The 269,364-nt window shown below is 42.5% G+C and overlaps 195 non-coding genes across 195 annotated transcripts; all 195 read right to left on the bottom strand.

Annotated features, from left to right (window-relative positions):
- Nucleotides 1–33,001: 33,001 nt before the first annotated feature.
- Nucleotides 33,002–33,074, bottom strand: trnav-cac (transfer RNA valine (anticodon CAC)). The gene has a single exon. It is a non-coding gene; the product is annotated as a tRNA-Val (tRNA).
- A 2,225-nt stretch (nt 33,075–35,299) lies between these two features.
- On the bottom strand, nt 35,300–35,372 carry trnav-aac (transfer RNA valine (anticodon AAC)). The gene has a single exon. It is a non-coding gene; the product is annotated as a tRNA-Val (tRNA).
- A 1,155-nt stretch (nt 35,373–36,527) lies between these two features.
- On the bottom strand, nt 36,528–36,600 carry trnav-cac (transfer RNA valine (anticodon CAC)). Its single transcript has one exon. It is a non-coding gene; the product is annotated as a tRNA-Val (tRNA).
- Nucleotides 36,601–36,726: 126 nt separating this feature from the next.
- On the bottom strand, nt 36,727–36,799 carry trnav-aac (transfer RNA valine (anticodon AAC)). Its single transcript has one exon. It is a non-coding gene; the product is annotated as a tRNA-Val (tRNA).
- Nucleotides 36,800–37,582: 783 nt separating this feature from the next.
- trnav-cac (transfer RNA valine (anticodon CAC)) lies at nt 37,583–37,655 on the bottom strand. Its single transcript has one exon. It is a non-coding gene; the product is annotated as a tRNA-Val (tRNA).
- Nucleotides 37,656–37,778: 123 nt separating this feature from the next.
- Nucleotides 37,779–37,851, bottom strand: trnav-aac (transfer RNA valine (anticodon AAC)). The gene has a single exon. It is a non-coding gene; the product is annotated as a tRNA-Val (tRNA).
- Nucleotides 37,852–38,154: 303 nt separating this feature from the next.
- On the bottom strand, nt 38,155–38,227 carry trnai-aau (transfer RNA isoleucine (anticodon AAU)). Its single transcript has one exon. It is a non-coding gene; the product is annotated as a tRNA-Ile (tRNA).
- Nucleotides 38,228–39,011: 784 nt separating this feature from the next.
- Nucleotides 39,012–39,084, bottom strand: trnav-cac (transfer RNA valine (anticodon CAC)). Its single transcript has one exon. It is a non-coding gene; the product is annotated as a tRNA-Val (tRNA).
- Nucleotides 39,085–39,210: 126 nt separating this feature from the next.
- On the bottom strand, nt 39,211–39,283 carry trnav-aac (transfer RNA valine (anticodon AAC)). Its single transcript has one exon. It is a non-coding gene; the product is annotated as a tRNA-Val (tRNA).
- Nucleotides 39,284–40,263: 980 nt separating this feature from the next.
- Nucleotides 40,264–40,336, bottom strand: trnav-aac (transfer RNA valine (anticodon AAC)). Its single transcript has one exon. It is a non-coding gene; the product is annotated as a tRNA-Val (tRNA).
- A 1,838-nt stretch (nt 40,337–42,174) lies between these two features.
- On the bottom strand, nt 42,175–42,247 carry trnav-cac (transfer RNA valine (anticodon CAC)). Its single transcript has one exon. It is a non-coding gene; the product is annotated as a tRNA-Val (tRNA).
- A 979-nt stretch (nt 42,248–43,226) lies between these two features.
- On the bottom strand, nt 43,227–43,299 carry trnav-cac (transfer RNA valine (anticodon CAC)). The gene has a single exon. It is a non-coding gene; the product is annotated as a tRNA-Val (tRNA).
- Nucleotides 43,300–47,290: 3,991 nt separating this feature from the next.
- trnav-aac (transfer RNA valine (anticodon AAC)) lies at nt 47,291–47,363 on the bottom strand. The gene has a single exon. It is a non-coding gene; the product is annotated as a tRNA-Val (tRNA).
- A 784-nt stretch (nt 47,364–48,147) lies between these two features.
- Nucleotides 48,148–48,220, bottom strand: trnav-cac (transfer RNA valine (anticodon CAC)). Its single transcript has one exon. It is a non-coding gene; the product is annotated as a tRNA-Val (tRNA).
- A 1,284-nt stretch (nt 48,221–49,504) lies between these two features.
- Nucleotides 49,505–49,577, bottom strand: trnav-cac (transfer RNA valine (anticodon CAC)). Its single transcript has one exon. It is a non-coding gene; the product is annotated as a tRNA-Val (tRNA).
- A 123-nt stretch (nt 49,578–49,700) lies between these two features.
- Nucleotides 49,701–49,773, bottom strand: trnav-aac (transfer RNA valine (anticodon AAC)). Its single transcript has one exon. It is a non-coding gene; the product is annotated as a tRNA-Val (tRNA).
- A 1,838-nt stretch (nt 49,774–51,611) lies between these two features.
- On the bottom strand, nt 51,612–51,684 carry trnav-cac (transfer RNA valine (anticodon CAC)). The gene has a single exon. It is a non-coding gene; the product is annotated as a tRNA-Val (tRNA).
- A 979-nt stretch (nt 51,685–52,663) lies between these two features.
- trnav-cac (transfer RNA valine (anticodon CAC)) lies at nt 52,664–52,736 on the bottom strand. The gene has a single exon. It is a non-coding gene; the product is annotated as a tRNA-Val (tRNA).
- Nucleotides 52,737–53,914: 1,178 nt separating this feature from the next.
- trnav-aac (transfer RNA valine (anticodon AAC)) lies at nt 53,915–53,987 on the bottom strand. The gene has a single exon. It is a non-coding gene; the product is annotated as a tRNA-Val (tRNA).
- Nucleotides 53,988–54,771: 784 nt separating this feature from the next.
- Nucleotides 54,772–54,844, bottom strand: trnav-cac (transfer RNA valine (anticodon CAC)). The gene has a single exon. It is a non-coding gene; the product is annotated as a tRNA-Val (tRNA).
- Nucleotides 54,845–56,128: 1,284 nt separating this feature from the next.
- On the bottom strand, nt 56,129–56,201 carry trnav-cac (transfer RNA valine (anticodon CAC)). Its single transcript has one exon. It is a non-coding gene; the product is annotated as a tRNA-Val (tRNA).
- Nucleotides 56,202–57,176: 975 nt separating this feature from the next.
- On the bottom strand, nt 57,177–57,249 carry trnav-cac (transfer RNA valine (anticodon CAC)). Its single transcript has one exon. It is a non-coding gene; the product is annotated as a tRNA-Val (tRNA).
- A 126-nt stretch (nt 57,250–57,375) lies between these two features.
- On the bottom strand, nt 57,376–57,448 carry trnav-aac (transfer RNA valine (anticodon AAC)). Its single transcript has one exon. It is a non-coding gene; the product is annotated as a tRNA-Val (tRNA).
- A 783-nt stretch (nt 57,449–58,231) lies between these two features.
- On the bottom strand, nt 58,232–58,304 carry trnav-cac (transfer RNA valine (anticodon CAC)). Its single transcript has one exon. It is a non-coding gene; the product is annotated as a tRNA-Val (tRNA).
- Nucleotides 58,305–58,427: 123 nt separating this feature from the next.
- Nucleotides 58,428–58,500, bottom strand: trnav-aac (transfer RNA valine (anticodon AAC)). Its single transcript has one exon. It is a non-coding gene; the product is annotated as a tRNA-Val (tRNA).
- A 303-nt stretch (nt 58,501–58,803) lies between these two features.
- On the bottom strand, nt 58,804–58,876 carry trnai-aau (transfer RNA isoleucine (anticodon AAU)). Its single transcript has one exon. It is a non-coding gene; the product is annotated as a tRNA-Ile (tRNA).
- A 784-nt stretch (nt 58,877–59,660) lies between these two features.
- Nucleotides 59,661–59,733, bottom strand: trnav-cac (transfer RNA valine (anticodon CAC)). Its single transcript has one exon. It is a non-coding gene; the product is annotated as a tRNA-Val (tRNA).
- A 126-nt stretch (nt 59,734–59,859) lies between these two features.
- Nucleotides 59,860–59,932, bottom strand: trnav-aac (transfer RNA valine (anticodon AAC)). Its single transcript has one exon. It is a non-coding gene; the product is annotated as a tRNA-Val (tRNA).
- A 980-nt stretch (nt 59,933–60,912) lies between these two features.
- On the bottom strand, nt 60,913–60,985 carry trnav-aac (transfer RNA valine (anticodon AAC)). Its single transcript has one exon. It is a non-coding gene; the product is annotated as a tRNA-Val (tRNA).
- A 1,838-nt stretch (nt 60,986–62,823) lies between these two features.
- trnav-cac (transfer RNA valine (anticodon CAC)) lies at nt 62,824–62,896 on the bottom strand. Its single transcript has one exon. It is a non-coding gene; the product is annotated as a tRNA-Val (tRNA).
- A 979-nt stretch (nt 62,897–63,875) lies between these two features.
- Nucleotides 63,876–63,948, bottom strand: trnav-cac (transfer RNA valine (anticodon CAC)). The gene has a single exon. It is a non-coding gene; the product is annotated as a tRNA-Val (tRNA).
- Nucleotides 63,949–67,939: 3,991 nt separating this feature from the next.
- trnav-aac (transfer RNA valine (anticodon AAC)) lies at nt 67,940–68,012 on the bottom strand. Its single transcript has one exon. It is a non-coding gene; the product is annotated as a tRNA-Val (tRNA).
- Nucleotides 68,013–68,796: 784 nt separating this feature from the next.
- On the bottom strand, nt 68,797–68,869 carry trnav-cac (transfer RNA valine (anticodon CAC)). The gene has a single exon. It is a non-coding gene; the product is annotated as a tRNA-Val (tRNA).
- A 1,284-nt stretch (nt 68,870–70,153) lies between these two features.
- Nucleotides 70,154–70,226, bottom strand: trnav-cac (transfer RNA valine (anticodon CAC)). The gene has a single exon. It is a non-coding gene; the product is annotated as a tRNA-Val (tRNA).
- Nucleotides 70,227–70,349: 123 nt separating this feature from the next.
- On the bottom strand, nt 70,350–70,422 carry trnav-aac (transfer RNA valine (anticodon AAC)). The gene has a single exon. It is a non-coding gene; the product is annotated as a tRNA-Val (tRNA).
- A 1,838-nt stretch (nt 70,423–72,260) lies between these two features.
- On the bottom strand, nt 72,261–72,333 carry trnav-cac (transfer RNA valine (anticodon CAC)). Its single transcript has one exon. It is a non-coding gene; the product is annotated as a tRNA-Val (tRNA).
- A 979-nt stretch (nt 72,334–73,312) lies between these two features.
- On the bottom strand, nt 73,313–73,385 carry trnav-cac (transfer RNA valine (anticodon CAC)). The gene has a single exon. It is a non-coding gene; the product is annotated as a tRNA-Val (tRNA).
- Nucleotides 73,386–74,563: 1,178 nt separating this feature from the next.
- trnav-aac (transfer RNA valine (anticodon AAC)) lies at nt 74,564–74,636 on the bottom strand. The gene has a single exon. It is a non-coding gene; the product is annotated as a tRNA-Val (tRNA).
- Nucleotides 74,637–75,420: 784 nt separating this feature from the next.
- Nucleotides 75,421–75,493, bottom strand: trnav-cac (transfer RNA valine (anticodon CAC)). The gene has a single exon. It is a non-coding gene; the product is annotated as a tRNA-Val (tRNA).
- A 1,042-nt stretch (nt 75,494–76,535) lies between these two features.
- Nucleotides 76,536–76,608, bottom strand: trnav-cac (transfer RNA valine (anticodon CAC)). Its single transcript has one exon. It is a non-coding gene; the product is annotated as a tRNA-Val (tRNA).
- Nucleotides 76,609–76,731: 123 nt separating this feature from the next.
- trnav-aac (transfer RNA valine (anticodon AAC)) lies at nt 76,732–76,804 on the bottom strand. Its single transcript has one exon. It is a non-coding gene; the product is annotated as a tRNA-Val (tRNA).
- A 303-nt stretch (nt 76,805–77,107) lies between these two features.
- trnai-aau (transfer RNA isoleucine (anticodon AAU)) lies at nt 77,108–77,180 on the bottom strand. Its single transcript has one exon. It is a non-coding gene; the product is annotated as a tRNA-Ile (tRNA).
- Nucleotides 77,181–77,964: 784 nt separating this feature from the next.
- trnav-cac (transfer RNA valine (anticodon CAC)) lies at nt 77,965–78,037 on the bottom strand. The gene has a single exon. It is a non-coding gene; the product is annotated as a tRNA-Val (tRNA).
- Nucleotides 78,038–78,163: 126 nt separating this feature from the next.
- On the bottom strand, nt 78,164–78,236 carry trnav-aac (transfer RNA valine (anticodon AAC)). Its single transcript has one exon. It is a non-coding gene; the product is annotated as a tRNA-Val (tRNA).
- A 980-nt stretch (nt 78,237–79,216) lies between these two features.
- Nucleotides 79,217–79,289, bottom strand: trnav-aac (transfer RNA valine (anticodon AAC)). The gene has a single exon. It is a non-coding gene; the product is annotated as a tRNA-Val (tRNA).
- Nucleotides 79,290–81,127: 1,838 nt separating this feature from the next.
- On the bottom strand, nt 81,128–81,200 carry trnav-cac (transfer RNA valine (anticodon CAC)). Its single transcript has one exon. It is a non-coding gene; the product is annotated as a tRNA-Val (tRNA).
- Nucleotides 81,201–82,179: 979 nt separating this feature from the next.
- Nucleotides 82,180–82,252, bottom strand: trnav-cac (transfer RNA valine (anticodon CAC)). Its single transcript has one exon. It is a non-coding gene; the product is annotated as a tRNA-Val (tRNA).
- Nucleotides 82,253–83,430: 1,178 nt separating this feature from the next.
- On the bottom strand, nt 83,431–83,503 carry trnav-aac (transfer RNA valine (anticodon AAC)). Its single transcript has one exon. It is a non-coding gene; the product is annotated as a tRNA-Val (tRNA).
- A 784-nt stretch (nt 83,504–84,287) lies between these two features.
- trnav-cac (transfer RNA valine (anticodon CAC)) lies at nt 84,288–84,360 on the bottom strand. Its single transcript has one exon. It is a non-coding gene; the product is annotated as a tRNA-Val (tRNA).
- Nucleotides 84,361–85,402: 1,042 nt separating this feature from the next.
- On the bottom strand, nt 85,403–85,475 carry trnav-cac (transfer RNA valine (anticodon CAC)). The gene has a single exon. It is a non-coding gene; the product is annotated as a tRNA-Val (tRNA).
- A 123-nt stretch (nt 85,476–85,598) lies between these two features.
- Nucleotides 85,599–85,671, bottom strand: trnav-aac (transfer RNA valine (anticodon AAC)). The gene has a single exon. It is a non-coding gene; the product is annotated as a tRNA-Val (tRNA).
- Nucleotides 85,672–87,509: 1,838 nt separating this feature from the next.
- Nucleotides 87,510–87,582, bottom strand: trnav-cac (transfer RNA valine (anticodon CAC)). The gene has a single exon. It is a non-coding gene; the product is annotated as a tRNA-Val (tRNA).
- A 979-nt stretch (nt 87,583–88,561) lies between these two features.
- On the bottom strand, nt 88,562–88,634 carry trnav-cac (transfer RNA valine (anticodon CAC)). The gene has a single exon. It is a non-coding gene; the product is annotated as a tRNA-Val (tRNA).
- A 1,178-nt stretch (nt 88,635–89,812) lies between these two features.
- On the bottom strand, nt 89,813–89,885 carry trnav-aac (transfer RNA valine (anticodon AAC)). The gene has a single exon. It is a non-coding gene; the product is annotated as a tRNA-Val (tRNA).
- Nucleotides 89,886–90,669: 784 nt separating this feature from the next.
- trnav-cac (transfer RNA valine (anticodon CAC)) lies at nt 90,670–90,742 on the bottom strand. The gene has a single exon. It is a non-coding gene; the product is annotated as a tRNA-Val (tRNA).
- A 1,042-nt stretch (nt 90,743–91,784) lies between these two features.
- Nucleotides 91,785–91,857, bottom strand: trnav-cac (transfer RNA valine (anticodon CAC)). The gene has a single exon. It is a non-coding gene; the product is annotated as a tRNA-Val (tRNA).
- A 123-nt stretch (nt 91,858–91,980) lies between these two features.
- On the bottom strand, nt 91,981–92,053 carry trnav-aac (transfer RNA valine (anticodon AAC)). Its single transcript has one exon. It is a non-coding gene; the product is annotated as a tRNA-Val (tRNA).
- A 1,838-nt stretch (nt 92,054–93,891) lies between these two features.
- Nucleotides 93,892–93,964, bottom strand: trnav-cac (transfer RNA valine (anticodon CAC)). The gene has a single exon. It is a non-coding gene; the product is annotated as a tRNA-Val (tRNA).
- A 979-nt stretch (nt 93,965–94,943) lies between these two features.
- On the bottom strand, nt 94,944–95,016 carry trnav-cac (transfer RNA valine (anticodon CAC)). Its single transcript has one exon. It is a non-coding gene; the product is annotated as a tRNA-Val (tRNA).
- A 1,178-nt stretch (nt 95,017–96,194) lies between these two features.
- trnav-aac (transfer RNA valine (anticodon AAC)) lies at nt 96,195–96,267 on the bottom strand. Its single transcript has one exon. It is a non-coding gene; the product is annotated as a tRNA-Val (tRNA).
- A 784-nt stretch (nt 96,268–97,051) lies between these two features.
- On the bottom strand, nt 97,052–97,124 carry trnav-cac (transfer RNA valine (anticodon CAC)). The gene has a single exon. It is a non-coding gene; the product is annotated as a tRNA-Val (tRNA).
- A 1,042-nt stretch (nt 97,125–98,166) lies between these two features.
- On the bottom strand, nt 98,167–98,239 carry trnav-cac (transfer RNA valine (anticodon CAC)). The gene has a single exon. It is a non-coding gene; the product is annotated as a tRNA-Val (tRNA).
- A 123-nt stretch (nt 98,240–98,362) lies between these two features.
- trnav-aac (transfer RNA valine (anticodon AAC)) lies at nt 98,363–98,435 on the bottom strand. The gene has a single exon. It is a non-coding gene; the product is annotated as a tRNA-Val (tRNA).
- Nucleotides 98,436–98,738: 303 nt separating this feature from the next.
- trnai-aau (transfer RNA isoleucine (anticodon AAU)) lies at nt 98,739–98,811 on the bottom strand. The gene has a single exon. It is a non-coding gene; the product is annotated as a tRNA-Ile (tRNA).
- A 602-nt stretch (nt 98,812–99,413) lies between these two features.
- Nucleotides 99,414–99,486, bottom strand: trnav-aac (transfer RNA valine (anticodon AAC)). The gene has a single exon. It is a non-coding gene; the product is annotated as a tRNA-Val (tRNA).
- A 1,162-nt stretch (nt 99,487–100,648) lies between these two features.
- trnav-cac (transfer RNA valine (anticodon CAC)) lies at nt 100,649–100,721 on the bottom strand. Its single transcript has one exon. It is a non-coding gene; the product is annotated as a tRNA-Val (tRNA).
- Nucleotides 100,722–101,700: 979 nt separating this feature from the next.
- On the bottom strand, nt 101,701–101,773 carry trnav-cac (transfer RNA valine (anticodon CAC)). The gene has a single exon. It is a non-coding gene; the product is annotated as a tRNA-Val (tRNA).
- Nucleotides 101,774–103,131: 1,358 nt separating this feature from the next.
- trnai-aau (transfer RNA isoleucine (anticodon AAU)) lies at nt 103,132–103,204 on the bottom strand. Its single transcript has one exon. It is a non-coding gene; the product is annotated as a tRNA-Ile (tRNA).
- A 602-nt stretch (nt 103,205–103,806) lies between these two features.
- Nucleotides 103,807–103,879, bottom strand: trnav-aac (transfer RNA valine (anticodon AAC)). Its single transcript has one exon. It is a non-coding gene; the product is annotated as a tRNA-Val (tRNA).
- Nucleotides 103,880–104,483: 604 nt separating this feature from the next.
- trnav-aac (transfer RNA valine (anticodon AAC)) lies at nt 104,484–104,556 on the bottom strand. The gene has a single exon. It is a non-coding gene; the product is annotated as a tRNA-Val (tRNA).
- Nucleotides 104,557–104,859: 303 nt separating this feature from the next.
- Nucleotides 104,860–104,932, bottom strand: trnai-aau (transfer RNA isoleucine (anticodon AAU)). The gene has a single exon. It is a non-coding gene; the product is annotated as a tRNA-Ile (tRNA).
- Nucleotides 104,933–106,094: 1,162 nt separating this feature from the next.
- On the bottom strand, nt 106,095–106,167 carry trnav-cac (transfer RNA valine (anticodon CAC)). Its single transcript has one exon. It is a non-coding gene; the product is annotated as a tRNA-Val (tRNA).
- A 979-nt stretch (nt 106,168–107,146) lies between these two features.
- trnav-cac (transfer RNA valine (anticodon CAC)) lies at nt 107,147–107,219 on the bottom strand. The gene has a single exon. It is a non-coding gene; the product is annotated as a tRNA-Val (tRNA).
- A 1,178-nt stretch (nt 107,220–108,397) lies between these two features.
- trnav-aac (transfer RNA valine (anticodon AAC)) lies at nt 108,398–108,470 on the bottom strand. The gene has a single exon. It is a non-coding gene; the product is annotated as a tRNA-Val (tRNA).
- A 784-nt stretch (nt 108,471–109,254) lies between these two features.
- Nucleotides 109,255–109,327, bottom strand: trnav-cac (transfer RNA valine (anticodon CAC)). The gene has a single exon. It is a non-coding gene; the product is annotated as a tRNA-Val (tRNA).
- A 1,042-nt stretch (nt 109,328–110,369) lies between these two features.
- Nucleotides 110,370–110,442, bottom strand: trnav-cac (transfer RNA valine (anticodon CAC)). Its single transcript has one exon. It is a non-coding gene; the product is annotated as a tRNA-Val (tRNA).
- Nucleotides 110,443–110,565: 123 nt separating this feature from the next.
- trnav-aac (transfer RNA valine (anticodon AAC)) lies at nt 110,566–110,638 on the bottom strand. The gene has a single exon. It is a non-coding gene; the product is annotated as a tRNA-Val (tRNA).
- Nucleotides 110,639–112,476: 1,838 nt separating this feature from the next.
- On the bottom strand, nt 112,477–112,549 carry trnav-cac (transfer RNA valine (anticodon CAC)). The gene has a single exon. It is a non-coding gene; the product is annotated as a tRNA-Val (tRNA).
- A 979-nt stretch (nt 112,550–113,528) lies between these two features.
- Nucleotides 113,529–113,601, bottom strand: trnav-cac (transfer RNA valine (anticodon CAC)). Its single transcript has one exon. It is a non-coding gene; the product is annotated as a tRNA-Val (tRNA).
- Nucleotides 113,602–114,779: 1,178 nt separating this feature from the next.
- trnav-aac (transfer RNA valine (anticodon AAC)) lies at nt 114,780–114,852 on the bottom strand. Its single transcript has one exon. It is a non-coding gene; the product is annotated as a tRNA-Val (tRNA).
- Nucleotides 114,853–115,636: 784 nt separating this feature from the next.
- Nucleotides 115,637–115,709, bottom strand: trnav-cac (transfer RNA valine (anticodon CAC)). The gene has a single exon. It is a non-coding gene; the product is annotated as a tRNA-Val (tRNA).
- A 1,042-nt stretch (nt 115,710–116,751) lies between these two features.
- On the bottom strand, nt 116,752–116,824 carry trnav-cac (transfer RNA valine (anticodon CAC)). The gene has a single exon. It is a non-coding gene; the product is annotated as a tRNA-Val (tRNA).
- Nucleotides 116,825–116,947: 123 nt separating this feature from the next.
- On the bottom strand, nt 116,948–117,020 carry trnav-aac (transfer RNA valine (anticodon AAC)). Its single transcript has one exon. It is a non-coding gene; the product is annotated as a tRNA-Val (tRNA).
- A 1,838-nt stretch (nt 117,021–118,858) lies between these two features.
- trnav-cac (transfer RNA valine (anticodon CAC)) lies at nt 118,859–118,931 on the bottom strand. The gene has a single exon. It is a non-coding gene; the product is annotated as a tRNA-Val (tRNA).
- A 979-nt stretch (nt 118,932–119,910) lies between these two features.
- On the bottom strand, nt 119,911–119,983 carry trnav-cac (transfer RNA valine (anticodon CAC)). The gene has a single exon. It is a non-coding gene; the product is annotated as a tRNA-Val (tRNA).
- A 1,178-nt stretch (nt 119,984–121,161) lies between these two features.
- trnav-aac (transfer RNA valine (anticodon AAC)) lies at nt 121,162–121,234 on the bottom strand. Its single transcript has one exon. It is a non-coding gene; the product is annotated as a tRNA-Val (tRNA).
- A 784-nt stretch (nt 121,235–122,018) lies between these two features.
- trnav-cac (transfer RNA valine (anticodon CAC)) lies at nt 122,019–122,091 on the bottom strand. Its single transcript has one exon. It is a non-coding gene; the product is annotated as a tRNA-Val (tRNA).
- Nucleotides 122,092–123,133: 1,042 nt separating this feature from the next.
- trnav-cac (transfer RNA valine (anticodon CAC)) lies at nt 123,134–123,206 on the bottom strand. Its single transcript has one exon. It is a non-coding gene; the product is annotated as a tRNA-Val (tRNA).
- A 123-nt stretch (nt 123,207–123,329) lies between these two features.
- trnav-aac (transfer RNA valine (anticodon AAC)) lies at nt 123,330–123,402 on the bottom strand. Its single transcript has one exon. It is a non-coding gene; the product is annotated as a tRNA-Val (tRNA).
- A 303-nt stretch (nt 123,403–123,705) lies between these two features.
- Nucleotides 123,706–123,778, bottom strand: trnai-aau (transfer RNA isoleucine (anticodon AAU)). Its single transcript has one exon. It is a non-coding gene; the product is annotated as a tRNA-Ile (tRNA).
- A 602-nt stretch (nt 123,779–124,380) lies between these two features.
- Nucleotides 124,381–124,453, bottom strand: trnav-aac (transfer RNA valine (anticodon AAC)). The gene has a single exon. It is a non-coding gene; the product is annotated as a tRNA-Val (tRNA).
- A 1,162-nt stretch (nt 124,454–125,615) lies between these two features.
- trnav-cac (transfer RNA valine (anticodon CAC)) lies at nt 125,616–125,688 on the bottom strand. The gene has a single exon. It is a non-coding gene; the product is annotated as a tRNA-Val (tRNA).
- Nucleotides 125,689–126,667: 979 nt separating this feature from the next.
- On the bottom strand, nt 126,668–126,740 carry trnav-cac (transfer RNA valine (anticodon CAC)). Its single transcript has one exon. It is a non-coding gene; the product is annotated as a tRNA-Val (tRNA).
- A 1,358-nt stretch (nt 126,741–128,098) lies between these two features.
- On the bottom strand, nt 128,099–128,171 carry trnai-aau (transfer RNA isoleucine (anticodon AAU)). Its single transcript has one exon. It is a non-coding gene; the product is annotated as a tRNA-Ile (tRNA).
- Nucleotides 128,172–128,773: 602 nt separating this feature from the next.
- trnav-aac (transfer RNA valine (anticodon AAC)) lies at nt 128,774–128,846 on the bottom strand. The gene has a single exon. It is a non-coding gene; the product is annotated as a tRNA-Val (tRNA).
- Nucleotides 128,847–129,450: 604 nt separating this feature from the next.
- Nucleotides 129,451–129,523, bottom strand: trnav-aac (transfer RNA valine (anticodon AAC)). Its single transcript has one exon. It is a non-coding gene; the product is annotated as a tRNA-Val (tRNA).
- Nucleotides 129,524–129,826: 303 nt separating this feature from the next.
- trnai-aau (transfer RNA isoleucine (anticodon AAU)) lies at nt 129,827–129,899 on the bottom strand. Its single transcript has one exon. It is a non-coding gene; the product is annotated as a tRNA-Ile (tRNA).
- Nucleotides 129,900–130,501: 602 nt separating this feature from the next.
- On the bottom strand, nt 130,502–130,574 carry trnav-aac (transfer RNA valine (anticodon AAC)). The gene has a single exon. It is a non-coding gene; the product is annotated as a tRNA-Val (tRNA).
- Nucleotides 130,575–131,071: 497 nt separating this feature from the next.
- Nucleotides 131,072–131,144, bottom strand: trnav-aac (transfer RNA valine (anticodon AAC)). Its single transcript has one exon. It is a non-coding gene; the product is annotated as a tRNA-Val (tRNA).
- Nucleotides 131,145–131,927: 783 nt separating this feature from the next.
- On the bottom strand, nt 131,928–132,000 carry trnav-cac (transfer RNA valine (anticodon CAC)). The gene has a single exon. It is a non-coding gene; the product is annotated as a tRNA-Val (tRNA).
- A 979-nt stretch (nt 132,001–132,979) lies between these two features.
- trnav-cac (transfer RNA valine (anticodon CAC)) lies at nt 132,980–133,052 on the bottom strand. Its single transcript has one exon. It is a non-coding gene; the product is annotated as a tRNA-Val (tRNA).
- Nucleotides 133,053–133,178: 126 nt separating this feature from the next.
- trnav-aac (transfer RNA valine (anticodon AAC)) lies at nt 133,179–133,251 on the bottom strand. The gene has a single exon. It is a non-coding gene; the product is annotated as a tRNA-Val (tRNA).
- A 783-nt stretch (nt 133,252–134,034) lies between these two features.
- On the bottom strand, nt 134,035–134,107 carry trnav-cac (transfer RNA valine (anticodon CAC)). Its single transcript has one exon. It is a non-coding gene; the product is annotated as a tRNA-Val (tRNA).
- Nucleotides 134,108–134,424: 317 nt separating this feature from the next.
- Nucleotides 134,425–134,497, bottom strand: trnav-aac (transfer RNA valine (anticodon AAC)). Its single transcript has one exon. It is a non-coding gene; the product is annotated as a tRNA-Val (tRNA).
- Nucleotides 134,498–135,280: 783 nt separating this feature from the next.
- Nucleotides 135,281–135,353, bottom strand: trnav-cac (transfer RNA valine (anticodon CAC)). Its single transcript has one exon. It is a non-coding gene; the product is annotated as a tRNA-Val (tRNA).
- Nucleotides 135,354–136,332: 979 nt separating this feature from the next.
- trnav-cac (transfer RNA valine (anticodon CAC)) lies at nt 136,333–136,405 on the bottom strand. Its single transcript has one exon. It is a non-coding gene; the product is annotated as a tRNA-Val (tRNA).
- A 126-nt stretch (nt 136,406–136,531) lies between these two features.
- On the bottom strand, nt 136,532–136,604 carry trnav-aac (transfer RNA valine (anticodon AAC)). Its single transcript has one exon. It is a non-coding gene; the product is annotated as a tRNA-Val (tRNA).
- Nucleotides 136,605–137,387: 783 nt separating this feature from the next.
- Nucleotides 137,388–137,460, bottom strand: trnav-cac (transfer RNA valine (anticodon CAC)). The gene has a single exon. It is a non-coding gene; the product is annotated as a tRNA-Val (tRNA).
- Nucleotides 137,461–137,586: 126 nt separating this feature from the next.
- On the bottom strand, nt 137,587–137,659 carry trnav-aac (transfer RNA valine (anticodon AAC)). Its single transcript has one exon. It is a non-coding gene; the product is annotated as a tRNA-Val (tRNA).
- Nucleotides 137,660–138,442: 783 nt separating this feature from the next.
- Nucleotides 138,443–138,515, bottom strand: trnav-cac (transfer RNA valine (anticodon CAC)). The gene has a single exon. It is a non-coding gene; the product is annotated as a tRNA-Val (tRNA).
- Nucleotides 138,516–138,832: 317 nt separating this feature from the next.
- Nucleotides 138,833–138,905, bottom strand: trnav-aac (transfer RNA valine (anticodon AAC)). The gene has a single exon. It is a non-coding gene; the product is annotated as a tRNA-Val (tRNA).
- Nucleotides 138,906–139,688: 783 nt separating this feature from the next.
- Nucleotides 139,689–139,761, bottom strand: trnav-cac (transfer RNA valine (anticodon CAC)). Its single transcript has one exon. It is a non-coding gene; the product is annotated as a tRNA-Val (tRNA).
- A 979-nt stretch (nt 139,762–140,740) lies between these two features.
- trnav-cac (transfer RNA valine (anticodon CAC)) lies at nt 140,741–140,813 on the bottom strand. Its single transcript has one exon. It is a non-coding gene; the product is annotated as a tRNA-Val (tRNA).
- A 126-nt stretch (nt 140,814–140,939) lies between these two features.
- Nucleotides 140,940–141,012, bottom strand: trnav-aac (transfer RNA valine (anticodon AAC)). Its single transcript has one exon. It is a non-coding gene; the product is annotated as a tRNA-Val (tRNA).
- A 1,835-nt stretch (nt 141,013–142,847) lies between these two features.
- trnav-cac (transfer RNA valine (anticodon CAC)) lies at nt 142,848–142,920 on the bottom strand. The gene has a single exon. It is a non-coding gene; the product is annotated as a tRNA-Val (tRNA).
- A 317-nt stretch (nt 142,921–143,237) lies between these two features.
- On the bottom strand, nt 143,238–143,310 carry trnav-aac (transfer RNA valine (anticodon AAC)). The gene has a single exon. It is a non-coding gene; the product is annotated as a tRNA-Val (tRNA).
- Nucleotides 143,311–144,094: 784 nt separating this feature from the next.
- On the bottom strand, nt 144,095–144,167 carry trnav-cac (transfer RNA valine (anticodon CAC)). The gene has a single exon. It is a non-coding gene; the product is annotated as a tRNA-Val (tRNA).
- Nucleotides 144,168–144,290: 123 nt separating this feature from the next.
- Nucleotides 144,291–144,363, bottom strand: trnav-aac (transfer RNA valine (anticodon AAC)). The gene has a single exon. It is a non-coding gene; the product is annotated as a tRNA-Val (tRNA).
- A 783-nt stretch (nt 144,364–145,146) lies between these two features.
- On the bottom strand, nt 145,147–145,219 carry trnav-cac (transfer RNA valine (anticodon CAC)). Its single transcript has one exon. It is a non-coding gene; the product is annotated as a tRNA-Val (tRNA).
- Nucleotides 145,220–145,536: 317 nt separating this feature from the next.
- trnav-aac (transfer RNA valine (anticodon AAC)) lies at nt 145,537–145,609 on the bottom strand. Its single transcript has one exon. It is a non-coding gene; the product is annotated as a tRNA-Val (tRNA).
- Nucleotides 145,610–146,588: 979 nt separating this feature from the next.
- On the bottom strand, nt 146,589–146,661 carry trnav-aac (transfer RNA valine (anticodon AAC)). Its single transcript has one exon. It is a non-coding gene; the product is annotated as a tRNA-Val (tRNA).
- Nucleotides 146,662–147,444: 783 nt separating this feature from the next.
- Nucleotides 147,445–147,517, bottom strand: trnav-cac (transfer RNA valine (anticodon CAC)). The gene has a single exon. It is a non-coding gene; the product is annotated as a tRNA-Val (tRNA).
- Nucleotides 147,518–147,834: 317 nt separating this feature from the next.
- Nucleotides 147,835–147,907, bottom strand: trnav-aac (transfer RNA valine (anticodon AAC)). Its single transcript has one exon. It is a non-coding gene; the product is annotated as a tRNA-Val (tRNA).
- A 783-nt stretch (nt 147,908–148,690) lies between these two features.
- On the bottom strand, nt 148,691–148,763 carry trnav-cac (transfer RNA valine (anticodon CAC)). Its single transcript has one exon. It is a non-coding gene; the product is annotated as a tRNA-Val (tRNA).
- Nucleotides 148,764–149,938: 1,175 nt separating this feature from the next.
- On the bottom strand, nt 149,939–150,011 carry trnav-aac (transfer RNA valine (anticodon AAC)). The gene has a single exon. It is a non-coding gene; the product is annotated as a tRNA-Val (tRNA).
- Nucleotides 150,012–160,148: 10,137 nt separating this feature from the next.
- Nucleotides 160,149–160,221, bottom strand: trnav-aac (transfer RNA valine (anticodon AAC)). Its single transcript has one exon. It is a non-coding gene; the product is annotated as a tRNA-Val (tRNA).
- Nucleotides 160,222–161,004: 783 nt separating this feature from the next.
- Nucleotides 161,005–161,077, bottom strand: trnav-cac (transfer RNA valine (anticodon CAC)). Its single transcript has one exon. It is a non-coding gene; the product is annotated as a tRNA-Val (tRNA).
- Nucleotides 161,078–162,255: 1,178 nt separating this feature from the next.
- On the bottom strand, nt 162,256–162,328 carry trnav-aac (transfer RNA valine (anticodon AAC)). The gene has a single exon. It is a non-coding gene; the product is annotated as a tRNA-Val (tRNA).
- A 982-nt stretch (nt 162,329–163,310) lies between these two features.
- trnav-aac (transfer RNA valine (anticodon AAC)) lies at nt 163,311–163,383 on the bottom strand. The gene has a single exon. It is a non-coding gene; the product is annotated as a tRNA-Val (tRNA).
- Nucleotides 163,384–164,166: 783 nt separating this feature from the next.
- On the bottom strand, nt 164,167–164,239 carry trnam-cau (transfer RNA methionine (anticodon CAU)). Its single transcript has one exon. It is a non-coding gene; the product is annotated as a tRNA-Met (tRNA).
- Nucleotides 164,240–166,649: 2,410 nt separating this feature from the next.
- Nucleotides 166,650–166,722, bottom strand: trnav-aac (transfer RNA valine (anticodon AAC)). The gene has a single exon. It is a non-coding gene; the product is annotated as a tRNA-Val (tRNA).
- A 783-nt stretch (nt 166,723–167,505) lies between these two features.
- On the bottom strand, nt 167,506–167,578 carry trnav-cac (transfer RNA valine (anticodon CAC)). The gene has a single exon. It is a non-coding gene; the product is annotated as a tRNA-Val (tRNA).
- Nucleotides 167,579–167,704: 126 nt separating this feature from the next.
- On the bottom strand, nt 167,705–167,777 carry trnav-aac (transfer RNA valine (anticodon AAC)). The gene has a single exon. It is a non-coding gene; the product is annotated as a tRNA-Val (tRNA).
- Nucleotides 167,778–168,761: 984 nt separating this feature from the next.
- trnav-aac (transfer RNA valine (anticodon AAC)) lies at nt 168,762–168,834 on the bottom strand. Its single transcript has one exon. It is a non-coding gene; the product is annotated as a tRNA-Val (tRNA).
- A 982-nt stretch (nt 168,835–169,816) lies between these two features.
- trnav-aac (transfer RNA valine (anticodon AAC)) lies at nt 169,817–169,889 on the bottom strand. Its single transcript has one exon. It is a non-coding gene; the product is annotated as a tRNA-Val (tRNA).
- Nucleotides 169,890–171,923: 2,034 nt separating this feature from the next.
- Nucleotides 171,924–171,996, bottom strand: trnav-aac (transfer RNA valine (anticodon AAC)). Its single transcript has one exon. It is a non-coding gene; the product is annotated as a tRNA-Val (tRNA).
- Nucleotides 171,997–172,980: 984 nt separating this feature from the next.
- trnav-aac (transfer RNA valine (anticodon AAC)) lies at nt 172,981–173,053 on the bottom strand. The gene has a single exon. It is a non-coding gene; the product is annotated as a tRNA-Val (tRNA).
- A 982-nt stretch (nt 173,054–174,035) lies between these two features.
- Nucleotides 174,036–174,108, bottom strand: trnav-aac (transfer RNA valine (anticodon AAC)). The gene has a single exon. It is a non-coding gene; the product is annotated as a tRNA-Val (tRNA).
- Nucleotides 174,109–176,142: 2,034 nt separating this feature from the next.
- On the bottom strand, nt 176,143–176,215 carry trnav-aac (transfer RNA valine (anticodon AAC)). The gene has a single exon. It is a non-coding gene; the product is annotated as a tRNA-Val (tRNA).
- Nucleotides 176,216–177,199: 984 nt separating this feature from the next.
- trnav-aac (transfer RNA valine (anticodon AAC)) lies at nt 177,200–177,272 on the bottom strand. Its single transcript has one exon. It is a non-coding gene; the product is annotated as a tRNA-Val (tRNA).
- A 3,078-nt stretch (nt 177,273–180,350) lies between these two features.
- trnav-aac (transfer RNA valine (anticodon AAC)) lies at nt 180,351–180,423 on the bottom strand. Its single transcript has one exon. It is a non-coding gene; the product is annotated as a tRNA-Val (tRNA).
- Nucleotides 180,424–181,206: 783 nt separating this feature from the next.
- On the bottom strand, nt 181,207–181,279 carry trnav-cac (transfer RNA valine (anticodon CAC)). Its single transcript has one exon. It is a non-coding gene; the product is annotated as a tRNA-Val (tRNA).
- A 126-nt stretch (nt 181,280–181,405) lies between these two features.
- On the bottom strand, nt 181,406–181,478 carry trnav-aac (transfer RNA valine (anticodon AAC)). Its single transcript has one exon. It is a non-coding gene; the product is annotated as a tRNA-Val (tRNA).
- Nucleotides 181,479–182,462: 984 nt separating this feature from the next.
- On the bottom strand, nt 182,463–182,535 carry trnav-aac (transfer RNA valine (anticodon AAC)). The gene has a single exon. It is a non-coding gene; the product is annotated as a tRNA-Val (tRNA).
- Nucleotides 182,536–183,514: 979 nt separating this feature from the next.
- trnav-aac (transfer RNA valine (anticodon AAC)) lies at nt 183,515–183,587 on the bottom strand. The gene has a single exon. It is a non-coding gene; the product is annotated as a tRNA-Val (tRNA).
- Nucleotides 183,588–184,370: 783 nt separating this feature from the next.
- On the bottom strand, nt 184,371–184,443 carry trnav-cac (transfer RNA valine (anticodon CAC)). The gene has a single exon. It is a non-coding gene; the product is annotated as a tRNA-Val (tRNA).
- A 126-nt stretch (nt 184,444–184,569) lies between these two features.
- Nucleotides 184,570–184,642, bottom strand: trnav-aac (transfer RNA valine (anticodon AAC)). Its single transcript has one exon. It is a non-coding gene; the product is annotated as a tRNA-Val (tRNA).
- Nucleotides 184,643–185,626: 984 nt separating this feature from the next.
- Nucleotides 185,627–185,699, bottom strand: trnav-aac (transfer RNA valine (anticodon AAC)). The gene has a single exon. It is a non-coding gene; the product is annotated as a tRNA-Val (tRNA).
- Nucleotides 185,700–186,683: 984 nt separating this feature from the next.
- On the bottom strand, nt 186,684–186,756 carry trnav-aac (transfer RNA valine (anticodon AAC)). Its single transcript has one exon. It is a non-coding gene; the product is annotated as a tRNA-Val (tRNA).
- Nucleotides 186,757–187,735: 979 nt separating this feature from the next.
- trnav-aac (transfer RNA valine (anticodon AAC)) lies at nt 187,736–187,808 on the bottom strand. The gene has a single exon. It is a non-coding gene; the product is annotated as a tRNA-Val (tRNA).
- A 783-nt stretch (nt 187,809–188,591) lies between these two features.
- Nucleotides 188,592–188,664, bottom strand: trnav-cac (transfer RNA valine (anticodon CAC)). Its single transcript has one exon. It is a non-coding gene; the product is annotated as a tRNA-Val (tRNA).
- A 126-nt stretch (nt 188,665–188,790) lies between these two features.
- Nucleotides 188,791–188,863, bottom strand: trnav-aac (transfer RNA valine (anticodon AAC)). The gene has a single exon. It is a non-coding gene; the product is annotated as a tRNA-Val (tRNA).
- A 1,851-nt stretch (nt 188,864–190,714) lies between these two features.
- trnav-aac (transfer RNA valine (anticodon AAC)) lies at nt 190,715–190,787 on the bottom strand. The gene has a single exon. It is a non-coding gene; the product is annotated as a tRNA-Val (tRNA).
- A 783-nt stretch (nt 190,788–191,570) lies between these two features.
- Nucleotides 191,571–191,643, bottom strand: trnav-cac (transfer RNA valine (anticodon CAC)). Its single transcript has one exon. It is a non-coding gene; the product is annotated as a tRNA-Val (tRNA).
- A 1,553-nt stretch (nt 191,644–193,196) lies between these two features.
- On the bottom strand, nt 193,197–193,269 carry trnav-aac (transfer RNA valine (anticodon AAC)). Its single transcript has one exon. It is a non-coding gene; the product is annotated as a tRNA-Val (tRNA).
- Nucleotides 193,270–194,052: 783 nt separating this feature from the next.
- Nucleotides 194,053–194,125, bottom strand: trnav-cac (transfer RNA valine (anticodon CAC)). The gene has a single exon. It is a non-coding gene; the product is annotated as a tRNA-Val (tRNA).
- A 126-nt stretch (nt 194,126–194,251) lies between these two features.
- On the bottom strand, nt 194,252–194,324 carry trnav-aac (transfer RNA valine (anticodon AAC)). Its single transcript has one exon. It is a non-coding gene; the product is annotated as a tRNA-Val (tRNA).
- Nucleotides 194,325–195,976: 1,652 nt separating this feature from the next.
- Nucleotides 195,977–196,049, bottom strand: trnav-cac (transfer RNA valine (anticodon CAC)). Its single transcript has one exon. It is a non-coding gene; the product is annotated as a tRNA-Val (tRNA).
- Nucleotides 196,050–196,175: 126 nt separating this feature from the next.
- Nucleotides 196,176–196,248, bottom strand: trnav-aac (transfer RNA valine (anticodon AAC)). The gene has a single exon. It is a non-coding gene; the product is annotated as a tRNA-Val (tRNA).
- A 783-nt stretch (nt 196,249–197,031) lies between these two features.
- Nucleotides 197,032–197,104, bottom strand: trnav-cac (transfer RNA valine (anticodon CAC)). Its single transcript has one exon. It is a non-coding gene; the product is annotated as a tRNA-Val (tRNA).
- A 1,553-nt stretch (nt 197,105–198,657) lies between these two features.
- Nucleotides 198,658–198,730, bottom strand: trnav-aac (transfer RNA valine (anticodon AAC)). The gene has a single exon. It is a non-coding gene; the product is annotated as a tRNA-Val (tRNA).
- A 783-nt stretch (nt 198,731–199,513) lies between these two features.
- On the bottom strand, nt 199,514–199,586 carry trnav-cac (transfer RNA valine (anticodon CAC)). The gene has a single exon. It is a non-coding gene; the product is annotated as a tRNA-Val (tRNA).
- Nucleotides 199,587–199,712: 126 nt separating this feature from the next.
- Nucleotides 199,713–199,785, bottom strand: trnav-aac (transfer RNA valine (anticodon AAC)). Its single transcript has one exon. It is a non-coding gene; the product is annotated as a tRNA-Val (tRNA).
- A 1,652-nt stretch (nt 199,786–201,437) lies between these two features.
- trnav-cac (transfer RNA valine (anticodon CAC)) lies at nt 201,438–201,510 on the bottom strand. The gene has a single exon. It is a non-coding gene; the product is annotated as a tRNA-Val (tRNA).
- Nucleotides 201,511–201,636: 126 nt separating this feature from the next.
- On the bottom strand, nt 201,637–201,709 carry trnav-aac (transfer RNA valine (anticodon AAC)). Its single transcript has one exon. It is a non-coding gene; the product is annotated as a tRNA-Val (tRNA).
- A 783-nt stretch (nt 201,710–202,492) lies between these two features.
- trnav-cac (transfer RNA valine (anticodon CAC)) lies at nt 202,493–202,565 on the bottom strand. The gene has a single exon. It is a non-coding gene; the product is annotated as a tRNA-Val (tRNA).
- A 1,558-nt stretch (nt 202,566–204,123) lies between these two features.
- On the bottom strand, nt 204,124–204,196 carry trnav-aac (transfer RNA valine (anticodon AAC)). Its single transcript has one exon. It is a non-coding gene; the product is annotated as a tRNA-Val (tRNA).
- A 2,034-nt stretch (nt 204,197–206,230) lies between these two features.
- Nucleotides 206,231–206,303, bottom strand: trnav-aac (transfer RNA valine (anticodon AAC)). The gene has a single exon. It is a non-coding gene; the product is annotated as a tRNA-Val (tRNA).
- A 1,280-nt stretch (nt 206,304–207,583) lies between these two features.
- Nucleotides 207,584–207,656, bottom strand: trnav-aac (transfer RNA valine (anticodon AAC)). Its single transcript has one exon. It is a non-coding gene; the product is annotated as a tRNA-Val (tRNA).
- Nucleotides 207,657–208,635: 979 nt separating this feature from the next.
- Nucleotides 208,636–208,708, bottom strand: trnav-aac (transfer RNA valine (anticodon AAC)). Its single transcript has one exon. It is a non-coding gene; the product is annotated as a tRNA-Val (tRNA).
- Nucleotides 208,709–209,491: 783 nt separating this feature from the next.
- trnav-cac (transfer RNA valine (anticodon CAC)) lies at nt 209,492–209,564 on the bottom strand. The gene has a single exon. It is a non-coding gene; the product is annotated as a tRNA-Val (tRNA).
- Nucleotides 209,565–209,690: 126 nt separating this feature from the next.
- On the bottom strand, nt 209,691–209,763 carry trnav-aac (transfer RNA valine (anticodon AAC)). The gene has a single exon. It is a non-coding gene; the product is annotated as a tRNA-Val (tRNA).
- Nucleotides 209,764–210,747: 984 nt separating this feature from the next.
- trnav-aac (transfer RNA valine (anticodon AAC)) lies at nt 210,748–210,820 on the bottom strand. The gene has a single exon. It is a non-coding gene; the product is annotated as a tRNA-Val (tRNA).
- A 979-nt stretch (nt 210,821–211,799) lies between these two features.
- Nucleotides 211,800–211,872, bottom strand: trnav-aac (transfer RNA valine (anticodon AAC)). Its single transcript has one exon. It is a non-coding gene; the product is annotated as a tRNA-Val (tRNA).
- A 783-nt stretch (nt 211,873–212,655) lies between these two features.
- On the bottom strand, nt 212,656–212,728 carry trnav-cac (transfer RNA valine (anticodon CAC)). The gene has a single exon. It is a non-coding gene; the product is annotated as a tRNA-Val (tRNA).
- A 126-nt stretch (nt 212,729–212,854) lies between these two features.
- Nucleotides 212,855–212,927, bottom strand: trnav-aac (transfer RNA valine (anticodon AAC)). The gene has a single exon. It is a non-coding gene; the product is annotated as a tRNA-Val (tRNA).
- A 984-nt stretch (nt 212,928–213,911) lies between these two features.
- On the bottom strand, nt 213,912–213,984 carry trnav-aac (transfer RNA valine (anticodon AAC)). The gene has a single exon. It is a non-coding gene; the product is annotated as a tRNA-Val (tRNA).
- A 979-nt stretch (nt 213,985–214,963) lies between these two features.
- Nucleotides 214,964–215,036, bottom strand: trnav-aac (transfer RNA valine (anticodon AAC)). Its single transcript has one exon. It is a non-coding gene; the product is annotated as a tRNA-Val (tRNA).
- A 783-nt stretch (nt 215,037–215,819) lies between these two features.
- Nucleotides 215,820–215,892, bottom strand: trnav-cac (transfer RNA valine (anticodon CAC)). Its single transcript has one exon. It is a non-coding gene; the product is annotated as a tRNA-Val (tRNA).
- Nucleotides 215,893–216,018: 126 nt separating this feature from the next.
- On the bottom strand, nt 216,019–216,091 carry trnav-aac (transfer RNA valine (anticodon AAC)). Its single transcript has one exon. It is a non-coding gene; the product is annotated as a tRNA-Val (tRNA).
- Nucleotides 216,092–217,743: 1,652 nt separating this feature from the next.
- trnav-cac (transfer RNA valine (anticodon CAC)) lies at nt 217,744–217,816 on the bottom strand. The gene has a single exon. It is a non-coding gene; the product is annotated as a tRNA-Val (tRNA).
- A 126-nt stretch (nt 217,817–217,942) lies between these two features.
- On the bottom strand, nt 217,943–218,015 carry trnav-aac (transfer RNA valine (anticodon AAC)). Its single transcript has one exon. It is a non-coding gene; the product is annotated as a tRNA-Val (tRNA).
- A 783-nt stretch (nt 218,016–218,798) lies between these two features.
- trnav-cac (transfer RNA valine (anticodon CAC)) lies at nt 218,799–218,871 on the bottom strand. The gene has a single exon. It is a non-coding gene; the product is annotated as a tRNA-Val (tRNA).
- Nucleotides 218,872–220,424: 1,553 nt separating this feature from the next.
- trnav-aac (transfer RNA valine (anticodon AAC)) lies at nt 220,425–220,497 on the bottom strand. Its single transcript has one exon. It is a non-coding gene; the product is annotated as a tRNA-Val (tRNA).
- A 783-nt stretch (nt 220,498–221,280) lies between these two features.
- Nucleotides 221,281–221,353, bottom strand: trnav-cac (transfer RNA valine (anticodon CAC)). The gene has a single exon. It is a non-coding gene; the product is annotated as a tRNA-Val (tRNA).
- Nucleotides 221,354–221,479: 126 nt separating this feature from the next.
- trnav-aac (transfer RNA valine (anticodon AAC)) lies at nt 221,480–221,552 on the bottom strand. Its single transcript has one exon. It is a non-coding gene; the product is annotated as a tRNA-Val (tRNA).
- Nucleotides 221,553–223,204: 1,652 nt separating this feature from the next.
- Nucleotides 223,205–223,277, bottom strand: trnav-cac (transfer RNA valine (anticodon CAC)). Its single transcript has one exon. It is a non-coding gene; the product is annotated as a tRNA-Val (tRNA).
- Nucleotides 223,278–224,270: 993 nt separating this feature from the next.
- On the bottom strand, nt 224,271–224,343 carry trnav-aac (transfer RNA valine (anticodon AAC)). The gene has a single exon. It is a non-coding gene; the product is annotated as a tRNA-Val (tRNA).
- Nucleotides 224,344–225,126: 783 nt separating this feature from the next.
- trnav-cac (transfer RNA valine (anticodon CAC)) lies at nt 225,127–225,199 on the bottom strand. The gene has a single exon. It is a non-coding gene; the product is annotated as a tRNA-Val (tRNA).
- Nucleotides 225,200–226,374: 1,175 nt separating this feature from the next.
- Nucleotides 226,375–226,447, bottom strand: trnav-aac (transfer RNA valine (anticodon AAC)). The gene has a single exon. It is a non-coding gene; the product is annotated as a tRNA-Val (tRNA).
- Nucleotides 226,448–227,230: 783 nt separating this feature from the next.
- trnav-cac (transfer RNA valine (anticodon CAC)) lies at nt 227,231–227,303 on the bottom strand. Its single transcript has one exon. It is a non-coding gene; the product is annotated as a tRNA-Val (tRNA).
- Nucleotides 227,304–227,429: 126 nt separating this feature from the next.
- trnav-aac (transfer RNA valine (anticodon AAC)) lies at nt 227,430–227,502 on the bottom strand. Its single transcript has one exon. It is a non-coding gene; the product is annotated as a tRNA-Val (tRNA).
- A 1,853-nt stretch (nt 227,503–229,355) lies between these two features.
- Nucleotides 229,356–229,428, bottom strand: trnav-aac (transfer RNA valine (anticodon AAC)). Its single transcript has one exon. It is a non-coding gene; the product is annotated as a tRNA-Val (tRNA).
- Nucleotides 229,429–230,410: 982 nt separating this feature from the next.
- Nucleotides 230,411–230,483, bottom strand: trnav-aac (transfer RNA valine (anticodon AAC)). The gene has a single exon. It is a non-coding gene; the product is annotated as a tRNA-Val (tRNA).
- Nucleotides 230,484–231,462: 979 nt separating this feature from the next.
- trnav-aac (transfer RNA valine (anticodon AAC)) lies at nt 231,463–231,535 on the bottom strand. The gene has a single exon. It is a non-coding gene; the product is annotated as a tRNA-Val (tRNA).
- Between the last annotated feature and the right edge of the window lie 37,829 nt (nt 231,536–269,364).

Below are 269,364 nucleotides of genomic sequence, written 5' to 3' on the forward strand. Positions count from 1 at the left end.
GCTAGGTTTAATGTTGTGCTGATAGCTTTTGTTGTACTTAAATCCAACATGTTGAGCTTGGCCAACAAAGTGTAAAAAAAAAAAAAAGTAGGGGGATCTGTTAGTGTGTCAATTTCTTTTGAAGTTTATTTGTTGCATAGATGGATGTTGTGTTACTTTAATATTAGGCCTACTTACAGCTTTACATTTATGTGTTGTATAAATCATATTAGCTGAATCATTTTATCATACTTTGTTTGCTAAAGGTTTTCATCTGTTTCTTTCTAAAGACCACAGACATGATGAATCAGCATATGAACCTCAACAATGGTGATAATCAACAAAATGTTCAGATACATCTCTGAACATCTTAAAACAAGCTATTAAAAAGTCTCAACAAAAAAGGAAGCATAAAAACAATTATTAAGAGTAAAATAAAAATAATCTGACAATTCCACTGCATTGTTTATTCATGTTGCAATGCATGCTGGGATACATGGGAGGGTCTTTTACCAAACTTGTACCCAGCATGCATTGCAACATGACACATATTGTTGACCGTCACCATTGTTGAGATTCATATACAGATTCTTGATGTTTCTGGATTTGAAGGTGATACAGATGAAAACTTTTTGAGCACACAATGAAATACAAAGTATCTAATCTTCGTGACTTATGAAAAACAGTTACTTGTGAAACTATAGAGACTACTATAACAACACAACACCCATCAAATCAGGACTTTGAAAGAATCTGGAGGATTGACTAACTTTTTTTCTTCTTTGACTTTGGTTGCTAAGCTTCTTGTGTTTTAAATTTACACAATTAAAGCTACCACCACTGACACCAGCATGTGACGGGTCAAGATCCCAACCAAAGGAAACCCTGCTCTCATTGATGGTGATTTCACATGAAACAAAACATCTACACGTTTGTTAGTTCTCAATAAGAGCTTCTCTAGAAGTCTGACAGAAGTCAATCTGGTTAGTAATGAGTGAAGCTGGTCAATCTGTTTGTGGAGTTGTTGAATCAGATCTGGAGAGGTTTAATGTATTGTTTTATTTGAGTTGATTTCCTCTAAGGCTGTGGTTGAAGTCAGCTGTAGTTCTTGTGTTTCTCTTTCCATTGATGATTCATCAGGTGTTCATCATTAATGATCAATCATCACATAATGATCTCATTAACTCCAACACTGTGTCAATGCTACTTGAACACTCTGTAGTGTGGAAACACATGAACACTGAGCAGTGCTTGTTTAACACTGGGAATAATTACATAAACCTTACCTGTTTCATTCACGTATCACTGATGCATATGAATCACATTAAGTTTATTAATATGTTTATATTAAAACTATGTAATCCAAATACATGGAAAATTAGCATTTAATTGAATTACATAAAGTTTATATTTAGACCGAATTATTTTTTTGAGTGCAGTACACTAAAAGACCTTTCTATTTCTATTCTATGTTTTGCAGAAAATATGAAGGCTACACTTTGCTGCAAATCTCTGGAAAAGGTTTATGGTCTTTTGGCTGGGGTCATAATCTGTCATTCAGGGCACAGAAGGGGGGTTGTAGATAACCTGACTGCACCGGCAGTCATGAATCCCATTAAAAATAAAGAGGGCCTTTGCTTGGTAACGGTAAGTCAGCCAACTCCAAAAAAAATCTCTTTTTGTTCTCTACAAGTGTTTTTACTATTTTACCTGTGTCTTTGTTCTTTCCCCCATCTTCATAGGAGGATAAACACAAAAGGTCAGCAACATTTGGACAGGCCCAGATATGATTTATTTGATCAGTTTTTGAAGATGAGGCCAATACTGCCTGGTGGCAGCTCAAACTACTTCTTTTTTAGCCAAACGGCTGGGCAATAGTCTATTACAGTGCTTCCAGGAGTGCTGGAAAAGATTTGGCCTTCCTGGGGCACCAACCTTTTCAATAATAAGGACAAGCCTGAGCACATATGTAAGTATTGTTGTTGGCATCTATATCAGGGTTTTCCTGCATAGCCTCCAGCGGTCAATCTGCATAGTATAGTTAATTAAATCTTGTTAATCTTGTTATATATATATATGATCAGAACAGACATGAACGTAACAATAGTTAGGCTACTTAGGCTATTTTTTTTTACCATGGTAGTGAGGTGCTGTATGGCTATCATGATCTACAAATGTATGAAAGATGAGGCTATTATTATTTTCACAGATAATCACAGAAACATTAACTCTGCTACTGTCAAATGGGCATTTCTAAATCTTGTAATATTATTAATATTTTATATATATTATATACACACACACACACACACACACACACACACACACACACATGTATATACTGTATATACTGTATATATGGATGTGGGGGGTCCCTGAAGAAAAAAGTTTGGGAACCACTGAACCAGATCTGTGTTTTGATTATCATTCAGTATCTGATTAGGATGTAATTTTTATTTTCTCAGCTTTTTGTTCAAAATGTTTTTTTTTTTTAATGACCCACATCAAATTTTGAATAAAAAGGAAATGCATGAAGCTAGAAGAACTTTTTTAAAACAGAAACTCTGATCTTTATTTTGAAATATTGTTTGTGCAGATATCCATATAACAAATTATTCTGGGGGCCATGAAATTTTGATAAAAATTATCGAAAATGCTGGAGAAAAAAACACTGGTGGTGAAAGAGTTAAGGGGAGTGTTGGAGGAGAATTGTAACATAATGATTCTCCCAATTTCAAATCCAGGCATTTCAGAAGGGTAGAAAAGTATAATTAATATTTTATACTGGGGTGTCAGTTTTGAGTTTTGAAACTCAATGTAGAATAACCTCTTGTGTGTAAATATCAAGAGCATTTTGATTCTCTATTTTATGACCATTTTAATATCATCATTATTATTTTTCCTAGGTTGGAAGACAGTTAGTCGAAAGAGAGATGTTAACTGTGCGCCGGCATATGTGCCACCGTCAGGAAACATCAGAGGCTTTTTATGAAGCTCAACATAGTGTGGACCAGGCATTTCAGGCCCGCAAATTGACTGAAAATGCTATAAATATAACTGCACAAAATGAACAGGTAAGAAATGAAAGTGCACAATATAAGGCTATGAATAGGTCCTATATCAGGCATAAAATCTTAAATTCCTAAAGTCATGGCATTAAAAATTGCATGCATAGTGAAAAATTATCTTCCTCAGTATTTAGGGCCCAAGCGTTGTGGTGCAAGGACCCTCTTGGAATTGCTCTGTTTATCAGGGGCCACAAAGTCAAAATAATTTTTTTTCCTCTGAATCATTGGTTCATGTCAAGTCTAATGAACACTAGGGCTGCAACTAACGATTATTTTGATAATCGATTAGTTGGCTTAAAAATGTCCAATTATTTTAAATCACGCTATTCCACATTCTGAATGCTATGAAAATACAGTGCTTAACAATTTACAACAGTTCACTTGTCGTAATAAAGACAAAAGACAAATATCTGAAGAAAAACACACTAACAAGCATAAAATACAGTGTTTCTGCTATTTATTCTGCCGTGTCTGTGTTTAGTGTCTCGCCGACAGCAGCGAGCGCAAGAGTTCCGCGTTCAAATGCAAGCATGTGGATGTGGTAGGCTAGAATTTTTTCAACCAAATGATGTGAAAATCATCTCATTCACTCGTTCAGAGAAAACAATATATTGATGTAAATTTTATAAAACATGTTTTGTGATCGAAATGGATTATTCATAGGTGTGGCAATGACCCATGAATATTTAGCAATTCACACCTGAGAGACAAAAGAGCCCTCCCTAATGGCCCCATCAATGCCTGACTTGACTAGCAGGTAAGAAACAATGTGAGAAGATTCAAAGAATAGAGTTTTAGATTATTTGTATTTTATTTACAACACAGTATAATCAAAACATACATAATGAAGGTCAAAGACACATTATTGAGCTCCCTCATCTTACCACACAGATGTGCACAGACTTTGTGGCATTTCTGAAAACTTTTTCTGAATTCAGTTCAACAAAAGTAAGTCTTACCTGATATTAAAGTGCGTCCACAATTTATCTGTATTTGTACTGTATTTCTATCTGTATCATATGAAGTTTGTACAGCGCTCTCAGAGGAAAACAGTTTGAAAAGACTCAAGGGAAAGACAGCAGGATTCATCTGTTGAGCAAGTTTCAGATCACTAAAAAACAACAAAAACAAAACATCTGTGAGCCTATACATATCTAATAAATGAATACACACACACGCACACACACACTACCAGGCAAAGGTTTGGACACACTTCCCTTTTAGAATGGTAGAGTATATAGTCATAGACTACAGCATTTGTACTAATGTAAAATAGGACATGTAATATCTGAGAAACTAATAATTATCATTTAGCACTATATTACTAATATACGTGATGTAAACATACATTCAGTGTAAGCACGCATATTACTTTTACACCCTACTGTTATTCAATAAAATAAATAAATATGATCCTACAGTCATAAACATATCGTCATAAATGCATCTTACAATCAAATGCAATCAAATGTACTTCATAATGTTTCATTTAATATAGTCAGGAATCATAGTTTGGAATAAGTCTAACTAGCAAAATGTGTATACGTTTTGTCAAAGTAAATAACAGCGAAAGCAAGTAGGCAAATAAAAGTAAGAAATGTCCCCTCCTGCTGGGTTTGCGTCGCATCGCGTCCTTCTTCTGATTGAGGTAAATTTAAGTCTAAAGGCCGGGACACACCAATCCGACGCCAACCAACTAGCGCCGATGAAAGCCGACCGTCTTGTCGCCTCTAGTCGGCTGCGTCTGCGGGCGTCTGGGCGATTAAACTGAGCTCGAACACACCGAACTGATGAAAGCTGACTACAAACTGCAGATGGCAGTAGTCTGTATTTTCATTCCAAGAAGAGAACCCGGAAGAACTGCTGCACGGTTTGCATAGCGTTTTCCGTTATGTCGTACAGCGCTGGCCTGTCTTGGATCAAATTGATCAGCTCGTCTTAAATAGCTTCGTTTCACACAGCCATAGTTGGTTTCGAGCCGGTTCCCTCTTGACTCTTTTCTTTGCTTGTTACATCACTTCACGTTCAAGTCCTCCACGCGTTCCGATTCGATGTCTGAACAGCCAATCAGAGCACTCTCTTTCTCAGACAGCCCCGACAAGCCCGATGCCGATTCAACATGTCGAATCGGGCAAACTTTGGCAGACATGAGCCCGACGAAAGCCGATGTATGGAACACACCGAACCGACGCCGATTGTTTCTTCAACCTACATGTCTTCACTCTCCTCTTTAATAAACACCATCTTTGTTCCTCAGTATCTTCATGTTTGACTCTAAAGCTGTGTCTCATTTGGAAGGCTGCGCCCTCCGGAGGTCGAATCCTCTGGAGGTTGCATCCTCTGTAGGACGTGTATACGAAGTGTCCTTAACTTAGAACAAAAACGAGACGGCCTTCGTAGGACGGGAGGAAAGAAAAAAAGGACAGTTGGAAAATGGAACAGGATTTATCACGTTACTATGCAAACAAATTTAGAGCATCGTTGCACTCTCACACTACTTAACTGAAGGGAAATTATTTTAAATTTGTAAAGTAATTTGAAAAAAAATGCTTTTACTTGTTTTATTTTATTCAATGTTTCAAGAGCTGCAGCATATCTGTTAGAGAAAAAAATAGGAGGATATTTAGAACAACCTTATCCGTTTTTACCGATTTAAATGATAAACACTACATCTTAGCTTGTGTGTACATCTGCCGGTGCCGGCATTTTTCAAATTAACGTCAGTTGTTTACGGCCACGCAAAGAATTGTGGGTTATCTGTAGTAGCAAAGGATACATCTTATGCATCCTTCGAATTCTGTGAAAGAAGGTCGCATTCGAAGGTCGCATTTGAAGTGTCCTACTTGCTTTTCTGAAATGAGACAGCCTCGATGACGTATGCAGCCTTCGAATGCGACCTCCGGAGGGCGCATCCTTCTAAATGAGACACAGCTTTTATGTTTCTTCACACTTCATGTCTTCACTCCCCTCTTTAATAAACACCATCTTTGATCCTCAGTATCTTCATGTTTGACTCTAAATGTTTCTTCACACTTTATGTCTTCACTCCCCTCTTTAATAAACACCATCTTTGATCCTCAGTATCTTCATGTTTGACTCTAAATGTTTCTTCAATCTTCATGTCTTCACTCTCCCCTTTAATAAACACCATCTTTGTTCCTCAGTATCTTCATGTTTGACTCTAAATGTTTCTTCAATTTTCATGTCTTCACTCTCCTCTTTAATAAACACCAACTTTATTTGTTCCTCAGTATCTTCATGTTTGACTCTGAATGTTTCTTCACACTTCATGTCTTCACTCCCCTCTTTAATAAACACCATATTTGTTTGTTCCTCAGTATCTTTCTGACTCTAAATGTTTCTTCAAAAATCACTCTCCTCTTTAATAAACACCATCTTTGATCCTCAGTATCTTCATGTTTGACTCTAAATGTTTCTTCAATCTTCATGTCTTCACTCTCTTCTTTAATAAACACCATCTTTGTCTCTCAGTATCTTCATGTTTGACTCTAAATGTTTCTTCAATCTTCATGTCTTCACTCTCCTCTTTAAAAAACACCATCTTTGTTTGTTCTTCAGTATCTTCATGTTTGACTCTAAATGTTTCTTCAATCTTCATGTCTTCACTCTCCTCTTTAAAAAACACCATCTTTGTTTGTTCTTCAGTATCTTCATGTTTGACTCTAAATGTTTCTTCAATCTTCATGTCTTCACTCTCCTCTTTAAAAAACACCATCTTTGTTTGTTCTTCAGTATCTTCATGTTTGACTCTAAATGTTTCTTCAATCTTCATGTCTTCACTCTCCTCTTTAAAAAACATCATCTTTGTTTGTTCTTCAGTATCTTCATGTTTAACTCTAAATGTTTCTTCAATCTTCATGTCTTCACTCTCCTCTTTAAAAAACACCATCTTTGTTTGTTCTTCAGTATCTTCATGTTTGACTCTAAATGTTTCTTCAATCTTCATGTCTTCACTCTCTTCTTTAAAAAACACCATCTTTGTTTGTTCTTCAGTATCTTCATGTTTGACTCTAAATGTTTCTTCAATCTTCATGTCTTCACTCTCCTCTTTAAAAAACACCATCTTTGTTTGTTCTTCAGTATCTTCATGTTTGACTCTAAATGTTTCTTCAATCTTCATGTCTTCACTCTCCTCTTTAAAAAACATCATCTTTGTTTGTTCTTCAGTATCTTCATGTTTAACTCTAAATGTTTCTTCAATCTTCATGTCTTCACTCTCCTCTTTAAAAATGATGACATTCTAAGAAGATCAAATCAGGCAGCCTAGGTGTCTGAGACATTAACCTTTTGTTCTCAAGCTACAGCGATGCCTTTGTCTCTATGATAATGTGAAGGTATGGACAATACTGTCAGACTGATTGGATTAGCACCTATGCCTATGAATGACACTGTTATGATAATGAGATCAGGGCTGGGGAACTCTGGTAACGGGCTGATTCCTGTACTGCATTTGCATGCTTTGTTTAGATTGACTCCACCTCTATGTAATCCTCCCCCTGGAAATCTATTTAAACTGTATTGTATCTGACATTAGTCAGACGACTTTTGATGACTGCAGCGAACGAACAGCTAGGATCTCAATAAAGAGAAACTTATGCTTCAAGATATCCAAAACGTCTCCTGGTCTCTGAGAAAAGTTCACAACAGTTTTGGTGCCGTGACCCGGATAGAGTTCCAGCTCCTTCACCTGAATCCAGATTGAAACAGCAAGCTCAACAGAACATCTGCTTTCAAGACTGCATCTTTTGGAATCCAGAGCGAAACTTCCAGCTGAACAAAGATTTCCATGAATCTTCCTTTACAACCAAGGGTTGGTGAGTGCTACTCTATCCAAAAGAACCGCTAAAGACCAGTACATATAGTTATCCTCTGCGCCGTCAGAGAAGAGTTAACAGACAGCTGTAGGGTTTAGTTAACTAAGTTATCCTCTAAAGGTGTTCTTTTAGAGATGAAAAGTTACCCTCTGTTAATTCAGGGAAGTTTAGCATTAAAGTGCTAAAATTTGTTATCCTCTGTTTTGGCAGAGAAGTTTAGCATAAAGTGCTAGTAGTTTGTGTTGTCCTCTGTTAATTCAGGGAAGGTTAACAATAGTTGATCTGTGTTAACAAGCGTACCCTCTGTTGATCAGAGAAGTTTTAGTGTTGTGATTGCGTGGTAGCAAAGCAAACTTGAAAAATGGTTAGAAAGAATGCTAGGCTAATTCCAACCACAGAGAAAGGTGGACTAGCTACGCCATTATGGACAGACGATGAGTTTAAATCATTGTTAGGAGAGCATATGGACTCAATAGTGACTGAGTCAGTAAAATTTGATTTGACAAAGAAATTTGGTATTGATCCAGATAAAGTTTGGTCAATTGAAGAATGCAAAAAGGTACTCGGAACATGTATCCGAAAGAAAAATCTAAAAGGCATTATCTGCTGCCACAGAGAATTTACACTATCATTAGCACAAGAACAAGCTCAGTGTATCACTAAGTTGAAAGAACAAAACCAACAGCTGCACACTAGATTGTCCCGTTTCACTAAAAAGGTGGGCTATAACCAGGCTTCAACCAAAAGTGATTCAAAAGACCAACAGTCAGATGAAAGCTATCCTGACTTACAGTCTTCATGTAGACAAGACAGTAGCAATACTATAACGATGGAGGAAAATGCAGTAAATTCAGTGAAGGTTTGTGGTGCTAGGAGAAGATCTCAGGGAATTGAAAATGTTCCTCCCAACTCTTCTGTTGTTCAGGTACAAGCAATTGCAAGAATGCTTGGACCTAAAGACATAGAGAGATTGTCCCAGAGCTTACCTTCAGCACGCACAGGTTTTTCTGAATTCAGAAGAGCATTGAACAGCAAAATGCGTCTTTATGACATGTCGTTAGCAGAAGTCACACAGCTGATGTCACAAATTCTAACTGAATCTGAATTCAACAGTTTTGAGTCTGCTGTTACTTCTGAACTACAACATGCCAGTAAAGGCGATTTGAGAGAAGGTGTTTTAAAAATTCTAAAGAATATCATAGGACCCAAAACAGACTGGTCCAGAATCACTAACTGTGTGCAAAAGAAGGATGAAACTGTAAGTGAGTACACTGAAAGGTTTTGTCAGTCAGCTGCAGCATACAGTGGAATAGTTGACACTCAAGAGAAGGTGCTAGATGATAAAGGACCACTAGCTCGTACATGGTATGATGGCCTTTTAATTGAATATAGAAATGCACTGACTTTCTTAGATCTCACATGGTCCAATAGAACCCTGCAAAGCAACTTGGACAGGTTAGCTATTTGGGAAAGAAACTCTGATGTTAAAGCCAGAGTAAAGATTGCAGCAGCTTCCTTTAAGTTGAAAACAGAGAACCGACAGGAAAGTAAATGTCCTAAGAGAGAGAGTAGTTGTCATTACTGCGGTAAACCTGGACACAGGATGAAAGAATGCAGGAAAAACAAAAAATACGAAAAAGAAATGAACAATGTAAATCAGCTTTTACACAGTCTGCTAGCAATGCTAAAACAGCACCTCCCCACTACACCAAACTCACTGGGCAGCTTGCTGAGGTGCTAACTGCTAAGGCTGTGAATTCTTAATTACCCCAGTAATCTACAACAAAGATGAAAGACTCTTTGTTAACACAACAAAGGGAAGTTGAATATCACTCCCCCCAAACTTGGGGACACTTGGTTAAGAACACTCAGCCATACCAGAATATTCTATTCAGTAACCCATCCTCTGTTATGATGTCTACCAGGACTGATGTTTAATTAGAGGACTGAAATGTAGTGATTTCATTGTTTTGGAAATACATGTATTTTTGTTCTGCTTTAGGAACTTATGTCTCACACTATACAGTGTGCACAACACTTAAAGGGACAGATTAGGACACACAAACCAGTGAGGAGCCCAGGAAAGAACCGAAGTGCAATAAGCCTCGGGGGCCAATCCTGCGGTGAACATTTCCTGATAGGTTTTTCCCCTTTAGTACTTTTAATCCCCACCTCACTGGTCTATAGGTGTCAAATTAAGATTAGGTTAAGAAAAAAAAACACTATACGATCACTAGAATTTTAATGTAATAATTAAAACCACTATACGATCAACAAAAGTCTAAAAACGTCTATGCATGAATACTGCTGGTCTGCTGTTTCTTTGTTTTCTTGTGTTTCAGGTGTATATACCAAGTCATCTTCATACGCGAAACCCTGGTGTGAAGCATCACTTCAGACATCCATGAACAAGCTTCATGAGGACAAAGAGTCATCTGAGTGAATCTACGTGGGAAACAGACTACAGAAAACAGACTTCACAGCTATTCAGGCGCCATAGACTTCAACACTTCCACTCTTATGCTACATGATTTTCTGTGACATCATGTAGTTTGTACGACATTTTACCATCCCATTGTCGCACGTGTCAACAATTATGGTTCTGAAAAGAACTATTACACCTAAGTAAATCTAGGACAAGACACAGGATAATGTTATATGTGCCTGTAACTTTTTCAAGTTACATGACTGCAAGATGGGGCTTATGTTAACCAACATAGGCTACAGAATGGACTTATGGAGGTTTAAATTTGTTTTATGTGAGAGTTATTAGAACTCTCAAAGAGGGGATTGTAGGATTACAAATTTAAGAAATGTTGATCATATGTTCTGACATAGCTTCACAGGAAAATCTAAAGTGAAGTATATTCTATTTAGCTTCTAAAGGTACAGATGATGACATTCTAAGAAGATCAAATCAGGCAGCCCAGGTGTCTGAGACATTAACCTTTTGTTCTCAAGCTACAGCGATGCCTTTGTCTCTATGATAATGTGAAGGTATGGACAATACTGTCAGACTGATTGGATTAGCACCTATGCCTATGAATGACACTGTTATGATAATGAGATCAGGGCTGGGGAACTCTGGTAACGGGCTGATTCATGTACTGCATTTGCATGCTTTGTTTAGATTGACTCCACCTCTATGTAATCCTCCCCCTGGAAATCTATTTAAACTGTATTGTATCTGACATTAGTCAGACGACTTTTGAAGAACTGCAGCAACGAACAGCTCGTATCTCAATAAAGAGAAACTTCTGCTTCAAGATATCCAAAACGTCTCCTGGTCTCTGAGAAAAGTTCACAACACTCTAAATGTTTCTTCAATCTTCATGTCTTCACTCTCCTCTTTAAAAAACACCATCTTTGTTTGTTCTTCAGTATCTTCATGTTTGACTCTAAATGTTTCTTCAATCTTCATGTCTTCACTCTCCTCTTTAAAAAACATCATCTTTGTTTGTTCTTCAGTATCTTCATGTTTGACTAAATGTTTCTTCATTCTTCATGTCTTCACTCTCTTTAATAAACACCATCCTTGATCCTCGGTATCCTCATGTTTGACTCTAAATGTTTCTTCAATTTTCATGTCTTCACTCTCCTCTTTAATAAACACCATCTTTGTTTGTTCTTCAGTATCTTCATGTTTGACTCTAAATGTTTCTTCAATCTTCATGTCTTCACTCTCCTCTTTAATAAACACCATCTTGGATCCTCAGTATCTTCGATCCTCGGTATCCTCATGTTTGACTCTAAATGTTTCTTCAATTTTCATGTCTTCACTCTCCTCTTTAATAAACACCATCTTTGTTTGTTCCACAGTATCTTCATGTTTGACTCTAAATGTTTCTTCAATCTTCATGTCTTCACTCTCCTCTTTAATAAACACCATCTTTTTTTGTTCCTCAGTATCTTCATGTTTGACTCTAAATGTTTCTTCAATCTTCATGTCTTCACTCTCCTCTTTAAGCTGGAAGTGGCTGGTTTGCTGGTCTCCCAGCCTGGTCAGGCTGGTTTTAGCTGGTGGTTTCCCAGCCTGACCACCTAAGACCAGCCTGGCCAAGCTGGAAAAGTGGCCAAAACCCCTCTAAAACCAGCCCGCTGACCAGCTATGACCAGCCAGCCAGTCTAGGCGGGTTTTAGCTGTTTTTCTTTCAGTATGGATCAAGGCCGGCTCTACGCAGGGGCAAGATTATCAAATAAATGTCTTGCCCCCTCAAATCAAAATTTTGAAAACTTGAGAAAGCACATGTTAATATACTCACAAAATGAATATATTGCAAGCTGACAAAATGACCTGCGGTAGCGGAAAAATCAGCCGAAAAAGGGACACTACACGGTATTAGATTTTCCTCATTTCTCTGTCCCTTATGGGGTGTGATTTATGCAATATTTGCCACTCGCTAAGCACACTAACAGGAGAACTAACGTGTATACGCTCGCCATCCCTCTGGCCAAAATCCTAGTTTTCAAGCGTCAGACGTAAGAAACGAGGCGTCAGACGTCACGGTCACGTGTCAGAGCCGTGTCTAAATCGGCGTAGAGGCGGACGTAACTTCGATAGTATATTTTAATTACTTTGCGTCTGGATAACGTATGTGTGGATGAGCGTCTGGATAACGTACGTGTGGATATTAAATACTATCAGAATTATAATTGTGCCCTAAGTAAGGTTTTAATTCGGATATAAAACAGTCTAATTAATTTAAACCAAGTTTGGATGAATGCAAAAAAAAAAATGAATACAACACCAAGTACTTTTTGAAAAGTTTACTTTTCATTCACGTTTTCTGGGCAGTAAAACAATGTTGTTATTTATTATTTTTTTAAATGGTCATAGTATGGTTTTACAGTTTTCTTACCACTCCCTCCTGTTTGTTTCTTCTGCATGTATTTTCAATACTTTGGGTTTTCTGTGATTTTCCATGAATAACATGAGATAAGAAATGTTTTATTATAAAAAATACCATAATAAATACTTGTTTGAGGCCACTGAATATAATATAATATGAATATAATTTGAGGCCACATAATATAACTGAGGCCACTGTCTTACTAAATTACAGTTTGCATTGTTGAACTGTTTACATCATGTCACTTCATACATGAAGAGCATATTATAGGAACAAAGCTGTGGCAGCAGTAGTCATTCAGGTTCCTGGGCACCACCATCTCGTGTATAATGATATGACTTGTATAATGATATGTAATGGTGCACAACTGTTACAAGTGGGACGACTGACGGTGTGTTCACACGGGGCGTAAGCGTCAACGCTTCCCATTGACTTTGAATGGGTGACGTCAAGCGTTGCCGAAAGGAATTGTAGATCCGTCGGCGGCGCTTCACTGGCGTTGCTCGCGGCAGAAGTTGAGAATTTTTTCAACTTCTGCCGCGAGCAATGCCAGTGAAGCGCCGGCGACGGAAGCTTCAGCCAATCAGGATCGCTCTATGCAAATACAGTAGCCAGGCGGCAGCCAATCACGTTCATCTGTTCAAGAGCAGCATTTCATTGGCTGACGCTGCTATGACCATAAACGTCAGCCACGCCTTCCGTTAAGCGTTGACACTTACTCCCCGTGTGAACACATCATGAGAGTGAAGATCCAAATGCAAGGCTTTATTATGAAGATCGTAGTCAGACAGACAGGGTCGAACACCAGCAAACAGGAACATCCAGGGCAAAACAAAAGCGTAATCCGATAAGACAGGCGAGGGTCAAAATCCAGGAGGGCAGTCCAAAGTAAACAAATGAAATGAAAACAAGAAACTAGGAAACTATGGCTAAGACTGAGAAAACAAAAACAGAACTATGGCTAGGGAAAAACAACAAGGAAACTAGTAAAACCTGGGAACAAGGAAAAACGCTCGGTAGAGTCCGCTGGAGCAAAACAATACTTCGCAGAGTGTGTGTGCGCTGAGCATGCTTTTATGGCTGACAAACTGGAAGTAACCAGCGAAGCAGCAGAGGGAGCAGCAACAGTCAGTGAGGGGCAAGGCTCCCTCTGCTGGCCTGGTGTGACAACAACACAGGTAACGGTACAATTATTAAAAAAAAGTCAACCTGGTTATGACATTGAAAGTACACAAATATAAACCTTTTAATTTTTGTTGCACTGTAATTATTTAAACTAATAAATGTGTAACAGTGTAAGTTCACATTTTTCCACCTGTTTTTATAGGTGGCAAATATTAACATAAAAGTAAATACTATAACAATGTTAAAATTATTGATAACAGCAATATTAAAAAATATACTATTTTATGTCACATAAAAGAGTAAAATGCCAAAATCACACAAAGGAAGTACAGTCTCTGCTGGGTATTTTTCACAATAGAGTCAATGTGAGTCTCCCACTTCAGATCCTGAGAGATGGTGGTGCCTAGAAACCTGACTGCAGGGGGGTTTCTCCTAAAGTCCACTTTTGAGGGTGTTCAGCTCAAGGTTGTAGTAACTGCACCATAGAGCCAGCTGCTCCACCTCCTGACTTTGACAACACTGTTGCTTCTTATTTACTTCTACATATTCACACATGCCATTGTCAAGGTTTGGCTGTTCCCGTGTGCCGTTTGTGACTGTTTTTCCCCATGGACTCCATTTCCCATGTGCCTCCACGCTCCCTCACCTGTCTCTCGTTTGTCATCTCGTTGTGTCTTTGCTATTTTTGCACATTGTCTGTCTTGTATACTTGTATATTGCACACGTGACACACATATTGTAGTTCCTAGAACATATTCAATAGTTCATCCTGTATTTGTCGATTAATTGTATTGATCTTTTAATTCTCTATGTCTTGGCAAAGAAATGTGTGCTTAATAATATCTGAAAATAGAGTTCTACTATTAATGTATCAAGAATAACACATTCATGCTAACTCTGATAAAGAATCTGTTACTTTTATTTTGTATGTTACAGATGGACATGCAGCCATCCAGATCGAGGATGGGGACCTTGTCCAAGTCAAGTTGGAGGATGTGCTGGTGTTTGCTTCTGGGGCATCTGCCATTTGGTTTCAAAGAAATGCCATCAATTGAATTTCTCCATGAAAATCTTCATGGCAGCAGGCGGATGTTTCCAGAAGCAAACACCTGTGCAATTACACTGAGGCTCCCAGTTAGTTTAAATTATGATGAGTTTTGCCAATATATGACAGAAGGCATCCTTCAGTCCGCAAACTTTGGGGTACACAGCAAAATCCCCGGTGTTAATTTAACACTCCCAGTGTTAATTGTGGACTCATATATACACTGGCTTCAGTGTTAAAGTTAACACTGAAGCAGTGTTGAAGTTAACACTGAAGCAGTGTGACGTTAATGAGATAATTAGGTGATTAACGAAGTGATGATTGATCATTATTGAAGACACCTGATGTTAATAAGCAGAATCCCCAAAGGAGAAAACCAAAATTTTTAAGCAACCATTACAGTGATCAATGTTTGCATTAGTTAGGCTCTTGACCTGTAAATCTTCAATATTAGGTCTTGTTTAACTGCAATTACTGAGTTATAACAGCCAGACAAGCCAAGAGCAAAAGTCATCAGGTGGCTTTGACTGTGCTTGACATAATCATCATATAATGACTTGAGCGATTGACATAGGATTTCCTTACAGACTACAAGAAACTGTGAAAAAAAGAGCAATCAGTTTTAGCATGATCAGACAGATGATAAAAAAGTAGTTTAGTTTAATTTAGACACACAGACATGAAGAATCAGCGTGAGCATCACAACAACGGTGACCATCAAAAAGCGTGTTGTAGCCAATCAGAACTCATCCATGACTCCCATCATGCATTGCGGCATGAATAAATGATGAGAGTTCAGAGTTGATCTCTTTATCTGAATATGCCGTTTGTCACCATTGTTGAGATTCATTGGCTGGTTATTGATGTCTATGTGTGCCGCCGTGAAACACCTCTCTAAAACAGGTTGTAAAAAAAATCTTTCCAAAAAGTATATGAAGTGCTGGATCTTCTGTGGATTGTCAAGGCTATTACAATAAGAGAGAAAAAAACAAAAAAAAACTCACAGATTAGACACGGTGATTCATGTCAAACAATGAATATGTTAAAACACAATCATCACCTAATGACATGAGCTTATGTCTGGCTGCTTTAAATCAAACACAGCAACAAACAAGACCTAGTTTTAAAGATTTACGGGTCAAGAGCCTAACTAATGCAAACATTGACCGCTATAATGGTTGCTTAAAAATGTTGGTTTTCTCCTTTGGGGATTCTGCTTATAACATCAGGTGTCTTCAATAATGATCAATCATCACTTCGTTAATCACCTAATTATCTCATTAACTTCAACACTGCTTTAGGGTTAACTTTAACACCGAAGCCAGTGTATATATAAGTCCACAATTAACACTGGGAGTGTTAAATTAACACCGGGGATTTTGCTGTGTAGCTTAACACACTGTCTTGTGTTCTGTCACTGTTTCCTTCAAGTCTCCCCCAATCAGTTGTTTGTTGCCTTTAATAAACATTTAACAAATGTTATTTTATTGGTGTATGTTTATTTGGTTACCAACTAATTATGTCTATATTTCTGTTCTGTTTACTTTTGTGTATGGTGATGATCAACACCCAAGGCCACAAAGTTGCAGCAGCTTGATGAGAATCTTGATGGTACATCTATAAATTACATAAGCTGGATGGTGCTGAAAGGACAATATATATGCATTATAGACTTATTGTCTATGATATCAGGTTGTAAATTTGCAGTCTATTTTGATTTACAGGTAGTCTAAAGGCATATTGGTTATTTGCACAATAGATGCTATTTATACTAAATTATAAATAGTTATTATAAAACTTTATAATAGTAAATTATAAAAATCAACAATAACTAAAACAACAATAATAATGATAATAATAAGAGCAAACATTTTGGTCATAACATGGTTGTGGCCCTTGGCTTGGTATTGTTGGTGGAATTTGGCCAAAGGTGAAAACTAATTGAGGTACCCTGCTCTATAGTGTGTAGAGTGTAAATCGTCGTATGCAGAAGTTACTTCTGCAATGCATCCATTTTTCAGAGCTTTTAAAAAGTGTAGTGCTGACAACATACTTAGCCAGTGTTATGATGGGGCTTCTGTGATGAGTGGGGTAAGAGGTGGTGTACAAGCTCTGCTCCAAAATAAGCTATCTAGATACGTTCCATATATCCACTGCTACAACCACCAACTGCACCAAGTAGTTGTGCATGCCATGCAGAGTGAACCATGTGCAAAAAGATTTTTTGACCTCTCTAGTTCACTCAAGTTTTCCAGCACCACCATGTGTCTGAGAAATATGATGCACCTCATCTTAAAAGGCTGCTTGAAATCCGATGGACAAGCCACTATGAGGTGAAAAAGTGCATTGTTGAAAATCAAAACCATCTTCTCAGTATCCTATGTGAGATGACAGATGAAGAAGATGCTGCAGTTGACCTGTGCACTGAGGCATCGGGCCTGTTATGTCAAATTAGGAGGCATCACTTCTTTTAAAAGAAACTGGAGAGTTTCTAGTGCAGGTGCTTGGTGTCTTAAAACCAGCAAATGCAATTCTACAGTCTCAGTCTGTGGATATGTGCAGTGCTTCTGAGGTTGTTGGTGCAGCACTGGAGTCCCTAAAAAAACATTCGTAAAGATGAATATTGGGCAGAGTTATCTGTGGCGGCTGCTGGAGATGATTCACATCTTCCAAAGAGAAGAGCAATGAGCAAAGACCTCGGTCAAAGTGCTGTGCTCTCAACTGTGAGCCATATAGACTCTGATAATCCTACACAGCAAAATCCCCGGTGTTAATTTAACACTCTCAGTGTTAATTTGTGGACTCATATATACACTGCTTCAGTGTTAACTTCAACACTGCTTCAGTGTTAATTTTAACACTGAAGCCAGTTTTAAAGTTAATGAGATAATTAGGTGATTAACATAGTGATGATTGATCATTATTGAAGACACCTGATGTTAATAAGCAGAATCACCAAAGGAGAAAACCAACATTTTTAAGCAACCATTATAGTGGTCAATGTTTGCATTAGTTAGGCTCTTGACCCATAAATCTTCGATATTAGGTCTTATTTGGCTGCAATAACTGGGTTATAAAAGCCAGATAAGCCAAGAGCAGAAATCATCAGGAGGCATTGACTGTGCTTGACATATTATCATATAGTGACTTGAGTATTTGAGATAGGATTTCCTTACAGACTACAAGAAACTGTGAACAAAAGAGCAATCAGTTTTGGCATAATCAGACAGATTAAAAGAGTTAGTTTTAATTTAGACACACAGACATGAAGAATCATTGTGAGCATCACAACAACGGTGACCATCAAAAAGCGTGTTGTAGCCAATCAGAACTCATCCATGACTCCCATCATGCGTTGCGGCATGAATAAACGATGAGAGTTCAGAGTTGATCGGTTTATCTGAATATGCCTTTGTCACCATTGTTGAGATTCATGGGCTGGTTCTTGATGTCTATGTGTGCCTACATGAAACACTTTTCTAAAACAGGTTGTAAAAAAATCTTTCCAAAACAGTTTAGGAAGTGCTGGATCTTCTGTGGATTGTCAAGGCTATTACAATAAGTGAAAAAAAACTAACAGATAAGACATGGTGATTCATGTCAAACAATGAATATGTTAAAACATAATCATCACCTGATGACATGAGCTTATGTCTGGCTGTTTTAAATCAAACACAGCAACAAACAAAATCTAGTATTAAAGATTTAAGGGTCAAGAGCCCAACTAATGCAAACATTGACCACTATGATGGTTGCTTAAAAATGTTGGTTTTCTCCTTTGGGGATTCTGTTTATTAACATCAGGTGTCTTCAATAATGATCAATCATCACTTTGTTAATCACCTAATTATCTCATTAACTTTAACACTGGCTTCAGTGTTAAAGTTAACACTGAAGCAGTGTTGAAGTTAACACTGAAGCAGTGTATATATGAGTCCACAAATTAACACTGGGAGTGTTAAATTAACACCGGGGATTTTGCTGTGTACCCTTAATCCCCATCAGTCTCTGAAAAGATCTCTGCTCAACATCCTTGACAGGGCCATTTCAGAAATGGAGACAAGATTTTCACAGAGGAATGTTGACCTGATGAAAGCCATCGAGTGCATTTCTAGATTCAACTCAGTTGCAGCCTCTTACTGTGCTGTGCTTGAAATTGCATTTCTTGAAATGCTTTTATAATTCAATTCTTTGTAAAAATGTATTATAGTCTTGTTATAGATGTCATGTCCAAATTTGACTCTGCAAAGAGCGGGAAAATTGGGACCACGGGACCATTGGGACCTTTGCACCGGAGAAACCTTTTCATAGTTCCTAGAACTATTGGAAGAAGTTACCGCTTTTTGAAGTGTTCGCACAACAGGAACTAGAAACGGTTTTATCCCACAAACTCACTTTGCGGGACCTAATTTCCCAAATAACACATGTACATCTGCAAGATGTCCGTTAAAGATTTCTTGATCTGGAAAGCATCTGTGTACAAACGTCAGGCAGACGTTTGTAAGATGTCAGTGTTACATACATTATAATTCATAAACATCTTTAAGACATTTATTAGACGTCTATTTGACATCTTATAGGAAACATCCAATAGACGTATTGCAGATGAGCAAACTATGTCTTGCAGATGTAAATGCAGATGTCAAATAGATGAAAAGTTGCCAAGTCTTGAACTGTTCAGTTTAGGGAAACGATAAAAAAAAAAAAAAAACTAAATGGTTCCATTTTACTTTTGTGAGTTATTGAAATGTTTTTTTTTTTCCAAAAATAAATTTATTTCTCTGTCTTCTACTTGGTCTTTTTTTATATACAGGGTGTCTACAGGTTTGACCAAGTTAAATTTAAGACATTTTAAGACTTTTTAATACCATTTTCAAACCAAATTTAAGACCAAATTGAAAGTCCCGCAAAAGTCAAGCACAATGAGGATATTTTAAATTGTTATTTAACTGATTGTTCTTGGGAATATTCAACAGAAAACACTATTCCAGAAGAAGAAATTAATTTCTATTCCATGACAATGTCAAGGCACTCACACACTTTGAATCCAATGTACAAGTAAAATGAGTAGTATGAGTGGGGTTGGACAATACACGGTAGAATATTAAGCCATAAAATGGCATGAATTATAATTCAGATACAGGTCCACACAAAAACAAAATATCTAATACAATGGCATTTCAGCCTTTATACCATTAAAAGAGATAAATAGAGTACATAATTTATTATATTTATTTAAAACGTAAGTATTACTGTCTTAATTGTTTAGATTTTTAGAAAGCACATTAACTTCTTTCACATTTACAACTCTATGTGTTTGCTGCATAAAAACATGGGTCGATACTTGCAATCATTTGACCATAAACATGTGAAAAAAAATGTGGACATAATTCATTCTCCGTCACAAGGGGGCGCTTTAGGAGCGCTGAAATACTACGGTTTCCCTAGTAACAGCTGAACACAATGCAGAATTAACGCTGTTTAATAGAAAATGCCAACGACACGTTTCTGAGGACCGTCGGTTTCCTTCAGATACATTAATAAAGACATAACTGCTGCGTTTTGACTTTGAAACGTGCAGCGTGCATATTTTTTCAGGGACATCATTGCCTTTTTGAAGTTTAATCCAGCCCTATCACGATTCTCATCTTTCCGTCCTCAGCTGTAAAACCTCCTAAATTATAATTACAACTTTTTCTACTTTACAATAGCCTGTCGGGTAGCCGGTTAAACATTTTGGTAGCCCGACTGGAAAACACAACTGGGCTAGCGATTTTGCGAGCACTGATACTCACTCACTCTCAGACACCCATTATGCCATTTCTCCGTTAGCGGTGGCGGTGCAAAAGTCATTGATTTGAGGCTGCTGTTGGCGGGCTGTAGCAAAAGCTAACGTGTTTCCCGCTCTGCATTTGAGACTCCAGTGCTTAAACATGAAGTGGATTAAACATTTTGTAAAGGAATAGCAGGGGTTTGTGAGTTTAATGAACCGCACAGTAAGCCTCGCTGTCATCTTTGGGCACAGCTTTCTGCCACCAATAGAAACTGGAATTTTCAAGCCATTTGTCGCTAAATTTACATTTACCTATATTTCCTTGCCTTGTCTCGAGACTACGCTGACTAAATCCAAATAATCCAGCGCTGGGATCAGGGTTGCCAGATCTGACTGACAGGTTCCAGCCCAAACACGACGTAAAACCCGCCCAAATCATCAAAAGCCGCTAAATCTGGCAACACTGAGGCATTGTCAAACAAGCGCGTGTCTAGCAACAGAACAGATTTAGAACCTGCGCAGGAGATTCTCTTCAAAACGATAAACTTTTCCTTTTCAAAGTGTAAAAAAAAACATTTTAATGATGGAGAAATTCCCTCTAAAATGAAGATTAAAAAATTAAGACCTTTGGATTTAGATTTAAGACAAATTAAGACATTTAAAGGCCTTATTTTAGGACAACGGAATTTAAGACTTTTTAAGACTTTTTAAGGATCCGCGGCCACCCTGATATAGCATTGTAAGATTTGTCTGTAGGCATATTTTGGCACCTATGTATAGTCTCACCCAGCACAATTTTTTCCTGCAATTTTACACTTTTAACTTGATCAAATCTAAAACTTAAGAGGTCAAGTTGATTACAGCAATGGTTTATTGATTTCAGCCTAAATGCAACCAATAAGTTCTACAGCCATATAGTGGCTATTGATATTTTTGATATCTGAAATATGTCAATTTGAAAATATGTCCACAAATGACAAATTAAGGGCTGCTATATGAAGGATGCTTAAAGGGACAGTTCGCCCATTTAAGACATGAAGTTGTATGCAATCCTTATCAGCACTATAGTGTATACACACTGACCCACACTCACTCAAAAAAATAATTAGGTCTAAAAATAAACTTTATGTAATTCAATTAAATGCTAATTTTCCATGTATTTGGATTACATAGTTTTAATATAAACATATTAATAAACTTAATGTGATTCATATGCATCAGTGATACGTGAATGAAACAGGTAAGGTTTATGTAATTATTCCCAGTGTTAAACAAGCACTGCTCAGTGTTCATGTGTTTCCACACTACAGAGTGTTCAAGTAGCATTGACACAGTGTTGGAGTTAATGAGATCATTATGTGATGATTGATCATTAATGATGAACACCTGCTGAATCATCAATGGAAAGAGAAACACAAGAACTACAGCTGACTTCAGCCACAGCCTTAGAGGAAATCAACTCAAATAAAACAATACATTAAACCTCTCAAGATCTGATTCAACAACTCCACAAACAGATTGACCAGCTTCACTCATTACTAACCAGATTGTCTTTTGTCAGACTTCTAGAGAAGCTCTTATTGAGAACTAACAGACGTGTAGATGTTTTGTTTCATGTGAAATCACCATCAATGAGAGCAGGGTTTCCTTTGGTTGGGCTCTTGACCCGTCACATGCTAGGTTTAATGTTGTGCTGATAGCTTTTGTTGTACTTAAATCAAACATATTGAGCTTGGCCAACAAAGTGTAAACAAAAAAAAGTAGGGGGATCTGTTAGTGTGTTAATTTCTTTTGTAGTTTATTTGTTGCATAGATGGATGTTGTGTTACTTTAATATTAGGCCAACTTACAGCTTTACATTTATGTGTTGTATAAATCATATTAGCTGAATCATTTTATCATACTTTGTTTGCTAAAGGTTTTCATCTGTTTCTTTCTAAAGACCACAGACATAATGAATCAGCATAAGAATCTCAACAATGGTGATAATCAACAAAATGTTCAGATACAACTCTGAAAATCTTAAAACAAGCTATTAAAAAGTCTCAACAAAAAAGGAAGCATAAAAACAATTATTAAGAGTAAAATAAAAATAATCTGACAATTCCACTGCATTGTTTATTCATGTTGCAATGCATGCTGGGATACATGGGAGGGTCTTTTACCAAACTTGTACCCAGCATGCATTGCAACATGACACATATTGTTGACCGTCACCATTGTTGAGATTCATATACAGATTCTTGATGTTTTTGGATTTGAAGGTGATACAGATGAAAACTTTTTGAGCACAAAATGAAATATGAAACATATGACATATGAAAAACAGTTCCTTATGAAGCTATAGAGACTGCTATAACAACACAACACCCATCAAATCAGGACTTTGAAAGAATCTGGAGGATTGATTAACTTTATTTCTTCTTTGACTTTGGTGGCCAAGCTTCATGTGTTTTATATTAACACAATTAAAGCTACCACCACTGATCCCAGCATGTGACGGGTCAAGATCCCAACCAAAGGAAACCCTGCTCTCATTGATGGTGATTTCACATGAAACAAAACATCTACACATTTGTTAGTTCTCAATAAGAGCTTCTCTAGCACTAGAATTACTGACTTTTTTATTTTTTGGTGAAAGTCCTGAGGTGTGAATCACCCCTGCTGAGATTTTCACACTTCTTCAGCTCGATTCTCCTCCTGCTTTTGTTGTGCAAACACACCCATTTACCTGTGAGGCCTGGCACATTTGCATTTTTTTACTCAGAGTAACTCAGATCCAAGGCAGGCCAAACCTCTGTGTGACATAGAAACCTTCAAAAATGCCTGCCGTATCTATACAAAATATCCCACACATTGACTGACCTGCAAATATTAAAGACACACATTCACATTATATGGGAACACAACTGTTTTATTTGTAAAAAATGTGTGAAAACATGTTCGTACACATACAGAATTATAACACATCACTGAATTATAACACCAAAAGCGAATTTTGTTTTTGTGTGATCGCTCCAGCTTTCAACGATAAAAAAATCTGTCCCTCAGTTCCTGGTTCACCTCTGATCTGTCTTTATTAGTCCCACAAGTGGAAAATCTGCATTGTCATTGCAGAAAAGTAGACAGTGCAAGTCAGAGGGCAATCAGAGGGCAATTGGCACACCTTCTGGGCACCTTCTGGGCAACACCTTTGATTTGATGACAAGGACACGCGGGCAGAACGGGTAAAGACAGACAAATTTGCTGCGATTTCCGACATCTGGACACGCTTCAACAAGAACTGTGCTGAGAGTTTCACTCCAGGAGAACACCTGACCATAGATGAACAGCTGTTCCCTACCAAGGTTCGTTGTCCATTCACACAGTATATTGCAACCAAGCCAGACAAATTTGGGATCAAGTTCTGGATGGCCAGGGATTTGGAGACCAAATATGTTTGCAAGTCATCTCCTTACTTGGGAAAGGATCACAGTCATCAGAAGGGAGAGAGACTGATAGAAACGTGGTCATGAATCTGATGGAGCCATTTTTGGATAATGGGAGAAATGTCACAACGGACAATTTCTTTACTTCCCTGTCACTGTCGCACAGACTGCTGGAGCCAGGGCCAGATTAACACTTTGTTGTACCCTGGGCAACAATATTCAAGGGCCCCATCATCACGACCCCAGGATCACCATAATATGGTCATATATAGAATATATTACTGTAATATACAGTAAATATACTCAATACTTCAAATCCTAACTGTCATCATATTTTGATTTACAAATATTTAAATGCTCATAGAACTACAAATGCACTACTATGTCCCCTATATCAAAGACATTCACTCACATATGATGCTATGAAAACAAAACACATCAGCATCTGTACAGTATAATCTGGTAAAATTGACCCACTACATTGAGAGGGAGGGAAGTATCCTCCATTTTCACAAAAAATGAATAGATAAGCAACCACTTTCAAACCATTTGCCAGTAGCCAACGTTACTTTTTTTCCCGGTACTTTAGCCTACTTTGTGTAAAAACGAAAACATTTATTTCAGTGAAAAACTAGATAAAAAGTTTGTTAGCAAACTTTAAGTTGGCTTGAGAAAGCCTAGCCAATAAGTTTTAGGTAGTTTTAAAAGCTTTTAGTTTAAAGAAAGTTTAAAGGTTTTCAGTTTGAAATAGTTTTAGTTTGATTAATAAAGTTTGAAGATAGATAGGCTAGATAGATATAAATAGTTTGAAAATAGATAGATTTATATATATAAATAGTTAGAAGATATAAATAGTTTGAATGTGAATAGATGCTAAGGTGTTGCTATGCTGTTGCTAAGGTACCCAGGGTGGTTGCTAAGGTGTTGCTATGTGGTTGCTATGCGGTTGCTAGCATTATTTAAGCAAGACTAGCAAGTGGCTAACATGATTTTTAGCATGACTAGCAAGTCGCTAGCATGATTTTTCCATGACTAACAAGTCGCTAGCATGATTTTAGCATGACTAGCAAGTCGCTAGCATGATTTTATCACGACAAGCAAGTCGCTAGCATGATTTTAGCACGACTAGCAAGTCGCTAGCATGATTTTAGCATTATTTTAGCATGACTAGCAAAGTCGCTAGCCTGATTCTAGCATGACTAGCAAGTCGCTAGCATGATTTTAGCATGACTAGCAAGTCGCTAGCATGATTTTAGCAAGACTAGCAAGTCACTAGCATGATTTTAAACATGACTAGCAAGTCGCTAGCATGATTTTAAACATGACTAGCAAGTCGCTAGCCTGATTTTAGCATAACTAGTAAGTCGCTAGCATGATTTTAGCATGACTAGCAAGTCGCTACCATGATTTTAGCATTATTTTAGCATGACTAGCAAAGTCGCTAGCATGATTCTAGCATGACTAGCAAGTCGCTAGCATGATATTAGCATGACTAGCAAGTCGCTAGCATGATTTTAGCAAGACTAGCAAGTCGCTAACATGATTTTTAGCATGACTAGCAAGTCGCTAGCATGATTTTAGCACGACTAGCAAGTCGCTAGCATGATTTTAGCATTATTTTAGCATGACTAGCAAAGTCGCTAGCATGATTCTAGCATGACTATCAAGTCGCTAGCATGATTTTATCAAGACTAGCAAGTCGCTAGCATGATTTTAGCATGACTAGCAAGTCGCTAGCATGATTTTAGCATTATTTTAGCATGACTAGCAAAGTCGCTAGCATGATTTTAGCATGACTAGCAAGTCGCTAACATGATATTAGCATGACTAGCAAGTCGCTAGCATGACTTTAGGAAAACTAGCAAGTCTCTAGCATTATTTAAGCAAGACTAGCAAGTGGCTAACATGATTTTTAGCATGACTAGCAAGTCGCTAGCATGATTTTTCCATGACTAGCAAGTCGCTAGCATGATTTTAGCACGACAAGCAAGTCGCTAGCATGATTTTAGCACGACTAGCAAGTTGCTAGCATGATTTTAACATTATTTTAGCATGACTAGCAAAGTCGCTAGCCTGATTCTAGCATGACTAGCAAGTCGCTAGCATGATTTTAGCATGACTAGCAAGTCGCTAGCATGATTTTAGCAAGACTAGCAAGTCACTAGCATGATTTTAAACATGACTAGCAAGTCGCTAGCATGATTTTAAACATGACTAGCAAGTCGCTAGCCTGATTTTAGCATAACTAGTAAGTTGCTAGCATGATTTTAGCATGACTAGCAAGTCGTTAGCATGATTTTATCATTATTTTAGCATGACTAGCAAGTCGCTAGCATGATTTTAGCATTATTTTAGCATGACTAGCAAGTCACTAGCATGACTAGCAAGTCGCTAGCATGATTTTAGCAAGACTAGCAAGTCGCTAGCATGATTTTAGCATGACTAGCAAGTCGCTAGCATGATTTTAACATTATTTTAGCATGACTAGCAAAGTCGCTAGCATGATTCTAGCATGACTAGCAAGTCGCTAGCATGATTTTAGCATGACTAACAAGTCGCTAGCATGATTTTAGCATGACTAGCAATTCGCTAGCATGATTTTAACATTATTTTAGCATGACTAGCAAAGTCGCTAGCATGATTCTAGCATGACTAGCAAGTCGCTAGCCTGATTTTAGCATGACTAGCAAGTCGCTAGCATGATTTTAGCATGACTAGCAATTCGCTAGCATGATTTTAACATTATTTTAGCATGACTAGCAAGTCGCTAGCATGATTTTAACATTATTTTAGCATGACTAGCAAGTCGCTAGCATGATTTTAGCACGACTAGCAAGTCGCTAGCATGATTTTAGCACGACTAGCAAGTCGCTAGCATGATTTTAGCACGACTAGCAAGTCGCCAGCATGATTTTAGCACGACTAGCAAGTCGCTAGCATGATTTTAGCATTTTTTTAGCATGACTAGCAAGTCGCTAGCATGATTTAAGCATGACTAGCAAGTCGCTAGCATGATTTTAGCATGACTAGCAAAGTCGCTAGCATGATTCTAGCATGACTAGCAAGTCGCTAGCATGATTTTAGCATGACTAGCAAGTCGCTAGCATGATTTTATCATGACTAGCAAGTCGCTAGCATGATTTTAGCATGACTAGCAAGTCACTAGCATGATTTTAGCATGACTAGCAAAGTCGCTAGCATGATTCTAGCATGACTAGCAAGTCGCTAGCATGATTTTAGCATGACTAGCAAGTCGCTAACATGATTTTAGCTAGACTAGCAAATCGCTAGCATGATTTTAAACATGACTAGCAAGTCGATAGCCTGATTTTAGCATGACTTGCAAGTCGCTAGCATGATTTTAAACATGACTAGCAAGTCGATAGCCTGATTTTAGCATGACTTGCAAGTCGCTAGCATGATTTTAGCATGACTAGCAAGTCGCTAGCATGATTTTATCATTATTTTAGCATGACTAGCAAGTCGCTAGCATGATTTTAACATTATTTTAGCATGACTAGCAAGTCGCTAGCATGATTTTAGTACGACTAGCAAGTCGCTAGCATGATTTTAGCACGACTACCAAGTCGCTAGCATTATTTTAGCACGACTAGCAAGTTGCTAGCATGATTCTAGCATGTCTAGCAAGTCGCTAGCTTGATTTTAACAAGACTAGCAAGTCGGTAGCATGATTTCAGAACGACTAGCAAGGCGCTAGCATTATTTTAGCATTATTTTAGCATGACTAACAAGTCGCTAGCATGATTTTAGCTAGACTAGTAAATCGCTAGCATGATTTTAGCTAGACTAGCAAGTCGCTAGCATGATTTTTAACATGACTAACAAGTCGCTAGCATGATTTTAGCATGACTAGCAAGTCGCTAGCATGATTTTAGCATGACTAGCAAGTCGCTAGCATGATTTTAGCATTATTTAGCATGACTAGCAAGTCGCTAGCATGAATTTAGCATGACTAGCAAGTCGCTAGCATGAATTTAGCATGACTAGCAAGTCGCTAGCATGAATTTAGCATGACTATCAAGTCGCTAGCATGATTTTAGCATGACTAGCAAGTCGCTAGCATGATTTTAGCATGACTAGCAAGTCGCTAGCATGATTTTAGCATTATTTAGCATGACTAGCAAGTCGCTAGCATGAATTTAGCATGACTAGCAAGTCGCTAGCATGAATTTAGCATGACTAGCAAGTCGCTAGCATGATTTTAGCAGATAGATAGATAGATAAGGTTTGAAGATAGATAGATAGATAGATAGATAGATAGATAGATAGATAGATAGATAGATAGATAGATAGATAAGGTTTGAAGATAGATAGATAGATAGATAGATAGATAGATAAGGTTTGAAGATAGATAGATAGATAGATAGATAGATAGATAGATAGATAGATAGATAGATAGATAAGGTTTGAAGATAGATAGATAGATAGATAGATAGATAGATAGATAGATAGATAGATAAGGTTTGAAGATAGATAGATAGATAGATAGATAAGGTTTGAAGATAGATAGATAGATAGATAGATAGATAGATAAGGTTTGAAGATAGATAGATAGATAGATAGATAGATAGATAGATAGATAGATAGATAGATAGATAGATAGCTTAAAGCTTAATTGAGTATCAATGGCTTCTAGCAGTTTACATTAAACAGTTCAAACAGACATGGACTTTTGGTCAATGAAAGTCTATGGGACCTTTTTATGATTTTTAATATTAATTTTTAAGAAAACCATAACTCAAACCAGTCTGAAAAGATATAGCAATCTAAGTCTGAACAGTATGAAGATCTGACCCGAGTTTGGAGTATGTAGCTTGAACGGTCTAGGAGGAGTAGGTGTCTAAATATTTTTCGGTAAAAAAAATAATAATAATAAGAAGAAGAAGAATAACTAGATAAAAAGTTTGTTAGCAAACTTTAAGTTGGCTTGAGAAAGCCTAGCCAGTAGGTTTTAAGTAGTTTTAAAAGCTTTTAGTTTAAAGAAAGTTTAAAGGTTTTCAGTTTTAAATAGTTTTAGTTTGATTGATAAAGTTTGAAGATAGATAGGCTAGATAGATATAAATAGTTTGAAAATAGAAAGATTTATACATATAAATAGAAGATATAGTTTGAATGTGAATAGATAGATATGAGGTTACTAGGGTACCCAGGGTGGTAGCATGATTAGCTAGTTGCTAGCATGATTTTAGTAAGACTAGCAAGTCGCTAGCATGATTTTAGCATGACTAGCAAGTCGCTAGCATGATTTACCATGATTAGCAAGTCGCTAACATGATTTTAGCATGACTAGCAAGTCCCTAGCATGATTATAACATGACTAGCAAGTCGTTAGCATAATTCTAGCAGAACTAGCAAGTCACAAGCATGATTATAGCATGACTAGCAAGTCGCTAGCATGATTTTACCAAGACTAGCAAGTCGCTAGCATGATTTTAGCATGACTAACAAGTCGCTAGCATGATTTTAGCATGACTAGCAATTCGCTAGCATGATTTTAACATTATTTTAGCATGACTAGCAAAGTCGCTAGCATGATTCTAGCATGACTAGCAAGTCGCTAGCCTGATTTTAGCATGACTAGCAAGTCGCTAGCATGATTTTAGCATGACTAGCAATTCGCTAGCATGATTTTAACATTATTTTAGCATGACTAGCAAGTCGCTAGCATGATTTTAACATTATTTTAGCATGACTAGCAAGTCGCTAGCATGATTTTAGCACGACTAGCAAGTCGCTAGCATGATTTTAGCAAGACTAGCAAGTCACTAGCATGATTTTAGCAAGACTAGCAAGTCGCTAGCATGATTTTAGCATGACTAGCAAGTCGCTAGCATGATTTTAACATTATTTTAGCATGACTAGCAAAGTCGCTAGCATGATTCTAGCATGACTAGCAAGTCGCTAGCATGATTTTAGCATGACTAACAAGTCGCTAGCATGATTTTAGCATGACTAGCAATTCGCTAGCATGATTTTAACATTATTTTAGCATGACTAGCAAAGTCGCTAGCATTATTCTAGCATGACTAGCAAGTCGCTAGCCTGATTTTAGCATGACTAGCAAGTCGCTAGCATGATTTTAGCATGACTAGCAATTCGCTAGCATGATTTTAACATTATTTTAGCATGACTAGCAAGTCGCTAGCATGATTTTAACATTATTTTAGCATGACTAGCAAGTCGCTAGCATGATTTTAGCACGACTAGCAAGTCGCTAGCATGATTTTAGCACGACTAGCAAGTCGCTAGCATGATTTTAGCACGACTAGCAAGTCGCTAGCATGATTTTAGCATTTTTTTAGCATGACTAGCAAGTCGCTAGCATGATTTTAGCATGACTAGCAAGTCGCTAGCATGATTTTAGCATGACTAGCAAGTCGCTAGCATGATTTTAGCATGACTAGCAAAGTCGCTAGCATGATTCTAGCATGACTAGCAAGTCGCTAGCATGATTTTAGCATGACTAGCAAGTCGCTAGCATGATTTTAGCATGACTAGCAAGTCGCTAGCATGATTTTAGCATGACTAGCAAAGTCGCTAGCATGATTCTAGCATGACTAGCAAGTCGCTAGCATGATTTTAGCATGACTAGCAAGTCGCTAACATGATTTTAGCTAGACTAGCAAATCGCTAGCATGATTTTAAACATGACTAGCAAGTCGATAGCCTGATTTTAGCATGACTTGCAAGTCGCTAGCATGATTTTAAACATGACTAGCAAGTCGATAGCCTGATTTTAAACTTTTAAAAGCAATTTTGGAAAAAGCCAGTACCTGTTTCCACCCAATTTTGAACTGGGGACCTTTCGCGTGTGAGGAGAACGTGATAACCACTACACTATGGAAACTTGCAAAAAGTACACAGCCAGCAATCTCCTGGTGATCGCTTGCTGTAAAACTAATAAATGAAAAGATAACTAAATCCCTCCCCTGACTTTGCAAACAGTTCATGTTTACCCACAAAAGAGAAACACTGTTTCTGCTCGGTTTCGAACCGAAGACCTTTCGCGTGTTAGGCGAACGTGATGACCACTACACTACAGAAACTTGATTAGGATCCACCGTTCTTTTAACTCGGCTTGGCAGAAGGCCTTTGTAGTGTTGATGAAGAAAGCAACAGATCCCTACTTAAGCAATTTTGGAAAAAGCCACCAGCTGTTACCACCAAGTTTCGAACTGGGGACCTTTCGCATGCGGCAAACGTGACAACCACTACACTATGGAATCCTTCGCAGAGACGACTGCCAGCAATCTCCTGGTGATCGCTTGTGGAAGAGCGAACTAAGGAAAAGATAATAAAACACCTCACCTGACTTTGCAAACATTTCATGTTTTCCCACAAAAGAGAAACTCTGTTTCTGCTCGGTAAATCCACTTGGCAGAAGGCAATTGTATTGTTTACGAAGAAAGCAGTAGATCCCCACTTAAACAATTTTGGAAAAAGCCAACAGCTGTTTCAGCACAGTTTTAAACTGGGGACATTTCGTATGTGAGGTGAATGTGATAACCATTACACTACAGAAACTTGTGCAGAGAAGACAGCCAGCAATCTCGTGGTGATCGCTTGTTGAAAAACCTATAAAGGAAAAGATTACTAAATCTCTCGTCTGACGATGCAAACAATTAATGTTTTACGTCCAAGGCAAAAAGCTGTTTCCGCTCAGTTTGGAACCGAGGACCTTTCGCGTGTAAAGCAAACGTGATGACCACTAGAGAAACCTGACGGGGAGCCTCTCTTCTTTTAACACTACTTGGCAGAAGAGGCCTTTGTAGTGTTGACTAAGAATGCAGCAGAGCCTGGCTTAAGCAATTTTGGAAAAAGCCAGTAGCTGTTTCCACCCAATTTTGAACTGGGGACCTTTCGCGTGTGAGGCGAACGTGATAACCACTACACTATGGAAACTTGAAAGTACACAGCCAGCAATCTCCTGGTGATCGCTTGCTGTAAAACGAATAAAGGAAAAGATAACTAAATCCCTCCCCTGACTTTGCAAACAGTTCATGTTTACCCACGAAAGAGAAACACTGTTTCTGCTCGGTTTCGAACCGAGGACCTTTCGCGTGTTAGGCGTGATGACCACTACACTACAGAAACTTGATTGCGATCCACCGTTCTTTTAACTCGGCTTGGCAGAAGGCCTTTGTAGTGTTGACGAAGAAAGCAACAGATCCCTACTTAAGCAATTTTGGAAATAGCCACCAGCTGTTACCACCAAGTTTCGAACTGGGGACCTTTCGCATGCGGCAAACGTGACAACCACTACACTATGGAATCCTTCGCAGAGACGACTGCCAGCAATCTCCTGGTGATCGCTTGTGGAAGAGCGAACTAAGGAAAAGATAATTAAACACCTCACCTGACTTTGCAAACATTTCATGTTTTCCCACAAAAGAGAAACTCTGTTTCTGCTCAGTAAATCCACTTGGCAGAAGGCATTTGTAGTGTTTACAAAGAAAGCAGTAGATCCCTACTTAAACAATTTTGGAAAAAGCCAACAGCTGTTTCAAAACAGTTTCAAACTGGGGCCCTTTTGTGTGTGAGGTGAACGTGATAACCATTACACTACAGAAACTTGTGCAGAGAAGACAGCCAGCAATCTCGTGGTGATTGCTTGTTGAAAAACCTATAAAGGAAAAGATTACTAAATCTCTCGTCTGACGATGCAAACAATTAATGTTTTACGTCCAAGGCAAAAAGCTGTTTCCGCTCAGTTTGGAACCGAGGACCTTTCGCGTGTAAAGCAAACGTGATGACCACTACAGAAACCTGACGGGGAGCCTCTCTTCTTTTAACACTACTTGGCAGAAGAGGCCTTTGTAGTGTTGACTAAGAATGCAGCAGAGCCTGGCTTAAGCAATTTTGGAAAAAGCCAGTACCTGTTTCCACCCAGTTTCGAACTGGGGACCTTTCGCGTGTGAGGCAAACGTGATAACCACTACACTATGGAAACTTGAAAGTACACAGCCAGCAATCTCCTGGTGATCGCTTGCTGTAAAACGAATAAAGGAAAAGATAACTAAATCCCTCCCCTGACTTTGCAAACAGTTCATGTTTACCCACAAAAGAGAAACACTGTTTCTGCTCGGTTTCGAACCGAGGACCTTTCGCTTGTTAGGCGAACGTGATTTTTTTTTTTTTTTTTTTTTTTTTTTTAATTGAAAAAATTCCATAATACAGTTATCAAGCATGTGTTTCACAGTAGAAATCTTAAAGACATAAATGATTAAACACGCATTAAAATACTTAACATTGTCAGCAATAAAGTAATAAATAATGCCTTAGAATCAAAAACTAATCATATATATGACTGAAAATACAAACAGTAAAGAACATCAAAAATACAAAACAATATTGCTTTCCACACAGATCGTTATTCACTCTCGGAAAGGAGTAACCCAGCTCGTCATCACGTGTTGCGAGACAAAACAGTACTTAAGAACAGAAACATTCTCCAAACTTTTTTAAAATTGCACATCTATTCCATTCTCATCTAAAGTTACACATACATCATTAGTAAAAACATTGTAAAAGAACCCCATTTGATCTTCTTGCTTAAAATAATAAAACAGGCATTGTACATATTTTTCGACTTTTCTTTTAAAAACATACCATAAATCCATTATCCATTTTTCCTTCTTTGCCACCACTCTCCTTTCCCATATAGCACTCTTAATTAACATTATCAAAAGGTTGATGACCATTTTGTTCTTGTTCTTTCTTTGTATTCCCAACATTAGAATCCTGCCCCAGTCCATCTCCTCTCCATCCTCCCCTTTCAACCTTAAAATCATTTTCTTACATTTCTCATTAAAATCATCCAGTTTTATACAATGTAAAAACAGATGTAAAAAACCCTCCTCCTCCTCATTACACACTTTACATACAGCACTTGATTCCATACCAATTTTGTTTAAAATAACGTCAGTAAAAATCACTTTATGCCTAATTAAGAACTCTAAATTTTCCAGCTTTGTCTGTATCATTTTCCCTTTCATGTTTCCCCAAATATCACATTCCTTCACACCCTTGTACTTATCCATCCAGTAATTGTTGACCACTGGTTTTTTAAAGACCCCCTCTCTAAAAACACTATAAAAATCTTTCACCTGACATTTATTAAAATCAAATTGTTTTTCTCCCAATCCCACATATATTTCATTTTGTTGCTCTCCGTCCTCCTTATTTTCGATTCCCTCTATCCATTCTTTCGGTATCGATCTCTTGATCATTTCATATTTATTAGTTTCTTCCTGTCTGCTGTACTCCTCCTTTGCTTCCTCCATTGCGTCTATAACCACTTGTACGGGTAGAAATCCTTCTTTAACTTCATATAAAATGTCCCTCACTTTTAAAATTCCCGCCTCCCACCATTTCTTAAAAAACAACTGCCTCCCCTGATTTAAAATACTCTGATTTAAAAAAAGAGGCTGATTTAAAATGTTTTCCCTACCCCTCGGAATAAAATGCACACTTGATAAAAACTTTCCCCATGCTCCCAGCAGTTCCGTATAAAAATCCGGCATCCTCTCAGTCATCCATAATTTAGTCTTCATCCATAAAATATTCCTTCCCAGATTAAATTTACTGCCTTTATTTAAAAAGTACTCCATAGTTCCCTTCCATCCTGCTGTGTGTGATTTGTCTAAAAACTTTTTTACCAATTTTACCCTTAGTGCGTTCTTTCTATGTTCAATGTCAATTAATCCCATTCCTCCCTTCTCTCCCTCCCCTATTAAAGTATTGTGTGCTATTCTTGGGGGCTTCCCATTCCATAAAAACTCTGAAAAACATTTCTTCAGCCTCTTTTCCGCCCATAATGGCATTGGGTTTACATATAAAATGTACCATAATTTTGACACCATTAAAACATTAATAATTAAAACTTTCCCCTTCAAAGTCAGCGTTCTTAATTTCCAAAAAATCAATCTCCTTTCAATCCCCCCTATCACTTCCTCCCACATTGTTTCTCCTGCTTTTCGCTCATCCCGCCCCATATGTACCCCTAAAATCTTTATGTCCCTTGATTCCTTAAAATTAAAATGCTCTGTTAGAACCTGTGCCCACAGCCAGCAATCTCCTGGTGATCGCTTGCTGTAAAACGAATAAAGGAAAAGATAACTAAATCCCTCCCCTGACTTTGCAAACAGTTCATGTTTACCCACGAAAGAGAAACACTGTTTCTGCTCGGTTTCGAACCGAGGACCTTTCGCGTGTTAGGCGAACGTGATGACCACTACACTACAGAAACTTGATTATGATCCACCGTTCTTTTAACTCGGCTTGGCAGAAGGCCTTTGTAGTGTTGACGAAGAAAGCAACAGATCCCTACTTAAGCAATTTTGGAAAAAGCCACCAGCTGTTGCCACCCAGTTTCGAACTGGGGACCTTTCGCATGAGGCGAACGTGACAACCACTACACTATGGAAACTTGAAAGTACACAGCCAGCAATCTCCTGGTGATCGCTTGCTGTAAAACGAATAAAGGAAAAGATAACTAAATCCCTCCCCTGACTTTGCAAACAGTTCATGTTTACCCACGAAAGAGAAACACTGTTTCCGCTCGGTTTCGAACCGTGGACCTTTCGCGTATTAGGCGAACGTGATGACCACTACAGAAACTTGATTGTAATCCACCGTTCTTTTAACTTGGCTTGGCAGAAGGCCTTTGTAGTGTTGACGAAGAAAGCAACAGATCCCTACTTAAGCAATTTTGGAAAAAGCCACCAGCTGTTGCCACCCAGTTTCGAACTGGGGACCTTTCGCATGAGGCGAACGTGACAACCACTACACTATGGAATCCCGTGCAGAGATGACTGCCAGCAATCTCCTGGTGATCGCTTGTGGAAGAGCGAACTAAGGAAAAGATAATTAAACACCTCACCTGACTTTGTAAACATTTCATGTTTTCCCACAAAAGAGAAACACTGTCTCTGCTCGGTAAATCCACTTGGAAGAAGGCATTTGTAGTGTTTACGAAGAAAGCAGTAGATCCCTACTTTAAACAATTTTGTAAAAAGCCAACAGCTGTTTCAAAACAGTTTCAAACTGGGGCCCTTTTGTGTGTGAGGTGAACGTGATAACCATTACACTACAGAAACTTGTGCAGAGAAGACAGCCAGCAATCTCGTGGTGATTGCTTGTTGAAAAACCTATAAAGGAAAAGATTACTAAATCTCTCGTCTGACGATGCAAACAATTAATGTTTTACGTCCAAGGCAAAAAGCTGTTTCCGCTCAGTTTGGAACCGAGGACCTTTCGCGTGTAAAGCGAACGTGATGACCACTACAGAAACCTGACGGGGAGCCTCTCTTCTTTTAACACTACTTGCCAGAAGAGGCCTTTGTAGTGTTGACTAAGAATGCAGCAGAGCCTGGTTTAAGTAATTTTGGAAAAAGCCAGTAGCTGTTTCCACCCAGTTTCGAACTGGGGACCTTTCGCGTGTGAGGCGAACGTGATAACCACTACACTATGGAAACTTGCAAAAAGTACACAGCCAGCAATCTCCTGGTGATCGCTTGCTGTAAAACGAATAAAGGAAAAGATAACTAAATCCCTCCCCTGACTTTGCAAACAGTTCATGTTTACCCACGAAAGAGAAACACTGTTTCTGCTCGGTTTCGAACCGAGGACCTTTCGCGTGTTAGGCGAACGTGATGACCACTACACTACAGAAACTTGATTACGATCCACCGTTCTTTTAACTCGGCTTTGCAGAAGGCCTTTGTAGTGTTGACGAAGAAAGCAACAGATCCCTACTTAAGCAATTTTGGAAAATGCCACCAGCTGTTACCACCAAGTTTCGAACTGGGGACCTTTCGCATGCGGCAAACGTGACAACCACTACACTATGGAATCCTTCGCAGAGAAGACTGCCAGCAATCTCCTGGTGATCGCTTGTGGAAGAGCGAACTAAGGAAAAGATAATTAAACACCTCACCTGACTTTGCAAACATTTCATGTTTTCCCACAAAAGAGAAACTCTGTTTCTGCTCAGTAAATCCACTTGGCAGAAGGCATTTGTAGTGTTTACAAAGAAAGCAGTAGATCCCTACTTAAACAATTTTGGAAAAAGCCAAAAGCTGTTTCAAAACAGTTTCAAACTGGGGCCCTTTTGTGTGTGAGGTGAACGTGATAACCATTACACTACAGAAACTTGTGCAGAGAAGACAGCCAGCAATCTCGTGGTGATCGCTTGTTGAAAAACCTATAAAGGAAAAGATTACTAAATCTCTCGTCTGACGATGCAAACAATTAATGTTTTACGTCCAAGGCAAAAAGCTGTTTCCGCTCAGTTTGGAACCGAGGACCTTTCGCGTGTAAAGCAAACGTGATGACCACTAGAGAAACCTGACGGGGAGCCTCTCTTCTTTTAACACTACTTGGCAGAAGAGGCCTTTGTAGTGTTGACTAAGAATGCAGCAGAGCCTGGCTTAAGCAATTTTGGAAAAAGCCAGTAGCTGTTTCCACCCAGTTTCGAACTGGGGACCTTTCGCGTGTGAGGCGAACGTGATAACCACTACACTATGGAAACTTGAAAGTACACAGCCAGCAATCTCCTGGTGATCGCTTGCTGTAAAACGAATAAAGGAAAAGACAACTAAATCCCTCCCCTGACTTTGCAAACAGTTCATGTTTACCCACGAAAGAGAAACACTGTTTCTGCTCGGTTTCGAACCGAGGACCTTTCGCGTGTTAGGCGAACGTGATGACCACTACACTACAGAAACTTGATTTTGATCCACCGTTCTTTTAACTCGGCTTGGCAGAAGGCCTTTGTAGTGTTGACGAAGAAAGCAACAGATCCCTACTTAAGCAATTTTGGAAAAAGCCACCAGCTGTTGCCACCCAGTTTCGAACTGGGGACCTTTCGCATGAGGCGAACGTGACAACCACTACACTATGGAAACTTGAAAGTACACAGCCAGCAATCTCCTGGTGATCGCTTGCTGTAAAACGAATAAAGGAAAAGATAACTAAATCCCTCCCCTGACTTTGCAAACAGTTCATGTTTACCCACGAAAGAGAAACACTGTTTCCGCTCGGTTTCGAACCGTGGACCTTTCGCGTATTAGGCGAACGTGATGACCACAACACTACAGAAACTTGATTGTAATCCACCGTTCTTTTAACTTGGCTTGGCAGAAGGCCTTTGTAGTGTTGACGAAGAAAGCAACAGATCCCTACTTAAGCAATTTTGGAAAAAGCCACCAGCTGTTGCCACCCAGTTTCGAACTGGGGACCTTTCGCATGAGGCGAACGTGACAACCACTACACTATGGAATCCCGTGCAGAGATGACTGCCAGCAATCTCCTGGTGATCGCTTGTGGAAGAGCGAACTAAGGAAAAGATAATTAAACACCTCACCTGACTTTGTAAACATTTCATGTTTTCCCACAAAAGAGAAACACTGTCTCTGCTCGGTAAATCCACTTGGAAGAAGGCATTTGTAGTGTTTACGAAGAAAGCAGTAGATCCCTACTTTAAACAATTTTGTAAAAAGCCAACAGCTGTTTCAAAACAGTTTCAAACTGGGGCCCTTTTGTGTGTGAGGTGAACGTGATAACCATTACACTACAGAAACTTGTGCAGAGAAGACAGCCAGCAATCTCGTGGTGATTGCTTGTTGAAAAACCTATAAAGGAAAAGATTACTAAATCTCTCGTCTGACGATGCAAACAATTAATGTTTTACGTCCAAGGCAAAAAGCTGTTTCCGCTCAGTTTGGAACCGAGGACCTTTCGCGTGTAAAGCGAACGTGATGACCACTACAGAAACCTGACGGGGAGCCTCTCTTCTTTTAACACTACTTGCCAGAAGAGGCCTTTGTAGTGTTGACTAAGAATGCAGCAGAGCCTGGTTTAAGTAATTTTGGAAAAAGCCAGTAGCTGTTTCCACCCAGTTTCGAACTGGGGACCTTTCGCGTGTGAGGCGAACGTGATAACCACTACACTATGGAAACTTGCAAAAAGTACACAGCCAGCAATCTCCTGGTGATCGCTTGCTGTAAAACGAATAAAGGAAAAGATAACTAAATCCCTCCCCTGACTTTGCAAACAGTTCATGTTTACCCACGAAAGAGAAACACTGTTTCTGCTCGGTTTCGAACCGAGGACCTTTCGCGTGTTAGGCGAACGTGATGACCACTACACTACAGAAACTTGATTACGATCCACCGTTCTTTTAACTCGGCTTTGCAGAAGGCCTTTGTAGTGTTGACGAAGAAAGCAACAGATCCCTACTTAAGCAATTTTGGAAAAAGCCACCAGCTGTTACCACCAAGCTTCGAACTGGGGACCTTTCGCATGCGGCAAACGTGACAACCACTACACTATGGAATCCTTCGCAGAGAAGACTGCCAGCAATCTCCTGGTGATCGCTTGTGGAAGAGCGAACTAAGGAAAAGATAATTAAACACCTCACCTGACTTTGCAAACATTTCATGTTTTCCCACAAAAGAGAAACTCTGTTTCTGCTCAGTAAATCCACTTGGCAGAAGGCATTTGTAGTGTTTACAAAGAAAGCAGTAGATCCCTACTTAAACAATTTTGGAAAAAGCCAACAGCTGTTTCAAAACAGTTTCAAACTGGGGCCCTTTTGTGTGTGAGGTGAACGTGATAACCATTACACTACAGAAACTTGTGCAGAGAAGACAGCCAGCAATCTCGTGGTGATTGCTTGTTGAAAAACCTATAAAGGAAAAGATTACTAAATCTCTCGTCTGACGATGCAAACAATTAATGTTTTACGTCCAAGGCAAAAAGCTGTTTCCGCTCAGTTTGGAACCGAGGACCTTTCGCGTGTAAAGCGAACGTGATGACCACTACAGAAACCTGACGGGGAGCCTCTCTTCTTTTAACACTACTTGGCAGAAGAGGCTTTTGTAGTGTTGACTAAGAAAGCAGTAGATCCCTACTTTAAACAATTTTGTAAAAAGCCAACAGCTGTTTCAAAACAGTTTCGAACTGGGGCCCTTTTGTGTGTGAGGTGAACGTGATAACCACTACACTATGGAAACTTGAAAGTACACAGCCAGCAATCTCCTGGTGATCGCTTGCTGTAAAATGAATAAAGGAAAAGATAACTAAATCCCTCCCCTGACTTTGCAAACAGTTCATGTTTACCCACAAAAGAGAAACACTGTTTCTGCTCGGTTTCGAACCGAGGACCTTTCGCGTGTTAGGCGAACGTGATGACCACTACACTACAGAAACTTGATTATGATCCACCGTTCTTTTAACTCCGCTTGGCAGAAGGCCTTTGTAGTGTTGACGAAGAAAGCAACAGATCCCTACTTAAGCAATTTTGGAAAAAGCCACCCGCTGTTGCCACCCAGTTTCGAACTGGGGACCTTTCGCATGAGGCGAACGTGACAACCACTACACTATGGAATCCTTTGCAGAGATGACTGCCAGCAATCTCCTGGTGATCGCTTGTGGAAGAGCGAACTAAGGAAAAGATAATTAAACACCTCACCTGACTTTGTAAACATTTCATGTTTTCCCACAAAAGAGAAACACTGTCTCTGCTCGGTAAATCCACTTGGCAGAAGGCATTTGTAGTGTTTAAGAAGAAAGCAGTAGATCCCTACTTAAACAATTTTGGAAAAAGCCAACAGCTGTTTCAGAACAGTTTTAAACTGGGGACCTTTCGTATGTGAGGAGAATGTGATAACCATTACACTACAGAAACTTGTGCAGAGAAGACAGCCAGCAATCTCGTGGTGATCGCTTGTTGAAAAACCTATAAAGGAAAAGATTACTAAATCTCTCGTCTGACGATGCAAACAATTAATGTTTTACGTCCAAGGCAAAAAGCTGTTTCCGCTCAGTTTGGAACCGAGGACCTTTCGCGTGTAAAGCGAACGTGATGACCACTACAGAAACCTGACGGGGAGGCTCTCTTCTTTTAACACTACTTGGCAGAAGAGGCCTTTGTAGTGTTGACTAAGAATGCATCAGAGCCTGGTTTAAGTAATTTTGGAAAAAGCCAGTAGCTGTTTCCACCCAGTTTCGAACTGGGGACCTTTCGCGTGTGAGGCGAACGTGATAAACACTACACTATGGAAACTTGCAAAAAGTACACAGCCAGCAATCTCCTGGTGATCGCTTGCTGTAAAACGAATAAAGGAAAAGATAACTAAATCCCTCCCCTGACTTTGCAAACAGTTCATGTTTACCCACGAAAGAGAAACACTGTTACTGCTCGGTTTCGAACCGAGGACCTTTCGCGTGTTAGGCGAACGTGATGACCACTACACTACAGAAACTTGATTACGATCCACCGTTCTTTTAACTCGGCTTGGCAGAAGGCCTTTGTAGTGTTGTCGAAGAAAGCAACAGATCCCTACTTAAGCAATTTTGGGAAAAGCCACCAGCTGTTACCACCAAGTTTCGAACTGGGGACCTTTCGCATGCGGCAAACGTGACAACCACTACACTATGGAATCCTTCGCAGAGAAGACTGCCAGCAATCTCCTGGTGATCGCTTGTGGAAGAGCGAACTAAGGAAAAGATAATTAAACACCTCACCTGACTTTGCAAACATTTCATGTTTTCCCACAAAAGAGAAACTCTGTTTCTGCTCGGTAAATCCACTTGGCAGAAGGCATTTGTAGTGTTTACGAAGAAAGCAGTAGATCCCTACTTAAACAATTTTGGAAAAAGCCAACAGCTGTTTCAAAACAGTTTCAAACTGGGGCCCTTTTGTGAGTGAGGTGAACGTGATAACCATTACACTACAGAAACTTGAGCAGAGAAGACAGCCAGCAATCTCGTGGTGATTGCTTGTTGAAAAACCTATAAAGGAAAAGATTACTAAATCTCTCGTCTGACGATGCAAACAATTAATGTTTTACGTCCAAGGCAAAAAGCTGTTTCCGCTCAGTTTGGAACCGAGGACCTTTCGCGTGTAAAGCGAACGTGATGACCACTACAGAAACCTGACGGGGAGCCTCTCTTCTTTTAACACTACTTGGCAGAAGAGGCCTTTGTAGTGTTGACTAAGAATGCAGCAGAGCCTGGCTTAAGCAATTTTGGAAAAAGCCAGTAGCTGTTTCCACCCAGTTTCGAACTGGGGACCTTTTGCGTGTGAGGCGAACGTGATAACCACTACACTATGGAAACTTGAAAGTACACAGCCAGCAATCTCCTGGTGATCGCTTGCTGTAAAACGAATAAAGGAAAAGATAACTAAATCCCTCCCCTGACTTTGCAAACAGTTCATGTTTACCCACGAAAGAGAAACACTGTTACTGCTCGGTTTCGATCCGTGGACATTTCGCGTGTTAGGTGAACGTGATGACCACTACACTACAGAAACTTGATTGTGATCCACCGTTCTTTTAACTCGGCTTGGCAGAAGGCCTTTGTAGTGTTGACAAAGAAAGCAACAGATCCCTACTTAAGCAATTTTGGAAAAAGCCACCAGCTGTTGCCACCCAGTTTCGAACTGGGGACTTTTCGCATGAGGCGAACGTGACAACCACTACACTATGGAATCCCGTGCAGAGATGACTGCCAGCAATCTCCTGGTGATCGCTTGTGGAAGAGCGAACTAAGGAAAAGATAATTAAACACCTCACCTGACTTTGTAAACATTTCATGTTTTCCCACAAAAGAGAAACACTGTCTCTGCTCGGTAAATCCACTTGGCAGAAGGCAATTGTATTGTTTACGAAGAAAGCAGTAGATCCCCACTTAAACAATTTTGGAAAAAGCCAACAGCTGTTTCTGCACAGTTTTAAACTGGGGACCTTTCGTATGTGAGGTGAATGTGATAACCATTACACTACAGAAACTTGTGCAGAGAAGACAGCCAGCAATCTCGTGGTGATCGCTTGTTGAAAAACCTATAAAGGAAAAGATTACTAAATCTCTCGTCTGACGATGCAAACAATTAATGTTTTACGTCCAAGGCAAAAAGCTGTTTCCGCTCAGTTTGGAACCGAGGACCTTTCGCGTGTAAAGCGAACGTGATGACCACTACAGAAACCTGACGGGGAGGCTCTCTTCTTTTACCACTACTTGGCAGAAGAGGCCTTTGTAGTGTTGACTAAGAATGCATCAGAGCCTGGTTTAAGTAATTTTGGAAAAAGCCAGTAGCTGTTTCCACCCAGTTTCGAACTGGGGACCTTTCGCGTGTGAGGCGAACGTGATAACCACTACACTATGGAAACTTGCAAAAAGTACACAGCCAGCAATCTCCTGGTGATCGCTTGCTGTAAAACGAATAAAGGAAAAGATAACTAAATCCCTCCCCTGACTTTGCAAACAGTTCATGTTTACCCACGAAAGAGAAACACTGTTTCTGCTCGGTTTCGAACAGAGGACCTTTCGCGTGTTAGGCGAAGGTGATGACCACTACACTACAGAAACTTGATTAGGATCCACCGTTCTTTTAACTCGGCTTGGCAGAAGGCCTTTGTAGTGTTGACGAAGAAAGCAACAGATCCCTACTTAACCCTCATGTACTGTTCCGGGTCAATTTGACCCGTTTTGATTTTTGAGTTGTCAGATATACTAGTTAACCTAGGTTTTTCTTTTTAAATTTAGGTGACTTTTCCTCATTTAGTGTCATGAACATGCATGCAAAGTTTCAACACAATGATGTGTTTTGGCATGTCTAAAAAAAAAAATGTTACGTTCGTACTGTTCCCGGGTCAATTTGACCCACCTATTTTAATGTTCTAGGGCAACTCTACCGACCCAAAATTGTACAATTTCTTGGTTATATTTTATTATTTTAGTTTTTTACTAGCCTATGAAGCCAAAAAATCTGATTTTCCCACTTATTTCAATGCAGAAATATATTTTGTCAGCTACAAATGGTAAAAATGAGCTATCATTTATATTTGCAACTTATCTAAAATACGATTAAAACTATCTTGTTTTTCTTGATATTTTGTGTGTTTTTCTTATTTAGGGTCATGAACATGCATGCAAAGTTTCAACATGCCGATGTGTTTTGGCATGTCTAAAAAAATTTTTGTTACGTTCGTACTGTTCCCGGGTCAATTTGACCCACCTATTTTAATGTTCTAGCGCAACTCTACAGACCCAAAAAAGTAGTATTTATTGGTTATATTTTGTTATTTTAGTTTTTTACTAGCCTAGGAAGCCAAAACAAGGAGATTTCCCCCACTTATTTCAATACAGAAAAATATTTTGTCAGCCACAGATGGTAAAAATTAGCTCTCATTTATTTTTGCAATCTGTCTGAAATACCATTAAAACTATGTTGTTTTTCTTGATATTTTGTGTGTTTTTCGCATTTAGGGTCATGAACATGCATGCAAAGTTTCAACATGCCGATGTGTTTTGGCATGTCTAAAAAAAAAAAAGTTACGTTCGTACTGTTCCCGGGTCAATTTGACCCACCTATTTTAATGCTCTAAGGCAACTCTACAGACCCAAAATAGTAACATTTCTTGGTTATATTTTGTTATTTTAGTTTTTTACTAGCCTAGGAAGCCAAAAAAAGGGATTTCCCCCACTTATTTCAATACAGAAAAAATATTTTGTCAGCTACAGATGGTAAAAATGAGCTCTCATTTATTTTTGCAATCTATCTGAAATGCTATTAAAACTATGTTGTTTTTCTTGATATTTTGTGGGTTTTTCTCATTTGGGGTCATGAACATGCATGCAAAGTTTCAACACGCTAATGTGTTGTTAAATGTACATACAGACGTTCGTAATGTTTGTGGGTCATTTTGACCCACATAGCCAGCTATTCAAAAGCACCTGTACAGACACAAAATAACATTTGCTCTTCAACTCCAGTCCAAGTGTTTTACTAATTTCAGCTCTAACCCTAACCAAACACACTTAAAAAAGTTAAATCACAGTATTTAGAATTAAGTGTAAATTACAGAAAGACAAATGTAAAAAAAAAAAAAAGTCAGACAGATAGTATAAAAAACAAAACATTTCTTTGATGTTTGTTTTTGTTATGTCTTGTTTCACGCTCCTCTGTGAGCATCATTCACTTTTTGCCTAAGTTGGGTCATTTTTTGTTCTGTAGACTAAATTCATAAATTCAAGGAATTACTCAAGACAAGATGAGCACACAGCAAGTGCATGCTTTCTGCATACAAATTTCTTGCACTTCACACATGGTTCTGGTTTTGCTGTCACGTTTGGATGGGCACACATCACATCTCTTCCTTTTTTTCCCAACATCTCTGCTCACTTTTTCGTTTTCTGTGGAACTGACTCTGGATCCACCTGCTTGCACTGACTCAACAAAAGCTGAAGCCGCTGGAGATCGAGGTGGACAGGTGCGTCTCTGGATCTCAGGGGTGATGAGAGCTCTTCCCAGCTCTTCCAGGAACACCCGACGTTTGTATGCTGACACGTCCAGGATGTTGTAGAAGACGACCAAAGGCCAACGGACAGTCTTGCGCTGACAGCTGAAGGAGGATGTAACTGGGCCTGAAGCCAAAGGTGGAGTCGACAACTTGGACAAAGTTACATCCTCCTTCAGCTGTCAGCGCAAGACTGTCCGTTGGCCTTTGGTCATCTTCTACAACATCCTGGACGTGTCAGCATTCAAACGTTGGAAGTGGAAGAGCTGGGAAGAGCTCTCATCACGCCTGAGATCCAGAGACGCACCTGTCCACCTCGATCTCCAGCGGCTTCAGCTTTTGTTGAGTCAGTGCAAGCAGGTGGATCCAGAGTCAGTTCCACAGAAAACGAAGAAGTGAGCAGAGATGTCGGGAAAAAAAGGAAGAGATGTGATGTGTGCCCATCCAAACGTGACAGCAAAACCAGAACCATGTGTGTGAAGTGCAAGAAATTTGTATGCAGAAAGCATGCACTTGCTGTGTGCTCATCTTGTCTTGAGTAATTCCTTGAATTTATTAATTTAGTCTACAGAACAAAAAATGACCCAACTTAGGCAAAAAGTGAACGTTTTTTTCATTATACAGCAATATTAAATTGTTCAGTTCTGATGTTTTGAGCAGCAAATGCAAAACAACAAAAACAAGTTAAAACAAACCAGCAAAAAAAGTCAGCATACTTTGTATTTTCAAAATTTGTCAAAACAAAACTGTAAAAAAAAAAAAAAAGAAATAAAAATGTTTTGGAAACATATTCATACATCATATGTTCCATTTGATGAGTATTCATATAAAAAAGTTTACTGTTAGTACCTGAGTCTTTGTTGTTTTCATAGTGTGATTTTTGGCAAATTGTATTGAATCCAGTTAGGGTCAATTTGACCCAGACCGTACAGGAAGTAACTGAAATCGAACAGTACATGAGGGTTAAGCAACTTTGGAAAAAGCCACCAGCTGTTACCACCAAGTTTCGAACTGGGGACCTTTCGCATGCGGCAAACGTGACAACCACTACACTATGGAATCCTTCACAGAGAAGACTGCCAGCAATCTCCTGGTGATCGCTTGTGGAAGAGCGAACTAAGGAAAAGATAATTAAACACCTCACCTGACTTTGCAAACATTTCATGTTTTCCCACAAAAGAGAAACTCTGTTTCTGCTCGGTAAATTCACTTGGCAGAAGGCATTTGTAGTGTTTACGAAGAAAGCAGTAGATCCCTACTTAAACAATTTTGGAAAAAGCCAACAGCTATTTCAGCACAGTTTTAAACTGGGGACATTTCGTATGTGAGGTGAATGTGATAACCATTACACTACAGAAACTTGTGCAGAGAAGACAGCCAGCAATCTCGTGGTGATTGCTTGTTGAAAAACCTATAAAGGAAAAGATTACTAAATCTCTCGTCTGACGATGCAAACAATTAATGTTTTACGTCCAAGGCAAAAAGCTGTTTCCGCTCAGTTTGGAACCGAGGACCTTTCGCGTGTAAAGCAAACGTGATGACCACTAGAGAAACCTGACGGGGAGCCTCTCTTCTTTTAACACTACTTGGCAGAAGAGGCCTTTGTAGTGTTGACTAAGAATGCAGCAGAGCCTGGCTTAAGCAATTTTGGAAAAAGCCAGTAGCTGTTTCCACCCAGTTTCAAAATGGGGACCTTTCGCGTGTGAGGCGAACGTGATAACCACTACACTATGGAAACTTGAAAGTACACAGCCAGCAATCTCCTGGTGATCGCTTGCTGTAAAACGAATAAAGGAAAAGACAACTAAATCCCTCCCCTGACTTTGCAAACAGTTCATGTTTACCCACGAAAGAGAAACACTGTTTCTGCTCGGTTTCGAACCGAGGACCTTTCGCGTGTTAGGCGAACGTGATGACCACTACACTACAGAAACTTGATTATGATCCACCGTTCTTTTAACTCGGCTTGGCAGAAGGCCTTTGTAGTGTTGACGAAGAAAGCAACAGATCCCTACTTAAGCAATTTTGGAAAAAGCCACCAGCTGTTGCCACCCAGTTTCGAACTGGGGACCTTTCGCATGAGGCGAACGTGACAACCACTACACTATGGAATCCCGTGCAGAGATGACTGCCAGCAATCTCCTGGTGATCGCTTGTGGAAGAGCGAACTAAGGAAAAGATAATTAAACACCTCACCTGACTTTGTAAACATTTCATGTTTTCCCACAAAAGAGAAACACTGTCTCTGCTCGGTAAATCCACTTGGAAGAAGGCATTTGTAGTGTTTACGAAGAAAGCAGTAGATCCCTACTTTAAACAATTTTGTAAAAAGCCAACAGCTGTTTCAAAACAGTTTCAAACTGGGGCCCTTTTGTGTGTGAGGTGAACGTGATAACCATTACACTACAGAAACTTGTGCAGAGAAGACAGCCAGCAATCTCGTGGTGATTGCTTGTTGAAAAACCTATAAAGGAAAAGATTACTAAATCTCTCGTCTGACGATGCAAACAATTAATGTTTTACGTCCAAGGCAAAAAGCTGTTTCCGCTCAGTTTGGAACCGAGGACCTTTCGCGTGTAAAGCGAACGTGATGACCACTACAGAAACCTGACGGGGAGCCTCTCTTCTTTTAACACTACTTGGCAGAAGAGGCCTTTGTAGTGTTGACTAAGAATGCAGCAGAGCCTGGTTTAAGTAATTTTGGAAAAAGCCAGTAGCTGTTTCCACCCAGTTTCGAACTGGGGACCTTTCGCGTGTGAGGCGAACGTGATAACCACTACACTATGGAAACTTGCAAAAAGTACACAGCCAGCAATCTCCTGGTGATCGCTTGCTGTAAAACGAATAAAGGAAAAGATAACTAAATCCCTCCCCTGACTTTGCAAACAGTTCATGTTTACCCACGAAAGAGAAACACTGTTTCTGCTCGGTTTCGAACCGAGGACCTTTTGCGTGTTAGGCGAACGTGATGACCACTACACTACAGAAACTTGATTACGATCCACCGTTCTTTTAACTCGCCTTTGCAGAAGGTAATGCAAAACTTGAACTTGATAATGATCCACCGTTCTTTTAACTCGGCTTGGCAGAAGGCCTTTGTAGTGTTGACGAAGAAAGCAACAGATCCCTACTTAAGCAATTTTGGAAAAAGCCACCAGCTGTTGCCACCCAGTTTCGAACTGGGGACCTTTCGCATGAGGCGAACGTGACAACCACTACACTATGGAATCCCGTGCAGAGATGACTGCCAGCAATCTCCTGGTGATCGCTTGTGGAAGAGCGAACTAAGGAAAAGATAATTAAACACCTCACCTGACTTTGTAAACATTTCATGTTTTCCCACAAAAGAGAAACACTGTCTCTGCTCGGTAAATCCACTTGGCAGAAGGCAATTGTATTGTTTACGAAGAAAGCAGTAGATCCCCACTTAAACAATTTTGGAAAAAGCCAACAGCTGTTTCAGCACAGTTTTAAACTGGGGACCTTTCGTATGTGAGGTGAATGTGATAACCATTACACTACAGAAACTTGTGCAGAGAAGACAGCCAGCAATCTCTTGGTGATCGCTTGTTGAAAAACCTATAAAGGAAAAGATTACTAAATCTCTCGTCTGACGATGCAAACAATTAGGCCCGGTTTCCCAGACAGGGCTTAGACTAAGCCAGGATTAGACCATAGTTCAATTAGGACATTTAAGTAATTTTTATAAACATGCTTAGAAAAAAACATTACTGGTGTGCATCTTGAGACAAAACAAAGGCACTGATATATTTTACAATCAATCAGTGCAATTTTATTTCAGTTGAAACACCTCAGACTTACATTTTAGTCTAGGACTAGGCTTAAGCCTTGTCTGCGAAACCGGGCCTTAATGTTTTACGTCCAAGGCAAAAAGCTGTTTCCGCTCAGTTTGGAACCGAGGACCTTTCGCGTGTAAAGCAAACGTGATGACCACTAGAGAAACCTGACGGGGAGCCTCTCTTCTTTTAACACTACTTGGCAGAAGAGGCCTTTGTAGTGTTGACTAAGAATGCAGCAGAGCCTGGCTTAAGCAATTTTGGAAAAAGCCAGTAGCTGTTTCCACCCAGTTTCGAACTGGGGACCTTTCGCGTGTGAGGCGAACGTGATAACCACTACACTATGGAAACTTGAAAGTACACAGCCAGCAATCTCCTGGTGATCGCTTGCTGTAAAACGAATAAAGGAAAAGATAACTAAATCCCTCCCCTGACTTTGCAAACAGTTCATGTTTACCCACGAAAGAGAAACACTGTTTCTGCTCGGTTTCGAACCGAGGACCTTTCGCGTGTTAGGCGAACGTGATGACCACTACACTACAGAAACTTGATTATGATCCACCGTTCTTTTAACTCGGCTTGGCAGAAGGCCTTTGTAGTGTTGACGAAGAAAGCAACAGATCCCTACTTAAGCAATTTTGGAAAAAGCAACCAGCTGTTGCCACCCAGTTTCGAACTGGGGACCTTTCGCATGAGGCGAACGTGACAACCACTACACTATGGAATCCTTTGCAGAGATGACTGCCAGCAATCTCCTGGTGATCGCTTGTGGAAGAGCGAACTAAGGAAAAGATAATTAAACACCTCACCTGACTTTGTAAACATTTCATGTTTTCCCACAAAAGAGAAACACTGTCTCTGCTCGGTAAATCCACTTGGCAGAAGGCATTTGTAGTGTTTAAGAAGAAAGCAGTAGATCCCTACTTAAACAATTTTGGAAAAAGCCAACAGCTGTTTCAGAACAGTTTTAAACTGGGGACCTTTCGTATGTGAGGAGAATGTGATAACCATTACACTACAGAAACTTGTGCAGAGAAGACAGCCAGCAATCTCGTGGTGATCGCTTGTTGAAAAACCTATAAAGGAAAAGATTACTAAATCTCTCGTCTGACGATGCAAACAATTAATGTTTTACGTCCAAGGCAAAAAGCTGTTTCCGCTCAGTTTGGAACCGAGGACCTTTCGCGTGTAAAGCGAACGTGATGACCACTACAGAAACCTGACGGGGAGGCTCTCTTCTTTTAACACTACTTGGCAGAAGAGGCCTTTGTAGTGTTGACTAAGAATGCATCAGAGCCTGGTTTAAGTAATTTTGGAAAAAGCCAGTAGCTGTTTCCACCCAGTTTCGAACTGGGGACCTTTCGCGTGTGAGGCGAACGTGATAAACACTACACTATGGAAACTTGCAAAAAGTACACAGCCAGCAATCTCCTGGTGATCGCTTGCTGTAAAACGAATAAAGGAAAAGATAACTAAATCCCTCCCCTGACTTTGCAAACAGTTCATGTTTACCCACGAAAGAGAAACACTGTTACTGCTCGGTTTCGAACCGAGGACCTTTCGCGTGTTAGGCGAACGTGATGACCACTACACTACAGAAACTTGATTACGATCCACCGTTCTTTTAACTCGGCTTGGCAGAAGGCCTTTGTAGTGTTGTCGAAGAAAGCAACAGATCCCTACTTAAGCAATTTTGGGAAAAGCCACCAGCTGTTACCACCAAGTTTCGAACTGGGGACCTTTCGCATGCGGCAAACGTGACAACCACTACACTATGGAATCCTTCGCAGAGAAGACTGCCAGCAATCTCCTGGTGATCGCTTGTGGAAGAGCGAACTAAGGAAAAGATAATTAAACACCTCACCTGACTTTGCAAACATTTCATGTTTTCCCACAAAAGAGAAACTCTGTTTCTGCTCGGTAAATCCACTTGGCAGAAGGCATTTGTAGTGTTTACGAAGAAAGCAGTAGATCCCTACTTAAACAATTTTGGAAAAAGCCAACAGCTGTTTCAAAACAGTTTCAAACTGGGGCCCTTTTGTGAGTGAGGTGAACGTGATAACCATTACACTACAGAAACTTGTGCAGAGAAGACAGCCAGCAATCTCGTGGTGATTGCTTGTTGAAAAACCTATAAAGGAAAAGATTACTAAATCTCTCGTCTGACGATGCAAACAATTAATGTTTTACGTCCAAGGCAAAAAGCTGTTTCCGCTCAGTTTGGAACCGAGGACCTTTCGCGTGTAAAGCGAACGTGATGACCACTACAGAAACCTGACGGGGAGCCTCTCTTCTTTTAACACTACTTGGCAGAAGAGGCCTTTGTAGTGTTGACTAAGAATGCAGCAGAGCCTGGCTTAAGCAATTTTGGAAAAAGCCAGTAGCTGTTTCCACCCAGTTTCGAACTGGGGACCTTTTGCGTGTGAGGCGAACGTGATAACCACTACACTATGGAAACTTGAAAGTACACAGCCAACAATCTCCTGGTGATCGCTTGCTGTAAAACGAATAAAGGAAAAGATAACTAAATCCCTCCCCTGACTTTGCAAACAGTTCATGTTTACCCACGAAAGAGAAACACTGTTTCTGCTCGGTTTCGATCCGTGGACATTTCGCGTGTTAGGTGAACGTGATGACCACTACACTACAGAAACTTGATTGTGATCCACCGTTCTTTTAACTCGGCTTGGCAGAAGGCCTTTGTAGTGTTGACAAAGAAAGCAACAGATCCCTACTTAAGCAATTTTGGAAAAAGCCACCAGCTGTTGCCACCCAGTTTCGAACTGGGGACTTTTCGCATGAGGCGAACGTGACAACCACTACACTATGGAATCCCGTGCAGAGATGACTGCCAGCAATCTCCTGGTGATCGCTTGTGGAAGAGCGAACTAAGGAAAAGATAATTAAACACCTCACCTGACTTTGTAAACATTTCATGTTTTCCCACAAAAGAGAAACACTGTCTCTGCTCGGTAAATCCACTTGGCAGAAGGCAATTGTATTGTTTACGAAGAAAGCAGTAGATCCCCACTTAAACAATTTTGGAAAAAGCCAACAGCTGTTTCTGCACAGTTTTAAACTGGGGACCTTTCGTATGTGAGTTGAATGTGATAACCATTACACTACAGAAACTTGTGCAGAGAAGACAGCCAGCAATCTCGTGGTGATCGCTTGTTGAAAAACCTATAAAGGAAAAGATTACTAAATCTCTCGTCTGACGATGCAAACAATTAATGTTTTACGTCCAAGGCAAAAAGCTGTTTCCGCTCAGTTTGGAACCGAGGACCTTTCGCGTGTAAAGCGAACGTGATGACCACTACAGAAACCTGACGGGGAGGCTCTCTTCTTTTACCACTACTTGGCAGAAGAGGCCTTTGTAGTGTTGACTAAGAATGCATCAGAGCCTGGTTTAAGTAATTTTGGAAAAAGCCAGTAGCTGTTTCCACCCAGTTTCGAACTGGGGACCTTTCGCGTGTGAGGCGAACGTGATAACCACTACACTATGGAAACTTGCAAAAAGTACACAGCCAGCAATCTCCTGGTGATCGCTTGCTGTAAAACGAATAAAGGAAAAGATAACTAAATCCCTCCCCTGACTTTGCAAACAGTTCATGTTTACCCACGAAAGAGAAACACTGTTTCTGCTCGGTTTCGAACAGAGGACCTTTCGCGTGTTAGGCGAAGGTGATGACCACTACACTACAGAAACTTGATTAGGATCCACCGTTCTTTTAACTCGGCTTGGCAGAAGGCCTTTGTAGTGTTGACGAAGAAAGCAACAGATCCCTACTTAAGCAACTTTGGAAAAAGCCACCAGCTGTTACCACCAAGTTTCGAACTGGGGACCTTTCGCATGCGGCAAACGTGACAACCACTACACTATGGAATCCTTCACAGAGAAGACTGCCAGCAATCTCCTGGTGATCGCTTGTGGAAGAGCGAACTAAGGAAAAGATAATTAAACACCTCACCTGACTTTGCAAACATTTCATGTTTTCCCACAAAAGAGAAACTCTGTTTCTGCTCGGTAAATTCACTTGGCAGAAGGCATTTGTAGTGTTTACGAAGAAAGCAGTAGATCCCTACTTAAACAATTTTGGAAAAAGCCAACAGCTATTTCAGCACAGTTTTAAACTGGGGACATTTCGTATGTGAGGTGAATGTGATAACCATTACACTACAGAAACTTGTGCAGAGAAGACAGCCAGCAATCTCGTGGTGATTGCTTGTTGAAAAACCTATAAAGGAAAAGATTACTAAATCTCTCGTCTGACGATGCAAACAATTAATGTTTTACGTCCAAGGCAAAAAGCTGTTTCCGCTCAGTTTGGAACCGAGGACCTTTCGCGTGTAAAGCAAACGTGATGACCACTAGAGAAACCTGACGGGGAGCCTCTCTTCTTTTAACACTACTTGGCAGAAGAGGCCTTTGTAGTGTTGACTAAGAATGCAGCAGAGCCTGGCTTAAGCAATTTTGGAAAAAGCCAGTAGCTGTTTCCACCCAGTTTCAAAATGGGGACCTTTCGCGTGTGAGGCGAACGTGATAACCACTACACTATGGAAACTTGAAAGTACACAGCCAGCAATCTCCTGGTGATCGCTTGCTGTAAAACGAATAAAGGAAAAGACAACTAAATCCCTCCCCTGACTTTGCAAACAGTTCATGTTTACCCACGAAAGAGAAACACTGTTTCTGCTCGGTTTCGAACCGAGGACCTTTCGCGTGTTAGGCGAACGTGATGACCACTACACTACAGAAACTTGATTATGATCCACCGTTCTTTTAACTCGGCTTGGCAGAAGGCCTTTGTAGTGTTGACGAAGAAAGCAACAGATCCCTACTTAAGCAATTTTGGAAAAAGCCACCAGCTGTTGCCACCCAGTTTCGAACTGGGGACCTTTCGCATGAGGCGAACGTGACAACCACTACACTATGGAATCCCGTGCAGAGATGACTGCCAGCAATCTCCTGGTGATCGCTTGTGGAAGAGCGAACTAAGGAAAAGATAATTAAACACCTCACCTGACTTTGTAAACATTTCATGTTTTCCCACAAAAGAGAAACACTGTCTCTGCTCGGTAAATCCACTTGGAAGAAGGCATTTGTAGTGTTTACGAAGAAAGCAGTAGATCCCTACTTTAAACAATTTTGTAAAAAGCCAACAGCTGTTTCAAAACAGTTTCAAACTGGGGCCCTTTTGTGTGTGAGGTGAACGTGATAACCATTACACTACAGAAACTTGTGCAGAGAAGACAGCCAGCAATCTCGTGGTGATTGCTTGTTGAAAAACCTATAAAGGAAAAGATTACTAAATCTCTCGTCTGACGATGCAAACAATTAATGTTTTACGTCCAAGGCAAAAAGCTGTTTCCGCTCAGTTTGGAACCGAGGACCTTTCGCGTGTAAAGCGAACGTGATGACCACTACAGAAACCTGACGGGGAGCCTCTCTTCTTTTAACACTACTTGGCAGAAGAGGCCTTTGTAGTGTTGACTAAGAATGCAGCAGAGCCTGGTTTAAGTAATTTTGGAAAAAGCCAGTAGCTGTTTCCACCCAGTTTCGAACTGGGGACCTTTCGCGTGTGAGGCGAACGTGATAACCACTACACTATGGAAACTTGCAAAAAGTACACAGCCAGCAATCTCCTGGTGATCGCTTGCTGTAAAACGAATAAAGGAAAAGATAACTAAATCCCTCCCCTGACTTTGCAAACAGTTCATGTTTACCCACGAAAGAGAAACACTGTTTCTGCTCGGTTTCGAACCGAGGACCTTTTGCGTGTTAGGCGAACGTGATGACCACTACACTACAGAAACTTGATTACGATCCACCGTTCTTTTAACTCGCCTTTGCAGAAGGTAATGCAAAACTTGAACTTGATAATGATCCACCGTTCTTTTAACTCGGCTTGGCAGAAGGCCTTTGTAGTGTTGACGAAGAAAGCAACAGATCCCTACTTAAGCAATTTTGGAAAAAGCCACCAGCTGTTGCCACCCAGTTTCGAACTGGGGACCTTTCGCATGAGGCGAACGTGACAACCACTACACTATGGAATCCCGTGCAGAGATGACTGCCAGCAATCTCCTGGTGATCGCTTGTGGAAGAGCGAACTAAGGAAAAGATAATTAAACACCTCACCTGACTTTGTAAACATTTCATGTTTTCCCACAAAAGAGAAACACTGTCTCTGCTCGGTAAATCCACTTGGCAGAAGGCAATTGTATTGTTTACGAAGAAAGCAGTAGATCCCCACTTAAACAATTTTGGAAAAAGCCAACAGCTGTTTCAGCACAGTTTTAAACTGGGGACCTTTCGTATGTGAGGTGAATGTGATAACCATTACACTACAGAAACTTGTGCAGAGAAGACAGCCAGCAATCTCTTGGTGATCGCTTGTTGAAAAACCTATAAAGGAAAAGATTACTAAATCTCTCGTCTGACGATGCAAACAATTAGGCCCGGTTTCCCAGACAGGGCTTAGACTAAGCCAGGATTAGACCATAGTTCAATTAGGACATTTAAGTAATTTTTATAAACATGCTTAGAAAAAAACATTACTGGTGTGCATCTTGAGACAAAACAAAGGCACTGATATATTTTACAATCAATCAGTGCAATTTTATTTCAGTTGAAACACCTCAGACTTACATTTTAGTCTAGGACTAGGCTTAAGCCTTGTCTGCGAAACCGGGCCTTAATGTTTTACGTCCAAGGCAAAAAGCTGTTTCCGCTCAGTTTGGAACCGAGGACCTTTCGCGTGTAAAGCAAACGTGATGACCACTAGAGAAACCTGACGGGGAGCCTCTCTTCTTTTAACACTACTTGGCAGAAGAGGCCTTTGTAGTGTTGACTAAGAATGCAGCAGAGCCTGGCTTAAGCAATTTTGGAAAAAGCCAGTAGCTGTTTCCACCCAGTTTCGAACTGGGGACCTTTCGCGTGTGAGGCGAACGTGATAACCACTACACTATGGAAACTTGAAAGTACACAGCCAGCAATCTCCTGGTGATCGCTTGCTGTAAAACGAATAAAGGAAAAGATAACTAAATCCCTCCCCTGACTTTGCAAACAGTTCATGTTTACCCACGAAAGAGAAACACTGTTTCCGCTCGGTTTCGAACCGTGGACCTTTCGCGTATTAGGCGAACGTGATGACCACTACAGAAACTTGATTGTAATCCACCGTTCTTTTAACTTGGCTTGGCAGAAGGCCTTTGTAGTGTTGACGAAGAAAGCAACAGATCCCTACTTAAGCAATTTTGGAAAAAGCCACCAGCTGTTGCCACCCAGTTTCGAACTGGGGACCTTTCGCATGAGGCGAACGTGACAACCACTACACTATGGAATCCCGTGCAGAGATGACTGCCAGCAATCTCCTGGTGATCGCTTGTGGAAGAGCGAACTAAGGAAAAGATAATTAAACACCTCACCTGACTTTGTAAACATTTCATGTTTTCCCACAAAAGAGAAACACTGTCTCTGCTCGGTAAATCCACTTGGAAGAAGGCATTTGTAGTGTTTACGAAGAAAGCAGTAGATCCCTACTTTAAACAATTTTGTAAAAAGCCAACAGCTGTTTCAAAACAGTTTCAAACTGGGGCCCTTTTGTGTGTGAGGTGAACGTGATAACCATTACACTACAGAAACTTGTGCAGAGAAGACAGCCAGCAATCTCGTGGTGATTGCTTGTTGAAAAACCTATAAAGGAAAAGATTACTAAATCTCTCGTCTGACGATGCAAACAATTAATGTTTTACGTCCAAGGCAAAAAGCTGTTTCCGCTCAGTTTGGAACCGAGGACCTTTCGCGTGTAAAGCGAACGTGATGACCACTACAGAAACCTGACGGGGAGCCTCTCTTCTTTTAACACTACTTGCCAGAAGAGGCCTTTGTAGTGTTGACTAAGAATGCAGCAGAGCCTGGTTTAAGTAATTTTGGAAAAAGCCAGTAGCTGTTTCCACCCAGTTTCGAACTGGGGACCTTTCGCGTGTGAGGCGAACGTGATAACCACTACACTATGGAAACTTGCAAAAAGTACACAGCCAGCAATCTCCTGGTGATCGCTTGCTGTAAAACGAATAAAGGAAAAGATAACTAAATCCCTCCCCTGACTTTGCAAACAGTTCATGTTTACCCACGAAAGAGAAACACTGTTTCTGCTCGGTTTCGAACCGAGGACCTTTCGCGTGTTAGGCGAACGTGATGACCACTACACTACAGAAACTTGATTACGATCCACCGTTCTTTTAACTCGGCTTTGCAGAAGGCCTTTGTAGTGTTGACGAAGAAAGCAACAGATCCCTACTTAAGCAATTTTGGAAAATGCCACCAGCTGTTACCACCAAGTTTCGAACTGGGGACCTTTCGCATGCGGCAAACGTGACAACCACTACACTATGGAATCCTTCGCAGAGAAGACTGCCAGCAATCTCCTGGTGATCGCTTGTGGAAGAGCGAACTAAGGAAAAGATAATTAAACACCTCACCTGACTTTGCAAACATTTCATGTTTTCCCACAAAAGAGAAACTCTGTTTCTGCTCAGTAAATCCACTTGGCAGAAGGCATTTGTAGTGTTTACAAAGAAAGCAGTAGATCCCTACTTAAACAATTTTGGAAAAAGCCAAAAGCTGTTTCAAAACAGTTTCAAACTGGGGCCCTTTTGTGTGTGAGGTGAACGTGATAACCATTACACTACAGAAACTTGTGCAGAGAAGACAGCCAGCAATCTCGTGGTGATCGCTTGTTGAAAAACCTATAAAGGAAAAGATTACTAAATCTCTCGTCTGACGATGCAAACAATTAATGTTTTACGTCCAAGGCAAAAAGCTGTTTCCGCTCAGTTTGGAACCGAGGACCTTTCGCGTGTAAAGCAAACGTGATGACCACTAGAGAAACCTGACGGGGAGCCTCTCTTCTTTTAACACTACTTGGCAGAAGAGGCCTTTGTAGTGTTGACTAAGAATGCAGCAGAGCCTGGCTTAAGCAATTTTGGAAAAAGCCAGTAGCTGTTTCCACCCAGTTTCGAACTGGGGACCTTTCGCGTGTGAGGCGAACGTGATAACCACTACACTATGGAAACTTGAAAGTACACAGCCAGCAATCTCCTGGTGATCGCTTGCTGTAAAACGAATAAAGGAAAAGACAACTAAATCCCTCCCCTGACTTTGCAAACAGTTCATGTTTACCCACGAAAGAGAAACACTGTTTCTGCTCGGTTTCGAACCGAGGACCTTTCGCGTGTTAGGCGAACGTGATGACCACTACACTACAGAAACTTGATTTTGATCCACCGTTCTTTTAACTCGGCTTGGCAGAAGGCCTTTGTAGTGTTGACGAAGAAAGCAACAGATCCCTACTTAAGCAATTTTGGAAAAAGCCACCAGCTGTTGCCACCCAGTTTCGAACTGGGGACCTTTCGCATGAGGCGAACGTGACAACCACTACACTATGGAAACTTGAAAGTACACAGCCAGCAATCTCCTGGTGATCGCTTGCTGTAAAACGAATAAAGGAAAAGATAACTAAATCCCTCCCCTGACTTTGCAAACAGTTCATGTTTACCCACGAAAGAGAAACACTGTTTCCGCTCGGTTTCGAACCGTGGACCTTTCGCGTATTAGGCGAACGTGATGACCACAACACTACAGAAACTTGATTGTAATCCACCGTTCTTTTAACTTGGCTTGGCAGAAGGCCTTTGTAGTGTTGACGAAGAAAGCAACAGATCCCTACTTAAGCAATTTTGGAAAAAGCCACCAGCTGTTGCCACCCAGTTTCGAACTGGGGACCTTTCGCATGAGGCGAACGTGACAACCACTACACTATGGAATCCCGTGCAGAGATGACTGCCAGCAATCTCCTGGTGATCGCTTGTGGAAGAGCGAACTAAGGAAAAGATAATTAAACACCTCACCTGACTTTGTAAACATTTCATGTTTTCCCACAAAAGAGAAACACTGTCTCTGCTCGGTAAATCCACTTGGAAGAAGGCATTTGTAGTGTTTACGAAGAAAGCAGTAGATCCCTACTTTAAACAATTTTGTAAAAAGCCAACAGCTGTTTCAAAACAGTTTCAAACTGGGGCCCTTTTGTGTGTGAGGTGAACGTGATAACCATTACACTACAGAAACTTGTGCAGAGAAGACAGCCAGCAATCTCGTGGTGATTGCTTGTTGAAAAACCTATAAAGGAAAAGATTACTAAATCTCTCGTCTGACGATGCAAACAATTAATGTTTTACGTCCAAGGCAAAAAGCTGTTTCCGCTCAGTTTGGAACCGAGGACCTTTCGCGTGTAAAGCGAACGTGATGACCACTACAGAAACCTGACGGGGAGCCTCTCTTCTTTTAACACTACTTGGCAGAAGAGGCCTTTGTAGTGTTGACTAAGAATGCAGCAGAGCCTGGTTTAAGTAATTTTGGAAAAAGCCAGTAGCTGTTTCCACCCAGTTTCGAACTGGGGACCTTTCGCGTGTGAGGCGAACGTGATAACCACTACACTATGGAAACTTGCAAAAAGTACACAGCCAGCAATCTCCTGGTGATCGCTTGCTGTAAAACGAATAAAGGAAAAGATAACTAAATCCCTCCCCTGACTTTGCAAACAGTTCATGTTTACCCACGAAAGAGAAACACTGTTTCTGCTCGGTTTCGAACCGAGGACCTTTCGCGTGTTAGGCGAACGTGATGACCACTACACTACAGAAACTTGATTACGATCCACCGTTCTTTTAACTCGGCTTTGCAGAAGGCCTTTGTAGTGTTGACGAAGAAAGCAACAGATCCCTACTTAAGCAATTTTGGAAAAAGCCACCAGCTGTTACCACCAAGCTTCGAACTGGGGACCTTTCGCATGCGGCAAACGTGACAACCACTACACTATGGAATCCTTCGCAGAGAAGACTGCCAGCAATCTCCTGGTGATCGCTTGTGGAAGAGCGAACTAAGGAAAAGATAATTAAACACCTCACCTGACTTTGCAAACATTTCATGTTTTCCCACAAAAGAGAAACTCTGTTTCTGCTCAGTAAATCCACTTGGCAGAAGGCATTTGTAGTGTTTACAAAGAAAGCAGTAGATCCCTACTTAAACAATTTTGGAAAAAGCCAACAGCTGTTTCAAAACAGTTTCAAACTGGGGCCCTTTTGTGTGTGAGGTGAACGTGATAACCATTACACTACAGAAACTTGTGCAGAGAAGACAGCCAGCAATCTCGTGGTGATTGCTTGTTGAAAAACCTATAAAGGAAAAGATTACTAAATCTCTCGTCTGACGATGCAAACAATTAATGTTTTACGTCCAAGGCAAAAAGCTGTTTCCGCTCAGTTTGGAACCGAGGACCTTTCGCGTGTAAAGCGAACGTGATGACCACTACAGAAACCTGACGGGGAGCCTCTCTTCTTTTAACACTACTTGGCAGAAGAGGCTTTTGTAGTGTTGACTAAGAAAGCAGTAGATCCCTACTTTAAACAATTTTGTAAAAAGCCAACAGCTGTTTCAAAACAGTTTCGAACTGGGGCCCTTTTGTGTGTGAGGTGAACGTGATAACCACTACACTATGGAAACTTGAAAGTACACAGCCAGCAATCTCCTGGTGATCGCTTGCTGTAAAATGAATAAAGGAAAAGATAACTAAATCCCTCCCCTGACTTTGCAAACAGTTCATGTTTACCCACAAAAGAGAAACACTGTTTCTGCTCGGTTTCGAACCGAGGACCTTTCGCGTGTTAGGCGAACGTGATGACCACTACACTACAGAAACTTGATTATGATCCACCGTTCTTTTAACTCCGCTTGGCAGAAGGCCTTTGTAGTGTTGACGAAGAAAGCAACAGATCCCTACTTAAGCAATTTTGGAAAAAGCCACCCGCTGTTGCCACCCAGTTTCGAACTGGGGACCTTTCGCATGAGGCGAACGTGACAACCACTACACTATGGAATCCTTTGCAGAGATGACTGCCAGCAATCTCCTGGTGATCGCTTGTGGAAGAGCGAACTAAGGAAAAGATAATTAAACACCTCACCTGACTTTGTAAACATTTCATGTTTTCCCACAAAAGAGAAACACTGTCTCTGCTCGGTAAATCCACTTGGCAGAAGGCATTTGTAGTGTTTAAGAAGAAAGCAGTAGATCCCTACTTAAACAATTTTGGAAAAAGCCAACAGCTGTTTCAGAACAGTTTTAAACTGGGGACCTTTCGTATGTGAGGAGAATGTGATAACCATTACACTACAGAAACTTGTGCAGAGAAGACAGCCAGCAATCTCGTGGTGATCGCTTGTTGAAAAACCTATAAAGGAAAAGATTACTAAATCTCTCGTCTGACGATGCAAACAATTAATGTTTTACGTCCAAGGCAAAAAGCTGTTTCCGCTCAGTTTGGAACCGAGGACCTTTCGCGTGTAAAGCGAACGTGATGACCACTACAGAAACCTGACGGGGAGGCTCTCTTCTTTTAACACTACTTGGCAGAAGAGGCCTTTGTAGTGTTGACTAAGAATGCATCAGAGCCTGGTTTAAGTAATTTTGGAAAAAGCCAGTAGCTGTTTCCACCCAGTTTCGAACTGGGGACCTTTCGCGTGTGAGGCGAACGTGATAAACACTACACTATGGAAACTTGCAAAAAGTACACAGCCAGCAATCTCCTGGTGATCGCTTGCTGTAAAACGAATAAAGGAAAAGATAACTAAATCCCTCCCCTGACTTTGCAAACAGTTCATGTTTACCCACGAAAGAGAAACACTGTTACTGCTCGGTTTCGAACCGAGGACCTTTCGCGTGTTAGGCGAACGTGATGACCACTACACTACAGAAACTTGATTACGATCCACCGTTCTTTTAACTCGGCTTGGCAGAAGGCCTTTGTAGTGTTGTCGAAGAAAGCAACAGATCCCTACTTAAGCAATTTTGGGAAAAGCCACCAGCTGTTACCACCAAGTTTCGAACTGGGGACCTTTCGCATGCGGCAAACGTGACAACCACTACACTATGGAATCCTTCGCAGAGAAGACTGCCAGCAATCTCCTGGTGATCGCTTGTGGAAGAGCGAACTAAGGAAAAGATAATTAAACACCTCACCTGACTTTGCAAACATTTCATGTTTTCCCACAAAAGAGAAACTCTGTTTCTGCTCGGTAAATCCACTTGGCAGAAGGCATTTGTAGTGTTTACGAAGAAAGCAGTAGATCCCTACTTAAACAATTTTGGAAAAAGCCAACAGCTGTTTCAAAACAGTTTCAAACTGGGGCCCTTTTGTGAGTGAGGTGAACGTGATAACCATTACACTACAGAAACTTGAGCAGAGAAGACAGCCAGCAATCTCGTGGTGATTGCTTGTTGAAAAACCTATAAAGGAAAAGATTACTAAATCTCTCGTCTGACGATGCAAACAATTAATGTTTTACGTCCAAGGCAAAAAGCTGTTTCCGCTCAGTTTGGAACCGAGGACCTTTCGCGTGTAAAGCGAACGTGATGACCACTACAGAAACCTGACGGGGAGCCTCTCTTCTTTTAACACTACTTGGCAGAAGAGGCCTTTGTAGTGTTGACTAAGAATGCAGCAGAGCCTGGCTTAAGCAATTTTGGAAAAAGCCAGTAGCTGTTTCCACCCAGTTTCGAACTGGGGACCTTTTGCGTGTGAGGCGAACGTGATAACCACTACACTATGGAAACTTGAAAGTACACAGCCAGCAATCTCCTGGTGATCGCTTGCTGTAAAACGAATAAAGGAAAAGATAACTAAATCCCTCCCCTGACTTTGCAAACAGTTCATGTTTACCCACGAAAGAGAAACACTGTTACTGCTCGGTTTCGATCCGTGGACATTTCGCGTGTTAGGTGAACGTGATGACCACTACACTACAGAAACTTGATTGTGATCCACCGTTCTTTTAACTCGGCTTGGCAGAAGGCCTTTGTAGTGTTGACAAAGAAAGCAACAGATCCCTACTTAAGCAATTTTGGAAAAAGCCACCAGCTGTTGCCACCCAGTTTCGAACTGGGGACTTTTCGCATGAGGCGAACGTGACAACCACTACACTATGGAATCCCGTGCAGAGATGACTGCCAGCAATCTCCTGGTGATCGCTTGTGGAAGAGCGAACTAAGGAAAAGATAATTAAACACCTCACCTGACTTTGTAAACATTTCATGTTTTCCCACAAAAGAGAAACACTGTCTCTGCTCGGTAAATCCACTTGGCAGAAGGCAATTGTATTGTTTACGAAGAAAGCAGTAGATCCCCACTTAAACAATTTTGGAAAAAGCCAACAGCTGTTTCTGCACAGTTTTAAACTGGGGACCTTTCGTATGTGAGGTGAATGTGATAACCATTACACTACAGAAACTTGTGCAGAGAAGACAGCCAGCAATCTCGTGGTGATCGCTTGTTGAAAAACCTATAAAGGAAAAGATTACTAAATCTCTCGTCTGACGATGCAAACAATTAATGTTTTACGTCCAAGGCAAAAAGCTGTTTCCGCTCAGTTTGGAACCGAGGACCTTTCGCGTGTAAAGCGAACGTGATGACCACTACAGAAACCTGACGGGGAGGCTCTCTTCTTTTACCACTACTTGGCAGAAGAGGCCTTTGTAGTGTTGACTAAGAATGCATCAGAGCCTGGTTTAAGTAATTTTGGAAAAAGCCAGTAGCTGTTTCCACCCAGTTTCGAACTGGGGACCTTTCGCGTGTGAGGCGAACGTGATAACCACTACACTATGGAAACTTGCAAAAAGTACACAGCCAGCAATCTCCTGGTGATCGCTTGCTGTAAAACGAATAAAGGAAAAGATAACTAAATCCCTCCCCTGACTTTGCAAACAGTTCATGTTTACCCACGAAAGAGAAACACTGTTTCTGCTCGGTTTCGAACAGAGGACCTTTCGCGTGTTAGGCGAAGGTGATGACCACTACACTACAGAAACTTGATTAGGATCCACCGTTCTTTTAACTCGGCTTGGCAGAAGGCCTTTGTAGTGTTGACGAAGAAAGCAACAGATCCCTACTTAACCCTCATGTACTGTTCCGGGTCAATTTGACCCGTTTTGATTTTTGAGTTGTCAGATATACTAGTTAACCTAGGTTTTTCTTTTTAAATTTAGGTGACTTTTCCTCATTTAGTGTCATGAACATGCATGCAAAGTTTCAACACAATGATGTGTTTTGGCATGTCTAAAAAAAAAAATGTTACGTTCGTACTGTTCCCGGGTCAATTTGACCCACCTATTTTAATGTTCTAGGGCAACTCTACCGACCCAAAATTGTACAATTTCTTGGTTATATTTTATTATTTTAGTTTTTTACTAGCCTATGAAGCCAAAAAATCTGATTTTCCCACTTATTTCAATGCAGAAATATATTTTGTCAGCTACAAATGGTAAAAATGAGCTATCATTTATATTTGCAACTTATCTAAAATACGATTAAAACTATCTTGTTTTTCTTGATATTTTGTGTGTTTTTCTTATTTAGGGTCATGAACATGCATGCAAAGTTTCAACATGCCGATGTGTTTTGGCATGTCTAAAAAAATTTTTGTTACGTTCGTACTGTTCCCGGGTCAATTTGACCCACCTATTTTAATGTTCTAGCGCAACTCTACAGACCCAAAAAAGTAGTATTTATTGGTTATATTTTGTTATTTTAGTTTTTTACTAGCCTAGGAAGCCAAAACAAGGAGATTTCCCCCACTTATTTCAATACAGAAAAATATTTTGTCAGCCACAGATGGTAAAAATTAGCTCTCATTTATTTTTGCAATCTGTCTGAAATACCATTAAAACTATGTTGTTTTTCTTGATATTTTGTGTGTTTTTCGCATTTAGGGTCATGAACATGCATGCAAAGTTTCAACATGCCGATGTGTTTTGGCATGTCTAAAAAAAAAAAAGTTACGTTCGTACTGTTCCCGGGTCAATTTGACCCACCTATTTTAATGCTCTAAGGCAACTCTACAGACCCAAAATAGTAACATTTCTTGGTTATATTTTGTTATTTTAGTTTTTTACTAGCCTAGGAAGCCAAAAAAAGGGATTTCCCCCACTTATTTCAATACAGAAAAAATATTTTGTCAGCTACAGATGGTAAAAATGAGCTCTCATTTATTTTTGCAATCTATCTGAAATGCTATTAAAACTATGTTGTTTTTCTTGATATTTTGTGGGTTTTTCTCATTTGGGGTCATGAACATGCATGCAAAGTTTCAACACGCTAATGTGTTGTTAAATGTACATACAGACGTTCGTAATGTTTGTGGGTCATTTTGACCCACATAGCCAGCTATTCAAAAGCACCTGTACAGACACAAAATAACATTTGCTCTTCAACTCCAGTCCAAGTGTTTTACTAATTTCAGCTCTAACCCTAACCAAACACACTTAAAAAAGTTAAATCACAGTATTTAGAATTAAGTGTAAATTACAGAAAGACAAATGTAAAAAAAAAAAAAAGTCAGACAGATAGTATAAAAAACAAAACATTTCTTTGATGTTTGTTTTTGTTATGTCTTGTTTCACGCTCCTCTGTGAGCATCATTCACTTTTTGCCTAAGTTGGGTCATTTTTTGTTCTGTAGACTAAATTCATAAATTCAAGGAATTACTCAAGACAAGATGAGCACACAGCAAGTGCATGCTTTCTGCATACAAATTTCTTGCACTTCACACATGGTTCTGGTTTTGCTGTCACGTTTGGATGGGCACACATCACATCTCTTCCTTTTTTTCCCAACATCTCTGCTCACTTTTTCGTTTTCTGTGGAACTGACTCTGGATCCACCTGCTTGCACTGACTCAACAAAAGCTGAAGCCGCTGGAGATCGAGGTGGACAGGTGCGTCTCTGGATCTCAGGGGTGATGAGAGCTCTTCCCAGCTCTTCCAGGAACACCCGACGTTTGTATGCTGACACGTCCAGGATGTTGTAGAAGACGACCAAAGGCCAACGGACAGTCTTGCGCTGACAGCTGAAGGAGGATGTAACTGGGCCTGAAGCCAAAGGTGGAGTCGACAACTTGGACAAAGTTACATCCTCCTTCAGCTGTCAGCGCAAGACTGTCCGTTGGCCTTTGGTCATCTTCTACAACATCCTGGACGTGTCAGCATTCAAACGTTGGAAGTGGAAGAGCTGGGAAGAGCTCTCATCACGCCTGAGATCCAGAGACGCACCTGTCCACCTCGATCTCCAGCGGCTTCAGCTTTTGTTGAGTCAGTGCAAGCAGGTGGATCCAGAGTCAGTTCCACAGAAAACGAAGAAGTGAGCAGAGATGTCGGGAAAAAAAGGAAGAGATGTGATGTGTGCCCATCCAAACGTGACAGCAAAACCAGAACCATGTGTGTGAAGTGCAAGAAATTTGTATGCAGAAAGCATGCACTTGCTGTGTGCTCATCTTGTCTTGAGTAATTCCTTGAATTTATTAATTTAGTCTACAGAACAAAAAATGACCCAACTTAGGCAAAAAGTGAACGTTTTTTTCATTATACAGCAATATTAAATTGTTCAGTTCTGATGTTTTGAGCAGCAAATGCAAAACAACAAAAACAAGTTAAAACAAACCAGCAAAAAAAGTCAGCATACTTTGTATTTTCAAAATTTGTCAAAACAAAACTGTAAAAAAAAAAAAAAAGAAATAAAAATGTTTTGGAAACATATTCATACATCATATGTTCCATTTGATGAGTATTCATATAAAAAAGTTTACTGTTAGTACCTGAGTCTTTGTTGTTTTCATAGTGTGATTTTTGGCAAATTGTATTGAATCCAGTTAGGGTCAATTTGACCCAGACCGTACAGGAAGTAACTGAAATCGAACAGTACATGAGGGTTAAGCAACTTTGGAAAAAGCCACCAGCTGTTACCACCAAGTTTCGAACTGGGGACCTTTCGCATGCGGCAAACGTGACAACCACTACACTATGGAATCCTTCACAGAGAAGACTGCCAGCAATCTCCTGGTGATCGCTTGTGGAAGAGCGAACTAAGGAAAAGATAATTAAACACCTCACCTGACTTTGCAAACATTTCATGTTTTCCCACAAAAGAGAAACTCTGTTTCTGCTCGGTAAATTCACTTGGCAGAAGGCATTTGTAGTGTTTACGAAGAAAGCAGTAGATCCCTACTTAAACAATTTTGGAAAAAGCCAACAGCTATTTCAGCACAGTTTTAAACTGGGGACATTTCGTATGTGAGGTGAATGTGATAACCATTACACTACAGAAACTTGTGCAGAGAAGACAGCCAGCAATCTCGTGGTGATTGCTTGTTGAAAAACCTATAAAGGAAAAGATTACTAAATCTCTCGTCTGACGATGCAAACAATTAATGTTTTACGTCCAAGGCAAAAAGCTGTTTCCGCTCAGTTTGGAACCGAGGACCTTTCGCGTGTAAAGCAAACGTGATGACCACTAGAGAAACCTGACGGGGAGCCTCTCTTCTTTTAACACTACTTGGCAGAAGAGGCCTTTGTAGTGTTGACTAAGAATGCAGCAGAGCCTGGCTTAAGCAATTTTGGAAAAAGCCAGTAGCTGTTTCCACCCAGTTTCAAAATGGGGACCTTTCGCGTGTGAGGCGAACGTGATAACCACTACACTATGGAAACTTGAAAGTACACAGCCAGCAATCTCCTGGTGATCGCTTGCTGTAAAACGAATAAAGGAAAAGACAACTAAATCCCTCCCCTGACTTTGCAAACAGTTCATGTTTACCCACGAAAGAGAAACACTGTTTCTGCTCGGTTTCGAACCGAGGACCTTTCGCGTGTTAGGCGAACGTGATGACCACTACACTACAGAAACTTGATTATGATCCACCGTTCTTTTAACTCGGCTTGGCAGAAGGCCTTTGTAGTGTTGACGAAGAAAGCAACAGATCCCTACTTAAGCAATTTTGGAAAAAGCCACCAGCTGTTGCCACCCAGTTTCGAACTGGGGACCTTTCGCATGAGGCGAACGTGACAACCACTACACTATGGAATCCCGTGCAGAGATGACTGCCAGCAATCTCCTGGTGATCGCTTGTGGAAGAGCGAACTAAGGAAAAGATAATTAAACACCTCACCTGACTTTGTAAACATTTCATGTTTTCCCACAAAAGAGAAACACTGTCTCTGCTCGGTAAATCCACTTGGAAGAAGGCATTTGTAGTGTTTACGAAGAAAGCAGTAGATCCCTACTTTAAACAATTTTGTAAAAAGCCAACAGCTGTTTCAAAACAGTTTCAAACTGGGGCCCTTTTGTGTGTGAGGTGAACGTGATAACCATTACACTACAGAAACTTGTGCAGAGAAGACAGCCAGCAATCTCGTGGTGATTGCTTGTTGAAAAACCTATAAAGGAAAAGATTACTAAATCTCTCGTCTGACGATGCAAACAATTAATGTTTTACGTCCAAGGCAAAAAGCTGTTTCCGCTCAGTTTGGAACCGAGGACCTTTCGCGTGTAAAGCGAACGTGATGACCACTACAGAAACCTGACGGGGAGCCTCTCTTCTTTTAACACTACTTGGCAGAAGAGGCCTTTGTAGTGTTGACTAAGAATGCAGCAGAGCCTGGTTTAAGTAATTTTGGAAAAAGCCAGTAGCTGTTTCCACCCAGTTTCGAACTGGGGACCTTTCGCGTGTGAGGCGAACGTGATAACCACTACACTATGGAAACTTGCAAAAAGTACACAGCCAGCAATCTCCTGGTGATCGCTTGCTGTAAAACGAATAAAGGAAAAGATAACTAAATCCCTCCCCTGACTTTGCAAACAGTTCATGTTTACCCACGAAAGAGAAACACTGTTTCTGCTCGGTTTCGAACCGAGGACCTTTTGCGTGTTAGGCGAACGTGATGACCACTACACTACAGAAACTTGATTACGATCCACCGTTCTTTTAACTCGCCTTTGCAGAAGGTAATGCAAAACTTGAACTTGATAATGATCCACCGTTCTTTTAACTCGGCTTGGCAGAAGGCCTTTGTAGTGTTGACGAAGAAAGCAACAGATCCCTACTTAAGCAATTTTGGAAAAAGCCACCAGCTGTTGCCACCCAGTTTCGAACTGGGGACCTTTCGCATGAGGCGAACGTGACAACCACTACACTATGGAATCCCGTGCAGAGATGACTGCCAGCAATCTCCTGGTGATCGCTTGTGGAAGAGCGAACTAAGGAAAAGATAATTAAACACCTCACCTGACTTTGTAAACATTTCATGTTTTCCCACAAAAGAGAAACACTGTCTCTGCTCGGTAAATCCACTTGGCAGAAGGCAATTGTATTGTTTACGAAGAAAGCAGTAGATCCCCACTTAAACAATTTTGGAAAAAGCCAACAGCTGTTTCAGCACAGTTTTAAACTGGGGACCTTTCGTATGTGAGGTGAATGTGATAACCATTACACTACAGAAACTTGTGCAGAGAAGACAGCCAGCAATCTCTTGGTGATCGCTTGTTGAAAAACCTATAAAGGAAAAGATTACTAAATCTCTCGTCTGACGATGCAAACAATTAGGCCCGGTTTCCCAGACAGGGCTTAGACTAAGCCAGGATTAGACCATAGTTCAATTAGGACATTTAAGTAATTTTTATAAACATGCTTAGAAAAAAACATTACTGGTGTGCATCTTGAGACAAAACAAAGGCACTGATATATTTTACAATCAATCAGTGCAATTTTATTTCAGTTGAAACACCTCAGACTTACATTTTAGTCTAGGACTAGGCTTAAGCCTTGTCTGCGAAACCGGGCCTTAATGTTTTACGTCCAAGGCAAAAAGCTGTTTCCGCTCAGTTTGGAACCGAGGACCTTTCGCGTGTAAAGCAAACGTGATGACCACTAGAGAAACCTGACGGGGAGCCTCTCTTCTTTTAACACTACTTGGCAGAAGAGGCCTTTGTAGTGTTGACTAAGAATGCAGCAGAGCCTGGCTTAAGCAATTTTGGAAAAAGCCAGTAGCTGTTTCCACCCAGTTTCGAACTGGGGACCTTTCGCGTGTGAGGCGAACGTGATAACCACTACACTATGGAAACTTGAAAGTACACAGCCAGCAATCTCCTGGTGATCGCTTGCTGTAAAACGAATAAAGGAAAAGATAACTAAATCCCTCCCCTGACTTTGCAAACAGTTCATGTTTACCCACGAAAGAGAAACACTGTTTCTGCTCGGTTTCGAACCGAGGACCTTTCGCGTGTTAGGCGAACGTGATGACCACTACACTACAGAAACTTGATTATGATCCACCGTTCTTTTAACTCGGCTTGGCAGAAGGCCTTTGTAGTGTTGACAAAGAAAGCAACAGATCCCTACTTAAGCAATTTTGGAAAAAGCAACCAGCTGTTGCCACCCAGTTTCGAACTGGGGACCTTTCGCATGAGGCGAACGTGACAACCACTACACTATGGAATCCTTTGCAGAGATGACTGCCAGCAATCTCCTGGTGATCGCTTGTGGAAGAGCGAACTAAGGAAAAGATAATTAAACACCTCACCTGACTTTGTAAACATTTCATGTTTTCCCACAAAAGAGAAACACTGTCTCTGCTCGGTAAATCCACTTGGCAGAAGGCATTTGTAGTGTTTAAGAAGAAAGCAGTAGATCCCTACTTAAACAATTTTGGAAAAAGCCAACAGCTGTTTCAGAACAGTTTTAAACTGGGGACCTTTCGTATGTGAGGAGAATGTGATAACCATTACACTACAGAAACTTGTGCAGAGAAGACAGCCAGCAATCTCGTGGTGATCGCTTGTTGAAAAACCTATAAAGGAAAAGATTACTAAATCTCTCGTCTGACGATGCAAACAATTAATGTTTTACGTCCAAGGCAAAAAGCTGTTTCCGCTCAGTTTGGAACCGAGGACCTTTCGCGTGTAAAGCGAACGTGATGACCACTACAGAAACCTGACGGGGAGGCTCTCTTCTTTTAACACTACTTGGCAGAAGAGGCCTTTGTAGTGTTGACTAAGAATGCATCAGAGCCTGGTTTAAGTAATTTTGGAAAAAGCCAGTAGCTGTTTCCACCCAGTTTCGAACTGGGGACCTTTCGCGTGTGAGGCGAACGTGATAAACACTACACTATGGAAACTTGCAAAAAGTACACAGCCAGCAATCTCCTGGTGATCGCTTGCTGTAAAACGAATAAAGGAAAAGATAACTAAATCCCTCCCCTGACTTTGCAAACAGTTCATGTTTACCCACGAAAGAGAAACACTGTTACTGCTCGGTTTCGAACCGAGGACCTTTCGCGTGTTAGGCGAACGTGATGACCACTACACTACAGAAACTTGATTACGATCCACCGTTCTTTTAACTCGGCTTGGCAGAAGGCCTTTGTAGTGTTGTCGAAGAAAGCAACAGATCCCTACTTAAGCAATTTTGGGAAAAGCCACCAGCTGTTACCACCAAGTTTCGAACTGGGGACCTTTCGCATGCGGCAAACGTGACAACCACTACACTATGGAATCCTTCGCAGAGAAGACTGCCAGCAATCTCCTGGTGATCGCTTGTGGAAGAGCGAACTAAGGAAAAGATAATTAAACACCTCACCTGACTTTGCAAACATTTCATGTTTTCCCACAAAAGAGAAACTCTGTTTCTGCTCGGTAAATCCACTTGGCAGAAGGCATTTGTAGTGTTTACGAAGAAAGCAGTAGATCCCTACTTAAACAATTTTGGAAAAAGCCAACAGCTGTTTCAAAACAGTTTCAAACTGGGGCCCTTTTGTGAGTGAGGTGAACGTGATAACCATTACACTACAGAAACTTGTGCAGAGAAGACAGCCAGCAATCTCGTGGTGATTGCTTGTTGAAAAACCTATAAAGGAAAAGATTACTAAATCTCTCGTCTGACGATGCAAACAATTAATGTTTTACGTCCAAGGCAAAAAGCTGTTTCCGCTCAGTTTGGAACCGAGGACCTTTCGCGTGTAAAGCGAACGTGATGACCACTACAGAAACCTGACGGGGAGCCTCTCTTCTTTTAACACTACTTGGCAGAAGAGGCCTTTGTAGTGTTGACTAAGAATGCAGCAGAGCCTGGCTTAAGCAATTTTGGAAAAAGCCAGTAGCTGTTTCCACCCAGTTTCGAACTGGGGACCTTTTGCGTGTGAGGCGAACGTGATAACCACTACACTATGGAAACTTGAAAGTACACAGCCAGCAATCTCCTGGTGATCGCTTGCTGTAAAACGAATAAAGGAAAAGATAACTAAATCCCTCCCCTGACTTTGCAAACAGTTCATGTTTACCCACGAAAGAGAAACACTGTTTCTGCTCGGTTTCGATCCGTGGACATTTCGCGTGTTAGGTGAACGTGATGACCACTACACTACAGAAACTTGATTGTGATCCACCGTTCTTTTAACTCGGCTTGGCAGAAGGCCTTTGTAGTGTTGACAAAGAAAGCAACAGATCCCTACTTAAGCAATTTTGGAAAAAGCCACCAGCTGTTGCCACCCAGTTTCGAACTGGGGACTTTTCGCATGAGGCGAACGTGACAACCACTACACTATGGAATCCCGTGCAGAGATGACTGCCAGCAATCTCCTGGTGATCGCTTGTGGAAGAGCGAACTAAGGAAAAGATAATTAAACACCTCACCTGACTTTGTAAACATTTCATGTTTTCCCACAAAAGAGAAACACTGTCTCTGCTCGGTAAATCCACTTGGCAGAAGGCAATTGTATTGTTTACGAAGAAAGCAGTAGATCCCCACTTAAACAATTTTGGAAAAAGCCAACAGCTGTTTCTGCACAGTTTTAAACTGGGGACCTTTCGTATGTGAGTTGAATGTGATAACCATTACACTACAGAAACTTGTGCAGAGAAGACAGCCAGCAATCTCGTGGTGATCGCTTGTTGAAAAACCTATAAAGGAAAAGATTACTAAATCTCTCGTCTGACGATGCAAACAATTAATGTTTTACGTCCAAGGCAAAAAGCTGTTTCCGCTCAGTTTGGAACCGAGGACCTTTCGCGTGTAAAGCGAACGTGATGACCACTACAGAAACCTGACGGGGAGGCTCTCTTCTTTTACCACTACTTGGCAGAAGAGGCCTTTGTAGTGTTGACTAAGAATGCATCAGAGCCTGGTTTAAGTAATTTTGGAAAAAGCCAGTAGCTGTTTCCACCCAGTTTCGAACTGGGGACCTTTCGCGTGTGAGGCGAACGTGATAACCACTACACTATGGAAACTTGCAAAAAGTACACAGCCAGCAATCTCCTGGTGATCGCTTGCTGTAAAACGAATAAAGGAAAAGATAACTAAATCCCTCCCCTGACTTTGCAAACAGTTCATGTTTACCCACGAAAGAGAAACACTGTTTCTGCTCGGTTTCGAACAGAGGACCTTTCGCGTGTTAGGCGAAGGTGATGACCACTACACTACAGAAACTTGATTAGGATCCACCGTTCTTTTAACTCGGCTTGGCAGAAGGCCTTTGTAGTGTTGACGAAGAAAGCAACAGATCCCTACTTAAGCAACTTTGGAAAAAGCCACCAGCTGTTACCACCAAGTTTCGAACTGGGGACCTTTCGCATGCGGCAAACGTGACAACCACTACACTATGGAATCCTTCACAGAGAAGACTGCCAGCAATCTCCTGGTGATCGCTTGTGGAAGAGCGAACTAAGGAAAAGATAATTAAACACCTCACCTGACTTTGCAAACATTTCATGTTTTCCCACAAAAGAGAAACTCTGTTTCTGCTCGGTAAATTCACTTGGCAGAAGGCATTTGTAGTGTTTACGAAGAAAGCAGTAGATCCCTACTTAAACAATTTTGGAAAAAGCCAACAGCTATTTCAGCACAGTTTTAAACTGGGGACATTTCGTATGTGAGGTGAATGTGATAACCATTACACTACAGAAACTTGTGCAGAGAAGACAGCCAGCAATCTCGTGGTGATTGCTTGTTGAAAAACCTATAAAGGAAAAGATTACTAAATCTCTCGTCTGACGATGCAAACAATTAATGTTTTACGTCCAAGGCAAAAAGCTGTTTCCGCTCAGTTTGGAACCGAGGACCTTTCGCGTGTAAAGCAAACGTGATGACCACTAGAGAAACCTGACGGGGAGCCTCTCTTCTTTTAACACTACTTGGCAGAAGAGGCCTTTGTAGTGTTGACTAAGAATGCAGCAGAGCCTGGCTTAAGCAATTTTGGAAAAAGCCAGTAGCTGTTTCCACCCAGTTTCAAAATGGGGACCTTTCGCGTGTGAGGCGAACGTGATAACCACTACACTATGGAAACTTGAAAGTACACAGCCAGCAATCTCCTGGTGATCGCTTGCTGTAAAACGAATAAAGGAAAAGACAACTAAATCCCTCCCCTGACTTTGCAAACAGTTCATGTTTACCCACGAAAGAGAAACACTGTTTCTGCTCGGTTTCGAACCGAGGACCTTTCGCGTGTTAGGCGAACGTGATGACCACTACACTACAGAAACTTGATTATGATCCACCGTTCTTTTAACTCGGCTTGGCAGAAGGCCTTTGTAGTGTTGACGAAGAAAGCAACAGATCCCTACTTAAGCAATTTTGGAAAAAGCCACCAGCTGTTGCCACCCAGTTTCGAACTGGGGACCTTTCGCATGAGGCGAACGTGACAACCACTACACTATGGAATCCCGTGCAGAGATGACTGCCAGCAATCTCCTGGTGATCGCTTGTGGAAGAGCGAACTAAGGAAAAGATAATTAAACACCTCACCTGACTTTGTAAACATTTCATGTTTTCCCACAAAAGAGAAACACTGTCTCTGCTCGGTAAATCCACTTGGAAGAAGGCATTTGTAGTGTTTACGAAGAAAGCAGTAGATCCCTACTTTAAACAATTTTGTAAAAAGCCAACAGCTGTTTCAAAACAGTTTCAAACTGGGGCCCTTTTGTGTGTGAGGTGAACGTGATAACCATTACACTACAGAAACTTGTGCAGAGAAGACAGCCAGCAATCTCGTGGTGATTGCTTGTTGAAAAACCTATAAAGGAAAAGATTACTAAATCTCTCGTCTGACGATGCAAACAATTAATGTTTTACGTCCAAGGCAAAAAGCTGTTTCCGCTCAGTTTGGAACCGAGGACCTTTCGCGTGTAAAGCGAACGTGATGACCACTACAGAAACCTGACGGGGAGCCTCTCTTCTTTTAACACTACTTGGCAGAAGAGGCCTTTGTAGTGTTGACTAAGAATGCAGCAGAGCCTGGTTTAAGTAATTTTGGAAAAAGCCAGTAGCTGTTTCCACCCAGTTTCGAACTGGGGACCTTTCGCGTGTGAGGCGAACGTGATAACCACTACACTATGGAAACTTGCAAAAAGTACACAGCCAGCAATCTCCTGGTGATCGCTTGCTGTAAAACGAATAAAGGAAAAGATAACTAAATCCCTCCCCTGACTTTGCAAACAGTTCATGTTTACCCACGAAAGAGAAACACTGTTTCTGCTCGGTTTCGAACCGAGGACCTTTTGCGTGTTAGGCGAACGTGATGACCACTACACTACAGAAACTTGATTACGATCCACCGTTCTTTTAACTCGCCTTTGCAGAAGGTAATGCAAAACTTGAACTTGATAATGATCCACCGTTCTTTTAACTCGGCTTGGCAGAAGGCCTTTGTAGTGTTGACGAAGAAAGCAACAGATCCCTACTTAAGCAATTTTGGAAAAAGCCACCAGCTGTTGCCACCCAGTTTCGAACTGGGGACCTTTCGCATGAGGCGAACGTGACAACCACTACACTATGGAATCCCGTGCAGAGATGACTGCCAGCAATCTCCTGGTGATCGCTTGTGGAAGAGCGAACTAAGGAAAAGATAATTAAACACCTCACCTGACTTTGTAAACATTTCATGTTTTCCCACAAAAGAGAAACACTGTCTCTGCTCGGTAAATCCACTTGGCAGAAGGCAATTGTATTGTTTACAAAGAAAGCAGTAGATCCCTACTTAAACAATTTTGGAAAAAGCCAAAAGCTGTTTCAAAACAGTTTCAAACTGGGGCCCTTTTGTGTGTGAGGTGAACGTGATAACCATTACACTACAGAAACTTGTGCAGAGAAGACAGCCAGCAATCTCGTGGTGATCGCTTGTTGAAAAACCTATAAAGGAAAAGATTACTAAATCTCTCGTCTGACGATGCAAACAATTAATGTTTTACGTCCAAGGCAAAAAGCTGTTTCCGCTCAGTTTGGAACCGAGGACCTTTCGCTTGTAAAGCAAACGTGATGACCACTAGAGAAACCTGACGGGGAGCCTCTCTTCTTTTAACACTACTTGGCAGAAGAGGCCTTTGTAGTGTTGACTAAGAATGCAGCAGAGCCTGGCTTAAGCAATTTTGGAAAAAGCCAGTAGCTGTTTCCACCCAGTTTCGAACTGGGGACCTTTCGCGTGTGAGGCGAACGTGATAACCACTACACTATGGAAACTTAAAAGTACACAGCCAGCAATCTCCTGGTGATCGCTTGCTGTAAAACGAATAAAGGAAAAGACAACTAAATCCCTCCCCTGACTTTGCAAACAGTTCATGTTTACCCACGAAAGAGAAACACTGTTTCTGCTCGGTTTCGAACCGAGGACCTTTCGCGTGTTAGGCGAACGTGATGACCACTACACTACAGAAACTTGATTTTGATCCACCGTTCTTTTAACTCGGCTTGGCAGAAGGCCTTTGTAGTGTTGACGAAGAAAGCAACAGATCCCTACTTAAGCAATTTTGGAAAAAGCCACCAGCTGTTGCCACCCAGTTTCGAACTGGGGACCTTTCGCATGAGGCGAACGTGACAACCACTACACTATGGAAACTTGAAAGTACACAGCCAGCAATCTCCTGGTGATCGCTTGCTGTAAAACGAATAAAGGAAAAGATAACTAAATCCCTCCCCTGACTTTGCAAACAGTTCATGTTTACCCACGAAAGAGAAACACTGTTTCCGCTCGGTTTCGAACCGTGGACCTTTCGCGTATTAGGCGAACGTGATGACCACAACACTACAGAAACTTGATTGTAATCCACCGTTCTTTTAACTTGGCTTGGCAGAAGGCCTTTGTAGTGTTGACGAAGAAAGCAACAGATCCCTACTTAAGCAATTTTGGAAAAAGCCACCAGCTGTTGCCACCCAGTTTCGAACTGGGGACCTTTCGCATGAGGCGAACGTGACAACCACTACACTATGGAATCCCGTGCAGAGATGACTGCCAGCAATCTCCTGGTGATCGCTTGTGGAAGAGCGAACTAAGGAAAAGATAATTAAACACCTCACCTGACTTTGTAAACATTTCATGTTTTCCCACAAAAGAGAAACACTGTCTCTGCTCGGTAAATCCACTTGGAAGAAGGCATTTGTAGTGTTTACGAAGAAAGCAGTAGATCCCTACTTTAAACAATTTTGTAAAAAGCCAACAGCTGTTTCAAAACAGTTTCAAACTGGGGCCCTTTTGTGTGTGAGGTGAACGTGATAACCATTACACTACAGAAACTTGTGCAGAGAAGACAGCCAGCAATCTCGTGGTGATTGCTTGTTGAAAAACCTATAAAGGAAAAGATTACTAAATCTCTCGTCTGACGATGCAAACAATTAATGTTTTACGTCCAAGGCAAAAAGCTGTTTCCGCTCAGTTTGGAACCGAGGACCTTTCGCGTGTAAAGCGAACGTGATGACCACTACAGAAACCTGACGGGGAGCCTCTCTTCTTTTAACACTACTTGGCAGAAGAGGCCTTTGTAGTGTTGACTAAGAATGCAGCAGAGCCTGGTTTAAGTAATTTTGGAAAAAGCCAGTAGCTGTTTCCACCCAGTTTCGAACTGGGGACCTTTCGCGTGTGAGGCGAACGTGATAACCACTACACTATGGAAACTTGCAAAAAGTACACAGCCAGCAATCTCCTGGTGATCGCTTGCTGTAAAACGAATAAAGGAAAAGATAACTAAATCCCTCCCCTGACTTTGCAAACAGTTCATGTTTACCCACGAAAGAGAAACACTGTTTCTGCTCGGTTTCGAACCGAGGACCTTTCGCGTGTTAGGCGAACGTGATGACCACTACACTACAGAAACTTGATTACGATCCACCGTTCTTTTAACTCGGCTTTGCAGAAGGCCTTTGTAGTGTTGACGAAGAAAGCAACAGATCCCTACTTAAGCAATTTTGGAAAAAGCCACCAGCTGTTACCACCAAGCTTCGAACTGGGGACCTTTCGCATGCGGCAAACGTGACAACCACTACACTATGGAATCCTTCGCAGAGAAGACTGCCAGCAATCTCCTGGTGATCGCTTGTGGAAGAGCGAACTAAGGAAAAGATAATTAAACACCTCACCTGACTTTGCAAACATTTCATGTTTTCCCACAAAAGAGAAACTCTGTTTCTGCTCAGTAAATCCACTTGGCAGAAGGCATTTGTAGTGTTTACAAAGAAAGCAGTAGATCCCTACTTAAACAATTTTGGAAAAAGCCAACAGCTGTTTCAAAACAGTTTCAAACTGGGGCCCTTTTGTGTGTGAGGTGAACGTGATAACCATTACACTACAGAAACTTGTGCAGAGAAGACAGCCAGCAATCTCGTGGTGATTGCTTGTTGAAAAACCTATAAAGGAAAAGATTACTAAATCTCTCGTCTGACGATGCAAACAATTAATGTTTTACGTCCAAGGCAAAAAGCTGTTTCCGCTCAGTTTGGAACCGAGGACCTTTCGCGTGTAAAGCGAACGTGATGACCACTACAGAAACCTGACGGGGAGCCTCTCTTCTTTTAACACTACTTGGCAGAAGAGGCTTTTGTAGTGTTGACTAAGAAAGCAGTAGATCCCTACTTTAAACAATTTTGTAAAAAGCCAACAGCTGTTTCAAAACAGTTTCGAACTGGGGCCCTTTTGTGTGTGAGGTGAACGTGATAACCACTACACTATGGAAACTTGAAAGTACACAGCCAGCAATCTCCTGGTGATCGCTTGCTGTAAAATGAATAAAGGAAAAGATAACTAAATCCCTCCCCTGACTTTGCAAACAGTTCATGTTTACCCACAAAAGAGAAACACTGTTTCTGCTCGGTTTCGAACCGAGGACCTTTCGCGTGTTAGGCGAACGTGATGACCACTACACTACAGAAACTTGATTATGATCCACCGTTCTTTTAACTCCGCTTGGCAGAAGGCCTTTGTAGTGTTGACGAAGAAAGCAACAGATCCCTACTTAAGCAATTTTGGAAAAAGCCACCCGCTGTTGCCACCCAGTTTCGAACTGGGGACCTTTCGCATGAGGCGAACGTGACAACCACTACACTATGGAATCCTTTGCAGAGATGACTGCCAGCAATCTCCTGGTGATCGCTTGTGGAAGAGCGAACTAAGGAAAAGATAATTAAACACCTCACCTGACTTTGTAAACATTTCATGTTTTCCCACAAAAGAGAAACACTGTCTCTGCTCGGTAAATCCACTTGGCAGAAGGCATTTGTAGTGTTTAAGAAGAAAGCAGTAGATCCCTACTTAAACAATTTTGGAAAAAGCCAACAGCTGTTTCAGAACAGTTTTAAACTGGGGACCTTTCGTATGTGAGGAGAATGTGATAACCATTACACTACAGAAACTTGTGCAGAGAAGACAGCCAGCAATCTCGTGGTGATCGCTTGTTGAAAAACCTATAAAGGAAAAGATTACTAAATCTCTCGTCTGACGATGCAAACAATTAATGTTTTACGTCCAAGGCAAAAAGCTGTTTCCGCTCAGTTTGGAACCGAGGACCTTTCGCGTGTAAAGCGAACGTGATGACCACTACAGAAACCTGACGGGGAGGCTCTCTTCTTTTAACACTACTTGGCAGAAGAGGCCTTTGTAGTGTTGACTAAGAATGCATCAGAGCCTGGTTTAAGTAATTTTGGAAAAAGCCAGTAGCTGTTTCCACCCAGTTTCGAACTGGGGACCTTTCGCGTGTGAGGCGAACGTGATAAACACTACACTATGGAAACTTGCAAAAAGTACACAGCCAGCAATCTCCTGGTGATCGCTTGCTGTAAAACGAATAAAGGAAAAGATAACTAAATCCCTCCCCTGACTTTGCAAACAGTTCATGTTTACCCACGAAAGAGAAACACTGTTACTGCTCGGTTTCGAACCGAGGACCTTTCGCGTGTTAGGCGAACGTGATGACCACTACACTACAGAAACTTGATTACGATCCACCGTTCTTTTAACTCGGCTTGGCAGAAGGCCTTTGTAGTGTTGTCGAAGAAAGCAACAGATCCCTACTTAAGCAATTTTGGGAAAAGCCACCAGCTGTTACCACCAAGTTTCGAACTGGGGACCTTTCGCATGCGGCAAACGTGACAACCACTACACTATGGAATCCTTCGCAGAGAAGACTGCCAGCAATCTCCTGGTGATCGCTTGTGGAAGAGCGAACTAAGGAAAAGATAATTAAACACCTCACCTGACTTTGCAAACATTTCATGTTTTCCCACAAAAGAGAAACTCTGTTTCTGCTCGGTAAATCCACTTGGCAGAAGGCATTTGTAGTGTTTACGAAGAAAGCAGTAGATCCCTACTTAAACAATTTTGGAAAAAGCCAACAGCTGTTTCAAAACAGTTTCAAACTGGGGCCCTTTTGTGAGTGAGGTGAACGTGATAACCATTACACTACAGAAACTTGAGCAGAGAAGACAGCCAGCAATCTCGTGGTGATTGCTTGTTGAAAAACCTATAAAGGAAAAGATTACTAAATCTCTCGTCTGACGATGCAAACAATTAATGTTTTACGTCCAAGGCAAAAAGCTGTTTCCGCTCAGTTTGGAACCGAGGACCTTTCGCGTGTAAAGCGAACGTGATGACCACTACAGAAACCTGACGGGGAGCCTCTCTTCTTTTAACACTACTTGGCAGAAGAGGCCTTTGTAGTGTTGACTAAGAATGCAGCAGAGCCTGGCTTAAGCAATTTTGGAAAAAGCCAGTAGCTGTTTCCACCCAGTTTCGAACTGGGGACCTTTTGCGTGTGAGGCGAACGTGATAACCACTACACTATGGAAACTTGAAAGTACACAGCCAGCAATCTCCTGGTGATCGCTTGCTGTAAAACGAATAAAGGAAAAGATAACTAAATCCCTCCCCTGACTTTGCAAACAGTTCATGTTTACCCACGAAAGAGAAACACTGTTACTGCTCGGTTTCGATCCGTGGACATTTCGCGTGTTAGGTGAACGTGATGACCACTACACTACAGAAACTTGATTGTGATCCACCGTTCTTTTAACTCGGCTTGGCAGAAGGCCTTTGTAGTGTTGACAAAGAAAGCAACAGATCCCTACTTAAGCAATTTTGGAAAAAGCCACCAGCTGTTGCCACCCAGTTTCGAACTGGGGACTTTTCGCATGAGGCGAACGTGACAACCACTACACTATGGAATCCCGTGCAGAGATGACTGCCAGCAATCTCCTGGTGATCGCTTGTGGAAGAGCGAACTAAGGAAAAGATAATTAAACACCTCACCTGACTTTGTAAACATTTCATGTTTTCCCACAAAAGAGAAACACTGTCTCTGCTCGGTAAATCCACTTGGCAGAAGGCAATTGTATTGTTTACGAAGAAAGCAGTAGATCCCCACTTAAACAATTTTGGAAAAAGCCAACAGCTGTTTCTGCACAGTTTTAAACTGGGGACCTTTCGTATGTGAGGTGAATGTGATAACCATTACACTACAGAAACTTGTGCAGAGAAGACAGCCAGCAATCTCGTGGTGATCGCTTGTTGAAAAACCTATAAAGGAAAAGATTACTAAATCTCTCGTCTGACGATGCAAACAATTAATGTTTTACGTCCAAGGCAAAAAGCTGTTTCCGCTCAGTTTGGAACCGAGGACCTTTCGCGTGTAAAGCGAACGTGATGACCACTACAGAAACCTGACGGGGAGGCTCTCTTCTTTTACCACTACTTGGCAGAAGAGGCCTTTGTAGTGTTGACTAAGAATGCATCAGAGCCTGGTTTAAGTAATTTTGGAAAAAGCCAGTAGCTGTTTCCACCCAGTTTCGAACTGGGGACCTTTCGCGTGTGAGGCGAACGTGATAACCACTACACTATGGAAACTTGCAAAAAGTACACAGCCAGCAATCTCCTGGTGATCGCTTGCTGTAAAACGAATAAAGGAAAAGATAACTAAATCCCTCCCCTGACTTTGCAAACAGTTCATGTTTACCCACGAAAGAGAAACACTGTTTCTGCTCGGTTTCGAACAGAGGACCTTTCGCGTGTTAGGCGAAGGTGATGACCACTACACTACAGAAACTTGATTAGGATCCACCGTTCTTTTAACTCGGCTTGGCAGAAGGCCTTTGTAGTGTTGACGAAGAAAGCAACAGATCCCTACTTAAGCAACTTTGGAAAAAGCCACCAGCTGTTACCACCAAGTTTCGAACTGGGGACCTTTCGCATGCGGCAAACGTGACAACCACTACACTATGGAATCCTTCACAGAGAAGACTGCCAGCAATCTCCTGGTGATCGCTTGTGGAAGAGCGAACTAAGGAAAAGATAATTAAACACCTCACCTGACTTTGCAAACATTTCATGTTTTCCCACAAAAGAGAAACTCTGTTTCTGCTCGGTAAATTCACTTGGCAGAAGGCATTTGTAGTGTTTACGAAGAAAGCAGTAGATCCCTACTTAAACAATTTTGGAAAAAGCCAACAGCTATTTCAGCACAGTTTTAAACTGGGGACATTTCGTATGTGAGGTGAATGTGATAACCATTACACTACAGAAACTTGTGCAGAGAAGACAGCCAGCAATCTCGTGGTGATTGCTTGTTGAAAAACCTATAAAGGAAAAGATTACTAAATCTCTCGTCTGACGATGCAAACAATTAATGTTTTACGTCCAAGGCAAAAAGCTGTTTCCGCTCAGTTTGGAACCGAGGACCTTTCGCGTGTAAAGCAAACGTGATGACCACTAGAGAAACCTGACGGGGAGCCTCTCTTCTTTTAACACTACTTGGCAGAAGAGGCCTTTGTAGTGTTGACTAAGAATGCAGCAGAGCCTGGCTTAAGCAATTTTGGAAAAAGCCAGTAGCTGTTTCCACCCAGTTTCAAAATGGGGACCTTTCGCGTGTGAGGCGAACGTGATAACCACTACACTATGGAAACTTGAAAGTACACAGCCAGCAATCTCCTGGTGATCGCTTGCTGTAAAACGAATAAAGGAAAAGACAACTAAATCCCTCCCCTGACTTTGCAAACAGTTCATGTTTACCCACGAAAGAGAAACACTGTTTCTGCTCGGTTTCGAACCGAGGACCTTTCGCGTGTTAGGCGAACGTGATGACCACTACACTACAGAAACTTGATTATGATCCACCGTTCTTTTAACTCGGCTTGGCAGAAGGCCTTTGTAGTGTTGACGAAGAAAGCAACAGATCCCTACTTAAGCAATTTTGGAAAAAGCCACCAGCTGTTGCCACCCAGTTTCGAACTGGGGACCTTTCGCATGAGGCGAACGTGACAACCACTACACTATGGAATCCCGTGCAGAGATGACTGCCAGCAATCTCCTGGTGATCGCTTGTGGAAGAGCGAACTAAGGAAAAGATAATTAAACACCTCACCTGACTTTGTAAACATTTCATGTTTTCCCACAAAAGAGAAACACTGTCTCTGCTCGGTAAATCCACTTGGAAGAAGGCATTTGTAGTGTTTACGAAGAAAGCAGTAGATCCCTACTTTAAACAATTTTGTAAAAAGCCAACAGCTGTTTCAAAACAGTTTCAAACTGGGGCCCTTTTGTGTGTGAGGTGAACGTGATAACCATTACACTACAGAAACTTGTGCAGAGAAGACAGCCAGCAATCTCGTGGTGATTGCTTGTTGAAAAACCTATAAAGGAAAAGATTACTAAATCTCTCGTCTGACGATGCAAACAATTAATGTTTTACGTCCAAGGCAAAAAGCTGTTTCCGCTCAGTTTGGAACCGAGGACCTTTCGCGTGTAAAGCGAACGTGATGACCACTACAGAAACCTGACGGGGAGCCTCTCTTCTTTTAACACTACTTGGCAGAAGAGGCCTTTGTAGTGTTGACTAAGAATGCAGCAGAGCCTGGTTTAAGTAATTTTGGAAAAAGCCAGTAGCTGTTTCCACCCAGTTTCGAACTGGGGACCTTTCGCGTGTGAGGCGAACGTGATAACCACTACACTATGGAAACTTGCAAAAAGTACACAGCCAGCAATCTCCTGGTGATCGCTTGCTGTAAAACGAATAAAGGAAAAGATAACTAAATCCCTCCCCTGACTTTGCAAACAGTTCATGTTTACCCACGAAAGAGAAACACTGTTTCTGCTCGGTTTCGAACCGAGGACCTTTTGCGTGTTAGGCGAACGTGATGACCACTACACTACAGAAACTTGATTACGATCCACCGTTCTTTTAACTCGCCTTTGCAGAAGGTAATGCAAAACTTGAACTTGATAATGATCCACCGTTCTTTTAACTCGGCTTGGCAGAAGGCCTTTGTAGTGTTGACGAAGAAAGCAACAGATCCCTACTTAAGCAATTTTGGAAAAAGCCACCAGCTGTTGCCACCCAGTTTCGAACTGGGGACCTTTCGCATGAGGCGAACGTGACAACCACTACACTATGGAATCCCGTGCAGAGATGACTGCCAGCAATCTCCTGGTGATCGCTTGTGGAAGAGCGAACTAAGGAAAAGATAATTAAACACCTCACCTGACTTTGTAAACATTTCATGTTTTCCCACAAAAGAGAAACACTGTCTCTGCTCGGTAAATCCACTTGGCAGAAGGCAATTGTATTGTTTACGAAGAAAGCAGTAGATCCCCACTTAAACAATTTTGGAAAAAGCCAACAGCTGTTTCAGCACAGTTTTAAACTGGGGACCTTTCGTATGTGAGGTGAATGTGATAACCATTACACTACAGAAACTTGTGCAGAGAAGACAGCCAGCAATCTCTTGGTGATCGCTTGTTGAAAAACCTATAAAGGAAAAGATTACTAAATCTCTCGTCTGACGATGCAAACAATTAATGTTTTACGTCCAAGGCAAAAAGCTGTTTCCGCTCAGTTTGGAACCGAGGACCTTTCGCGTGTAAAGCAAACGTGATGACCACTAGAGAAACCTGACGGGGAGCCTCTCTTCTTTTAACACTACTTGGCAGAAGAGGCCTTTGTAGTGTTGACTAAGAATGCAGCAGAGCCTGGCTTAAGCAATTTTGGAAAAAGCCAGTAGCTGTTTCCACCCAGTTTCGAACTGGGGACCTTTCGCGTGTGAGGCGAACGTGATAACCACTACACTATGGAAACTTGAAAGTACACAGCCAGCAATCTCCTGGTGATCGCTTGCTGTAAAACGAATAAAGGAAAAGATAACTAAATCCCTCCCCTGACTTTGCAAACAGTTCATGTTTACCCACGAAAGAGAAACACTGTTTCTGCTCGGTTTCGAACCGAGGACCTTTCGCGTGTTAGGCGAACGTGATGACCACTACACTACAGAAACTTGATTATGATCCACCGTTCTTTTAACTCGGCTTGGCAGAAGGCCTTTGTAGTGTTGACGAAGAAAGCAACAGATCCCTACTTAAGCAATTTTGGAAAAAGCAACCAGCTGTTGCCACCCAGTTTCGAACTGGGGACCTTTCGCATGAGGCGAACGTGACAACCACTACACTATGGAATCCTTTGCAGAGATGACTGCCAGCAATCTCCTGGTGATCGCTTGTGGAAGAGCGAACTAAGGAAAAGATAATTAAACACCTCACCTGACTTTGTAAACATTTCATGTTTTCCCACAAAAGAGAAACACTGTCTCTGCTCGGTAAATCCACTTGGCAGAAGGCATTTGTAGTGTTTAAGAAGAAAGCAGTAGATCCCTACTTAAACAATTTTGGAAAAAGCCAACAGCTGTTTCAGAACAGTTTTAAACTGGGGACCTTTCGTATGTGAGGAGAATGTGATAACCATTACACTACAGAAACTTGTGCAGAGAAGACAGCCAGCAATCTCGTGGTGATCGCTTGTTGAAAAACCTATAAAGGAAAAGATTACTAAATCTCTCGTCTGACGATGCAAACAATTAATGTTTTACGTCCAAGGCAAAAAGCTGTTTCCGCTCAGTTTGGAACCGAGGACCTTTCGCGTGTAAAGCGAACGTGATGACCACTACAGAAACCTGACGGGGAGGCTCTCTTCTTTTAACACTACTTGGCAGAAGAGGCCTTTGTAGTGTTGACTAAGAATGCATCAGAGCCTGGTTTAAGTAATTTTGGAAAAAGCCAGTAGCTGTTTCCACCCAGTTTCGAACTGGGGACCTTTCGCGTGTGAGGCGAACGTGATAAACACTACACTATGGAAACTTGCAAAAAGTACACAGCCAGCAATCTCCTGGTGATCGCTTGCTGTAAAACGAATAAAGGAAAAGATAACTAAATCCCTCCCCTGACTTTGCAAACAGTTCATGTTTACCCACGAAAGAGAAACACTGTTACTGCTCGGTTTCGAACCGAGGACCTTTCGCGTGTTAGGCGAACGTGATGACCACTACACTACAGAAACTTGATTACGATCCACCGTTCTTTTAACTCGGCTTGGCAGAAGGCCTTTGTAGTGTTGTCGAAGAAAGCAACAGATCCCTACTTAAGCAATTTTGGGAAAAGCCACCAGCTGTTACCACCAAGTTTCGAACTGGGGACCTTTCGCATGCGGCAAACGTGACAACCACTACACTATGGAATCCTTCGCAGAGAAGACTGCCAGCAATCTCCTGGTGATCGCTTGTGGAAGAGCGAACTAAGGAAAAGATAATTAAACACCTCACCTGACTTTGCAAACATTTCATGTTTTCCCACAAAAGAGAAACTCTGTTTCTGCTCGGTAAATCCACTTGGCAGAAGGCATTTGTAGTGTTTACGAAGAAAGCAGTAGATCCCTACTTAAACAATTTTGGAAAAAGCCAACAGCTGTTTCAAAACAGTTTCAAACTGGGGCCCTTTTGTGAGTGAGGTGAACGTGATAACCATTACACTACAGAAACTTGTGCAGAGAAGACAGCCAGCAATCTCGTGGTGATTGCTTGTTGAAAAACCTATAAAGGAAAAGATTACTAAATCTCTCGTCTGACGATGCAAACAATTAATGTTTTACGTCCAAGGCAAAAAGCTGTTTCCGCTCAGTTTGGAACCGAGGACCTTTCGCGTGTAAAGCGAACGTGATGACCACTACAGAAACCTGACGGGGAGCCTCTCTTCTTTTAACACTACTTGGCAGAAGAGGCCTTTGTAGTGTTGACTAAGAATGCAGCAGAGCCTGGCTTAAGCAATTTTGGAAAAAGCCAGTAGCTGTTTCCACCCAGTTTCGAACTGGGGACCTTTTGCGTGTGAGGCGAACGTGATAACCACTACACTATGGAAACTTGAAAGTACACAGCCAGCAATCTCCTGGTGATCGCTTGCTGTAAAACGAATAAAGGAAAAGATAACTAAATCCCTCCCCTGACTTTGCAAACAGTTCATGTTTACCCACGAAAGAGAAACACTGTTTCTGCTCGGTTTCGATCCGTGGACATTTCGCGTGTTAGGTGAACGTGATGACCACTACACTACAGAAACTTGATTGTGATCCACCGTTCTTTTAACTCGGCTTGGCAGAAGGCCTTTGTAGTGTTGACAAAGAAAGCAACAGATCCCTACTTAAGCAATTTTGGAAAAAGCCACCAGCTGTTGCCACCCAGTTTCGAACTGGGGACTTTTCGCATGAGGCGAACGTGACAACCACTACACTATGGAATCCCGTGCAGAGATGACTGCCAGCAATCTCCTGGTGATCGCTTGTGGAAGAGCGAACTAAGGAAAAGATAATTAAACACCTCACCTGACTTTGTAAACATTTCATGTTTTCCCACAAAAGAGAAACACTGTCTCTGCTCGGTAAATCCACTTGGCAGAAGGCAATTGTATTGTTTACGAAGAAAGCAGTAGATCCCCACTTAAACAATTTTGGAAAAAGCCAACAGCTGTTTCTGCACAGTTTTAAACTGGGGACCTTTCGTATGTGAGTTGAATGTGATAACCATTACACTACAGAAACTTGTGCAGAGAAGACAGCCAGCAATCTCGTGGTGATCGCTTGTTGAAAAACCTATAAAGGAAAAGATTACTAAATCTCTCGTCTGACGATGCAAACAATTAATGTTTTACGTCCAAGGCAAAAAGCTGTTTCCGCTCAGTTTGGAACCGAGGACCTTTCGCGTGTAAAGCGAACGTGATGACCACTACAGAAACCTGACGGGGAGGCTCTCTTCTTTTACCACTACTTGGCAGAAGAGGCCTTTGTAGTGTTGACTAAGAATGCATCAGAGCCTGGTTTAAGTAATTTTGGAAAAAGCCAGTAGCTGTTTCCACCCAGTTTCGAACTGGGGACCTTTCGCGTGTGAGGCGAACGTGATAACCACTACACTATGGAAACTTGCAAAAAGTACACAGCCAGCAATCTCCTGGTGATCGCTTGCTGTAAAACGAATAAAGGAAAAGATAACTAAATCCCTCCCCTGACTTTGCAAACAGTTCATGTTTACCCACGAAAGAGAAACACTGTTTCTGCTCGGTTTCGAACAGAGGACCTTTCGCGTGTTAGGCGAAGGTGATGACCACTACACTACAGAAACTTGATTAGGATCCACCGTTCTTTTAACTCGGCTTGGCAGAAGGCCTTTGTAGTGTTGACGAAGAAAGCAACAGATCCCTACTTAAGCAACTTTGGAAAAAGCCACCAGCTGTTACCACCAAGTTTCGAACTGGGGACCTTTCGCATGCGGCAAACGTGACAACCACTACACTATGGAATCCTTCACAGAGAAGACTGCCAGCAATCTCCTGGTGATCGCTTGTGGAAGAGCGAACTAAGGAAAAGATAATTAAACACCTCACCTGACTTTGCAAACATTTCATGTTTTCCCACAAAAGAGAAACTCTGTTTCTGCTCGGTAAATTCACTTGGCAGAAGGCATTTGTAGTGTTTACGAAGAAAGCAGTAGATCCCTACTTAAACAATTTTGGAAAAAGCCAACAGCTATTTCAGCACAGTTTTAAACTGGGGACATTTCGTATGTGAGGTGAATGTGATAACCATTACACTACAGAAACTTGTGCAGAGAAGACAGCCAGCAATCTCGTGGTGATTGCTTGTTGAAAAACCTATAAAGGAAAAGATTACTAAATCTCTCGTCTGACGATGCAAACAATTAATGTTTTACGTCCAAGGCAAAAAGCTGTTTCCGCTCAGTTTGGAACCGAGGACCTTTCGCGTGTAAAGCAAACGTGATGACCACTAGAGAAACCTGACGGGGAGCCTCTCTTCTTTTAACACTACTTGGCAGAAGAGGCCTTTGTAGTGTTGACTAAGAATGCAGCAGAGCCTGGCTTAAGCAATTTTGGAAAAAGCCAGTAGCTGTTTCCACCCAGTTTCAAAATGGGGACCTTTCGCGTGTGAGGCGAACGTGATAACCACTACACTATGGAAACTTGAAAGTACACAGCCAGCAATCTCCTGGTGATCGCTTGCTGTAAAACGAATAAAGGAAAAGACAACTAAATCCCTCCCCTGACTTTGCAAACAGTTCATGTTTACCCACGAAAGAGAAACACTGTTTCTGCTCGGTTTCGAACCGAGGACCTTTCGCGTGTTAGGCGAACGTGATGACCACTACACTACAGAAACTTGATTATGATCCACCGTTCTTTTAACTCGGCTTGGCAGAAGGCCTTTGTAGTGTTGACGAAGAAAGCAACAGATCCCTACTTAAGCAATTTTGGAAAAAGCCACCAGCTGTTGCCACCCAGTTTCGAACTGGGGACCTTTCGCATGAGGCGAACGTGACAACCACTACACTATGGAATCCCGTGCAGAGATGACTGCCAGCAATCTCCTGGTGATCGCTTGTGGAAGAGCGAACTAAGGAAAAGATAATTAAACACCTCACCTGACTTTGTAAACATTTCATGTTTTCCCACAAAAGAGAAACACTGTCTCTGCTCGGTAAATCCACTTGGAAGAAGGCATTTGTAGTGTTTACGAAGAAAGCAGTAGATCCCTACTTTAAACAATTTTGTAAAAAGCCAACAGCTGTTTCAAAACAGTTTCAAACTGGGGCCCTTTTGTGTGTGAGGTGAACGTGATAACCATTACACTACAGAAACTTGTGCAGAGAAGACAGCCAGCAATCTCGTGGTGATTGCTTGTTGAAAAACCTATAAAGGAAAAGATTACTAAATCTCTCGTCTGACGATGCAAACAATTAATGTTTTACGTCCAAGGCAAAAAGCTGTTTCCGCTCAGTTTGGAACCGAGGACCTTTCGCGTGTAAAGCGAACGTGATGACCACTACAGAAACCTGACGGGGAGCCTCTCTTCTTTTAACACTACTTGGCAGAAGAGGCCTTTGTAGTGTTGACTAAGAATGCAGCAGAGCCTGGTTTAAGTAATTTTGGAAAAAGCCAGTAGCTGTTTCCACCCAGTTTCGAACTGGGGACCTTTCGCGTGTGAGGCGAACGTGATAACCACTACACTATGGAAACTTGCAAAAAGTACACAGCCAGCAATCTCCTGGTGATCGCTTGCTGTAAAACGAATAAAGGAAAAGATAACTAAATCCCTCCCCTGACTTTGCAAACAGTTCATGTTTACCCACGAAAGAGAAACACTGTTTCTGCTCGGTTTCGAACCGAGGACCTTTTGCGTGTTAGGCGAACGTGATGACCACTACACTACAGAAACTTGATTACGATCCACCGTTCTTTTAACTCGCCTTTGCAGAAGGTAATGCAAAACTTGAACTTGATAATGATCCACCGTTCTTTTAACTCGGCTTGGCAGAAGGCCTTTGTAGTGTTGACGAAGAAAGCAACAGATCCCTACTTAAGCAATTTTGGAAAAAGCCACCACCTGTTGCCACCCAGTTTCGAACTGGGGACCTTTCGCATGAGGCGAACGTGACAACCACTACACTATGGAATCCCGTGCAGAGATGACTGCCAGCAATCTCCTGGTGATCGCTTGTGGAAGAGCGAACTAAGGAAAAGATAATTAAACACCTCACCTGACTTTGTAAACATTTCATGTTTTCCCACAAAAGAGAAACACTGTCTCTGCTCGGTAAATCCACTTGGCAGAAGGCAATTGTATTGTTTACGAAGAAAGCAGTAGATCCCCACTTAAACAATTTTGGAAAAAGCCAACAGCTGTTTCAGCACAGTTTTAAACTGGGGACCTTTCGTATGTGAGGTGAATGTGATAACCATTACACTACAGAAACTTGTGCAGAGAAGACAGCCAGCAATCTCTTGGTGATCGCTTGTTGAAAAACCTATAAAGGAAAAGATTACTAAATCTCTCGTCTGACGATGCAAACAATTAATGTTTTACGTCCAAGGCAAAAAGCTGTTTCCGCTCAGTTTGGAACCGAGGACCTTTCGCGTGTAAAGCAAACGTGATGACCACTAGAGAAACCTGACGGGGAGCCTCTCTTCTTTTAACACTACTTGGCAGAAGAGGCCTTTGTAGTGTTGACTAAGAATGCAGCAGAGCCTGGCTTAAGCAATTTTGGAAAAAGCCAGTAGCTGTTTCCACCCAGTTTCGAACTGGGGACCTTTCGCGTGTGAGGCGAACGTGATAACCACTACACTATGGAAACTTGAAAGTACACAGCCAGCAATCTCCTGGTGATCGCTTGGTGTAAAACGAATAAAGGAAAAGATAACTAAATCCCTCCCCTGACTTTGCAAACAGTTCATGTTTACCCACGAAAGAGAAACACTGTTTCTGCTCGGTTTCGAACCGAGGACCTTTCGCGTGTTAGGCGAACGTGATGACCACTACACTACAGAAACTTGATTATGATCCACCGTTCTTTTAACTCGGCTTGGCAGAAGGCCTTTGTAGTGTTGACGAAGAAAGCAACAGATCCCTACTTAAGCAATTTTGGAAAAAGCAACCAGCTGTTGCCACCCAGTTTCGAACTGGGGACCTTTCGCATGAGGCGAACGTGACAACCACTACACTATGGAATCCTTTGCAGAGATGACTGCCAGCAATCTCCTGGTGATCGCTTGTGGAAGAGCGAACTAAGGAAAAGATAATTAAACACCTCACCTGACTTTGTAAACATTTCATGTTTTCCCACAAAAGAGAAACACTGTCTCTGCTCGGTAAATCCACTTGGCAGAAGGCATTTGTAGTGTTTAAGAAGAAAGCAGTAGATCCCTACTTAAACAATTTTGGAAAAAGCCAACAGCTGTTTCAGAACAGTTTTAAACTGGGGACCTTTCGTATGTGAGGAGAATGTGATAACCATTACACTACAGAAACTTGTGCAGAGAAGACAGCCAGCAATCTCGTGGTGATCGCTTGTTGAAAAACCTATAAAGGAAAAGATTACTAAATCTCTCGTCTGACGATGCAAACAATTAATGTTTTACGTCCAAGGCAAAAAGCTGTTTCCGCTCAGTTTGGAACCGAGGACCTTTCGCGTGTAAAGCGAACGTGATGACCACTACAGAAACCTGACGGGGAGGCTCTCTTCTTTTAACACTACTTGGCAGAAGAGGCCTTTGTAGTGTTGACTAAGAATGCATCAGAGCCTGGTTTAAGTAATTTTGGAAAAAGCCAGTAGCTGTTTCCACCCAGTTTCGAACTGGGGACCTTTCGCGTGTGAGGCGAACGTGATAAACACTACACTATGGAAACTTGCAAAAAGCACGCAGCCAGCAATCTCCTGGTGATCGCTTGCTGTAAAACGAATAAAGGAAAAGATAACTAAATCCCTCCCCTGACTTTGCAAACAGTTCATGTTTACCCACGAAAGAGAAACACTGTTACTGCTCGGTTTCGAACCGAGGACCTTTCGCGTGTTAGGCGAACGTGATGACCACTACACTACAGAAACTTGATTACGATCCACCGTTCTTTTAACTCGGCTTGGCAGAAGGCCTTTGTAGTGTTGTCGAAGAAAGCAACAGATCCCTACTTAAGCAATTTTGGGAAAAGCCACCAGCTGTTACCACCAAGTTTCGAACTGGGGACCTTTCGCATGCGGCAAACGTGACAACCACTACACTATGGAATCCTTCGCAGAGAAGACTGCCAGCAATCTCCTGGTGATCGCTTGTGGAAGAGCGAACTAAGGAAAAGATAATTAAACACCTCACCTGACTTTGCAAACATTTCATGTTTTCCCACAAAAGAGAAACTCTGTTTCTGCTCGGTAAATCCACTTGGCAGAAGGCATTTGTAGTGTTTACGAAGAAAGCAGTAGATCCCTACTTAAACAATTTTGGAAAAAGCCAACAGCTGTTTCAAAACAGTTTCAAACTGGGGCCCTTTTGTGAGTGAGGTGAACGTGATAACCATTACACTACAGAAACTTGTGCAGAGAAGACAGCCAGCAATCTCGTGGTGATTGCTTGTTGAAAAACCTATAAAGGAAAAGATTACTAAATCTCTCGTCTGACGATGCAAACAATTAATGTTTTACGTCCAAGGCAAAAAGCTGTTTCCGCTCAGTTTGGAACCGAGGACCTTTCGCGTGTAAAGCGAACGTGATGACCACTACAGAAACCTGACGGGGAGCCTCTCTTCTTTTAACACTACTTGGCAGAAGAGGCCTTTGTAGTGTTGACTAAGAATGCAGCAGAGCCTGGCTTAAGCAATTTTGGAAAAAGCCAGTAGCTGTTTCCACCCAGTTTCGAACTGGGGACCTTTTGCGTGTGAGGCGAACGTGATAACCACTACACTATGGAAACTTGAAAGTACACAGCCAGCAATCTCCTGGTGATCGCTTGCTGTAAAACGAATAAAGGAAAAGATAACTAAATCCCTCCCCTGACTTTGCAAACAGTTCATGTTTACCCACGAAAGAGAAACACTGTTTCTGCTCGGTTTCGATCCGTGGACATTTCGCGTGTTAGGTGAACGTGATGACCACTACACTACAGAAACTTGATTGTGATCCACCGTTCTTTTAACTCGGCTTGGCAGAAGGCCTTTGTAGTGTTGACAAAGAAAGCAACAGATCCCTACTTAAGCAATTTTGGAAAAAGCCACCAGCTGTTGCCACCCAGTTTCGAACTGGGGACTTTTCGCATGAGGCGAACGTGACAACCACTACACTATGGAATCCCGTGCAGAGATGACTGCCAGCAATCTCCTGGTGATCGCTTGTGGAAGAGCGAACTAAGGAAAAGATAATTAAACACCTCACCTGACTTTGTAAACATTTCATGTTTTCCCACAAAAGAGAAACACTGTCTCTGCTCGGTAAATCCACTTGGCAGAAGGCAATTGTATTGTTTACGAAGAAAGCAGTAGATCCCCACTTAAACAATTTTGGAAAAAGCCAACAGCTGTTTCTGCACAGTTTTAAACTGGGGACCTTTCGTATGTGAGGTGAATGTGATAACCATTACACTACAGAAACTTGTGCAGAGAAGACAGCCAGCAATCTCGTGGTGATCGCTTGTTGAAAAACCTATAAAGGAAAAGATTACTAAATCTCTCGTCTGACGATGCAAACAATTAATGTTTTACGTCCAAGGCAAAAAGCTGTTTCCGCTCAGTTTGGAACCGAGGACCTTTCGCGTGTAAAGCGAACGTGATGACCACTACAGAAACCTGACGGGGAGGCTCTCTTCTTTTACCACTACTTGGCAGAAGAGGCCTTTGTAGTGTTGACTAAGAATGCATCAGAGCCTGGTTTAAGTAATTTTGGAAAAAGCCAGTAGCTGTTTCCACCCAGTTTCGAACTGGGGACCTTTCGCGTGTGAGGCGAACGTGATAACCACTACACTATGGAAACTTGCAAAAAGTACACAGCCAGCAATCTCCTGGTGATCGCTTGCTGTAAAACGAATAAAGGAAAAGATAACTAAATCCCTCCCCTGACTTTGCAAACAGTTCATGTTTACCCACGAAAGAGAAACACTGTTTCTGCTCGGTTTCGAACAGAGGACCTTTCGCGTGTTAGGCGAAGGTGATGACCACTACACTACAGAAACTTGATTAGGATCCACCGTTCTTTTAACTCGGCTTGGCAGAAGGCCTTTGTAGTGTTGACGAAGAAAGCAACAGATCCCTACTTAAGCAACTTTGGAAAAAGCCACCAGCTGTTACCACCAAGTTTCGAACTGGGGACCTTTCGCATGCGGCAAACGTGACAACCACTACACTATGGAATCCTTCACAGAGAAGACTGCCAGCAATCTCCTGGTGATCGCTTGTGGAAGAGCGAACTAAGGAAAAGATAATTAAACACCTCACCTGACTTTGCAAACATTTCATGTTTTCCCACAAAAGAGAAACTCTGTTTCTGCTCGGTAAATTCACTTGGCAGAAGGCATTTGTAGTGTTTACGAAGAAAGCAGTAGATCCCTACTTAAACAATTTTGGAAAAAGCCAACAGCTATTTCAGCACAGTTTTAAACTGGGGACATTTCGTATGTGAGGTGAATGTGATAACCATTACACTACAGAAACTTGTGCAGAGAAGACAGCCAGCAATCTCGTGGTGATTGCTTGTTGAAAAACCTATAAAGGAAAAGATTACTAAATCTCTCGTCTGACGATGCAAACAATTAATGTTTTACGTCCAAGGCAAAAAGCTGTTTCCGCTCAGTTTGGAACCGAGGACCTTTCGCGTGTAAAGCAAACGTGATGACCACTAGAGAAACCTGACGGGGAGCCTCTCTTCTTTTAACACTACTTGGCAGAAGAGGCCTTTGTAGTGTTGACTAAGAATGCAGCAGAGCCTGGCTTAAGCAATTTTGGAAAAAGCCAGTAGCTGTTTCCACCCAGTTTCAAAATGGGGACCTTTCGCGTGTGAGGCGAACGTGATAACCACTACACTATGGAAACTTGAAAGTACACAGCCAGCAATCTCCTGGTGATCGCTTGCTGTAAAACGAATAAAGGAAAAGACAACTAAATCCCTCCCCTGACTTTGCAAACAGTTCATGTTTACCCACGAAAGAGAAACACTGTTTCTGCTCGGTTTCGAACCGAGGACCTTTCGCGTGTTAGGCGAACGTGATGACCACTACACTACAGAAACTTGATTATGATCCACCGTTCTTTTAACTCGGCTTGGCAGAAGGCCTTTGTAGTGTTGACGAAGAAAGCAACAGATCCCTACTTAAGCAATTTTGGAAAAAGCCACCAGCTGTTGCCACCCAGTTTCGAACTGGGGACCTTTCGCATGAGGCGAACGTGACAACCACTACACTATGGAATCCCGTGCAGAGATGACTGCCAGCAATCTCCTGGTGATCGCTTGTGGAAGAGCGAACTAAGGAAAAGATAATTAAACACCTCACCTGACTTTGTAAACATTTCATGTTTTCCCACAAAAGAGAAACACTGTCTCTGCTCGGTAAATCCACTTGGAAGAAGGCATTTGTAGTGTTTACGAAGAAAGCAGTAGATCCCTACTTTAAACAATTTTGTAAAAAGCCAACAGCTGTTTCAAAACAGTTTCAAACTGGGGCCCTTTTGTGTGTGAGGTGAACGTGATAACCATTACACTACAGAAACTTGTGCAGAGAAGACAGCCAGCAATCTCGTGGTGATTGCTTGTTGAAAAACCTATAAAGGAAAAGATTACTAAATCTCTCGTCTGACGATGCAAACAATTAATGTTTTACGTCCAAGGCAAAAAGCTGTTTCCGCTCAGTTTGGAACCGAGGACCTTTCGCGTGTAAAGCGAACGTGATGACCACTACAGAAACCTGACGGGGAGCCTCTCTTCTTTTAACACTACTTGGCAGAAGAGGCCTTTGTAGTGTTGACTAAGAATGCAGCAGAGCCTGGTTTAAGTAATTTTGGAAAAAGCCAGTAGCTGTTTCCACCCAGTTTCGAACTGGGGACCTTTCGCGTGTGAGGCGAACGTGATAACCACTACACTATGGAAACTTGCAAAAAGTACACAGCCAGCAATCTCCTGGTGATCGCTTGCTGTAAAACGAATAAAGGAAAAGATAACTAAATCCCTCCCCTGACTTTGCAAACAGTTCATGTTTACCCACGAAAGAGAAACACTGTTTCTGCTCGGTTTCGAACCGAGGACCTTTTGCGTGTTAGGCGAACGTGATGACCACTACACTACAGAAACTTGATTACGATCCACCGTTCTTTTAACTCGCCTTTGCAGAAGGTAATGCAAAACTTGAACTTGATAATGATCCACCGTTCTTTTAACTCGGCTTGGCAGAAGGCCTTTGTAGTGTTGACGAAGAAAGCAACAGATCCCTACTTAAGCAATTTTGGAAAAAGCCACCAGCTGTTGCCACCCAGTTTCGAACTGGGGACCTTTCGCATGAGGCGAACGTGACAACCACTACACTATGGAATCCCGTGCAGAGATGACTGCCAGCAATCTCCTGGTGATCGCTTGTGGAAGAGCGAACTAAGGAAAAGATAATTAAACACCTCACCTGACTTTGTAAACATTTCATGTTTTCCCACAAAAGAGAAACACTGTCTCTGCTCGGTAAATCCACTTGGCAGAAGGCAATTGTATTGTTTACGAAGAAAGCAGTAGATCCCCACTTAAACAATTTTGGAAAAAGCCAACAGCTGTTTCAGCACAGTTTTAAACTGGGGACCTTTCGTATGTGAGGTGAATGTGATAACCATTACACTACAGAAACTTGTGCAGAGAAGACAGCCAGCAATCTCTTGGTGATCGCTTGTTGAAAAACCTATAAAGGAAAAGATTACTAAATCTCTCGTCTGACGATGCAAACAATTAATGTTTTACGTCCAAGGCAAAAAGCTGTTTCCGCTCAGTTTGGAACCGAGGACCTTTCGCGTGTAAAGCAAACGTGATGACCACTAGAGAAACCTGACGGGGAGCCTCTCTTCTTTTAACACTACTTGGCAGAAGAGGCCTTTGTAGTGTTGACTAAGAATGCAGCAGAGCCTGGCTTAAGGAATTTTGGAAAAAGCCAGTAGCTGTTTCCACCCAGTTTCGAACTGGGGACCTTTCGCGTGTGAGGCGAACGTGATAACCACTACACTATGGAAACTTGAAAGTACACAGCCAGCAATCTCCTGGTGATCGCTTGCTGTAAAACGAATAAAGGAAAAGATAACTAAATCCCTCCCCTGACTTTGCAAACAGTTCATGTTTACCCACGAAAGAGAAACACTGTTTCTGCTCGGTTTCGAACCGAGGACCTTTCGCGTGTTAGGCGAACGTGATGACCACTACACTACAGAAACTTGATTATGATCCACCGTTCTTTTAACTCGGCTTGGCAGAAGGCCTTTGTAGTGTTGACGAAGAAAGCAACAGATCCCTACTTAAGCAATTTTGGAAAAAGCAACCAGCTGTTGCCACCCAGTTTCGAACTGGGGACCTTTCGCATGAGGCGAACGTGACAACCACTACACTATGGAAACTTGAAAGTACACAGCCAGCAATCTCCTGGTGATCGCTTGCTGTAAAACGAATAAAGGAAAAGATAACTAAATCCCTCCCCTGACTTTGCCACCAGTTCATGTTTACCCACGAAAGAGAAACACTGTTTCCGCTCGGTTTCGAACCGTGGACCTTTCGCGTATTAGGCGAACGTGATGACCACTACACTACAGAAACTTGATTGTAATCCACCATTCTTTTAACTTGGCTTGGCAGAAGGCCTTTGTAGTGTTGACGAAGAAAGCAACAGATCCCTACTTAAGCAATTTTGGAAAAAGCCACCAGCTGTTGCCACCCAGTTTCGAACTGGGGACCTTTCGCATGAGGCGAACGTGACAACCACTACACTATGGAATCCCGTGCAGAGATGACTGCCAGCAATCTCCTGGTGATCGCTTGTGGAAGAGCGAACTAAGGAAAAGATAATTAAACACCTCACCTGACTTTGTAAACATTTCATGTTTTCTCACAAAAGAGAAACACTGTCTCTGCTCGGTAAATCCACTTGGCAGAAGGCAATTGTATTGTTTACGAAGAAAGCAGTAGATCCCTACTTTAAACAATTTTGTAAAAAGCCAACAGCTGTTTCAAAACAGTTTCGAACTGGGGCCCTTTTGTGTGTGAGGTGAACGTGATAACCACTACACTATGGAAACTTGAAAGTACACAGCCAGCAATCTCCTGGTGATCGCTTGCTGTAAAATGAATAAAGGAAAAGATAACTAAATCCCTCCCCTGACTTTGCAAACAGTTCATGTTTACCCACAAAAGAGAAACACTGTTTCTGCTCGGTTTCGAACCGAGGACCTTTCGCGTGTTAGGCGAACGTGATGACCACTACACTACAGAAACTTGATTATGATCCACCGTTCTTTTAACTCGGCTTGGCAGAAGGCCTTTGTAGTGTTGACGAAGAAAGCAACAGATCCCTACTTAAGCAATTTTGGAAAAAGCCACCCGCTGTTGCCACCCAGTTTCGAACTGGGGACCTTTCGCATGAGGCGAACGTGACAACCACTACACTATGGAATCCTTTGCAGAGATGACTGCCAGCAATCTCCTGGTGATCGCTTGTGGAAGAGCGAACTAAGGAAAAGATAATTAAACACCTCACCTGACTTTGTAAACATTTCATGTTTACCCACGAAAGAGAAACACTGTTACTGCTCGGTTTCGAACCGAGGACCTTTCGCGTGTTAGGCGAACGTGATGACCACTACACTACAGAAACTTGATTACGATCCACCGTTCTTTTAACTCGGCTTGGCAGAAGGCCTTTGTAGTGTTGTCGAAGAAAGCAACAGATCCCTACTTAAGCAATTTTGGGAAAAGCCACCAGCTGTTACCACCAAGTTTCGAACTGGGGACCTTTCGCATGCGGCAAACGTGACAACCACTACACTATGGAATCCTTCGCAGAGAAGACTGCCAGCAATCTCCTGGTGATCGCTTGTGGAAGAGCGAACTAAGGAAAAGATAATTAAACACCTCACCTGACTTTGCAAACATTTCATGTTTTCCCACAAAAGAGAAACTCTGTTTCTGCTCGGTAAATCCACTTGGCAGAAGGCATTTGTAGTGTTTACGAAGAAAGCAGTAGATCCCTACTTAAACAATTTTGGAAAAAGCCAACAGCTGTTTCAAAACAGTTTCAAACTGGGGCCCTTTTGTGAGTGAGGTGAACGTGATAACCATTACACTACAGAAACTTGTGCAGAGAAGACAGCCAGCAATCTCGTGGTGATTGCTTGTTGAAAAACCTATAAAGGAAAAGATTACTAAATCTCTCGTCTGACGATGCAAACAATTAATGTTTTACGTCCAAGGCAAAAAGCTGTTTCCGCTCAGTTTGGAACCGAGGACCTTTCGCGTGTAAAGCGAACGTGATGACCACTACAGAAACCTGACGGGGTGCCTCTCTTCTTTTAACACTACTTGGCAGAAGAGGCCTTTGTAGTGTTGACTAAGAATGCAGCAGAGCCTGGCTTAAGCAATTTTGGAAAAAGCCAGTAGCTGTTTCCACCCAGTTTCGAACTGGGGACCTTTTGCGTGTGAGGCGAACGTGATAACCACTACACTATGGAAACTTGAAAGTACACAGCCAGCAATCTCCTGGTGATCGCTTGCTGTAAAACGAATAAAGGAAAAGATAACTAAATCCCTCCCCTGACTTTGCAAACAGTTCATGTTTACCCACGAAAGAGAAACACTGTTTCTGCTCGGTTTCGATCCGTGGACATTTCGCGTGTTAGGTGAACGTGATGACCACTACACTACAGAAACTTGATTGTGATCCACCGTTCTTTTAACTCGGCTTGGCAGAAGGCCTTTGTAGTGTTGACAAAGAAAGCAACAGATCCCTACTTAAGCAATTTTGGAAAAAGCCACCAGCTGTTGCCACCCAGTTTCGAACTGGGGACTTTTCGCATGAGGCGAACGTGACAACCACTACACTATGGAATCCCGTGCAGAGATGACTGCCAGCAATCTCCTGGTGATCGCTTGTGGAAGAGCGAACTAAGGAAAAGATAATTAAACACCTCACCTGACTTTGTAAACATTTCATGTTTTCCCACAAAAGAGAAACACTGTCTCTGCTCGGTAAATCCACTTGGCAGAAGGCAATTGTATTGTTTACGAAGAAAGCAGTAGATCCCCACTTAAACAATTTTGGAAAAAGCCAACAGCTGTTTCTGCACAGTTTTAAACTGGGGACCTTTCGTATGTGAGGTGAATGTGATAACCATTACACTACAGAAACTTGTGCAGAGAAGACAGCCAGCAATCTCGTGGTGATCGCTTGTTGAAAAACCTATAAAGGAAAAGATTACTAAATCTCTCGTCTGACGATGCAAACAATTAATGTTTTACGTCCAAGGCAAAAAGCTGTTTCCGCTCAGTTTGGAACCGAGGACCTTTCGCGTGTAAAGCGAACGTGATGACCACTACAGAAACCTGACGGGGAGGCTCTCTTCTTTTACCACTACTTGGCAGAAGAGGCCTTTGTAGTGTTGACTAAGAATGCATCAGAGCCTGGTTTAAGTAATTTTGGAAAAAGCCAGTAGCTGTTTCCACCCAGTTTCGAACTGGGGACCTTTCGCGTGTGAGGCGAACGTGATAACCACTACACTATGGAAACTGGCAAAAAGTACACAGCCAGCAATCTCCTGGTGATCGCTTGCTGTAAAACGAATAAAGGAAAAGATAACTAAATCCCTCCCCTGACTTTGCAAACAGTTCATGTTTACCCACGAAAGAGAAACACTGTTTCTGCTCGGTTTCGAACAGAGGACCTTTCGCGTGTTAGGCGAAGGTGATGACCACTACACTACAGAAACTTGATTAGGATCCACCGTTCTTTTAACTCGGCTTGGCAGAAGGCCTTTGTAGTGTTGACGAAGAAAGCAACAGATCCCTACTTAAGCAACTTTGGAAAAAGCCACCAGCTGTTACCACCAAGTTTCGAACTGGGGACCTTTCGCATGCGGCAAACGTGACAACCACTACACTATGGAATCCTTCACAGAGAAGACTGCCAGCAATCTCCTGGTGATCGCTTGTGGAAGAGCGAACTAAGGAAAAGATAATTAAACACCTCACCTGACTTTGCAAACATTTCATGTTTTCCCACAAAAGAGAAACTCTGTTTCTGCTCGGTAAATTCACTTGGCAGAAGGCATTTGTAGTGTTTACGAAGAAAGCAGTAGATCCCTACTTAAACAATTTTGGAAAAAGCCAACAGCTATTTCAGCACAGTTTTAAACTGGGGACATTTCGTATGTGAGGTGAATGTGATAACCATTACACTACAGAAACTTGTGCAGAGAAGACAGCCAGCAATCTCGTGGTGATTGCTTGTTGAAAAACCTATAAAGGAAAAGATTACTAAATCTCTCGTCTGACGATGCAAACAATTAATGTTTTACGTCCAAGGCAAAAAGCTGTTTCCGCTCAGTTTGGAACCGAGGACCTTTCGCGTGTAAAGCAAACGTGATGACCACTAGAGAAACCTGACGGGGAGCCTCTCTTCTTTTAACACTACTTGGCAGAAGAGGCCTTTGTAGTGTTGACTAAGAATGCAGCAGAGCCTGGCTTAAGCAATTTTGGAAAAAGCCAGTAGCTGTTTCCACCCAGTTTCAAACTGGGGACCTTTCGCGTGTGAGGCGAACGTGATAACCACTACACTATAGAAACTTGATTATGATCCACCGTTCTTTTAACTCGGCTTGGCAGAAGGCCTTTGTAGTGTTGACGAAGAAAGCAACAGATCCCTACTTAAGCAATTTTGGAAAAAGCAACCAGCTGTTGCCACCCAGTTTCGAACTGGGGACCTTTCGCATGAGGCGAACGTGACAACCACTACACTATGGAAACTTGAAAGTACACAGCCAGCAATCTCCTGGTGATCGCTTGCTGTAAAACGAATAAAGGAAAAGATAACTAAATCCCTCCCCTGACTTTGCCACCAGTTCATGTTTACCCACGAAAGAGAAACACTGTTTCCGCTCGGTTTCGAACCGTGGACCTTTCGCGTATTAGGCGAACGTGATGACCACTACACTACAGAAACTTCATTGTAATCCACCATTCTTTTAACTTGGCTTGGCAGAAGGCCTTTGTAGTGTTGACGAAGAAAGCAACAGATCCCTACTTAAGCAATTTTGGAAAAAGCCACCAGCTGTTGCCACCCAGTTTCGAACTGGGGACCTTTCGCATGAGGCGAACGCGACAACCACTACACTATGGAATCCCGTGCAGAGATGACTGCCAGCAATCTCCTGGTGATCGCTTGTGGAAGAGCGAACTAAGGAAAAGATAATTAAACACCTCACCTGACTTTGTAAACATTTCATGTTTTCTCACAAAAGAGAAACACTGTCTCTGCTCGGTAAATCCACTTGGCAGAAGGCAATTGTATTGTTTACGAAGAAAGCAGTAGATCCCTACTTTAAACAATTTTGTAAAAAGCCAACAGCTGTTTCAAAACAGTTTCGAACTGGGGCCCTTTTGTGTGTGAGGTGAACGTGATAACCACTACACTATGGAAACTTGAAAGTACACAGCCAGCAATCTCCTGGTGATCGCTTGCTGTAAAATGAATAAAGGAAAAGATAACTAAATCCCTCCCCTGACTTTGCAAACAGTTCATGTTTACCCACAATAGAGAAACACTGTTTCTGCTCGGTTTCGAACCGAGGACCTTTCGCGTGTTAGGCGAACGTGATGACCACTACACTACAGAAACTTGATTATGATCCACCGTTCTTTTAACTCGGCTTGGCAGAAGGCCTTTGTAGTGTTGACGAAGAAAGCAACAGATCCCTACTTAAGCAATTTTGGAAAAAGCCACCCGCTGTTGCCACCCAGTTTCGAACTGGGGACCTTTCGCATGAGGCGAACGTGACAACCACTACACTATGGAATCCTTTGCAGAGATGACTGCCAGCAATGTCCTGGTGATCGCTTATGGAAGAGCGAACTAAGGAAAAGATAATTAAACACCTCACCTGACTTTGTAAACATTTCATGTTTTCCCACAAAAGAGAAACACTGTCTCTGCTCGGTAAATCCACTTGGCAGAAGGCATTTGTAGTGTTTAAGAAGAAAGCAGTAGATCCCTACTTAAACAATTTTGGAAAAAGCCAACAGCTGTTTCAGAACAGTTTTAAACTGGGGACCTTTCGTATGTGAGGAGAATGTGATAACCATTACACTACAGAAACTTGTGCAGAGAAGACAGCCAGCAATCTCGTGGTGATCGCTTGCTGTAAAACGAATAAAGGAAAAGATAACTAAATCCCTCCCCTGACTTTGCAAACAGTTCATGTTTACCCACGAAAGAGAAACAATGTTTCTGCTCGGTTTCGAACCGAGGACCTTTCGCGTGTTAGGCGAACGTGATGACCACTACACTACAGAAACTTGATTATGATCCACCGTTCTTTTAACTCGGCTTGGCAAAAGGCCTTTGTAGTGTTGACGAAGAAAGCAACAGATCCCTACTTAAGCAATTTTGGAAAAAGCAACCAGCTGTTGCCACCCAGTTTCGAACTGGGGACCTTTCGCATGAGGCGAACGTGACAACCACTACACTATGGAAACTTGAAAGTACACAGCCAGCAATCTCCTGGTGATCGCTTGCTGTAAAACGAATAAAGGAAAAGATAACTAAATCCCTCCCCTGACTTTGCCACCAGTTCATGTTTACCCACGAAAGAGAAACACTGTTTCCGCTCGGTTTCGAACCGTGGACCTTTCGCGTATTAGGCGAACGTGATGACCACTACACTACAGAAACTTGATTGTAATCCACCATTCTTTTAACTTGGCTTGGCAGAAGGCCTTTGTAGTGTTGACGAAGAAAGCAACAGATCCCTACTTAAGCAATTTTGGAAAAAGCCACCAGCTGTTGCCACCCAGTTTCGAACTGGGGACCTTTCGCATGAGGCGAACGTGACAACCACTACACTATGGAATCCTTTGCAGAGATGACTGCCAGCAATCTCCTGGTGATCGCTTGTGGAAGAGCGAACTAAGGAAAAGATAATTAAACACCTCACCTGACTTTGTAAACATTTCATGTTTACCCACGAAAGAGAAACACTGTTACTGCTCGGTTTCGAACCGAGGACCTTTCGCGTGTTAGGCGAACGTGATGACCACTACACTACAGAAACTTGATTACGATCCACCGTTCTTTTAACTCGGCTTGGCAGAAGGCCTTTGTAGTGTTGTCGAAGAAAGCAACAGATCCCTACTTAAGCAATTTTGGGAAAAGCCACCAGCTGTTACCACCAAGTTTCGAACTGGGGACCTTTCGCATGCGGCAAACGTGACAACCACTACACTATGGAATCCTTCGCAGAGAAGACTGCCAGCAATCTCCTGGTGATCGCTTGTGGAAGAGCGAACTAAGGAAAAGATAATTAAACACCTCACCTGACTTTGCAAACATTTCATGTTTTCCCACAAAAGAGAAACTCTGTTTCTGCTCGGTAAATCCACTTGGCAGAAGGCATTTGTAGTGTTTACGAAGAAAGCAGTAGATCCCTACTTAAACAATTTTGGAAAAAGCCAACAGCTGTTTCAAAACAGTTTCAAACTGGGGCCCTTTTGTGAGTGAGGTGAACGTGATAACCATTACACTACAGAAACTTGTGCAGAGAAGACAGCCAGCAATCTCGTGGTGATTGCTTGTTGAAAAACCTATAAAGGAAAAGATTACTAAATCTCTCGTCTGACGATGCAAACAATTAATGTTTTACGTCCAAGGCAAAAAGCTGTTTCCGCTCAGTTTGGAACCGAGGACCTTTCGCGTGTAAAGCGAACGTGATGACCACTACAGAAACCTGACGGGGAGCCTCTCTTCTTTTAACACTACTTGGCAGAAGAGGCCTTTGTAGTGTTGACTAAGAATGCAGCAGAGCCTGGCTTAAGCAATTTTGGAAAAAGCCAGTAGCTGTTTCCACCCAGTTTCGAACTGGGGACCTTTTGCGTGTGAGGCGAACGTGATAACCACTACACTATGGAAACTTGAAAGTACACAGCCAGCAATCTCCTGGTGATCGCTTGCTGTAAAACGAATAAAGGAAAAGATAACTAAATCCCTCCCCTGACTTTGCAAACAGTTCATGTTTACCCACGAAAGAGAAACACTGTTTCTGCTCGGTTTCGATCCGTGGACATTTCGCGTGTTAGGTGAACGTGATGACCACTACACTACAGAAACTTGATTGTGATCCACCGTTCTTTTAACTCGGCTTGGCAGAAGGCCTTTGTAGTGTTGACAAAGAAAGCAACAGATCCCTACTTAAGCAATTTTGGAAAAAGCCACCAGCTGTTGCCACCCAGTTTCGAACTGGGGACTTTTCGCATGAGGCGAACATAACAACCACTACACTATGGAATCCCGTGCAGAGATGACTGCCAGCAATCTCCTGGTGATCGCTTGTGGAAGAGCGAACTAAGGAAAAGATAATTAAACACCTCACCTGACTTTGTAAACATTTCATGTTTTCCCACAAAAGAGAAACACTGTCTCTGCTCGGTAAATCCACTTGGCAGAAGGCAATTGTATTGTTTACGAAGAAAGCAGTAGATCCCCACTTAAACAATTTTGGAAAAAGCCAACAGCTGTTTCTGCACAGTTTTAAACTGGGGACCTTTCGTATGTGAGGTGAATGTGATAACCATTACACTACAGAAACTTGTGCAGAGAAGACAGCCAGCAATCTCGTGGTGATCGCTTGTTGAAAAACCTATAAAGGAAAAGATTACTAAATCTCTCGTCTGACGATGCAAACAATTAATGTTTTACGTCCAAGGCAAAAAGCTGTTTCCGCTCAGTTTGGAACCGAGGACCTTTCGCGTGTAAAGCGAACGTGATGACCACTACAGAAACCTGACGGGGAGGCTCTCTTCTTTTACCACTACTTGGCAGAAGAGGCCTTTGTAGTGTTGACTAAGAATGCATCAGAGCCTGGTTTAAGTAATTTTGGAAAAAGCCAGTAGCTGTTTCCACCCAGTTTCGAACTGGGGACCTTTCGCGTGTGAGGCGAACGTGATAACCACTACACTATGGAAACTTGCAAAAAGTACACAGCCAGCAATCTCCTGGTGATCGCTTGCTGTAAAACGAATAAAGGAAAAGATAACTAAATCCCTCCCCTGACTTTGCAAACAGTTCATGTTTACCCACGAAAGAGAAACACTGTTTCTGCTCGGTTTCGAACAGAGGACCTTTCGCGTGTTAGGCGAAGGTGATGACCACTACACTACAGAAACTTGATTAGGATCCACCGTTCTTTTAACTCGGCTTGGCAGAAGGCCTTTGTAGTGTTGACGAAGAAAGCAACAGATCCCTACTTAAGCAACTTTGGAAAAAGCCACCAGCTGTTACCACCAAGTTTCGAACTGGGGACCTTTCGCATGCGGCAAACGTGACAACCACTACACTATGGAATCCTTCACAGAGAAGACTGCCAGCAATCTCCTGGTGATCGCTTGTGGAAGAGCGAACTAAGGAAAAGATAATTAAACACCTCACCTGACTTTGCAAACATTTCATGTTTTCCCACAAAAGAGAAACTCTGTTTCTGCTCGGTAAATTCACTTGGCAGAAGGCATTTGTAGTGTTTACGAAGAAAGCAGTAGATCCCTACTTAAACAATTTTGGAAAAAGCCAACAGCTATTTCAGCACAGTTTTAAACTGGGGACATTTCGTATGTGAGGTGAATGTGATAACCATTACACTACAGAAACTTGTGCAGAGAAGACAGCCAGCAATCTCGTGGTGATTGCTTGTTGAAAAACCTATAAAGGAAAAGATTACTAAATCTCTCGTCTGACGATGCAAACAATTAATGTTTTACGTCCAAGGCAAAAAGCTGTTTCCGCTCAGTTTGGAACCGAGGACCTTTCGCGTGTAAAGCAAACGTGATGACCACTAGAGAAACCTGACGGGGAGCCTCTCTTCTTTTAACACTACTTGGCAGAAGAGGCCTTTGTAGTGTTGACTAAGAATGCAGCAGAGCCTGGCTTAAGCAATTTTGGAAAAAGCCAGTAGCTGTTTCCACCCAGTTTCAAAATGGGGACCTTTCGCGTGTGAGGCGAACGTGATAACCACTACACTATGGAAACTTGAAAGTACACAGCCAGCAATCTCCTGGTGATCGCTTGCTGTAAAACGAATAAAGGAAAAGACAACTAAATCCCTCCCCTGACTTTGCAAACAGTTCATGTTTACCCACGAAAGAGAAACACTGTTTCTGCTCGGTTTCGAACCGAGGACCTTTCGCGTGTTAGGCGAACGTGATGACCACTACACTACAGAAACTTGATTATGATCCACCGTTCTTTTAACTCGGCTTGGCAGAAGGCCTTTGTAGTGTTGACGAAGAAAGCAACAGATCCCTACTTAAGCAATTTTGGAAAAAGCCACCAGCTGTTGCCACCCAGTTTCGAACTGGGGACCTTTCGCATGAGGCGAACGTGACAACCACTACACTATGGAATCCCGTGCAGAGATGACTGCCAGCAATCTCCTGGTGATCGCTTGTGGAAGAGCGAACTAAGGAAAAGATAATTAAACACCTCACCTGACTTTGTAAACATTTCATGTTTTCCCACAAAAGAGAAACACTGTCTCTGCTCGGTAAATCCACTTGGAAGAAGGCATTTGTAGTGTTTACGAAGAAAGCAGTAGATCCCTACTTTAAACAATTTTGTAAAAAGCCAACAGCTGTTTCAAAACAGTTTCAAACTGGGGCCCTTTTGTGTGTGAGGTGAACGTGATAACCATTACACTACAGAAACTTGTGCAGAGAAGACAGCCAGCAATCTCGTGGTGATTGCTTGTTGAAAAACCTATAAAGGAAAAGATTACTAAATCTCTCGTCTGACGATGCAAACAATTAATGTTTTACGTCCAAGGCAAAAAGCTGTTTCCGCTCAGTTTGGAACCGAGGACCTTTCGCGTGTAAAGCGAACGTGATGACCACTACAGAAACCTGACGGGGAGCCTCTCTTCTTTTAACACTACTTGGCAGAAGAGGCCTTTGTAGTGTTGACTAAGAATGCAGCAGAGCCTGGTTTAAGTAATTTTGGAAAAAGCCAGTAGCTGTTTCCACCCAGTTTCGAACTGGGGACCTTTCGCGTGTGAGGCGAACGTGATAACCACTACACTATGGAAACTTGCAAAAAGTACACAGCCAGCAATCTCCTGGTGATCGCTTGCTGTAAAACGAATAAAGGAAAAGATAACTAAATCCCTCCCCTGACTTTGCAAACAGTTCATGTTTACCCACGAAAGAGAAACACTGTTTCTGCTCGGTTTCGAACCGAGGACCTTTTGCGTGTTAGGCGAACGTGATGACCACTACACTACAGAAACTTGATTACGATCCACCGTTCTTTTAACTCGCCTTTGCAGAAGGTAATGCAAAACTTGAACTTGATAATGATCCACCGTTCTTTTAACTCGGCTTGGCAGAAGGCCTTTGTAGTGTTGACGAAGAAAGCAACAGATCCCTACTTAAGCAATTTTGGAAAAAGCCACCAGCTGTTGCCACCCAGTTTCGAACTGGGGACCTTTCGCATGAGGCGAACGTGACAACCACTACACTATGGAATCCCGTGCAGAGATGACTGCCAGCAATCTCCTGGTGATCGCTTGTGGAAGAGCGAACTAAGGAAAAGATAATTAAACACCTCACCTGACTTTGTAAACATTTCATGTTTTCCCACAAAAGAGAAACACTGTCTCTGCTCGGTAAATCCACTTGGCAGAAGGCAATTGTATTGTTTACGAAGAAAGCAGTAGATCCCCACTTAAACAATTTTGGAAAAAGCCAACAGCTGTTTCAGCACAGTTTTAAACTGGGGACCTTTCGTATGTGAGGTGAATGTGATAACCATTACACTACAGAAACTTGTGCAGAGAAGACAGCCAGCAATCTCTTGGTGATCGCTTGTTGAAAAACCTATAAAGGAAAAGATTACTAAATCTCTCGTCTGACGATGCAAACAATTAATGTTTTACGTCCAAGGCAAAAAGCTGTTTCCGCTCAGTTTGGAACCGAGGACCTTTCGCGTGTAAAGCAAACGTGATGACCACTAGAGAAACCTGACGGGGAGCCTCTCTTCTTTTAACACTACTTGGCAGAAGAGGCCTTTGTAGTGTTGACTAAGAATGCAGCAGAGCCTGGCTTAAGCAATTTTGGAAAAAGCCAGTAGCTGTTTCCACCCAGTTTCGAACTGGGGACCTTTCGCGTGTGAGGCGAACGTGATAACCACTACACTATGGAAACTTGAAAGTACACAGCCAGCAATCTCCTGGTGATCGCTTGCTGTAAAACGAATAAAGGAAAAGATAACTAAATCCCTCCCCTGACTTTGCAAACAGTTCATGTTTACCCACGAAAGAGAAACACTGTTTCTGCTCGGTTTCGAACCGAGGACCTTTCGCGTGTTAGGCGAACGTGATGACCACTACACTACAGAAACTTGATTATGATCCACCGTTCTTTTAACTCGGCTTGGCAGAAGGCCTTTGTAGTGTTGACGAAGAAAGCAACAGATCCCTACTTAAGCAATTTTGGAAAAAGCAACCAGCTGTTGCCACCCAGTTTCGAACTGGGGACCTTTCGCATGAGGCGAACGTGACAACCACTACACTATGGAATCCTTTGCAGAGATGACTGCCAGCAATCTCCTGGTGATCGCTTGTGGAAGAGCGAACTAAGGAAAAGATAATTAAACACCTCACCTGACTTTGTAAACATTTCATGTTTTCCCACAAAAGAGAAACACTGTCTCTGCTCGGTAAATCCACTTGGCAGAAGGCATTTGTAGTGTTTAAGAAGAAAGCAGTAGATCCCTACTTAAACAATTTTGGAAAAAGCCAACAGCTGTTTCAGAACAGTTTTAAACTGGGGACCTTTCGTATGTGAGGAGAATGTGATAACCATTACACTACAGAAACTTGTGCAGAGAAGACAGCCAGCAATCTCGTGGTGATCGCTTGTTGAAAAACCTATAAAGGAAAAGATTACTAAATCTCTCGTCTGACGATGCAAACAATTAATGTTTTACGTCCAAGGCAAAAAGCTGTTTCCGCTCAGTTTGGAACCGAGGACCTTTCGCGTGTAAAGCGAACGTGATGACCACTACAGAAACCTGACGGGGAGGCTCTCTTCTTTTAACACTACTTGGCAGAAGAGGCCTTTGTAGTGTTGACTAAGAATGCATCAGAGCCTGGTTTAAGTAATTTTGGAAAAAGCCAGTAGCTGTTTCCACCCAGTTTCGAACTGGGGACCTTTCGCGTGTGAGGCGAACGTGATAAACACTACACTATGGAAACTTGCAAAAAGTACACAGCCAGCAATCTCCTGGTGATCGCTTGCTGTAAAACGAATAAAGGAAAAGATAACTAAATCCCTCCCCTGACTTTGCAAACAGTTCATGTTTACCCACGAAAGAGAAACACTGTTACTGCTCGGTTTCGAACCGAGGACCTTTCGCGTGTTAGGCGAACGTGATGACCACTACACTACAGAAACTTGATTACGATCCACCGTTCTTTTAACTCGGCTTGGCAGAAGGCCTTTGTAGTGTTGTCGAAGAAAGCAACAGATCCCTACTTAAGCAATTTTGGGAAAAGCCACCAGCTGTTACCACCAAGTTTCGAACTGGGGACCTTTCGCATGCGGCAAACGTGACAACCACTACACTATGGAATCCTTCGCAGAGAAGACTGCCAGCAATCTCCTGGTGATCGCTTGTGGAAGAGCGAACTAAGGAAAAGATAATTAAACACCTCACCTGACTTTGCAAACATTTCATGTTTTCCCACAAAAGAGAAACTCTGTTTCTGCTCGGTAAATCCACTTGGCAGAAGGCATTTGTAGTGTTTACGAAGAAAGCAGTAGATCCCTACTTAAACAATTTTGGAAAAAGCCAACAGCTGTTTCAAAACAGTTTCAAACTGGGGCCCTTTTGTGAGTGAGGTGAACGTGATAACCATTACACTACAGAAACTTGTGCAGAGAAGACAGCCAGCAATCTCGTGGTGATTGCTTGTTGAAAAACCTATAAAGGAAAAGATTACTAAATCTCTCGTCTGACGATGCAAACAATTAATGTTTTACGTCCAAGGCAAAAAGCTGTTTCCGCTCAGTTTGGAACCGAGGACCTTTCGCGTGTAAAGCGAACGTGATGACCACTACAGAAACCTGACGGGGAGCCTCTCTTCTTTTAACACTACTTGGCAGAAGAGGCCTTTGTAGTGTTGACTAAGAATGCAGCAGAGCCTGGCTTAAGCAATTTTGGAAAAAGCCAGTAGCTGTTTCCACCCAGTTTCGAACTGGGGACCTTTTGCGTGTGAGGCGAACGTGATAACCACTACACTATGGAAACTTGAAAGTACACAGCCAGCAATCTCCTGGTGATCGCTTGCTGTAAAACGAATAAAGGAAAAGATAACTAAATCCCTCCCCTGACTTTGCAAACAGTTCATGTTTACCCACGAAAGAGAAACACTGTTTCTGCTCGGTTTCGATCCGTGGACATTTCGCGTGTTAGGTGAACGTGATGACCACTACACTACAGAAACTTGATTGTGATCCACCGTTCTTTTAACTCGGCTTGGCAGAAGGCCTTTGTAGTGTTGACAAAGAAAGCAACAGATCCCTACTTAAGCAATTTTGGAAAAAGCCACCAGCTGTTGCCACCCAGTTTCGAACTGGGGACTTTTCGCATGAGGCGAACGTGACAACCACTACACTATGGAATCCCGTGCAGAGATGACTGCCAGCAATCTCCTGGTGATCGCTTGTGGAAGAGCGAACTAAGGAAAAGATAATTAAACACCTCACCTGACTTTGTAAACATTTCATGTTTTCCCACAAAAGAGAAACACTGTCTCTGCTCGGTAAATCCACTTGGCAGAAGGCAATTGTATTGTTTACGAAGAAAGCAGTAGATCCCCACTTAAACAATTTTGGAAAAAGCCAACAGCTGTTTCTGCACAGTTTTAAACTGGGGACCTTTCGTATGTGAGTTGAATGTGATAACCATTACACTACAGAAACTTGTGCAGAGAAGACAGCCAGCAATCTCGTGGTGATCGCTTGTTGAAAAACCTATAAAGGAAAAGATTACTAAATCTCTCGTCTGACGATGCAAACAATTAATGTTTTACGTCCAAGGCAAAAAGCTGTTTCCGCTCAGTTTGGAACCGAGGACCTTTCGCGTGTAAAGCGAACGTGATGACCACTACAGAAACCTGACGGGGAGGCTCTCTTCTTTTACCACTACTTGGCAGAAGAGGCCTTTGTAGTGTTGACTAAGAATGCATCAGAGCCTGGTTTAAGTAATTTTGGAAAAAGCCAGTAGCTGTTTCCACCCAGTTTCGAACTGGGGACCTTTCGCGTGTGAGGCGAACGTGATAACCACTACACTATGGAAACTTGCAAAAAGTACACAGCCAGCAATCTCCTGGTGATCGCTTGCTGTAAAACGAATAAAGGAAAAGATAACTAAATCCCTCCCCTGACTTTGCAAACAGTTCATGTTTACCCACGAAAGAGAAACACTGTTTCTGCTCGGTTTCGAACAGAGGACCTTTCGCGTGTTAGGCGAAGGTGATGACCACTACACTACAGAAACTTGATTAGGATCCACCGTTCTTTTAACTCGGCTTGGCAGAAGGCCTTTGTAGTGTTGACGAAGAAAGCAACAGATCCCTACTTAAGCAACTTTGGAAAAAGCCACCAGCTGTTACCACCAAGTTTCGAACTGGGGACCTTTCGCATGCGGCAAACGTGACAACCACTACACTATGGAATCCTTCACAGAGAAGACTGCCAGCAATCTCCTGGTGATCGCTTGTGGAAGAGCGAACTAAGGAAAAGATAATTAAACACCTCACCTGACTTTGCAAACATTTCATGTTTTCCCACAAAAGAGAAACTCTGTTTCTGCTCGGTAAATTCACTTGGCAGAAGGCATTTGTAGTGTTTACGAAGAAAGCAGTAGATCCCTACTTAAACAATTTTGGAAAAAGCCAACAGCTATTTCAGCACAGTTTTAAACTGGGGACATTTCGTATGTGAGGTGAATGTGATAACCATTACACTACAGAAACTTGTGCAGAGAAGACAGCCAGCAATCTCGTGGTGATTGCTTGTTGAAAAACCTATAAAGGAAAAGATTACTAAATCTCTCGTCTGACGATGCAAACAATTAATGTTTTACGTCCAAGGCAAAAAGCTGTTTCCGCTCAGTTTGGAACCGAGGACCTTTCGCGTGTAAAGCAAACGTGATGACCACTAGAGAAACCTGACGGGGAGCCTCTCTTCTTTTAACACTACTTGGCAGAAGAGGCCTTTGTAGTGTTGACTAAGAATGCAGCAGAGCCTGGCTTAAGCAATTTTGGAAAAAGCCAGTAGCTGTTTCCACCCAGTTTCAAAATGGGGACCTTTCGCGTGTGAGGCGAACGTGATAACCACTACACTATGGAAACTTGAAAGTACACAGCCAGCAATCTCCTGGTGATCGCTTGCTGTAAAACGAATAAAGGAAAAGACAACTAAATCCCTCCCCTGACTTTGCAAACAGTTCATGTTTACCCACGAAAGAGAAACACTGTTTCTGCTCGGTTTCGAACCGAGGACCTTTCGCGTGTTAGGCGAACGTGATGACCACTACACTACAGAAACTTGATTATGATCCACCGTTCTTTTAACTCGGCTTGGCAGAAGGCCTTTGTAGTGTTGACGAAGAAAGCAACAGATCCCTACTTAAGCAATTTTGGAAAAAGCCACCAGCTGTTGCCACCCAGTTTCGAACTGGGGACCTTTCGCATGAGGCGAACGTGACAACCACTACACTATGGAATCCCGTGCAGAGATGACTGCCAGCAATCTCCTGGTGATCGCTTGTGGAAGAGCGAACTAAGGAAAAGATAATTAAACACCTCACCTGACTTTGTAAACATTTCATGTTTTCCCACAAAAGAGAAACACTGTCTCTGCTCGGTAAATCCACTTGGAAGAAGGCATTTGTAGTGTTTACGAAGAAAGCAGTAGATCCCTACTTTAAACAATTTTGTAAAAAGCCAACAGCTGTTTCAAAACAGTTTCAAACTGGGGCCCTTTTGTGTGTGAGGTGAACGTGATAACCATTACACTACAGAAACTTGTGCAGAGAAGACAGCCAGCAATCTCGTGGTGATTGCTTGTTGAAAAACCTATAAAGGAAAAGATTACTAAATCTCTCGTCTGACGATGCAAACAATTAATGTTTTACGTCCAAGGCAAAAAGCTGTTTCCGCTCAGTTTGGAACCGAGGACCTTTCGCGTGTAAAGCGAACGTGATGACCACTACAGAAACCTGACGGGGAGCCTCTCTTCTTTTAACACTACTTGGCAGAAGAGGCCTTTGTAGTGTTGACTAAGAATGCAGCAGAGCCTGGTTTAAGTAATTTTGGAAAAAGCCAGTAGCTGTTTCCACCCAGTTTCGAACTGGGGACCTTTCGCGTGTGAGGCGAACGTGATAACCACTACACTATGGAAACTTGCAAAAAGTACACAGCCAGCAATCTCCTGGTGATCGCTTGCTGTAAAACGAATAAAGGAAAAGATAACTAAATCCCTCCCCTGACTTTGCAAACAGTTCATGTTTACCCACGAAAGAGAAACACTGTTTCTGCTCGGTTTCGAACCGAGGACCTTTTGCGTGTTAGGCGAACGTGATGACCACTACACTACAGAAACTTGATTACGATCCACCGTTCTTTTAACTCGCCTTTGCAGAAGGTAATGCAAAACTTGAACTTGATAATGATCCACCGTTCTTTTAACTCGGCTTGGCAGAAGGCCTTTGTAGTGTTGACGAAGAAAGCAACAGATCCCTACTTAAGCAATTTTGGAAAAAGCCACCACCTGTTGCCACCCAGTTTCGAACTGGGGACCTTTCGCATGAGGCGAACGTGACAACCACTACACTATGGAATCCCGTGCAGAGATGACTGCCAGCAATCTCCTGGTGATCGCTTGTGGAAGAGCGAACTAAGGAAAAGATAATTAAACACCTCACCTGACTTTGTAAACATTTCATGTTTTCCCACAAAAGAGAAACACTGTCTCTGCTCGGTAAATCCACTTGGCAGAAGGCAATTGTATTGTTTACGAAGAAAGCAGTAGATCCCCACTTAAACAATTTTGGAAAAAGCCAACAGCTGTTTCAGCACAGTTTTAAACTGGGGACCTTTCGTATGTGAGGTGAATGTGATAACCATTACACTACAGAAACTTGTGCAGAGAAGACAGCCAGCAATCTCTTGGTGATCGCTTGTTGAAAAACCTATAAAGGAAAAGATTACTAAATCTCTCGTCTGACGATGCAAACAATTAATGTTTTACGTCCAAGGCAAAAAGCTGTTTCCGCTCAGTTTGGAACCGAGGACCTTTCGCGTGTAAAGCAAACGTGATGACCACTAGAGAAACCTGACGGGGAGCCTCTCTTCTTTTAACACTACTTGGCAGAAGAGGCCTTTGTAGTGTTGACTAAGAATGCAGCAGAGCCTGGCTTAAGCAATTTTGGAAAAAGCCAGTAGCTGTTTCCACCCAGTTTCGAACTGGGGACCTTTCGCGTGTGAGGCGAACGTGATAACCACTACACTATGGAAACTTGAAAGTACACAGCCAGCAATCTCCTGGTGATCGCTTGGTGTAAAACGAATAAAGGAAAAGATAACTAAATCCCTCCCCTGACTTTGCAAACAGTTCATGTTTACCCACGAAAGAGAAACACTGTTTCTGCTCGGTTTCGAACCGAGGACCTTTCGCGTGTTAGGCGAACGTGATGACCACTACACTACAGAAACTTGATTATGATCCACCGTTCTTTTAACTCGGCTTGGCAGAAGGCCTTTGTAGTGTTGACGAAGAAAGCAACAGATCCCTACTTAAGCAATTTTGGAAAAAGCAACCAGCTGTTGCCACCCAGTTTCGAACTGGGGACCTTTCGCATGAGGCGAACGTGACAACCACTACACTATGGAATCCTTTGCAGAGATGACTGCCAGCAATCTCCTGGTGATCGCTTGTGGAAGAGCGAACTAAGGAAAAGATAATTAAACACCTCACCTGACTTTGTAAACATTTCATGTTTTCCCACAAAAGAGAAACACTGTCTCTGCTCGGTAAATCCACTTGGCAGAAGGCATTTGTAGTGTTTAAGAAGAAAGCAGTAGATCCCTACTTAAACAATTTTGGAAAAAGCCAACAGCTGTTTCAGAACAGTTTTAAACTGGGGACCTTTCGTATGTGAGGAGAATGTGATAACCATTACACTACAGAAACTTGTGCAGAGAAGACAGCCAGCAATCTCGTGGTGATCGCTTGTTGAAAAACCTATAAAGGAAAAGATTACTAAATCTCTCGTCTGACGATGCAAACAATTAATGTTTTACGTCCAAGGCAAAAAGCTGTTTCCGCTCAGTTTGGAACCGAGGACCTTTCGCGTGTAAAGCGAACGTGATGACCACTACAGAAACCTGACGGGGAGGCTCTCTTCTTTTAACACTACTTGGCAGAAGAGGCCTTTGTAGTGTTGACTAAGAATGCATCAGAGCCTGGTTTAAGTAATTTTGGAAAAAGCCAGTAGCTGTTTCCACCCAGTTTCGAACTGGGGACCTTTCGCGTGTGAGGCGAACGTGATAAACACTACACTATGGAAACTTGCAAAAAGCACGCAGCCAGCAATCTCCTGGTGATCGCTTGCTGTAAAACGAATAAAGGAAAAGATAACTAAATCCCTCCCCTGACTTTGCAAACAGTTCATGTTTACCCACGAAAGAGAAACACTGTTACTGCTCGGTTTCGAACCGAGGACCTTTCGCGTGTTAGGCGAACGTGATGACCACTACACTACAGAAACTTGATTACGATCCACCGTTCTTTTAACTCGGCTTGGCAGAAGGCCTTTGTAGTGTTGTCGAAGAAAGCAACAGATCCCTACTTAAGCAATTTTGGGAAAAGCCACCAGCTGTTACCACCAAGTTTCGAACTGGGGACCTTTCGCATGCGGCAAACGTGACAACCACTACACTATGGAATCCTTCGCAGAGAAGACTGCCAGCAATCTCCTGGTGATCGCTTGTGGAAGAGCGAACTAAGGAAAAGATAATTAAACACCTCACCTGACTTTGCAAACATTTCATGTTTTCCCACAAAAGAGAAACTCTGTTTCTGCTCGGTAAATCCACTTGGCAGAAGGCATTTGTAGTGTTTACGAAGAAAGCAGTAGATCCCTACTTAAACAATTTTGGAAAAAGCCAACAGCTGTTTCAAAACAGTTTCAAACTGGGGCCCTTTTGTGAGTGAGGTGAACGTGATAACCATTACACTACAGAAACTTGTGCAGAGAAGACAGCCAGCAATCTCGTGGTGATTGCTTGTTGAAAAACCTATAAAGGAAAAGATTACTAAATCTCTCGTCTGACGATGCAAACAATTAATGTTTTACGTCCAAGGCAAAAAGCTGTTTCCGCTCAGTTTGGAACCGAGGACCTTTCGCGTGTAAAGCGAACGTGATGACCACTACAGAAACCTGACGGGGAGCCTCTCTTCTTTTAACACTACTTGGCAGAAGAGGCCTTTGTAGTGTTGACTAAGAATGCAGCAGAGCCTGGCTTAAGCAATTTTGGAAAAAGCCAGTAGCTGTTTCCACCCAGTTTCGAACTGGGGACCTTTTGCGTGTGAGGCGAACGTGATAACCACTACACTATGGAAACTTGAAAGTACACAGCCAGCAATCTCCTGGTGATCGCTTGCTGTAAAACGAATAAAGGAAAAGATAACTAAATCCCTCCCCTGACTTTGCAAACAGTTCATGTTTACCCACGAAAGAGAAACACTGTTTCTGCTCGGTTTCGATCCGTGGACATTTCGCGTGTTAGGTGAACGTGATGACCACTACACTACAGAAACTTGATTGTGATCCACCGTTCTTTTAACTCGGCTTGGCAGAAGGCCTTTGTAGTGTTGACAAAGAAAGCAACAGATCCCTACTTAAGCAATTTTGGAAAAAGCCACCAGCTGTTGCCACCCAGTTTCGAACTGGGGACTTTTCGCATGAGGCGAACGTGACAACCACTACACTATGGAATCCCGTGCAGAGATGACTGCCAGCAATCTCCTGGTGATCGCTTGTGGAAGAGCGAACTAAGGAAAAGATAATTAAACACCTCACCTGACTTTGTAAACATTTCATGTTTTCCCACAAAAGAGAAACACTGTCTCTGCTCGGTAAATCCACTTGGCAGAAGGCAATTGTATTGTTTACGAAGAAAGCAGTAGATCCCCACTTAAACAATTTTGGAAAAAGCCAACAGCTGTTTCTGCACAGTTTTAAACTGGGGACCTTTCGTATGTGAGGTGAATGTGATAACCATTACACTACAGAAACTTGTGCAGAGAAGACAGCCAGCAATCTCGTGGTGATCGCTTGTTGAAAAACCTATAAAGGAAAAGATTACTAAATCTCTCGTCTGACGATGCAAACAATTAATGTTTTACGTCCAAGGCAAAAAGCTGTTTCCGCTCAGTTTGGAACCGAGGACCTTTCGCGTGTAAAGCGAACGTGATGACCACTACAGAAACCTGACGGGGAGGCTCTCTTCTTTTACCACTACTTGGCAGAAGAGGCCTTTGTAGTGTTGACTAAGAATGCATCAGAGCCTGGTTTAAGTAATTTTGGAAAAAGCCAGTAGCTGTTTCCACCCAGTTTCGAACTGGGGACCTTTCGCGTGTGAGGCGAACGTGATAACCACTACACTATGGAAACTTGCAAAAAGTACACAGCCAGCAATCTCCTGGTGATCGCTTGCTGTAAAACGAATAAAGGAAAAGATAACTAAATCCCTCCCCTGACTTTGCAAACAGTTCATGTTTACCCACGAAAGAGAAACACTGTTTCTGCTCGGTTTCGAACAGAGGACCTTTCGCGTGTTAGGCGAAGGTGATGACCACTACACTACAGAAACTTGATTAGGATCCACCGTTCTTTTAACTCGGCTTGGCAGAAGGCCTTTGTAGTGTTGACGAAGAAAGCAACAGATCCCTACTTAAGCAACTTTGGAAAAAGCCACCAGCTGTTACCACCAAGTTTCGAACTGGGGACCTTTCGCATGCGGCAAACGTGACAACCACTACACTATGGAATCCTTCACAGAGAAGACTGCCAGCAATCTCCTGGTGATCGCTTGTGGAAGAGCGAACTAAGGAAAAGATAATTAAACACCTCACCTGACTTTGCAAACATTTCATGTTTTCCCACAAAAGAGAAACTCTGTTTCTGCTCGGTAAATTCACTTGGCAGAAGGCATTTGTAGTGTTTACGAAGAAAGCAGTAGATCCCTACTTAAACAATTTTGGAAAAAGCCAACAGCTATTTCAGCACAGTTTTAAACTGGGGACATTTCGTATGTGAGGTGAATGTGATAACCATTACACTACAGAAACTTGTGCAGAGAAGACAGCCAGCAATCTCGTGGTGATTGCTTGTTGAAAAACCTATAAAGGAAAAGATTACTAAATCTCTCGTCTGACGATGCAAACAATTAATGTTTTACGTCCAAGGCAAAAAGCTGTTTCCGCTCAGTTTGGAACCGAGGACCTTTCGCGTGTAAAGCAAACGTGATGACCACTAGAGAAACCTGACGGGGAGCCTCTCTTCTTTTAACACTACTTGGCAGAAGAGGCCTTTGTAGTGTTGACTAAGAATGCAGCAGAGCCTGGCTTAAGCAATTTTGGAAAAAGCCAGTAGCTGTTTCCACCCAGTTTCAAAATGGGGACCTTTCGCGTGTGAGGCGAACGTGATAACCACTACACTATGGAAACTTGAAAGTACACAGCCAGCAATCTCCTGGTGATCGCTTGCTGTAAAACGAATAAAGGAAAAGACAACTAAATCCCTCCCCTGACTTTGCAAACAGTTCATGTTTACCCACGAAAGAGAAACACTGTTTCTGCTCGGTTTCGAACCGAGGACCTTTCGCGTGTTAGGCGAACGTGATGACCACTACACTACAGAAACTTGATTATGATCCACCGTTCTTTTAACTCGGCTTGGCAGAAGGCCTTTGTAGTGTTGACGAAGAAAGCAACAGATCCCTACTTAAGCAATTTTGGAAAAAGCCACCAGCTGTTGCCACCCAGTTTCGAACTGGGGACCTTTCGCATGAGGCGAACGTGACAACCACTACACTATGGAATCCCGTGCAGAGATGACTGCCAGCAATCTCCTGGTGATCGCTTGTGGAAGAGCGAACTAAGGAAAAGATAATTAAACACCTCACCTGACTTTGTAAACATTTCATGTTTTCCCACAAAAGAGAAACACTGTCTCTGCTCGGTAAATCCACTTGGAAGAAGGCATTTGTAGTGTTTACGAAGAAAGCAGTAGATCCCTACTTTAAACAATTTTGTAAAAAGCCAACAGCTGTTTCAAAACAGTTTCAAACTGGGGCCCTTTTGTGTGTGAGGTGAACGTGATAACCATTACACTACAGAAACTTGTGCAGAGAAGACAGCCAGCAATCTCGTGGTGATTGCTTGTTGAAAAACCTATAAAGGAAAAGATTACTAAATCTCTCGTCTGACGATGCAAACAATTAATGTTTTACGTCCAAGGCAAAAAGCTGTTTCCGCTCAGTTTGGAACCGAGGACCTTTCGCGTGTAAAGCGAACGTGATGACCACTACAGAAACCTGACGGGGAGCCTCTCTTCTTTTAACACTACTTGGCAGAAGAGGCCTTTGTAGTGTTGACTAAGAATGCAGCAGAGCCTGGTTTAAGTAATTTTGGAAAAAGCCAGTAGCTGTTTCCACCCAGTTTCGAACTGGGGACCTTTCGCGTGTGAGGCGAACGTGATAACCACTACACTATGGAAACTTGCAAAAAGTACACAGCCAGCAATCTCCTGGTGATCGCTTGCTGTAAAACGAATAAAGGAAAAGATAACTAAATCCCTCCCCTGACTTTGCAAACAGTTCATGTTTACCCACGAAAGAGAAACACTGTTTCTGCTCGGTTTCGAACCGAGGACCTTTTGCGTGTTAGGCGAACGTGATGACCACTACACTACAGAAACTTGATTACGATCCACCGTTCTTTTAACTCGCCTTTGCAGAAGGTAATGCAAAACTTGAACTTGATAATGATCCACCGTTCTTTTAACTCGGCTTGGCAGAAGGCCTTTGTAGTGTTGACGAAGAAAGCAACAGATCCCTACTTAAGCAATTTTGGAAAAAGCCACCAGCTGTTGCCACCCAGTTTCGAACTGGGGACCTTTCGCATGAGGCGAACGTGACAACCACTACACTATGGAATCCCGTGCAGAGATGACTGCCAGCAATCTCCTGGTGATCGCTTGTGGAAGAGCGAACTAAGGAAAAGATAATTAAACACCTCACCTGACTTTGTAAACATTTCATGTTTTCCCACAAAAGAGAAACACTGTCTCTGCTCGGTAAATCCACTTGGCAGAAGGCAATTGTATTGTTTACGAAGAAAGCAGTAGATCCCCACTTAAACAATTTTGGAAAAAGCCAACAGCTGTTTCAGCACAGTTTTAAACTGGGGACCTTTCGTATGTGAGGTGAATGTGATAACCATTACACTACAGAAACTTGTGCAGAGAAGACAGCCAGCAATCTCTTGGTGATCGCTTGTTGAAAAACCTATAAAGGAAAAGATTACTAAATCTCTCGTCTGACGATGCAAACAATTAATGTTTTACGTCCAAGGCAAAAAGCTGTTTCCGCTCAGTTTGGAACCGAGGACCTTTCGCGTGTAAAGCAAACGTGATGACCACTAGAGAAACCTGACGGGGAGCCTCTCTTCTTTTAACACTACTTGGCAGAAGAGGCCTTTGTAGTGTTGACTAAGAATGCAGCAGAGCCTGGCTTAAGGAATTTTGGAAAAAGCCAGTAGCTGTTTCCACCCAGTTTCGAACTGGGGACCTTTCGCGTGTGAGGCGAACGTGATAACCACTACACTATGGAAACTTGAAAGTACACAGCCAGCAATCTCCTGGTGATCGCTTGCTGTAAAACGAATAAAGGAAAAGATAACTAAATCCCTCCCCTGACTTTGCAAACAGTTCATGTTTACCCACGAAAGAGAAACACTGTTTCTGCTCGGTTTCGAACCGAGGACCTTTCGCGTGTTAGGCGAACGTGATGACCACTACACTACAGAAACTTGATTATGATCCACCGTTCTTTTAACTCGGCTTGGCAGAAGGCCTTTGTAGTGTTGACGAAGAAAGCAACAGATCCCTACTTAAGCAATTTTGGAAAAAGCAACCAGCTGTTGCCACCCAGTTTCGAACTGGGGACCTTTCGCATGAGGCGAACGTGACAACCACTACACTATGGAAACTTGAAAGTACACAGCCAGCAATCTCCTGGTGATCGCTTGCTGTAAAACGAATAAAGGAAAAGATAACTAAATCCCTCCCCTGACTTTGCCACCAGTTCATGTTTACCCACGAAAGAGAAACACTGTTTCCGCTCGGTTTCGAACCGTGGACCTTTCGCGTATTAGGCGAACGTGATGACCACTACACTACAGAAACTTGATTGTAATCCACCATTCTTTTAACTTGGCTTGGCAGAAGGCCTTTGTAGTGTTGACGAAGAAAGCAACAGATCCCTACTTAAGCAATTTTGGAAAAAGCCACCAGCTGTTGCCACCCAGTTTCGAACTGGGGACCTTTCGCATGAGGCGAACGTGACAACCACTACACTATGGAATCCCGTGCAGAGATGACTGCCAGCAATCTCCTGGTGATCGCTTGTGGAAGAGCGAACTAAGGAAAAGATAATTAAACACCTCACCTGACTTTGTAAACATTTCATGTTTTCTCACAAAAGAGAAACACTGTCTCTGCTCGGTAAATCCACTTGGCAGAAGGCAATTGTATTGTTTACGAAGAAAGCAGTAGATCCCTACTTTAAACAATTTTGTAAAAAGCCAACAGCTGTTTCAAAACAGTTTCGAACTGGGGCCCTTTTGTGTGTGAGGTGAACGTGATAACCACTACACTATGGAAACTTGAAAGTACACAGCCAGCAATCTCCTGGTGATCGCTTGCTGTAAAATGAATAAAGGAAAAGATAACTAAATCCCTCCCCTGACTTTGCAAACAGTTCATGTTTACCCACAAAAGAGAAACACTGTTTCTGCTCGGTTTCGAACCGAGGACCTTTCGCGTGTTAGGCGAACGTGATGACCACTACACTACAGAAACTTGATTATGATCCACCGTTCTTTTAACTCGGCTTGGCAGAAGGCCTTTGTAGTGTTGACGAAGAAAGCAACAGATCCCTACTTAAGCAATTTTGGAAAAAGCCACCCGCTGTTGCCACCCAGTTTCGAACTGGGGACCTTTCGCATGAGGCGAACGTGACAACCACTACACTATGGAATCCTTTGCAGAGATGACTGCCAGCAATCTCCTGGTGATCGCTTGTGGAAGAGCGAACTAAGGAAAAGATAATTAAACACCTCACCTGACTTTGTAAACATTTCATGTTTACCCACGAAAGAGAAACACTGTTACTGCTCGGTTTCGAACCGAGGACCTTTCGCGTGTTAGGCGAACGTGATGACCACTACACTACAGAAACTTGATTACGATCCACCGTTCTTTTAACTCGGCTTGGCAGAAGGCCTTTGTAGTGTTGTCGAAGAAAGCAACAGATCCCTACTTAAGCAATTTTGGGAAAAGCCACCAGCTGTTACCACCAAGTTTCGAACTGGGGACCTTTCGCATGCGGCAAACGTGACAACCACTACACTATGGAATCCTTCGCAGAGAAGACTGCCAGCAATCTCCTGGTGATCGCTTGTGGAAGAGCGAACTAAGGAAAAGATAATTAAACACCTCACCTGACTTTGCAAACATTTCATGTTTTCCCACAAAAGAGAAACTCTGTTTCTGCTCGGTAAATCCACTTGGCAGAAGGCATTTGTAGTGTTTACGAAGAAAGCAGTAGATCCCTACTTAAACAATTTTGGAAAAAGCCAACAGCTGTTTCAAAACAGTTTCAAACTGGGGCCCTTTTGTGAGTGAGGTGAACGTGATAACCATTACACTACAGAAACTTGTGCAGAGAAGACAGCCAGCAATCTCGTGGTGATTGCTTGTTGAAAAACCTATAAAGGAAAAGATTACTAAATCTCTCGTCTGACGATGCAAACAATTAATGTTTTACGTCCAAGGCAAAAAGCTGTTTCCGCTCAGTTTGGAACCGAGGACCTTTCGCGTGTAAAGCGAACGTGATGACCACTACAGAAACCTGACGGGGTGCCTCTCTTCTTTTAACACTACTTGGCAGAAGAGGCCTTTGTAGTGTTGACTAAGAATGCAGCAGAGCCTGGCTTAAGCAATTTTGGAAAAAGCCAGTAGCTGTTTCCACCCAGTTTCGAACTGGGGACCTTTTGCGTGTGAGGCGAACGTGATAACCACTACACTATGGAAACTTGAAAGTACACAGCCAGCAATCTCCTGGTGATCGCTTGCTGTAAAACGAATAAAGGAAAAGATAACTAAATCCCTCCCCTGACTTTGCAAACAGTTCATGTTTACCCACGAAAGAGAAACACTGTTTCTGCTCGGTTTCGATCCGTGGACATTTCGCGTGTTAGGTGAACGTGATGACCACTACACTACAGAAACTTGATTGTGATCCACCGTTCTTTTAACTCGGCTTGGCAGAAGGCCTTTGTAGTGTTGACAAAGAAAGCAACAGATCCCTACTTAAGCAATTTTGGAAAAAGCCACCAGCTGTTGCCACCCAGTTTCGAACTGGGGACTTTTCGCATGAGGCGAACGTGACAACCACTACACTATGGAATCCCGTGCAGAGATGACTGCCAGCAATCTCCTGGTGATCGCTTGTGGAAGAGCGAACTAAGGAAAAGATAATTAAACACCTCACCTGACTTTGTAAACATTTCATGTTTTCCCACAAAAGAGAAACACTGTCTCTGCTCGGTAAATCCACTTGGCAGAAGGCAATTGTATTGTTTACGAAGAAAGCAGTAGATCCCCACTTAAACAATTTTGGAAAAAGCCAACAGCTGTTTCTGCACAGTTTTAAACTGGGGACCTTTCGTATGTGAGGTGAATGTGATAACCATTACACTACAGAAACTTGTGCAGAGAAGACAGCCAGCAATCTCGTGGTGATCGCTTGTTGAAAAACCTATAAAGGAAAAGATTACTAAATCTCTCGTCTGACGATGCAAACAATTAATGTTTTACGTCCAAGGCAAAAAGCTGTTTCCGCTCAGTTTGGAACCGAGGACCTTTCGCGTGTAAAGCGAACGTGATGACCACTACAGAAACCTGACGGGGAGGCTCTCTTCTTTTACCACTACTTGGCAGAAGAGGCCTTTGTAGTGTTGACTAAGAATGCATCAGAGCCTGGTTTAAGTAATTTTGGAAAAAGCCAGTAGCTGTTTCCACCCAGTTTCGAACTGGGGACCTTTCGCGTGTGAGGCGAACGTGATAACCACTACACTATGGAAACTGGCAAAAAGTACACAGCCAGCAATCTCCTGGTGATCGCTTGCTGTAAAACGAATAAAGGAAAAGATAACTAAATCCCTCCCCTGACTTTGCAAACAGTTCATGTTTACCCACGAAAGAGAAACACTGTTTCTGCTCGGTTTCGAACAGAGGACCTTTCGCGTGTTAGGCGAAGGTGATGACCACTACACTACAGAAACTTGATTAGGATCCACCGTTCTTTTAACTCGGCTTGGCAGAAGGCCTTTGTAGTGTTGACGAAGAAAGCAACAGATCCCTACTTAAGCAACTTTGGAAAAAGCCACCAGCTGTTACCACCAAGTTTCGAACTGGGGACCTTTCGCATGCGGCAAACGTGACAACCACTACACTATGGAATCCTTCACAGAGAAGACTGCCAGCAATCTCCTGGTGATCGCTTGTGGAAGAGCGAACTAAGGAAAAGATAATTAAACACCTCACCTGACTTTGCAAACATTTCATGTTTTCCCACAAAAGAGAAACTCTGTTTCTGCTCGGTAAATTCACTTGGCAGAAGGCATTTGTAGTGTTTACGAAGAAAGCAGTAGATCCCTACTTAAACAATTTTGGAAAAAGCCAACAGCTATTTCAGCACAGTTTTAAACTGGGGACATTTCGTATGTGAGGTGAATGTGATAACCATTACACTACAGAAACTTGTGCAGAGAAGACAGCCAGCAATCTCGTGGTGATTGCTTGTTGAAAAACCTATAAAGGAAAAGATTACTAAATCTCTCGTCTGACGATGCAAACAATTAATGTTTTACGTCCAAGGCAAAAAGCTGTTTCCGCTCAGTTTGGAACCGAGGACCTTTCGCGTGTAAAGCAAACGTGATGACCACTAGAGAAACCTGACGGGGAGCCTCTCTTCTTTTAACACTACTTGGCAGAAGAGGCCTTTGTAGTGTTGACTAAGAATGCAGCAGAGCCTGGCTTAAGCAATTTTGGAAAAAGCCAGTAGCTGTTTCCACCCAGTTTCAAACTGGGGACCTTTCGCGTGTGAGGCGAACGTGATAACCACTACACTATAGAAACTTGATTATGATCCACCGTTCTTTTAACTCGGCTTGGCAGAAGGCCTTTGTAGTGTTGACGAAGAAAGCAACAGATCCCTACTTAAGCAATTTTGGAAAAAGCAACCAGCTGTTGCCACCCAGTTTCGAACTGGGGACCTTTCGCATGAGGCGAACGTGACAACCACTACACTATGGAAACTTGAAAGTACACAGCCAGCAATCTCCTGGTGATCGCTTGCTGTAAAACGAATAAAGGAAAAGATAACTAAATCCCTCCCCTGACTTTGCCACCAGTTCATGTTTACCCACGAAAGAGAAACACTGTTTCCGCTCGGTTTCGAACCGTGGACCTTTCGCGTATTAGGCGAACGTGATGACCACTACACTACAGAAACTTCATTGTAATCCACCATTCTTTTAACTTGGCTTGGCAGAAGGCCTTTGTAGTGTTGACGAAGAAAGCAACAGATCCCTACTTAAGCAATTTTGGAAAAAGCCACCAGCTGTTGCCACCCAGTTTCGAACTGGGGACCTTTCGCATGAGGCGAACGCGACAACCACTACACTATGGAATCCCGTGCAGAGATGACTGCCAGCAATCTCCTGGTGATCGCTTGTGGAAGAGCGAACTAAGGAAAAGATAATTAAACACCTCACCTGACTTTGTAAACATTTCATGTTTTCTCACAAAAGAGAAACACTGTCTCTGCTCGGTAAATCCACTTGGCAGAAGGCAATTGTATTGTTTACGAAGAAAGCAGTAGATCCCTACTTTAAACAATTTTGTAAAAAGCCAACAGCTGTTTCAAAACAGTTTCGAACTGGGGCCCTTTTGTGTGTGAGGTGAACGTGATAACCACTACACTATGGAAACTTGAAAGTACACAGCCAGCAATCTCCTGGTGATCGCTTGCTGTAAAATGAATAAAGGAAAAGATAACTAAATCCCTCCCCTGACTTTGCAAACAGTTCATGTTTACCCACAATAGAGAAACACTGTTTCTGCTCGGTTTCGAACCGAGGACCTTTCGCGTGTTAGGCGAACGTGATGACCACTACACTACAGAAACTTGATTATGATCCACCGTTCTTTTAACTCGGCTTGGCAGAAGGCCTTTGTAGTGTTGACGAAGAAAGCAACAGATCCCTACTTAAGCAATTTTGGAAAAAGCCACCCGCTGTTGCCACCCAGTTTCGAACTGGGGACCTTTCGCATGAGGCGAACGTGACAACCACTACACTATGGAATCCTTTGCAGAGATGACTGCCAGCAATGTCCTGGTGATCGCTTATGGAAGAGCGAACTAAGGAAAAGATAATTAAACACCTCACCTGACTTTGTAAACATTTCATGTTTTCCCACAAAAGAGAAACACTGTCTCTGCTCGGTAAATCCACTTGGCAGAAGGCATTTGTAGTGTTTAAGAAGAAAGCAGTAGATCCCTACTTAAACAATTTTGGAAAAAGCCAACAGCTGTTTCAGAACAGTTTTAAACTGGGGACCTTTCGTATGTGAGGAGAATGTGATAACCATTACACTACAGAAACTTGTGCAGAGAAGACAGCCAGCAATCTCGTGGTGATCGCTTGCTGTAAAACGAATAAAGGAAAAGATAACTAAATCCCTCCCCTGACTTTGCAAACAGTTCATGTTTACCCACGAAAGAGAAACACTGTTTCTGCTCGGTTTCGAACCGAGGACCTTTCGCGTGTTAGGCGAACGTGATGACCACTACACTACAGAAACTTGATTATGATCCACCGTTCTTTTAACTCGGCTTGGCAAAAGGCCTTTGTAGTGTTGACGAAGAAAGCAACAGATCCCTACTTAAGCAATTTTGGAAAAAGCAACCAGCTGTTGCCACCCAGTTTCGAACTGGGGACCTTTCGCATGAGGCGAACGTGACAACCACTACACTATGGAAACTTGAAAGTACACAGCCAGCAATCTCCTGGTGATCGCTTGCTGTAAAACGAATAAAGGAAAAGATAACTAAATCCCTCCCCTGACTTTGCCACCAGTTCATGTTTACCCACGAAAGAGAAACACTGTTTCCGCTCGGTTTCGAACCGTGGACCTTTCGCGTATTAGGCGAACGTGATGACCACTACACTACAGAAACTTGATTGTAATCCACCATTCTTTTAACTTGGCTTGGCAGAAGGCCTTTGTAGTGTTGACGAAGAAAGCAACAGATCCCTACTTAAGCAATTTTGGAAAAAGCCACCAGCTGTTGCCACCCAGTTTCGAACTGGGGACCTTTCGCATGAGGCGAACGTGACAACCACTACACTATGGAATCCCGTGCAGAGATGACTGCCAGCAATCTCCTGGTGATCGCTTGTGGAAGAGCGAACTAAGGAAAAGATAATTAAACACCTCACCTGACTTTGTAAACATTTCATGTTTTCTCACAAAAGAGAAACACTGTCTCTGCTCGGTAAATCCACTTGGCAGAAGGCAATTGTATTGTTTACGAAGAAAGCAGTAGATCCCTACTTTAAACAATTTTGTAAAAAGCCAACAGCTGTTTCAAAACAGTTTCGAACTGGGGCCCTTTTGTGTGTGAGGTGAACGTGATAACCACTACACTATGGAAACTTGAAAGTACACAGCCAGCAATCTCCTGGTGATCGCTTGCTGTAAAATGAATAAAGGAAAAGATAACTAAATCCCTCCCCTGACTTTGCAAACAGTTCATGTTTACCCACAAAAGAGAAACACTGTTTCTGCTCGGTTTCGAACCGAGGACCTTTCGCGTGTTAGGCGAACGTGATGACCACTACACTACAGAAACTTGATTATGATCCACCGTTCTTTTAACTCGGCTTGGCAGAAGGCCTTTGTAGTGTTGACGAAGAAAGCAACAGATCCCTACTTAAGCAATTTTGGAAAAAGCCACCCGCTGTTGCCACCCAGTTTCGAACTGGGGACCTTTCGCATGAGGCGAACGTGACAACCACTACACTATGGAATCCTTTGCAGAGATGACTGCCAGCAATCTCCTGGTGATCGCTTGCTGTAAAACGAATAAAGGAAAAGATAACTAAATCCCTCCCCTGACTTTGCAAACAGTTCATGTTTACCCACGAAAGAGAAACACTGTTTCTGCTCGGTTTCGAACCGAGGACCTTTAGGCGAAAGTGATGACCACTACACTATGGAATCCCGTGCAGAGATGACTGCCAGCAATCTCCTGGTGATCGCTTGCTGTAAAACGAATAAAGGAAAAGATAACTAAATCCCTCCACTGACTTTGCAAACAGTTCATGTTTACCCACGAAAGAGAAACACTGTTTCTGCTCGGTTTCGAACCGAGGACCTTTCGCGTGTTAGGCGAACGTGATGACCACTACACTACAGAAACTTGATTACAATCCACCGTTCTTTTAACTCGGCTTGGCAGAAGGCCTTTGTAGTGTTGTCGAAGAAAGCAACAGATTCCTACTTAAGCAATTTTGGAAAAAGCCACCAGCTGTTACCACCAAGTTTCGAACTGGGGACCTTTCGCATGCGGCAAACGTGACAACCACTACACTATGGAATCCTTCGCAGAGAAGACTGCCAGCAATCTCCTGGTGATCGCTTGTGGAAGAGCGAACTAAGGAAAAGATAATTAAACACCTCACCTGACTTTGCAAACATTTCATGTTTTCCCACAAAAGAGAAACTCTGTTTCTGCTCGGTAAATCCACTTGGCAGAAGGCATTTGTAGTGTTTACGAAGAAAGCAGTAGATCCCTACTTAAACAATTTTGGAAAAAGCCAACAGCTGTTTCAAAACAGTTTCAAACTGGGGCCCTTTTGTGAGTGAGGTGAACGTGATAACCATTACACTACAGAAACTTGTGCAGAGAAGACAGCCAGCAATCTCGTGGTGATTGCTTGTTGAAAAACCTATAAAGGAAAAGATTACTAAATCTCTCGTCTGACGATGCAAACAATTAATGTTTTACGTCCAAGGCAAAAAGCTGTTTCCGCTCAGTTTGGAACCGAGGACCTTTCGCGTGTAAAGCGAACGTGATGACCACTACAGAAACCTGACGGGGAGCCTCTCTTCTTTTAACACTACTTGGCAGAAGAGGCCTTTGTAGTGTTGACTAAGAATGCAGCAGAGCCTGGCTTAAGCAATTTTGGAAAAAGCCAGTAGCTGTTTCCACCCAGTTTCGAACTGGGGACCTTTTGCGTGTGAGGCGAACGTGATAACCACTACACTATGGAAACTTGAAAGTACACAGCCAGCAATCTCCTGGTGATCGCTTGCTGTAAAACGAATAAAGGAAAAGATAACTAAATCCCTCCCCTGACTTTGCAAACAGTTCATGTTTACCCACGAAAGAGAAACACTGTTTCTGCTCGGTTTCGATCCGTGGACATTTCGCGTGTTAGGCGAACGTGATGACCACTACACTACAGAAACTTGATTGTGATCCACCGTTCTTTTAACTCGGCTTGGCAGAAGGCCTTTGTAGTGTTGACGAAGAAAGCAACAGATCCCTACTTAAGCAATTTTGGAAAAAGCCACCAGCTGTTGCCACCCAGTTTCGAACTGGGGACCTTTCGCATGAGGCGAACGTGACAACCACTACACTATGGAATCCCGTGCAGAGATGACTGCCAGCAATCTCCTGGTGATCGCTTGTGGAAGAGCGAACTAAGGAAAAGATAATTAAACACCTCACCTGACTTTGTAAACATTTCATGTTTTCCCACAAAAGAGAAACACTGTCTCTGCTCGGTAAATCCACTTGGCAGAAGGCAATTGTATTGTTTACGAAGAAAGCAGTAGATCCCCACTTAAACAATTTTGGAAAAAGCCAACAGCTGTTTCAGCACAGTTTTAAACTGGGGACCTTTCGTATGTGAGGTGAATGTGATAACCATTACACTACAGAAACTTATCCAGAGAAGACAGCCAGCAATCTCGTGGTGATCGCTTGTTGAAAAACCTATAAAGGAAAAGATTACTAAATCTCTCGTCTGACGATGCAAACAATTAATGTTTTACGTCCAAGGCAAAAAGCTGTTTCCGCTCAGTTTGGAACCGAGGACCTTTCGCGTGTAAAGCGAACGTGATGACCACTACAGAAACCTGACGGGGAGGCTCTCTTCTTTTAACACTACTTGGCAGAAGAGGTCTTTGTAGTGTTGACTAAGAATGCATCAGAGCCTGGTTTAAGTAATTTTGGAAAAAGCCAGTAGCTGTTTCCACCCAGTTTCGAACTGGGGACCTTTCGCGTGTGAGGCGAACGTGATAACCACTACACTATGGAAACTTGCAAAAAGTACACAGCCAGCAATCTCCTGGTGATCGCTGGCTGTAAAACGAATAAAGGAAAAGATAACTAAATCCCTCCCCTGACTTTGCAAACAGTTCATGTTTACCCACGAAAGAGAAACACTGTTTCTGCTCGGTTTCGAACCGAGGACCTTTCGCATGTTGGGCGAACGTGATGACCACTACACTACAGAAACTTGATTGTGATCCACCGTTCTTTTAACTCGGCTTGGCAGAAGGCCTTTGTAGTGTTGACAAAGAAAGCAACAGATCCCTACTTAAGCAATTTTGGAAAAAGCCACCAGCTGTTGCCACCCAGTTTCGAACTGGGGACTTTTCGCATGAGGCGAACGTGACAACCACTACACTATGGAATCCCGTGCAGAGATGACTGCCAGCAATCTCCTGGTGATCGCTTGTGGAAGAGCGAACTAAGGAAAAGATAATTAAACACCTCACCTGACTTTGTAAACATTTCATGTTTTCCCACAAAAGAGAAACACTGTCTCTGCTCGGTAAATCCACTTGGCAGAAGGCAATTGTATTGTTTACGAAGAAAGCAGTAGATCCCCACTTAAACAATTTTGGAAAAAGCCAACAGCTGTTTCAGCACAGTTTTAAACTGGGGACCTTTCGTATGTGAGGTGAATGTGATAACCATTACACTACAGAAACTTGTGCAGAGAAGACAGCCAGCAATCTCGTGGTGATCGCTTGTTGAAAAACCTATAAAGGAAAAGATTACTAAATCTCTCGTCTGACGATGCAAACAATTAATGTTTTACGTCCAAGGCAAAAAGCTGTTTCCGCTCAGTTTGGAACCGAGGACCTTTCGCGTGTAAAGCGAACGTGATGACCACTACAGAAACCTGACGGGGAGGCTCTCTTCTTTTACCACTACTTGGCAGAAGAGGCCTTTGTAGTGTTGACTAAGAATGCATCAGAGCCTGGTTTAAGTAATTTTGGAAAAAGCCAGTAGCTGTTTCCACCCAGTTTCGAACTGGGGACCTTTCGCGTGTGAGGCGAACGTGATAACCACTACACTATGGAAACTTGCAAAAAGTACACAGCCAGCAATCTCCTGGTGATCGCTTGCTGTAAAACGAATAAAGGAAAAGATAACTAAATCCCTCCCCTGACTTTGCAAACAGTTCATGTTTACCCACGAAAGAGAAACACTGTTTCTGCTCGGTTTCGAACCGAGGACCTTTAGGCGAAAGTGATGACCACTACACTATGGAATCCCGTGCAGAGATGACTGCCAGCAATCTCCTGGTGATCGCTTGCTGTAAAACGAATAAAGGAAAAGATAACTAAATCCCTCCCCTGACTTTGCAAACAGTTCATGTTTACCCACGAAAGAGAAACACTGTTTCTGCTCGGTTTCGAACCGAGGACCTTTCGCGTGTTAGGCGAACGTGATGACCACTACACTACAGAAACTTGATTACAATCCACCGTTCTTTTAACTCGGCTTGGCAGAAGGCCTTTGTAGTGTTGTCGAAGAAAGCAACAGATTCCTACTTAAGCAATTTTGGAAAAAGCCACCAGCTGTTACCACGAAGTTTCGAACTGGGGACCTTTCGCATGCGGCAAACGTGACAACCACTACACTATGGAATCCTTCGCAGAGAAGACTGCCAGCAATCTCCTGGTGATCGCTTGTGGAAGAGCGAACTAAGGAAAAGATAATTAAACACCTCACCTGACTTTGCAAACATTTCATGTTTTCCCACAAAAGAGAAACTCTGTTTCTGCTCGGTAAATCCACTTGGCAGAAGGCATTTGTAGTGTTTACGAAGAAAGCAGTAGATCCCTACTTAAACAATTTTGGAAAAAGCCAACAGCTGTTTCAAAACAGTTTCAAACTGGGGCCCTTTTGTGAGTGAGGTGAACGTGATAACCATTACACTACAGAAACTTGTGCAGAGAAGACAGCCAGCAATCTCGTGGTGATTGCTTGTTGAAAAACCTATAAAGGAAAAGATTACTAAATCTCTCGTCTGACGATGCAAACAATTAATGTTTTACGTCCAAGGCAAAAAGCTGTTTCCGCTCAGTTTGGAACCGAGGACCTTTCGCGTGTAAAGCGAACGTGATGACCACTACAGAAACCTGACGGGGAGCCTCTCTTCTTTTAACACTACTTGGCAGAAGAGGCCTTTGTAGTGTTGACTAAGAATGCAGCAGAGCCTGGCTTAAGCAATTTTGGAAAAAGCCAGTAGCTGTTTCCACCCAGTTTCGAACTGGGGACCTTTTGCGTGTGAGGCGAACGTGATAACCACTACACTATGGAAACTTGAAAGTACACAGCCAGCAATCTCCTGGTGATCGCTTGCTGTAAAACGAATAAAGGAAAAGATAACTAAATCCCTCCCCTGACTTTGCAAACAGTTCATGTTTACCCACGAAAGAGAAACACTGTTTCTGCTCGGTTTCGATCCGTGGACATTTCGCGTGTTAGGCGAACGTGATGACCACTACACTACAGAAACTTGATTGTGATCCACCGTTCTTTTAACTCGGCTTGGCAGAAGGCCTTTGTAGTGTTGACGAAGAAAGCAACAGATCCCTACTTAAGCAATTTTGGAAAAAGCCACCAGCTGTTGCCACCCAGTTTCGAACTGGGGACCTTTCGCATGAGGCGAACGTGACAACCACTACACTATGGAATCCCGTGCAGAGATGACTGCCAGCAATCTCCTGGTGATCGCTTGTGGAAGAGCGAACTAAGGAAAAGATAATTAAACACCTCACCTGACTTTGTAAACATTTCATGTTTTCCCACAAAAGAGAAACACTGTCTCTGCTCGGTAAATCCACTTGGCAGAAGGCAATTGTATTGTTTACGAAGAAAGCAGTAGATCCCCACTTAAACAATTTTGGAAAAAGCCAACAGCTGTTTCAGCACAGTTTTAAACTGGGGACCTTTCGTATGTGAGGTGAATGTGATAACCATTACACTACAGAAACTTATCCAGAGAAGACAGCCAGCAATCTCGTGGTGATCGCTTGTTGAAAAACCTATAAAGGAAAAGATTACTAAATCTCTCGTCTGACGATGCAAACAATTAATGTTTTACGTCCAAGGCAAAAAGCTGTTTCCGCTCAGTTTGGAACCGAGGACCTTTCGCGTGTAAAGCGAACGTGATGACCACTACAGAAACCTGACGGGGAGGCTCTCTTCTTTTAACACTACTTGGCAGAAGAGGTCTTTGTAGTGTTGACTAAGAATGCATCAGAGCCTGGTTTAAGTAATTTTGGAAAAAGCCAGTAGCTGTTTCCACCCAGTTTCGAACTGGGGACCTTTCGCGTGTGAGGCGAACGTGATAACCACTACACTATGGAAACTTGCAAAAAGTACACAGCCAGCAATCTCCTGGTGATCGCTGGCTGTAAAACGAATAAAGGAAAAGATAACTAAATCCCTCCCCTGACTTTGCAAACAGTTCATGTTTACCCACGAAAGAGAAACACTGTTTCTGCTCGGTTTCGAACCGAGGACCTTTCGCATGTTGGGCGAACGTGATGACCACTACACTACAGAAACTTGATTACGATCCACCGTTCTTTTAACTCGGCTTTGCAGAAGGCCTTTGTAGTGTTGACGAAGAAAGCAACAGATCCCTACTTAAGCAATTTTGGAAAAAGCCACCAGCTGTTACCACCAAGTTTCGAACTGGGGACCTTTCGCATGCGGCAAACGTGACAACCACTACACTATGGAATCCTTCGCAGAGAAGACTGCCAGCAATCTCCTGGTGATCGCTTGTGGAAGAGCGAACTAAGGAAAAGATAATTAAACACCTCACCTGACTTTGCAAACATTTCATGTTTTCCCACAAAAGAGAAACTCTGTTTCTGCTCGGTAAATCCACTTGGCAGAAGGCATTTGTAGTGTTTACGAAGAAAGCAGTAGATCCCTACTTAAACAATTTTGGAAAAAGCCAACAGCTGTTTCAAAACAGTTTCAAACTGGGGCCCTTTTGTGAGTGAGGTGAACGTGATAACCATTACACTACAGAAACTTGTGCAGAGAAGACAGCCAGCAATCTCGTGGTGATTGCTTGTTGAAAAACCTATAAAGGAAAAGATTACTAAATCTCTCGTCTGACGATGCAAACAATTAATGTTTTACGTCCAAGGCAAAAAGCTGTTTCCGCTCAGTTTGGAACCGAGGACCTTTCGCGTGTAAAGCGAACGTGATGACCACTACAGAAACCTGACGGGGAGGCTCTCTTCTTTTAACACTACTTGGCAGAAGAGGTCTTTGTAGTGTTGACTAAGAATGCATCAGAGCCTGGTTTAAGTAATTTTGGAAAAAGCCAGTAGCTGTTTCCACCCAGTTTCGAACTGGGGACCTTTCGCGTGTGAGGCGAACGTGATAACCACTACACTATGGAAACTTGCAAAAAGTACACAGCCAGCAATCTCCTGGTGATCGCTGGCTGTAAAACGAATAAAGGAAAAGATAACTAAATCCCTCCCCTGACTTTGCAAACAGTTCATGTTTACCCACGAAAGAGAAACACTGTTTCTGCTCGGTTTCGAACCGAGGACCTTTCGCATGTTGGGCGAACGTGATGACCACTACACTACAGAAACTTGATTGTGATCCACCGTTCTTTTAACTCGGCTTGGCAGAAGGCCTTTGTAGTGTTGACAAAGAAAGCAACAGATCCCTACTTAAGCAATTTTGGAAAAAGCCACCAGCTGTTGCCACCCAGTTTCGAACTGGGGACTTTTCGCATGAGGCGAACGTGACAACCACTACACTATGGAATCCCGTGCAGAGATGACTGCCAGCAATCTCCTGGTGATCGCTTGTGGAAGAGCGAACTAAGGAAAAGATAATTAAACACCTCACCTGACTTTGTAAACATTTCATGTTTTCCCACAAAAGAGAAACACTGTCTCTGCTCGGTAAATCCACTTGGCAGAAGGCAATTGTATTGTTTACGAAGAAAGCAGTAGATCCCCACTTAAACAATTTTGGAAAAAGCCAACAGCTGTTTCAGCACAGTTTTAAACTGGGGACCTTTCGTATGTGAGGTGAATGTGATAACCATTACACTACAGAAACTTGTGCAGAGAAGACAGCCAGCAATCTCGTGGTGATCGCTTGTTGAAAAACCTATAAAGGAAAAGATTACTAAATCTCTCGTCTGACGATGCAAACAATTAATGTTTTACGTCCAAGGCAAAAAGCTGTTTCCGCTCAGTTTGGAACCGAGGACCTTTCGCGTGTAAAGCGAACGTGATGACCACTACAGAAACCTGACGGGGAGGCTCTCTTCTTTTACCACTACTTGGCAGAAGAGGCCTTTGTAGTGTTGACTAAGAATGCATCAGAGCCTGGTTTAAGTAATTTTGGAAAAAGCCAGTAGCTGTTTCCACCCAGTTTCGAACTGGGGACCTTTCGCGTGTGAGGCGAACGTGATAACCACTACACTATGGAAACTTGCAAAAAGTACACAGCCAGCAATCTCCTGGTGATCGCTTGCTGTAAAACGAATAAAGGAAAAGATAACTAAATCCCTCCCCTGACTTTGCAAACAGTTCATGTTTACCCACGAAAGAGAAACACTGTTTCTGCTCGGTTTCGAACCGAGGACCTTTAGGCGAAAGTGATGACCACTACACTATGGAATCCCGTGCAGAGATGACTGCCAGCAATCTCCTGGTGATCGCTTGCTGTAAAACGAATAAAGGAAAAGATAACTAAATCCCTCCCCTGACTTTGCAAACAGTTCATGTTTACCCACGAAAGAGAAACACTGTTTCTGCTCGGTTTCGAACCGAGGACCTTTCGCGTGTTAGGCGAACGTGATGACCACTACACTACAGAAACTTGATTACAATCCACCGTTCTTTTAACTCGGCTTGGCAGAAGGCCTTTGTAGTGTTGTCGAAGAAAGCAACAGATTCCTACTTAAGCAATTTTGGAAAAAGCCACCAGCTGTTACCACCAAGTTTCGAACTGGGGACCTTTCGCATGCGGCAAACGTGACAACCACTACACTATGGAATCCTTCGCAGAGAAGACTGCCAGCAATCTCCTGGTGATCGCTTGTGGAAGAGCGAACTAAGGAAAAGATAATTAAACACCTCACCTGACTTTGCAAACATTTCATGTTTTCCCACAAAAGAGAAACTCTGTTTCTGCTCGGTAAATCCACTTGGCAGAAGGCATTTGTAGTGTTTACGAAGAAAGCAGTAGATCCCTACTTAAACAATTTTGGAAAAAGCCAACAGCTGTTTCAAAACAGTTTCAAACTGGGGCCCTTTTGTGAGTGAGGTGAACGTGATAACCATTACACTACAGAAACTTGTGCAGAGAAGACAGCCAGCAATCTCGTGGTGATTGCTTGTTGAAAAACCTATAAAGGAAAAGATTACTAAATCTCTCGTCTGACGATGCAAACAATTAATGTTTTACGTCCAAGGCAAAAAGCTGTTTCCGCTCAGTTTGGAACCGAGGACCTTTCGCGTGTAAAGCGAACGTGATGACCACTACAGAAACCTGACGGGGAGCCTCTCTTCTTTTAACACTACTTGGCAGAAGAGGCCTTTGTAGTGTTGACTAAGAATGCAGCAGAGCCTGGCTTAAGCAATTTTGGAAAAAGCCAGTAGCTGTTTCCACCCAGTTTCGAACTGGGGACCTTTTGCGTGTGAGGCGAACGTGATAACCACTACACTATGGAAACTTGAAAGTACACAGCCAGCAATCTCCTGGTGATCGCTTGCTGTAAAACGAATAAAGGAAAAGATAACTAAATCCCTCCCCTGACTTTGCAAACAGTTCATGTTTACCCACGAAAGAGAAACACTGTTTCTGCTCGGTTTCGATCCGTGGACATTTCGCGTGTTAGGCGAACGTGATGACCACTACACTACAGAAACTTGATTGTGATCCACCGTTCTTTTAACTCGGCTTGGCAGAAGGCCTTTGTAGTGTTGACGAAGAAAGCAACAGATCCCTACTTAAGCAATTTTGGAAAAAGCCACCAGCTGTTGCCACCCAGTTTCGAACTGGGGACCTTTCGCATGAGGCGAACGTGACAACCACTACACTATGGAATCCCGTGCAGAGATGACTGCCAGCAATCTCCTGGTGATCGCTTGTGGAAGAGCGAACTAAGGAAAAGATAATTAAACACCTCACCTGACTTTGTAAACATTTCATGTTTTCCCACAAAAGAGAAACACTGTCTCTGCTCGGTAAATCCACTTGGCAGAAGGCAATTGTATTGTTTACGAAGAAAGCAGTAGATCCCCACTTAAACAATTTTGGAAAAAGCCAACAGCTGTTTCAGCACAGTTTTAAACTGGGGACCTTTCGTATGTGAGGTGAATGTGATAACCATTACACTACAGAAACTTATCCAGAGAAGACAGCCAGCAATCTCGTGGTGATCGCTTGTTGAAAAACCTATAAAGGAAAAGATTACTAAATCTCTCGTCTGACGATGCAAACAATTAATGTTTTACGTCCAAGGCAAAAAGCTGTTTCCGCTCAGTTTGGAACCGAGGACCTTTCGCGTGTAAAGCGAACGTGATGACCACTACAGAAACCTGACGGGGAGGCTCTCTTCTTTTAACACTACTTGGCAGAAGAGGTCTTTGTAGTGTTGACTAAGAATGCATCAGAGCCTGGTTTAAGTAATTTTGGAAAAAGCCAGTAGCTGTTTCCACCCAGTTTCGAACTGGGGACCTTTCGCGTGTGAGGCGAACGTGATAACCACTACACTATGGAAACTTGCAAAAAGTACACAGCCAGCAATCTCCTGGTGATCGCTGGCTGTAAAACGAATAAAGGAAAAGATAACTAAATCCCTCCCCTGACTTTGCAAACAGTTCATGTTTACCCACGAAAGAGAAACACTGTTTCTGCTCGGTTTCGAACCGAGGACCTTTCGCATGTTGGGCGAACGTGATGACCACTACACTACAGAAACTTGATTACGATCCACCGTTCTTTTAACTCGGCTTTGCAGAAGGCCTTTGTAGTGTTGACGAAGAAAGCAACAGATCCCTACTTAAGCAATTTTGGAAAAAGCCACCAGCTGTTACCACCAAGTTTCGAACTGGGGACCTTTCGCATGCGGCAAACGTGACAACCACTACACTATGGAATCCTTCGCAGAGAAGACTGCCAGCAATCTCCTGGTGATCGCTTGTGGAAGAGCGAACTAAGGAAAAGATAATTAAACACCTCACCTGACTTTGCAAACATTTCATGTTTTCCCACAAAAGAGAAACTCTGTTTCTGCTCGGTAAATCCACTTGGCAGAAGGCATTTGTAGTGTTTACGAAGAAAGCAGTAGATCCCTACTTAAACAATTTTGGAAAAAGCCAACAGCTGTTTCAAAACAGTTTCAAACTGGGGCCCTTTTGTGAGTGAGGTGAACGTGATAACCATTACACTACAGAAACTTGTGCAGAGAAGACAGCCAGCAATCTCGTGGTGATTGCTTGTTGAAAAACCTATAAAGGAAAAGATTACTAAATCTCTCGTCTGACGATGCAAACAATTAATGTTTTACGTCCAAGGCAAAAAGCTGTTTCCGCTCAGTTTGGAACCGAGGACCTTTCGCGTGTAAAGCGAACGTGATGACCACTACAGAAACCTGACGGGGAGCCTCTCTTCTTTTAACACTACTTGGCAGAAGAGGCCTTTGTAGTGTTGACTAAGAATGCAGCAGAGCCTGGTTTAAGCAATTTTGGAAAAAGCCAGTAGCTGTTTTCACCCAGTTTCGAACTGGGGACCTTTTGCGTGTGAGGCGAACGTGATAACCACTACACTATGGAAACTTGAAAGTACACAGCCAGCAATCTCCTGGTGATCGCTTGCTGTAAAACGAATAAAGGAAAAGATAACTAAATCCCTCCCCTGACTTTGCAAACAGTTCATGTTTACCCACGAAAGAGAAACACTGTTTCTGCTCGGTTTCGATCCGTGGACATTTCGCGTGTTAGGCGAACGTGATGACCACTACACTACAGAAACTTGATTGTGATCCACCGTTCTTTTAACTCGGCTTGGCAGAAGGCCTTTGTAGTGTTGACGAAGAAAGCAACAGATCCCTACTTAAGCAATTTTGGAAAAAGCCACCAGCTGTTGCCACCCAGTTTCGAACTGGGGACCTTTCGCATGAGGCGAACGTGACAACTACTACACTATGGAATCCCGTGCAGAGATGACTGCCAGCAATCTCCTGGTGATCGCTTGTGGAAGAGCGAACTAAGGAAAAGATAATTAAACACCTCACCTGACTTTGTAAACATTTCATGTTTTCCCACAAAAGAGAAACACTGTCTCTGCTCGGTAAATCCACTTGGCAGAAGGCAATTGTATTGTTTACGAAGAAAGCAGTAGATCCCCACTTAAACAATTTTGGAAAAAGCCAACAGCTGTTTCAGCACAGTTTTAAACTGGGGACCTTTCGTATGTGAGGTGAATGTGATAACCATTACACTACAGAAACTTATCCAGAGAAGACAGCCAGCAATCTCGTGGTGATCGCTTGTTGAAAAACCTATAAAGGAAAAGATTACTAAATCTCTCGTCTGACGATGCAAACAATTAATGTTTTACGTCCAAGGCAAAAAGCTGTTTCCGCTCAGTTTGGAACCGAGGACCTTTCGCGTGTAAAGCGAACGTGATGACCACTACAGAAACCTGACGGGGAGCCTCTCTTCTTTTACCACTACTTGGCAGAAGAGGCCTTTGTAGTGTTGACTAAGAATGCATCAGAGCCTGGTTTAAGTAATTTTGGAAAAAGCCAGTAGCTGTTTCCACCCAGTTTCGAACTGGGGACCTTTCGCGTGTGAGGCGAACGTGATAACCACTACACTATGGAAACTTGCAAAAAGTACACAGCCAGCAATCTCCTGGTGATCGCTTGCTGTAAAACGAATAAAGGAAAAGATAACTAAATCCCTCCCCTGACTTTGCAAACAGTTCATGTTTACCCACGAAAGAGAAACACTGTTTCTGCTCGGTTTCGAACCGAGGACCTTTAGGCGAAAGTGATGACCACTACACTATGGAATCCCGTGCAGAGATGACTGCCAGCAATCTACTGGTGATCGCTTGCTGTAAAACGAATAAAGGAAAAGATAACTAAATCCCTCCCCTGACTTTGCAAACAGTTCATGTTTACCCACGAAAGAGAAACACTGTTTCTGCTCGGTTTCGAACCGAGGACCTTTCGCGTGTTAGGCGAACGTGATGACCACTACACTACAGAAACTTGATTATGATCCACCGTTCTTTTAACTCGGCTTTGCAGAAGGCCTTTGTAGTGTTGACGAAGAAAGCAACAGATCCCTACTTAAGCAATTTTGGAAAAAGCCACCAGCTGTTGCCACCCAGTTTCGAACTGGGGACCTTTCGCATGAGGCGAACGTGACAACCACTACACTATGGAATCCCGTGCAGAGATGACTGCCAGCAATCTCCTGGTGATCGCTTGTGGAAGAGCGAACTAAGGAAAAGATAATTAAACACCTCACCTGACTTTGTAAACATTTCATGTTTTCCCACAAAAGAGAAACACTGTCTCTGCTCGGTAAATCCACTTGGAAGAAGGCATTTGTAGTGTTTACGAAGAAAGCAGTAGATCCCTACTTTAAACAATTTTGTAAAAAGCCAACAGCTGTTTCAAAACAGTTTCAAACTGGGGCCCTTTTGTGTGTGAGGTGAACGTGATAACCATTACACTACAGAAACTTGTGCAGAGAAGACAGCCAGCAATCTCGTGGTGATTGCTTGTTGAAAAACCTATAAAGGAAAAGATTACTAAATCTCTCGTCTGACGATGCAAACAATTAATGTTTTACGTCCAAGGCAAAAAGCTGTTTCCGCTCAGTTTGGAACCGAGGACCTTTCGCGTGTAAAGCGAACGTGATGACCACTACAGAAACCTGACGGGGAGCCTCTCTTCTTTTAACACTACTTGGCAGAAGAGGCCTTTGTAGTGTTGACTAAGAATGCAGCAGAGCCTGGCTTAAGCAATTTTGGAAAAAGCCAGTAGCTGTTTCCACCCAGTTTCGAACTGGGGACCTTTTGCGTGTGAGGCGAACGTGATAACCACTACACTATGGAAACTTGAAAGTACACAGCCAGCAATCTCCTGGTGATCGCTTGCTGTAAAACGAATAAAGGAAAAGATAACTAAATCCCTCCCCTGACTTTGCAAACAGTTCATGTTTACCCACGAAAGAGAAACACTGTTTCTGCTCGGTTTCGAACCGAGGACCTTTCGCATGTTGGGCGAACGTGATGACCACTACACTACAGAAACTTGATTGTGATCCACCGTTCTTTTAACTCGGCTTGGCAGAAGGCCTTTGTAGTGTTGACAAAGAAAGCAACAGATCCCTACTTAAGCAATTTTGGAAAAAGCCACCAGCTGTTGCCACCCAGTTTCGAACTGGGGACTTTTCGCATGAGGCGAACGTGACAACCACTACACTATGGAATCCCGTGCAGAGATGACTGCCAGCAATCTCCTGGTGATCGCTTGTGGAAGAGCGAACTAAGGAAAAGATAATTAAACACCTCACCTGACTTTGTAAACATTTCATGTTTTCCCACAAAAGAGAAACACTGTCTCTGCTCGGTAAATCCACTTGGCAGAAGGCAATTGTATTGTTTACGAAGAAAGCAGTAGATCCCCACTTAAACAATTTTGGAAAAAGCCAACAGCTGTTTCAGCACAGTTTTAAACTGGGGACCTTTCGTATGTGAGGTGAATGTGATAACCATTACACTACAGAAACTTGTGCAGAGAAGACAGCCAGCAATCTCGTGGTGATCGCTTGTTGAAAAACCTATAAAGGAAAAGATTACTAAATCTCTCGTCTGACGATGCAAACAATTAATGTTTTACGTCCAAGGCAAAAAGCTGTTTCCGCTCAGTTTGGAACCGAGGACCTTTCGCGTGTAAAGCGAACGTGATGACCACTACAGAAACCTGACGGGGAGGCTCTCTTCTTTTACCACTACTTGGCAGAAGAGGCCTTTGTAGTGTTGACTAAGAATGCATCAGAGCCTGGTTTAAGTAATTTTGGAAAAAGCCAGTAGCTGTTTCCACCCAGTTTCGAACTGGGGACCTTTCGCGTGTGAGGCGAACGTGATAACCACTACACTATGGAAACTTGCAAAAAGTACACAGCCAGCAATCTCCTGGTGATCGCTTGCTGTAAAACGAATAAAGGAAAAGATAACTAAATCCCTCCCCTGACTTTGCAAACAGTTCATGTTTACCCACGAAAGAGAAACACTGTTTCTGCTCGGTTTCGAACCGAGGACCTTTAGGCGAAAGTGATGACCACTACACTATGGAATCCCGTGCAGAGATGACTGCCAGCAATCTCCTGGTGATCGCTTGCTGTAAAACGAATAAAGGAAAAGATAACTAAATCCCTCCCCTGACTTTGCAAACAGTTCATGTTTACCCACGAAAGAGAAACACTGTTTCTGCTCGGTTTCGAACCGAGGACCTTTCGCGTGTTAGGCGAACGTGATGACCACTACACTACAGAAACTTGATTACAATCCACCGTTCTTTTAACTCGGCTTGGCAGAAGGCCTTTGTAGTGTTGTCGAAGAAAGCAACAGATTCCTACTTAAGCAATTTTGGAAAAAGCCACCAGCTGTTACCACCAAGTTTCGAACTGGGGACCTTTCGCATGCGGCAAACGTGACAACCACTACACTATGGAATCCTTCGCAGAGAAGACTGCCAGCAATCTCCTGGTGATCGCTTGTGGAAGAGCGAACTAAGGAAAAGATAATTAAACACCTCACCTGACTTTGTAAACATTTCATGTTTTCCCACAAAAGAGAAACACTGTCTCTGCTCGGTAAATCCACTTGGCAGAAGGCAATTGTATTGTTTACGAAGAAAGCAGTAGATCCCCACTTAAACAATTTTGGAAAAAGCCAACAGCTGTTTCAGCACAGTTTTAAACTGGGGACCTTTCGTATGTGAGGTGAATGTGATAACCATTACACTACAGAAACTTGTGCAGAGAAGACAGCCAGCAATCTCGTGGTGATCGCTTGTTGAAAAACCTATAAAGGAAAAGATTACTAAATCTCTTGTCTGACGATGCAAACAATTAATGTTTTACGTCCAAGGCAAAAAGCTGTTTCCGCTCAGTTTGGAACCGAGGACCTTTCGCGTGTAAAGCGAACGTGATGACCACTACAGAAACCTGACGGGGAGCCTCTCTTCTTTTAACACTACTTGGCAGAAGAGGCCTTTGTAGTGTTGACTAAGAATGCAGCAGAGCCTGGCTTAAGCAATTTTGGAAAAAGCCAGTAGCTGTTTCCACCCAATTTTGAACTGGGGACCTTTCGCGTGTGAGGCGAACGTGATAACCACTACACTATGGAAACTTGAAAGTACACAGCCAGCAATCTCCTGGTGATCGCTTGCTGTAAAACGAATAAAGGAAAAGATAACTAAATCCCTCCCCTGACTTTGCAAACAGTTCATGTTTACCCACGAAAGAGAAACACTGTTTCTGCTCGGTTTCGAACCGAGGACCTTTCGCGTGTTAGGCGAACGTGATGACCACTACACTACAGAAACTTGATTGTGATCCACCGTTCTTTTAACTCGGCTTGGCAGAAGGCCTTTGTAGTGTTGACGAAGAAAGCAACAGATCCCTACTTAAGCAATTTTGGAAAAAGCCACCAGCTGTTACCACCAAGTTTCGAACTGGGGACCTTTCGCATGCGGCAAACGTGACAACCACTACACTATGGAATCCTTCGCAGAGAAGACTGCCAGCAATCTCCTGGTGATCGCTTGTGGAAGAGCGAACTAAGGAAAAGATAATTAAACACCTCACCTGACTTTGTAAACATTTCATGTTTTCCCACAAAAGAGAAACACTGTCTCTGCTCGGTAAATCCACTTGGCAGAAGGCAATTGTATTGTTTACGAAGAAAGCAGTAGATCCCCACTTAAACAATTTTGGAAAATGCCAACAGCTGTTTCAGCACAGTTTTAAACTGGGGACCTTTCGTATGTGAGGTGAATGTGATAACCATTACACTACAGAAACTTATCCAGAGAAGACAGCCAGCAATCTCGTGGTGATCGCTTGTTGAAAAACCTATAAAGGAAAAGATTACTAAATCTCTCGTCTGACGATGCAAACAATTAATGTTTTACGTCCAAGGCAAAAAGCTGTTTCCGCTCAGTTTGGAACCGAGGACCTTTCGCGTGTAAAGCGAACGTGATGACCACTACAGAAACCTGACGGGGAGGCTCTCTTCTTTTACCACTACTTGGCAGAAGAGGCCTTTGTAGTGTTGACTAAGAATGCATCAGAGCCTGGTTTAAGTAATTTTGGAAAAAGCCAGTAGCTGTTTCCACCCAGTTTCGAACTGGGGACCTTTCGCGTGTGAGGCGAACGTGATAACCACTACACTATGGAAACTTGCAAAAAGTACACAGCCAGCAATCTCCTGGTGATCGCTTGCTGTAAAACGAATAAAGGAAAAGATAACTAAATCCCTCCCCTGACTTTGCAAACAGTTCATGTTTACCCACGAAAGAGAAACACTGTTTCTGCTCGGTTTCGAACCGAGGACCTTTAGGCGAAAGTGATGACCACTACACTATGGAATCCCGTGCAGAGATGACTGCCAGCAATCTACTGGTGATCGCTTGCTGTAAAACGAATAAAGGAAAAGATAACTAAATCCCTCCCCTGACTTTGCAAACAGTTCATGTTTACCCACGAAAGAGAAACACTGTTTCTGCTCGGTTTCGAACCGAGGACCTTTCGCATGTTGGGCGAACGTGATGACCACTACACTACAGAAACTTGATTACGATCCACCGTTCTTTTAACTCGGCTTTGCAGAAGGCCTTTGTAGTGTTGACGAAGAAAGCAACAGATCCCTACTTAAGCAATTTTGGAAAAAGCCACCAGCTGTTACCACCAAGTTTCGAACTGGGGACCTTTCGCATGCGGCAAACGTGACAACCACTACACTATGGAATCCTTCGCAGAGAAGACTGCCAGCAATCTCCTGGTGATCGCTTGTGGAAGAGCGAACTAAGGAAAAGATAATTAAACACCTCACCTGACTTTGCAAACATTTCATGTTTTCCCACAAAAGAGAAACTCTGTTTCTGCTCGGTAAATCCACTTGGCAGAAGGCATTTGTAGTGTTTACGAAGAAAGCAGTAGATCCCTACTTAAACAATTTTGGAAAAAGCCAACAGCTGTTTCAAAACAGTTTCAAACTGGGGCCCTTTTGTGAGTGAGGTGAACGTGATAACCATTACACTACAGAAACTTGTGCAGAGAAGACAGCCAGCAATCTCGTGGTGATTGCTTGTTGAAAAACCTATAAAGGAAAAGATTACTAAATCTCTCGTCTGACGATGCAAACAATTAATGTTTTACGTCCAAGGCAAAAAGCTGTTTCCGCTCAGTTTGGAACCGAGGACCTTTCGCGTGTAAAGCGAACGTGATGACCACTACAGAAACCTGACGGGGAGCCTCTCTTCTTTTAACACTACTTGGCAGAAGAGGCCTTTGTAGTGTTGACTAAGAATGCAGCAGAGCCTGGCTTAAGCAATTTTGGAAAAAGCCAGTAGCTGTTTCCACCCAGTTTCGAACTGGGGACCTTTTGCGTGTGAGGCGAACGTGATAACCACTACACTATGGAAACTTGAAAGTACACAGCCAGCAATCTCCTGGTGATCGCTTGCTGTAAAACGAATAAAGGAAAAGATAACTAAATCCCTCCCCTGACTTTGCAAACAGTTCATGTTTACCCACGAAAGAGAAACACTGTTTCTGCTCGGTTTCGATCCGTGGACATTTCGCGTGTTAGGCGAACGTGATGACCACTACACTACAGAAACTTGATTGTGATCCACCGTTCTTTTAACTCGGCTTGGCAGAAGGCCTTTGTAGTGTTGACGAAGAAAGCAACAGATCCCTACTTAAGCAATTTTGGAAAAAGCCACCAGCTGTTGCCACCCAGTTTCGAACTGGGGACCTTTCGCATGAGGCGAACGTGACAACTACTACACTATGGAATCCCGTGCAGAGATGACTGCCAGCAATCTCCTGGTGATCGCTTGTGGAAGAGCGAACTAAGGAAAAGATAATTAAACACCTCACCTGACTTTGTAAACATTTCATGTTTTCCCACAAAAGAGAAACACTGTCTCTGCTCGGTAAATCCACTTGGCAGAAGGCAATTGTATTGTTTACGAAGAAAGCAGTAGATCCCCACTTAAACAATTTTGGAAAAAGCCAACAGCTGTTTCAGCACAGTTTTAAACTGGGGACCTTTCGTATGTGAGGTGAATGTGATAACCATTACACTACAGAAACTTGTGCAGAGAAGACAGCCAGCAATCTCGTGGTGATCGCTTGTTGAAAAACCTATAAAGGAAAAGATTACTAAATCTCTCGTCTGACGATGCAAACAATTAATGTTTTACGTCCAAGGCAAAAAGCTGTTTCCGCTCAGTTTGGAACCGAGGACCTTTCGCGTGTAAAGCGAACGTGATGACCACTACAGAAACCTGACGGGGAGCCTCTCTTCTTTTAACACTACTTGGCAGAAGAGGCCTTTGTAGTGTTGACTAAGAATGCAGCAGAGCCTGGCTTAAGCAATTTTGGAAAAAGCCGGTAGCTGTTTCCACCCAATTTTGAACTGGGGACCTTTCTCGTGTGAGGCGAACGTGATAACCACTACACTATGGAAACTTGAAAGTACACAGCCAGCAATCTCCTGGTGATCGCTTGCTGTAAAACGAATAAAGGAAAAGATAACTAAATCCCTCCCCTGACTTTGCAAACAGTTCATGTTTACCCACGAAAGAGAAACACTGTTTCTGCTCGGTTTCGAACCGAGGACCTTTCGCGTGTTAGGCGAACGTGATGACCACTACACTACAGAAACTTGATTGTGATCCACCGTTCTTTTAACTCGGCTTGGCAGAAGGCCTTTGTAGTGTTGACGAAGAAAGCAACAGATCCCTACTTAAGCAATTTTGGAAAAAGCCACCAGCTGTTACCACCAAGTTTCGAACTGGGGACCTTTCGCATGCGGCAAACGTGACAACCACTACACTATGGAATCCTTCGCAGAGAAGACTGCCAGCAATCTCCTGGTGATCGCTTGTGGAAGAGCGAACTAAGGAAAAGATAATTAAACACCTCACCTGACTTTGCAAACATTTCATGTTTTCCCACAAAAGAGAAACTCTGTTTCTGCTCGGTAAATCCACTTGGCAGAAGGCATTTGTAGTGTTTACGAAGAAAGCAGTAGATCCCTACTTAAACAATTTTGGAAAAAGCCAACAGCTGTTTCAAAACAGTTTCAAACTGGGGCCCTTTTGTGAGTGAGGTGAACGTGATAACCATTACACTACAGAAACTTGTGCAGAGAAGACAGCCAGCAATCTTGTGGTGATTGCTTGTTGAAAAACCTATAAAGGAAAAGATTACTAAATCTCTCGTCTGACGATGCAAACAATTAATGTTTTACGTCCAAGGCAAAAAGCTGTTTCCGCTCAGTTTGGAACCGAGGACCTTTCGCGTGTAAAGCGAACGTGATGACCACTACAGAAACCTGACGGGGAGCCTCTCTTCTTTTAACACTACTTGGCAGAAGAGGCCTTTGTAGTGTTGACTAAGAATGCAGCAGAGCCTGGCTTAAGCAATTTTGGAAAAAGCCAGTAGCTGTTTCCACCCAGTTTCGAACTGGGGACTTTTTGCGCGGCAGCCGAAAATAGTTAAGCTTAACTTCCCTTAACTTTTCCCATTCATTCTCAACGGTAGTGCTTAACACTACGGATGCTATATATATTTGGCCACGTGTAGATTTCATGGCGCTGTTTCGCCTTTTCCCGTGGCGGGGAATTTAAGAAGTCTAGTGTCATCTGTCAATCATTCGCTGTGAGTGGAGGAGGGGAGAACAGTTTTACGATCGGTGGGTATCTGTTTACCGAATTGTTGTACAAAACAAAACTAATTTGCTGACAAGAATTTATTGTCTAAAGTACCTTTGCTCACACTTTACCTTTTTTTCAAAAAGTGACCACTCAGATGACCGCTGTTTTTACGTCGAGTTCGAGATCAACGCAATTAAAGCCGTCAAACCGAGAAGGTAAGTTGAATGCTATACTTAAGCAGTATTAACTTACTGTATTGTATTTACAAAATCATATAAATTGCATGTATATTATCATGTATTGGTTTTGTGAGAGTGAATGTTTCATCATTGATCTCTTACTATGTACTTCAAATGTTTAAACAAATGTTAACATTGATAAGATACTTATAATGTAATTAATATGTATTACACACATATATTACCTTTAAATGACAAAAAAGTGCATGTAATTTACTGTTATAATTTAAAAGGTGTGTATAAAACAACATTTTTAATTAGTTAAACTTGTTTTTATATATACATTTGCATATTAAATATTTTTATATACACACTCACACATATATTAAATGAAATATATAATAAATATTACATAACACAAATTTATTAAACATTACTTTAAATTTAAAGTATCTTATGCTCTAAGTCTGCATTTATTCAGCTAATAAACAGTTATATTATTAAATATTATTGCAATTTAAAATAACTATTTTATATATAACTGATGCTGATGTCTTCTTTCATTATATTATGTATTTTCATGTGGCCATGATTTCAGAGCAGCATCATGAAGAAAACAGTTTTTTTTCCCGGGACAGTCAAGGTGTCTTTCAGGAAAGGACCATCGGGTCATTTACGCCGGGACCCATCAGAAGAGGCAAAAAGAATTAAAGACAACCCTTCACTGCAGGATAAGTCAACACCTCAAAGAGAAGATCTGGTCAGGATGAATGCCCGTTCTGTTGTCTTACAGAGAGGAGGGGATGTCTCTGACAGGCAAGAGGTGTTGGGAGAATACATTCTTCAGTTCGGCAAGTACAAGGGCAAGCCTTTCAGGTGGTTATTGGAGAATGATGTCGGCTATGCTTTGTACCTGTTCGATAAGGTTGAGGAAGAAGAACAGGCTGGGCAGTTTAACCCAGAGGGTCCTTGCAAGGACAGCCTCATTTCCTTTCTTGAATACTCAAGAAGCTTTAAGGAAATTGAGGATCTTAAACGGTATCTGTCTCAAAGGCCAAATCCAGTGCCAGTTTTGATAGAGGATGACAATACTGTTGGATTTGGAACAAGAGCAAAAGATACTTGGAGAAAAATTTGGGATACCAGGGCAGACGGATATGCTTTCTTTATAATGAAGCAGAAGTGTGTTCCAGGCAGCAAAATGTACAACTTGCAGCAATATCTTTTAAAACTGCAGCAAAAACAGCTAACGATAAACACTCCTCCATTGCAATCACCATCAGCTTCTACTGGAAGACCACCTGTTACTTCCAGTAGTGCCTCTGATCAGCCTGGTAAGTTAATAAAATTCATGCAAATTTGCTTATATTGATTATTAAAGCCTACTGATGCATTGATTTTGTTTTATAGTGATGGAGGAGGATGAAGAACTGGAGAAAATTATGCTGAGTCTTTCTCCAACAAAATATCTAACACAGCTGAGTAAGTGAATTAAGAATCACGTCATGTGTGTTAGACAGAGCCATGTCAAGTTCAGCATGTTTATGACGCATTAAATTGCACTCACTGGAGGAAAACTATTCAAATTGTAATGCTTAATTTTCAGGATCATCTGAAGCCATGGGATCCACAGTCGTTTCTACAGCAGGTTAATTTATCACATCAGATTTGGAGGCTTATTCTGTTACATACAGACTTCTGATCCTCCATGTCTGAATTTAATTATCTTAGTTGTTTTTTTGGCAGTGTTCTTGCCTGTTCTAAAAAACATGTTCTTTTGTTCTAACTACTGTTAAGGGTTGAACATGCCAGTGGTGAGGGTGAGTGCACTTCATGAATTGTATGCATGGTATTTAAACTGGTCTTATTTGTTGTTGTGGAATGTTTATTATAACTTGCATTACAAGAATAAATAGAATGATAGAATAAACAATGATTCTAGTAGTTTAATGTAGTCAAGACAATTAAATACACATTGTGTACATTCTGTGTTTTAATATATTTTTAATTTCCTCCTTGTGCTGTTTCATGCAGGTCTGCTGCAGCCTCTATCTACATCAGTTCCTGTGTGTAGGCCTTCTCCATGGAGTGAAGTCTCTTTACCACCTGCAACAACACAATCAACACCTGCACCAATGCCGCCTGCACTGACCAAAGCCCCTGTTCCCAGCTACTCGACCAAAAAAGGTTACGATAGTTAACCACACATCATGTGAATTAGATGTTTTGTTATGTTTTTAATTTCCTCCTTGTGCTGTTTCATGCAGGTCTGCTGCAGCCTCTATCTACATCAGTTCCTGTGTGTAGGCCTTTTCCATGGGGTGAAGTCTCTTTACCACCTGCAACAACACAATCAACACCTGCACCAATGCCGTCTGCACTGACCAAAGCCCCTGTTCCCAGCTACTTGGCCAAAAAAGGTAAAGACAGTTAAATGCATATCATGTGCAATCAGTGTTTTACACACGCGCACACACACACACACACACACACACACACACATATATATATATATATATATATATATATATAAATATAAATTAATAAATTTACTTTTACTTTGGGATTTATGCAGTTCTGCCGACATCACGCGCAGTCTCTAGTCCTCCCAGTCCCAGTATGCCTTCTTCACAGACTGATGGCTCTGTACCATCTCCTGCAGCACAATCAGCACCTACAACTCCTGCATCAATGCCATCTGCACAGACAGAAGCACCTGTTCCCAGCTACTTGCAAGATATTAGCCGCTGGAACTGTTCTCTTCATCAAAGAATTTGGATGAAGACAGAGATGGAGTCCATGGGGCTCTGGCCAGGATCATACCCAGTAAGAAACCTCATGAATATGGTCTCCTTGTGGCGCTATCCACCTCAGCCTGAGCTTATAGAGACAAACACTGGTCTTCCGTCACCCAAATACTTCCAGCTCCATCCCTTTTTCATTTGGAAACCTGAGCACAGTATAATGGAAAGGCTTAGGAACAATTACATCCTGCCTTGTCTCTACGGCTGTCAAAGTCCTAATGTTGTGTCCTCTGGTGTGGGAAGACCCCGAGTGGTCCTTGGTACTACCAGCCAATATTACATCCTTGCTTCACGTCTGTGTTGTAAGGCATGCAAAAAATACTGGTTCGCTGATAAACCTCAGTGGCTAGACATGCTACCACAGCGATTCACAAACATCTTGCCAGCCTTCCTCACCCATAAGAAGGCAATCTGTAAAACAGTAATGGATGAACTGAGGCGCTCTGGAAAATCCCCTAATGACATGGCCAACCAGCTGTCTGAGGCGCTTCACCTTAAATATGAAAGAGCCCATCTGGCCTACCTTCTCAGTGTGCAGAACGTCAGGGATGCTGAAGCAGGGCTGTATGGTCAGAAAACCATCACTGGGGCACTGAGGAAGGATGACACACCTGGACCGTTTGGGGGTTACGAAGACACTGATGGGTGGCATGGGGTGTCTGTCTCTGCACACTATTTAGTAGAGTGCCTTCTTCATGAATATCAGCGGCAGGAAGCAGCTCTCACTCAGCTCCTACAAGGCACTTTTGGACAGGTGTTCAGGTCAGATCACACACGCAAAGTTGCTAGAAAAGTGACCCTCTCATCTGGCACAATGTCATCCTATGCTGTGATGAATGAGAACTGGATGATTCTGTCCTGGGTGATGCTGCAGAGTGAAAGTGAGCACTCCCTGGAGTCAATGTACTGTGGGCTGGCCAATCGCTACAGTGCTGCTGGTATTCCCAAGGCCAAGTACCAGTGGGTGGACAGGTATGAATCACGAATCAAGGTTATGCATGTCAAATACATTAAACTTAATTTAACTTTCCCCTTTTATGTAATTAGGGACTGCTGTGCCGCTTTCAGAGTGATGGACCCAGGACCTTATGAGCACCAGCAGTGGGAAGCCTGGAGGACCACTGAAGCTATTGTGGCAGAGGTTACATCAGGAAACCTCAAGAATTTACATGCCGCTTGCCGGAAGTTCAATGAGGACATGGTTGTTAAACTGGACTTGTTTCACTGTATGCGGCGGTTCACCAGGGAGTGTTTTTCGGAGCACCATCCTCTGTACAGCTCATTCTGCCAGTTCCTCTCTTCTGCCTTCTCTGTAGTTGATCAAAGTGACATGGAAAAACTGAAGAACGCATACAAATTCTGTGGTATCGAGCATGCTAATCCCACCAAGCAGCACATCAGAGAGCACTGCAGGACAAAAGTGCCACATCAACAGAGAGCTGCTCCAAAGAGTGGAAGAAGTGCTTCACCATTTCCATCTGGCAAAGGATCCCAACAACATCTTTCTTTTTAAACCATCAATGTTAAAAATGTGGTGGATTCAGCGTATCCACATTCTTAGAGGCTGCCTAAGTGACCCTGAGGTGGAGGAAGGAATCCTCTACAGGCATGGTGGAACCCTACAGCTCAATCATGTCAAGGGTGATGGAGCTGCTGTCCCCATTTGGATCCCCGTCAGAGGCACTTCCCAGCAGGAGGGGTTTCATTTTCACCAGGCTCAGTGGGTAACAGGCAATCGCGTCTCTCCTGAGTTGTTCCAGGCACAGGGAATGACTGGTGTGGCGCGCTGGAATTATCAGCGGCTAGTGGACCTGAAGCAGCCTGGGGTTGTCTTACCTGGAGTGTTTGACCCTGTTTTGATGATGGAGTTAAACAGGGCATCTATAAGAGTGACAGGGCAACCCAAATATCCAGCTCTGCACATCTCCAGCAGGGACACAAGAGAGAGGTTTGGCCTGCAATATGTGGAGCCAGGCTGTCGACCTGTGCCTCTTGACTTTGACAAACACAAAAGCATGAAGACAGACCTAGGAGATGCAGAGATGCAAGAAGTGTCTTCATCTGGCATTCCATTCTCATTTCCATCTCAGGTGAGCCTTTAAACTTTTTTGATAACAGACTATGACTATTGATTAAAAAAACTAACTTTTTTATTACACTCATTTTGCTCAATTTCAGGAATGCTTAGACGATACCTCTTCTGCTGAGACCCCTCTTGCTCCAGAACCAGAGACCACCCCACAGACTGTCATTTTTCACCAGTTTTCCACTCCAAGTGCTGTGTCAGTGAAGGAACAAACATCTGTGGAGTGTCTATTAGATGCAGGTAATCATATTATGCATACAGGCGTCAATGTGTGTATTCTGTCTGCCTCATCTATGCACACAAAAAATAAATACTTAATTTAGTACTTTTGTGAATCTCTTTTAGAACTCCCAAGCACATCACCACTGCCTGTAGCTGCTTCTCCCTGTGCTGCTCGCACTGGACCGATTACAGTTTTTTACGATCGTTTACACTCTAAAATAAACATTTCCACACAATTTGCAAAATTCTACTCCAAGGAGCAAAACACCGCCACAGATTTGCACAACATTACACACAATGTCTGCTTCACTCTTTTTGCAAAACATTACACACAGTGATTTGTAAAACTCTACACACATTTCGACACCTTAGACACAGATAAGGATTGTGAGGTTACTTCCTTGTCATTACAAAGCCCCGGATTGCCAATGACCACACTAATGAATGAATTGGATAAACACATCCACAAGGTGTGGAAGCATACATGTGCTAATTTGAAAACGCAGCACTCAGGTGTGCTATAAAAGGCAGCAGGTGAGTTCACCTGTATTCATCAAAAATGATGTGGATGAAATCTGATCCAGCCAGACGGAGAGATGAGGAATAGTTACAGTAGTTGTGTTGCTTTTTTTTCCAGAGTCAAACTGTATGTACTTCATGCAGTAATTTTTATTTGTGTACAGATTGTATTTGTTTCATTGATTTCATTGTTGGTTGATTACTGTAACTGATTATGGTAAGAAATACTGTATTTCTTGAATTGAAATAAATACTTGAAATATTCAGTCTGCAGCATCAGTGTTGTGCAGTGCTTGGTAAGTTTATAGTAGGCCTATTTGTGTTCATTCTCCCTATATCTCAAACTAATCATGAAGAATGTTGTTTGTCACTATTTGGTTTTGTCATCGAAACGATCCCTTACATAACAATGTCTGCCCAAAAATCTAGCACATGCTATTTCCTAAAATTAGTTTTTTTTTTTTTACAAATGTGTTTTTTATTTATCACAGCAGTGTGAAACTGTCTGCAATAGTGTCTGATCATTGAGGACTGTGTTGGTTAAATGAAAACTAATAGCATTTTCACAAATATGTGTATATGTTTTGACTGAAATGTGTATGTTTTGACTGAAGTGTGTCATTTTGCAAACAATCTAGGAATTTTGCAAATTGAGTGTGGTGTTTGGATAATTGTGATTATATTTTGAAAAAAAGAACCCGGTTTTCAAAATTGTGTGTAAACAATTGAAAAAAACTGTAAGACAGGTGGCAGAGTCTTTGTGTTGGACCATAACAGATGGACGGATCCAATGAGAAATGCCATTGATAGTTTGCTGGCTAAGCACCATGGGAGCAAGGACCTACTTACAAAGGTGGATGCTGAATATGCTGCTATGGTACAGAGTGCCTGCACTGACCCCAACAGCCTTCTGCACTCAACCACAAAGCAGCACATAAGCAGGTACATAAAACACCTTGCTAAAAAAAAGAACACCAATGCTTCTCTCAACACCAGCCCTGAAAAGCTCTTGGAGACACAACAGTTGTGGCAGCGTCTTCACTCAGGTAGTGAAACTACCAGTGTCCCAGTGACAGTACTGCCACCTGCCCCAGTCAATCCACCTGCAAAGACTGTTCCTGAGGCTGTCCCTCTGGACCAGACAGCACTCGAGAAGATGGTGAAGGACATCGTAGAGAAGCAGCAGGCCTTTCAGCAGCAACAACAACAGCAGCAGGCACCACACTGTGGCCAGCCTAAGTCTCGATACATGGGTGATGGCTCCTCAATTCATTTCTTTTATCAAGGTAGTGATGTTAAATACTTCTACTGCTCCAAGAAAGTATTTGACACATATTCAGCAGAGGGCCTGACGAACCCCAGAATGCCTTTTGAAGACTTTGCAGAGACTCCTTTTTTTCAGCGGGAACTAGAGGCCTCTAAGCAGAGAGGGGCAGAAAGGAAGAAAGTCACTGAGGAGAGGAGCAAGCTGAAGTCAGCAGTGGAGCATCCTTCTGGCCGTTTGTGCAGATTCTGCCACCTGCCACTAAAACAAGGACCCAACAGTCCTCATATACATGCTGGTTTCCCTGGAGTGGCTGGCAAATACATTTACTGTCCTGCTAAAGTGTTTTCCCTTTATCAGGCTCAGGGAATGAATGCAGAAATGTCGTGGAGAGACTTTCAGCAGTCTCCGTTCTATGAGGCTGAGAAACAGAGGTGGATGGAGGAAAAGAAAAAATGACTTCACTGTGTTACAAAACAGTATTTGAGGTCTGGGCATGTCATTTGCCAATATTAATCCTTGCACAAAGTTATGTATGTGGGTATATATATTTTGTTGCACTTTTAAAATTATTATTTTTTTAAATTATTTAATTTATTTCTATTTGTTCACTGAAATACCACAAGTATTGTATTTTATTATATTTTATTATATTTCATTGTATTTTAGTGGGGTTTTATTTTGTTGACTTGCATTGTTTGTGCCCAGTTTTGTAAACACTATATGTTAATAACGGTTACTGTTAAACTCTGTACATAATTATTTAATTTTAAAATATTTGTTCATGTCTTTTCCTGTATTATCTACAACTTAAGTTTCTATTATTATTATTTATTCTATAATTTAAAATTATTTGATTTATTTCTATTTGTTCATTAAAATACCAAAAGTAATATTGTCTTGCATTGTTGTTGTTGTTTTTTTGTTGTTGTTGTTTTTTTATTGACTTGCATTGTTATTTGATCTTGCTTAGTTTTCTAAACGTTAGTATAATAACTGTTACTATTAAACTCTGTATTTAATTGTTTTTTTCCACTTGTGTTTTAAACAGCTTTAGATTTTGTTATTATTATCATTATTATTTCATCTTTAAATTTAAATTGTTTCATTTATTCCCATTTGTTCATTAAAGTACCAGTATTGGCCACATTTGCATTGTGTTTTGGTGTTTTGTTAATAGACTTTTATAGACTTAAGTTAATTTTATAGACTTGCATTGTTATTATCTTGCTCAGGTTTGTAAACACTAAATGTTAATAACTGTTACTATTAAACATTCATAATTGGTCATAATTATTTAATAAAGAACATATTTTTCTAGTTTTTCCTGTGTTCTTCACAACTTTAGATTTTATTATTGTTGTTGTTTAATCTATAATTATTTAATATATATTTAACTATTATATATTTTGGTTAGTACTGTACTGTAATTACATTTTTTCAGTTTTATATAATATGTATATTATTGAACTAGGCCTATAAAAAAAAAATAGAAACTTACTTTTTTGCTGTTTATTGGTTATATTTCGTATATAGGGGTTTTCTGAACATAGTTATACAAATATGAAGTGAATGTCTCTTTAAACATAGAGGTCTAAAATATGATCAAAATGTTATTATCAGTTAGTCACATTCAAATATTTTCTATATCAAACATAACTACACCCTATTATAATGTAAATGTTTATTAAGATTGTACATTTTGTACATTCTACACAAGAATAATTATTTAACATTTTATTTTATCTTTGTTCACAAAGTTCGTTTATTATATATAAATCGTTCTTAAAGTGTATCTACATGAAAGACGATTAGAAATTCATTTTGCGTTATTTGTGGCCTCCATGGCCCGTCCTTTGTTCCTATTGGCTAGTCAGCGCTCTACACCTACGTGCGGCTGGCCGTCGCGTGTGAGGCGAACGTGATAACCACTACACTATGGAAACTTGAAAGTACACAGCCAGCAATCTCCTGGTGATCGCTTGCTGTAAAACGAATAAAGGAAAAGATAACTAAATCCCTCCCCTGACTTTGCAAACAGTTCATGTTTACCCACGAAAGAGAAACACTGTTTCTGCTCGGTTTCGAACCGAGGACCTTTCGCGTGTTAGGCGAACGTGATGACCACTACACTACAGAAACTTGATTGTGATCCACCGTTCTTTTAACTCGGCTTGGCAGAAGGCCTTTGTAGTGTTGACGAAGAAAGCAACAGATCCCTACTTAAGCAATTTTGGAAAAAGCCACCAGCTGTTACCACCAAGTTTCGAACTGGGGACCTTTCGCATGCGGCAAACGTGACAACCACTACACTATGGAATCCTTCACAGAGAAGACTGCCAGCAATCTCCTGGTGATCGCTTGTGGAAGAGCGAACTAAGGAAAAGATAATTAAACACCTCACCTGACTTTGCAAACATTTCATGTTTTCCCACAAAAGAGAAACTCTGTTTCTGCTCGGTAAATTCACTTGGCAGAAGGCATTTGTAGTGTTTACGAAGAAAGCAGTAGATCCCTACTTAAACAATTTTGGAAAAAGCCAACAGCTGTTTCAGCACAGTTTTAAACTGGGGACATTTCGTATGTGAGGTGAATGTGATAACCATTACACTACAGAAACTTGTGCAGAGAAGACAGCCAGCAATCTCGTGGTGATTGCTTGTTGAAAAACCTATAAAGGAAAAGATTACTAAATCTCTCGTCTGACGATGCAAACAATTAATGTTTTACGTCCAAGGCAAATAGCTGTTTCCGCTCAGTTTGGAACCGAGGACCTTTCGCGTGTAAAGCGAACGTGATGACCACTACAGAAACCTGACGGGGAGCCTCTCTTCTTTTAACACTACTTGGCAGAAGAGGCCTTTGTAGTGTTGACTAAGAATGCAGCAGAGCCTGGCTTAAGCAATTTTGGAAAAAGCCAGTAGCTGTTTCCACCCAGTTTCGAACTGGGGACCTTTTGCGTGTGAGGCGAACGTGATAACCACTACACTATGGAAACTTGAAAGTACACAGCCAGCAATCTCCTGGTGATCGCTTGCTGTAAAACGAATAAAGGAAAAGATAACTAAATCCCTCCCCTGACTTTGCAAACAGTTCATGTTTACCCACGAAAGAGAAACACTGTTTCTGCTCGGTTTCGATCCGTGGACATTTCGCGTGTTAGGCGAACGTGATGACCACTACACTACAGAAACTTGATTGTGATCCACCGTTCTTTTAACTCGGCTTGGCAGAAGGCCTTTGTAGTGTTGACGAAGAAAGCAACAGATCCCTACTTAAGCAATTTTGGAAAAAGCCACCAGCTGTTGCCACCCAGTTTCGAACTGGGGACCTTTCGCATGAGGCGAACGTGACAACCACTACACTATGGAATCCCGTGCAGAGATGACTGCCAGCAATCTCCTGGTGATCGCTTGTGGAAGAGCGAACTAAGGAAAAGATAATTAAACATCTCACCTGACTTTGTAAACATTTCATGTTTTCCCACAAAAGAGAAACACTGTCTCTGCTCGGTAAATCCACTTGGCAGAAGGCAATTGTATTGTTTACGAAGAAAGCAGTAGATCCCCACTTAAACAATTTTGGAAAAAGCCAACAGCTGTTTCAGCACAGTTTTAAACTGGGGACCTTTCGTATGTGAGGTGAATGTGATAACCATTACACTACAGAAACTTGTGCAGAGAAGACAGCCAGCAATCTCGTGGTGATCGCTTGTTGAAAATCCTATAAAGGAAAAGATTACTAAATCTCTCGTCTGACGATGCAAACAATTAATGTTTTACGTCCAAGGCAAAAAGCTGTTTCCGCTCAGTTTGGAACCGAGGACCTTTCGCGTGTAAAGCGAACGTGATGACCACTACAGAAAACTGACGGGGAGGCTCTCTTCTTTTAACACTACTTGGCAGAAGAGGCCTTTGTAGTGTTGACTAAGAATGCATCAGAGCCTGGTTTAAGTAATTTTGGAAAAAGCCAGTAGCTGTTTCCACCCAGTTTCGAACTGGGGACCTTTCGCGTGTGAGGCTAACGTGATAACCACTACACTATGGAAACTTGCAAAAAGTACACAGCCAGCAATCTCCTGGTGATCGCTTGCTGTAAAACGAATAAAGGAAAAGATAACTAAATCCCTCCCCTGACTTTGCAAACAGTTCATGTTTACCCACGAAAGAGAAACACTGTTTCTGCTCGGTTTCGAACCGAGGACCTTTCGCGTGTTAGGCGAACGTGATGACCACTACACTACAGAAACTTGATTACGATCCACCGTTCTTTTAACTCGGCTTTGCAGAAGGCCTTTGTAGTGTTGACGAAGAAAGCAACAGATCCCTACTTAAGCAATTTTGGAAAAAGCCACCAGCTGTTACCACCAAGTTTCGAACTGGGGACCTTTCGCATGCGGCAAACGTGACAACCACTACACTATGGAATCCTTCGCAGAGAAGACTGCCAGCAATCTCCTGGTGATCGCTTGTGGAAGAGCGAACTAAGGAAAAGATAATTAAACACCTCACCTGACTTTGCAAACATTTCATGTTTTCCCACAAAAGAGAAACTCTGTTTCTGCTCGGTAAATCCACTTGGCAGAAGGCATTTGTAGTGTTTACGAAGAAAGCAGTAGATCCCTACTTAAACAATTTTGGAAAAAGCCAACAGCTGTTTCAAAACAGTTTCAAACTGGGGACCTTTTGTGTGTGAGGTGAACGTGATAACCATTACACTACAGAAACTTGTGCAGAGAAGACAGCCAGCAATCTCGTGGTGATCGCTTGTTGAAAAACCTATAAAGGAAAAGATTACTAAATCTCTCGTCTGACGATGCAAACAATTAATGTTTTACGTCCAAGGCAAAAAGCTGTTTCCGCTCAGTTTGGAACAGAGGACCTTTCGCGTGTAAAGCAAACGTGATGACCACTACAGAAACCTGACGGGGAGCCTCTCTTCTTTTAACACTACTTGGCAGAAGAGGCCTTTGTAGTGTTGACTAAGAATGCAGCAGAGCCTGGCTTAAGCAATTTTGGAAAAAGCCAGTACCTGTTTCCACCCAGTTTCGAACTGGGGACCTTTCGCGTGTGAGGCAAACGTGATAATCACTACACTATGGAAACTTGCAAAAAGTACACAGCCAGCAATCTCCTGGTGATCGCTTGCTGTAAAACGAATAAAGGAAAAGATAACTAAATCCCTCCCCTGACTTTGCAAACAGTTCATGTTTACCCACAAAAGAGAAACACTGTTTCTGCTCGGTTTCGAACCGAGGACCTTTCGCTTGTTAGGCGAACGTGATGACCACTACACTACAGAAACTCGATTACGATCCACCGTTCTTTTAACTCGGCTTGGCAGAAGGCCTTTGTAGTGTTGACGAAGAAAGCAACAGATCCCTACTTAAGCAATTTTGGAAAAAGCCACCAGCTGTTGCCGCCCAGTTTCGAACTGGGGACCTTTCGCATGAGGCGAACGTGACAACCACTGCACTATGGAATCCCGTGCAAAGATGACTGCCAGCAATCTCCTGGTGATCGCTTGCGGAAGAGCGAACTAAGGAAAAGATAATTAAACACCTCACCTGACTTTGCAAACATTTCATATTTTCCCACAAAAGAGAAACACTGTCTCTGCTCGGTAAATCCACTTGGCAGAAGGCCTTTGTATTGTTTACGAAGAAAGCAGTAGATCCCTACTTAAACAATTTTGGAAAAAGCCAACAGCTGTTTCAGCACAGTTTTAAACTGGGGACATTTCGTATGTGAGGTGAATGTGATAACCATTACACTACAGAAACTTGTGCAGAGAAGACAGCCAGCAATCTCGTGGTGATCGCTTGTTGAAAAACCTATAAAGGAAAAGACTACTAAATCTCTCGTCTGACGATGCAAACAATTAATGTTTTACGTCCAAGGCAAAAAGCTGTTTCCGCTCAGTTTGGAACCGAGGACCTTTCGCGTGTAAAGCGAACGTGATGACCACTACAGAAACCTGACGGGGAGCCTCTCTTCTTTTAACACTACTTGGCAGAAGAGGCCTTTGTAGTGTTGACTAAGAATGCAGCAGAGCCTGGCTTAAGCAATTTTGGAAAAAGCCAGTAGCTGTTTCCACCCAATTTTGAACTGGGGACCTTTCGCGTATGAGGCGAACGTGATAACCACTACACTATGGAAACTTGAAAGTACACAGCCAGCAATCTCCTGGTGATCGCTTGCTGTAAAACGAATAAAGGAAAAGATAACTAAATCCCTCCCCTGACTTTGCAAACAGTTCATGTTTACCCACGAAAGAGAAACACTGTTTCTGCTCGGTTTCGAACCGAGGACCTTTCGCGTGTTAGGCGTGATGACCACTACACTACAGAAACTTGATTGCGATCCACCGTTCTTTTAACTCGGCTTGGCAGAAGGCCTTTGTAGTGTTGACGAAGAAAGCAACAGATCCCTACTTAAGCAATTTTGGAAAAAGCCACCAGCTGTTACCACCAAGTTTCGAACTGGGGACCTTTCGCATGCGGCAAACGTGACAACCACTACACTATGGAATCCTTCGCAGAGACGACTGCCAGCAATCTCCTGGTGATCGCTTGTGGAAGAGCGAACTAAGGAAAAGATAATTAAACACCTCACCTGACTTTGCAAACATTTCATGTTTTCCCACAAAAGAGATACACTGTCTCTGCTCGGTAAATCCACTTGGCAGAAGGCATTTGTAGTGTTTACGAAGAAAGCAGTAGATCCCTACTTAAACAATTTTGGAAAAAGCCAACAGCTGTTTCAGAACAGTTTCAAACGGGGGACCTTTCGTATGTGGGGTGAATGTGATAACCATTACACTACAGAAACTTGTTCAGAAGAGACAGCCAGCAATCTCGTGGTGGTCGCTTGTTGAAAAACCTATAAAGGAAAAGATTACTAAATCTCTCGTCTGATGATGCAAACAATTAATGTTTTACGTCCAAGGCAAAAAGCTGTTTCCGCTCAGTTTGGAACCGAGGACCTTTCGCGTGTAAAGCGAACGTGATGACCACTAGAGAAACCTGACGGGGAGGCTCTCTTCTTTTAACACAACTTGGCAGAAGAGGCCTTTGTAGTGTTGACTAAGAATGCAGCAGAGCCTGGTTTAAGTAATTTTGGAAAAAGCCATTAGCTGTTTCCACCCAGTTTCGAACTGGGGACCTTTCTCGTGTGAGGAGAACGTGATAACCACTACACTATGGACACTTGCAAAAAGAAAACAGCCAGCAATCTCCTGGTGATCGCTTGCTGTAAAACGAATAAAGGAAAAGATAACTAAATCCCTCCCCTGACTTTGCAAACAGTTCATGTTTACCCACAAAAGAGAAACACTGTTTCTGCTCGGTTTCGAACCGAGGAGTTTTCGCGTGTTAGGCGAACATGATGCCCACTACACTACAGAAACTTAACTAGAATCCACCGTTCTTTTAACTTGGCTTGGCAGAAGGCCTTTGTAGTGTTGTCGAAGAAAGCAACAGATCCCTACTTAAGCAATTTTGGAAAAAGCCACCAGCTGTTACCACCAAGTTTCGAACTGGGGACCTTTCGCATGCGGCAAACGTGACAACCACTACACTATGGAATCCTTCACAGAGAAGACTGCCAGCAATCTCCTGGTGATCGCTTGTGGAAGAGCGAACTAAGGAAAAGATAATTAAACACCTCACCTGACTTTGCAAACATTTCATGTTTTCCCAAAAAAGAGAAACACTGTCTCTGCTCGGTAAATCCACTTGGCAGAAGGCAATTGTATTGTTTACGAAGAAAGCAGTAGATCCCTACTTAAACAATTTTGGAAAAAGCCAACAGCTGTTTCAGCACAGTTTTAAACTGGGGACATTTCGTATGTGAGGTGAATGTGATAACCATTACACTACAGAATCTTGTGCAGAGAAGACAGCCAGCAATCTCGTGGTGATCGCTTGTTGAAAAACCTATAAAGGAAAAGACTACTAAATCTCTCGTCTGACGATGCAAACAATTAATGTTTTACGTCCAAGGCAAAAAGCTGTTTCCGCTCAGTTTGGAACCGAGGACCTTTCGCGTGTAAAGCGAACGTGATGACCACTACAGAAACCTGACGGGGAGCCTCTCTTCTTTTAACACTACTTGGCAGAAGAGGCTTTTGTAGTGTTGACTAAGAATGCAGCAGAGCCTGGCTTAAGCAATTTTGGAAAAAGCCAGTAGCTGTTTCCACCCAGTTTCGAACTGGTGACCTTTCGCGTGTAAAGCGAACGTGATGACCACTACAGAAACCTGACGGGGAGCCTCTCTTCTTTTAACACTACTTGGCAGAAGAGGCCTTTGTAGTTTTGACTAAGAATGCAGCAGAGCCTGGTTTAAGTAATTTTGGAAAAAGCCATTAGCTGTTTCCACCCAGTTTCGAAAACTGGGGACCTTTCGCGTGTGAGGAGAACGTGATAACCACTACACTATGGAAACTTGCAAAAAGTACACAGCCAGCAATCTCCTGGTGATCGCTTGCTGTAAAACGAATAAAGGAAAAGATAACTAAATCCCTCCCCTGACTTTGCAAACAGTTCATGTTTACCCACAAAAGAGAAACACTGTTTCTGCTCGGTTTCGAACCAAGGACCTTTCGCTTGTTAGGCGAACGTGATGACCACTACACTACAGAAACTTGATTACGATCCACCGTTCTTTTAACTCGGCTTGGCAGAAGGCCTTTGTAGTGTTGACGAAGAAAGCAACAGATCCCTACTTAAGCAATTTTGGAAAAAGCCACCAGCTGTTACCACCAAGTTTCGAACTGGGGACCTTTCGCATGCGGCAAACGTGACAACCACTACACTATGGAATCCCGTGCAGAGATGACTGCCAGCAATCTCCTGGTGATCGCTTGTGGAAGAGCGAACTAAGGAAAAGATAATTAAACACCTCACCTGACTTTGTAAACATTTCATGTTTTCCCACAAAAGAGAAACACTGTCTCTGCTCGGTAAATCCACTTGGCAGAAGGCAATTGTATTGTTTACGAAGAAAGCAGTAGATCCCCACTTAAACAATTTTGGAAAAAGCCAACAGCTGTTTCAGCACAGTTTTAAACTGGGGACATTTCGTATGTGAGGTGAATGTGATAACCATTACACTACAGAAACTTGTGCAGAGAAGACAGCCAGCAATCTCGTGGTGATCGCTTGTTGAAAAACCTATAAAGGAAAAGATTACTAAATCTCTCGTCTGACGATGCAAACAATTAATGTTTTACGTCCAAGGCAAAAAGCTGTTTCCGCTCAGTTTGGAACCGAGGACCTTTCGCGTGTAAAGCGAACGTGATGACCACTACAGAAACCTGACGGGGAGCCTCTCTTCTTTTAACACTACTTGGCAGAAGAGGCCTTTGTAGTGTTGACTAAGAATGCATCAGAGCCTGGTTTAAGTAATTTTGGAAAAAGCCAGTAGCTGTTTCCACCCAGTTTCGAACTGGGGACCTTTCGCGTGTGAGGCGAACGTGATAACCACTACACTATGGAAACTTGCAAAAAGTACACAGCCAGCAATCTCCTGGTGATCGCTTGCTGTAAAACGAATAAAGGAAAAGATAACTAAATCCCTCCCCTGACTTTGCAAACAGTTCATGTTTACCCACGAAAGAGAAACACTGTTTCTGCTCGGTTTCGAACCGAGGACCTTTCGCGTGTTAGGCGAAGGTGATGACCACTACACTACAGAAACTTGATTACGATCCACCGTTCTTTTAACTCGGCTTGGCAGAAGGCCTTTGTAGTGTTGACGAAGAAAGCAACAGATCCCTACTTAAGCAATTTTGGAAAAAGCCACCAGCTGTTACCACCAAGTTTCGAACTGGGGACCTTTCGCATGCGGCAAACGTGACAACCACTACACTATGGAATCCTTCGCAGAGAAGACTGCCAGCAATCTCCTGGTGATCGCTTGTGGAAGAGCGAACTAAGGAAAAGATAATTAAACACCTCACCTGACTTTGCAAACATTTCATGTTTTCCCACAAAAGAGAAACTCTGTTTCTGCTCGGTAAATTCACTTGGCAGAAGGCATTTGTAGTGTTTACGAAGAAAGCAGTAGATCCCTACTTAAACAATTTTGGAAAAAGCCAACAGCTGTTTCAGCACAGTTTTAAACTGGGGACATTTCGTATGTGAGGTGAATGTGATAACCATTACACTACAGAAACTTGTGCAGAGAAGACAGCCAGCAATCTCGTGGTGATTGCTTGTTGAAAAACCTATAAAGGAAAAGATTACTAAATCTCTCGTCTGACGATGCAAACAATTAATGTTTTACGTCCAAGGCAAAAAGCTGTTTCCGCTCAGTTTGGAACCGAGGACCTTTCGCGTGTAAAGCGAACGTGATGACCACTACAGAAACCTGACGGGGAGCCTCTCTTCTTTTAACACTACTTGGCAGAAGAGGCCTTTGTAGTGTTGACTAAGAATGCAGCAGAGCCTGGTTTAAGTAATTTTGGAAAAAGCCATTAGCTGTTTCCACCCAGTTTCGAAAACTGGGGACCTTTCGCGTGTGAGGAGAACGTGATAACCACTACACTATGGAAACTTGCAAAAAGTACACAGCCAGCAATCTCCTGGTGATCGCTTGCTGTAAAACGAATAAAGGAAAAGATAACTAAATCCCTCCCCTGACTTTGCAAACAGTTCATGTTTACCCACAAAAGAGAAACACTGTTTCTGCTCGGTTTCGAACCAAGGACCTTTCGCTTGTTAGGCGAACGTGATGACCACTACACTACAGAAACTTGATTACGATCCACCGTTCTTTTAACTCGGCTTGGCAGAAGGCCTTTGTAGTGTTGACGAAGAAAGCAACAGATCCCTACTTAAGCAATTTTGGAAAAAGCCACCAGTTGTTGCCACCCAGTTTCGAACTGGGGACCTTTCGCATGAGGCGAACGTGACAACCACTACACTATGGAATCCCGTGCAGAGATGACTGCCAGCAATCTCCTGGTGATCGCTTGTGGAAGAGCGAACTAAGGAAAAGATAATTAAACACCTCACCTGACTTTGCAAACATTTCATGTTTTCCCACAAAAGAGAAACTCTGTTTCTGCTCGGTAAATCCACTTGGCAGAAGGCATTTGTAGTGTTTACGAAGAAAGCAGTAGATCCCTACTTAAACAATTTTGGAAAAAGCCAACAGCTGTTTCAAAACAGTTTCAAACTGGGGACCTTTTGTGTGTGAGGTGAACGTGATAACCATTACACTACAGAAACTTGTGCAGAGAAGACAGCCAGCAATCTCGTGGTGATCGCTTGTTGAAAAACCTATAAAGGAAAAGATTACTAAATCTCTCGTCTGACGATGCAAACAATTAATGTTTTACGTCCAAGGCAAAAAGCTGTTTCCGCTCAGTTTGGAACAGAGGACCTTTCGCGTGTAAAGCAAACGTGATGACCACTACAGAAACCTGACGGGGAGCCTCTCTTCTTTTAACACTACTTGGCAGAAGAGGCCTTTGTAGTGTTGACTAAGAATGCAGCAGAGCCTGGCTTAAGCAATTTTGGAAAAAGACAGTACCTGTTTCCACCCAGTTTCGAACTGGGGACCTTTCGCGTGTGAGGCAAACGTGATAATCACTACACTATGGAAACTTGCAAAAAGTACACAGCCAGCAATCTCCTGGTGATCGCTTGCTGTAAAACGAATAAAGGAAAAGATAACTAAATCCCTCCCCTGACTTTGCAAACAGCTCATGTTTACCCACAAAAGAGAAACACTGTTTCTGCTCGGTTTCGAACCGAGGACCTTTCGCTTGTTAGGCGAACGTGATGACCACTACACTACAGAAACTTGATTACGATCCACCGTTCTTTTAACTCGGCTTGGCAGAAGGCCTTTGTAGTGTTGACGAAGAAAGCAACAGATCCCTACTTAAGCAATTTTGGAAAAAGCCACCAGCTGTTGCCGCCCAGTTTCGAACTGGGGACCTTTCGCATGAGGCGAACGTGACAACCACTGCACTATGGAATCCCGTGCAGAGATGACTGCCAGCAATCTCCTGGTGATCGCTTGTGGAAGAGCGAACTAAGGAAAAGATAATTAAACACCTCACCTGACTTTGCAAACATTTCATGTTTTCCCACAAAAGAGAAACACTGTCTCTGCTCGGTAAATCCACTTGGCAGAAGGCAATTGTATTGTTTACGAAGAAAGCAGTAGATCCCTACTTAAACAATTTTGGAAAAAGCCAACAGCTGTTTCAGCACAGTTTTAAACTGGGGACATTTCGTATGTGAGGTGAATGTGATAACCATTACACTACAGAAACTTGTGCAGAGAAGACAGCCAGCAATCTCGTGGTGATCGCTTGTTGAAAAACCTATAAAGGAAAAGACTACTAAATCTCTCGTCTGACGATGCAAACAATTAATGTTTTACGTCCAAGGCAAAAAGCTGTTTCCGCTCAGTTTGGAACCGAGGACCTTTCGCGTGTAAAGCGAACGTGATGACCACTACAGAAACCTGACGGGGAGCCTCTCTTCTTTTAACACTACTTGGCAGAAGAGGCCTTTGTAGTGTTGACTAAGAATGCATCAGAGCCTGGTTTAAGTAATTTTGGAAAAAGCCAGTAGCTGTTTCCACCCAGTTTCGAAGTGGGGACCTTTCGCGTGTGAGGCGAACGTAATAACCACTACACTATGGAAACTTGCAAAAAGTACACAGCCAGCAATCTCCTGGTGATCGCTTGCTGTAAAACGAATAAAGGAAAAGATAACTAAATCCCTCCCCTGACTTTGCAAACAGTTCATGTTTACCCACGAAAGAGAAACACTGTTTCTGCTCGGTTTCGAACCGAGGACCTTTCACGTGTTAGGCGAAGGTGATGACCACTACACTACAGAAACTTGATTACGATCCACCGTTCTTTTAACTCGGCTTGGCAGAAGGCCTTTGTAGTGTTGACGAAGAAAGCAACAGATCCCTACTTAAGCAATTTTGGAAAAAGCCACCAGCTGTTACCACCAAGTTTCGAACTGGGGACCTTTCGCATGCGGCAAACGTGACAACCACTACACTATGGAATCCTTCGCAGAGAAGACTGCCAGCAATCTCCTGGTGATCGCTTGTGGAAGAGCGAACTAAGGAAAAGATAATTAAACACCTCACCTGACTTTGCAAACATTTCATGTTTTCCCACAAAAGAGAAACTCTGTTTCTGCTCGGTAAATTCACTTGGCAGAAGGCATTTGTAGTGTTTACGAAGAAAGCAGTAGATCCCTACTTAAACAATTTTGGAAAAAGCCAACAGCTGTTTCAAAACAGTTTCAAACTGGGGACCTTTTGTGTGTGAGGTGAACGTGATAACCATTACACTACAGAAACTTGTGCAGAGAAGACAGCCAGCAATCTCGTGGTGATCGCTTGTTGAAAAACCTATAAAGGAAAAGATTACTAAATCTCTCGTCTGACGATGCAAACAATTAATGTTTTACGTCCAAGGCAAAAAGCTGTTTCCGCTCAGTTTGGAACAGAGGACCTTTCGCGTGTAAAGCGAACGTGATGACCACTACAGAAACCTGACGGGGAGCCTCTCTTCTTTTAACACTACTTGGCAGAAGAGGCTTTTGTAGTGTTGACTAAGAATGCAGCAGAGCCTGGCTTAAGCAATTTTGGAAAAAGCCAGTAGCTGTTTCCACCCAGTTTCGAACTGGTGACCTTTCGCGTGTGAGGCGAACGTGATAACCACTACACTATGGAAACTTGAAAGTACACAGCCAGCAATCTCCTGGTGATCGCTTGCTGTAAAACGAATAAAGGAAAAGATAACTAAATCCCTCCCCTGACTTTGCAAACAGTTCATGTTTACCCACGAAAGAGAAACACTGTTTCTGCTCGGTTTCGAACCGAGGACCTTTCGCGTGTTAGGCGAACGTGATGACCACTACACTACAGAAACTTGATTACGATCCACCGTTCTTTTAACTCGGCTTGGCAGAAGGCCTTTGTAGTGTTGACGAAGAAAGCAACAGATCCCTACTTAAGCAATTTTGGAAAAAGCCACCAGCTGTTGCCACCCAGTTTCGAACTGGGGACCTTTCGCATGAGGCGAACGTGACAACCACTACACTATGGAATCCTTCGCAGAGAAGACTGCCAGCAATCTCCTGGTGATCGCTTGTGGAAGAGCGAACTAAGGAAAAGATAATTAAACACCTCACCTGACTTTGCAAACATTTCATGTTTTCCCACAAAAGAGAAACTCTGTTTCTGCTCGGTAAATTCACTTGGCAGAAGGCATTTGTAGTGTTTACGAAGAAAGCAGTAGATCCCTACTTAAACAATTTTGGAAAAAGCCAACAGCTGTTTCAGCACAGTTTTAAACTGGGGACATTTCGTATGTGAGGTGAATGTGATAACCATTACACTACAGAAACTTGTGCAGAGAAGACAGCCAGCAATCTCGTGGTGATTGCTTGTTGAAAAACCTATAAAGGAAAAGATTACTAAATCTCTCGTCTGACGATGCAAACAATTAATGTTTTACGTCCAAGGCAAAAAGCTGTTTCCGCTCAGTTTGGAACCGAGGACCTTTCGCGTGTAAAGCGAACGTGATGACCACTACAGAAACCTGACGGGGAGCCTCTCTTCTTTTAACACTACTTGGCAGAAGAGGCCTTTGTAGTGTTGACTAAGAATGCAGCAGAGCCTGGTTTAAGTAATTTTGGAAAAAGCCATTAGCTGTTTCCACCCAGTTTCGAAAACTGGGGACCTTTCGCGTGTGAGGAGAACGTGATAACCACTACACTATGGAAACTTGCAAAAAGTACACAGCCAGCAATCTCCTGGTGATCGCTTGCTGTAAAACGAATAAAGGAAAAGATAACTAAATCCCTCCCCTGACTTTGCAAACAGTTCATGTTTACCCACAAAAGAGAAACACTGTTTCTGCTCGGTTTCGAACCAAGGACCTTTCGCTTGTTAGGCGAACGTGATGACCACTACACTACAGAAACTTGATTACGATCCACCGTTCTTTTAACTCGGCTTGGCAGAAGGCCTTTGTAGTGTTGACGAAGAAAGCAACAGATCCCTACTTAAGCAATTTTGGAAAAAGCCACCAGTTGTTGCCACCCAGTTTCGAACTGGGGACCTTTCGCATGAGGCGAACGTGACAACCACTACACTATGGAATCCCGTGCAGAGATGACTGCCAGCAATCTCCTGGTGATCGCTTGTGGAAGAGCGAACTAAGGAAAAGATAATTAAACACCTCACCTGACTTTGCAAACATTTCATGTTTTCCCACAAAAGAGAAACTCTGTTTCTGCTCGGTAAATCCACTTGGCAGAAGGCATTTGTAGTGTTTACGAAGAAAGCAGTAGATCCCTACTTAAACAATTTTGGAAAAAGCCAACAGCTGTTTCAAAACAGTTTCAAACTGGGGACCTTTTGTGTGTGAGGTGAACGTGATAACCATTACACTACAGAAACTTGTGCAGAGAAGACAGCCAGCAATCTCGTGGTGATCGCTTGTTGAAAAACCTATAAAGGAAAAGATTACTAAATCTCTCGTCTGACGATGCAAACAATTAATGTTTTACGTCCAAGGCAAAAAGCTGTTTCCGCTCAGTTTGGAACAGAGGACCTTTCGCGTGTAAAGCAAACGTGATGACCACTACAGAAACCTGACGGGGAGCCTCTCTTCTTTTAACACTACTTGGCAGAAGAGGCCTTTGTAGTGTTGACTAAGAATGCAGCAGAGCCTGGCTTAAGCAATTTTGGAAAAAGACAGTACCTGTTTCCACCCAGTTTCGAACTGGGGACCTTTCGCGTGTGAGGCAAACGTGATAATCACTACACTATGGAAACTTGCAAAAAGTACACAGCCAGCAATCTCCTGGTGATCGCTTGCTGTAAAACGAATAAAGGAAAAGATAACTAAATCCCTCCCCTGACTTTGCAAACAGCTCATGTTTACCCACAAAAGAGAAACACTGTTTCTGCTCGGTTTCGAACCGAGGACCTTTCGCTTGTTAGGCGAACGTGATGACCACTACACTACAGAAACTTGATTACGATCCACCGTTCTTTTAACTCGGCTTGGCAGAAGGCCTTTGTAGTGTTGACGAAGAAAGCAACAGATCCCTACTTAAGCAATTTTGGAAAAAGCCACCAGCTGTTGCCGCCCAGTTTCGAACTGGGGACCTTTCGCATGAGGCGAACGTGACAACCACTGCACTATGGAATCCCGTGCAGAGATGACTGCCAGCAATCTCCTGGTGATCGCTTGTGGAAGAGCGAACTAAGGAAAAGATAATTAAACACCTCACCTGACTTTGCAAACATTTCATGTTTTCCCACAAAAGAGAAACACTGTCTCTGCTCGGTAAATCCACTTGGCAGAAGGCAATTGTATTGTTTACGAAGAAAGCAGTAGATCCCTACTTAAACAATTTTGGAAAAAGCCAACAGCTGTTTCAGCACAGTTTTAAACTGGGGACATTTCGTATGTGAGGTGAATGTGATAACCATTACACTACAGAAACTTGTGCAGAGAAGACAGCCAGCAATCTCGTGGTGATCGCTTGTTGAAAAACCTATAAAGGAAAAGACTACTAAATCTCTCGTCTGACGATGCAAACAATTAATGTTTTACGTCCAAGGCAAAAAGCTGTTTCCGCTCAGTTTGGAACCGAGGACCTTTCGCGTGTAAAGCGAACGTGATGACCACTACAGAAACCTGACGGGGAGCCTCTCTTCTTTTAACACTACTTGGCAGAAGAGGCCTTTGTAGTGTTGACTAAGAATGCATCAGAGCCTGGTTTAAGTAATTTTGGAAAAAGCCAGTAGCTGTTTCCACCCAGTTTCGAAGTGGGGACCTTTCGCGTGTGAGGCGAACGTAATAACCACTACACTATGGAAACTTGCAAAAAGTACACAGCCAGCAATCTCCTGGTGATCGCTTGCTGTAAAACGAATAAAGGAAAAGATAACTAAATCCCTCCCCTGACTTTGCAAACAGTTCATGTTTACCCACGAAAGAGAAACACTGTTTCTGCTCGGTTTCGAACCGAGGACCTTTCACGTGTTAGGCGAAGGTGATGACCACTACACTACAGAAACTTGATTACGATCCACCGTTCTTTTAACTCGGCTTGGCAGAAGGCCTTTGTAGTGTTGACGAAGAAAGCAACAGATCCCTACTTAAGCAATTTTGGAAAAAGCCACCAGCTGTTACCACCAAGTTTCGAACTGGGGACCTTTCGCATGCGGCAAACGTGACAACCACTACACTATGGAATCCTTCGCAGAGAAGACTGCCAGCAATCTCCTGGTGATCGCTTGTGGAAGAGCGAACTAAGGAAAAGATAATTAAACACCTCACCTGACTTTGCAAACATTTCATGTTTTCCCACAAAAGAGAAACTCTGTTTCTGCTCGGTAAATTCACTTGGCAGAAGGCATTTGTAGTGTTTACGAAGAAAGCAGTAGATCCCTACTTAAACAATTTTGGAAAAAGCCAACAGCTGTTTCAAAACAGTTTCAAACTGGGGACCTTTTGTGTGTGAGGTGAACGTGATAACCATTACACTACAGAAACTTGTGCAGAGAAGACAGCCAGCAATCTCGTGGTGATCGCTTGTTGAAAAACCTATAAAGGAAAAGATTACTAAATCTCTCGTCTGACGATGCAAACAATTAATGTTTTACGTCCAAGGCAAAAAGCTGTTTCCGCTCAGTTTGGAACAGAGGACCTTTCGCGTGTAAAGCGAACGTGATGACCACTACAGAAACCTGACGGGGAGCCTCTCTTCTTTTAACACTACTTGGCAGAAGAGGCTTTTGTAGTGTTGACTAAGAATGCAGCAGAGCCTGGCTTAAGCAATTTTGGAAAAAGCCAGTAGCTGTTTCCACCCAGTTTCGAACTGGTGACCTTTCGCGTGTGAGGCGAACGTGATAACCACTACACTATGGAAACTTGAAAGTACACAGCCAGCAATCTCCTGGTGATCGCTTGCTGTAAAACGAATAAAGGAAAAGATAACTAAATCCCTCCCCTGACTTTGCAAACAGTTCATGTTTACCCACGAAAGAGAAACACTGTTTCTGCTCGGTTTCGAACCGAGGACCTTTCGCGTGTTAGGCGAACGTGATGACCACTACACTACAGAAACTTGATTACGATCCACCGTTCTTTTAACTCGGCTTGGCAGAAGGCCTTTGTAGTGTTGACGAAGAAAGCAACAGATCCCTACTTAAGCAATTTTGGAAAAAGCCACCAGCTGTTGCCACCCAGTTTCGAACTGGGGACCTTTCGCATGAGGCGAACGTGACAACCACTACACTATGGAATCCTTCGCAGAGAAGACTGCCAGCAATCTCCTGGTGATCGCTTGTGGAAGAGCGAACTAAGGAAAAGATAATTAAACACCTCACCTGACTTTGCAAACATTTCATGTTTTCCCACAAAAGAGAAACTCTGTTTCTGCTCGGTAAATTCACTTGGCAGAAGGCATTTGTAGTGTTTACGAAGAAAGCAGTAGATCCCTACTTAAACAATTTTGGAAAAAGCCAACAGCTGTTTCAGCACAGTTTTAAACTGGGGACATTTCGTATGTGAGGTGAATGTGATAACCATTACACTACAGAAACTTGTGCAGAGAAGACAGCCAGCAATCTCGTGGTGATTGCTTGTTGAAAAACCTATAAAGGAAAAGATTACTAAATCTCTCGTCTGACGATGCAAACAATTAATGTTTTACGTCCAAGGCAAAAAGCTGTTTCCGCTCAGTTTGGAACCGAGGACCTTTCGCGTGTAAAGCGAACGTGATGACCACTACAGAAACCTGACGGGGAGCCTCTCTTCTTTTAACACTACTTGGCAGAAGAGGCCTTTGTAGTGTTGACTAAGAATGCAGCAGAGCCTGGTTTAAGTAATTTTGGAAAAAGCCATTAGCTGTTTCCACCCAGTTTCGAAAACTGGGGACCTTTCGCGTGTGAGGAGAACGTGATAACCACTACACTATGGAAACTTGCAAAAAGTACACAGCCAGCAATCTCCTGGTGATCGCTTGCTGTAAAACGAATAAAGGAAAAGATAACTAAATCCCTCCCCTGACTTTGCAAACAGTTCATGTTTACCCACAAAAGAGAAACACTGTTTCTGCTCGGTTTCGAACCAAGGACCTTTCGCTTGTTAGGCGAACGTGATGACCACTACACTACAGAAACTTGATTACGATCCACCGTTCTTTTAACTCGGCTTGGCAGAAGGCCTTTGTAGTGTTGACGAAGAAAGCAACAGATCCCTACTTAAGCAATTTTGGAAAAAGCCACCAGTTGTTGCCACCCAGTTTCGAACTGGGGACCTTTCGCATGAGGCGAACGTGACAACCACTACACTATGGAATCCCGTGCAGAGATGACTGCCAGCAATCTCCTGGTGATCGCTTGTGGAAGAGCGAACTAAGGAAAAGATAATTAAACACCTCACCTGACTTTGCAAACATTTCATGTTTTCCCACAAAAGAGAAACTCTGTTTCTGCTCGGTAAATCCACTTGGCAGAAGGCATTTGTAGTGTTTACGAAGAAAGCAGTAGATCCCTACTTAAACAATTTTGGAAAAAGCCAACAGCTGTTTCAAAACAGTTTCAAACTGGGGACCTTTTGTGTGTGAGGTGAACGTGATAACCATTACACTACAGAAACTTGTGCAGAGAAGACAGCCAGCAATCTCGTGGTGATCGCTTGTTGAAAAACCTATAAAGGAAAAGATTACTAAATCTCTCGTCTGACGATGCAAACAATTAATGTTTTACGTCCAAGGCAAAAAGCTGTTTCCGCTCAGTTTGGAACAGAGGACCTTTCGCGTGTAAAGCAAACGTGATGACCACTACAGAAACCTGACGGGGAGCCTCTCTTCTTTTAACACTACTTGGCAGAAGAGGCCTTTGTAGTGTTGACTAAGAATGCAGCAGAGCCTGGCTTAAGCAATTTTGGGAAAAGACAGTACCTGTTTCCACCCAGTTTCGAACTGGGGACCTTTCGCGTGTGAGGCAAACGTGATAATCACTACACTATGGAAACTTGCAAAAAGTACACAGCCAGCAATCTCCTGGTGATCGCTTGCTGTAAAACGAATAAAGGAAAAGATAACTAAATCCCTCCCCTGACTTTGCAAACAGCTCATGTTTACCCACAAAAGAGAAACACTGTTTCTGCTCGGTTTCGAACCGAGGACCTTTCGCTTGTTAGGCGTGATGACCACTACACTACAGAAACTTGATTGCGATCCACCGTTCTTTTAACTCGGCTTGGCAGAAGGCCTTTGTAGTGTTGACGAAGAAAGCAACAGATCCCTACTTAAGCAATTTTGGAAAAAGCCACCAGCTGTTACCACCAAGTTTCGAACTGGGGACCTTTCGCATGCGGCAAACGTGACAACCACTACACTATGGAATCCTTCGCAGAGACGACTGCCAGCAATCTCCTGGTGATCGCTTGTGGAAGAGCGAACTAAGGAAAAGATAATTAAACACCTCACCTGACTTTGCAAACATTTCATGTTTTCCCACAAAAGAGAAACTCTGTTTCTGCTCGGTAAATCCACTTGGCAGAAGGCATTTGTAGTGTTTACAAAGAAAGCAGTAGATCCCTACTTAAACAATTTTGGAAAAAGCCAACAGCTGTTTCAAAACAGTTTCAAACTGGGGTCCTTTTGTGTGTGAGGTGAACGTGATAACCATTACACTACAGAAACTTGTGCAGAGAAGACAGCCAGCAATCTCGTGGTGATTGCTTGTTGAAAAACCTATAAAGGAAAAGTTTACTAAATCTCTCGTCTGACGATGCAAACAATTAATGTTTTACGTCCAAGGCAAAAAGCTGTTTCCGCTCAGTTTGGAACCGAGGACCTTTCGCGTGTAAAGCGAACGTGATGACCACTACAGAAACCTGACGGGGAGCCTCTCTTCTTTTAACACTACTTGGCAGAAGAGGCCTTTGTAGTGTTGACTAAGAATGCAGCAGAGCCTGGCTTAAGCAATTTAGGAAAAAGCCAGTAGCTGTTTCCACCCAGTTTCGAACTGGTGACCTTTCGCGTGTGAGGCGAACGTGATAACCACTACACTATGGAAACTTGAAAGTACACAGCCAGCAATCTCCTGGTGATCGCTTGCTGTAAAACGAATAAAGGAAAAGATAACTAAATCCCTCCCCTGACTTTGCAAACAGTTCATGTTTACCCACGAAAGAGAAACACTGTTTCTGCTCGGTTTCGAACCGAGGACCTTTCGCGTGTTAGGCGTGATGACCACTACACTACAGAAACTTGATTGCGATCCACCGTTCTTTTAACTCGGCTTGGCAGAAGGCCTTTGTAGTGTTGATGAGGAAAGCAACAGATCCCTACTTAAGCAATTTTGGAAAAAGCCACCAGCTGTTACCACCAAGTTTCGAACTGGGGACCTTTCGCATGCGGCAAACGTGACAACCACTACACTATGGAATCCTTCGCAGAGACGACTGCCAGCAATCTCCTGGTGATCGCTTGTGGAAGAGCGAACTAAGGAAAAGATAATTAAACACCTCACCTGACTTTGCAAACATTTCATGTTTTCCCACAAAAGAGAAACTCTGTTTCTGCTCGGTAAATCCACTTGGCAGAAGGCATTTGTAGTGTTTACAAAGAAAGCAGTAGATCCCTACTTAAACAATTTTGGAAAAAGCCAACAGCTGTTTCAAAACAGTTTCAAACTGGGGTCCTTTTGTGTGTGAGGTGAACGTGATAACCATTACACTACAGAAACTTGTGCAGAGAAGACAGCCAGCAATCTCGTGGTGATTGCTTGTTGAAAAACCTATAAAGGAAAAGTTTACTAAATCTCTCGTCTGACGATGCAAACAATTAATGTTTTACGTCCAAGGCAAAAAGCTGTTTCCGCTCAGTTTGGAACCGAGGACCTTTCGCGTGTAAAGCGAACGTGATGACCACTACAGAAACCTGACGGGGAGCCTCTCTTCTTTTAACACTACTTGGCAGAAGAGGCTTTTGTAGTGTTGACTAAGAATGCAGCAGAGCCTGGCTTAAGCAATTTAGGAAAAAGCCAGTAGCTGTTTCCACCCAGTTTCGAACTGGTGACCTTTCGCGTGTGAGGCGAACGTGATAACCACTACACTATGGAAACTTGAAAGTACACAGCCAGCAATCTCCTGGTGATCGCTTGCTGTAAAACGAATAAAGGAAAAGATAACTAAATCCCTCCCCTGACTTTGCAAACAGTTCATGTTTACCCACGAAAGAGAAACACTGTTTCTGCTCGGTTTCGAACCGAGGACCTTTCGCGTGTTAGGCGAACGTGATGACCACTACACTACAGAAACTTGATTATGATCCACCGATCTTTTAACTCGGCTTGGCAGAAGGCCTTTGTAGTGTTGACGAAGAAAGCAACAGATCCCTACTTAAGCAATTTTGGAAAAAGCCACCAGCTGTTGCCACCCAGTTTCGAACTGGGGACCTTTCGCATGAGGCGAACGTGACAACCACTACACTATGGAGTCCCGTGCAGAGATGACTGCCAGCAATCTCCTGGTGATCGCTTGTGGAAGAGCGAACTAAGGAAAAGATAATTAAACACCTCACCTGACTTTGTAAACATTTCATGTTTTCCCACAAAAGAGAAACACTGTCTCTGCTCGGTAAATCCACTTGGCAGAAGGCAATTGTATTGTTTACGAAGAAAGCAGTAGATCCCCACTTAAACAATTTTGGAAAAAGCCAACAGCTGTTTCAGCACAGTTTTAAACTGGGGACCTTTCGTATGTGAGGTGAATGTGATAACCATTACACTACAGAAACTTGTGCAGAGAAGACAGCCAGCAATCTCGTGGTGATCGCTTGTTGAAAAACCTATAAAGGAAAAGATTACTAAATCTCTCGTCTGACGATGCAAACAATTAATGTTTTACGTCCAAGGCAAAAAGCTGTTTCCGCTCAGTTTGGAACCGAGGACCTTTCGCGTGTAAAGCGAACGTGATGACCACTACAGAAACCTGACGGGGAGCCTCTCTTCTTTTAACACTACTTGGCAGAAGAGGCCTTTGTAGTGTTGACTAAGAATGCATCAGAGCCTGGTTTAAGTAATTTTGGAAAAAGCCAGTAGCTGTTTCCACCCAGTTTCGAACTGGGGACCTTTCGCGTGTGAGGCGAACGTGATAACCACTACACTATGGAAACTTGCAAAAAGTACACAGCCAGCAATCTCCTGGTGATCGCTTGCTGTAAAACGAATAAAGGAAAAGATAACTAAATCCCTCCCCTGACTTTGCAAACAGTTCATGTTTACCCACGAAAGAGAAACACTGTTTCTGCTCGGTTTCGAACCGAGGACCTTTCGCGTGTTAGGCGAAGGTGATGACCACTACACTACAGAAACTTGATTACGATCCACCGTTCTTTTAACTCGGCTTGGCAGAAGGCCTTTGTAGTGTTGACGAAGAAAGCAACAGATCCCTACTTAAGCAATTTTGGAAAAAGCCACCAGCTGTTACCACCAAGTTTCGAACTGGGGACCTTTCGCATGCGGCAAACGTGACAACCACTACACTATGGAATCCTTCGCAGAGAAGACTGCCAGCAATCTCCTGGTGATCGCTTGTGGAAGAGCGAACTAAGGAAAAGATAATTAAACACCTCACCTGACTTTGCAAACATTTCATGTTTTCCCACAAAAGAGAAACTCTGTTTCTGCTCGGTAAATTCACTTGGCAGAAGGCATTTGTAGTGTTTACGAAGAAAGCAGTAGATCCCTACTTAAACAATTTTGGAAAAAGCCAACAGCTGTTTCAGCACAGTTTTAAACTGGGGACATTTCGTATGTGAGGTGAATCTGATAACCATTACACTACAGAAACTTGTGCAGAGAAGACAGCCAGCAATCTCGTGGTGATTGCTTGTTGAAAAACCTATAAAGGAAAAGATTACTAAATCTCTCGTCTGACGATGCAAACAATTAATGTTTTACGTCCAAGGCAAAAAGCTGTTTCCGCTCAGTTTGGAACCGAGGACCTTTCGCGTGTAAAGCGAACGTGATGACCACTACAGAAACCTGACGGGGAGCCTCTCTTCTTTTAACACTACTTGGCAGAAGAGGCCTTTGTAGTGTTGACTAAGAATGCAGCAGAGCCTGGTTTAAGTAATTTTGGAAAAAGCCATTAGCTGTTTCCACCCAGTTTCGAAAACTGGGGACCTTTCGCGTGTGAGGAGAACGTGATAACCACTACACTATGGAAACTTGCAAAAAGTACACAGCCAGCAATCTCCTGGTGATCGCTTGCTGTAAAATGAATAAAGGAAAAGATAACTAAATCCCTCCCCTGACTTTGCAAACAGTTCATGTTTACCCACAAAAGAGAAACACTGTTTCTGCTCGGTTTCGAACCAAGGACCTTTCGCTTGTTAGGCGAACGTGATGACCACTACACTACAGAAACTTGATTACGATCCACCGTTCTTTTAACTCGGCTTGGCAGAAGGCCTTTGTAGTGTTGACGAAGAAAGCAACAGATCCCTACTTAAGCAATTTTGGAAAAAGCCACCAGCTGTTGCCGCCCAGTTTCGAACTGGGGACCTTTCGCATGAGGCGAACGTGACAACCACTGCACTATGGAATCCCGTGCAGAGATGACTGCCAGCAATCTCCTGGTGATCGCTTGTGGAAGAGCGAACTAAGGAAAAGATAATTAAACACCTCACCTGACTTTGCAAACATTTCATGTTTTCCCACAAAAGAGAAACACTGTCTCTGCTCGGTAAATCCACTTGGCAGAAGGCAATTGTATTGTTTACAAAGAAAGCAGTAGATCCCTACTTAAACAATTTTGGAAAAAGCCAACAGCTGTTTCAGCACAGTTTTAAACTGGAGACATTTCGTATGTGAGGTGAATGTGATAACCATTACACTACAGAAACTTGTGCAGAGAAGACAGCCAGCAATCTCGTGGTGATCGCTTGTTGAAAAACCTATAAAGGAAAAGACTACTAAATCTCTCGTCTGACGATGCAAACAATTAATGTTTTACGTCCAAGGCAAAAAGCTGTTTCCGCTCAGTTTGGAACCGAGGACCTTTCGCGTGTAAAGCGAACGTGATGACCACTACAGAAACCTGACGGGGAGCCTCTCTTCTTTTAACACTACTTGGCAGAAGAGGCTTTTGTAGTGTTGACTAAGAATGCAGCAGAGCCTGGCTTAAGCAATTTTGGAAAAAGCCAGTAGCTGTTTCCACCCAGTTTCGAACTGGTGACCTTTCGCGTGTGAGGCGAACGTGATAACCACTACACTATGGAAACTTGAAAGTACACAGCCAGCAATCTCCTGGTGATCGCTTGCTGTAAAACGAATAAAGGAAAAGATAACTAAATCCCTCCCCTGACTTTGCAAACAGTTCATGTTTACCCACGAAAGAGAAACACTGTTTCTGCTCGGTTTCGAACCTAGGACCTTTCGCTTGTTAGGCGAACGTGATGACCACTACACTACAGAAACTTGCTTATGATCCACCGTTCTTTTAACTCGGCTTGGCAGAAGGCCTTTGTAGTGTTGACGAAGAAAGCAACAGATCCCTACTTAAGCAATTTTGGAAAAAGCCACCAGCTGTTGCCGCCCAGTTTCGAACTGGGGACCTTTCGCATGAGGCGAACGTGACAACCACTGCACTATGGAATCCCGTGCAGAGATGACTGCCAGCAATCTCCTGGTGATCGCTTGTGGAAGAGCGAACTAAGGAAAAGATAATTAAACACCTCACCTGACTTTGCAAACATTTCATGTTTTCCCAAAAAAGAGAAACACTGTCTCTGCTCGGTAAATCCACTTGGCAGAAGGCAATTGTATTGTTTACGAAGAAAGCAGTAGATCCCTACTTAAACAATTTTGGAAAAAGCCAACAGCTGTTTCAGCACAGTTTTAAACTGGGGACATTTCGTATGTGAGGTGAATGTGATAACCATTACACTACAGAAACTTGTGCAGAGAAGACAGCCAGCAATCTCGTGGTGATCGCTTGTTGAAAAACCTATAAAGGAAAAGACTACTAAATCTCTCGTCTGACGATGCAAACAATTAATGTTTTACGTCCAAGGCAAAAAGCTGTTTCCGCTCAGTTTGGAACCGAGGACCTTTCGCGTGTAAAGCGAACGTGATGACCACTACAGAAACCTGACGGGGAGCCTCTCTTCTTTTAACACTACTTGGCAGAAGAGGCTTTTGTAGTGTTGACTAAGAATGCATCAGAGCCTGGTTTAAGCAATTTTGGAAAAAGCCAGTAGCTGTTTCCACCCAGTTTCGAACTGGGGACCTTTCGCGTGTGAGGCGAACGTGATAACCACTACACTATGGAAACTTGCAAAAAGTACACAGCCAGCAATCTCCTGGTGATCGCTTGCTGTAAAACGAATAAAGGAAAAGATAACTAAATCCCTCCCCTGACTTTGCAAACAGTTCATGTTTACCCACGAAAGAGAAACACTGTTTCTGCTCGGTTTCGAACCGAGGACCTTTCGCGTGTTAGGCGAAGGTGATGACCACTACACTACAGAAACTTGATTACGATCCACCGTTCTTTTAACTCGGCTTGGCAGAAGGCCTTTGTAGTGTTGACGAAGAAAGCAACAGATCCCTACTTAAGCAATTTTGGAAAAAGCCACCAGCTGTTACCACCAAGTTTCGAACTGGGGACCTTTCGCATGCGGCAAACGTGACAACCACTACACTATGGAATCCTTCACAGAGAAGACTGCCAGCAATCTCCTGGTGATCGCTTGTGGAAGAGCGAACTAAGGAAAAGATAATTAAACACCTCACCTGACTTTGCAAACATTTCATGTTTTCCCACAAAAGAGAAACTCTGTTTCTGCTCGGTAAATTCACTTGGCAGAAGGCATTTGTAGTGTTTACGAAGAAAGCAGTAGATCCCTACTTAAACAATTTTGGAAAAAGCCAACAGCTGTTTCAGCACAGTTTTAAACTGGGGACATTTCGTATGTGAGGTGAATGTGATAACCATTACACTACAGAAACTTGTGCAGAGAAGACAGCCAGCAATCTCGTGGTGATTGCTTGTTGAAAAACCTATGAAGGAAAAGATTACTAAATCTCTCGTCTGACGATGCAAACAATTAATGTTTTACGTCCAAGGCAAAAAGCTGTTTCCGCTCAGTTTGGAACCGAGGACCTTTCGCGTGTAAAGCGAACGTGATGACCACTACAGAAACCTGACGGGGAGCCTCTCTTCTTTTAACACTACTTGGCAGAAGAGGCCTTTGTAGTGTTGACTAAGAATGCAGCAGAGCCTGGTTTAAGTAATTTTGGAAAAAGCCATTAGCTGTTTCCACCCAGTTTCGAAAACTGGGGACCTTTCGCGTGTGAGGAGAACATGATAACCACTACACTATGGAAACTTGCAAAAAGTACACAGCCAGCAATCTCCTGGTGATCGCTTGCTGTAAAATGAATAAAGGAAAAGATAACTAAATCCCTCCCCTGACTTTGCAAACAGTTCATGTTTACCCACAAAAGAGAAACACTGTTTCTGCTCGGTTTCGAACCAAGGACCTTTCGCTTGTTAGGCGAACGTGATGACCACTACACTACAGAAACTTGATTATGATCCACCGTTCTTTTAACTCGGCTTGGCAGAAGGCCTTTGTAGTGTTGACGAAGAAAGCAACAGATCCCTACTTAAGCAATTTTGGAAAAAGCCACCAGCTGTTGCCGCCCAGTTTCGAACTGGGGACCTTTCGCATGAGGCGAACGTGACAACCACTGCACTATGGAATCCCGTGCAGAGATGACTGCCAGCAATCTCCTGGTGATCGCTTGTGGAAGAGCGAACTAAGGAAAAGATAATTAAACACCTCACCTGACTTTGCAAACATTTCATGTTTTCCCACAAAAGAGAAACACTGTCTCTGCTCGGTAAATCCACTTGGCAGAAGGCAATTGTATTGTTTACGAAGAAAGCAGTAGATCCCTACTTAAACAATTTTGGAAAAAGCCAACAGCTGTTTCAGCACAGTTTTAAACTGGAGACATTTCGTATGTGAGGTGAATGTGATAACCATTACACTACAGAAACTTGTGCAGAGAAGACAGCCAGCAATCTCGTGGTGATCGCTTGTTGAAAAACCTATAAAGGAAAAGACTACTAAATCTCTCGTCTGACGATGCAAACAATTAATGTTTTACGTCCAAGGCAAAAAGCTGTTTCCGCTCAGTTTGGAACCGAGGACCTTTCGCGTGTAAAGCGAACGTGATGACCACTACAGAAACCTGACGGGGAGCCTCTCTTCTTTTAACACTACTTGGCAGAAGAGGCCTTTGTAGTGTTGACTAAGAATGCAGCAGAGCCTGGTTTAAGTAATTTTGGAAAAAGCCATTAGCTGTTTCCACCCAGTTTCGAAAACTGGGGACCTTTCGCGTGTGAGGAGAACGTGATAACCACTACACTATGGAAACTTGCAAAAAGTACACAGCCAGCAATCTCCTGGTGATCGCTTGCTGTAAAATGAATAAAGGAAAAGATAACTAAATCCCTCCCCTGACTTTGCAAACAGTTCATGTTTACCCACAAAAGAGAAACACTGTTTCTGCTCGGTTTCGAACCAAGGACCTTTCGCTTGTTAGGCGAACGTGATGACCACTACACTACAGAAACTTGATTATGATCCACCGTTCTTTTAACTCGGCTTGGCAGAAGGCCTTTGTAGTGTTGACGAAGAAAGCAACAGATCCCTACTTAAGCAATTTTGGAAAAAGCCACCAGCTGTTGCCGCCCAGTTTCGAACTGGGGACCTTTCGCATGAGGCGAACGTGACAACCACTGCACTATGGAATCCCGTGCAGAGATGACTGCCAGCAATCTCCTGGTGATCGCTTGTGGAAGAGCGAACTAAGGAAAAGATAATTAAACACCTCACCTGACTTTGCAAACATTTCATGTTTTCCCACAAAAGAGAAACACTGTCTCTGCTCGGTAAATCCACTTGGCAGAAGGCAATTGTATTGTTTACGAAGAAAGCAGTAGATCCCTACTTAAACAATTTTGGAAAAAGCCAACAGCTGTTTCAGCACAGTTTTAAACTGGAGACATTTCGTATGTGAGGTGAATGTGATAACCATTACACTACAGAAACTTGTGCAGAGAAGACAGCCAGCAATCTCGTGGTGATCGCTTGTTGAAAAACCTATAAAGGAAAAGACTACTAAATCTCTCGTCTGACGATGCAAACAATTAATGTTTTACGTCCAAGGCAAAAAGCTGTTTCCGCTCAGTTTGGAACCGAGGACCTTTCGCGTGTAAAGCGAACGTGATGACCACTACAGAAACCTGACGGGGAGCCTCTCTTCTTTTAACACTACTTGGCAGAAGAGGCTTTTGTAGTGTTGACTAAGAATGCAGCAGAGCCTGGCTTAAGCAATTTTGGAAAAAGCCAGTAGCTGTTTCCACCCAGTTTCGAACTGGTGACCTTTCGCGTGTGAGGCGAACGTGATAACCACTACACTATGGAAACTTGAAAGTACACAGCCAGCAATCTCCTGGTGATCACTTGCTGTAAAACGAATAAAGGAAAAGATAACTAAATCCCTCCCCTGACTTTGCAAACAGTTCATGTTTACCCACGAAAGAGAAACACTGTTTCTGCTCGGTTTCGAACCTAGGACCTTTCGCTTGTTAGGCGAACGTGATGACCACTACACTACAGAAACTTGCTTATGACCCACCGTTCTTTTAACTCGGCTTGGCAGAAGGCCTTTGTAGTGTTGACGAAGAAAGCAACAGATCCCTACTTAAGCAATTTTGGAAAAAGCCACCAGCTGTTGCCGCCCAGTTTCGAACTGGGGACCTTTCGCATGAGGCGAACGTGACAACCACTGCACTATGGAATCCCGTGCAGAGATGACTGCCAGCAATCTCCTGGTGATCGCTTGTGGAAGAGCGAACTAAGGAAAAGATAATTAAACACCTCACCTGACTTTGCAAACATTTCATGTTTTCCCAAAAAAGAGAAACACTGTCTCTGCTCGGTAAATCCACTTGGCAGAAGGCAATTGTATTGTTTACGAAGAAAGCAGTAGATCCCTACTTAAACAATTTTGGAAAAAGCCAACAGCTGTTTCAGCACAGTTTTAAACTGGGGACATTTCGTATGTGAGGTGAATGTGATAACCATTACACTACAGAAACTTGTGCAGAGAAGACAGCCAGCAATCTCGTGGTGATCGCTTGTTGAAAAACCTATAAAGGAAAAGACTACTAAATCTCTCGTCTGACGATGCAAACAATTAATGTTTTACGTCCAAGGCAAAAAGCTGTTTCCGCTCAGTTTGGAACCGAGGACCTTTCGCGTGTAAAGCGAACGTGATGACCACTACAGAAACCTGACGGGGAGCCTCTCTTCTTTTAACACTACTTGGCAGAAGAGGCTTTTGTAGTGTTGACTAAGAATGCATCAGAGCCTGGTTTAAGCAATTTTGGAAAAAGCCAGTAGCTGTTTCCACCCAGTTTCGAACTGGGGACCTTTCGCGTGTGAGGCGAACGTGATAACCACTACACTATGGAAACTTGCAAAAAGTACACAGCCAGCAATCTCCTGGTGATCGCTTGCTGTAAAACGAATAAAGGAAAAGATAACTAAATCCCTCCCCTGACTTTGCAAACAGTTCATGTTTACCCACGAAAGAGAAACACTGTTTCTGCTCGGTTTCGAACCGAGGACCTTTCGCGTGTTAGGCGAAGGTGATGACCACTACACTACAGAAACTTGATTACGATCCACCGTTCTTTTAACTCGGCTTGGCAGAAGGCCTTTGTAGTGTTGACGAAGAAAGCAACAGATCCCTACTTAAGCAATTTTGGAAAAAGCCACCAGCTGTTACCACCAAGTTTCGAACTGGGGACCTTTCGCATGCGGCAAACGTGACAACCACTACACTATGGAATCCTTCGCAGAGAAGACTGCCAGCAATCTCCTGGTGATCGCTTGTGGAAGAGCGAACTAAGGAAAAGATAATTAAACACCTCACCTGACTTTGCAAACATTTCATGTTTTCCCACAAAAGAGAAACTCTGTTTCTGCTCGGTAAATTCACTTGGCAGAAGGCATTTGTAGTGTTTACGAAGAAAGCAGTAGATCCCTACTTAAACAATTTTGGAAAAAGCCAACAGCTGTTTCAGCACAGTTTTAAACTGGGGACATTTCGTATGTGAGGTGAATGTGATAACCATTACACTACAGAAACTTGTGCAGAGAAGACAGCCAGCAATCTCGTGGTGATTGCTTGTTGAAAAACCTATGAAGGAAAAGATTACTAAATCTCTCGTCTGACGATGCAAACAATTAATGTTTTACGTCCAAGGCAAAAAGCTGTTTCCGCTCAGTTTGGAACCGAGGACCTTTCGCGTGTAAAGCGAACGTGATGACCACTACAGAAACCTGACGGGGAGCCTCTCTTCTTTTAACACTACTTGGCAGAAGAGGCCTTTGTAGTGTTGACTAAGAATGCAGCAGAGCCTGGTTTAAGTAATTTTGGAAAAAGCCATTAGCTGTTTCCACCCAGTTTCGAAAACTGGGGACCTTTCGCGTGTGAGGAGAACGTGATAACCACTACACTATGGACACTTGCAAAAAGAAAACAGCCAGCAATCTCCTGGTGATCGCTTGCTGTAAAACGAATAAAGGAAAAGATAACTAAATCCCTCCCCTGACTTTGCAAACAGTTCATGTTTACCCACGAAAGAGAAACACTGTTTCTGCTCGGTTTCGAACCGAGGACCTTTAGGCGAACGTGATGACCACTACACTATGGAATCCCGTGCAGAGATGACTGCCAGCAATCTCCTGGTGATCGCTTGTGGAAGAGCGAACTAAGGAAAAGATAATTAAACACCTCACCTGACTTTGTAAACATTTCATTTTTTCCCACAAAAGAGAAACACTGTCTCTGCTCGGTAAATCCACTTGGCAGAAGGCATTTGTAGTGTTTAAGAAGAAAGCAGTAGATCCCTACTTAAACAATTTTGGAAAAAGACAACAGCTGTTTCAGAACAGTTTTAAACTGGGGACCTTTCGTATGTGAGGAGAATGTGATAACCATTACACTACAGAAACTTGTGCAGAGAAGACAGCCAGCAATCTCGTGGTGATCGCTTGTTGAAAAACCTATAAAGGAAAAGATTACTAAATCTCTTGTCTGACGATGCAAACAATTAATGTTTTACGTCCAAGGCAAAAAGCTGTTTCCGCTCAGTTTGGAACCGAGGACCTTTCGCGTGTAAAGCGAACGTGATGACCACTACAGAAACCTGACGGGGAGCCTCTCTTCTTTTAACACTACTTGGCAGAAGAGGCCTTTGTAGTGTTGACTAAGAATGCAGCAGAGCCTGGCTTAAGCAATTTTGGAAAAAGCCAGTAGCTTTTTCCACCCAGTTTCGAACTGGGGACCTTTCGCGTGTGAGGCGAACGTGATAACCACTACACTATGGAAACTTGTAAAAAGAACACAGCCAGCAATCTCCTGGTGATCGCTTGCTGTAAAACGAATAAAGGTAAAGATAACTAAATCCCTCCCCTGACTTTGCAAACAGTTCATGTTTACCCACGAAAGAGAAACACTGTTTCTGCTCGGTTTCGAACCGAGGACCTTTCGCGTGTTAGGCGAACGTGATGGCCACTACACTACAGAAACTTGATAATGATCCACCGTTCTTTTAACTCGGCTTGGCAGAAGGCCTTTGTAGTGTTGACGAAGAAAGCAACAGATCCCTACTTAAGCAATTTTGGAAAAAGCCACCAGCTGTTACCACCAAGTTTCGAACTGGGGACCTTTCGCATGCGGCAAACGTGACAACCACTACACTATGGAATCCTTCACAGAGAAGACTGCCAGCAATCTCCTGGTGATCGCTTGTGGAAGAGCGAACTAAGGAAAAGATAATTAAACACCTCACCTGACTTTGCAAACATTTCATGTTTTCCCACAAAAGAGAAACTCTGTTTCTGCTCGGTAAATCCACTTGGCAGAAGGCATTTGTAGTGTTTACGAAGAAAGCAGTAGATCCCCACTTAAACAATTTTGGAAAAAGCCAACAGCTGTTTCAGCACAGTTTTAAACTGGGGACCTTTCGTATGTGAGGTGAATGTGATAACCATTACACTACAGAAACTTGTGCAGAGAAGACAGCCAGCAATCTCGTGGTGATCGCTTGTTGAAAAACCTATAAAGGAAAAGATTACTAAATCTCTCGTCTGACGATGCAAACAATTAATGTTTTACGTCCAAGGCAAAAAGCTGTTTCCGCTCAGTTTGGAACCGAGGACCTTTCACGTGTAAAGCGAACGTGATGACCACTACAGAAACCTGACGGGGAGCCTCTCTTCTTTTAACACTACTTGGCAGAAGAGGCCTTTGTAGTGTTGACTAAGAATGCAGCAGAGCCTGGCTTAAGCAATTTTGGAAAAAGCCAGTAGCTGTTTCCACCCAGTTTCGAACTGGGGACCTTTCGCGTGTGAGGCGAACGTGATAACCACTACACTATGGAAACTTGAAAGTACACAGCCAGCAATCTCCTGGTGATCGCTTGCTGTAAAACGAATAAAGGAAAAGATAACTAAATCCCTCCCCTGACTTTGCAAACAGTTCATGTTTTACGTCCAAGGCAAAAAGCTGTTTCCGCTCAGTTTGGAACCGAGGACCTTTCGCGTGTAAAGCGAACGTGATGACCACTAGAGAAACCTGACGGGGAGGCTCTCTTCTTTTAACACTACTTGGCAGAAGAGGCCTTTGTAGTGTTGACTAAGAATGCAGCAGAGCCTGGTTTAAGTAATTTTGGAAAAAGCCATTAGCTGTTTCCACCCAGTTTCGAACTGGGGACCTTTCTCGTGTGAGGAGAACGTGATAACCACTACACTATGGACACTTGCAAAAAGAAAACAGCCAGCAATCTCCTGGTGATCGCTTGCTGTAAAACGAATAAAGGAAAAGATAACTAAATCCCTCCCCTGACTTTGCAAACAGTTCATGTTTACCCACAAAAGAGAAACACTGTTTCTGCTCGGTTTCGAACCGAGGAGTTTTCGCGTGTTAGGCGAACGTGATGACCACTACACTACAGAAACTTAATTAGAATCCACCGTTCTTTTAACTCGGCTTGGCAGAAGGCTTTTGTAGTGTTGACGAAGAAAGCAACAGATCCCTACTTAAGCAATTTTGGAAAAAGCCACCAGCTGTTGCCGCCCAGTTTCGAACTGGGGACCTTTCGCATGAGGCGAACGTGACAACCACTACACTATGGAATCCTGTGCAGCGATGACTGCCAGCAATCTCCTGGTGATCGCTTGTCGAAGAGCGAACTAAGGAAAAGATAATTAAACACCTCACCTGACTTTGCAAACATTTCATGTTTTCCCACAAAAGAGAAACACTGTCTCTGCTCGGTAAATCCACTTGGCAGAAGGCAATTGTATTGTTTACGAAGAAAGCAGTAGATCCCTACTTAAACAATTTTGGAAAAAGCCAACAGCTGTTTCAGCACAGTTTTAAACTGGAGACATTTCGTATGTGAGGTGAATGTGATAACCATTACACTACAGAAACTTGTGCAGAGAAGACAGCCAGCAATCTCGTGGTGATCGCTTGTTGAAAAACCTATAAAGGAAAAGACTACTAAATCTCTCGTCTGACGATGCAAACAATTAATGTTTTACGTCCAAGGCAAAAAGCTGTTTCCGCTCAGTTTGGAACCGAGGACCTTTCGCGTGTAAAGCGAACGTGATGACCACTACAGAAACCTGACGGGGAGCCTCTCTTCTTTTAACACTACTTGGCAGAAGAGGCTTTTGTAGTGTTGACTAAGAATGCAGCAGAGCCTGGCTTAAGCAATTTTGGAAAAAGCCAGTAGCTGTTTCCACCCAGTTTCGAACTGGTGACCTTTCGCGTGTGAGGCGAACGTGATAACCACTACACTATGGAAACTTGAAAGTACACAGCCAGCAATCTCCTGGTGATCGCTTGCTGTAAAACGAATAAAGGAAAAGATAACTAAATCCCTCCCCTGACTTTGCAAACAGTTCATGTTTACCCACGAAAGAGAAACACTGTTTCTGCTCGGTTTCGAACCTAGGACCTTTCGCTTGTTAGGCGAACGTGATGACCACTACACTACAGAAACTTGCTTATGATCCACCGTTCTTTTAACTCGGCTTGGCAGAAGGCCTTTGTAGTGTTGACGAAGAAAGCAACAGATCCCTACTTAAGCAATTTTGGAAAAAGCCACCAGCTGTTGCCGCCCAGTTTCGAACTGGGGACCTTTCGCATGAGGCGAACGTGACAACCACTGCACTATGGAATCCCGTGCAGAGATGACTGCCAGCAATCTCCTGGTGATCGCTTGTGGAAGAGCGAACTAAGGAAAAGATAATTAAACACCTCACCTGACTTTGCAAACATTTCATGTTTTCCCAAAAAAGAGAAACACTGTCTCTGCTCGGTAAATCCACTTGGCAGAAGGCAATTGTATTGTTTACGAAGAAAGCAGTAGATCCCTACTTAAACAATTTTGGAAAAAGCCAACAGCTGTTTCAGCACAGTTTTAAACTGGGGACATTTCGTATGTGAGGTGAATGTGATAACCATTACACTACAGAATCTTGTGCAGAGAAGACAGCCAGCAATCTCGTGGTGATCGCTTGTTGAAAAACCTATAAAGGAAAAGACTACTAAATCTCTCGTCTGACGATGCAAACAATTAATGTTTTACGTCCAAGGCAAAAAGCTGTTTCCGCTCAGTTTGGAACCGAGGACCTTTCGCGTGTAAAGCGAACGTGATGACCACTACAGAAACCTGACGGGGAGCCTCTCTTCTTTTAACACTACTTGGCAGAAGAGGCTTTTGTAGTGTTGACTAAGAATGCATCAGAGCCTGGTTTAAGCAATTTTGGAAAAAGCCAGTAGCTGTTTCCACCCAGTTTCGAACTGGGGACCTTTCGCGTGTGAGGCGAACGTGATAACCACTACACTATGGAAACTTGCAAAAAGTACACAGCCAGCAATCTCCTGGTGATCGCTTGCTGTAAAACGAATAAAGGAAAAGATAACTAAATCCCTCCCCTGACTTTGCAAACAGTTCATGTTTACCCACGAAAGAGAAACACTGTTTCTGCTCGGTTTCGAACCGAGGACCTTTCGCGTGTTAGGCGAAGGTGATGACCACTACACTACAGAAACTTGATTACAATCCACCGTTCTTTTAACTCGGCTTGGCAGAAGGCCTTTGTAGTGTTGACGAAGAAAGCAACAGATCCCTACTTAAGCAATTTTGGAAAAAGCCACCAGCTGTTACCACCAAGTTTCGAACTGGGGACCTTTCGCATGCGGCAAACGTGACAACCACTACACTATGGAATCCTTCGCAGAGAAGACTGCCAGCAATCTCCTGGTGATCGCTTGTGGAAGAGCGAACTAAGGAAAAGATAATTAAACACCTCACCTGACTTTGCAAACATTTCATGTTTTCCCACAAAAGAGAAACTCTGTTTCTGCTCGGTAAATTCACTTGGCAGAAGGCATTTGTAGTGTTTACGAAGAAAGCAGTAGATCCCTACTTAAACAATTTTGGAAAAAGCCAACAGCTGTTTCAGCACAGTTTTAAACTGGGGACATTTCGTATGTGAGGTGAATGTGATAACCATTACACTACAGAAACTTGTGCAGAGAAGACAGCCAGCAATCTCGTGGTGATTGCTTGTTGAAAAACCTATAAAGGAAAAGATTACTAAATCTCTCGTCTGACGATGCAAACAATTAATGTTTTACGTCCAAGGCAAAAAGCTGTTTCCGCTCAGTTTGGAACCGAGGACCTTTCGCGTGTAAAGCGAACGTGATGACCACTACAGAAACCTGACGGGGAGCCTCTCTTCTTTTAACACTACTTGGCAGAAGAGGCCTTTGTAGTGTTGACTAAGAATGCAGCAGAGCCTGGTTTAAGTAATTTTGGAAAAAGCCATTAGCTGTTTCCACCCAGTTTCGAAAACTGGGGACCTTTCGCGTGTGAGGAGAACGTGATAACCACTACACTATGGACACTTGCAAAAAGAAAACAGCCAGCAATCTCCTGGTGATCGCTTGCTGTAAAACGAATAAAGGAAAAGATAACTAAATCCCTCCCCTGACTTTGCAAACAGTTCATGTTTACCCACGAAAGAGAAACACTGTTTCTGCTCGGTTTCGAACCGAGGACCTTTAGGCGAACGTGATGACCACTACACTATGGAATCCCGTGCAGAGATGACTGCCAGCAATCTCCTGGTGATCGCTTGTGGAAGAGCGAACTAAGGAAAAGATAATTAAACACCTCACCTGACTTTGTAAACATTTCATTTTTTCCCACAAAAGAGAAACACTGTCTCTGCTCGGTAAATCCACTTGGCAGAAGGCATTTGTAGTGTTTAAGAAGAAAGCAGTAGATCCCTACTTAAACAATTTTGGAAAAAGACAACAGCTGTTTCAGAACAGTTTTAAACTGGGGACCTTTCGTATGTGAGGAGAATGTGATAACCATTACACTACAGAAACTTGTGCAGAGAAGACAGCCAGCAATCTCGTGGTGATCGCTTGTTGAAAAACCTATAAAGGAAAAGATTACTAAATCTCTTGTCTGACGATGCAAACAATTAATGTTTTACGTCCAAGGCAAAAAGCTGTTTCCGCTCAGTTTGGAACCGAGGACCTTTCGCGTGTAAAGCGAACGTGATGACCACTACAGAAACCTGACGGGGAGCCTCTCTTCTTTTAACACTACTTGGCAGAAGAGGCCTTTGTAGTGTTGACTAAGAATGCAGCAGAGCCTGGCTTAAGCAATTTTGGAAAAAGCCAGTAGCTGTTTCCACCCAGTTTCGAACTGGGGACCTTTCGCGTGTGAGGCGAACGTGATAACCACTACACTATGGAAACTTGTAAAAAGAACACAGCCAGCAATCTCCTGGTGATCGCTTGCTGTAAAACGAATAAAGGTAAAGATAACTAAATCCCTCCCCTGACTTTGCAAACAGTTCATGTTTACCCACGAAAGAGAAACACTGTTTCTGCTCGGTTTCGAACCGAGGACCTTTCGCGTGTTAGGCGAACGTGATGGCCACTACACTACAGAAACTTGATAATGATCCACCGTTCTTTTAACTCGGCTTGGCAGAAGGCCTTTGTAGTGTTGACGAAGAAAGCAACAGATCCCTACTTAAGCAATTTTGGAAAAAGCCACCAGCTGTTACCACCAAGTTTCGAACTGGGGACCTTTCGCATGCGGCAAACGTGACAACCACTACACTATGGAATCCTTCACAGAGAAGACTGCCAGCAATCTCCTGGTGATCGCTTGTGGAAGAGCGAACTAAGGAAAAGATAATTAAACACCTCACCTGACTTTGCAAACATTTCATGTTTTCCCACAAAAGAGAAACTCTGTTTCTGCTCGGTAAATCCACTTGGCAGAAGGCATTTGTAGTGTTTACGAAGAAAGCAGTAGATCCCCACTTAAACAATTTTGGAAAAAGCCAACAGCTGTTTCAGCACAGTTTTAAACTGGGGACCTTTCGTATGTGAGGTGAATGTGATAACCATTACACTACAGAAACTTGTGCAGAGAAGACAGCCAGCAATCTCGTGGTGATCGCTTGTTGAAAAACCTATAAAGGAAAAGATTACTAAATCTCTCGTCTGACGATGCAAACAATTAATGTTTTACGTCCAAGGCAAAAAGCTGTTTCCGCTCAGTTTGGAACCGAGGACCTTTCACGTGTAAAGCGAACGTGATGACCACTACAGAAACCTGACGGGGAGCCTCTCTTCTTTTAACACTACTTGGCAGAAGAGGCCTTTGTAGTGTTGACTAAGAATGCAGCAGAGCCTGGCTTAAGCAATTTTGGAAAAAGCCAGTAGCTGTTTCCACCCAGTTTCGAACTGGGGACCTTTCGCGTGTGAGGCGAACGTGATAACCACTACACTATGGAAACTTGAAAGTACACAGCCAGCAATCTCCTGGTGATCGCTTGCTGTAAAACGAATAAAGGAAAAGATAACTAAATCCCTCCCCTGACTTTGCAAACAGTTCATGTTTTACGTCCAAGGCAAAAAGCTGTTTCCGCTCAGTTTGGAACCGAGGACCTTTCGCGTGTAAAGCGAACGTGATGACCACTAGAGAAACCTGACGGGGAGGCTCTCTTCTTTTAACACTACTTGGCAGAAGAGGCCTTTGTAGTGTTGACTAAGAATGCAGCAGAGCCTGGTTTAAGTAATTTTGGAAAAAGCCATTAGCTGTTTCCACCCAGTTTCGAACTGGGGACCTTTCTCGTGTGAGGAGAACGTGATAACCACTACACTATGGACACTTGCAAAAAGAAAACAGCCAGCAATCTCCTGGTGATCGCTTGCTGTAAAACGAATAAAGGAAAAGATAACTAAATCCCTCCCCTGACTTTGCAAACAGTTCATGTTTACCCACAAAAGAGAAACACTGTTTCTGCTCGGTTTCGAACCGAGGAGTTTTCGCGTGTTAGGCGAACGTGATGACCACTACACTACAGAAACTTAATTAGAATCCACCGTTCTTTTAACTCGGCTTGGCAGAAGGCTTTTGTAGTGTTGACGAAGAAAGCAACAGATCCCTACTTAAGCAATTTTGGAAAAAGCCACCAGCTGTTGCCGCCCAGTTTCGAACTGGGGACCTTTCGCATGAGGCGAACGTGACAACCACTACACTATGGAATCCTGTGCAGCGATGACTGCCAGCAATCTCCTGGTGATCGCTTGTCGAAGAGCGAACTAAGGAAAAGATAATTAAACACCTCACCTGACTTTGCAAACATTTCATGTTTTCCCACAAAAGAGAAACTCTGTTTCTGCTCGGTAAATCCACTTGGCAGAAGGCATTTGTAGTGTTTACGAAGAAAGCAGTAGATCCCTACTTAAACAATTTTGGAAAAAGCCAACAGCTGTTTCAAAACAGTTTCAAACTGGGGACCTTTTGTGTGTGAGGTGAACATGATAACCATTACACTACAGAAACTTGTGCAGAGACGACATCCAGCAATCTCTTGGTGATCGCTTGTTGAAAAACCTATAAAGGAAAAGACTACTAAATCTCTCGTCTGACGATGCAAACAATTAATGTTTTACGTCCAAGGCAAAAAGCTGTTTCCGCTCAGTTTGGAACCGAGGACCTTTCGCGTGTAAAGCGAACGTGATGACCACTACAGAAACCTGACGGGGAGCCTCTCTTCTTTTAACACTACTTGGCAGAAGAGGCTTTTGTAGTGTTGACTAAGAATGCAGCAGAGCCTGGCTTAAGCAATTTTGGAAAAAGCCAGTAGCTGTTTCCACCCAGTTTCGAACTGGTGACCTTTCGCGTGTGAGGCGAACGTGATAACCACTACACTATGGAAACTTGAAAGTACACAGCCAGCAATCTCCTGGTGATCGCTTGCTGTAAAACGAATAAAGGAAAAGATAACTAAATCCCTCCCCTGACTTTGCAAACAGTTCATGTTTACCCACGAAAGAGAAACACTGTTTCTGCTCGGTTTCGAACCTAGGACCTTTCGCTTGTTAGGCGAACGTGATGACCACTACACTACAGAAACTTGCTTATGATCCACCGTTCTTTTAACTCGGCTTGGCAGAAGGCCTTTGTAGTGTTGACGAAGAAAGCAACAGATCCCTACTTAAGCAATTTTGGAAAAAGCCACCAGCTGTTGCCGCCCAGTTTCGAACTGGGGACCTTTCGCATGAGGCGAACGTGACAACCACTGCACTATGGAATCCCGTGCAGAGATGACTGCCAGCAATCTCCTGGTGATCGCTTGTGGAAGAGCGAACTAAGGAAAAGATAATTAAACACCTCACCTGACTTTGCAAACATTTCATGTTTTCCCAAAAAAGAGAAACACTGTCTCTGCTCGGTAAATCCACTTGGCAGAAGGCAATTGTATTGTTTACGAAGAAAGCAGTAGATCCCTACTTAAACAATTTTGGAAAAAGCCAACAGCTGTTTCAGCACAGTTTTAAACTGGGGACATTTCGTATGTGAGGTGAATGTGATAACCATTACACTACAGAATCTTGTGCAGAGAAGACAGCCAGCAATCTCGTGGTGATCGCTTGTTGAAAAACCTATAAAGGAAAAGACTACTAAATCTCTCGTCTGACGATGCAAACAATTAATGTTTTACGTCCAAGGCAAAAAGCTGTTTCCGCTCAGTTTGGAACCGAGGACCTTTCGCGTGTAAAGCGAACGTGATGACCACTACAGAAACCTGACGGGGAGCCTCTCTTCTTTTAACACTACTTGGCAGAAGAGGCTTTTGTAGTGTTGACTAAGAATGCATCAGAGCCTGGTTTAAGCAATTTTGGAAAAAGCCAGTAGCTGTTTCCACCCAGTTTCGAACTGGGGACCTTTCGCGTGTGAGGCGAACGTGATAACCACTACACTATGGAAACTTGCAAAAAGTACACAGCCAGCAATCTCCTGGTGATCGCTTGCTGTAAAACGAATAAAGGAAAAGATAACTAAATCCCTCCCCTGACTTTGCAAACAGTTCATGTTTACCCACGAAAGAGAAACACTGTTTCTGCTCGGTTTCGAACCGAGGACCTTTCGCGTGTTAGGCGAAGGTGATGACCACTACACTACAGAAACTTGATTACGATCCACCGTTCTTTTAACTCGGCTTGGCAGAAGGCCTTTGTAGTGTTGACGAAGAAAGCAACAGATCCCTACTTAAGCAATTTTGGAAAAAGCCACCAGCTGTTACCACCAAGTTTCGAACTGGGGACCTTTCGCATGCGGCAAACGTGACAACCACTACACTATGGAATCCTTCGCAGAGAAGACTGCCAGCAATCTCCTGGTGATCGCTTGTGGAAGAGCGAACTAAGGAAAAGATAATTAAACACCTCACCTGACTTTGCAAACATTTCATGTTTTCCCACAAAAGAGAAACTCTGTTTCTGCTCGGTAAATTCACTTGGCAGAAGGCATTTGTAGTGTTTACGAAGAAAGCAGTAGATCCCTACTTAAACAATTTTGGAAAAAGCCAACAGCTGTTTCAGCACAGTTTTAAACTGGGGACATTTCGTATGTGAGGTGAATGTGATAACCATTACACTACAGAAACTTGTGCAGAGAAGACAGCCAGCAATCTCGTGGTGATTGCTTGTTGAAAAACCTATAAAGGAAAAGATTACTAAATCTCTCGTCTGACGATGCAAACAATTAATGTTTTACGTCCAAGGCAAAAAGCTGTTTCCGCTCAGTTTGGAACCGAGGACCTTTCGCGTGTAAAGCGAACGTGATGACCACTACAGAAACCTGACGGGGAGCCTCTCTTCTTTTAACACTACTTGGCAGAAGAGGCCTTTGTAGTGTTGACTAAGAATGCAGCAGAGCCTGGTTTAAGTAATTTTGGAAAAAGCCATTAGCTGTTTCCACCCAGTTTCGAAAACTGGGGACCTTTCGCGTGTGAGGAGAACGTGATAACCACTACACTATGGACACTTGCAAAAAGAAAACAGCCAGCAATCTCCTGGTGATCGCTTGCTGTAAAACGAATAAAGGAAAAGATAACTAAATCCCTCCCCTGACTTTGCAAACAGTTCATGTTTACCCACGAAAGAGAAACACTGTTTCTGCTCGGTTTCGAACCGAGGACCTTTAGGCGAACGTGATGACCACTACACTATGGAATCCCGTGCAGAGATGACTGCCAGCAATCTCCTGGTGATCGCTTGTGGAAGAGCGAACTAAGGAAAAGATAATTAAACACCTCACCTGACTTTGTAAACATTTCATTTTTTCCCACAAAAGAGAAACACTGTCTCTGCTCGGTAAATCCACTTGGCAGAAGGCATTTGTAGTGTTTAAGAAGAAAGCAGTAGATCCCTACTTAAACAATTTTGGAAAAAGACAACAGCTGTTTCAGAACAGTTTTAAACTGGGGACCTTTCGTATGTGAGGAGAATGTGATAACCATTACACTACAGAAACTTGTGCAGAGAAGACAGCCAGCAATCTCGTGGTGATCGCTTGTTGAAAAACCTATAAAGGAAAAGATTACTAAATCTCTTGTCTGACGATGCAAACAATTAATGTTTTACGTCCAAGGCAAAAAGCTGTTTCCGCTCAGTTTGGAACCGAGGACCTTTCGCGTGTAAAGCGAACGTGATGACCACTACAGAAACCTGACGGGGAGCCTCTCTTCTTTTAACACTACTTGGCAGAAGAGGCCTTTGTAGTGTTGACTAAGAATGCAGCAGAGCCTGGCTTAAGCAATTTTGGAAAAAGCCAGTAGCTGTTTCCACCCAGTTTCGAACTGGGGACCTTTCGCGTGTGAGGCGAACGTGATAACCACTACACTATGGAAACTTGTAAAAAGAACACAGCCAGCAATCTCCTGGTGATCGCTTGCTGTAAAACGAATAAAGGTAAAGATAACTAAATCCCTCCCCTGACTTTGCAAACAGTTCATGTTTACCCACGAAAGAGAAACACTGTTTCTGCTCGGTTTCGAACCGAGGACCTTTCGCGTGTTAGGCGAACGTGATGGCCACTACACTACAGAAACTTGATAATGATCCACCGTTCTTTTAACTCGGCTTGGCAGAAGGCCTTTGTAGTGTTGACGAAGAAAGCAACAGATCCCTACTTAAGCAATTTTGGAAAAAGCCACCAGCTGTTACCACCAAGTTTCGAACTGGGGACCTTTCGCATGCGGCAAACGTGACAACCACTACACTATGGAATCCTTCACAGAGAAGACTGCCAGCAATCTCCTGGTGATCGCTTGTGGAAGAGCGAACTAAGGAAAAGATAATTAAACACCTCACCTGACTTTGCAAACATTTCATGTTTTCCCACAAAAGAGAAACTCTGTTTCTGCTCGGTAAATCCACTTGGCAGAAGGCATTTGTAGTGTTTACGAAGAAAGCAGTAGATCCCCACTTAAACAATTTTGGAAAAAGCCAACAGCTGTTTCAGCACAGTTTTAAACTGGGGACCTTTCGTATGTGAGGTGAATGTGATAACCATTACACTACAGAAACTTGTGCAGAGAAGACAGCCAGCAATCTCGTGGTGATCGCTTGTTGAAAAACCTATAAAGGAAAAGATTACTAAATCTCTCGTCTGACGATGCAAACAATTAATGTTTTACGTCCAAGGCAAAAAGCTGTTTCCGCTCAGTTTGGAACCGAGGACCTTTCACGTGTAAAGCGAACGTGATGACCACTACAGAAACCTGACGGGGAGCCTCTCTTCTTTTAACACTACTTGGCAGAAGAGGCCTTTGTAGTGTTGACTAAGAATGCAGCAGAGCCTGGCTTAAGCAATTTTGGAAAAAGCCAGTAGCTGTTTCCACCCAGTTTCGAACTGGGGACCTTTCGCGTGTGAGGCGAACGTGATAACCACTACACTATGGAAACTTGAAAGTACACAGCCAGCAATCTCCTGGTGATCGCTTGCTGTAAAACGAATAAAGGAAAAGATAACTAAATCCCTCCCCTGACTTTGCAAACAGTTCATGTTTTACGTCCAAGGCAAAAAGCTGTTTCCGCTCAGTTTGGAACCGAGGACCTTTCGCGTGTAAAGCGAACGTGATGACCACTAGAGAAACCTGACGGGGAGGCTCTCTTCTTTTAACACTACTTGGCAGAAGAGGCCTTTGTAGTGTTGACTAAGAATGCAGCAGAGCCTGGTTTAAGTAATTTTGGAAAAAGCCATTAGCTGTTTCCACCCAGTTTCGAACTGGGGACCTTTCTCGTGTGAGGAGAACGTGATAACCACTACACTATGGACACTTGCAAAAAGAAAACAGCCAGCAATCTCCTGGTGATCGCTTGCTGTAAAACGAATAAAGGAAAAGATAACTAAATCCCTCCCCTGACTTTGCAAACAGTTCATGTTTACCCACAAAAGAGAAACACTGTTTCTGCTCGGTTTCGAACCGAGGAGTTTTCGCGTGTTAGGCGAACGTGATGACCACTACACTACAGAAACTTAATTAGAATCCACCGTTCTTTTAACTCGGCTTGGCAGAAGGCTTTTGTAGTGTTGACGAAGAAAGCAACAGATCCCTACTTAAGCAATTTTGGAAAAAGCCACCAGCTGTTGCCGCCCAGTTTCGAACTGGGGACCTTTCGCATGAGGCGAACGTGACAACCACTACACTATGGAATCCTGTGCAGCGATGACTGCCAGCAATCTCCTGGTGATCGCTTGTCGAAGAGCGAACTAAGGAAAAGATAATTAAACACCTCACCTGACTTTGCAAACATTTCATGTTTTCCCACAAAAGAGAAACTCTGTTTCTGCTCGGTAAATCCACTTGGCAGAAGGCATTTGTAGTGTTTACGAAGAAAGCAGTAGATCCCTACTTAAACAATTTTGGAAAAAGCCAACAGCTGTTTCAAAACAGTTTCAAACTGGGGACCTTTTGTGTGTGAGGTGAACATGATAACCATTACACTACAGAAACTTGTGCAGAGACGACATCCAGCAATCTCTTGGTGATCGCTTGTTGAAAAACCTATAAAGGAAAAGATTACTAAATCTCTCGTCTGACGATGCAAACAATTAATGTTTTACGTCCAAGGCAAAAAGCTGTTTCCGCTCAGTTTGGAACCGAGGACCTTTCGCGTGTAAAGCGAACGTGATGACCACTACAGAAACCTGACGGGGAGCCTCTCTTCTTTTAACACTACTTGGCAGAAGAGGCCTTTGTAGTGTTGACTAAGAATGCAGCAGAGCCTGGTTTAAGTAATTTTGGAAAAAGCCATTAGCTGTTTCCACCCAGTGTCGAAAACTGGGGACCTTTCGCGTGTGAGGAGAACGTGATAACCACTACACTATGGACACTTGCAAAAAGAAAACAGCCAGCAATATCCTGGTAATCGCTTGCTGTAAAACGAATAAAGGAAAAGATAACTAAATCCCTCCCCTGACTTTGCAAACAGTTCATGTTTACCCACGAAAGAGAAACACTGTTTCTGCTCGGTTTCGAACCGAGGACCTTTCGCGTGTTAGGCGAACGTGATGGCCACTACACTACAGAAACTTGATTATGATCCACCGTTCTTTTAACTCGGCTTGGCAGAAGGCCTTTGTAGTGTTGACGAATAAAGCAACAGATCCCTACTTAAGCAATTTTGGAAAAAGCCACCAGTTGTTGCCACCCAGTTTCGAAATAGGGACCTTTCGCATGAGGCGAACGTGACAACCACTACACTATGGAATCCCGTGCAGAGATGACTGCCAGCAATCTCCTGGTGATCGCTTGTGGAAGAGCGAACTAAGGAAAAGATAATTAAACACCTCACCTGACTTTGCAAACATTTCATGTTTTCCCACAAAAGAGAAACTCTGTTTCTGCTCGGTAAATCCACTTGGCAGAGGGCATTTGTAGTGTTTACGAAGAAAGCAGTAGATCCCTACTTAAACAATTTTGGAAAAAGCCAACAGCTGTTTCAAAACAGTTTCAAACTGGGGACCTTTTGTGTGTGAGGTGAACGTGATAACCATTACACTACAGAAACTTGTGCAGAGAAGACAGCCAGCAATCTCGTGGTGATCGCTTGTTGAAAAACCTATAAAGGAAAAGATTACTAAATCTCTCGTCTGACGATGCAAACAATTAATGTTTTACGTCCAAGGCAAAAAGCTGTTTCCGCTCAGTTTGGAACCGAGGACCTTTCGCGTGTAAAGCAAACGTGATGACCACTACAGAAACCTGACGGGGAGCCTCTCTTCTTTTAACACTACTTGGCAGAAGAGGCCTTTGTAGTGTTGACTAAGAATGCAGCAGAGCCTGGCTTAAGCAATTTTGGAAAAAGCCAATGCCTGTTTCCACCCAGTCTCGTACTGGGGACCTTTCGCGTGTGAGGCAAACGTGATAACCACTACACTATGGAAACTTGCAAAAAGTACACAGCCAGCAATCTCCTGGTGATCGCTTGCTGTAAAACGAATAAACGAAAAGATAACTAAATCCCTCCCCTGACTTTGCAAACAGTTCATGTTTACCCACAAAAGAGAAACACTGTTTCTGCTCGGTTTCAAACCGAGGACCTTTCGCGTGTTAGGCAAACGTGATGACCACTACACTACAGAAACTTGATTAGAATCCACTGTTCTTTTAACTCGGCTTGGCAGAAGGCCTTTGTAGTGTTGACGAATAAAGCAACAGATCCCTACTTAAGCAATTTTGGAATAAGCCACCAGCTGTTGCCACCCAGGTTCGAACTGGGGACCTCTCGCATGAGGCGAACGTGACAACCACTACACTATGGAATCCCGTGCAGAGATGACTGCCAGCAATCTCCTGGTGATCGCTTGTGGAAGAGCGAACTAAGGAAAAGATAATTAAACACCTCACCTGACTTTGCAAACATTTCATGTTTTCCCACAAAAGAGAAACACTGTCTCTGCTCGGTAAATCCACTTGGCAGAAGGCAATTGTATTGTTTACGAAGAAAGCAGTAGATCCCCACTTAAACAATTTTGGAAAAAGCCAACAGCTGTTTCAGCACAGTTTTAAACTGGGGACCTTTCGTATGTGAGGTGAACGTGATAACCATTACACTACAGAAACTTGTGCAGAGAAGACAGCCAGCAATCTCGTGGTGATCGCTTGTTGAAAAACCTATAAAGGAAAAGATTACTAAATCTCTCGTCTGACGATGCAAACAATTAATGTTTTACGTCCAAGGCAAAAAGCTGTTTCCGCTCAGTTTGGAACCGAGGACCTTTCGCGTGTAAAGCGAACGTGATGACCACTACAGAAACCTGACGGGGAGCCTCTCTTATTTTAACACTACTTGGCAGAAGAGGCCTTTGTAGTGTTGACTAAGAATGCAGCAGAGCCTGGCTTAAGCAAATTTGGAAAAAGCCAGTAGCTGTTTCCACCCAGTTTCGAACTGGGGACCTTTCGCGTGTGAGGCGAACATAACCACTACACTATGGAAACTTGCAAAATGTACACAGCCAGCAATCTCCTGGTGATCGCTTGCTGTAAAACGAATAAAGGAAAAGATAACTAAATCCCTCCCCTGACTTTGCAAACAGTTTATCTTTACCCACAAAGGACAAACACTGTTTCTGCTCGGTTTCGAACCGAGGACCTTTCGCGTGTTAGGCGAACGTGATGACCACTACACTACAGAAACTTGATAACGATCCACCGTTCTTTTAACTCGGCTTGGCAGAAGGCCTTTGTAGTGTTGACGAAGAAAGCAACAGATCCCTACTTAAGCAATTTTGGAAAAAGCCACCAGCTGTTGCCGCCCAGTTTCGAACTGGGGACCTTTCGCATGAGGCGAACGTGACAACCACTACACTATGGAATCCCGCGCAGAGACGACTGCCAGCAATCTCCTGGTGATTGCTTGTGGAAGAGCGAACTAAGGAAAAGATAATTAAACACCTCTCCTGACTTTGCAAACATTTCATGTTTTCCCACAAAAGAGAAACACTGTCTCTGCTCGGTAAATCCACTTGGCAGAAGGCATTTGTAGTGTTTACGAAGAAAGCAGTAGATCCCTACTTAAACAATTTTGGAAAAAGCCAACAGCTGTTTCAGAACAGTTTCAAACTAGAGACCTTTCGCATGAGGCGAACGTGACAACCACTACACTATGGAGTCCCGTGCAGAGATGACTGCCAGCAATCTCCTGGTGATCGCTTGTGGAAGAGCGAACTAAGGAAAAGATAATTAAACACCTCACCTGACTTTGTAAACATTTCATGTTTTCCCACAAAAGAGAAACACTGTCTCTGCTCGGTAAATCCACTTGGCAGAAGGCAATTGTATTGTTTACGAAGAAAGCAGTAGATCCCCACTTAAACAATTTTGGAAAAAGCCAACAGCTGTTTCAGCACAGTTTTAAACTGGGGACCTTTCGTATGTGAGGTGAATCTGATAACCATTACACTACAGAAACTTGTGCAGAGAAGACAGCCAGCAATCTCGTGGTGATTGCTTGTTGAAAAACCTATAAAGGAAAAGATTACTAAATCTCTCGTCTGACGATGCAAACAATTAATGTTTTACGTCCAAGGCAAAAAGCTGTTTCCGCTCAGTTTGGAACCGAGGACCTTTCGCGTGTAAAGCGAACGTGATGACCACTACAGAAACCTGACGGGGAGCCTCTCTTCTTTTAACACTACTTGGCAGAAGAGGCCTTTGTAGTGTTGACTAAGAATGCAGCAGAGCCTGGTTTAAGTAATTTTGGAAAAAGCCATTAGCTGTTTCCACCCAGTTTCGAAAACTGGGGACCTTTCGCGTGTGAGGAGAACGTGATAACCACTACACTATGGAAACTTGCAAAAAGTACACAGCCAGCAATCTCCTGGTGATCGCTTGCTGTAAAATGAATAAAGGAAAAGATAACTAAATCCCTCCCCTGACTTTGCAAACAGTTCATGTTTACCCACAAAAGAGAAACACTGTTTCTGCTCGGTTTCGAACCAAGGACCTTTCGCTTGTTAGGCGAACGTGATGACCACTACACTACAGAAACTTGATTACGATCCACCGTTCTTTTAACTCGGCTTGGCAGAAGGCCTTTGTAGTGTTGACGAAGAAAGCAACAGATCCCTACTTAAGCAATTTTGGAAAAAGCCACCAGCTGTTGCCGCCCAGTTTCGAACTGGGGACCTTTCACATGAGGCGAACGTGACAACCACTGCACTATGGAATCCCGTGCAGAGATGACTGCCAGCAATCTCCTGGTGATCGCTTGTGGAAGAGCGAACTAAGGAAAAGATAATTAAACACCTCACCTGACTTTGCAAACATTTCATGTTTTCCCACAAAAGAGAAACACTGTCTCTGCTCGGTAAATCCACTTGGCAGAAGGCAATTGTATTGTTTACGAAGAAAGCAGTAGATCCCTACTTAAACAATTTTGGAAAAAGCCAACAGCTGTTTCAGCACAGTTTTAAACTGGAGACATTTCGTATGTGAGGTGAATGTGATAACCATTACACTACAGAAACTTGTGCAGAGAAGACAGCCAGCAATCTCGTGGTGATCGCTTGTTGAAAAACCTATAAAGGAAAAGACTACTAAATCTCTCGTCTGACGATGCAAACAATTAATGTTTTACGTCCAAGGCAAAAAGCTGTTTCCGCTCAGTTTGGAACCGAGGACCTTTCGCGTGTAAAGCGAACGTGATGACCACTACAGAAACCTGACGGGGAGCCTCTCTTCTTTTAACACTACTTGGCAGAAGAGGCTTTTGTAGTGTTGACTAAGAATGCAGCAGAGCCTGGCTTAAGCAATTTTGGAAAAAGCCAGTAGCTGTTTCTACCCAGTTTCGAACTGGTGACCTTTCGCGTGTGAGGCGAACGTGATAACCACTACACTATGGAAACTTGAAAGTACACAGCCAGCAATCTCCTGGTGATCGCTTGCTGTAAAACGAATAAAGGAAAAGATAACTAAATCCCTCCCCTGACTTTGCAAACAGTTCATGTTTACCCACGAAAGAGAAACACTGTTTCTGCTCGGTTTCGAACCTAGGACCTTTCGCTTGTTAGGCGAACGTGATGACCACTACACTACAGAAACTTGCTTATGATCCACCGTTCTTTTAACTCGGCTTGGCAGAAGGCCTTTGTAGTGTTGACGAAGAAAGCAACAGATCCCTACTTAAGCAATTTTGGAAAAAGCCACCAGCTGTTGCCGCCCAGTTTCGAACTGGGGACCTTTCGCATGAGGCGAACGTGACAACCACTGCACTATGGAATCCCGTGCAGAGATGACTGCCAGCAATCTCCTGGTGATCGCTTGTGGAAGAGCGAACTAAGGAAAAGATAATTAAACACCTCACCTGACTTTGCAAACATTTCATGTTTTCCCAAAAAAGAGAAACACTGTCTCTGCTCGGTAAATCCACTTGGCAGAAGGCAATTGTATTGTTTACGAAGAAAGCAGTAGATCCCTACTTAAACAATTTTGGAAAAAGCCAACAGCTGTTTCAGCACAGTTTTAAACTGGGGACATTTCGTATGTGAGGTGAATGTGATAACCATTACACTACAGAAACTTGTGCAGAGAAGACAGCCAGCAATCTCGTGGTGATCGCTTGTTGAAAAACCTATAAAGGAAAAGACTACTAAATCTCTCGTCTGACGATGCAAACAATTAATGTTTTACGTCCAAGGCAAAAAGCTGTTTCCGCTCAGTTTGGAACCGAGGACCTTTCGCGTGTAAAGCGAACGTGATGACCACTACAGAAACCTGACGGGGAGCCTCTCTTCTTTTAACACTACTTGGCAGAAGAGGCTTTTGTAGTGTTGACTAAGAATGCATCAGAGCCTGGTTTAAGCAATTTTGGAAAAAGCCAGTAGCTGTTTCCACCCAGTTTCGAACTGGGGACCTTTCGCGTGTGAGGCGAACGTGATAACCACTACACTATGGAAACTTGCAAAAAGTACACAGCCAGCAATCTCCTGGTGATCGCTTGCTGTAAAACGAATAAAGGAAAAGATAACTAAATCCCTCTCCTGACTTTGCAAACAGTTCATGTTTACCCACGAAAGAGAAACACTGTTTCTGCTCGGTTTCGAACCGAGGACCTTTCGCGTGTTAGGCGAAGGTGATGACCACTACACTACAGAAACTTGATTACGATCCACCGTTCTTTTAACTCGGCTTGGCAGAAGGCCTTTGTAGTGTTGACGAAGAAAGCAACAGATCCCTACTTAAGCAATTTTGGAAAAAGCCACCAGCTGTTACCACCAAGTTTCGAACTGGGGACCTTTCGCATGCGGCAAACGTGACAACCACTACACTATGGAATCCTTCACAGAGAAGACTGCCAGCAATCTCCTGGTGATCGCTTGTGGAAGAGCGAACTAAGGAAAAGATAATTAAACACCTCACCTGACTTTGCAAACATTTCATGTTTTCCCACAAAAGAGAAACTCTGTTTCTGCTCGGTAAATTCACTTGGCAGAAGGCATTTGTAGTGTTTACGAAGAAAGCAGTAGATCCCTACTTAAACAATTTTGGAAAAAGCCAACAGCTGTTTCAGCACAGTTTTAAACTGGGGACATTTCGTATGTGAGGTGAATGTGATAACCATTACACTACAGAAACTTGTGCAGAGAAGACAGCCAGCAATCTCGTGGTGATTGCTTGTTGAAAAACCTATGAAGGAAAAGATTACTAAATCTCTCGTCTGACGATGCAAACAATTAATGTTTTACGTCCAAGGCAAAAAGCTGTTTCCGCTCAGTTTGGAACCGAGGACCTTTCGCGTGTAAAGCGAACGTGATGACCACTACAGAAACCTGACGGGGAGCCTCTCTTCTTTTAACACTACTTGGCAGAAGAGGCCTTTGTAGTGTTGACTAAGAATGCAGCAGAGCCTGGTTTAAGTAATTTTGGAAAAAGCCATTAGCTGTTTCCACCCAGTTTCGAAAACTGGGGACCTTTCGCGTGTGAGGAGAACGTGATAACCACTACACTATGGAAACTTGCAAAAAGTACACAGCCAGCAATCTCCTGGTGATCGCTTGCTGTAAAATGAATAAAGGAAAAGATAACTAAATCCCTCCCCTGACTTTGCAAACAGTTCATGTTTACCCACAAAAGAGAAACACTGTTTCTGCTCGGTTTCGAACCAAGGACCTTTCGCTTGTTAGGCGAACGTGATGACCACTACACTACAGAAACTTGATTACGATCCACCGTTCTTTTAACTCGGCTTGGCAGAAGGCCTTTGTAGTGTTGACGAAGAAAGCAACAGATCCCTACTTAAGCAATTTTGGAAAAAACCACCAGCTGTTGCCGCCCAGTTTCGAACTGGGGACCTTTCGCATGAGGCGAACGTGACAACCACTGCACTATGGAATCCCGTGCAGAGATGACTGCCAGCAATCTCCTGGTGATCGCTTGTGGAAGAGCGAACTAAGGAAAAGATAATTAAACACCTCACCTGACTTTGCAAACATTTCATGTTTTCCCACAAAAGAGAAACACTGTCTCTGCTCGGTAAATCCACTTGGCAGAAGGCAATTGTATTGTTTACGAAGAAAGCAGTAGATCCCTACTTAAACAATTTTGGAAAAAGCCAACAGCTGTTTCAGCACAGTTTTAAACTGGAGACATTTCGTATGTGAGGTGAATGTGATAACCATTACACTACAGAAACTTGTGCAGAGAAGACAGCCAGCAATCTCGTGGTGATCGCTTGTTGAAAAACCTATAAAGGAAAAGACTACTAAATCTCTCGTCTGACGATGCAAACAATTAATGTTTTACGTCCAAGGCAAAAAGCTGTTTCCGCTCAGTTTGGAACCGAGGACCTTTCGCGTGTAAAGCGAACGTGATGACCACTACAGAAACCTGACGGGGAGCCTCTCTTCTTTTAACACTACTTGGCAGAAGAGGCTTTTGTAGTGTTGACTAAGAATGCAGCAGAGCCTGGCTTAAGCAATTTTGGAAAAAGCCAGTAGCTGTTTCCACCCAGTTTCGAACTGGTGACCTTTCGCGTGTGAGGCGAACGTGATAACCACTACACTATGGAAACTTGAAAGTACACAGCCAGCAATCTCCTGGTGATCGCTTGCTGTAAAACGAATAAAGGAAAAGATAACTAAATCCCTCCCCTGACTTTGCAAACAGTTCATGTTTACCCACGAAAGAGAAACACTGTTTCTGCTCGGTTTCGAACCTAGGACCTTTCGCTTGTTAGGCGAACGTGATGACCACTACACTACAGAAACTTGCTTATGATCCACCGTTCTTTTAACTCGGCTTGGCAGAAGGCCTTTGTAGTGTTGACGAAGAAAGCAACAGATCCCTACTTAAGCAATTTTGGAAAAAGCCACCAGCTGTTGCCGCCCAGTTTCGAACTGGGGACCTTTCGCATGAGGCGAACGTGACAACCACTGCACTATGGAATCCCGTGCAGAGATGACTGCCAGCAATCTCCTGGTGATCGCTTGTGGAAGAGCGAACTAAGGAAAAGATAATTAAACACCTCACCTGACTTTGCAAACATTTCATGTTTTCCCAAAAAAGAGAAACACTGTCTCTGCTCGGTAAATCCACTTGGCAGAAGGCAATTGTATTGTTTACGAAGAAAGCAGTAGATCCCTACTTAAACAATTTTGGAAAAAGCCAACAGCTGTTTCAGCACAGTTTTAAACTGGGGACATTTCGTATGTGAGGTGAATGTGATAACCATTACACTACAGAAACTTGTGCAGAGAAGACAGCCAGCAATCTCGTGGTGATCGCTTGTTGAAAAACCTATAAAGGAAAAGACTACTAAATCTCTCGTCTGACGATGCAAACAATTAATGTTTTACGTCCAAGGCAAAAAGCTGTTTCCGCTCAGTTTGGAACCGAGGACCTTTCGCGTGTAAAGCGAACGTGATGACCACTACAGAAACCTGACGGGGAGCCTCTCTTCTTTTAACACTACTTGGCAGAAGAGGCTTTTGTAGTGTTGACTAAGAATGCATCAGAGCCTGGTTTAAGCAATTTTGGAAAAAGCCAGTAGCTGTTTCCACCCAGTTTCGAACTGGGGACCTTTCGCGTGTGAGGCGAACGTGATAACCACTACACTATGGAAACTTGCAAAAAGTACACAGCCAGCAATCTCCTGGTGATCGCTTGCTGTAAAACGAATAAAGGAAAAGATAACTAAATCCCTCCCCTGACTTTGCAAACAGTTCATGTTTACCCACGAAAGAGAAACACTGTTTCTGCTCGGTTTCGAACCGAGGACCTTTCGCGTGTTAGGCGAAGGTGATGACCACTACACTACAGAAACTTGATTACGATCCACCGTTCTTTTAACTCGGCTTGGCAGAAGGCCTTTGTAGTGTTGACGAAGAAAGCAACAGATCCCTACTTAAGCAATTTTGGAAAAAGCCACCAGCTGTTACCACCAAGTTTCGAACTGGGGACCTTTCGCATGCGGCAAACGTGACAACCACTACACTATGGAATCCTTCACAGAGAAGACTGCCAGCAATCTCCTGGTGATCGCTTGTGGAAGAGCGAACTAAGGAAAAGATAATTAAACACCTCACCTGACTTTGCAAACATTTCATGTTTTCCCACAAAAGAGAAACTCTGTTTCTGCTCGGTAAATTCACTTGGCAGAAGGCATTTGTAGTGTTTACGAAGAAAGCAGTAGATCCCTACTTAAACAATTTTGGAAAAAGCCAACAGCTGTTTCAGCACAGTTTTAAACTGGGGACATTTCGTATGTGAGGTGAATGTGATAACCATTACACTACAGAAACTTGTGCAGAGAAGACAGCCAGCAATCTCGTGGTGATTGCTTGTTGAAAAACCTATGAAGGAAAAGATTACTAAATCTCTCGTCTGACGATGCAAACAATTAATGTTTTACGTCCAAGGCAAAAAGCTGTTTCCGCTCAGTTTGGAACCGAGGACCTTTCGCGTGTAAAGCGAACGTGATGACCACTACAGAAACCTGACGGGGAGCCTCTCTTCTTTTAACACTACTTGGCAGAAGAGGCCTTTGTAGTGTTGACTAAGAATGCAGCAGAGCCTGGTTTAAGTAATTTTGGAAAAAGCCATTAGCTGTTTCCACCCAGTTTCGAAAACTGGGGACCTTTCGCGTGTGAGGAGAACGTGATAACCACTACACTATGGAAACTTGCAAAAAGTACACAGCCAGCAATCTCCTGGTGATCGCTTGCTGTAAAATGAATAAAGGAAAAGATAACTAAATCCCTCCCCTGACTTTGCAAACAGTTCATGTTTACCCACAAAAGAGAAACACTGTTTCTGCTCGGTTTCGAACCAAGGACCTTTCGCTTGTTAGGCGAACGTGATGACCACTACACTACAGAAACTTGATTACGATCCACCGTTCTTTTAACTCGGCTTGGCAGAAGGCCTTTGTAGTGTTGACGAAGAAAGCAACAGATCCCTACTTAAGCAATTTTGGAAAAAGCCACCAGCTGTTGCCGCCCAGTTTCGAACTGGGGACCTTTCGCATGAGGCGAACGTGACAACCACTGCACTATGGAATCCCGTGCAGAGATGACTGCCAGCAATCTCCTGGTGATCGCTTGTGGAAGAGCGAACTAAGGAAAAGATAATTAAACACCTCACCTGACTTTGCAAACATTTCATGTTTTCCCACAAAAGAGAAACACTGTCTCTGCTCGGTAAATCCACTTGGCAGAAGGCAATTGTATTGTTTACGAAGAAAGCAGTAGATCCCTACTTAAACAATTTTGGAAAAAGCCAACAGCTGTTTCAGCACAGTTTTAAACTGGAGACATTTCGTATGTGAGGTGAATGTGATAACCATTACACTACAGAAACTTGTGCAGAGAAGACAGCCAGCAATCTCGTGGTGATCGCTTGTTGAAAAACCTATAAAGGAAAAGACTACTAAATCTCTCGTCTGACGATGCAAACAATTAATGTTTTACGTCCAAGGCAAAAAGCTGTTTCCGCTCAGTTTGGAACCGAGGACCTTTCGCGTGTAAAGCGAACGTGATGACCACTACAGAAACCTGACGGGGAGCCTCTCTTCTTTTAACACTACTTGGCAGAAGAGGCTTTTGTAGTGTTGACTAAGAATGCAGCAGAGCCTGGCTTAAGCAATTTTGGAAAAAGCCAGTAGATGTTTCCACCCAGTTTCGAACTGGTGACCTTTCGCGTGTGAGGCGAACGTGATAACCACTACACTATGGAAACTTGAAAGTACACAGCCAGCAATCTCCTGGTGATCGCTTGCTGTAAAACGAATAAAGGAAAAGATAACTAAATCCCTCCCCTGACTTTGCAAACAGTTCATGTTTACCCACGAAAGAGAAACACTGTTTCTGCTCGGTTTCGAACCTAGGACCTTTCGCTTGTTAGGCGAACGTGATGACCACTACACTACAGAAACTTGCTTATGATCCACCGTTCTTTTAACTCGGCTTGGCAGAAGGCCTTTGTAGTGTTGACGAAGAAAGCAACAGATCCCTACTTAAGCAATTTTGGAAAAAGCCACCAGCTGTTGCCGCCCAGTTTCGAACTGGGGACCTTTCGCATGAGGCGAACGTGACAACCACTGCACTATGGAATCCCGTGCAGAGATGACTGCCAGCAATCTCCTGGTGATCGCTTGTGGAAGAGCGAACTAAGGAAAAGATAATTAAACACCTCACCTGACTTTGCAAACATTTCATGTTTTCCCAAAAAAGAGAAACACTGTCTCTGCTCGGTAAATCCACTTGGCAGAAGGCAATTGTATTGTTTACGAAGAAAGCAGTAGATCCCTACTTAAACAATTTTGGAAAAAGCCAACAGCTGTTTCAGCACAGTTTTAAACTGGGGACATTTCGTATGTGAGGTGAATGTGATAACCATTACACTACAGAAACTTGTGCAGAGAAGACAGCCAGCAATCTCGTGGTGATCGCTTGTTGAAAAACCTATAAAGGAAAAGACTACTAAATCTCTCGTCTGACGATGCAAACAATTAATGTTTTACGTCCAAGGCAAAAAGCTGTTTCCGCTCAGTTTGGAACCGAGGACCTTTCGCGTGTAAAGCGAACGTGATGACCACTACAGAAACCTGACGGGGAGCCTCTCTTCTTTTAACACTACTTGGCAGAAGAGGCTTTTGTAGTGTTGACTAAGAATGCATCAGAGCCTGGTTTAAGCAATTTTGGAAAAAGCCAGTAGCTGTTTCCACCCAGTTTCGAACTGGGGACCTTTCGCGTGTGAGGCGAACGTGATAACCACTACACTATGGAAACTTGCGAAAAGTACACAGCCAGCAATCTCCTGGTGATCGCTTGCTGTAAAACGAATAAAGGAAAAGATAACTAAATCCCTCCCCTGACTTTGCAAACAGTTCATGTTTACCCACGAAAGAGAAACACTGTTTCTGCTCGGTTTCGAACCGAGGACCTTTCGCGTGTTAGGCGAAGGTGATGACCACTACACTACAGAAACTTGATTACGATCCACCGTTCTTTTAACTCGGCTTGGCAGAAGGCCTTTGTAGTGTTGACGAAGAAAGCAACAGATCCCTACTTAAGCAATTTTGGAAAAAGCCACCAGCTGTTACCACCAAGTTTCGAACTGGGGACCTTTCGCATGCGGCAAACGTGACAACCACTACACTATGGAATCCTTCGCAGAGAAGACTGCCAGCAATCTCCTGGTGATCGCTTGTGGAAGAGCGAACTAAGGAAAAGATAATTAAACACCTCACCTGACTTTGCAAACATTTCATGTTTTCCCACAAAAGAGAAACTCTGTTTCTGCTCGGTAAATTCACTTGGCAGAAGGCATTTGTAGTGTTTACGAAGAAAGCAGTAGATCCCTACTTAAACAATTTTGGAAAAAGCCAACAGCTGTTTCAGCACAGTTTTAAACTGGGGACATTTCGTATGTGAGGTGAATGTGATAACCATTACACTACAGAAACTTGTGCAGAGAAGACAGCCAGCAATCTCGTGGTGATTGCTTGTTGAAAAACCTATGAAGGAAAAGATTACTAAATCTCTCGTCTGACGATGCAAACAATTAATGTTTTACGTCCAAGGCAAAAAGCTGTTTCCGCTCAGTTTGGAACCGAGGACCTTTCGCGTGTAAAGCGAACGTGATGACCACTACAGAAACCTGACGGGGAGCCTCTCTTCTTTTAACACTACTTGGCAGAAGAGGCCTTTGTAGTGTTGACTAAGAATGCAGCAGAGCCTGGTTTAAGTAATTTTGGAAAAAGCCATTAGCTGTTTCCACCCAGTTTCGAAAACTGGGGACCTTTCGCGTGTGAGGAGAACGTGATAACCACTACACTATGGACACTTGCAAAAAGAAAACAGCCAGCAATCTCCTGGTGATCGCTTGCTGTAAAACGAATAAAGGAAAAGATAACTAAATCCCTCCCCTGACTTTGCAAACAGTTCATGTTTACCCACGAAAGAGAAACACTGTTTCTGCTCGGTTTCGAACCGAGGACCTTTAGGCGAACGTGATGACCACTACACTATGGAATCCCGTGCAGAGATGACTGCCAGCAATCTCCTGGTGATCGCTTGTGGAAGAGCGAACTAAGGAAAAGATAATTAAACACCTCACCTGACTTTGTAAACATTTCATTTTTTCCCACAAAAGAGAAACACTGTCTCTGCTCGGTAAATCCACTTGGCAGAAGGCATTTGTAGTGTTTAAGAAGAAAGCAGTAGATCCCTACTTAAACAATTTTGGAAAAAGACAACAGCTGTTTCAGAACAGTTTTAAACTGGGGACCTTTCGTATGTGAGGAGAATGTGATAACCATTACACTACAGAAACTTGTGCAGAGAAGACAGCCAGCAATCTCGTGGTGATCGCTTGTTGAAAAACCTATAAAGGAAAAGATTACTAAATCTCTTGTCTGACGATGCAAACAATTAATGTTTTACGTCCAAGGCAAAAAGCTGTTTCCGCTCAGTTTGGAACCGAGGACCTTTCGCGTGTAAAGCGAACGTGATGACCACTACAGAAACCTGACGGGGAGCCTCTCTTCTTTTAACACTACTTGGCAGAAGAGGCCTTTGTAGTGTTGACTAAGAATGCAGCAGAGCCTGGCTTAAGCAATTTTGGAAAAAGCCAGTAGCTGTTTCCACCCAGTTTCGAACTGGGGACCTTTCGCGTGTGAGGCGAACGTGATAACCACTACACTATGGAAACTTGTAAAAAGAACACAGCCAGCAATCTCCTGGTGATCGCTTGCTGTAAAACGAATAAAGGTAAAGATAACTAAATCCCTCCCCTGACTTTGCAAACAGTTCATGTTTACCCACGAAAGAGAAACACTGTTTCTGCTCGGTTTCGAACCGAGGACCTTTCGCGTGTTAGGCGAACGTGATGGCCACTACACTACAGAAACTTGATAATGATCCACCGTTCTTTTAACTCGGCTTGGCAGAAGGCCTTTGTAGTGTTGACGAAGAAAGCAACAGATCCCTACTTAAGCAATTTTGGAAAAAGCCACCAGCTGTTACCACCAAGTTTCGAACTGGGGACCTTTCGCATGCGGCAAACGTGACAACCACTACACTATGGAATCCTTCACAGAGAAGACTGCCAGCAATCTCCTGGTGATCGCTTGTGGAAGAGCGAACTAAGGAAAAGATAATTAAACACCTCACCTGACTTTGCAAACATTTCATGTTTTCCCACAAAAGAGAAACTCTGTTTCTGCTCGGTAAATCCACTTGGCAGAAGGCATTTGTAGTGTTTACGAAGAAAGCAGTAGATCCCCACTTAAACAATTTTGGAAAAAGCCAACAGCTGTTTCAGCACAGTTTTAAACTGGGGACCTTTCGTATGTGAGGTGAATGTGATAACCATTACACTACAGAAACTTGTGCAGAGAAGACAGCCAGCAATCTCGTGGTGATCGCTTGTTGAAAAACCTATAAAGGAAAAGATTACTAAATCTCTCGTCTGACGATGCAAACAATTAATGTTTTACGTCCAAGGCAAAAAGCTGTTTCCGCTCAGTTTGGAACCGAGGACCTTTCACGTGTAAAGCGAACGTGATGACCACTACAGAAACCTGACGGGGAGCCTCTCTTCTTTTAACACTACTTGGCAGAAGAGGCCTTTGTAGTGTTGACTAAGAATGCAGCAGAGCCTGGCTTAAGCAATTTTGGAAAAAGCCAGTAGCTGTTTCCACCCAGTTTCGAACTGGGGACCTTTCGCGTGTGAGGCGAACGTGATAACCACTACACTATGGAAACTTGAAAGTACACAGCCAGCAATCTCCTGGTGATCGCTTGCTGTAAAACGAATAAAGGAAAAGATAACTAAATCCCTCCCCTGACTTTGCAAACAGTTCATGTTTTACGTCCAAGGCAAAAAGCTGTTTCCGCTCAGTTTGGAACCGAGGACCTTTCGCGTGTAAAGCGAACGTGATGACCACTAGAGAAACCTGACGGGGAGGCTCTCTTCTTTTAACACTACTTGGCAGAAGAGGCCTTTGTAGTGTTGACTAAGAATGCAGCAGAGCCTGGTTTAAGTAATTTTGGAAAAAGCCATTAGCTGTTTCCACCCAGTTTCGAACTGGGGACCTTTCTCGTGTGAGGAGAACGTGATAACCACTACACTATGGACACTTGCAAAAAGAAAACAGCCAGCAATCTCCTGGTGATCGCTTGCTGTAAAACGAATAAAGGAAAAGATAACTAAATCCCTCCCCTGACTTTGCAAACAGTTCATGTTTACCCACAAAAGAGAAACACTGTTTCTGCTCGGTTTCGAACCGAGGAGTTTTCGCGTGTTAGGCGAACGTGATGACCACTACACTACAGAAACTTAACTAGAATCCACCGTTCTTTTAACTCGGCTTGGCAGAAGGCTTTTGTAGTGTTGACGAAGAAAGCAACAGATCCCTACTTAAGCAATTTTGGAAAAAGCCACCAGCTGTTGCCGCCCAGTTTCGAACTGGGGACCTTTCGCATGAGGCGAACGTGACAACCACTACACTATGGAATCCTGTGCAGCGATGACTGCCAGCAATCTCCTGGTGATCGCTTGTCGAAGAGCGAACTAAGGAAAAGATAATTAAACACCTCACCTGACTTTGCAAACATTTCATGTTTTCCCACAAAAGAGAAACACTGTCTCTGCTCGGTAAATCCACTTGGCAGAAGGCAATTGTATTGTTTACGAAGAAAGCAGTAGATCCCTACTTAAACAATTTTGGAAAAAGCCAACAGCTGTTTCAGCACAGTTTTAAACTGGAGACATTTCGTATGTGAGGTGAATGTGATAACCATTACACTACAGAAACTTGTGCAGAGAAGACAGCCAGCAATCTCGTGGTGATCGCTTGTTGAAAAACCTATAAAGGAAAAGACTACTAAATCTCTCGTCTGACGATGCAAACAATTAATGTTTTACGTCCAAGGCAAAAAGCTGTTTCCGCTCAGTTTGGAACCGAGGACCTTTCGCGTGTAAAGCGAACGTGATGACCACTACAGAAACCTGACGGGGAGCCTCTCTTCTTTTAACACTACTTGGCAGAAGAGGCTTTTGTAGTGTTGACTAAGAATGCAGCAGAGCCTGGCTTAAGCAATTTTGGAAAAAGCCAGTAGCTGTTTCCACCCAGTTTCGAACTGGTGACCTTTCGCGTGTGAGGCGAACGTGATAACCACTACACTATGGAAACTTGAAAGTACACAGCCAGCAATCTCCTGGTGATCGCTTGCTGTAAAACGAATAAAGGAAAAGATAACTAAATCCCTCCCCTGACTTTGCAAACAGTTCATGTTTACCCACGAAAGAGAAACACTGTTTCTGCTCGGTTTCGAACCTAGGACCTTTCGCTTGTTAGGCGAACGTGATGACCACTACACTACAGAAACTTGCTTATGATCCACCGTTCTTTTAACTCGGCTTGGCAGAAGGCCTTTGTAGTGTTGACGAAGAAAGCAACAGATCCCTACTTAAGCAATTTTGGAAAAAGCCACCAGCTGTTGCCGCCCAGTTTCGAACTGGGGACCTTTCGCATGAGGCGAACGTGACAACCACTGCACTATGGAATCCCGTGCAGAGATGACTGCCAGCAATCTCCTGGTGATCGCTTGTGGAAGAGCGAACTAAGGAAAAGATAATTAAACACCTCACCTGACTTTGCAAACATTTCATGTTTTCCCAAAAAAGAGAAACACTGTCTCTGCTCGGTAAATCCACTTGGCAGAAGGCAATTGTATTGTTTACGAAGAAAGCAGTAGATCCCTACTTAAACAATTTTGGAAAAAGCCAACAGCTGTTTCAGCACAGTTTTAAACTGGGGACATTTCGTATGTGAGGTGAATGTGATAACCATTACACTACAGAATCTTGTGCAGAGAAGACAGCCAGCAATCTCGTGGTGATCGCTTGTTGAAAAACCTATAAAGGAAAAGACTACTAAATCTCTCGTCTGACGATGCAAACAATTAATGTTTTACGTCCAAGGCAAAAAGCTGTTTCCGCTCAGTTTGGAACCGAGGACCTTTCGCGTGTAAAGCGAACGTGATGACCACTACAGAAACCTGACGGGGAGCCTCTCTTCTTTTAACACTACTTGGCAGAAGAGGCTTTTGTAGTGTTGACTAAGAATGCATCAGAGCCTGGTTTAAGCAATTTTGGAAAAAGCCAGTAGCTGTTTCCACCCAGTTTCGAACTGGGGACCTTTCGCGTGTGAGGCGAACGTGATAACCACTACACTATGGAAACTTGCAAAAAGTACACAGCCAGCAATCTCCTGGTGATCGCTTGCTGTAAAACGAATAAAGGAAAAGATAACTAAATCCCTCCCCTGACTTTGCAAACAGTTCATGTTTACCCACGAAAGAGAAACACTGTTTCTGCTCGGTTTCGAACCGAGGACCTTTCGCGTGTTAGGCGAAGGTGATGACCACTACACTACAGAAACTTGATTACGATCCACCGTTCTTTTAACTCGGCTTGGCAGAAGGCCTTTGTAGTGTTGACGAAGAAAGCAACAGATCCCTACTTAAGCAATTTTGGAAAAAGCCACCAGCTGTTACCACCAAGTTTCGAACTGGGGACCTTTCGCATGCGGCAAACGTGACAACCACTACACTATGGAATCCTTCGCAGAGAAGACTGCCAGCAATCTCCTGGTGATCGCTTGTGGAAGAGCGAACTAAGGAAAAGATAATTAAACACCTCACCTGACTTTGCAAACATTTCATGTTTTCCCACAAAAGAGAAACTCTGTTTCTGCTCGGTAAATTCACTTGGCAGAAGGCATTTGTAGTGTTTACGAAGAAAGCAGTAGATCCCTACTTAAACAATTTTGGAAAAAGCCAACAGCTGTTTCAGCACAGTTTTAAACTGGGGACATTTCGTATGTGAGGTGAATGTGATAACCATTACACTACAGAAACTTGTGCAGAGAAGACAGCCAGCAATCTCGTGGTGATTGCTTGTTGAAAAACCTATAAAGGAAAAGATTACTAAATCTCTCGTCTGACGATGCAAACAATTAATGTTTTACGTCCAAGGCAAAAAGCTGTTTCCGCTCAGTTTGGAACCGAGGACCTTTCGCGTGTAAAGCGAACGTGATGACCACTACAGAAACCTGACGGGGAGCCTCTCTTCTTTTAACACTACTTGGCAGAAGAGGCCTTTGTAGTGTTGACTAAGAATGCAGCAGAGCCTGGTTTAAGTAATTTTGGAAAAAGCCATTAGCTGTTTCCACCCAGTTTCGAAAACTGGGGACCTTTCGCGTGTGAGGAGAACGTGATAACCACTACACTATGGACACTTGCAAAAAGAAAACAGCCAGCAATCTCCTGGTGATCGCTTGCTGTAAAACGAATAAAGGAAAAGATAACTAAATCCCTCCCCTGACTTTGCAAACAGTTCATGTTTACCCACGAAAGAGAAACACTGTTTCTGCTCGGTTTCGAACCGAGGACCTTTAGGCGAACGTGATGACCACTACACTATGGAATCCCGTGCAGAGATGACTGCCAGCAATCTCCTGGTGATCGCTTGTGGAAGAGCGAACTAAGGAAAAGATAATTAAACACCTCACCTGACTTTGTAAACATTTCATTTTTTCCCACAAAAGAGAAACACTGTCTCTGCTCGGTAAATCCACTTGGCAGAAGGCATTTGTAGTGTTTAAGAAGAAAGCAGTAGATCCCTACTTAAACAATTTTGGAAAAAGACAACAGCTGTTTCAGAACAGTTTTAAACTGGGGACCTTTCGTATGTGAGGAGAATGTGATAACCATTACACTACAGAAACTTGTGCAGAGAAGACAGCCAGCAATCTCGTGGTGATCGCTTGTTGAAAAACCTATAAAGGAAAAGATTACTAAATCTCTTGTCTGACGATGCAAACAATTAATGTTTTACGTCCAAGGCAAAAAGCTGTTTCCGCTCAGTTTGGAACCGAGGACCTTTCGCGTGTAAAGCGAACGTGATGACCACTACAGAAACCTGACGGGGAGCCTCTCTTCTTTTAACACTACTTGGCAGAAGAGGCCTTTGTAGTGTTGACTAAGAATGCAGCAGAGCCTGGCTTAAGCAATTTTGGAAAAAGCCAGTAGCTGTTTCCACCCAGTTTCGAACTGGGGACCTTTCGCGTGTGAGGCGAACGTGATAACCACTACACTATGGAAACTTGTAAAAAGAACACAGCCAGCAATCTCCTGGTGATCGCTTGCTGTAAAACGAATAAAGGTAAAGATAACTAAATCCCTCCCCTGACTTTGCAAACAGTTCATGTTTACCCACGAAAGAGAAACACTGTTTCTGCTCGGTTTCGAACCGAGGACCTTTAGGCGAACGTGATGACCACTACACTATGGAATCCCGTGCAGAGATGACTGCCAGCAATCTCCTGGTGATCGCTTGTGGAAGAGCGAACTAAGGAAAAGATAATTAAACACCTCACCTGACTTTGTAAACATTTCATTTTTTCCCACAAAAGAGAAACACTGTCTCTGCTCGGTAAATCCACTTGGCAGAAGGCATTTGTAGTGTTTAAGAAGAAAGCAGTAGATCCCTACTTAAACAATTTTGGAAAAAGACAACAGCTGTTTCAGAACAGTTTTAAACTGGGGACCTTTCGTATGTGAGGAGAATGTGATAACCATTACACTACAGAAACTTGTGCAGAGAAGACAGCCAGCAATCTCGTGGTGATCGCTTGTTGAAAAACCTATAAAGGAAAAGATTACTAAATCTCTTGTCTGACGATGCAAACAATTAATGTTTTACGTCCAAGGCAAAAAGCTGTTTCCGCTCAGTTTGGAACCGAGGACCTTTCGCGTGTAAAGCGAACGTGATGACCACTACAGAAACCTGACGGGGAGCCTCTCTTCTTTTAACACTACTTGGCAGAAGAGGCCTTTGTAGTGTTGACTAAGAATGCAGCAGAGCCTGGCTTAAGCAATTTTGGAAAAAGCCAGTAGCTGTTTCCACCCAGTTTCGAACTCGGGACCTTTCGCGTGTGAGGCGAACGTGATAACCACTACACTATGGAAACTTGTAAAAAGAACACAGCCAGCAATCTCCTGGTGATCGCTTGCTGTAAAACGAATAAAGGTAAAGATAACTAAATCCCTCCCCTGACTTTGCAAACAGTTCATGTTTACCCACGAAAGAGAAACACTGTTTCTGCTCGGTTTCGAACCGAGGACCTTTCGCGTGTTAGGCGAACGTGATGGCCACTACACTACAGAAACTTGATAATGATCCACCGTTCTTTTAACTCGGCTTGGCAGAAGGCCTTTGTAGTGTTGACGAAGAAAGCAACAGATCCCTACTTAAGCAATTTTGGAAAAAGCCACCAGCTGTTACCACCAAGTTTCGAACTGGGGACCTTTCGCATGCGGCAAACGTGACAACCACTACACTATGGAATCCTTCACAGAGAAGACTGCCAGCAATCTCCTGGTGATCGCTTGTGGAAGAGCGAACTAAGGAAAAGATAATTAAACACCTCACCTGACTTTGCAAACATTTCATGTTTTCCCACAAAAGAGAAACTCTGTTTCTGCTCGGTAAATCCACTTGGCAGAAGGCATTTGTAGTGTTTACGAAGAAAGCAGTAGATCCCCACTTAAACAATTTTGGAAAAAGCCAACAGCTGTTTCAGCACAGTTTTAAACTGGGGACCTTTCGTATGTGAGGTGAATGTGATAACCATTACACTACAGAAACTTGTGCAGAGAAGACAGCCAGCAATCTCGTGGTGATCGCTTGTTGAAAAACCTATAAAGGAAAAGATTACTAAATCTCTCGTCTGACGATGCAAACAATTAATGTTTTACGTCCAAGGCAAAAAGCTGTTTCCGCTCAGTTTGGAACCGAGGACCTTTCACGTGTAAAGCGAACGTGATGACCACTACAGAAACCTGACGGGGAGCCTCTCTTCTTTTAACACTACTTGGCAGAAGAGGCCTTTGTAGTGTTGACTAAGAATGCAGCAGAGCCTGGCTTAAGCAATTTTGGAAAAAGCCAGTAGCTGTTTCCACCCAGTTTCGAACTGGGGACCTTTCGCGTGTGAGGCGAACGTGATAACCACTACACTATGGAAACTTGAAAGTACACAGCCAGCAATCTCCTGGTGATCGCTTGCTGTAAAACGAATAAAGGAAAAGATAACTAAATCCCTCCCCTGACTTTGCAAACAGTTCATGTTTACCCACAAAAGAGAAACACTGTTTCTGCTCGGTTTCGAACCGAGGAGTTTTCGCGTGTTAGGCGAACGTGATGACCACTACACTACAGAAACTTAATTAGAATCCACCGTTCTTTTAACTCGGCTTGGCAGAAGGCTTTTGTAGTGTTGACGAAGAAAGCAACAGATCCCTACTTAAGCAATTTTGGAAAAAGCCACCAGCTGTTGCCGCCCAGTTTCGAACTGGGGACCTTTCGCATGAGGCGAACGTGACAACCACTACACTATGGAATCCTGTGCAGCGATGACTGCCAGCAATCTCCTGGTGATCGCTTGTCGAAGAGCGAACTAAGGAAAAGATAATTAAACACCTCACCTGACTTTGCAAACATTTCATGTTTTCCCACAAAAGAGAAACACTGTCTCTGCTCGGTAAATCCACTTGGCAGAAGGCAATTGTATTGTTTACGAAGAAAGCAGTAGATCCCTACTTAAACAATTTTGGAAAAAGCCAACAGCTGTTTCAGCACAGTTTTAAACTGGAGACATTTCGTATGTGAGGTGAATGTGATAACCATTACACTACAGAAACTTGTGCAGAGAAGACAGCCAGCAATCTCGTGGTGATCGCTTGTTGAAAAACCTATAAAGGAAAAGACTACTAAATCTCTCGTCTGACGATGCAAACAATTAATGTTTTACGTCCAAGGCAAAAAGCTGTTTCCGCTCAGTTTGGAACCGAGGACCTTTCGCGTGTAAAGCGAACGTGATGACCACTACAGAAACCTGACGGGGAGCCTCTCTTCTTTTAACACTACTTGGCAGAAGAGGCTTTTGTAGTGTTGACTAAGAATGCAGCAGAGCCTGGCTTAAGCAATTTTGGAAAAAGCCAGTAGCTGTTTCCACCCAGTTTCGAACTGGTGACCTTTCGCGTGTGAGGCGAACGTGATAACCACTACACTATGGAAACTTGAAAGTACACAGCCAGCAATCTCCTGGTGATCGCTTGCTGTAAAACGAATAAAGGAAAAGATAACTAAATCCCTCCCCTGACTTTGCAAACAGTTCATGTTTACCCACGAAAGAGAAACACTGTTTCTGCTCGGTTTCGAACCTAGGACCTTTCGCTTGTTAGGCGAACGTGATGACCACTACACTACAGAAACTTGCTTATGATCCACCGTTCTTTTAACTCGGCTTGGCAGAAGGCCTTTGTAGTGTTGACGAAGAAAGCAACAGATCCCTACTTAAGCAATTTTGGAAAAAGCCACCAGCTGTTGCCGCCCAGTTTCGAACTGGGGACCTTTCGCATGAGGCGAACGTGACAACCACTGCACTATGGAATCCCGTGCAGAGATGACTGCCAGCAATCTCCTGGTGATCGCTTGTGGAAGAGCGAACTAAGGAAAAGATAATTAAACACCTCACCTGACTTTGCAAACATTTCATGTTTTCCCAAAAAAGAGAAACACTGTCTCTGCTCGGTAAATCCACTTGGCAGAAGGCAATTGTATTGTTTACGAAGAAAGCAGTAGATCCCTACTTAAACAATTTTGGAAAAAGCCAACAGCTGTTTCAGCACAGTTTTAAACTGGGGACATTTCGTATGTGAGGTGAATGTGATAACCATTACACTACAGAATCTTGTGCAGAGAAGACAGCCAGCAATCTCGTGGTGATCGCTTGTTGAAAAACCTATAAAGGAAAAGACTACTAAATCTCTCGTCTGACGATGCAAACAATTAATGTTTTACGTCCAAGGCAAAAAGCTGTTTCCGCTCAGTTTGGAACCGAGGACCTTTCGCGTGTAAAGCGAACGTGATGACCACTACAGAAACCTGACGGGGAGCCTCTCTTCTTTTAACACTACTTGGCAGAAGAGGCTTTTGTAGTGTTGACTAAGAATGCATCAGAGCCTGGTTTAAGCAATTTTGGAAAAAGCCAGTAGCTGTTTCCACCCAGTTTCGAACTGGGGACCTTTCGCGTGTGAGGCGAACGTGATAACCACTACACTATGGAAACTTGCAAAAAGTACACAGCCAGCAATCTCCTGGTGATCGCTTGCTGTAAAACGAATAAAGGAAAAGATAACTAAATCCCTCCCCTGACTTTGCAAACAGTTCATGTTTACCCACGAAAGAGAAACACTGTTTCTGCTCGGTTTCGAACCGAGGACCTTTCGCGTGTTAGGCGAAGGTGATGACCACTACACTACAGAAACTTGATTACGATCCACCGTTCTTTTAACTCGGCTTGGCAGAAGGCCTTTGTAGTGTTGACGAAGAAAGCAACAGATCCCTACTTAAGCAATTTTGGAAAAAGCCACCAGCTGTTACCACCAAGTTTCGAACTGGGGACCTTTCGCATGCGGCAAACGTGACAACCACTACACTATGGAATCCTTCGCAGAGAAGACTGCCAGCAATCTCCTGGTGATCGCTTGTGGAAGAGCGAACTAAGGAAAAGATAATTAAACACCTCACCTGACTTTGCAAACATTTCATGTTTTCCCACAAAAGAGAAACTCTGTTTCTGCTCGGTAAATTCACTTGGCAGAAGGCATTTGTAGTGTTTACGAAGAAAGCAGTAGATCCCTACTTAAACAATTTTGGAAAAAGCCAACAGCTGTTTCAGCACAGTTTTAAACTGGGGACATTTCGTATGTGAGGTGAATGTGATAACCATTACACTACAGAAACTTGTGCAGAGAAGACAGCCAGCAATCTCGTGGTGATTGCTTGTTGAAAAACCTATAAAGGAAAAGATTACTAAATCTCTCGTCTGACGATGCAAACAATTAATGTTTTACGTCCAAGGCAAAAAGCTGTTTCCGCTCAGTTTGGAACCGAGGACCTTTCGCGTGTAAAGCGAACGTGATGACCACTACAGAAACCTGACGGGGAGCCTCTCTTCTTTTAACACTACTTGGCAGAAGAGGCCTTTGTAGTGTTGACTAAGAATGCAGCAGAGCCTGGTTTAAGTAATTTTGGAAAAAGCCATTAGCTGTTTCCACCCAGTTTCGAAAACTGGGGACCTTTCGCGTGTGAGGAGAACGTGATAACCACTACACTATGGACACTTGCAAAAAGAAAACAGCCAGCAATCTCCTGGTGATCGCTTGCTGTAAAACGAATAAAGGAAAAGATAACTAAATCCCTCCCCTGACTTTGCAAACAGTTCATGTTTACCCACGAAAGAGAAACACTGTTTCTGCTCGGTTTCGAACCGAGGACCTTTAGGCGAACGTGATGACCACTACACTATGGAATCCCGTGCAGAGATGACTGCCAGCAATCTCCTGGTGATCGCTTGTCGAAGAGCGAACTAAGGAAAAGATAATTAAACACCTCACCTGACTTTGCAAACATTTCATGTTTTCCCACAAAAGAGAAACTCTGTTTCTGCTCGGTAAATCCACTTGGCAGAAGGCATTTGTAGTGTTTACGAAGAAAGCAGTAGATCCCTACTTAAACAATTTTGGAAAAAGCCAACAGCTGTTTCAAAACAGTTTCAAACTGGGGACCTTTTGTGTGTGAGGTGAACATGATAACCATTACACTACAGAAACTTGTGCAGAGACGACATCCAGCAATCTCTTGGTGATCGCTTGTTGAAAAACCTATAAAGGAAAAGATTACTAAATCTCTCGTCTGACGATGCAAACAATTAATGTTTTACGTCCAAGGCAAAAAGCTGTTTCCGCTCAGTTTGGAACCGAGGACCTTTCGCGTGTAAAGCGAACGTGATGACCACTACAGAAACCTGACGGGGAGCCTCTCTTCTTTTAACACTACTTGGCAGAAGAGGCCTTTGTAGTGTTGACTAAGAATGCAGCAGAGCCTGGTTTAAGTAATTTTGGAAAAAGCCATTAGCTGTTTCCACCCAGTGTCGAAAACTGGGGACCTTTCGCGTGTGAGGAGAACGTGATAACCACTACACTATGGACACTTGCAAAAAGAAAACAGCCAGCAATATCCTGGTAATCGCTTGCTGTAAAACGAATAAAGGAAAAGATAACTAAATCCCTCCCCTGACTTTGCAAACAGTTCATGTTTACCCACGAAAGAGAAACACTGTTTCTGCTCGGTTTCGAACCGAGGACCTTTCGCGTGTTAGGCGAACGTGATGGCCACTACACTACAGAAACTTGATTATGATCCACCGTTCTTTTAACTCGGCTTGGCAGAAGGCCTTTGTAGTGTTGACGAATAAAGCAACAGATCCCTACTTAAGCAATTTTGGAAAAAGCCACCAGTTGTTGCCACCCAGTTTCGAAATAGGGACCTTTCGCATGAGGCGAACGTGACAACCACTACACTATGGAATCCCGTGCAGAGATGACTGCCAGCAATCTCCTGGTGATCGCTTGTGGAAGAGCGAACTAAGGAAAAGATAATTAAACACCTCACCTGACTTTGCAAACATTTCATGTTTTCCCACAAAAGAGAAACTCTGTTTCTGCTCGGTAAATCCACTTGGCAGAGGGCATTTGTAGTGTTTACGAAGAAAGCAGTAGATCCCTACTTAAACAATTTTGGAAAAAGCCAACAGCTGTTTCAAAACAGTTTCAAACTGGGGACCTTTTGTGTGTGAGGTGAACGTGATAACCATTACACTACAGAAACTTGTGCAGAGAAGACAGCCAGCAATCTCGTGGTGATCGCTTGTTGAAAAACCTATAAAGGAAAAGATTACTAAATCTCTCGTCTGACGATGCAAACAATTAATGTTTTACGTCCAAGGCAAAAAGCTGTTTCCGCTCAGTTTGGAACCGAGGACCTTTCGCGTGTAAAGCAAACGTGATGACCACTACAGAAACCTGACGGGGAGCCTCTCTTCTTTTAACACTACTTGGCAGAAGAGGCCTTTGTAGTGTTGACTAAGAATGCAGCAGAGCCTGGCTTAAGCAATTTTGGAAAAAGCCAATACCTGTTTCCACCCAGTTTCGTACTGGGGACCTTTCGCGTGTGAGGCAAACGTGATAACCACTAAACTATGGAAACTTGCAAAAAGTACACAGCCAGCAATCTCCTGGTGATCGCTTGCTGTAAAACGAATAAAGGAAAAGATAACTAAATCCCTCCCCTGACTTTGCAAACAGTTCATGTTTACCCACAAAAGAGAAACACTGTTTCTGCTCGGTTTCGAACCGAGGACCTTTCGCGTGTTAGGCAAACGTGATGACCACTACACTACAGAAACTTGATTAGAATCCACTGTTCTTTTAACTCGGCTTGGCAGAAGGCCTTTGTAGTGTTGACGAATAAAGCAACAGATCCCTACTTAAGCAATTTTGGAAAAAGCCACCAGCTGTTGCCACCCAGGTTCGAACTGGGGACCTCTCGCATGAGGCGAACGTGACAACCACTACACTATGGAATCCCGTGCAGAGATGACTGCCAGCAATCTCCTGGTGATCGCTTGTGGAAGAGCGAACTAAGGAAAAGATAATTAAACACCTCACCTGACTTTGCAAACATTTCATGTTTTCCCACAAAAGAGAAACACTGTCTCTGCTCGGTAAATCCACTTGGCAGAAGGCAATTGTATTGTTTACGAAGAAAGCAGTAGATCCCCACTTAAACAATTTTGGAAAAAGCCAACAGCTGTTTCAGCACAGTTTTAAACTGGGGACCTTTCGTATGTGAGGTGAACGTGATAACCATTACACTACAGAAACTTGTGCAGAGAAGACAGCCAGCAATCTCGTGGTGATCGCTTGTTGAAAAACCTATAAAGGAAAAGATTACTAAATCTCTCGTCTGACGATGCAAACAATTAATGTTTTACGTCCAAGGCAAAAAGCTGTTTCCGCTCAGTTTGGAACCGAGGACCTTTCGCGTGTAAAGCGAACGTGATGACCACTACAGAAACCTGACGGGGAGCCTCTCTTATTTTAACACTACTTGGCAGAAGAGGCCTTTGTAGTGTTGACTAAGAATGCAGCAGAGCCTGGCTTAAGCAAATTTGGAAAAAGCCAGTAGCTGTTTCCACCCAGTTTCGAACTGGGGACCTTTCGCGTGTGAGGCGAACATAACCACTACACTATGGAAACTTGCAAAATGTACACAGCCAGCAATCTCCTGGTGATCGCTTGCTGTAAAACGAATAAAGGAAAAGATAACTAAATCCCTCCCCTGACTTTGCAAACAGTTTATCTTTACCCACAAAGGACAAACACTGTTTCTGCTCGGTTTCGAACCGAGGACCTTTCGCGTGTTAGGCGAACGTGATGACCACTACACTACAGAAACTTGATAACGATCCACCGTTCTTTTAACTCGGCTTGGCAGAAGGCCTTTGTAGTGTTGACGAAGAAAGCAACAGATCCCTACTTAAGCAATTTTGGAAAAAGCCACCAGCTGTTGCCGCCCAGTTTCGAACTGGGGACCTTTCGCATGAGGCGAACGTGACAACCACTACACTATGGAATCCCGCGCAGAGACGACTGCCAGCAATCTCCTGGTGATTGCTTGTGGAAGAGCGAACTAAGGAAAAGATAATTAAACACCTCTCCTGACTTTGCAAACATTTCATGTTTTCCCACAAAAGAGAAACACTGTCTCTGCTCGGTAAATCCACTTGGCAGAAGGCATTTGTAGTGTTTACGAAGAAAGCAGTAGATCCCTACTTAAACAATTTTGGAAAAAGCCAACAGCTGTTTCAGAACAGTTTCAAACTAGAGACCTTTCGCATGAGGCAAACGTGATAACCACTACACTATGGCAACTTGCAAAAAGTACACAGCCAGCAATCTCCTGGTGATCGCTTGCTGTAAAACGAATAAAGGAAAAGATTACTAAATCTCTCGTCTGACGATGCAAACAATTCATGTTTTACGTCCAAGGCAAAAAGCTGTTTCCGCTCAGTTTGGAACCGAGGACCTTTCGCGTGTAAAGCGAACATGATGACCACTACAGAAACCTGACGGGGAGCCTCTCTTCTTTTAACACTACTTGGCAGAAGAGGCCTTTGTAGTGTTGACTAAGAATGCAGCAGAGCCTGGCTTAAGCAATTTTGGAAAAAGCCATTAGCTGTTTCCACCCAGTTTCGAATTGGGGACCTCCCGCGCGGCAGCCGTGAATAGTTTAGCTAAACGGCCCTAAACCGTTTCCCATTAATTCTCAATGGTAGTGCTAAACCACTACGGATGCAATATTCTTTTGTCCACTGACGCTCTAGTGGCGCTCTTCCGTGTTTCGTCTCCCCGGGAAGTTTGAAGTCGCCATTTTCATACTGACTCGGAGCGTGAAATACATTCAGTGAAGATCTGCCTCGTTCATTTTATTCAGCACATCTATCAAAGGTAAGTTACTGTATTTATATATATTACCTTATAGGTTACGTTTTGGGTGCTGTTAATAATGATATCCAATTAGTTGTTGAGCGAAAACGCCCGCTTCGCTCCGTTGGTCGTTACTAAACTTTACGCTGTCTGCTTTTGTTTACTATTATATCATCAAAGGTTGATTTGCATGCAAAGTTATGAATGAACATCATCGTTTTATATGTTCATGTGTACAGTTTTTATGTCATTCGGTTAAGTTTAGTTACCATGACATCACTCGTTTGGCTTGTGGTAAATACGAGCTAAATAATGAATGAATATGTTGTTGTTTTTTTTACGTTTATGTGAATGGTTTTCATTTGGTGATGTTAAATAAGCTATGTATGGCATAGATTTCAGTATTAATGTGTTGATAACTCGCAGATACACATTGCACTGTCTAAGGTAGCTTACTGCTGTAAATTTTTTGTGCAAATTAGATAAGGTAGACTTTAATATATGTCCTTTACGTTGCACAAGGCTTAATAGCCTAATTTTAGAAACAAATGTATGGGCTTTATAATAATTTTACAACTTTCAATGTGTGAAATAATACACATCCATTAAACAACATAACTTTTTGAGATAAAGCTACCAAACCATCTGTAAAAATATCTAAATATTATTCAATGTCATGCACAAGACAGAATATTCCTTAATTATTTTTATATACACTACTAATAATAAAAGGAATATTCTGAAAAAAAAACTAGTCTTGTGCATGACAGGGAATAATATTTATAGATGTTTACAGTTGATTTGATAACTTTATCTCAGACCGTATGTGTGTGCATATATATATGCCTTGCGCAACGTAAAGGGCATATATGTTATAACATAACAGTGCAAAGAGTTTGATTGGTTTTGAATAAAACCTAAAATTCAGTTTTTCTTTCATGGTAGATCAAGATGCAGAAAAAAGTGCTGTTCTTCCCAGGGAGAATGTGCATACTAACTGTCCTAAGGACTATGAATTCGTGCCATGATGAATTGATACCAACTACAATGAGGGTAAGTATGCATTTTTGTTCTGCATTCATGTTTCATTGGGTATTAACACTTGAATGCATGCTTGTTCACTGAGTCAGATTGCTCCTCCTGCTCAGACTAGTGAGTAGTGTTTAGGATAGTACATTGGTTTGGCATGTCTGTGGGATTTAATTAAGTTTTACTTATATAGCTAAAACTAACTAAAAAAAGCACAAAATTAATTTATCCAATCTCTGCGATCTTCAGGGTTAGGCCACATGTTTCCAAACAGGGTTGGGGCCATTCATGAGTTGAATTGAGAATGAATGGTAAATTCCATTTCACTTCCTGGAATGGAATTGGATTTGGAATTGGAATGTCAGGAAAGAGAATTGAAATCAAATAAATTCCACTTGCGGTGCTAAATAAAATAATTTGACTTGTTTTACTTTATAGTTTATAGTACATCAAATATTGTAAATCACATAAACAACAAACATATAAAAGAAATACAAAGTACTGTATGTTTAGTATGTTAAGCATGATCATTTCACATGCCACATTTCAGGAAATGATGATAATTCAATGCAATAGAAAGTGAATGAAATACATGAATGAACATGATTCATTTGTTTGTGAGTTGAGACATATCTTATGTGGTAATCATATATTGAATGTATAGTACATCCAGAAACTTATCACCACTGTCATTCAATTATTACAGTTTTTTTCAGTCGCTAACAAGCGTTTGTCCAAACAGTTGTCACATTTTCAAAACTCTAAACACAATTAGCACAGCATCGGTCTTTTGTGGCCATACCATTTACACATTTCATGTCGTTTTCACCCAATATGGAGTCAGTGAACCCATTTTCACAGTGCTTACATTTTCTTAACAGACAAGCTATACCTACCAACAAAATTATGGATTGTTTTTGTAGTATTAACTAATGTTAACACACAACATCCCACAATAGCAACATCCAACAATATTCCAAACCTTAGATACAGTATAAAAACCTCTGCTTCTGCAATGATATCGTTTCAAAAACAATATCAATATCAAAAATTTATCTCAGCTGATAATAAACAAACATTTGAATAATTGACACACAGCTGATTTATGTTGGGTAAACTGGGCCAACCACAGCTGATTTCAGTGTGGCTTAGACTCAGAAGCAGTGGTTATTTTATTCTATTACATTTACACTTATACAGTAAAAGGAGGACTTTGAGGAGTGATATTTTTGGAAGCAGAAAAAGAAAAAGACAAACACTGTAATGTGCAGTGAGAGATGCAGTGAGAGGAGCAGATGCAGTGAGAGATGCAGTGAGAGGAGCAGATGCAGTGAGAGATGCAGTTAGAGATGCAGTGAGAGGAGCAGATGCAGTGAGAGATGCAGTGAGAGATGCAGTGAGAGGAGCAGGAGCAGTGAGAGGAGCAGATGCAGTGAGAGATGCAGTGAGAGATGCAGGAGCCGTGAGAGATGCAGTGAGAGATGCAGGAGCCATGAGAGATGCAGTGAGAGGAGCAGGAGCAGTGAGAGGAGCAGATGCAGTGAGAGGAGCAGATGCAGTGAGAGATACAGTGAGAGATGCAGGAGCCGTGAGAGATGCAGTGAGAGGAGCAGTGAGAACAGTGAGAGATGCAGGAGCAGTGAGAGGAGCAGATGCAGTGAGAGGAGCAGATGCAGTGAGAGGAGCAGGAGCAGGAGCAGTGAGAGGAGCAGATGCAGTGAGAGATGCAGTGAGAGATGCAGGAGCCGTGAGAGATGCAGTGAGAGATGCAGGAGCCGTGAGAGATGCAGTGAGAGGAGCAGGAGCAGTGAGAGGAGCAGATGCAGTGAGAGGAGCAGGAGCAGTGAGAGGAGCAGGAGCAGTGAGAGATGCAGGAGCCGTGAGAGATGCAGTGAGAGGAGGAGATGCAGTGAGAGGAGCAGGAGCAGTGAGAGGAGCAGATGCAGTGAGAGGAGCAGGAGCAGTGAGAGGAGCAGATGCAGTGAGAGGAGCAGATGCAGTGAGAGGAGCAGGAGCAGTGAGAGGAGCAGATGCAGTGAGAGATACAGTGAGAGATGCAGGAGCCGTGAGAGATGCAGTGAGAGGAGCAGGAGCAGTGAGAGGAGCAGATGCAGTGAGAGATGCAGGAGCCGTGAGAGATGCAGTGATGCAGGGACAGATGCAGTGAGAGATGCAGTGAGAGATGCAGTGAGAGGAGCAGATGCTAGAGAAAGACAGAGGAAAAGGCGTTTGCTGAAGAGGTCGCAGGTTCCTGCTTTACTCCAGGAGTCACCACAGAATTCACCATTTAAAACCAGACAGTCTCTAGGGAAGGCTGTAAAACGAGCACTCCGAGCTTTACCTAGCAGCCCACGAAAAAAATGTACAGTTGTAAAAAAGATTGCAACATCACTGTTCCTTCTTGCAGAAAAAAAGAAAATGAATCATGTGTCCGCCACCACTGCTACTGTCACGAATTGAGTCGTCCTGTCATTAACTCTTGCACTACACATCATGGACTTCATTCCCCACAAGCCACTGCACTAATCACTGCATTCACCTGCTCCCTGTTTCTCACCTGCAGCTCATTCACACACACACACCTGCAGCTCATCACATGGACAGCTTATATGCCACTCACACACACAGCTTCCTTGCGAAGTCTTATCGTTCCTCATGGTCGTAATTCCGAGCGTTTCTTCCCGTGTTTGTTTTCCCGTGTGTGTGATTCCTGGACTCCCTCCCGTGTTTGATTCTCGCTGCCAGCCCCGACCTTTCTGCATGTTTTTTGACTACGATTTCTGCCTGCCCCTTTGTGTTTGTTTTGTTGAATAAAATTCTATGAGAGAGATGACATCTCAAGGCAAGCACCAGGAATGAGGGATGTGGTCACAGTCAGAGAGGGAGGAGTGAAAAAGAAAATCCAGAAACGGCATTTAACAATGTCTATTCTAGAGGCTTACCGCTACTTCAAAAATGAACATCCGGAGTCTATAATTGGAAAATCTAAATTTGCTGAGCTTCGACCATCTCATGTGCTCCACTCTTCAGACACTCCAAGAAATACGTGTCTTTACCGTTACCACGAAAATACTAAGCTAGCCCTGGACTGTCTGCAAAATGTCATGCCAAGGAAGGCATTCCAGAGCACGCAGGATTTTGTAGAAGCTTGCCTGCAATTCAGATAGTCCCCTCTGCATGTTTGGACAGTGTGCTGAATTCAGGGATGGCAAACTCTTGGAAATGCATACCCTCTGTAACATCCCAGAAGAGGACAAACAAATAAGGGTGTCCTGGTATGCATGGGAAACAACAGAGGGGCTTCCAAATAAGGTAAAAAAAAGTGGCACACTAGGTGATGTACTTAATTTTCTCAAGACAGTGGCTACAAAATTTGTACATCACTGTTTTGTTAAAAAACGGCAAAGTGGATTTTTCCAGGCCAAAAAATTGCAGGCAAAAGCAGACAAGGAAACTAGTGCTGCAAGTGGATTTTGCCGAAAATTACACTGCAGCCCACCAAGACCAGATCCAGTCGGCACACTGGCATCAGAAGCAGGTCACCGTGTTTCCCTCAGTCCTGTGGTCTGATGGAGAGCCAGAGTCATATGCCATAGTCAGTGACAGCCTGGATCATGACAAGAGGTCTGTGGCAACATTCCTCTCCAAGATTGTGGAGGACATTAAAACGAAACATCCTGCAATGAAAAAGATTCACATATTTAGTGATGGAGCTGCTTCTCAGTTTAAGAACAAGTTCATCTGGTGTTTCATGTCAACTACATTCAAGGACCTGTTTCCAACTTTAAGAGTACAGTGGCACTTCTTTGCCACAAGCCACGGCAAAGGTGCAGTGGATGGTGTGGGAGCAACAGTGAAGCATGCAGTTAACACTGATGTCCTCTGCAGACAGGCAGTTCTTGTGACAGATGCGGCTTCATTTGTAGCTTCTGCCAGGAAGAGCTGCCCAAACATCAACATCAAACTCATTACATCCAACGAAATCACAGATTTTATACAACATCATAAGCTGGATAAGAGATGGGCCATTACAACAGCTGTTCCAGGCACTCAATCAATCCATCACATTGAGCCAGTCTCCTGGGGAGAAGTGCATCACAAAATGTACTCCGAGGCAGAACAGTCAGGTGTCCATACATTTCAGCTCTCGGAAATCACATCTGCTGAAAGTCCCGAACACCAGTCATCTGAGCGTCAGTCAATAGCTGCAGAGAACATCAAAACTGGAGACTGTGTCTTGGTCCAATTCAAGGCAAACAAATCATTCAGGCAGTTTGTCGGACTTTGTAATAACCGAGACCAGAAGGCACTGGAAATAAGGTTCTTAAGAAAAAATGACAGCGCGGGATTAGTCTACATCTTACCTGTGATGGAAGATAAAGCTTGGGTGACACCTGACCAAGTGATTGAGACTTTCAACCCAAAAGTAGACAACAGAGGGAGGTATCACTTTGCAGAGGCAGTCTTTGCAGAATAGAAGAAGAAAAAAACACAAGTCATCTAATTAATCACATTTGTACTCATTTGTTTGATACTGGGCATGTTTATTTTGCCTTAATCTATGTTTTACATTAGCTTATCATTTGATAATTTCATTTGGACAATATTTAATAACATGTAAAAAGTAAATATGTCTACAAATAATTTTAATGTATTAAATAATTATTTTAAATTTCTTTTTCACGATGATCCATGTTCATAACAATATATACTGTATGCTCACTTTTTTGGAGATCTGTTTTACAGAGCTCTTGTTGCAACAGAATCCTCAACGCTTATCAGTCCAAATGTTGGCCTATGTAAAAAAAAAGTTCATGATGTCAATTATTTACCTTTCAAGTATTTCTTAAAGATGTTAACATTAAACAATGAATGAAAATACCGTGTTTGTTATGCTTACCTTTTTTTGGATGTCTGTTTCACACAGATCGATTTGATGTGTCTTAATCTTCTTACATCCAAATGCCAGCCATTAAACTTGGTAAAACATAACTACTGAAATTTCCTTTGAGACGATAAATAACAGGTATTATTCTGTTCAGCTATTTTGCGCATTTACCAACGTAAACTAAACATTGGCATCAAACATAAGCGATCACTGTGACACGATGGTATTTTGTCACTCTCCACACAGACACACACACACACACACACTACTAAACTGCAGTAAAGTTGGTTTTATATTCGCACATTCGGACTTCCGCGTTCAATAACTTTATGTTTTATTGTGCAATAAAGTAATTATTTGCTAATTCTATTCAGCGACATGATTTTCAACCTAGCCTACTACATTTTTCACAATCGATTAAAACGGCCAAGCATTGTTTAAATGGCATACACTACAAACACTACTAACAAGTGGACAATGCTTCAAATTACCTAAGCTTGTTCTGAGTGTAAACCGGCGACCTCCGAAATGCAATAAACATTTATTGCAGCTGATGATGTATATTAGCAGTTCTATATTATTCGGGGTCTGAAGTAAACACCACATTAGCAAACAATATGTCCGAATTCAGTTTTGAATATGTCCGCACTGGTTACATTTTAACACCACACTCGCGCGAACACAAGCTAATCTATAACAAGGTGATTTCAGTTTAAATGTTATTAATTGTGCAAACTTACCATACAGATGTCTTGGAGGGCAGTGTTTGTTGGTTTAAAAAAACAACAGAGACCCACAAATAGATCTCGGTTGAAGTTTTTACAGCATTTTATCTGATTTTCCAGAGTCAGGCAAGTGTAAATTTCAGAACTGTCACGTCCGTAACGGAAAGGCGTCACGTCCGTAACAATGGTTTTTCCTCATAAATGCAAAAATGAAAAACAAAATAAAATAAATAATTTATGTTCCATAAAGAGCCAACCCTTATCCTTTTGGCTGGTATTATTTCGTTTGGTTTGTGCATTTGAATTCGCAGAATTTCTACAAAGTATATCGACTGCCAAAAACTCAAGTCCTTTTTTTGTCACATCCGTAACGCATTAATATTTGCCTGATTTAAAATATGAAACGCATGTATAGACTAATTTTTTTCTGATGCCTAAACTTTATGGTGAGGGGTTTCGAAAAATATAAACAGATGTTTCAATATATTGTTAACATTTACATTCTCTGAGACTTTTATGTTTTAAGTTTTTACTGCAAATGTCACGTCCATAACGCTGGAATTGCTCACTAGTGAAATAACCAGATAAATACAGTAAGGAAAATAATAACAATACCGGTTAAGACCATCCTCCAAGCGTCTCCTTTCACAGCCAACGCTGTATCTTCCTCTCAGAGCACTTTACTGGCTTCATACCTCAAATGTAGTCTTTAAAAAAGATAATTGTAGTTGACATTAAATTTCAAGAGCTGACAGTAGTTTATGAAGCTGTCTTTGGTTATGGCAGTAAACGCACCTTCAGCCATCATGTCGACTTGAACTAAAGCTGGACTGGACTTTGGACCACTAAAAGTAGCCTTGTCCTTCTCCAAACTCTTCCTCCTCATCCTCCTCTCAAGCATTAACGGGCTGACGGTTGAACGCCGCGTCGTGCTGAATTTTGGGGTGTACTTGGAAGGGAAGTGTACACTTGAGCGCTAAGAGAACTCAGTTTTCTCCTAATACTCTTGATAATCGATGTTCACTTGAATAAGTCGCTGTGAATGTGTAAAAGTGCTGAATGATCAATCAAACACTATGCAGGATGTGAGCGCGAACTCAAGTAATGCAAAGTTAGCTCTGCTCGCGAGTAGAATGTTGTGATTCAGTTATAACGTCGTCGCCATAGCAACGACTAGTTGTGTACTTTAAAAATATATATGATAATAAATGTTTATGCATTTGTTATATGATTATTAAATAATAATTCAGCAAACAGCTAATTATACATAATATAATTATCAAATCACTATTATTCAATACTTATTAACTTGTTTAATTAATATTTTTATGCATTTATTATTTACAATAACCCTTTAACTGCCACACCAAGAAAAAGGCAATGGAAAAAATTTTTGTTTTCATTTTTTATGTCTTTATGTCACTAATAACCACACTCAATGTTTTTTTTTTCTATAAATCCCATCATTTTTTAAATATTGACCTCTACCAAACGGTTGATATGTCACTTAATGGTAAAAGTACTGGAATTCATACTTATACTATGAAAATATGAAAATATGAACTATAACAGTAATTTATTTAAAATTATAATCAAAAAAATATTTTTGTATATTGAATCTTCTTTATTTATTGAAGTATGCCATAAAATATTTCAGGTTTTCATTTTATCACGGAAATTATGTTTTCTTGTTGTTAATACCAAAAAAAAAAAAGAACTCAAATAACTAAAAGTAACAAAACAAAAGACATTACATTCTTTCTGCATTAAAAAAAATAAATAAGTAATAATAATAAAATAAAAAACAGCAAAAGATAATAATATAATGGCATTTTAGGCTTTTATGTTTCAAAAAACACGCCGGCAAGTGTGGCAGTGCAACAGAATTTTTGTTTCTAGATAAATGAACATTTCTTTGTAAACCAGCAATGTTGTGTAGTGTAAACCAACATTAGAAACAATCATTCAAACAATATAAAAAACTAGTGATTGTAAAACTTTTCAGCAGCATCTCTTGACAGTGAGAGTGCGCATTCTTTTACCATAGAAACTGTTGTAAAAAAACAAAACAAACAAAAAAACAACAAACAAATAAATAACAATCTTAAAATTTTAATGTTAATACACCAGTATTTGTCATTTAAGAAGTATCTGCAACTGATCATTATGTTTTTCAAACATTAATTCTATGATTTCATTATATTTACTTAAAAAATATCCAAAAGTGGCAAAAAAGACATACTTAAGAAATGATCTAAGTATATTCATGAGGCAATAACAATAGCTGTGTCATATTCATAACTATGAATGATCAGAAGTTTATATTTATCAGCAAATAGTCCATTCTGACTGCAGAAATGGATGATTTGAAAACATTAGCTTAGCATTTCTACCTTTACCATAAAGTGACAAATCAACCGTTTGGTTGAGCAAATTTTTGAAAAATTATTGAAAACATACTGAAGTTTTTTTTTTTGCAACAAGCAACATAATTTTGTAAAGTTAGGGCTCCTACAGTGTAATATGTCAAAAAAATATGCTTAGCTTGCAAAATTTCACCAAAAACAGTTCACATGGCAGGAGTGATTTCTTTGATTCTGACATCCATGAGAGAAGGAGTGTTGTCACAAGTACTGCTGATTGACATAATGACATCTAGTGGATTTTTTTGGCATAACATAGCTCAACCAGATGGTAGAGATGGCTCAATCAGCTTACAGTTTTTTACAGACGCTAGGACACATTTCTCAATACTTAGGTCACTTTTGCAAAACTCTTCACACAGTGAGCACAACAGAAGTCTATGTAGGCTAAACTGAGGATCAATTATCTTTGTTTTGGCACAAAATGCATTCAATGAATACATCTCTCAAATTTCATGAATTCTTTTCTCACTCAGACACAACAACTGCCAAAAATCTTTGTACGTACAACACATTTTGTACATGCTTACATACTGTTTTCAAAACTGTTAAACTTATGTTCAAAACAATAACATAATGCAAAACTGAATAAGACAGCAAAATTCAACAGCAATATTTTATTGAAACATATTTCAAATCTAAAAATGCAGTAGATTAGCATTACTATTGTATCTGTATCAGTGGATGGTGTGTATACAAATTCTTGTATCTTGAAATTACTTAGTACAAAAAAATAAAAAATAAATAAACAACATAAAATATTGACGAATTCTGCATCATGTCTGATTCATTCCAGTAACATATATTGCAGTTATAAACAATATATATTGCAATTATAAACAGATGTTTCCTTGTTTTACACAAGAAAACAGTGTGTAATGCTACATGTTGTTAGTGTTTTTTAGTTCATTGTTTTGTGGGTGACAAAGTGTGTTTGTCGGCTGTCAACCTTTGCTAGTGTTCTGGAAGAATAAGTTTATTTGAGACCTGAATAAAGTGTTTTGGTAGTTGTAGTGCATTTTGAATGTGAAATGAACTGCTTTGCCAAGCTGAAAGTCAGTTAGGAGACTTGTGTGAAGAGTTTTGCAAAAGTGACCTAAGTATTGAGAAATGTGTCCTAGCGTCTGTAAAAAACTGTAAGTTAAGTTAGGTACTCCTCTTAATAAAATATAGTGACTCAAAATGTGCTCAACCATTTGGTCGAGCGGGCAGTTAAAGGGATAAATAAATAAATTACTAATTAACGATCAATAGCAAATAATCGCATCCAAAATAAGTTTTTGTTCACATGTGTGCGTGCTGTGTATATTTAGTATGTATAGGCCTGTATAAATACGCTCATAGTTTATATATTTGAAAATATTTACATTTATATAGTTTGTATTGTACACTGCTCAAAAAAAGGGAACACTAAAATAACACATCCTAGATCTGAATGAATGCAATATTCTTATTAGATACTTTGTTAAAGTTATATAGTTGAATCAGCAGCATTAACTAGTTTTATGTGAATTTAATGGCGAGGTATAAGTATAAAGTATAGTGTTTTGATAGTACACAAAAAATAGAGAAAAATACTATAGTTAATAACTTTAGAAATTCATCATCATGTGGGCACGGAATTCTATTCTATAATCAACATTTCTAAGATGTGTTTGTGATTCTAGAGAGCTGTGCTCCAATAGACTTTTATTTTGGTCTGCTGAAGTGACGTCATAAAGCTGCGCTCCTCATCTGTTTGTGGTTCACCTGAAGAAAGGTTTGTGGTTTTAAAGTTTTAAAGTTTAAACCAATGCACACTGTTACATCAATTAAAGCGTTTTTACAAGCTATGTAAAATGAATGCATCATTATTAAATATAACGTTGTAATGCTATATTTAGTGTTACTTAAAACATTACCCTTCAGTAAAGACAATGGCTGCGTTCGAAACCGCATACTCAATGAGTAGGTACTTAATTTCAATAAATACTTACTTAACGAGCGCTAAAAGAGTACATACTCTACAGCCAAATCTCGTTGGCTGTGTCCAAATTCAGGGTCTACATCCTTCGGACTCATTTGAAGGATGTTACGTCACAGCGCCGTGACGAAGGCTGTCCAAATTCGTAGGATCCTTCAAATGCGGCCCACAAATACGTCCTCCTTTTCCCCGAATTGGAAGGATGGGTCTGGTGGATCCTTTCCCGTCCTACCTATCCCATAATTCCTTTCAGCAGAGCGCTTCCGGAATTTTCAAATAATAGCGGACGAAGCGAGCGGTAGTTATGATGTAAGTTTTAAAAAAAAACTGGCGTTTAAAAAATATTTTTTTTACAGCGGTTGTCTAGTTAGGCCTTTGGTTTTAGCATTAAGCTTATTTTTTTATTTTTTTACATTTGTATGTTTATATGTTAAAAAAACATCTCTTTCGTGAACTAGCTTCTTTCTTACTGCCTGTGTGAATATCCCCTTACACACAGCTAATTTCTTGTTAGTGATTGAAGCTGTTTCTAACGCTTTTAGGGACGATAGAGCAGTTCTTTTGTTTTGTGCAGTACAGATAACCTTACTTCTAGCTTAGCGCTGTCACGGTTGCTAGGCGACCGAATATGAGCAACGGGTAGGGGAGGGAACTGAAAGAAGGGTAGGCTGTCCAAATTCACAGACACCTACTTCCAGGTTTTGCGGTCTTCGGAGGACCCCTCCTCCTTCAACCGGGTAGGAAGGATCCTAAGGAGGATGCAGACCCTGAATTTGGACACAGCCGTTGAGTATGAATGTGAGCTGCCATGTTGACGTTACCTTCTTCTTCTTCTTTAATCGCCGTTCACTCCTACGGAGTATTACCGCCACCTACTGTACAGTTTACTCACTTACATGAATGAATCTGATGTTGATGAATCTGCATTGACGTTACCATGTGACCTGTGACGTTATACCAAGCGCAACAACTTAAAAGGTATGACTGACAGGTGCACTAACACCTGATTTCATCAGTGGAATATACCACTATGTATAGAAGAATGTTTGCAAGAAAAATAACTGCAATATTGTCATCCAAAAGGAGACGTCGGGCAGCTGCTCGAAGATCTCACCTTTGGAGAAGAATGTTCATTCTACAATCAAAAAATGTAAGTATCAATACTTAAAAATTCAGAAATTAATTGCATTGCTAGCTCACTCCTACAATTATGTAATAATGTTGATAAATGCTGACCAATAGTAAATTATATTGCATAATTTGTCACTGAAAATTATATATTTTAGTAAAACAAAGAAAAAAGCAACTTAATTGTATTGTTATATGACCTAACTATACATGAACTAGACAAAATCAACCAATGTGAATACATGCATTTTCAGTTAATTTTCATGTTAATGCATGAATTAAAGTATATTCTATTTACTGACCACAATGACAAATTAAAAATAACCATCACAATAAATCAGTTCAAGTCCACAACATATGAAACAATGCTTTATTTAAATGTATTGTGCTAACTATCACATATTTACAGGCGGTGAACCCCACATCCTACTGCGGTCTTAATGCAGCTGTGCCGATTCTGCAGCTGTATTTGGATGAAGCAGCTGACCACCGTGCCCACTTTCGCCTGTCTTTGCCGTCTATCAGGTCCTTCATTGGTGTACTCAGACTGGAATCTGACCATGGGTGGGAAATGGATATCAAGGTGCTGGTGTTCCTCTACTGGCTTGCCCATGCAGCGTCCTACAGGCTAGTGTCACAGACCTTCGATATCCCCAAGACCTCTGTGCATGACATTGTGCACAGAGTGAGCAAAGCAGTCCTGGGAATTTTAAGGAAGGTGATTTGCTTTCCAACCGGTGATGACCTGGAGGCAGTGGGAGCAGGATTTGCACAGCAAAATTAAGTGCAGTTGGTGCAATCGACGGCTGTCATATCCGCATGAAACCTCCAGCAAATAACTCCCACTGTTACTACAACAGGAAGTTGTTTCACTCCATCCAACTCCAGGCCATCACTGATCACCGGGGGAAATTCCTTGACATCTTTGTGGGATATCCTGGGTCTGTGCATGATGCCAGGGTACTGAGGAACAGCCCTGTGTATTTGGGCAGCCTGTACCCACCACCAGGAAAGTGCATCCTTGGGGATGGTGGCTATCCTTGTCTGAGTGCACCCATCTGTCTCATCACCCCTTACAGAGAGCCTGTACAGAACCCTGTGCAGGCTCGTTTCAACAGCAAGCACTCCCGTGCCCGTAACATCGTTGAGAGAGCTTTTGGGATGATGAAGACGCGCTGGCGCTCTATCTTCTTCAAGGCCTTAGAGATCAGCCCTGCCTTTGTGCCTGAGGTTGTTGCGTGCTGTGCTGTGCTTCATAATCTGGCTCTTCTCAATGGGGACATCGTTGAGGCAGAGGATGAGGAAGACCATGATGACGGCCCCCCTGAACCCCACAACCCTCAGGCAAGAGCGGGAGATCATGTGCGGGACAACCTGGCTGCAGCTGTGTCTGCCCCAAACATCTGTGTGGCTGCTCTCCATGAGCATGACTACCTATAATACATTTAAACCAATTAAAACATTTAAAATGAGTATTGTCAGCATTTCAGTTCTTGCGTAATTTAATTTCAAATGTTTACAAAGATATGCTCATTTCTGGTGTAGCCTTATTACTTTTGTGGTGTAGTTAGCTAAACTGCTGAACTGGTAAGTAGAAGGTTGCTGGTTCCATCTCTGCAGCAGCCATCATAACCAGTGTGTCCTTGAGCAAGGCTCATTTCTCCGGATTGCTCCAGAAGCACTGGGGTCCCTGTAATAAGAACACTGTAAGTCAGTTCGGATAAAAGCATCTGTCAAATGCAGAAATCAAAATGATTTTAGAAAAACCTTTTTTGATAGCGTCTCGGAACAAACTCTCTATAAAGCTTCTGTTTTCTTACTGTTTTCTAAAGCTGTTACTATAATATAACTGCATGTCATACATTTTTTATTTGGGGGCTTAAAAGGTTAGTTCCCTATCAGTCGGTCTCTTCGACGTCTCGTCGAGACCGACGAATTGGGATATCGCCTGGATAGACCAATCTACTTCGTGTGTATACAAACGAGCCAATGAATATTGGCATGCATGATTGCAGCCAGCTGCGGCTGATCACAGCGTGAGCATATAATGCGCAGCAGGTGCATGCATCATCAAGCTTTCGCTTCGGAGCTGGACCATTCTGTGTGGGACGAGTCAGAAGCAACACTTACCTCCTTTTCTTCTCTTTTGTGTTGGCGGCACGGCGCTTCAGCGGCGTGGTCTTCCGTGTCGAGTGGAAGCACACAGCTGGTTTTCACCATCCACCTTCTGTGTTGCTGCGGCCATTTCCCCTGTGCGCCTCAGCACTAAAAGAGCAAATTCCTATAAGAACAATTTCCTTAAAGAGTGAATTTGTAAAGGAGCTCCGCGGGTTGAGCGTCTTTTTAAAGACGAGGCGTCATGCCTTTCTCCCCGTGCGTTTCTGGGTGCGGCCGTTTCCTGGCGCCGGGTGATGGCCACGCACACTGCCTCACGTGTCTGGGCTTACAACACGCTGAGGCAGCGTTCATGGATGAGTCATGTCCCCATTGTGTGAGTATGACCATCGCGGAGTTGCGGACCAGACTCCGTTTCCTGCAAAGGGGCGGGGTTCCAGTCCCTCTGCCCAGAACGAACGTTCCTCCAGGCAAACGCCAGGTGGGGGTTTGTCGCTGGAAGCAGAGGGCTGCCCGGTCTGACGGTGACGGTGAGGAACCCCCCGCCCATTCCATCGGCGGGGGCTCCTCCTTCCACCGACGCTCCGTCGCCAACGGGGCTCTCAGAGGAGCGGGTTGGACCTCCCTTAGGGGTACCGCCCGTTACTTTTGGGGCCCCCCTCGACGAACAGATGTCGGTCGCAGCATCGGGGGGAGAGCCAGACCTCTCTGAGGAGGAGGACGGCACACTGTCGTCCACTGGGCGATCAGCGGTGCCCGATACTGACCCGGAGATGATGGCTATGCTTGCCCGGGCCGCCGAGAGGGTAGGGCTTGAATGGAATCCTCCATCACGTCCCGACCCCTCCCGGCTGGATGACTGGTATCTCGGGGTGGCCCGCGCTGGTTCTCAGCGCCCCACCCCGGTGCCATTCTTCCCGGAGGTGCATGAAGAACTCACCCGAACGTGGACGGCACCTTTCACTGCCCGAAACCGCTCGAGTGGGACTTCCTCCCTAACCACCCTCGATGGCGGACCAGCGCGGGGATACACGGCAGTCCCGCCGGTGGAGCGTGCGGTTGCGATGCAACTGTGTCCGGGCGCCGCTTCCACTTGGCGGGGCAACAATCCGTCGCTCCCGTCCCAGGCCTGTAGGCACTCGTCGGCTCCGCTGGTTCCGCCCTTCACGCTATGGCGTTGCTACAGGTGCATCAGGCCCAGGCACTGAAATACCTGTACGAGGGTGGTCACGACCCGGAAGTTCTTCGTGAACTTCGTATCGCCACGGACCTCGCGCTACGTGCAACGAAGGTGACCGCGCGGTCTCTGGGTCGTGCCATGTCCACCATGGTGGTCCAGGAACGCCATCTCTGGCTGTGTCTGGCTGATATGAGGGACTGCGATAAGACCAGGTTCCTCGACGCTCCGGTGTCCCAGACCGGCCTCTTCGGCGACGCTGTGGAGAGCTTTGCCCAGCAGTTTTCCGTAGCCAAGAAGCAGACTGAGGCCATCAGTCACATCCTGCCCCGGCGTACAGCTGCTGCCTCCACCTGTCCGCCGGCGGCACCCCAGTCTGCTCGTCGCCGAGGGCGGCCCCCGGCTTCCGCCTCCGCTCCACAGCAGCCACCGCAGCAGCCTTCACAACGGCGCCGTGGAGCCGGTCGCCGGGCAGCCGCCCAGCCCGTCCAGGCCCCCACAAAGACCAGTGGGAAGCGTAAGAACAAGAGACCCTGAGACGGGCGACCCAGAGATGGAGGATGCTGCTCTTCGGGAGATGGTGACCGCACCACTCCCTCCCCCGGAGGAGGGCCGGGCGGAGAATCTTTTGTTTGTTTTTTCCCCCGCCCAAATACTCGACAAAAGAGCAAATTTCTCTATCTCTGGGTTCACAGGCGGGACTGCGGGGAGTGCGCAGGCCACCCCTGCGCCTCACCCGTCCTCCCCCCTCGCCAGCGAGCGACGATGGGCGGTTCGAGAGCACGGCAAGACGGACTACTCACGCACCATCGGCTCATGCGCAGGTAAGCGTCTCACACACCCAACATACAGACGCTCTGACCCCGCCCCGGTCCGGCAACGAGAATGTGAGGCAGGGTCCCTGCCCCCCTCTTCGCTGCACCCCCGCGGGTACGACGGTGGTCACCCTTGTGCCGCTTGTTCATTTTCTGGGAGCCTGGAAAGAGCTTCCCAGCCCATCTTGCTGGCTCCTTCGGACCATCACTTTCGGCTATGCGATTCAGTTCGCCCGGCGCCCTCCCAAATTCAGAGGTATCCACTTCACCTCAATCAGGGCCGCAGATGCACCCATCTTGCGTGCAGAGATACAGCCGGTCCCTCCAGCCGACATGAGGACGGGCTTTTACAGCCCGTACTTCATAGTACCCAAGAAAAGCGGCGGGCTTCGGCCGATCTTGGCATGTTCAGTTATGCGAACACAGGGACCTGGTGCTCGCACACCTCAGCCAGTTGGGTCTTCGGGTCAACTGGGAAAAGAGCAAACTCTCTCCAACACAGAGAATCTCTTTTCTCGGTATGGAACTGGACTCGGTCAGCCAGACAGCACGCCTCACGCAGGAACGTGCTCAGTCAGTGTTGAACTGCCTAGATACATTCAAGAGCAGGACAGCGGTCCCACTGAAACAATTTCAGAGGCTCCTGGGGCATATGGCAGCAGCAGCGGCGGTTACACCGCTGGGGCTGCTCCATATGAGACCGCTTCAACACTGGCTTCATGGCCGAGTCCCGAGGAGAGCGTGGCTTCGCGGCTCTCACCGGGTTCAAATAACACCGGCTTGCCGCCAGACTTTCTCCCCGTGGTCAGACCTCTCATTTCTACGGGCAGGAGTACCCATGGAACAGGTCTCCAGGCATGCTGTGCTACACACAGATGCCTCCGCCACCGGGTGGGGAGCCACGTACGACGGACAGGCAGTTTCGGGGGTTTGGACGGGCCCCCAGCTGACTTGGCACATCAACTGCCTCGAGTTGCTTGCAGTACGTCTCGCCCTGCTCCGCCTCAAGGGGCACCTACGTGGCAAACACGTGCTGGTCCGTACGGACAATATTGCGACCGTTGCGTACATCAACCGGCAAGGCGGTCTACGCTCCCGTCGCATGTCGCAACTTGCCCGTCATCTCCTCTTGTGGAGTCAGAAGCATCTGAGGTCGCTTCGTGCCATTCACATTCCCGGGTTGCTCAACCGTGCAGCCGACGAGCTCTCACGAGCTGCGCTTCCCGGAGAGTGGAGACTCCACCCCCAGTCGGTTCAGCTGATTTTGAGGCGCTTCGGCGAGGCTCAAGTAGATCTGTTCGCCTCCCCGGAGACAGCCCACTGCCAGCTCTTTTTCTCCCTGACCGAGGGCACTCTCGGCACGGACGCACTGGCATGTAGCTGGCCGCGGGGCCTCCGCAAATATGCGTTTCCCCCAGTGAGCCTTCTCGCACAGACATTGTGCAAGATCAGGGAGGACGAGGAGCAGGTCCTTCTGGTAGCCCCTTACTGGCCCACTCGGACCTGGTTCCCCGAACTCATGCTCCTCGCGACAGCCCCTCCCTGGCAAATCCCTCTGAGGAAGGATCTTCTGACTCAGAGACGGGGCACCTTATGGCACCCGCGTCCAGACCTCTGGAAATTACATGTCTGGTCCCTGGACGGGACGCGGAGGTTCTAAGTGACCTACCCCAAGGGGTAGTTGACACTATTACTTCGGCGCGAGCGCAGTCTACCAGACATGCCTACGCCCTTAAATGGAACCTGTTCGTTGATTGGTGTTCCTCCCGGGGAGAGGACCCCCGAAGATGCCCGATCAGAGCCGTGCTCTCCTTTTTGCAGCAAGGGTTGGAGCGTAGGCTGTCCCCCTCAACCCTTAAAGTCTATGTGGCTGCTATATCCGCTCACCATGACCTCATAGAGGGAAGGTCGGTAGGGAAGCACGACCTGATCACCAGGTTTCTTAGGGGCGCCAGGAGGTTGAATCCCACTACCGTGCCCTCTTGGGACCTGTCGCTAGTGCTCACAGCACTGCAGCAGGCTCCCTTTGAGCCCTTGCAGTCAGTAGAGCTGAAGTTTCTCTCGATGAAAACTCTGCTCCTGCTTGCATTGGCTTCCATCAAGAGGGTAGGAGACCTGCACGCATTTTCGGTCGACGATTCGTGCCTAGAGTTTGGCCCGGCGGATTCCCAGGTAACACTGAGGCCCCGGCCTGGTTATGTGCCCAAGGTTCCCACGACTCCCTTCAGGGACCAAGTGGTGAGCCTGCAAGCGCTGCCCTCGGAGGAGGCAGACCCAGCCCTGGCTTTGCTTTGTCCCGTCCGAGCACTAAGATGCTACGTTGACCGGACACAAAGCTTTAGGACCTCAGACCAGCTCTTTGTGTGTCATGGAGGCAGGCAGAAGGGGAATGCCGTCTCCAAGCAGAGGATGGCCCACTGGATAGTGGATGCCATTACCCTGGCCTATCAGGTTCAGGGTGTGCCCTGCCCCCTCAGGCTGAGAGCACACTCGACTAGGAGTGTTGCATCCTCCTGGGCATTGGCTCGTGGCGCCTCGCTAAATGACATTTGTAGAGCGGCGGGCTGGGCGACCCCTAACACGCTCACGAGGTTCTATAGCCTTCGTGTAGACACAGTCTCCTCCTGTGTTCTCACCTCAAACGGGTAGACACGGAGAGGCCTCGGGTCGGCTTGCTATATTGCTCCAGAGTAACCTTAGAGTAGCTCTGTCGAGCTCCTCCCCCGAGCTTGACGACCGACGTAGCGGAACCTCAGGCGTCAGGCCCTCACTCGATGAATCCTTCAGAACCGGTAGAGGGCTAGGCTCTACGTAGAGACTTAATTGCATCTCTTACAAATTCCACATTGCGCCCTAGAGGCTGTGTGTTTTCCCGGTAGTACTTCTACCAGTATATGAGGGTTCAATCACCTCCAATCTTCCATATAAACCTGAATTGAATTATATGTGTATTGCTCCGAACCTCCTATCGGAAGGACGTGAGCTCCGCATATTCCCAGTGCTCCAGTTTCACTGAAATGGATGGTGCTGAGTTATACAGTGACTGGCTCTCCTTGATGCGAGCCCCTGGCCAAAGCCAGTAACAGGACCCAGGGGGGCCCGCTCAGGACACTGGAAGGGGCAGCAGCCACGGCGCTTTGTTAGGGATCCCAATTCGTCGGTCTCGACGAGATGTCGAAGAGACCGACTGATAGGGAACGTCTCGGTTACGTATTGTAACCCTCGTTCCCTGAAGGAGGGAACGGAGACGTCTCGTCCCGTCGCCGCGGCTCCTGTACCACCGCTGTACGGCCGGGCCTGTCCCAGCTCCTCAGTGAAACCTTGATGATGCATGCACCTGCTGCGCATTATATGCTCACGCTGTGATCAGCCGCAGCTGGCTGCAATCATGCATGCCAATATTCATTGGCTCGTTTGTATACACACAAAGTAGATTGGTCTATCCAGGCGATATCCCAATTCGTCGGTCTCGACGAGACGTCTCCGTTCCCTCCTTCAGGGAACGAGGGTTACAATACGTAACCGAGACGTTCACCTGAACATAAATTCTATCATTATTTACCTGCCTTCATGTTGTTCAATCTCTCTTTTTTTATTATTCCGTTAATACAATATCAGTCAATGGAGCCTGATTTTCAGGAGCTTCATGACATTATTTGATGATGCTTTTGAAACTTCTGAAAGTCCACTGACTGATACTCAGCTCTTGTGTAAAAGGCGGGAAACACGGGGATCAAACAACATAAAGTGAATACTGATTAAATTTATATAGTTTGTTAAACTTTAATCACTTTGTTACTAGTGTGTAGTTAATGCAAAACTTAAGGCAGTTTGTGCAAGCAGTCTCAAGTTCAATTTAGGTCATGGAGGGACATTGTTCTGCAGAGTTTTTCCTACCCTAATTAAACACACCTGAACAATCTAATCAAACCAATTAATAACAGCTGCTTTGAAAATTACAGACAGGTGTGTTGGAACTAAACCCAACAGAGCAGTGGCCAGCATGATATTCCTTTAAGTGCTCTATATGCATTTAGGAATCAGACACACAATAATAAAACTATCCTTTTAAAGTGTGTGTGGTACATTACACCCCACATATGCACAAACTGTTCATCACTTTATATTTTAACAATTTATGAATGCTATCTTCTGAATGCATCACCAAATGTCTATAAGTCCACAGTGTACTGTGAATAGAAATTGTTTTATATGCATCGTATCAGGCATAATGTCTCAGGCCACCATTTGATGTTGTTTTAGCAATGCTATTATGAATAGATGATTAGAAATATATATACCCTGGAGCACAAAACCTTAAAGTCTTAAGTCGCTGGGGTATATTTGTAGCAATAGCCAAAAATACATTGTATGGGTCAAAATTATTGATTTTTCTTTTATGCCAAAAATCATTAGGAAATTAATTAAAGATCATGTTACATTAAGATTTTTTGTAAAATTCCTACTATAAATATATCAAAATGTAATTTTTGATTAGTAATATGCATAAAGTTTGGTCATTTACAGGTCATTTTCTCAGTATTTAGATTTTTTTGCACCCTCAGATTCCAGATTTTCAAATAGATGTATCTCGGCCAAATATTGGCCTATCCTAAAAAACCATTTCACGAGTTCGCCCTTACATCTAATCTGCTTGAGCGAGTATTAAGCATATTTTGGCGTGCTGTCCTGGGGAAGGGTTCCGGGCCGGAATACAGGCCGGAACCAGAGAACTCCCCCTGCTAGTGTAGGATCGAAACAGATTAGAAGTGGGGAGTAGGGGTGGAGGAGGGATGCCAAGAAACTATCGCTGGATGGAGGTAAGACGGCTGGTAATATATATAGAGGATGCGCTGATTGAATGATTGGTTAAACAGGTTGCACCTGTGCCGAATGGGTTGATTATCTGATCGTGCTCCTCCTGAACCTTGTTTAATCAAACATCATATATCAATAGAAAGCTTATTTATTGAGCTTTCATATGTTGTATACATCTCAGTTTTGTAAAATTTTACCTTATGACTGGTTTTGTTGTCCAGGGTCACACATATATATATATATATATTTGCCTATAGAAGCCATTTTGATCTGATTTTTAAAAATGGTTTAATGTATCTCCTTTATAAAAAACTAAATAAAGGAGATACATAAAACCATTTTTAAAAATCGGAATCTTTTTATCTTATTAAAAGAGACTACAAAATAAATATGGATGGTCATTAAAGCATTGCTAAAACAACAAAGCAAGTAGTGGCCTATGATTTTTGCACAGAACTGTATGCATATCGATAGATCTATAGATAGAATCTATTTTAAAATGTTTGTTCTTTATGTAAACCAAATGAGTAAATGATCAGAACATGCTTTTATTTTACAATTTATTTAATTCATTTTTTGTGAGAGCCTCAAGGACGCGAAGGAATCTTTCCTCCCTTTCCTTTGCCTCCCTGTCTCTCCTTTCCTCTCTCTCACTTGTTTCCTGCCGCCATCGCTCTTCTCTTTCTCTTGCCTCTCTTTCTCGTCTCTCCTCTCTCTCCTGTCTCTCTCGTTCCCTTCTGTCTTCCTTCTCCTCCATTTCTCGCCATCTTCTTTCCTCCCTCTCAGATGCTTCCCGCTCTCTCTCCGCTTCCCGTTCCTCCATCTCCCTCATCAGATCGGCGAGATCTTTTTTTCTTTTTCCCAGCGCTGGCATCACCGAGGATGAAGAGGCCACAGCAACACCTGGCCCAGATGAGGCAACGAGAGCAGGTGGTGTGATGGAGGGTCTGCTCCCAATTGCCTCATCCATGGCAGTATACCACTTCCATGATGCTGCTGTGGGCTCTCCATCCTCAGTGCTCACGCCAGTTGCTGGACATTTCAGTTCCTACAAAATTGCACAAACACAATACAAAAACAGTCAGTTTAACAGCACAGTGTGATTTGATTTCTTTATTAGAGGTAACAATATGATCTTACTTTGTATTTTTGTTTCAAGTTTTCCCTTTTTTTTTAATGAATGAAGCAGTGACCTTTCCTTGCAGGCCCTGCTCCACCACAAAAGCTCTGCAGCAAAGGCACAAAATCAAGAAACAGAAAAGTGCTGTAATAACTATTTGAAATTACAATAATTAAAATAAACTACAGCTTAAAATTTAAAAAGATGTTTTATTCATTTCTGTTGTATACTTACTCGAAGCCTTTGATGGCAGCATTTCGCTTTCCGGTGAAGAGGGCTTCATTAGCCGCTCTCCACCGGATAAGCAGATGCGTCTGCTCATCTGTCCCTGTAACATTCAAATAGATTCCCTTAGTGATGTATTTTCTCAATACTACATTCACATGTTGAGTTAGTTACTGATGTGGTAAGTTGCTTTTTATCCAACACAAATGTTTCTCAATACATCAACAGTGCTAATGGACAAATAAAACATTCTTTATGTAATCTAATTTATGTCATTAATTTCTTTATGTAAATGTATTTACATTACTTACAGTAACATCTAATGTAAGCAGTGATGCTAACTGCATAAAAGCACACATACATCATTCACATGTGTTCATCTGCAAAACTTATCTAAGATTTTCCTGTCAGATGTTAAGTATACATTTGGTTATCATCTTTAAGATATATATGGTGTATTATACATGTATATTCACATTAGAGACGTACGTGTGCTTACTACTGTTAGCTATACATAAAACAAATCAGAAATATAACGTTACTATGCTATGTAGCGTCTTTACACCTGCAACAATTGAAGTTTACAGAATCTAAACAAACAGAAGGAACGGTGTTATTGGTTTCTAATACTCACATTTGAAAACACCCGCGTCCATTTTTTAATTTGAAATGTTTGGATATGACGAATCTTTCTCTTCATCTTTATGACGTATTGATCTCCCGTGGGCTTCTGGGATAGAAAAGTGTCCATCGGATGCACACTTCAGAATCTGGGCTGAAGCAGTAGGACATCCGGGGATTTCTCGCCTACTCTTTTATGAATACCGAGGTTTCGAACGTACTTCTTTCTTCATGTACTCATTTTCCCTACTATATAGTAGGTAAGTAGGCATATTCGAACGCACTTTAAGTAGACGTTCGTCCGAATCTCGCGGGAATTAGTGCATTCGCCTACTCATTCTCGCCTACTCTTTTATGAATACTTAAGATTCAAACAGACTTATTCACTCGCCTACTGCTTTTTGCCTACTATATAGTATGGAAGTATGCGGTTTCGAACGCAGCCAAGGAGAGCACAAGACAGGTATCATCACACTCACCTGCTGGCATCGTTGCGATGGACATCCTTCTGCAAATAAACCTGTTGATTACCTGTGTGAATCCTTTTTTTCTGTGTGAATAACTCAATAAATGAGCATTTATGACATGAATTCTTTGTAAAGGCTATAGAGATAATCATACATGTATACGCATAACCAATGTCACACATATAACATTCATGCATTTTAAACATTTGCCATTTTTAAAAATTTGTACTTTTAATTTATAACGTTACATTTTGAGGTTTTCCCCAAACTAAATGTAATCATAAACAAACAATAAATCCATCAGTCTATAATCAAGTGTTTAGAACTTTAGTTTATTATGAATGACATAGACAGTCATAAAAATAACATTCATTGTTAACACTTTTCAATCAAGTTCATTTATGAAACATTAGTTAATACATCAGCTAACACAATATATATAAGTAAACAGAGCAACGTTTCTAAAACGGTGTAATGTAAACATGATTTCATTTATTTTACATTTCTGTAAACAGTAAACTGTAAAGTGTGAACAGTTTTCTTTTATTTTGGATGTTTAATATCTAATTGAATCGTTTTAATGAGAGTATCGTTCTTTCTATATTTTAGTTTTTTTTTTTTTTGAATTTTTGTTATGTATTGTATCGTTTTTTTCTCAAAGGTTGGTTGTCCACTGCCTGGTGTGTAAGGAGCCGCAGGACGACATCCACGAGCATCTGGCCAGTGGGTGTCTGACTGACGGCACACCCACTGAAAGGGCTGCGGCGGCGGATCAAGCCCAGGCTTCCACCAGAGACTGGGCACGGAACGCCCGGGTTTGGGACTTCCAACATTTATGTAGGCTACTGCCGGACAGAGGTTACCAGGTGGCAATGGTGAAGGAGCTTCTTCGGCTAGGCTTCCTCATCAGGAACCAGCCGGACCTCAGTGAAGCTCCTCAGCTCCTTCTTCATCTGCCGGCCCTTCCACCTCCACCGCTGCTGTCGTCCAATCTTGTCAGCGCAAAAAGTAAGTGCAGCAAAGCATCGTTTGCAGTGCGACTTTATCGTGTCAAAATAAAGCTTGGTAATAGCAACATTATCATCGGCATGCACCTGTCATGTCTCACGTAATCTTAAGGGTGGCGTCTTAAGTATCCTGTCTGTTTTGACCCGTTTCATCCAAACAGGCGTTCTACTGGCTGTCTTCATCAATGTAAGACCATTTTGCGGGTGGCCAAAGAGGACACGGATAGAATACGTGGGGACCTGGAGTTGGGCTGCAGTATTTCGCGAAGAGACAAGACCGTGTACCATTATTGCTGTGAGGCGGTCCTGGTCTACAATCATGTGCAGGTCCCCATGGCGGTGCAAAATCTAACAGTAAGTCCATCCATTGTGACCAGTTTACACTTACACAAATTAACTCACACGCACATACTCTCGCTCCCACACACACACACACACACACACACACACACACACACACATGCGCACACTTGCTCGCTCACTCACTCACTGAGGTTTGTTTTGCTATCCAAGTGAGGACATTCCATGGGCGTAATGGTTTTTATACTGTACAAACTGTATATCGGCCTTACACTGCACCTACTCTAAACCTACCCATGACAGTAAACATTGTGCATTTTTACATTTTGAATTTGTTTTTAAAGCTATTTCAAAAATGAGGACCCACGCAATGTCAGGTTTACGTCGTAATGGTCGTGCCATTATACAAATTGTGTCCTCATGAATCGCAAAAACAAGCACACACGCTCGCTCATGCAAAAACTCACTCACAAACTCACCCACCCAGCCAAACAACCACCCACCCACCCACCCACCCACTCACTCACTCACTCACTCACTCACTCACTCACTCACTCCTTTTTAATGACACCTTCGCTGTTTTTTTTAATGACACCTTTGATGTTTTCCAGGATGCAGATTGGGTGGGCCGTGTCACCCACAGGAGCAGAGTGGTCCTCCGGAGTCACCAGAAAGACGCTGGCAATTTCAATATAGCACTGACTCTGGACGAGGAATCTGTAAGTTTCAGTAAGACATAAACAGTAGATTGCTTACTACACCATGTTTACATTTAGGTATGTACAGTTAGGTTTAATTTGCTCTGACACATTTCCCCATGCTTGGGTCACTTCTGCAGAACTCTTCACAAAGCTCTCCCCACCGACATTTCATCTTGGCACAGCAGTTCACTTAACAGACTCTAAATGCACCAAATCTACCAAAAGAATTGATTCATGTTTCAAATCTACTCAACTCTTCCAGAACCCTTGCAAAGTTTTTATTTTATTTTTTTATTTAGTTCAACAAACACACTTTTTATTAATCAGAAAGCACCGACCTCAAAAGCACATCATATATTTCATTACAACATCACTGTGGAGATGTAGCAAATTTATGTCTCGTTCAAACAAAAAGTTTAACAGTTTTGACAGCAGTTTGTACGCCTGTGCAGCTTGGCCAGTGTGGAACGTAAAGTTTTGATGTCTAAGTGCAAAAATAATTCATGTAAAAATCGAAAGATGTCGTCATCTAATGCACTTTGTGCCATAGCACTGATAAATGGTCCACAGTTTAGCCCAAAACAAGTTTCTGCTGTGCTCACTGTGTGGATAGTTTTGACAAAGAGACCCTGATAAATGTGTGACCTAGCGATTGGGAGAAAGGAGAAAGGGTCTGCACATAGGGTCTGTAACTGCACCCTTTATCATCCATCTCCTCAGAGACGAAAAGTTTAAAAAATGGACATGTGAGTGTTTATATATGTTTAATCTTTGATGTGTAATAGTAAGTGTGTGTCAAACCATGTAGTTTATTGGCTTTTTTTCTTGGGTTTATTCAGTGAGGATTTTGAGCCGTTCGATGTGACATGTGCAGAGAACACACGCGGCCTTGTTATCGAGTTCCAAAAATCCCAGAGTGTGTCGGAGTTTTTAAGTACGGATTCCCCACGGATCCCCATCTTTGCCACTGTATTAGACAAAGCCTGCGAGGTAGTGAGGTACTCATATGATTTCGACGGGGTCGTCATCCACCTAGAGGATGTGAGCTGCCTGAAAGCTGGGCTCCACTACCTCTTCGTGGGCAAAGTTGACCCATCGAAGGTGATCAACCACTGGCACATTCTCAGGAAGCACCTGGACTTGACCGCCTACACTGCGGAGGGCATCATGTCCTTCCGCAGTTCGATGGGCAGCGTTTTGGCCTATGTCGACGATGGCTACTTTCTAAATATAAATTTCGTGCCGGTCGACCCGAACAACACTGTCCCCATGTTCCGGAGCGATATAATGGCGAAGACGCACGCCATTGGCATGATCAACGCCGTCTACAGTAACTTCATCGCCCGGCTGAAGGGCCTGCCGGCGGCCGACTTGGCCAGAGCCAGCATCATGAAGAATGACCTTGGCAACCTGACGAAGATGAACGTCCTGGCCGGCGACCAGAGGTTCCTGCTTGACCTCTTCGTGAGCTCAGTCAAAGATGTGAACGTCGACGTGGACATGGGCATATACCTGACACTCACCAAGTTCGGGCAGAGGGACAGAGGGTGGTTCGACCTGAGGCGGCTTGTCGACACGCGGGGAGTCGCCGACATCTCATATCACGTGGCCGTCAACATCCACCCCTCTAGCGACGGGACCGTCAACCTCCTGTGGTCACGCTGTGGGCTGCAGGAGGTGGTGGGTCAGCGGGGGACCCTGTTCTCCTCTTATTCCATGACTGAGACGGTGAACTTTCAGAGTAACCTCGACCACCTGCCCATGGACGTTGACCCGAGGCTCATGGACGTCATGCTGAGCCAAGACGTCAAGGTCAACTTTTTGCAGCTGTACACCGTGACGCCCCATTGCCACACGCCGGCCGCGGCGAAGCACCCGGTGAGCCGCGTCGTGACCATGTGCGACATGCACAATGAGCGACACCGGAGGACGATCAACGCTTTAGCAGACCGGTAAGTCGGGCATCCATGCACAAGAGCACGTGTGTTTATAAAACTACACCTGCATTACAGAGTAACGGAGAGAGAGTTATCGTGAACAAATGTGATAGTGAAACATTCGAAAAAAATGTAACACTAAGAAAAACACACACACACACACACACACACACACACACACACACACACACACACACACACAAACACAAACACACTAAGAAGAGCATCGAAAAGCCGTGTTTAAAGTAACTGTATTATCTTCTGTCTCAATGCAGGTACGTGGCACACGCAGATGACCTCACGGCGAAGACGGTGACCCAGGCCTACGCCAGGTTCGAGGGGGTCTTTCTGGTCGGGCCCCAATTTGACAAGGTGCTTCACCTTCAATAAAATCCTAATGCTTTTGCTTATAAGGTTTTGCATGATCTGGCACCTCATAATATCTCTGTGCTTTTAACCCTGTACACACCAGCACTTGATATGACACACACACACACACACACACACACACACACACACACACATATATATGAGCAACATCACATTCGGCCGAAGGTAATCACATTGTGCCAATAGACAGCCATATCTCTCGTCTACGAGTGTGATTTGTGTTTAAACAACGGTTTCATGGCACAAGTGTGTAAATACTTAAGAAACAAAAACCCCTCTTTTGTGCAGAACTACTTCAAATCACAGTTTGCAGCTAAGCCCAAGCCTTTGTTACTAGTTTGAATTAGAGCTGCAGCTAACGACTACTTTGTCTGTAGATTAGTCTATCGCTTAATTTTAAGATTAGTCAACTTATCTGTTGATTGTTTTTATTTCTGGTTCATGAAATGATTTTTTTTTTAAATTAGCTGTTTAATCCTTTGACTAACTTTTGAATAAGTAATAAGTACAACTTCTATCATTAGTATTTCATATTAAATATCATTAGTATTTTTTTATTAAATATCTTATTTTTAAAAAAATACTTTCCCAGCATGAAAATAAAGTGCAATAATTAAAACACAAACAAGACTCTTAGGCATCATCTACCATTAATTCGACAGAAATTCTGTAAAAAGAGAATGCCTGAAATGTAACATGTAGTTTAAAGTCCAACATTATAATGCTTAACAGTGCAAAGATAAGCCTGAAAGGTAGCCATGTGGGGTATTATTTTTATGAACGAAATCTTGCACAATGCTTTGCCTCTTCCTGAAAAATAAAATTAACACAATGATTAAATCTAATAATGAACATTTAAACATTACAACTATGAATGCTATCTATTTTTAGCTGTACTTTAAAGTGGATATCTCATCTGTATATAGTATGTATGATAGGATTCATCATAAAATGTAAGATAGACTTAATGCAGTTGCATTTATCTGCAAAAGGTTTGCGTACACTAGTTAACAGTGAAGTGTCGTCAGTATATTACAGCATATTAGGACTTATTAGCGGACAGCTTTAGCTTTAAAAAGACATCGATGAGTTCTTAACCAAAACATGAGAGCTAAGAATGAAACAACTCACAAAAATCACTGAAATAAATACTTATACAGATGTCTTGTCGTTTTTAGGTTGAAGTGCATTTGTTTCAAAAATTTTTGTATAAAAGTCTTGTAAAACTCTCTTGTCTCTCGCTATCTAAAGGCAGAACAATGTAACTAAAATCACAAACACACGCACCATTTCTCAATACTTAACACATTTAAGTACTACTATAATGTATATAAAATATTATTTATTGAATAATAGTGTTTAATAAAAAACAACAAGAATCATCATAAAAGTTTCTAGGCAATTCAGTCAAACGTACAAAGGCAGCGCACTGATATACAGCTATAAATTTACATAAACATGATAAGATTTTGCCAAGACTCTTCTCTCTGAAACAAATAATTATAATAATAACTGCCCATTACATTTACCAAAAACAAATGACATTTCATGTTTAACCACTTCAGAAACATCAGAGCCAGGGGTAAATGCCAGAAGATCTCCCCGAGTTGAGACTGCTCTCATGTGGGTTCATGAGTGCAGAATGGCTGCTGATGATCTGGAGCTCTCGTGTCTGAAAACATTAACATTCCGACGCCTGAAAACCACTTAAAACTACATTCTGTGACACAAAAACAGTAATATTTCTAAAATGATACTGGATTTGGGCAGCTGCCATGACACTCGCTGTAAGAAGCAGTGCAAGCAAGTGATACAATTACAAACTGTGAAATGGCTGTTGGAGTTCTGATATTGCTCTAATATCGCACTCTATCAGCCATCAGATTCGAGAATCAGAAAGAACTGTTGTATATATATATAAAGCCTTTGTAAAAAAACAAAAACAAAAAAAAACTGTTAGCACATAAACAACCTCGAAGGCTGAATTACTGATTAGTGTTTTTATTCTGAAACATTTTTTACTTATTGTATACTGTTTTACAAACTATTCTTTAAAAAATAGTAGGCAGTATGCACTGTGTACTGAACAGTAAGCAAGTATGCCCAGCAGCCTTTATAGTGTCTGACTAGCCAAGCCTTTTTAAATCCACGTTCATGAAAGGTACTTAAGTGTCCCAGTTTAACTAGTAAGCATTAAGGCCTACTCCTGGCTTATTCTAAGCCCTGTCTGTGAAACTGGGCCAATGTCTCAAAACATTAGCTGTAATGAGGAGGCTCCCCAGTGGTTTGAACTTCTAAAATGCAGTTTAAATGCAGCTTCAGATGGCTCTAAACGATCCCAGCCGAGGAAGAAGGGCCTTATCTAGCAAAACGACCAGTTACTTTCTAAAAATAATCGACAATTTATATACTTTTTAAAAATATTTTCATATAGATTTGTCCATAAAAAAGTATACAAAACATTTCATGTAAAAATAAAATAGGCCTATAAACACATTTAAATTAAATGATTTTAGAATACAACATTGAATTATTGAACATTGAAAAGTTACACATTTGAGCAATTACATTTTATGTATTTTCTGAATAACTAATAAAACTACATATTAGTTTTAAGCAGTGTATATTTCAACAGTGTGCTGCTTGGCAATAGTTTTCCCTTTGGTTTGTTTAAGAGGAAAAATGCATGCCTTTTTATCACTTTAGTCACTTGGCATTACATTTTCAAAAGTTGCTCAAAGTTGACAAATACACTTTAAAAATCGCTAATTTTGAAAAACAAGTTGCTAGGGTAGTCTGATGCCAAACTGAGCAACAAAATTGCTAAGCTGGCCACTGCGTTCATGCACTCAACAGAATTAAATTTAATTGGTTATTATGCACAATTCTGTAAAAACGCATAAAAACATGGGCCAATCTGAATTTAAATGCTGCAATCACCACTTTTCATTTTCCCTTTATTCATTTATTCATTGCATTTTGTCCCAAATCTGTATCATGGCCTAATAAATCATGTACTACAACAATGTACATTATCTATATATTAATGCATTTTGTTCGGATTTTCTTTATTCATTTTAGCTTATGCTTTATTTGTGTACAGTAAAGGAAAATACTTTAAAACACTTTACAGGACAATTAAATATTGCCCTGTTATTTTCTTTCCATATATTTATTTTTGTAGAAAACGAAGCAGAAAAGTATAGCACAGGTGAATCATTTTTTTTTTATTTTATTATATGTATTTTCCCCTGACATTCTACTGTTAAAGCACATTGATTTCCTGTAGCTACTATAATAAAACAACAATACTTTCTGACATTCTCACTATTGTTTAAGAGTTCTAATATTTATGTTTGACATGTCATTATAAACTGTTTTCAGATAAACTGCTGGAAGTTCATTCAAATTTACCCGCATATGCACTCAAGTACGTCGCTTATAAAGGCATGATATTATAAACATTGACATTATGATTTTCTGTAAAGCTGATTTGAAACATTGCATATTTCTAAAAAGTGTATCCAAATAAAACATTCAAATAACCACAGTGAAAAAATAAATTGTATACAGATTTCATTATGACAGATTTGATATTTAATTTTGAGGCGCGTCTCCCTGCGTAGTGAAGAAAACGAATCTTTGAAAAAATGCGCTCTGAGACTCGCGCTCTGTTGCATTCCATTTTTGAACGTTCGTGCATTGTGACGAAGACACTCAGTATCTGCAGACTCTCTTCAAAGTGAAGCTGCGAATCTGAGGCTCGTGGAGATTGTCACTTAAGCGAGTTTTCTAAATGCTAGAGAAACTCTGCCGACAAAAGTCTGCAGAACTTGAACACTCGAGTTTACCGAGTTTGTCCACTTTCGCCATCACGATGAGCCCAACATCTGTGTCCGTGCCTGAGGGCGCTGTTCATGAGACAGAAGCGGCTGCATGGCTGGACTCCATCAGCTTCTGCAGCGGCTTCTGTCAGTGGGTCAATGATGAAGAGTGGAGCATCAATTCACTGCCAGCTGACTCACAGTCAAACAGGGCTTCAGAAACAGCAATAAATGAACAGCCTTCTGCTGAGAAAAGCCCAACAGGTGAGATTAACAGCTGAACAAAATCATTTTATTGTTGGTAAATACTTAAATAATACGTTTTGTGACTAATATATTCAAATGTTTGCATTACAGATTTTATTGATTAGTTGTTGCGGTTGTAAGGGGTTGCTCACAGCGTAAGTGTTTTTAAAATCCACTGCGCTGCTTTTCGTTTTCTTCAGTGTTTTCTTAAATGGGTCATATTTTTTTCTTAATCTGTGCATGATCACACACGTTGCTTATATTTTCCTCTCTGTTGTTCTTCCATTAAGAAACTTCTACACGAGGCAACAGGAGGAGCAGAATCCATGCCTTCTTCAAGAGAGCATGGAAGGCCGTAAAGAAGCCTTTCCTCCGTTGCAGACGGACAAGAGCGGTGTCTCCTACTCCACATCAGTCTGATCCCGATCCGGAGCCTGTCCCGGGTCCGTCTGAGCTCCAGAATGGGCCTGACAGTGATCCGGCTGTTCCCGAGCCGTCTGTCCCAGATTGCAAGCCAACCAACAGTGAGTGTGCTGTCAGCTCTATGGTCCATTTTATTATTTCAAAGTATTATTTTAAAGTATTATTCATTTGTAATTCTGATTTAACACAACTTATTACCATGTATATTAAGTTTGCTTGTTTAACAAATATAAATAAACATTTGGTTCTTTAAGAAACATGTTTGGTAGAATCAGCTGTTTCTATATCAGACATGTACAGTAATTTAATATAAGATTTCTGAACCTGTTCTGCAACCTCTTTTGTTTTTCAGAATCTTTGTCCAAATTATACACAGTGCAAGATTTGATAGGAAAGGGAAGCTACGGCAAGGTGGTCAAGGCAATCCGTAAATCAGACGGTCGAGAGGTAACCCTTTCACTCTTTATGTAGAGAGATCCTGTCCACTTGATCCAAACGTGTTTAAAATAAATGACAGATTGTAGAATGTGAGAGAAATTAATAATATGTGACCCTGGAGCACAAAACTAGTCTTAAGTCGCTGGGGTATATTTGTAGCAATAGCCAAAAAATACATAGTATGGGTCAAAATCATTGATTTTTCTTTTATGTTAAAAATCAATAGGAAATTAAGTAAAGATCATGTTCCATGAAGATTTTTTGTAAAATTTCTACTATAAATATATCATAATGTAATTTTTGATTAGTAAAATGCACAGCTAAGAACTTCATTTGCACAACTTTAAAGGTGATTTTCTCAATGTTTAGATTGTTTTGCACCCTCAGATTTATTGTCATATCCTAACAAAGCAGACATCAATAGAAAGCTTATTTATTGAGCTTTCATATGATGTATATATCTCAGTTATGTAAAATTTTACCTTATGATTGGTTTTGTGGTGCAGGGTCACATACAGTACAGACCAAACGTTTGAACACACCTTCTCATTCAAATGGTCTAAACTGTATATTTTTCTGTTCATTAAAGTTTTTACTCTACATTTGTGCAGTTTTCAGTGGGTTAGTAATATTTTTTAAATATATATAAATTAATACATAAATATTTTTTAAATGGGGTTTATACAAAAACTGCTTTTTTATGTAAAATTCACTTTATAAAAAACCCACATTTCTAACTTTAATTCATGGGGATAACATGGATCATTTCACATGGTTTAGTGTAAGATTTTTGCCCATCTTTTGGAAAATCCAGTTTTAAAAGTAAAAAAACAACAACAACTACAAATAACTTTTACCAGTGGGTGGCTGTAGAGCTCCACTATTTGCTATTTGACCACCTGAAAGATATTTGTTCACAAGTTTGGACACACCTGAATGAGAAGGTGTGTCCAAACTTTTGGTCTGTACTGTATATGAATTATTTCTCTTTTTGCAGGTTGCCATCAAAAGAATGCGGAAATGGAACAACCGCTGCTCCCTTCGAATTGTAAGTTGGCAAAGTTTGAAGATGCATTTTTAGTTGTTTAAAGATGCACATACATGTACCGCTGCTCTCCAAAATGTAAATCTAATTCCATTTGTTTTTCTGTAGCCTGGTTGTTCCAGACGTCTGACTACAGAAGTGGCTCTGTTGCTCATGTTGAGACGTCCTCCAGTCTGCCCCTACGTTATAGAAATGCATGAGTGGTTTGAAGGGCTCCTGATCTGTTCACTGGTTCTGGAGTTTCCTCAACCGTGTGTGACCCTGAGAGAGTTCATCTGTGATTCTGACCGACTGACCGAAGCGATCTCACGCGGCTTCATGCGCCAGTTAGTCGCAGCGGTGCAGCACTGTATAAACCGTGGGGTGTTTCATAATGATGTCCATGCGGACAACGTCCTGCTGAACACCAACACTCTGGAGCTCAAGCTGATTGACTTCGGCTCTGGTCACCTGCTTAACAGCGATGGCTATGACAGCTTGAGATATATAGGTCAGTTTTGTTTTATTTTTTCTATTCTAAAATGATTGAAAAAAAATATTTGGAATAACGTTACTCATACAATGTCTTGTTCACAGGAGCGTTAGAGTTCTGCCCACCAGAGGTCTACACGAGACCTAAATACTACGCCATCCCAACAAACGTCTGGGCTCTAGGCGTTACCCTGTATATGATGGTGAACAAACGGCTTCCCTTTTCCAGTGTCAGGGAAATAATGGACGCCTGTATTTACACTTGGAAACCCAATGTGTCCGTGGGTGAGAAAACACACCATTTACCTTACATTACATTTACCTAAAAATCAGGTTTTTAAAAAGGGTTTTTCACACTTGTCAGCTTTGCTCTTAAAGGCTAACTATTGCCAAAATGCAACCTGAGCTGTTTTTTTTTTTTTTTTTTACTGTAAACGAGACGAACTTGTATCTAAAAGCATAATTACAACAAACGAGCCGTTTTTGAGATTGACCGTGATTTCGTTTTGTGGTCAATGGCCGGTGAATGGGAGTACTAGGGGCATTACTTTGAGCGCATCAAAATCGATATTTTTACAACACTAAGAAAGCTCGACACACCATGAAACTTTGCTTGACGTATCGCCTGGGTTTCTTCACATGAACTCCAGCATTGAGAACATTGTTTGTGTACACAGAGTTTACTAAAAAGAAAGTTTTTCACTGTTTGAGTTTCCGCTCGCGGCCGTCTTGCCAGTCAAGAAGTGTCCATCTCCGAATGCGACGAAAAGTATGAAATATTAGGCTTATATCAGGCACTTTTTACAACTAGGAGATTAATATTGTTTTTCACTTGCGACAAAACAACAAATTAGCCGTGCATTTAAATGGAAATATGCTTTAGGAGCTATTAGGGGTGTGACGAGACACTTATCTCACGAGACGAGATTTTTTAACTTTTTTAAATAAAACCTCAATGATGAAATATGTAGTGGAAAATAGTATTTTATTCAACAAAAAACACAAAATGCAAAAAAATATAGGTGCATTTTGATATAAACTTGTACTTTATGAAATTAAACTTATATTTTAATGAATTATATGCAGTAATAAAAATCTAAAACTAATGCTGCGTGATTCTGGGTAAACTGAAAAACAATTTTCTTTTATAAACTAGAGATCACGATTCTGAAGAATAAAGGATTAGAAATCTAAACACAATTACGTAATTTACTAGTGGTTCTGATAGAATGTTCATTGCTTAAGTCTATTAAAAAAATATTTAATAAATTAAAAACTTGTTTCAATATTGGAATCTCTTGAATATAAAATTCAATGACAAATAATTTTTTTAAACGTGCAGTTGTCGCCATCTCCTGGCGAAGAGGATAAACGTTGCTCTACAAACGTGTTAGAAGATACTTTCGTTTTGATCGCTACTGTAGACAATAAGTGTTTATATCCAAACTATAAGCTTTTATCCCAGTACTTATGTTATTTAAATGTCTGTAACGAAGAAATATTGATGATTATGTGGTTAAAAAGGCTGTTGCTTTCTGAAAGCGCAGCAGTAAGAATGCAGATTTGAATGTCTTCAATAACTTTCACATCGTAAGCGTCAGTGGAGCTCGTGAAAGAGTTGTAATAGTAATATAATAATATAAGTTTGTCTCGTTTACTGTAAAACAAAACAGCCCAGTTTGCATTTTGGCAATAGTTATCCTTTAACTAATGATCTCTGTCCTCCGAACTGTTACAGCATGCTCTGATCTGATCTACCAGTGTCTGGAGCGCAGACCAGAGAAGCGGCCAACATTGGAGCAAGTCTTACAGCACGAATGGTTTGAAAGTCCAGCATGAAAGCAGGCGTGGGATTCTTCTGTCATCTGGGTCAGACGTCAAACCCATGTCTGATGCATATTGGGCACTTAACTGGAAACACTTCTGGGCCTGTATTCATAAAACATCTTAGTGCAAAGAGTTGCTCCTAGAGACAAAACTCTAAGAAAATTCTTAGAAAATGTGGGTGTTTCCTCTTAAAATGAAAGAAAAGTTCCTAATAAAGAGAAATGTAATTCACCATCTGAACCCTTAAAAGAGGTCTTAAGGTCCAAAATTGTTAGGAGTACGGACAAGGACTTTTAAGAGTTTCTTTAGCAGTGGAGACAATTGACAAAACATGAGGAGGGCAATGAAATATTTTGCACACAAAACAGGAAAAATAACGGCTGTATTTTCAAAGTGAAGGCTTAAACTAGACCCTACACTTAAAAGTGCCATTGTATTTCCTTCTTGGACAACCAACCAATCATAGTCTTCTAAAGGCTGTGTCATCGCTACCCGCCGCCTCACTAAGATAAAAGTTTTAGTCTTTTCTTCGCTCAGAGTTGCTCTTAGATTGGTCCTGAATCACTCTTAAGCTAAGACTCCTACATGGGGATTTTTAAGCTAAATTAGGAGCTTTCTGAGAGGATTCTTAGAATACAGGCCCAGGAATGTCGAAGTCGTCATTTGATTATTTGA

This window comes from Garra rufa, chromosome 1 (assembly GCF_049309525.1).
Source record: "Garra rufa chromosome 1, GarRuf1.0, whole genome shotgun sequence".
In the NCBI taxonomy this organism is placed as follows: Eukaryota; Metazoa; Chordata; class Actinopteri; order Cypriniformes; family Cyprinidae; genus Garra; species Garra rufa.